This window comes from Miniopterus natalensis, chromosome 12 (assembly GCF_054644295.1).
Source record: "Miniopterus natalensis isolate mMinNat1 chromosome 12, mMinNat1.hap1, whole genome shotgun sequence".
In the NCBI taxonomy this organism is placed as follows: domain Eukaryota; kingdom Metazoa; phylum Chordata; class Mammalia; order Chiroptera; family Miniopteridae; genus Miniopterus; species Miniopterus natalensis.
This window is the reverse complement of record NC_142092.1, coordinates 29,661,454-29,949,255: the sequence shown is the minus strand read 5'-3', so window position 1 is coordinate 29,949,255 and position 287,802 is coordinate 29,661,454. Positions and strand designations below refer to the sequence as shown.

The window sequence follows — 287,802 nt, the reverse complement described above, 5'->3', positions numbered from 1 at the left end:
TATCTATCTATCTATCTATCTATCTATCATCTATCTATCATCTATCTATCTATCATCTATCTATCTATCTATCTATCTATCTATCTATCTATCTATCTATCAATCATCTATCTATCTATCTATCTATCTATCTATCTATCTATCTATCTATCATCTATCATCTATCTATCCCCACACACACACTTTGAATAATTATAAAGGCACTGTTTATTAAAATACATTTCATTTAAAAAATTGAGCTATCAGGTGTTAAAGTGTATATACATTTTTTTGGGACACCCTGTATATTGTTCTTGGTTTTAATATGGAACAGCATATTAAAACATATACAGGGTGGGGCAAAAGTAGGTTTACAGCTGTTCATATGGAAAATAACACAATAATTAATAAGTACTAATACAAGATAAACTGTGTTTCACATACTCACACCTGTAAACCTTCTCTTGCCCCACCCTGCATACCATGCTTGATTTCCTCTTCTCCCTTACTTTTAAAAAAATATTTTTTTTATATAACTTTATTGATTTCAGAGAGAGGAAAGGAGAGGGAGAGAGAGAGATAGAAACATTAATGATGAGAGAGTCATTGATCGGCTGCCTCCTGCACACCCCCGACTGGGGATTGAGCCCGCAACCTGGGCATGTGCCCTGACCAGGAATCGAACCCTGATTGCCTGGATCCTAAGTGGATGCTCAACTGCTGAGCCATGCCCGGCCGGGCTCCCCTACTTCTAATATCCATCAACAAGTTCTGCTAGTTCTACTTCCAAAATGTGGTTTAGAGCAACAGCTCCTAAAGGTCTCCCAGCTTCCCTGCTGGCCCCTCTATACTCCATTCTTTAGGCTACAGTTAGAATGACATTTTTAGAACATCCACTAGGCAACTCCCCTGCTTTAACTTATCCAGTGGCTTTCCATTGCAATTAGAATCCAACCTCTTCCCTTGGTCTTCAGGGCCCTTCATGATCTGATCTGATCCACCACTGCTCCCTTCACCCTACACTCCAGACACCATGGCCTTCTTTCCAACTTTGTTCCCTCCTTATGGTCTTTGCACCTGTTGACTCCTCTGCCAGGAATGCTCTTCCTGCAGATCTTTGCATGGTTGTCCTCATAATTCATGTCTCAAATAACATCTCTTAGAGAAGCCTTCCCTGGCCACCGTAACTAAAGGAGCCTCACATCTAGGCATTCTACCATATTGGGTCACCATTTTTTTTCTTTTTCTAAATAGGACTTGTTTATTATCTTGTGTTTATTAGTTTATGTTTGGAATCTCTTCCTCTTGAAACAGAAAATATATTTCTTTTTTAATATATGTTTATTGATTTCAGAGAGAGGAAAGGAGAGGGAGAGAGAGAGAGAAACATCAATGAAGAGAGAGTCATTGATCGGCTGCAGCCCGCAACCCGGGCATGTGCCCTGCGGGAATCGAACCCCAATCGCCTGGATCCTAGGTCGATGCTCAACCGCTGAGCCACGCCCGGCCGGGCCAGAAAGGATATTTCTTATTATGCTTTCAGGAAAAGATGGGGAAAAGAAAAAACTACTCATTCTTTTATGATGAGTCTGTAATCACAAAGAACTGATTAATTAGGTTCACAAGCCTGTTAACCTGAATGTGATTATAACTGAACTTTGAATAACCACTTACTGTTACCAGAAAACAAAACCCAGTTGTTCCCTTCAAAGCAGAGGTTTTCAACACTTTTAGATTTAGAACTCATACTGTTCTTGGTTTAAAACCACTTCTGGAGGCAATTCCACAAGAGACATTGAACTTACTCATGTCCTTAAATTAAATGAAGTGACTCACAAGGGGACTGTTTCATTTCTATAACATTCGGTTAGGTTATTTAGTTCTAGGATATTACATCAATAAAACATTTCCTAGTATTCTCTGAAAGGGTATCTCAATTTTTAGTGGCCTTCAATTCACTTATTGAGATTCCTTAGAATTAAATTATTTACTAGAGTGTTTTTCCCAAGTTCCCATAGCATTTATCCGAGTAATAATTATTTGTATCTGGGTTTGTGAATTCCTTGAGGACAGAGGACATTGTTGGAGGCCTCCTATTTGTTTTAAAGTACAGTATGCACAGCGTGGGAGGTGCCTTTTGAAGGCAAGAGCTCTTTCCCTGGCCAGCTCTTTACCGGCTCAGGATAGGAAGGAAGGAGACAAATACAGTGTGAGTGAAGCACCTGAGCATGGATGTCAAGTGATGACAGCTGCTACCCCCTGGCCATCCACACATGTTAATTACTCCTATATTTTAAACAGTTGTATTGTATAACCAGGGCAAAGTGTTTTGCTCCATGAAGTCTGTTTTGCACCAATCTATGGGGGTATGAATAAATGGCAAAGGTGGAGGCCACAGAAGGTCGGCAGAGGAAGAGAAGTGTGGTATTGATACCAATCAACCAAATTAGATGGAGGAAAGGGAGTTATAACTGTACTTACAAAGAACTCTTGGTTCAATTTTTCCCCCTTAAACATTATACAATCAATATTTAAAACTTTAGTGTGCACATGACTTACCTCAAGTTGATGCTGAAACGTACACTCCAAGGACCACTCCTCAGAGGACTGGATTCAACAGGCCTGTGTTAAAGCCCTGAAACCTGTATTTAAACACCCAGCTCAAGTCAACTGTGATGCAGGTAACCCTCAGAAACAGTACATCGGCAGTGATGAGATTTTACCCCTAAAAATGAATAAAGTAAGAGGGGCATGACTGGGAAATGGTGATACTGGAGATGACCAAGGTGTCTGCTCTTCTCCTATCTCAGAACTTCTCCACCCACTCACCCAAATCATAATACCCACACAAGGCTTCAGGACTACTGCTCCCCCCTGAGCTGTTTGGATTTTTATATATTTTTTATGTGATAAAATACTTTTTCTAAACATATCCTGTTTTTCTATCTCCAGAGTACATATATCAAAAACTTCATTAAGAAGCTTGATAACTTTATGGGAAAATGAATGGCTGAAGGATAGAAACAGGTGGGTGAGATGAGCAAGATCACAAATCCTGATTACTAATATGTAAATCCCTGAGCCCCAGGATGAGCAAAACTTTCCATTCCCATCAATGACTTCATAGAAAGGCTAGTTCCATTTGCCTCCTGTCTTTCTTCTTTCTCATGTATACCCTGAGCATTATATGGATAAAACAAACAAAAATCTAAACATTCCCCCCATACACATAATTTTCCTTTTTCTAAATTTTTTTTTTTTTTTTTTTTTGAGAGAGAAACATCTATTTGTTGTTCCACTTATTTATGTATTCATTGGTTGATTCTTGTATGTGCCCTAACCAGAGATCAAACCCGCAACCTTGGAGGGCCTATTGGGAATGATGTTCTAGCCAACTGAGCTACCTGGCCAGGGCTCCCCCCACAGTTTTAAAAATTGTATATAGGTCATAGAGGCCATATAAAAGGAGATTACTTATTCCTGATTTATCAGTAAATTATTTGCTCAAGATTACTCAGCTAGTTAGTGGTAGGTGGCGCTAGAGCCAGTTTTTTTTTACTTGATAGGCATGACAACATTAGCAAGTCATGAAATGTATGTTCTGGGGTCTTGATGGTCATTTTTAGAAAAATGAAACGTTAAATAGAAAATATCAGAGGAACTAAATTTGGGGAAACACTGCTCTATCCCACTGTGTGGCCTCAAAAAGAGATTTGCAAGAGGGAGCATTTTGAGCTGAATCTCCAAGTCTATTGTGATTCTATTGAAGCTAAAGAGAATTTCACATTCTCCACCAGATTCTTTTTTTTATCCTCACCGAGGATATGTTTGATTTTTTTTTTTTTTTTAGACAGAGGGATCAGTTGCCTCTCGTATGTGCCTCGACCAAGGATTCACCCCACAACCTTTTGGTGTCCAGGACCATGCTCCAGTCAACTCAGCCACCTGGCCAGGACTCCCCACCAAATTTTTAAGGCAATATCATTCTCAGTAGTTTCCCAAGTTAAAAATAAAAATAAATATGTGCTATTCTGAGAATGTGAAAATTCTTACTTGGGAAGGAAATGCCATAATCAGGCCAATGGACATCTGAATATTCATTCATTTTACAGTATTTTGAATTGCAGTTGAAATGAATAAGTAGGGAAAGCAAACAATGAAGAATTCAATGTATCAACTTAAAAACTACAAAGTTTAGCCCTAGGTGGTTTTTCTCAGTGGTTAGAGCATTAGCCCATGGACTGAAGGGTCCTGGGTTCGATTCCAGCCAGGGGCACGTACCTTGGTTGCAGGCTCAATCCCTGGCCCCAGTGGGGGCTGAAGCGAGAGGCAACCAATCAATGCGTCTCTCTCACACATCGATCTCTGTCTCTGTCTCTGTCCCTCTCCCCCTTCCACTCTCTCTGAAAAGCAATGGGAAAAATATCCTCAGGTGAGAATTAAAAAATAAATAAATAAAATAAAAATGACAAAGTTTACAAAGAAGGAAGTAAGAAGGAGAGAACGAGAAAGAGAGGTGAGCACCTAAAAGTCTACTAGCGGTGAATGCTTAAGTAAGTTATGCCACCACCCTCTGAGTGAGTCACATGGGTTCAGCTGGGGCTCATCTGATCAGTTACCAGAAGGGTGCTCTTAGCTCTTGCCTGAAAAATGCCACCCCAACCTGAATAGCAGGACCGCGGTGACCCAGAGCATTCTCACAAATTGTAACTCATGATGGGAAGTTCTTTTAATGACGAGGCAACTGAAGTTTCATTATGTCGAGGAACTCTGGGGAAGTATCACACCATTTAAAAATATATTTGTATTAGACACACCCACTTTCTAGAATAAAAACCAAAGTGGCCTGTCCTTTTACTTTCTACCTGCTGCAGAATTATGTCCAGTTGTTCTGTCTTCTAAAAGCTTTTTATAGAAAAGGGGGACCCAGATGGCAGGATTGAAGGCGTCCGGATTCTGACGGTGAGACCAGCATCTGAAACCCCTAGGAGCTCGCAGTCCGGAGGGATGAAGTCCCGGCTCTTCCCTGCTCCCCAGGTCAGCCCGCCCTGGCTTTTTGGTTTTTTTGGGGATGTTGCTTTCGTTCTTGAAGGAGTTCTTTTTAAAAGCCAATTTATAGGAAGCCTCGGTGGGAAGTTTCACTTTTAGTTTCATGCTTATAAATAGTCATTCCAGGGACGCAGAATCTGCTAATCCGCAAGTTGAGTGTTAAAAAAAAGAGTGCCGGCCGCCTGCGGGAGCAGAAGGCAAACCCGCACGGAGGGCGGGACCACCCCGGCCGCGGCGCGCTCCTGGGACCCGGCTCGGCGGCGCCTTGGCGCAGGTAGGGAGCCTCCCGCCCCTGCGAGCGACCCCGGCGCGGGATCTCTGGCCCTCTCGCCCCGCACTTTCAAAACGTGCGGCTCACGGTGCCCTCTCCTTGAGGTGGAGCGAGGAGAAGGGAAAGGGGCGGCTCGATGGTTGCGGGGGGCAGGGTGCGCGGTAGAGCCAATTGCTCGTGCAGGGGCCTGGGCACCGCCAACCCGCGTGCTCTTCCGCTAGGCGGGATCTTGTCAGCAGCAGGGTCCTGTGCGTTCATAAATACGGCCCTGAGGGCGCCAGGGGATCTAGAGCGACGCTTCTGGGCTGGAGGCCGGGATACCTGGGTCCGGGGGCATCCTCTGCTACTGCCTGGGGGTAAGTCAGCCCCCCTGCAGCCTCTCCTGAGGCGCTTTCCTGCAGGAAGACCCAGGATGCTGGAACCAGAGCCCTTCGCCCTCTCTGTTCTGGGGACTCTAAAGAAGCCCCGAAGGAGGGCGAAAGGGGCCGGGGTGAAGGGGGTGGGGAGTTAAAGCATTTCTTAGACACGCTGGCCTTGGCTTATGTCAAAGTAGAGTTTGGGTTTGTTTTACAGCACAGGGGAGTACTCCCAGTACCATTGTTCCACCTTTGTTTTTGGCACCTAAAATAAATACATAGACAAACTGTGGATGCTTTTTCTATGGATTAAATAGCCTTCCAAATGTGTGGGGTTTTTTTTGTTGTTGTTCTTGTTGTTTTTTAATGGTTGTATTCCATGGTGCTGGTTTACCGAACAGAAATAATCCCCCATGTTGTGCATAAAGATTATTTACAGTTGCCGTGATTTACTATTTTCACCACTCCCTGGACGTTTTTGCTCTCTGGGACAAGGCTGATTATTGCCTTCAGGTATACTCTTAGAAGCATAATTACTGAGTCAAAGAGTCTGAGTATTTTAAAGGCCTTTTGATTAAATGATGATGGAAGGAGATTGGACTTGGGGTGGTGAAGAACACAATACAATATACAGATGATGTATTATAGAATTGTACACCTGAAACCTATGTAATTTTAATAACCAATGTAATCCCAATATGTTCAATAATAAATAAGTGATAAATAAAATTAAAATTGCCTTCCAGAAAGATTGTGACAGTTCACATTGACAGTTGACAGTTGTTTTTAAGAGCTATGATACTTTCAAGAAAAAAAAATAGCTTTTTTCAGTGGAAGAGAGTAGCAGAGGTTATAGGACAGCAATTACTGTGTAGTCGTAAAGGAAGCCATGGCAATATTGTGGGGAATCGAAGCCATACCTGGGAAATGTACAAGTGTGTCTCAGGGTCACTGAAGGGGCCACTGAAGATCAACTCTCTTGATCTATTAATGGGGTAAGTTTTCAGCTTACTTGGAGATACTTTATCAAATTCTAAGAACTTTAAAAAATCAAATCATAGTTTTATACATTGGGTAAAAATCAAAGGAAACCCTAAACCAACATATATCATGACACTCTGTGCTTCCACTTTTGAGAAACAAAGCTTGAATTCTTTCCCTGTCTCTTCCTCCTATACATTCACCCTTGTGAGGTAGAGAAGTAGTATCAGTTCCATAGTATTATACTGGGTTCTCCCAGGGACAAACCTGCTTCCCCATCCTGAATGAACCATCACTTATTCCCTAGTTCACATTTCCTTGGTCTTTCCTCTCGGTTCTTGTCTGGGAATTCAGACACTCATTAGCAAAATTAGTTGTAATCCATGAGTAGATTTAATGTCCCTCTAATTTATTAAACAGTTCTTTGCTTGGAATTAGGGTTATCTTAAGTTTTCTTCTGCCCAATGAGTGCATTTGTGTTTATAACAGCGCATTTGTATTTTGTAATTGTGGTATATCAACTCTGGCCTAAGGAAAGCACAGCCAGGTAGCTGCTGCAGCAGCCTCATTTCAACCACCTTTTTGTTCTCAAGGCCTGGATGCCATCCCTATCCCACCCACAGCACATATAGTAAGGAGAGAAATAAGAATTATGCACCTCTCACTAGCAAGAGGATGATGACTCATTTTATTTTACCCTTTGTGTATAAGTATATTAACATGAAAGATCATATAGATGGTTAAGAAACCAGTAATATAAATAGAACAAAAAAATGAGCAGATAATTCCCAAAAGAACTAAAACATATGAAAAATTCAAACTCCTTTTTTTTTTTTTAAGATAATTTCTGCCCTCACTGATTCTTGTGTTAATAACGGGCACCTATTTTTTTTTCAAGTTGTGCTTTTTAAATCAAATTAGAAAAAATATTTTTAAAACAATACCCAGTGCTAGGTGAAGATACAGTGTAACTGGTACCAGTTATCCACATTTAGGAAAATGTTCTTTCTCCTTGATCAGTAATTCCACTTGGGAAAATCTATCCTGATGGTCTAGCCTGGGGCCTGGCACACAGAAGACACTTAACAAATATATGATGAATACACAAATACTTTAGACATTGTAAATACTGGAAGCAATCTTATAGTTTGCAATAGAGGAACTAAATGTTATGGAACCACTAAATAAGATGGTTATGAATATCATGCAGTAAAATGGGAAATATTTATGTCATAATATTAAATGAAAAATGGGTGTTAAATATGTGACAAGGTTTTAATTACTTTTTAAAAGATTCATAGGGGGAAAAGACTGTTAAAAATGTGCTAAAATGCTCACAGTGGTTGTGAGGTTTCTCAACATTAGCACTATTGACATTTGGGGTCACAATGTGTCTTTGCTATGGGGGCTGTCCTGTGCATTGTAGCATGTTTAGCAGTGTCCCTGACCTCTACCCCTTACCCCATTTTGACAACTAAAAATGTTTCAGGTGTTACCTGGGTTAAAGTGATAGAATAGTGGATTGTTTTTTCCTTTTTTTCTCATTTTGCATTTATATTACTTTAATAATGAAGAAAACATAAAAATAAACAAATGTCATTATTTTACCACAACTCAGATGTTTGTGATTCTGGGTGTTTTTTTGTTTTTTAAATCCTCGCCCAAGGACAAGCTTAGAGAGAGGAAAAGAGGGAGGGAGAGAGAAATGTGAGAGACGTATGTATGCTCCTGATCCCTCAGCCCAGGTATGTGCCTAACCAGGAATGGGACTGGCAACCTTTCGGTGCACAGGACAGTGTTCAACCCACTGAGCCCCTCCAGCTGGTGGGATTTTTTCATTATAGTACTCTGTTTGCCAAATACTCTGCAGATTGGCAAGGTGAAATTGTTTATTAAATTTTGTTTTTATTCTTTTCTGAGAATGAAAGTAAAACATATCCATTCATTTGAAAAAAAATCATTCACAATCTTATCTCCCTTTTTTTTCTTTTCATTCTTTTCTCCTGTCCTTTCTTCCTTTGAAAAAAAAATAGAGAGAGGTGAAAACCTACCTGTCCTCCCTCTCATTTTACTCCTAGAGATGATCACTGTCAGCACCTCAATATGGTTGATTCTGGACATCTATGTTTAAACACACACAGACAGAGATTTTTCTTTAAAAAACAAAACAAAAGTGGATTTCTGCTACATACACGGTTCTGCAACTTTTTATTTTATTTTAATATATCTTTCTTGATTTCAGAGAGAGGAAAGGAGAGGGAGAGAGAGAGAGATAGAAACATCAATGATGAGAGAGTCATTGATCGGCCGCAGCCCACAACCTGGGCATGTGCCCTGACCGGGAATCGAACCCCGATCGCCTGGATCCTAGGTGGGCACTCAACCGCTGAGCCATGCCCGGCCGGGTTGCAACTTACTTTCTGCATCTCTGCACAATCAGTACATATACATGTGCTTGATTCTGTCCTTAATGGTATTACATTGTATGATTATACCAAAATTTATTTGACCACTTAGGTTATCTAGAGTATTTCCAGTTTGGGACTAATATTAGCAATGCCATCCCTTTACATATATTGTTATATATGTATGTGTTTTTGTTTTTATAGGATATATTTCTAGAAGAGGAAGTGAAAGCTCATATGACATATATATTTAAATTTTTAATAGAGACTACCAAATTGCCCTCCAAAAAAAGGTTACATAACTTCATACTCCTTCCTACCATTAGAGGGCGAGAGGTTTATATCCTCAACAAACAAACAAAAAACATTAAATATTAGGAAGCTTTGTGATTTTAGTCAAGCTAATAAGTGAAAAATGGTATCTCATATCTTAACTTTATACTGTTTTTAAATTGATGAGATTGAGCACTCTTTCCTTTGTTTTAAATGTCATTTGCATTTCTTATTCTCTAAACTGTATGTTAGAACCTTTGGTTCATTTTCCTGTTGGGTTGTGGGTAGTTTCCTTATTGATATTTAGAAGCTATATATATATATTAGGAGCATTAATCTTCTGCCTTACATATGTGTAGCATTGATTAGTTGATCATTTGTGAGTTCTGGTAAGTATGCAGAGGTCAAAAGGGCCCTAAGGAAAAACTGACTCTTCTCAAAGTGTATAAATGTACGTATAACACAAGAGAGAAACTGTGTTTTCGTTGTTGCTGTTGGTTTGGTTTTTTGTTTTTGTTTTTTGAATCCTCACCTGAGAACATTTTTTTCCATTGCTTTTCAGAGAGTGGAAAGGAGAGAAGGAAGAGAGAAACTGTTTTATTAAATAAACAGCTTGGGTGAAATCCAGTACAAATCTTTTTTATTTACTTCCCTACTTGAATATAAGCTCCAAGAGGAGAGTAAGTTTTCTTTTCTGTTCACTGATATATCCCCAGTGTCTAAAATAGTGCCTAGCACAGAGGAGGTGCTCAATCAAAGTTTGCTGAGAAAGAATTGGGAGAATTTCAAGCAGGATGACAAAATGTAGCACAGACTCTAGACAAATACCCCTCAAAGAGTGCCTGTGAGCCTTTCACATCTTAATATGAATCAGTCAAATCCAACTGTTTCTCCTTCTCACTCCCCCTGCTACTAGTGGAATCAGTTTATTGCAGGATAGCATTTATTATCTGCCATGAGTGAAGGGCAGAAGAGGAGATTTTTGAAGGATGGCACCTGGGGGAGATCTGGCATGGTTGGAGTAGTGATGTGGAAGGCTGGAATCATTAATTAAAGGTTATGATGAAAGTATTCAGCTACTGGAGGTGTGGGATGGAAAGCATTGGGAGGTGGGATGATATGGACGCCAGGTTCTCCTGGCTTTGACATTTTGCATAGGGCTAATTTGGATTTCTAAATATGTTATACTGCAGAAAAAAACGGATGAAGTAATGGAGAATATTTTGGTTCAATATTTTCTACTTAGCTCTATTGAGTGTGCATTATAAGTTTTTTGTGAAGCTGTAATTAAATTTTAAAATTCTCATCATAGTAGCTTTTTAAAAAATTTGCTTTAAGTGGCTCTGGGATATTGAGTGACGGTATTGAATTTCTAAATCCCCTGCTGCATTTCTACAGTTAGAAGTCAGTCATTGTCTGGTTATCAGAAGACAAGTCCTGTAATGTCTGGGTATTTGATTATTGAGTGAAACTGTTTCATTTTTGTGTTTTCCATAATTAGGTCATTTCAGAAAAAATGAGGATACTTCATAGTTTTATATTTATGGCCTACTGTCATTTGTTGAAAGGTAAGACACCAAATCCTTGTATTATGTTCTATATTTTAAATATTTTAACCTTAAGTTAAAAACTAAAATAATTTAAAATGCATATAGTTTTTAATAGAGAGGGGATTCTGTTTTTCCTTCTTTATTTCATAAACATTCCATAAACTCATATCATTGGACAAAGATTTAGGTAATATGGACAAACTGAAAGAAATAAAATTAACTCTCCGTTATCCATTACGCAGTGTCCATTTCTCAGGTATACTTACTGAAAATATCTGGGAAGATTGCCTTTGATGTTTGTTTTAAACAAAAGAAGGATCATTTTATCCACCTTGCTTGGCGACCTGCTTTTCCCTGAAGAGTATATTCTAAGGAAGAATTATGGAAAGAGTCAGGGTAACAACAGTACTGGCATCATCCTAAGCCCACCCCTAAATCTCCATACCCGCATACCTGTGACCAGACAACTGAGCAAGAGTTTAGGGCTTCAGTCAGGTGCTGCATACAGAGGATTCGGTCAATGATGGACTGCATATGCCACAGTGGTCTCTTAAGATTATAATGGAACTGAAAAATTCCTATCACCTAGTAACATCACAGCCATCCTAATGTCACAATGCAATGCATTACTCACGTGTGTGTGGTGAGGTTGGTGTAAACAAACCTGCGCTGTAAGTCGTATAAAAGTATAGCACGTACAATTATGTGTAGTACATACTTGATACTGATAATAAATGACTACGTTACTGGTTTATGTATTTACTATGCAATACTTTTTATTGTTATTTTAGAGTGTACTCTTTCTACTTATAAAAAAAGTTTGTTTCTAAACATTTTGCCATGTTAGCCCAACAGCAGCCTCATACATCTTGTGTTTACCAAGTCTCTTGATTGCATCATTTTCTCTTGTGCTTGATTTAATCTCATGTTGTTTGGTACAGTAACACATCATACAGGCTTGTAGCATGGGAGCAATACACTATATCATATAGCCTAAGTGTGTAGCAGGCTATACCACCTAGGTATGTGAAGTGCACTCTGAGGTTTGCACAACAGCAGAATCTCCTAGCAATGCATTTCTCAGAACGTATCCCTATTGTTAAGCAGTGCATGACTGTATTGGAATCTGTCATTCAGACTACTCAAAAGGCAAATAGGTCTCCAGTCAAAGGACATTCTGGGGATGTTCACATGAGACAAAGTCTTCAGGTTTTAAGACCCCCATCACCATACAATATTTCTACAGTAATGTATGTTTATGAATTTTTGGGCAACAACTTGTTTAGATAATTTTATTATTTTATCTTAGGGATGTGATAGAGAATCCCAAAGTGTGTTTCAAACTCACCAGATAAAATATGTATTTTAGGGAAGTAAGTCCTTAAACATAATTATCACATAAATGACCAGGTAAAGGGTTTATAAGCTGTGTACTCATTGTGTAAGTGTTTTGAGGAATTTTCCATGTTCTGAAGATTGGTCATTTTTCTTTTCAGCATTTACTATCACAGTTACCAAGGACCTGTATGTGGTAGAGTATGGCAGCAATGTGACAATGGAATGTGAATTCCCAGTAGCAACAGAGTTAAACCTGTTTGCATTATTTGTCTACTGGGAAGTGGGGGAAAAGAAAGTTGTTCAATTTGTCAATGGGGAGGAAGACTTGACGGTTCAACACAGTAGCTACAGCCAGAGGGCCCATCTGTTGCAAGACCAGCTCTTTTTGGGAAAGGCTGCACTTCAGATCACAGATGTGAAATTGCAGGATGCTGGGGTTTACTACTGCTTGATCAGCTATGGTGGTGCCGACTACAAGCGGATTACTTTGAAAGTCCATGGTAAGAATTATTATAGATAAAGAGGCCCGACCTTTATTAAAATAATATTGCAATGTTGAGAACTTTTCATTCTTGGAAGTCCACTATTACTCTCCACAGCAGCAGTCTGTTCATTCATTCATACACTCATCCAGTGAGCATTTCTTTTTCTTTTTTTAAAAAAATCCTTACCTGAGGACATGTTTTACTGATTTTAGAGAGAAGGAAAGGGAGAGAAAGAGAGAGAGAGACATCGATATATGAGAAAAACATCAATCAATTACCTCCCTTATATGCATCTCCACTAGTGATCAAACCTGAAACCTAGGCATGTGCCCTGACCTGGAATCAAACTGGCAACCCTTTGGTGCACAGGATGACACTCCAACAAACTGAGCCACACTGTCCAGGGCCCAATAAGCATTTCTCAAGCCCCTACTACTTATAGTCCCTAGAGATCCAGAGCCAAACATGACAGAGCCGTGTTCTACAGAATGTTCAGTTTTCCTAAAAATAAATTCTCAGTCTTTACTTTGCTATTACTATAAAAATAAAACATATACTTGCAAATAATTTAGATACTATGGATGGAAATAAAATGAATTACAAAAGTGCCCCTCCTCCCTTTACCACCATCTTCCATGGCATTCAGACATAGCCAGGTAACCACTATTTGTGTGTTCCCTCCAGGATTTTTTTTTATTCGACTACTATTTTTATTTTATTAGGTCTGCCAGCATTTTCCTTCCTTTGAACCTCTCTATGTCAAAATCAAATAAATATATTAAAAACAAACCTCACTATAAGGTTCACATTTAAAAAGACTTGAAGTCAACTTATAAAGTCAAAATATAATTATATCAAGTATGTAGAGGAAACTATTCTTCCTTAGAGATGGTATAAACTATGTTCCCTGGGCATTCATCTTGAAAATCTATACCAATGTTATCTTGGAGTGTTAAAGAGGAACCGTGAGTGACAAATCCTTGGGTTCTGAGCCACAAATATGTCATCAGGTCACCCTGGGATCAAAGTTTGGGTGGCTGCTAGATAAATAAAGGAAAACACCTTAGCTCTCCACCTCTGCTTTCACAATTAAGATTCCTAGAATTGAGAGCTGAGAGGATCCCAGGCAAGAGCAGCTAACCCAAACTCCCATGGAACAGAAATTCCTCCAAAGGATCTTCTGCTTACATACTTCACACAGTGACACCCCTGTTGAAATTACTTACTGATATTGACTTGAAATCTGCCCTCCTTACTTATAGTTTTAAAATTATCTGTCTGCTTTTTTTTTTTCACCTTTTAATATGTGACTAGAATTAAATCATCATCCCTTGGTCTTTCCATTCTTGGTATAACTACCATCAATCTGAAGGTCAATAAGTAGAAAAAGTTTGAATTTATCATAAAGGGATAACTGATCATTATAAACTCCAAAATCAAAATTATGTAAGAATTAGGAGAAATGTATCTATTTTATGGTATATGACTGGGTCTCTGATTCCGGCTCAATTAATGCTACTATTGTCAAGAAAATGTCACTTGTGTTGTGAAATAGATTTAATTTTAATTATACTTTTACCATATGCTTCTCCAGAACAGTGATATTCATGAAAACAGAATAGTGGGATTCCAAGTTGGGATTTTAAACTTTTCTTAAGCCCATCAGCACGTATCAGGCACTTACTGTGTTTCGATGCATGAAATAAATTATCAAGACTTAACCCTATAAACAGCCAGCATTGCTGGATCTGGGATGGGGAGGAAGAGCATAAGCCTGGCATTCAGGTAGAAGGAAGGATAGAGTGTAAGTTTTTGCTTCCAGAAAAGGTCCCTTATTAGCCTGTAGGGAGTATGAAGAGAATGGGGCAGCTGTCCCTACAGTGAGAAAGGGTGTTCTTCCAGGTCATCTGGGTTCTGTAATGTCCCTTTTTCATAGCTTGACTCCATAGATCTCTGGCTCTAATGGTTTTCCCAAGGAGGGGTTCCTGGTGGAGTAATGCAGATGACCAACATCTGATCTGTCTGACTATTTTGTTTTATACTATAAATTACTAAATTGTCATCCTACTCCCCACCCATCTTATTGTCATACAGTCGTCTTGGGGGTTGTTGAACTGAGCTGCACTGAGAGCAAGCCAGCCACCAAATTTCAACTGAAGCAGAGTCACCAACAGAACTTTGATGTCAGGGTCACATGAGCTATATAATTCCAGGAAGTAGAGCTCCTGAGTCACTCCATATGCAAATGATTTCACAGTAACACTATCAGGCTTCTCTTCCCATCACTGCAAACGTGTGGCAACATAGCTTCCCCACAGGGAGTTTACTCGCCGTGGCATTTTAAATGTGAAGCATTTCAAAACTGAAATGTGAAAGAATCTAGTTTTGAATTCACTCTATTATTATTATCACTTTGAGTGTGAGTGTTATTGCACCTTTCATGGTTTTTTTTTAGTTTAAATACCAGATTTTCAAACATCCAACTTTCAGTTGAGAAACCTGTTTTCCTTTCATCGTTGAACCTAATAGCAGGGGAAATGAAGTGCCCTTTTATACTTTCAAGACCTTAACTGGGATTGGGCAACATAAAGACAAATATTGCATAGTTAACCTGATAAAGCTAATTTGTTCCTGTTAACTGCTGTCATTCCCCACCAACCCCATCTCTCCCCCAAGTTTACCAACCAGCCCTTTAAAGTTTTCTCTATAACATTTATTCCCCATGTAATATATCATGTAATGTATCATATAAGTGAATCTACTTTATTTATTGTCTTGCTCCTCCTTCTAGAACATATGCTTCACAAAGGGAAAGATTTTGGTCTCTTTTCATTGCTGAATCCCTAGGACTTGGCATGTAAGAGTAGTAGTGTGCATAGAAATGTTTGTTGGATGAATGAATGAAATATTTCCTCAAACAGGATAAGCTTAAAGATTTTGAAACATGAACAGGTTTGGATGTGGAAAATTTATTTCCAAGACTGTTCATCAGGAACTGTCAGTACTTTCTAATGAGTGCACTTAAGTGATAGTAGTAAGAGGAGGAGGAGATCTAGTAGTAATAGCAGCAGGAATTAACACTTACGTAGTACTTATTAGGTGCCGGGCTCTGGCCTACGCACTTGGCCTTATTAGCTCATTTCAACCTCAAATATCTTTGGAGTAGGGGCTTCATCATGTCTAAGATGCATATTTTTTACATTTTATATCTGTGAAATCTGAGGGTGTCTGTCAATAGTAGCATCTTAGATTCAATAGTATGTGGTGGTAGTCCTATTCCACAGATGAGGAAACTGAGGTTTAAAGAAATTAAGTAATTTGCCCAAGTTCACTCAGCTATTAAATAGTAAAACCAGGTTCTAAACTCAAGCAATCTGGCTCTGACATGTGTGCCCTTAACAATCAGCTTTCACTGCCTGCGTTTATACCTCCAGAGTGTGTATCGAGTTGTGTGTTGACTTCAAAACCACCATAAGCTTTTCTTGGTCTTGATATGACCATTGCATTCACCCATGTGTGCTTTAGATCTAGTAAACCAGGAGTCTGGCAATGCTTTTGATTACCTACCCCATCAGTAAAGCATGTTAAACTAACACACTCACATCTGTGTCCATGTGTGTGTGTGTAGTTATAGGGAATACATTGTGCTAATACATAGTTGTCTCATTGGAAATTTACATTTTTAGAAACCAGAAGAAATTGAACATCACCAATTTTATATGGTTCAGATTAATACATTATACATTCTATAATGTACAAAAACAGACATTTTAAAGGATGAAATAAAATTTAATAAATAATATTTTCAGTTTCTTGCTACATATGATGCCTCACTATCATTAGCTAATATTTTAAAGCACAATATATCTTAGATGAAATTCATCATTAACAAGGGTACATGGTCTTGACAACCTTGAGATTTTATTTTAACCAATACCTTGTCAGGTTCAATTAGGTACTTACTGTTTTAACTTCACAAAGAGATGGTAAAAAGTGTTATTCCTGACATTTCTTTTTGGTTTGTGCTTGAATTATTAGTATTATCTTCAATTCTCAGTTTCTTTGTGGGAAACTTTTTAATAAGTTGTTTATTTTGTAAGCAGGTTAGTTTAGTTAAAATTAGATAAGAGAACCTGAAAATGTATAATAAGCCCAAACAAGTCACTGATATCCCTTTGGTATTATAAAATTTCTCTCTTCCCACAAGACCTTCTGTGGCACCAGTGTGAGGCCCAGTGTCAATCAGTAAAGCTTATTAAGCTTAGATTATTTCTTAATTGTTATGATAAAAATACATATAAGTGGAAGTTTTAATATTTTTCCTATTGCCCCAATACATGTGCCCCCACTATAGAGACTAATGCAGTGGATATTTAATCAATGAGTAGAATGAGTCCACTCTTTTACTGGGCCCCTGTACGTGTACCCCACTTATATATATGCCTAAGAATGAAACAACGGTCTCCTTTATTCTTATACCATTAAAAATGATAATGGAAGAGTAAACAAGCATACATTTTACCTTTAACTATTAACTGTGATTTTAGGCTTGAAATTTTAGTTGTCGAGAAATCAAGTTATATACTATATGAACTAGCCCCTTTTATGGTGATGTTATTTCATGAAGTGTAATCAGAGGATTTGTTTTTTTAATGATTCTTAAACATAACAGATACAAGGTTGAGGACTCAAGTACTCATGAAAACCATATTTATGTGCTTTCAAATTGTTGATTTTCAATGTTTTCATTAGTGGTCTTATTGACTTAAGAGCACAAAAAGGTCACATCATTATTTCAGTTTTGTTTGTTTCTGGCTATATTAAATCTCTGTGAATACATCATGTCACAAAGCCATTGCTAGGACTTCACTGAAGGAATACAGAGTTGAGGCTCTAGGTGGACCAATAGTGGTTACACTAAAGTGTTATAGGAGTAAAATAAAGATTATACCATTAGAATAATAACATGCTTGTAATGAATAAACATAAATAAAGGTCTTAGGTGATATAAATGCACTAAATAATAGTACACTGGGTATCTTAATCCTAAAAGGGTCCCAAACCAATGATCTAAAATTTAATCAAGCTTTCTTCCTTGCATATAATTATTTAAATGATTTATTAAAATAGCCAGCATAAAAAAAAGTTTAAAAACTATGTATAATAATGTGATATTCTGAATGAGACCCTACAACAGAAAAAGGGCATTAGGGGAAAAGTAGTGAAATGGAACAAAGTGTGAAGTTTGGTTAATAGTAACGTACCAATGCTGGCTCCATGGTGAAGTAAGATGTTAACAGTGAGGGAAACTGAGTGAGAAGTATGCAGGAACTATCTTTGCAACTTTTCTATAAATCTAAAACTATTTTAAAATAAAAAATGTATTTAGATTTTTAAAAGTTTTATCCAGGAACATGTGTCAATTTTTACAATGACATCATATTATTTTCATACCTAATTTCTGATCATTGACCTAAAGTTGAAAAAGTGAACAGGCCCATCAAAATCGGATTTTGTTGTTGTTTACTCAGTAATCTAAGAAACAGCACTGGCCACCTGGAGAGATTTATGTTTATAAAGACAGCATTATAACAACAAAAGCAAAATCCAGAAATAAATTTAAGAAGAAATGTGTCCTGTGTAAAAACTATAAAACTTAACTGAGAGACATATGAAGACTTGAATAAGTGAGCAGACATATTTTATACTTAGATAGAAAGACTACTGGTTTAAAGATTACAATTCTTTTTAAATTAATCTATATATTTACTTCGAGCCCAATAAAAATAGCAATATATTTATAGCAAGATAGTTCCTTTAAGCCCAAACTTGGCCAAAGTGAGAATAGAAGAGTTGAGGCAGAACTAGCAGGGGTTCCTCAGTGCTGAGACATCTAACCATTAAGCTGATTTTTATGAGAACCAGCCTGGATTTATATTCTTTCTAATGTGGACAACACCAAGCCACATGTCTAGTTCTGTGCTAAGTGAAAGCCCTGACTTCTCTTCTTTCTGCTCATGACCTAGCCCCATACCGTAAAATCAACCAAAGGATTTCTAAGGATCCAGACACCTCTGAATACAAACTAACATGTCAGGCTGAGGGTTACCCCGAGGCTGAAGTCACCTGGACAAGCAGTGACCACCGAGTCCTGAATGGCAAAACCACCATCACCAGTTCTGAGAGGGATGAGAAACTTCTCAATGTGACCAGCACCCTTAGAGTCAACACAACAGCTAATGAGATTTTCTACTGCACTTTTCAGAGATCAGGTCTTGAGGAAAACAGTACAGCTGAGTTGATCATCCCAGGTAATATTCTGAATGTCTCAATTAAAACGTGCCTATTGCTATCCTCTGGCACCAAGCATGATGTCTGTTCATCGTAGGCATTCATTGTTTGTTGAATGAATGGCACTATATTTACAAAATACATCCTGCTTCCTCATCTCCATTCATCCAAGTCATACTGCTATATTTATTAAATATTTATATAATATTTACATATCAACATGTATTTATTGAATATTGTCCACGTGTCAAGCATTAGGAGCTCACAGAAGAATAAGACAGTTCACATTCTTCAGGAAACATAAGACAATCTCACCCAGGGAGGAAATGCTCTTGTGGCTGGGGGACCCGGGGGAGCACCTGAGAGGAACACTCAGCTCGGGCCAGGTTTCAGGAATCCAAGTCTGAGCATATAGAGGAACTCCTTTCTTTCCAGGGTTTCTGTGGCAAGAAGCAAATGGAGTGTGCTTTCCTATTTTACTCCAAATGGGAGAGGTCCTTCCTCCCCATCTGCTTCCCCCAAGGTAACCTATGACATTCCAACTCAAGGCAGTCTGCTTAGTGCATAGGACATAATTGTGTGGCCCTGGGCAAGTTACCCAACTTCTATGTGCTTCACTTTCCCTATATGGCTATAACCTGTTGGGCGAGATTATCATTGGAGTAAATGAGCTACATTGTGTGACAATGATTTGAGACCCTTGCCTGCACAAATTCAGCTATTGTATTTTTTGTCTCCCTGCCCTACTGAAGTGTGCAAAGTGGGTAAGGCAGTATACAGTCTGGTGAAAGGCTCAGCCCTTTAGTAAAAGTGAGGTGGGCGAGCAGGATGTTAAATAAAACCAGAGGTGTTCTGAGAAGCACTTCTCACCTCCTTCTCCCCTGCTAGACGTTGATAGTAAGGCTCAGGCGCTTCAGAGAAAACTACGAAAAGGGTAGAGAAGCAATAATAAAATACAACCCAGGATGGTCCTGTGAATAAAAAGAGAAAAAAAAAGTTTAGAAAATGAGAGATACTCTTACTGGGATATGAGTTACTTTGGTAAGAGCTGCACTAGTGGGTTCCTGCCATTTAACAACTCTTTTATGACAATTTATTTGTGGGATGACTCAGGATAACCCACCTAACTGCTTGGAATCTGTTTTGTCATCTGTAACCTGGGGATTTTTTTTACACCTGACACACCTAATTTATAAACTTATTTTGAGACTCAAATAAAATAGATATGAACAGGCTTTATAGACTGTAAGCTACTAGATGAAGGCTGGTAGCTGTTGTGGCTTTAAAACTTGAATTAGGTAGTTGGGGATCGTGACTAATGGTGGGAGGGAGGTTAGCAGTCTCTGAGCATCGAGTGCCATGGGACCCCTTTTTCTTCCTTCATGGGACCACAGACAAAGAGATTGGGAGATTGGTGAGAGGTGCCAATGATTAGATGTCCCAAGATTTAGACTATGGAGAAAGAAAAGATAACAAATATTGTTCCCCGGTCATGACCACGGACATAGAGAGGTAGGCATTCTTTGGCAGTGCTGGTTGGCCTTCATATTCCATCTTTGCCATGCACAGTAGTCTGTTAACTTCTGTATTAAAGAATGTAAGAGAAAGTGAAGTAATCAAGGCTGCCATTTGGTACTGAGCAGCCACTCCCCGTGGCACTGTGCTAAGCACTTTACAAACATTAGCCTCATAGAAGTATTACTGTTTCCATCTTGTAGGCTAGTTAAAGGACTTGTCAAAGTTAGCAAGTGGCAACAGAATTTAACTCCAGGCCCATCTGTCCAAAGCCTGGGCTTCTTCTACTTTTCCATGCTGCTCTCATTTTCATATCAGAGGTATCTCACCATTCCAGCCACTCACTGGCCGGAAGCTTTTGGTATTTAAGCAAATTAACCTAAAGTTAACCTCAGTTAGTTTCAAGGATGATTGCTATCTTTAGTTTATTTTTGTTTTGTTTTGTTTTGTTTTGCAGAACTACCTCCAGTTCCAGGAAATGGGAGGACACGCTTGGGAATTGTGGGAGCCTTCCCATTGTTACCTGTAGCCCTGGCCTTTGTTATCTTCTACCTACGAAGAGACGGTATTTCCTTTATTGCAAGGGTCTCCACCGGGGGTGTGGGGAAACGTATGGGGGTGCTACTGTTGTTACAATGGTACTTAGGAGGCAGAGCCAAGGATGCTAAATCTGCTATAATCTGCAGGGCAGTCCCATGGAACAGGGAACAGTCCTACCCCCAATGCTAGCAGTACCCCCACCAGGAAACACCGATTCATAAAATGCTGCCTTCCTATCAGCCTTTTCTTTCAGGGCTAATTTTCAGTTATGCAAAGTAGATTTTAGCTGTGCCGCCGTGTGAACCTGTGTATCACCTTTCTCCAGTCCTGCTTGTTTTGGTGTCAGCATCACCTACATCGGAGGGCAGCAGTGAACACAGTAGTAGCATTGCTGAGGGAGTGACAGTTGGATCATGACTGCAGGGGAACCTGACTTGCCTTTGCAACAGTGTCTACTGTTTAATAGCAATCACGGTGACACTGAGCAGGACTGCTGGATGAAGGTCCACGTGCACCAGAGTGAGGGGTGGGAGAACAGGCATGTAGAGAGGTTGAAGAAGACCAGCGTCCTACCGCCTCTTTCTGTTATGCAGATAACCAATAACCACAGCCTTAGAGGAGAGAAAAAGTGAAAATACTTGTTGGTTCTAGTTGAATGTGAATCTTACATTAGTTGCACTGCTATATTGAGCTGGTTTCTGGGTACCCTAAGTTCTAAAAATAGTTTCTTCTGTAGAGCTGTGATACTTTTACCATAGAGTATTTTGCTGAGGGTGCTATGTAATTTTCTAAATAATTTGCATGTGCTTGTGTCTCTGTTTACCTATGGCAGTAATAAAAATGCAGGAAAAATGGGTCTATTCAAATAATTTCTTCCCATTTTAAGATGACTCAAAGCAAACATTTCTCCAATTCTTTGAGAAGTTTGCATAGAGTTCTCTGATATCAATAGGGAAGTAGAAGATGGAAGGGAATTCCAGTAGCTGTTGAGAAATTCCCCACAACCCCTTAAGAGGGTAGGTAGACCTGGGAAAGTAGTGTAATTGAGGGAGTGGAGGCTGCTGATTCTAAAGACTAAATACTTAGCAGAACATAAACAGCCAAAGTATAAGGATCCAGTTTCAGTGACAGAAAATCAAGATGGAGGTGATTTGTCCAAGGAAGTGACTGTTACCAGCGTATACTTGGAATATTTTCCTGTGGGAAATAAAAGTATATATACCCCTAAAGAAAATCTGGGAGCAAAAGCATGTGCCCCAAGCTGTTGAATTAACCTCAGGGGTTGAGACCTATGGAATAAGGAAGTTTACCAGATTTCCTAGGGGATTAAAAATGTTCCGTAGGAACCTGGAATTTAAACTTGAGTCGCTGTGCGGGATGCAGAGTTGTGTTTTGTGGAAATAACAATGTGTGTATGTGTGGTTGTTTTTTCAAGTGAAACTTATGGATGTGGAAAAATGTGGCACTCGAGACACGAACTCAAAGAAACAAAATGGTAAGAATATTAGCAGGGATGAGAAGTTGAAGGGAAAGGAAACATAAAACCGAAAGTAATAACAAGGAGAAATCTATCAGCCATGATCCCTCTTCTTTTTAAAGAATGCCAGCTGTTGGAACTGCTGGCTTCTTTTTGCTTTGCAACTCTAATATAAGAGCTCCTCCCCAGCCTGAGAGGATTTGGGGATGGCCTGGAGAGCGGAGGAACATGAGCTGCTTTGTGTGTGCGTGTTGGGGGTGCGGGGGGAGGGGGGGAAGCTGGAGCTGGGGGGGAAGCTGGAGCTGGGGAGGAGGCAGTTTCTCTCCTCCAGGTTTCTCCTGCCTTGCACCCTAACCTCCCTGCCGCAGGGGACCAAGCCGACTTATGTGACAGATCGATGGATAGAAGCAGTGTGTCAGGAACTGTGTTTACTGCTTCATGTACAGTACCTCCTTTAATTCCCTCCCACCCTTCAAATCAAGGAGATAAATACTAGGATTACCTTCATTTTATATTAGAGAATACAGGGCCAAGAAGATCATGTAAACTGCCCCAAAACGTACAGCTGATAAGTGACCAAAATCAGGCTTTGAGGCCCACTAGCCTGACCATAGAACCTTACTCTTGACCCATCTGCGTGATTCCATTTTACCACAAATGTCTACATTTATAAAAGATCTGAAAGACTTCACCCAACTGATTAAACTAAGAAGAAGGGTATATTAAGGTTTTAAATTCTTTTTAATGTAGTTAGAAACCAAACTTCACAAGAAGCCCAAGTTTAAAGTAGTCTAATCAGCTTGGATAAGCTCAGGCAGGTTTCCTAGCACCCCTTCATGTTGTAAAGCTAACTAGTTAATGTTGTTTGGTTCATTTTAGGGTGACCAGCCATCCCAGTTTGCCCAGGACTAAGGCGTTTCTCAGGACATGGGACTCTCAGTTTTAAAATCAGGACAGTCCTGGGTAAACAAGGGATGGTTGGTCACCCTTTATCAAGTAAAGGTACTTGAGCAAAAATATATTCTGCTTCTTTATCTTCTTGCAAATGTCTTATATCAGCTAGCAAATATAAAATGTTTCTCATTATTACTCTCCAGCTATACAGTTTGAGGAGACGTAATCCCGCACTGGAACTTCTGACCTTAAAGCAGGGCTTCTCGACCTGTGGTCCGAGTGTGTTGGGGCTGAGCATGACCAGAGGTGCCAAGGGACCAGTGCCTGCAGGCGATGTGGGGCTTGAACGGCTCAAGCACTGGAAATGGAAGCTGGAAAAGAGGTGAACAGGCAACGATGGAGGCAGAAAGCACAGCCTGGCAGGAAACCTCGATACCTCATAGTGCCTATGAAAGGGAAAAGGGACACTTCTGAACGATGAACCTCCATGTGAATTGAACATCACTCATCCTAGGAAAACAAGTTGAGATTCTCTGGTTTAATGGTCAGTTCCTGCAGAAGTGCCCTTTGCCTTCACTCAGTATCTTGATTGTGAGCCTAGTGTTGCAACAGCATTTAAGTGTGAGTTATTTCTATTTATTTTGAATCTGTGGGGTCTTGTCATGTCAGTGTGGTTGTGAATCACTTCTTTTGAAGATATGTAGCAAACTAAACTTTCTGCTTATTGACTTATATGTGTCCAGTAAAATTTATAGTATTTGTAAGGTGCTTTGTATCACCTATAATTATTGTCACATAGGAAGCACATAGAATAAACCATTGGTTGGTACAGGATATTACCTTGTTTAACTCACTGATGCTTTGGATGACTTAAATAATCTTGTTCTCATACCTCAAGTGTCTCAATAATCTTATTATCAGACTTCAAGGTACGCTATATTACTATGGTAGCTGTTACACTTAAACATCAGCTTTACTGATAGGAATGTGGTATCTTACATGCATCATTTCATTTAATCCCTGTAACAACTGTGTGTGGAAAACTCAATTTAAAAATATATATATATCTTTATTGATTTCAGAGAGAGGAAAGGAGAGGGAGAGAGAGAGATAGAAACATAAGTGATGAGAGAGTCATTGATTGGCTGCCGCCTGCACACCCCCAACCAGAGATTGAGCCCGCAGCCCAGGCATATGCCCTGACCGGGAATCGAACCCTGATCGCCTGGATCCTAGGTCGGTGCTCAACCGCTGAGCCATGTCTGGCTGGGCACAGAAAACTCAATTTTTATCCATCTCACAGCTGAGGTATTGGTAAGTAGCAGACCTCAGATTTCCAGGACTGTCACCCACTTCTGGAAAGGGAAACTGGATGATACAGGATGGAATGGAATGGAATGTCCTTTTAGAATACAATTTGTTTTCTAAATTATATTCTAAATTTAGAATACAAGCTGTGTTTTACCTTCCTCAAGAAATTCATTCATTCAGAAAACATTTAGGAAATGCCCTTGCATGTCAATCACTGTGCCAGGCAGTGAGTCTACAAATGTGAGCAAGGTAAAGTACCTCCCCTAAAGGAGCTCATATCATGATGGGGCAATTTATAGGAAAATTTGTTATTACACTTAGTGTAGTGTCATAGCATACGGCGTTGGAGGAGAATGAGAGTGAGGGAGAAAGTCTAGAAATGCTGCCAAAAGGAGGGGGAGCACTCTGGGTGGCCTGTCAATGTGTTCCTGGACAATTGAAAATATTTTAATAATCAAAGCAATTTTAGTTTATGAGAAGATATCAATATTTTTATTTTTTAAGATGTCAATATTTTTTAAAACTGTAGAAAATAACTCTTGAATTCCTTTTGTATCATTATATTTACCTCTGAATAATTTCCCTTTGCCATGCAATCTGATATTTATATAGTGCCTAGTATTAACAGTTCTTTTTTATTTAAATGCAGTTGAATTTTGAATTTATACCTTTTCATGATTCAAAATTCAGAAAGTCCATTAGGAGACATTAAAAAATCTCTATTCCATCCTGTATCATCCAGTTTCCCTTTCCAGAAGCAACCACTATAATGTCTTCTCCTGTCTTTTTGCACATATTCATTTGTACAGTACCCCTTCTTTGCGATGTATAAGTGGAGGTCAAGTCTATTCACTCCACTCCTAAGTCTTAATGCCTTTTCATGGTGTTAGATTGATAAAGCACTTTATCCCTTTGTCTTGTGTTTCATTGTGAATGACATAGGCAAAAATGATATGTAATTCTGCATTTGGTTGTCATTGTATACACCCGCATTAATTTAATAAAATACTCTTATTTATTTTGTTTCGAATACAACAGCATGATCATTTGCTTATTTTCTACATGCCTTATAAAACCACTCCTAGTTTAACATCCCAGTGGAGACAGTTACTTGAAAGATCTGCAGCCACCTTCCTAGTTCTTTTTTTTATCATAGCTTCTATGATTATACAGCACACTCCTGATTCCTGCATGATGAAAAATGCCAAAAGAATGATTTTTAAAAGGATGCCTTGAAAATTTTATTCTCTGTCCCCCAATAGCTTCTTTTAGAATACCCAAAAAAGATTCAAAACTGTGTCATCCAAATTGAAGATCTGAAGGAGGGAGGGTGGGAGAGATGGAGTGGTCAAGAGAACTAGAGGGAAACGAAGGGGCTTTCCTTCATGTGAGTACTCTTCTCGGATCAGTAAACATGAATGTGGAAGCCAACGCATATCAAGCTGGATGTAGTTCAGTCTTCAGGTTCTGAAAAGGAAATGAGAAACCTAGAATGAAGCCAAGTTTAAGATTGAGGCCTGGGACAGTGTGACACCATAAGAAGATTTGTGGCTTTAAAACAAATGACACTTGTCATTCAAGGAGTGTAGAACTTTTAATGCGTCCTCTAGTTTAATTCGTCATAAGTTCATTTTGATCATTTCTCTGAATCAGACACTCAAAGGTAATGATGATTTCTAAGAATAAATGTAAGTAAGACTGTGACATTAATTTAGAACGGATAGTAAGTAACCAAACGTTGGCTGAAATATACACTTCTTAGTTTCTCAGTTATTGTGAAGCTATCGTATTTTGGCTTCATTTTTCTACTAATGGATTATCTGATTGCAGATTCCATAGTAGAAAAATGCACTTGGATGGATAGGAAACTTAGAATATCCATTTCCATCGGAGGAAACATTATCAGTAAACACAGATTCCCTTTCACCTCCTTCCACTCAGTGTGACCTCTGTAGGAGATCTCTTCTTGCAGAAAATGAATATCTAATCCTGTCTTGCTGAGGAGAGAGAGGTCAGGCTGGGGAGATGGGCAGCCATCTGCACTGTGGAGTGAAATCTTACCCACAACCCCAGGATTCAGTCCCTCACCAAAACCTTTCAGGCCAGGTGACAAACCAGGGGATGATCTGGGGGTTGGGGGTAGGTCAGAAATGTTAAGGGACACCCACTGCAGAGATGGGCCTGAGGAAATGGGCAGCAGCAACCTGGTTGAAAGTGAGGTGAAGGGAGGTGAAGACCCACCCAGTCTCTAAACTTGCATTATCTCTAAGCTGGGGACTAGCCAAAGGATCATAAAAGGGATCTCAATGCTCTGAGATCCCTGGAGATGAATGCGATGGTGGTATAATGAGTTCAGACAGTATTCCAGTGCCTACATTTTGAGGGGGGTAATTTTCAAGATGAGATGTAAACAGGTTTACCAGAAGAAGGCATTGTGGCAGGATTGTAGTATACCTCTACATGTTAATCTGATTTTTCTCTGTGTATTTCCCTCTACCTCTACTCTCTTTCTTGATAGCCTGAAGGTAGATTTCCCTCCGCATCCCCATGCCGAAGCTCAGACATAGAAAGTACCACATGATAACACCTGAAATTCTACTCACAATTCTCACAATTCACTACAAATAGCTCAGCGGGTCACAGTTACTCATGGGCATCTTCTGCAGGCCAGGCATTTACAGTGCATTGTGAGGAAGTTAAATATTAAATGTGGCTCATGCAGTCATGGAGCTTATAGTGTGAGGAGACAATACATACGTTGATGAAGAATTAATAATTCAAGTGTTAGAGAATATGAGACTTTAAGAAAATGTCTCAAAAGGGTGAAAAGAGGACAGCAAATGCTGTGAAACAAAGGAGGAAATCCTAGGTGCTAGGAAACCTTCAGCAAGGAGGCCAGATTCAACTTGGACCCTGGAGAATGGAGAAGTGCCTACTTACGATGTGGGCCTTAGTCCACTCAGGCTGCCATAACAAAACACCACACACTAGGTAGCTTGTAAACAAGAGAAGTTTTTATTTCTCACATTTCCTGAGTTTGGGAAATCCAACATCAAGGCACTAGCAGGGTTGTGTTCTGGTCAGGACCCTCTTCCCAGCTCATGTGTCTTCATGTGGTAGAAGGAATATAGGGTCTCTTTCATAAGAACAGCAATCTCATTCATGAGAGCTCCATCTTCATGACCTACACACCTCCCAAAGGCCCCTTTGTCCTAATCCCATCATCTTTGGGATTAGGATTTCAACATGTGAATCTGAAGGGAAGGGGTGGACCAGAACATTCAGACTATAGCAATGTAGAAAACAGGTGTGTTTTTTCTTTTCATAAAGGATAAATTGAATGATTGAAGAAAATCTGTGAACCCTTATATTTCTAGTGGAAATCTAAATTAGTGCAACCTCCAAAAAGGATAATTTGGCAATATCTATCAAAATTATAAATGACAGAGCAATTTTACTTATAGAAATTAACCCTACAGCTATATTCTCATAGGTGCAAGATGACCTATGTATAAGGATATTCATTGCAACTTTATTTATAATAGCAAAACACTGGAAACAACCCAGATGTCCATCTATAGGGAACTGTTTAAATGTGGTGTCACATCAAAACAACAGAATACTATATTAGATAGCCACATAAACAAAGAAGGAAGTTTTTCTGTACTGATATGAAATAGATCTCCAAGATATATTTATTGTTTAAAAAGGAAGTTATAGAATCGAGTACAGTATGCTACTGTACACTATATTAGGCATACAACATGTACACTATGAACACTTACTTTGCATACTAGGAACTTAGTGTGTATGCTATGTACACTAAATGTGTATATTATGTGTACTATGTATTCTTCCAGATATACATTTTGCACTTTCGAAAGGGAAAAAAAAATAGAAGTGTATTTGCCATGTATGCAAAACATATCAGAAAGGATGCATAAGAAACTGCTAGAACTGGTTGCCTTTGGGTGGCATATTGGGTTCCTAGTGGGAGAGTTTTACTGGTATAATCTCTTGACTTTTGAATCATGTGAACATATTACCTATTCTAAATAAATAAATTATAGTTTTTAAAAGTCTGAGCTCAATTACTTGCCTTCCAAGGACTTTTATGTACTTTGAAGGAAATGATAACTCTCAATGTATAAGGCCAACACAAACATCAGCGGTGAGGAAGTTTGAACAACTGAATGTAACCACCGCCGGATTTCAGTCTGGACTTGAGCCCAACTGATTTGAATTATTTTTTTCTTTAATTTTCCCCTATTTTTCACTGTTGTCACTCCCAGCACAGCTCTAGTATGTGGAAGCATGATTGGGTCATTTATGGCCTCTGACTAAGCAGCTATGGGTTTGGATCCACGTGATGTAAATGATATCATTATTATAAACAAACAAATGAACCAAATCAACCCACTATTTATGTTGCCATAGACATCAAAGATGCTTCCATAGATATGAAATAAATGAAACATTTGGACCTTGGGAAAGCTTGCAAAAATGACCAGAGCCTATATTTATCCAGTCTGAGAACTGAGTTTAGCAAGTGAAGTTTTTGCGTAAGAGTGAGATGAAGCTTTTTGGCCAGCATTTTAGGGGATATTGGTGACTCTCAAAATCCCCCAACCTAGGCTTCCCCTTTTAGCATCTTGGCTTCCCGTGGGAAACTTTGGCTGCCTGTCTGCAAATCAAGCATCCAGCCTTTGACAAGACACAAGAAGCTGTTTCACCTCAATGGCCTGCAGTGGTGAAGACTGAAAAGGGAAAGATCATGGAGAAGTTACTCAACAGACAATAATGTTTACATAACTGAAACTGAGTAGAAGAACTTCTGTTGTGCGAATTAAAGAAAATGCCATGTCAAGCTTGAGTAATAAAAAAAACAAACAACACCTAATATCAGCAACAGCAGATGACTGACCGCAAAGCCTTCACCTGTCAATCACCTTTCTTCCTTTCTGGATACAGATGGCTTAGCAAGCTTGGGGTAAGTTGTGAATGCTGATGTATATGAGATCAAATAAAAAGAACTCTTCTAGGACACTAAAGGTGTTTGGGGACTTGAAAACATGATTAAAATAATTCAGGCTTCTATCAGAAAACTGAAAAAAAAAGAATCATTGCTGTAAAACTTGCTTCATTGTAGGTGACAATAAAAAGGGAAAACATCTAACTGTGTATTGAGAAATGTACATATATTTGGAAAGAGTGGGAATTTGCTTTAAAGACCTACAGTTTGTCAGACCCAAGTTCCAATTTTATTAACTCTATGACTTTGGGTCTGTAATTTAACTTCACTAGGCCTGTTTTCTAATGGGTAAAATAGAAGAAGGAATATATGAGGCAGCATATCTAAAATGCTTAGAACAATGCCTAGTGTAATCAATTTGTTTATTGATATTATTGATGCCAAGGAATAATTTATTAAATTATTTTAAGGTCCAAGAGCTATGATGCCAGCCAGACTGTTATTGTTGTGAATGACTTAAAAACTATTTTTAATTAAAATTAACTTTGTATTTATTATTAAAATTTTATTTATTTTTAAAAATTAAAAACATTTAAGTTAAAATGTTTAATTTTTCTTTTCATCTTTAAAGTTAAAATAACCATGAATTAAAGTTGTGCTGGGTTGATGGTCCAAGCTGAGAGTCTTAATAATTTTGGAATTTTTCATGTTTAATTAGAATTTCTTTTTTTCTTCAAATTGCACATTTAAAATTCTGGCATCAATTCCTTTTTGATTCAGCTGGCATCCCTCAGGTCTGGAGAAGGTTCATTTAATCCTCTTATTTATCAGCTTTGATCACTCTTAAGAGGTTTCACTTTTTATGACAGGCTCAAAAGCTCCCATTAGCTTCTCTAAGGCTCCCCCAATACATGCATACATATGTATATTCTTTTTTATGACTGTTTCAGGAGTATCTGGTTGAAGATAAGCCACAGATTCCATTATTACAGAAATGAAGAGAAGCAATAGTAAACACAGACAACCCACAGGTAGATGATGGGGGTTAAATGTCAGCTGTCTTATTTACTCAGCGTGTAATCCCCAGCAAATCGTGTACACTTTCTGTGACTCAGTTGCCCTATTTATAAAATGGGACCAATCAGTATCCCTACCTCCTAGGAGTGTTACGGAAGTTAAATGGGTTAATGCACGTGTAGCACTTAGAATTGCTCTGGCAATATTTAGACCTCTGGAAACGTTAACCTGTATTGCTGTTCTCCTCTTTAGTGAAGAATCGCTAAAAGGAGTAGGCCGCACATTCCGCTGACCTTCTGCCACACTAGGCTTGTGAGATTGAATGTTCCACCCAGAGCAGCATCAGGAAGGGAGGCTGAAGCGAAATGTGTAGCACAGCTGACCTCTACTTTCGAGTGGGGGCCAGGCATGTCCTCACCTCCCTTCACGTATGAGAGGAGCCAGACTGAACTGGCGAAGCTTGATGCTAGCCTGTGGCCTTTCCTTTGCATTTTATTGACCTTTCGTTACCCTCTAGGCAGTAGAAAGCGCTGGTGTCATGGCCACAGCTCTTATTTGTTGCCTTACATTCTGGCTTTATTTGCTAAGGAAAATGCTCAGGATCACTGGCTAAGTGAAGAGGAATCTTGGGAGTAGGAAAAATCTTCCCCAAGCCCGACTGGAGCAAAATTCCCTTATATCCTCAGAAGGTTCCTCAAAAGTTAAGTAACATTTTTCAGCCAGTTGAACTTCCTTAATCTGATTTCCTAGAAAAGCCAGATATTCAGAGAAGTTGTAGGGCACTGGTGATCTAACAACGAGGTCAGTAAATTCTCCCACAGAGTCCCTTCTCAGACCTGGAAAATCACCTACCAGCATAGGAACGTGTTCAAACCTACTGGAAGGGACAGCCTCCAACTACTTGCCCTCCCACAAACTGGTCATTGGCTTAATTGCCCTTCCACAACTAGGTCCTGAGTTGCTACAAAAGCCCTGTTTACATAGGTCCTGTCACATAGGCTGACCAGCCAGTCTATTTCCCCACAGTATGAATCACGCTATGGGGACATGTGTCTTCAGGTACACACCCTTTGATCCAGAGATTCCACTTGAGCAAGTTTTTCCAAGAAATGATTAGACAAGGGCTCAGAGGCCACTGTATAGAGTCATTCATGGTGCCATTGTTTTATAATATCAACAATATTGAAAATAACCTAAGTGGCCATCACCAGGGGATGGCTTAAATAAATTATGGTATAGCCATACAATGAAATACTAATTAGTATTTACAAATAATCATGGGATCTAAAATTATTGACATGGAAAGATGCCCACAGTATCTTTGATGAATGATAAAGCAGTTCACTGAGCAGCATTCTGATATAATGACACTTAAAATTAAAGTTTCATTCATATAGATGTATCCAGAGAGCTATATGGGTAATTTTTCTTTTTTTTATATTTAAAAATTATTTTACAATAATACATTGTGTCATTTTACAATCTGAAAAAAAACACTACTAAGCTTTCTACATTTTAATTCTGAGGGGGAAAATGAGCTAGTTGGGTTTTTTTAACTTTTTTATTGAATTTATTGGGGTGACATTGGTTAATAAAATTATATAGGTTTAAGGTGTACAATTCTATAATACATCATCTGTATAGTGTGTTGCTATGTGTTCACCACCCTAAGTCAAGTCTTTTTCCATCATCATTATCTCCCCTACACCCTCTTTGAGCTAGGTTTTAATCATGTTTTGGGGAAGTGATCTTGTGTTGGCCACACCAACCAGGTAATAGCTTACAAATAATATAATTAATACTTATTGAGCACTTACTATGTACCAACAGGCCCTGTTCAAAGCACTTTCCGTGTCTCAAATCATTTACACAGCAATGCTATGAGGCGGGTCTTTTATGATCCCTATGTTACAGATAATGAAACAGGAACCAAAAGAGAAAGACATTAGATCGAGATCCCAGGGCAGGTAAAAATGAAAGAGATTTGGACAGAGGTCTGTGATCATGACCTCTGTGCAGCTCCACATGCAGTTTGCCCGCTCCTTGTCTTCAGGGAGCTGTGGAAGGGGCTGAGGGATGGGGCAGGATTCTGTCCTGGTCTCCCTGCTGTTCCTGAAGTCTCTCCAGCCACCCACTGGCCACCTGTTTACTTAACCCCTCTAGGTTTCAGTTTCCTCCTTGGTAAAACAGGGAAGCCTTCTCAGGCCACCCAACTTAGAATTAATTAGTCCCCTCTCTATGTCATACATGGACCTAGTAACTATGGCACTTAGACTCCCCCCACCTTCATTCCAACATCCTTTCAGGCTGGGAGACAGGCTCCAGTTTCACCCAGTGGAATTGTCCTCAGAGCAGGTGGAAGCAGTGGGCATTCTCCGTGCCTGCACTTACCACCCTGCGCAATAATTCTGTTCATTTGCCATCCGCTGCTCTAGGACATGAGCCCCTCAAGTCAGAGATAGTGGGTTGTACACCTCTGCATCTTGGAGCCTGGAAAATAACGTTGTTCAGGTAATAAACATCATTTGTGGAGGAACTGGAAATTAAAGAGCGTGGCCTTATGATTCTAGAGTAAGAGTTAAGGAAAGCAAAGCTTGCATATTAATTATTTTTTATTTTTTATTCTACCTCATCTGGCAACAAGTTCAGAGCAAGAATTGCTGGTAAATAAAGAAGTCACTAATTTTAACATGTGTCTACATAACAAATGTCCAAACCCATAGAGAATTTTTATTATGAGTTTATTTGAGCCAAACTGAGAATAATTGCTGGGTAGCAAAATCTCAACAGGTTGAGAAAATGCTCTGGAGAATGGCAGTTTTGCAGTTTATTTTATACATTATAATAAAAGGAGGAGCTGTACGTGGGGTCCCATGAAATCCATTGGTGGTAGATTAAGGGAACAGGAGAAAGCAAAGCAGGGAAATCTGGAAGACTGGGTAAAAAGCAAATGACACATACTTCTATTACATTGGATAGGTAATAATTAACATTTACAGCACATAGTGATGGTATGCAGGGAACCAGGAAACAAGGAGAGACTGGTCTCCTGCTCTGGTGCAGTTAGTCTGGAAAAGACAATTACTCTGACGTTTCAAATGTAAGCTATCTTAGATGCAAAAAGACAACATATAAAGTGTTGTATCCTTAGCATTTTGGGCCAACCTGGTGCTTAGCTCACCCTCCATCTGCATGGGAATAAGTAGACTTGGGTACCTCCATCCAACAGAGCCATAAACATTTGAGTCCCTCCTTTCCACTCTCTGAAGTTGCCCAGAACACTCAGCTTCTTCCCTAAAGCAGCTGAAGTTGGGAGAGAAACGGGGAGAGAGCAGCCCGGTGCCAGTAATTAGCCTTTGCATTCACTCTGTTTCACGGGGCCTCCCGCCACTGGGCTCAACACACAAGTTTCTAATGTTTGTGGTCTACCTAAAGTTCTGTAACCTCAATGCTGACACCACTATTTCAGCTTTGGGGACCCCTTGACCCATGAGCCACAGCTGAGGTGTGGGGCTTGATGCCCCACTGTCATGGTAACATCCTTCCTTCTCCCACCCAGAGGAGAATGTGCCACAACCAGAGTACCATCTGGGTGGCCTGTTTTGTTCCTACCTTTTGTTGCTCAGCCTCATTTAACACCTAGGACAGCGAGAGACCCCTCCCCCCTCCACCACCACCACCTAGGTGAGAGCGTTTCCTACCTGATCTCAGGGAGTTTTCTTATATCCGGTAACCCACCACTGAGGGCTCTTGTCCTTTGTCTTCCAGAATGCCATGTTTCTATGAGCATCTCAGCTTCGTCCCCAAAGCAGGCAGGCCCTGGGAAGGGTCTGGGATTTACCCTAGTGGCAAGTTAACAGCTTAGCCTGGTACTGTTTCAGGGAGGCTGCAGGAGACTTTGTTACTTACACAGCAGCAAGCAGCATGAGCAGGTTCACCATGAACGTGAGGTGTTTCCTATGCGCCCCAAGTCCCATGGAGGGATGGAGGTGGGCCTGGCTGGACGCTGAGGTGGATGCAGCAGGTTTGCGACTTAACTGAGGAACAGTGAGCTGTGGAATCTACCACTTTTATGGTGAGTGCTCTGCAAGGCTGCTCTTTGCTAAAAGAGGCTACTTCATCCCTCAAGACTGCTCACTGCAAACAGAACCCTGAGAAATGGCGCAGGTAAAGGGCAGCCAGGCCGCATCCTTGGCCTACCCAGCAAGAAAGTACAGGAATGCACAGGGCCCATGCCAACTGATTCTCTCAGTATGTGTGTTGGTTAAGATGATTAGTTGTCCTTGTTGATCAGGATATACTTTATCTTCCAATTTCAAGAAAGGAGACAAAGAGAATATAGATCAACATGGTTGAAGCAGCTTTCCAACACGAAAGTTACTTCAGTTCTGATCCTAACTGGGGAAGCCTAGAGAGAAACATACTCATCTACAGCCATTTTGAAAGATCAGGTTGGTCCTGTGAATGTTCCCCATTGAAGGGAACCAAACTCTAGCATCATTCTTAGGGTTTTAGCTATTCTTATTTTGGAAAGAAAAGTATCATGTTAGATAATTTGCTTATAAGTTTTGAAGCATAATGAACACCAATGAACCCACCACTAAACTGAAGAATTATGTCCTCACAACACCCCTGAAGCTATCCATGGCTTCTTCCTCACATGTGGAGTGAACTCAAACAGCTAAAGCTAGGCTGGAATTGACCTCATGTCCCAGAGCCCTGAGGACTAAGCAGGACTCTGCAAACGGAAGAAACGGGCCACTGTCGTGGAAGACAACATGTCTTTGTAAGTTCTTCAATGGGGAGATTTTTTAAAGCCCTGACTGAAACACCATGCCTATTAATATCTTTAGCCTACTATGACCTTGGACTCTTTTCCTCAATAAATGTCACCTCAATACAAAGGGTAAATAGAAGAAATGAAGCAAAAAAGTACAGTGTTTGCTTCATAGAGGGTCTTGTGGTGACAAGGAGCCCAAAATGTAGAGTAGGCAGTGAAGAGGAGAGGAAAGCAGCCAATTCTGTATCTGTAGGAAGCAGGATAAGCAACTGGGAGTTGGTTCAAGAACTGGAAGAGTCAGGGAACTTAACCAGAAGCGCCTTGAACAAAACAGGTAGAAGGATCAACACAAGTTCACGACAGTGGGGGCTACAGGGACGGCTACAATGGCTTAACTCTTGGGCTTGCATTCACCTTCATCTTCCTCATCCTACTCATAGCCTGTGCATAGCCTCCCCATGCCCCTCACCTGTAATCTCTCTCCTGAGCTTCCCTTTTGATTGAATTTTTATTTTATTTTATTGTAAACTACATATAATATAAAATTAACTATTTTAAAGTGTGCAACTAAGTGACATTTTGTACATGTACACTGTTGGGCAACCGTCATCGCCATTAAGTTCCATAACATGAAATCACCCCAAGAGGAAACTCCATACCCATTAAGCAGTCACCTCCCATCCCCTTTCTTCACCCAACCCCTGCCAACCAATAATCTGCTTTCCGTCTCTATGGATTTGCCTATTGTGGACATTTCATATACGAGAATTCACATAACAAGGTCATTTGTGTCTGACTTCTTAACGTAGCGTAATCTTTCAGGGGTTCATCTATATTGTGGCATGTATGAGTATTTCATTCCTGTTTATGGCTAAATAACATTACATTGTACGGATATACCACATTTTATTTATCCATTCATTGGTTTATAGAAATTAAGCTTCTTTTCACCTTTTGGCTATTGAGAATAGTGCTGCTATGGAAATTCTTGTACACATTTTTGTTTGAACACTTGCTTTTCTGTTCTTTTCAATACATACCTAGGGGTGGAATTGCAAGATCATATAATGATTTTATGTGGAACTTTGAGGAACCACCAGAATGTTTAAAATAGTGCCAGCCTGCTGTTGTTTTCTCTCCCAAAGTTGGAACAGATGGAAATAAGTTGATTGAGCTGCATCATGAAGGATTGGATCTAAATGCAAAGAACATAATGAGTTGCTTGATTTTTAAAAGAGGCTGCTAAAAATGTTCAGCAAGTCTCTTTAAAGATGAGGCAAGGTATGAACATGTCTGGACTCACTCAGGAGAGTTAATGAAAATCCTCTCAAGACTTAATTTTCTGGATGTGCTCTATGTTCAGGCATGGTAGGAAATGAAAGTAAAATAACTCATAAAGGCCGTTGGTGCCACAGGCACTTACTTCTACAAAGGTAAACAAATGACAAAGAAAGTTCAAGCCACCAAGCTGATCCCTTGCTCCCTAGCCCTTCCATGGGGACAGTGGGTCCAGCGCCCTTTCTGCACTCAGTTCACCAAAGGGGACACACTGGGTTTTGGTTTGTTCATAAACTTAAATGAGACCATTAAATCCACTCATGAACTGGCAGAAAGATTTCCTTTTTCTTTTCCTCCCTCAACTAGAATTCTGTTTTCATAAATCTGATCACAGTGAATTTTAATTCACTTTAGTTGTCATGGCTTGAGCAGGAGAGGTCATTGATTAATTAACTCAGTACAGCATTTCATGAATATCTAGTATATAGAGAGTTGGGTCACAAAACTATTAATTAGGACATGATCCTATAGCTTTAACAATTATTTCTGTTTCTCTATAAATCTTCATAATATGTACACATGCACACATACCCCACCTTATTCTAAAAAGAATTTCAGGTAGGCTGCTGTTAAAATCTTTAGACTTCTTACATGTGTCTTATTTCTACTTCATTTTCTTCCTGAAGATCATTAAGAATGCAGGGCAGCAGGGAGAGGAGGATTTGAGAGAGAGTAGCCTCTATAAACATCCTTAATATTTTACATAGGGGAAAAATTCCCAGTGTCTTTATTCTTGAATAGTTTTACTAAATGCAGAATAACAACTCCACATTTTAAGAACTATTTAGCTGCAAGAATTTTAGATTTGTAGAAATGTTGCAAAACTAGTATAGAAAGTTTATGAGGGCCCTGTCTAGCTGATGTTAATAGTTGAGAATGATGAAAACCAGGAAATGAGCAGGAGTGTAACACGGTTAACTGAATTTCTGATCCTTTTGAAGTTTCACCAGTTGTTCTCATAATGTCCTTTCATGTTCCAGGATCCAGTCCAAGATCTTATATTGCACTTCACTGTTGTGTCTTGGTCTCTTTCCGTCTCTGACGTTCCTCACTCTTTCCTTGGCTTTCATGATATGCAGTTGTGATAAGCACTGGTCAGTTACTTAGTAGAAGTTCTCTAATCTTGGGTTTTTCCAATGTTTTCTTGTGATTAGATTGAGGTTATGGCTTTTGGGGTTTCTTGGGCATATGATTCTTAAACCACAGAATGCTATTGTGTCTCGTTATTGCATCATGCCAGAGGACACCTGATCTTATGTCGTATTTCTGGTGATGTTAATCTTGATCTCTTGGTTAAGGTGGTGTCCACCAGGTTTCTCCACTGTCAAGTTACTCTTTTTTCTTTTCTAACTGATAAATATCTTTGAATAGATACTTTGAGACTGTTAATGTCTTGCTTCTCCTCAATCTTTTGCCCACTCATTTTAGCATCCATTGGTGGGATCTTACATGCAACAGTTATTACTGTGGTGTTTGCCTACTTGTGATTGTTTTTATCTCCTTCATTTCATCTACATTTGTTAATTGGAGAAGCTGCATCTTCTCCGTATGTTTATTTATTATACTAGTTATATAACTATTGTTTCATAGACATTTTACTTTGTGGGTTATAATCTAGTACCACCATTATTTATTTTATAACTTAAATTGTTATTTTGGCTATTGGGAACTCCTTCTAGTTGGCTCCCAAGTCCTTTTGATACATCCCATCTTTTCTTGAACAGTTGGTTATTTCTGTGATTGTAAGATATTCCACATACATTGCCTCTGCCCCAGGAGTCCTGGTTCTTTTTGCTGGAGAATTGTATTTAGAAATCGAGATCAGGGCTCTTGGTATGCTTATTGATATGGCCATTGTTTCTAGATCCTCTCAGCAAGAACATGTACGTATACCAACCTGTGCATATGCATACACTCACACCTATTTCTACATCTACCTGTAAGTATATATTCAGGGTGGGACAAAAGCAGGTTTACGGTTGTTGGTATGAAAAAGAATATAATAATTAATAAACAATAATACAGGAATGAACTGTGGTTCGCATACTCACAACTGTAAACCTACTTTTGCCCCACCCTGTATTCTAAACCATGAATTCGTACTGACACCTCTGGTTCCAACTCAGACTGACATTTCATTCCATCCTTTCCCTTTATTTTTAAATTATTTCTCAGACAGCGCAAAACCTTTTCTAGAGGCCACCTGAATTCCTTGGTTCATGTTCCCTTCCTCCCTTGCAACCAGCAGTGTGGCATCTTCATGTCTCTCTAACTCTGACTCTCTTGCCTCCATCTTTCATTTATAAGGACTCTTGTGATTACATTGGGTCCATCTGGATAATCCCGGATAATCTCCTCATCTCAAAATCTTTTAATCATATCTGCACACTCCCTATTTGCCATGTAAGGTAATATACCCACAGGTTCAGAACGTGGATTTTTTTCTTTCTTTCTTTTTATTTTATTTTCCCCCATCACCATTTGGCCCCCCTATACTCTCTTCCACTTCCACCCCCCTACTACCCGCAATAACTGCACTATTGTCCTTGTCCATGAGCCCTTTCTCTCTTTTTTTTTCTTTTTTGCTCAATCCTTCCACCCACCCCAAGATTCTCCCCACCAGAGCTGTCTGCCTGCTCTCTATCTATGAGTCTGTCTCTATTTTGCATATAAGTTCAGTTTGTTTATTTTTTAGGACATAGACTTCCTGGGGGGAGGGCATTATTCTGCCTACCACAGGTACTTACTATTTCCAATGTTTGCTATTATAAACAGTGCCACAAGAAATAACCTTCTGCTCTCACATTTGTGTTCTGTTGGAGGTATATCTTCAGGGCAGATTTCTAGAAGTGGGATTGCTGGGTCAAAGGCAGGTGCCCAGGTAGTTTTGTCAGGTATTGTCACATTTCCTTGCTTAGGCTGTGACTACCATCATAACCCACTTTTCATTAGGAATTTGTATGTTCAGACCACCTTATTTGTTTACTTTTGGTTTCTGAGTTTGTGAGACTCCCCTGGACTTTCAGGTTTAGTATGTGACCCCCTTTTCAGTCACACAGACCATTCAAGCAAAAGAGACCAGGAGGCCCTATTTTATTTTGTCTAATTCAAGAAATTCTAGGCATTCTATATATATTATAAAATGTCAAACTTCCTCTCTTAGTTCAGGTATTTTACCACCAATGTAACCACATACTGAAGTAGCCACTATTTGTCTTGGGTTCTTTCCTTCCTTTTCTCCCTTTTACTCATTTTTTTGTATGGGGATCAATGTCACCAATGTCATCAAACCCAGGGGTCCCCAAAGGCTGAGCTATAGGGCATGTTACTTCAGAACTACCTCATCAGAGTTTCAAAAATGCAGATTTCTGGACCCCAACCCTGGAGGTTTTGAATTAGAATGTCTGGGGCAGTGCCCAGACGTCTCTACATTTTTTTCAAGTTCCCCAGGGGATTCTGATGTGCAGCCAATTTTGAGAACCACTGATCTGACTGCAAAACATGAGTCAGCTGTTTCCTCCTGCCCTTGACTATTTGAGCAGATGAATTACCATTTGAATCCACATGACCACTGTTGATTTCCTTTTCCTGAGGTTAGTTGAGTTTAGATGTCCCCTCCACTTCGACCAAGCAATGCATCTGCTTCCCCAAATCTTAAGGCCAAATGACATTGGTCTTGGCTTCAGGAGATAGATTATTCCTTTCATTTAGTCCTGATCAGCCCTGGTTAGGGAGTCCCTGGGTGAAACAGCTGTGTGATATTGTGATTTATAATAAGAAATAAATATTTGGTCTTTTGTCCATTTCTGGCTCAGAGCTCCTAAAACCCTTGGAATTTCCTAAGTGTTGAGGGCTATAAAGGTGTCTTTTGTGATTTTAATGAGGTAACAGTAGGCACACCTAAATTTGGAGGCTGGTTGCCAGGAGAACCAACCATGAGATTAGAGGGTTGGAACTTTCAGTCACTACCCCTGACCTCCTGGGAGGGGATAGGAGCTGCAGATTGAATCAATCACCAATGGCCAATGATTTAATCAATCACACCTATTAATGAAGCCTCCATGAAAACATAAAAGGACAGGGTTCAGAGAGCTTTCAGGTTGGGGAACCAGAACACTTCCATGTGCCACTGTGCTGGGCCCAAACTCCATTGGCTTGAGGCGCTCCTTTTTTGGGATATTGATATCACCCTATGTATCTCTTCATCTGGCTATTGATTCATACCCTTTATTATCCTTTGTCATAAATCAGTAATCTAGTGAGTAAATTGTTTTTTGAGATCTGTGAGCTGCTCTAGCAAGTTAATCCAACCCAAGGACGGGGCTGGGGGAACCTTCAGTCTGTAGGTGATCAGTCAGAGGCCCAAATCACAATCTGGACTTGTGATTGGCATCTGAAGTGGAGGGCGGTCTTGTGGGACTGAATCCTACACCTGTGGAATCGGATTCTATTTCCAGAAAGTTAGAGTCTGAATTGAGTTGAATTGTGAGACACACAACTGGTGTCCAAAAATTGCTTCATTGGTGGTATGGGAAAAACCCACCCCTCACACAGACACTGGAATTGCATGCAGAATTTTAGGCTGGCTCTGGGGATCCTTTAGTCCCAGGTTGCTGGGACCACACCAGGTTCGTCTTACAGCCGGCCCAGGTGTCTGGGTCCAACAGAGATGAGCCAGGATCAGGAAAAAGAAGAGACTTAAGGCAGCACATAGATTATTCAGTTCCTTCGGTCTACCTTGTCCTCCTACCTCCAACCACCTGAAAAATGAGCCAGCCCTGGTCACACGCAGCAGTAGGTGGATCTCAGGCACTTATAGTTTTCTGTGCTTTAGAACTGTCTGAAGGAACAGGGACCCACTTGAGCAAAAAGCATAATTCTACACAAGCTTCCAGCCAAATCTGAGGCTAGGACCACAACCCACACTGCAGAAGGTGCTGGAACAAGGAGTAGAGTGCTAGCCAGGACTGTCTCTCCCGTCTGCTTCTTTCTTTAGTTACTCTCTTAAGAACTTCTCTGGGCTACCTGGTTGAAGGTGCTCTCTGCCTTCCCACCTACACATCATCTCCTACAGTTACATTCTGTACTTTTAATTTCACATGAAGTAACTTACTATCTCTTAGACCCACTTCAAATGCCCAGAGGAAAGAATCTGATAAGCACATGTCTGTGGGGGTAGGAAGTAAGGTGACGTAGCACAGATATGGCCACTAGAAACCAATTTTATGATCTGGAGAAGTTTCTAGAGAAGAGGTAGATCTCTGTGCCCTAACAGGACACAAAGGTATTACTTTCCTTGGATGGGGGTGCAGGGACAGATGTCTGACGTGTTCCAAACCAGGCGAGCTGGGGCAATGGCAGAAACCGTTCTGAGTATCTGAACTATAATTCCAGCCCAGGGCCATTATCCAGGCCTCGGCCCCCATCAGAAGCATCTGCCTTCTCCCCGCTACCCCTTTCAGTCAAGCTTCAGAGCCCCTTTCGCCCTTTTGAGAGAAGTTTCCCTGCCTTCTCCCTTTGTCCAGAAGGACACCCAGGAAGCCGGGGTTCATTCTGTGTGACCCACTTCCCCCAACTGCTCAGTGGGCCAAAGAACGGTCGATTTGCAGGTGGGTTGGTGGCACAGGATCTGCTGGCTTCGGGAGGCTGAGTCAGCCATTCAGGCCTCAGGACAGAAGCAGCTGGACCCGAGCTCTAGGAAGTTACTAAACTCGTGATGGGAGATGTGGTGTCGAGGCAGCAGGAGCTCTGAGAAAGTCAGTAGCGAGAGGGAACAGACGGCTGTGCAGGGACAAGTAGAGACAGAGGGAGAGACAGCTCAAGAGGCCGGCGGAGAAAGCAGCTGGCGCTGGTGTGGCCTTGCTTCTGGTGGTTCCGGGCCCCCACCCATCCCTACATCACCGATTTGATTGTGAAGACTGAGCTCATTGAAATGTTTTGCTTTTCTAATAACTGTTGTCAACAATATTCTGTTAACCTTCCCAGCCTGCTGAGTAGAGAGTGACCTTCATCATGACGTCAGTTCAGTTTCGTAATGTGCAGGTCACTTGTTTCCTAATAGCGTTTTGAAGCATAATTCACATACCGTCCAATCCACCCATTTAAAGTGTACCCTTCAGTGGCTCTTAGTACATGCACAGAGTACAACAATCACTTTAAAAACATTCTCATCAGCCCTAGCTGGTTTGCTCAGTGGTTAGAGCATCGGCCCTCAGACCGAAGGGCCCTGGGTTCGATTCCGGCCAAGGGCATGTACCTCGGATGCAGGCTCGATCCCCGGCTCCGGTCGGTGGGTCAGTGGGAGGCGACAGATCAATGCTTCTTTCTCACATTGATGCTTCCCTCTCCCCCCCCCCACCTTTCTCCCCTCCCCCCACTCTCTGAAAAGCAATGGATACAATATCCTCAGGTGAGGATTAAATAGGGGAAAAGAAAACCATTCTCATCATACCGAAATGATGTCCCATACCCTTTCTCCGTCACCCCTCTACCTCCCCCCATACCCCCACTTCTAGGCAGCCATTAATTATTTCCTGTCTCTATGGATTTGTCTATTATGGACATTCCATATAAATGGAATTACTGTATATAATATGTGGTCTTTGAGACTGGCATCTTTCACAAAGCATGATTTTTCAAGGTTCATCCACACTGTAGCATGTATCAGTACTTCATTCTTTTTTAAGGCTGGATTACCCACTCTATGGATGTACTAAAATTTACTAATCCATTCATCAGTTGCTAGACAGTTGAACTCTTTCTACTTTTTGGCTATTATGAATAATGTTACTGTAATCATTCATGTTTAGGTTTTTGTGTGGACAAATATTTTTATTTCTTCTGGACCTATACCTCAGAGTAGAATGCTGGGTCAGACAGTAACTCTATGTTTAACATTTTGGAGAACTGCCCAAGTTCAGTCCCACTTGAAATTCCAATCCTATGCCCTTTTCAAATTTCCCAACTCTCCTCCCAGGACAGGATGAACTTTTGGCTCTGCCCTCTTGAGCGGGGGAGGGACATATCCCCAGGCTCCATCTGGTTCAGTCTGAAGTCAGTGGCTTGTTAAGGGCCCAGGACCGTGCCTCTGATTTCCCTTCCTCCTGCTTTGTCCGAAGTCACAGAAACTGTTGGGGTCTTCAGTGGTCACTAAGAGCTCAGGGACCTGGGATGAAGAGTGCCCCCATTTTTCAACAACCCTGCCGCTCTTCATCCCACCCCCACCCCCATATGGGACAGTCCAGCAAACCTCCCCCATTCAGAAACTTCAGGCAAGAAGCAGATATTTATCTCTATGTAAGGGCCCTCCTCTCAAACTTCGAGGATGTGTGTCCAACAGCCTCTTCTCCCCAAGAATGAGAGGGGAAGATGACAGTGTATGTTTCCTCTTAGGCCCTCAGAACCTCCTCCTTGTCTCTAATCTCTCTCTTTAATTTTTCATTATAAAGGCGAGTGGACCAGTTCAACTTCTCCGACACCCCTTTCTTCTCTACTCTTACTTCCTGACCCAATCCTATACCTGGGGAAACTCACCTGAGGAATTGGAACTTACTTAAATTTGAAATTTGTGCTTTCAGTAACTTTTTTCTCAACACAAAGCTATCTCTCCAGTTCTTTCCCATTCAGTAATGTGGGGGATGCTGGGGCAGGAAAAGTACCTAATCAATAGGTTACATCGACCCATTAAACAGACAGTAAACCTCCCTTTTATCTGAGTTCCTTTCAGGGAATGAGCTAAACATGAACCACCTTTGTTCAAAAAATAAACAACCATCTCAGTTGCTTTGGCCAGACTATCAATCTACACCTTCCCTTCCCTCCTTGTGAGGCCAAGCCTTCCTTACAGACAGAGGTCAGGTGGGATTCCAGGCCAAGCATTTGACCTCTGGCATAAGTGACCAATCTCCATTCCCTGAGCTGACCATGACTCAAGGAAGGCAAATTTTCAGGTGGCCCCATGTGGACTCCTCCCTTCTCTCTTTCCTTTCACTGCCTATGACTTTCTCCCACCTCTGAATTCCCATCCCCATTTCAAAAGAGGGGGCCTGCCATCATTGCCTTTCATCACGTTCCAGACAAACTCATATCAAAGCCTTGGTTCCTGACTTTGGGAATGTTGCTAAGACTGGTTCTAGATAAACTGCTGCCTCCTTGTCATTGTCACCTTTTCCTGAGCTCTTCTTTTTGCCCACGTTCCAGAACCCTGGGTGCATTTCTTTCTCACTCTTAGGCTGTGTTCTTTTGTTGTTTTGTTTTTCCTATAAGGCCTAACTGAGAGAGAAAGAGTGGACTTACTTTTAAAAATATATATATATTCTTATTGACTCCAGAGCGAGGAAGGGAGAGGGAGAGAGATAGAAACATCAACAATGAGAGCCATCGACCAGCTGCCTCCTGCAAGGCCCCTCTGGGGGCGGAGCCTGCAACCCAGGCATGTGCCCAGACTGGGAATCGAACTGCCATCTCCTGGATCCTAGGCTGATGCTCAACTGCTGAGCCACGCCAGCTGGGTGAGTGGACTTACTTTTTGGACCTGAAACAGCTAACACTGATTTAGTGCCTGCTCTGTGGCAAGCACTGTTCTAGGTGCTTTATATGAACACTTACATCACATTACGTTGCACTGCATTATACACATTATGTTGTATTACACTGCATTTGGAGGAAAATGGGAAGAAAGTATAGAAATGGTTGTGGTAGTTCTTACCCCCTCTGCCTTGCACTCACAAGGTGATCCTGGTTAAGCTGCGTAATCTCTCTTCACCTAGGCTTTTCCTCTGTAAAATGGAAAGGGGACTTGCAGACTGGTTGTATACACTGGTGAGATCATTATTATGCTTAGTATAGTGCAGTATTTATCACCTAAATTACAATTGTCCATGGCCAAGCATCATCTTACACACTGTTTAAAACAAAATTCATATCTATGATGATCCTATCCCAAATCTGAATTTCTATTGAAAAAACTTAATATAGATCTGGCTTCGGAGATAGACCATTATAAGGACAATAGCATTGTTGAAAATGAATTTTAAATAAGTTTTGAAAAAATAAAAATAAAAACAAAATTTGACTGAGTAAATTTTTAAAATCTTATTGGCTTTACTCAAGTATTCATGAATCCAGCAGTATCCAATTTAGCAAATAGAAAGGGGCTCCAAGGAGCTATAAGAAATGAACACTTTTCACAGACAGGAGGGAGCAGGAACAAAGAAGTTATATTAGATGAAAAAGCAAATTCCCATCAGGATTCCTATCAGGCAGATTATCTAACTAGTGCTTTTCTAGGCAACTCTTTTTTTTTTTTTTTTAGATTGGAAAGGAAGAAGACGGTCTTTATTCACTGATGACATTATTGTCCATATACTAGAAAATCCTATAAAATGTATAAAAAGCTACTTAAACTAATAAGTAAGTTTAGCAAGTTTTCAGGATACGAGATCAATATACAAAAATCAATTGCATTTCTATACTTTAGCAATAAACTATTAAAAAATTTAAAACAATACTGTTTACAGTAGCATAGAAAATATAAAATACTTAGGGATTAATTTGACAAAAGATGTGCAATGAAAACTACAAAACATTTCTGAGAGAAATTACATAATATCTAAGCAAATGGAGATATGCCATATTCATAGATTGGAAAATTCAATATATATATATATATATGTATATTTTAATTTATCTTTAATGTTGAAAGTATTACAGGTATCCCATTCCCCGCCCTCTCCCCTTAACCCCCTATACCTTGCTTCCACTCCCTCCCCAGGCCTTCGGCCCATTATTGTCTGTGTCCATGGGTTATGCTTATATGCATATAACTTCTTTGGTTAATCTCTTCCCACCCTCCACACCCCTTCCCTCTTCCCCCTTTCCTCTTCCCCCTTCCCTCTTCCCCCTTCCCTCTTCCCTCTTCCCGAGATACGACCGTCTGTTACATGCTTCAATATCTCTGGATCTGTTTAGTTTGTCAGATTCTTTTGTTCATTAGCTTCTTCTTAAAGAAGACTCTTCAACAATTCATATAGTACTGGTCAGGTGATGATGAAATCCTTTAGCTTTTCTTATCTGTGAAACTCTTTACCTGACCTTCAGTTCTAAATGATAGCTGTGCTGGGTAGAGTAATCTTTGTTGTAGGTTCTTGCTTTTTGTCATGTTGAATATTTCTGGCCACCCCCTTCTGGCCTGCAAAGTTTCTGTTGAGAAATCAACTGACAGTCATATGGGTGCTCCCTTGTAGGTAACTAATTGCTTTTCTCTTGCTGCTTTTAAGATTTGTCTTTAAACTTTGGCATTTTAATGATGATGTGTCTTGCTGTGGGCCTCTTTGGGTTCCTCTTGTTTGGGACTCTCTGTGCTTCCTGGACATATAAGTCTATTTTTTCCCCCAGGTAGGGGAAGTTTTCTGTCATTATTTTTTCAAATAGGTTTTCAATGTCTTGCTCTCTTTCTTTTCCTTCTGGCACCCTATAATATAAATGTTGGACTGCTTGAAGTTGTCCCAGAGACTCCTTACACTGTCTTCATATTTCTAGGTTCTTTTTTCTTTTTGCTCTTCTGGTTGGGTGTTTTTTGCTTCCTCATGTTCCAAATTGCTGATTTGATTCTCAGCGTCCTCTACTCTACTGTCAATTCCTTGTAGATTATTCTTCATTTCAGTTTGTGTAGCCTTCATTTCTGACTGGTACTTTATTATGTCATTGATGATCTCACTAGTTTCCTTAATAGTCTTACTAAAATCCATGAGCATCCTTATAACCATTATTCTGAACTCTGTATCTAGTAGCTTGCTTGGATCTATTTCATTTTAGTTCCTTTTCTGGAAATTTCTTTAGTTCTTTCCTTTGTGAATGTTTGTTTGCCTTCACATTTGGGCTGCTTCCTGGTGTTTGTTTCTATATATTAGGTAGAGCTGCTATGTCTCCTGGGATTTGTAGAGTGGCTTTCGGTAGTAAGTGTCCTATAGCGTCCAGTGGCTCAGCCTCTCCAGTCACCTGAGCGGGGCCTTCTAGGTGCTCCCCTGTGTGGTCTATATGTGCTGTACTATTGTAGTTGAGCCTAGGTTGCTGTTGGTGTCACCTGGAGGAAATGACCCCCAGTCCAATAGGCTTCAAGGACCAGCTGCAACTACAGCCAAAGGGCTGCTGTGCTAGAGAGACCCCTATAGAGCAGGATTTACTTCAGTGGAGCTTTGGTGTTCACCAAGTCCGCCCCTTGAGTGTGTCACTCATGGGTGTGGTAGGACTGTAATCTAACATTGTCGAGTCTGACCACCAGGTGCACTGTCTCTGGGGCCTCCTGGGAGGTGCAAAGTCAGCCTCTGCCAGTGCCTTGCCCAGGGCCACCCAGCATGAGCTACACAGCAAACTGTAGTTGGCTGCTACTTGTGCTGGGCTTGGAGATGTCCAGGAGAGGCCAAGCTATGGACTAATGCAGCTGCCGCTAATGCCACGCCTGGGGCCACTTATTGAGAGGTATGGGGCACGCTGAGGCCAGCTCCTGCTTGTTTGAGAGATTTTAGGAACGTCCTAAGCATGAGGCTCGAGAGGCCACTTGCATAGAAAAGCCCCTGGAAATGGCCTGGATGAGCCTGCAGATGGGGAGGGGCAGGGCCTCTGGGAATCACGGGGCGGGGCCACAGGTGTGAGTCAGGCGCTGGAGATTCAGAGAAGGAGACTGCCTGCCTGCTGTGTGCGGGGAGGACTCGCCAAAGGAGCAATAGTCCCCGCCAGCTCTTCTGCCTGGGAGAAAGCTGCCCCTCACCTTTCGTCCCGATTTCAGACAGGTTAGTTCCTCCCCAAATGTCCTAGGTCCTTTCAAGCTACTGCCTGGTGCTGGGGCTCAGAGGGAGCGCGTCTGAGTGAGTCCGTGCGCGGACCCTTTAAGAGGAAAGCCTGGGGCTCCCTCAGCCACAGTCCCCGCTAGTTTCACAGCTCGAAGTTGTGGGGACTTCTCCTCCCGGCCCTGGAGCCCTGGGTTGGGGGCCTGCTGTGGGGTTCGGACCCCTCACTCCTCCGGGAAACCCCCACTGCCGAGATTCCTTCCCGGTTTAAACCGCAGCACTGGGTGTGGGCCCGAGGCCGCGTCACCGCGATCCAGCCCCGATCCGCCCGCGTCTCTGCCCCTGCTACTGGTCTCGGTGCTTCTTCAGTTCCCTGGTTGCAGGGCTTCTGTTCAGCCAGATTTCAGGAGGTTCTGAGTGATGGTGGTTCTGTATTTTAGTTGTGATTTTGATGTGGTTGTGGGAGGTGGCGGGTGCAGCTGTTACCTACACTGCTGTCTTGTTGTCTCCAAGACTCAATATTTTTAAGGTGTGAATTTGGTGTAAATTGACCTGCAGGTTCATTGCAATCCCAACCCAAATCAGAGCAGGCTTTGTTGTTGTTGTTGAAATGGACAAATTGATTCTAAAATTCATTTGAAAATGCACAAGATGTAGAATACTCATGCCAACTTTGAGAAAAAAAACAACAAAGTTGGAAAATTTAAATGATCTGATTTCAAGACTTATTATAAAGCTATGGTAATCAAGACCATGTGGTATTAATGTCGAGATAGCTATATAAAACAATAAACAGAATAGATTCTATAAATAAACTCACATTTATATGATTGATTGATTTTCAACAAAGTAGCTAAGGTAATTCAGCAGAGAAAAGATAATCTTTTCAATAAATGGTTGAAACAATTGGATATCTATGTGCAAAAAAAAATTAATTTCAACCTCTGTCTTACATTGTATATAAAAATTAATGTAGCATAGATCGTGGTCACAAATTTAAAATTTAATACTACAAAATTTTGGGGGCCTTAGGTTAGGCAAAGATTTCTTAGATATGACACCATAAGCACAATCTATAAATATGAATAAGTGAAACATTATCAAAATTAAAAATATCAGCTTTTGAAACATACTTTTAAGGGCATGAAGGGACATGTCACAGAATGGAAGAAAATACTTGCAAATCACAAATCTAAAAAGACATATCCAGACAAACCTCAACCAACATCATACTCAATGGTCAAAAACTAAAACCATTTCCCTTAAAAACAGAAACATGGCAGGGATGTCCACTTTCACCACAGCCATCAGACAGGAAGAAAACATAAAAGGTATCCAAATTGGAAAGGAGGAAGTAAAACTGTAATTATTTGCAGATGACATGATTTTGTACATAGAAAACCCTAAAGACTCCATCAAAGTACTACTAGATTTGATAAACAAATTTGGCAAAGTAGCTGGATACAAAATCAACATCCAGAAATCAGTGGCAGTCTTATACACCAATAATGAACTTTCAGAGAGAGAAACTAAAAAAGCAATACCATTTACCATTGCAACTAAAAAAATAAGATACCTAGGTATAAACTTAACCAAGGATGTAAAAGACCTGTACTCGGAAAACTACAGGACACTGAAAAAAGAAATAGAGGAAGATTTAAACAAGTGAAAGAATATACCATGCTCATGGATTGGAAGAATTAATATCATTAAAATGTCCATACTACCCAAAGCTATTTATAAATTCAATGCAATTCCTATTAAAATACCAACAGCATATTTCACAGACCTAGAACAAACATTTTGAAAATTTATATGGAACCAAAAAAGACCCCGAATAGCTGAAGCCATCTTGAGAAAAAAGAATAGAGTGGGAGGGATCATATTACCGGACTTCAAACTGTACTACAAAGCCACTGTAATCAAAACAGCCTGGTATTGGTACAACAACAGACATATAGATCAACAGATAGAACAGAATCCCCAGAAATAGACCCAAGCCATTATGGTCAGTTAATATTTGACAAAGGAGGCAAGAGCATACAATGGAGTAAAGACAGTCTCTTCAATAAGTGGTGCTGGGAAAATTGGACAGCACAAAAAAATGAAACTAGACCACCAACTCATACCATACACAAGAATAAACTCAAAATGGATGAAAGACTTAAATGTAAGTCACGAAACTATAAAAATCCTGGAAGAAAACATAGGCAATAAAGTCACAGACATCCCACATAGTGGAATTTTCACTGATAACATCTCCTAAAAAAAGGTCAAGAGAAACAAAAGAAAAAATAAACAAATGGGACTACATCAAACTAAAAAGCTTCTGCACAGCAAAAGAAAACAGCCTCAAAATACAAAGGAACCCCACGGTCTGGGAAAACGTATTCACCAACGATATTTCTGATAAGGTGCTAATTTCCAAAGTGTAAAAAGATCTCATACTACTCAGCAAGAGGAAGACACAATCCAATTAAAAAATGGGCAAAGGATCTGAATAGACACTTCTCCAAAAAGGACATACAGATGGCCAAGAGACACATGAGAAAATGCTCAATGTCAATAATCATCATAGAGATGCAAATTAAACCCACAATGAGGTATCACTTCACACCTGTCAGAATGGCTACAATCAACAAATCAACAAATGACATGTGCTGGCAAGGGTGTGGAGAAAGGGGCACCCTAGTACACTGCTGGTGGGAATGCAGACTGGGGCGGCCACTATGGAAAACAGTATGGAGGTTCAAAATTAGAAATGGAACTGCCTTTTGACCCAGTGATCCCACTTCTAGGAATATGTCCTAAGAATCCTGAAACTAATCAGAAAGAATATATGCACCCCTATGTTCATAGCAGCACAATTTACAATAGCTAAGATCTGGAAACAGCCCAAGTGCCCCTCAGTAGATGAGTGGATAAAAAAGCGGTGGGGCATTTACACCATGGAATACCATGCAGCTGTAAAGAAGAAGAATCTCGTACCCTTTGGGACAATATGGATGGACCTAGAGAATATTATGCTAAGTGAAATAAGCCAGGCAGCGAAAGACAAACATCACATGATCTCACTTATATGTGGAATCTAAAGAAGTTAATAAACTGATAAACAGAATAGATTCAAAGACATGGAAGCATGGATCAGACTGATGAATCTCAGAGGGATGGAGGAGGGTGAGTGGGTGAAGGGGAAGAGATTAACCAAAGAATTTATACACATATATGCACAACCCAAGGATATGGACAATGGTGGGGAGAGGGACTGGGGAGGGGTGTGGGACGGGGTGGAATGGGTCATTGGGGAGAAAAAGGGACATATGTAACATTTTAAACAAAAATAAAATAAAATAAAAGACATATCCAGATTATGTAAAGAACTTCCAAAACTAAATAGTGGGAGAATGCACATCCTACTTTTAAAAAATTGGCAAAAGATTTAAATAGTCACTTCATTAAAAAAAGATACATGGATGGCAAATAAGCTCATGAAAGGATGCTTAACATCATCAGTCATTATATAAATACAAATTAAACCTACAATGAGATACCACTACACATCTTTTAGGCTGTCTAAAAAGTGTGGGTGAGAATATGGAGAATCTAGAACTCTCATTCACTGCTGGTGGGAATGTAAAATGGAACAACCACTTTGAAAAATAGTTCGGCAGTTTCTTAAAAAGTTAAACATACACCTACCACAAACATACACCTACCACCTAAATGACAACCATTTCACTCCTGGGTATTAATCTGAATAAAAGCATGTATGCACTCACAGACTTGTGCATTGATGTTGATAGTTTTGTTTGTAATAGCCAGAAATTGGAAACAACCTAAAAGTCCAACCAAATTGTAGCATATCCATATAATGGACTATTACTCAGTAATAAAAAGAAATAAACTATTGATACACTCGGCAATTATGAATGAATCTCAAAATAATTAAGACTGATTCTCCCCCCACCAAAGCACATATTATAGTATTCCATTTATATGCAATTCTATAAAATGCAAAATGCAAACTAATTTATAGCGGCCAAAAGCAGATCTATGGTTATTTGAGGAATAGTTATGGTAGATTGTGACTGGGAGGAGGGATTACACATGGGCAGAAGGAAACTTTGGGGGGTGATAAATACATTCACTGCCTCAATTGAGCTGATGATTTCAGGGGCCTATTTGATTTTTACATATATAAAAACCAAATAATACACTTTAAATGTGTAGGTTTTTGTATGTCAACAAAAATTCCCCATCTGAGGTGTGGGGAAAGGAGAATTCTTTTCAGATGAACAGTTTGTAAATGGCGCAAATGCAGCCTCAGTTGAAAACCAAGAATGCCCTTGCCCCGTTGGGCGTAGCTCAACAGATGAGCATCGACCTAGGATCCAGGAGACTGAGGTTCGACACCTGGTCAAGACACATGCATGGGTTGCAGGCTCGATCCCCAGTCGGGGGCTTGCAGGAGGCAGCTGATCAATCATGACTCTCTCACCATTGATGTTTCTGTCTCTCTCCCTTCCTCTCTCTGAAATCAGTAAAGATATTTTTTTTAAAAAAGAGGAAATTATTATTAAAAACAAAACAAAACCTGAGAATGCCCTCCACTGAGAGGAGGGGAGGAGCACCTTTTACAGAGAATGGTCCCACCCTGGTTCCCAATTGACACATTTTATGCAAATAAATCCGAATCTGCACAGTCCTGATTGGTCGGCACTGCGTGTTCTGATTGATCATTATGGAGCAGTTCTGATGGGCCGGGATAGGTGCAAATGAGGTTATAGTTGTCCAGATTGGGTAGTATAGGGGAGGTCTCAGTTCACTAGTGGAAAGATGATACTAGGAACTCCCTACGAAGTGTTGAGTCGGGAGGCACAGCACAATGCAGGAGGCTGACAGCTCAGCTGGTGACTTTTCCTGAAATGCAGAGTGAGAGGCCTCAGTGAGCAAAAGCCACAGACTCTGATAATGAATTTGGGCCCTGTTAACCACGAGGAGTCCTCTTTGGCAAATATATTTCTTCTCAGGGTTCACATCAATAAAGCTGGGGTTTTTTGTTTGTTTTTAATGCTCACCTGGGGATATTTTTTCCATTGCTTTTCAGAGAGAGTGGAGGGGATGGGGAGAGAGAGACATCCATTGATTGCCTTCCTCACTTGTCCCAACTGGGCCGGGAATCGAGCCTGCAACCGAGGTACATGCCCTTGACTGGAATCGAACCCCTGAGACCCTTTAGCCTGAGGGCCGGTGCTCTAACCACTGAGCCAAACCAGCTAGGGCTAAAGCTGTTTTTGTTTGTTTGTTTGTTTTAAAAGGGGGGGAATATAGAGAAAGAGGCAACATGTGATACCGTGAATTTCCAAGTTTTGCCATCAGACAAAGCTGGCCTGGTGTTCTTGAGCAAGTCACTTGGGATTCTCAGCTGTAGAAATAATACTGCCCTCTCATGGTTTAAGGAATAGTGGAAGCTTTGGTAAAGCATATGGCCCTTGGCTAGGCATTCAATTTTGGTGTTGTGCAAGGTGGAAGGGAAGCAGGCAGCCTGCATTCAGCTTCAAGCTCTAGTGCATTTTGGGGTTTTTTTTGTGTGTGTGTGTGTGTGTGTTTTAATCTTCACCCAAGGATACTTTTTCCATTGCTTTTCAGAGAGAGTGGAAGGGAGAACAGAGAGAGAGGAGAGAGAAGCATCGATGGGCATTAACTGATTGCCTCCTGCAAATGCCTGGAAGGGCCGGGGATGGAGCCTGCAACCGAATCCATGAATCAGACCAGGATTCTTCAGTCTGCGGGCAGTCGCTCTAACTACTGAACCAAACCGGCTAGCACTCTAGTGCATTTTGGATCTGTGACTTTAAGCAAGTTCCTTAACTTCCCTGTGTCACTGTCTCAGTTGTAGAGGGGATTAAATGACACAATCTGTGTAACTAGCATAGTACCAGGTACACACCAGGAGAGGAGCCATCAGTGATGTTCTTGACCGGCTGGCAGGGGTGTCGGGGCTGAGGCCTGGGAAGGCTGAGCGGCTCAGAGGGTGGAACAGGAGCGGCAGTAAAACCCACATCCCGAAGTTCCAGCGAACAGTGGGACAGGTCAGCCGCCCAACCACCAACCCCCACGCCACCCCCACCTCCCAACCTGCCCTGATTAAGCAATACTTTATCCACTGGTTTAAGATTCCATTTGGGGAGAGACAAAACTATAATCAAGTCTTGGTTTGGTGATGAGAATCATAGTGTAACTCACTCCATTTTGAGCCTGTTGTCTTGTTTAGGAGCCCACACTATGCCTCTTAGGGATCTTCTATTAAGGGAACGATGCTAAATGAAATAAACTAGAAACAAACATAAGCCCTTTGCAAAGTTCTTGAAATGTTTTCTTGTTGCTGTTGTTTAGCAATTTAACTATACTTTCCCATTACTGATTTTTTAAAAAAAATTGTTTCCATATCTTTATAAAAGTAATTTGTGTTCATGGCAAATTATTTAGAAAATAAAATATAAGCAAAAAGAAGAAACTAAAAAATCACCTGCAAGTCTTCTACCTAGGTGCCCCTGTTAACACTTTGGTATCTCCCCCTCCAGTATTTTTTCAAGGCACATAGATTTATGAGGCAGGAAAACATGCTGAGATATTAGTTTGAGTTGAGTGTGAGCCCTGTTGTGGAAAACACCCTTGCTCTGAGATGGGTCTGGTTGCCCAAACCTACTGGATGAAAAAAGAGCTCAGAGGAAAAAGAGTGGGCCAAGTGGGAGACAACTTGGATGAGACAGAGAAGGGAAACAGTAGGGAATGCATCTCCCTTCTGAAGAGGGACAGGCATTCTGATGGGTGGTGTGTGACTCCTGTGTAGACACTAAACCCTCGGAGCCATGCAGGAGACATATGCCCATTCCTCAGGCCTCTGTGGTTCCACTATATAGTGGGGCTTTTCAGTGGTGAGACTAAAACCAGGTGGCAAGAAAGGCCAACTTGAATATAGACCTGGATGACCAATCTCATTTCTAGTGAGACAGGCTAGTAAACCAGGACAAGCTGAATAGGGAAACTGAGACAGATAGTTAACAGCCAAGCAGTTTACAGCCACCTAGGAAACTGCAAAATCGTACCTTCCCTAAACAAGGACACTTGAAGAGTAAATGGTTTACACTTCTCCCTCTAAGGTGATGAAATAGCTTAAATCACCTTACTCAGTGAGATATCAAAAATCCAGTTAGTGGGATTTGTGCCAACCACGCCAAAGGGTGGATGAAGTCAGTGGAATAAATCTCATTTTGGTACATCAGCATAAAGCTGATGGATATTCAATTGAAACCCTCCCCTAAGCCCTCCCCTAAACTCCTGGCCTTTAAAATCCTCCAGACGAAGGACCCAGGGTGCTCTGCCCCTCTCGGGAGCGTGCCCCACACCCCTCCTTTCCCGCTGCCCTCCTCCCCCAGGTGTTGCCTTTGCCTGCCTCTCTCCTAGCTCCCAGGGCCCTTCTTCGGCCTCTGTAACTTATTTCTTGAGCCTACACAGCCCAGCTGGCTCCCTTCCCTTGCCTCTGCAACCTCATAAATAAACATTCTGTTGTAATTTGAGTTAGCTCTGAATTCTTTTTTTGCCGAGCTCAAGAACCAAGATCCAACTCTGCTGGTAACACCTCGTGCCCCTTTGCTGTCATTGTCGTCGACACCGCAGGTAACACTGCCATAGCGCTCCCTCGGGGTCAGCAGGGGGCCTCTCGTGCTGACAGGGCACGTGTTCTTAGCCCCATTCCTCTAGGTTTTCCTTATCCCCTCTCCATGCCTTGCCTCTGGCACACAGCTAGGACATGCTGATATTCTTTCCTTGCCCTTCTTTGCTGCTTCTAACTTTAAACAAGTTTTCCTAGGGAAACTGTCAGAGATTGTTTGCTGCGAAGCCACGCCCGAAAGCAAAACCAAAACTCCGTAGGTTGGGCTTCAATTAGTTCCTGAGAAGCGGTTGTGGTTGGAGCTACTCTGACTTCTTTTTTCTTGTCGAGCAGACTTATGGTGGCTTTTCCTTGTGCAACCTCCGGTGTCCCCGTGCCAGCTGGAAAGAAGCCTGGCTTGGGTCTACCGCTTGTTGCAGTGGCCTAGGCAGCAACCTAATTGTTTTGTTTTGTTTTTTGGCTCTTTGTTCAGTTGGCTTCTAGGAAGGAATCTAATGGAAAGAGCAACTTTTATTCTTTTACTTTTCTTTTGTTTGTTTTTTTGCCTGAGGAACAAGTGCCAAGTCTTCACGTGAGTATTGAGTGGGTTGAGATTTTCCGGTACTTTGAGTCGGAGGTGTGGGACATGATGGGGCTGTCACCGTGAGCTAAGTGTGGCCACACTTTCTCTCCACGTCATCGGAGGCAGGAGAAATTCCGCCTCAGACATTGTGCTCAAAGGCACAAACAAGCTAATTTCCTCCTGTCCCCAAAACAGTAGGATTTCTCTTGCTTGTCCCTTTGCTTATTAGTATTGTTGGGCAGTTTTATCAGGTGAGATATTTTTATGCACAAAATAAATGTGCACTGGAAAAAAAAAAAAAAAGGAACTATTCCTGAGATTATCTCTCAGTTTAGAATTTTTGAAGGGTTAATGGAACTTTAAAGTGTGTTTTTCTGCCTCTGACATCTGTCCTGTTAGCAGGGAGTCAACAACAGTCTGGGCTGGCCTGTGTTTACAAGCTCTGCTCTAAAAGTTAGCTGTTTAAAAACAAAACAAAACAATAATTACATTAACTTATACTGCAGACAACCATTATGTAACAAAAATGTGATCTGGGGCCTACTAAAAGGTTTATTTTTCTATGTGAAATGATGAGAGGAAAGATTAGTAAAATGAAAGAAAACTGCAACTATTTATTGCTCTCTGCCTTGGTGCACATAATAGAAAAGAAGTGACAATGGATTCGTGTAAGAGAGAGTTGGCTGTGGATCCCTCGGTTTTCGAATGTTTCAGAGCTTGAACGATTTTCCGGAGCGGATCACATTTGAAAACCGAGGTACCACTGTACCAGTAATGAGTTCCCGAACACTAGAGGTGAGTAGCAGACACAACTGAAGCAGAACAAACAGCTTAAGACACTTTAGAGAGGCTTATCCACTTGTGTTAAATGCATAAGGATGGAAGACTATGTAAGGAGATATTTAAGATGCAATACTATTTTTTTAAGTACGTGAGGAAATTGAGAGAGAGGAAAAATAAGATTAGAAAAAATAAGATGAGATCAGACATGAGAGATTAGAATTCTTAAAGCACTTGTGAGATCCTAGGCATGGAAAGTGCATGTTTTTTTTTCTGGCTGAAGCAAGATGGGCCATACCAGGGAAGGCTCTGCAGGTCACTCTAAGGAGAACTTTACCTTATAAAGAATGGGAGCTATTGAAGCCTTTTAAGCAGGGGTGACATGGTCAGATGTGAATGTTCAGTATTCAAGAGATTGTTATGCCTGCTAGGTAAAGCAATAATCTAGTCAACAAATGTTAACAGAGTGTTTGTTTACTGCCAGACAGTGTTAAAGGGGCTGAAGGCATAGTAGTAAGCAAAACAGACAAAGATCCTTGACTTAAGTGATCAGATTCTTACGAAAGATGGCAGGCAACAATATGATAAACAAGTACATTATATGGTATGTGAGATGGTAATGAATGCTTTGGAAAAGATACAGATAAGAATTGGGAATGCTGGAGGACTGGTGCTGTTGCAATTTTACATAAGGTACTTTCAAGCAGAAAGAGCAAAGGAAGTGCCTGGTTACAGGGATATGCACACTGACAGGAAGGCTCGACCTTGGGGGGACGGATCTGGGAAAGAAGCTGCACAGGCCTAGAGCGGGCTTAGAGCCATTGGGCAGGGAATTCCAGCATCCCAAGGACCCAGATTGTGATGGGTAGTGGGGAAAAGTCAAGGGCTCTGGAAGACACCTCTCAGCCCTGCAAACACCTCACAATGCAGGGAGAGGCATGGCCACAGTGGGCTCCTCTAAAGCATGGAGCTCAAAAGTCCCCTCTTATCTGGGCTTTTGGAAGGACTTAAGATTTTACTCTCAGTGAAAAATTGAGCCATCAAAAGCTTTTGAGCGCACCTGATTTATATTTTTAAAGAATTTTTCTGGCCTCTGTGTTGAGAATCAACTGTAGGAAGGCAAGGTCAGAATCATAGAGTCCAGTTATCTGGCCGTTACAGTAATCACCACAGGAGATCATAATGGCACAGGCTGATATGGAAGCAGTGAGATTCTAGATACATTTGAAGGGAGGGCCTATAGGACTTGTTAATGAGTTGGGTGTAGGTGAGAGATGAAAGGAGTGGAGGTGGATCCAAGGTTTGTGTCCACCACCTGGACAAGTGGAAGATGGAGCAGAGGGAAGCAAAACTAAACAGTAAAAATGACAGTGAGGAGGCCGTGCTATGGTATAAGGAGAAATGATGAGGAGCTGAATTAAAGCAACGGATAGCGAAAAGAGGAGGCATCATCCAAGAAGAATTCAGGAAGTAGAATTAACAGGACTAGGGGATGGACTGGATTTGCAAGATGAGAGATGAGTAGGTTTAAGCTGACACCCAAGATTCTGGCTTGAAGTGGGTATTATTATTATTGGCATTATAGGAAAATGGGGCACAAAGAGTGTTTACAAACTGTCCAAGGTCTTAGAGGCTAATCATTTCTAGAACCAGGATTTGAATTCAGATGTGTCTGACTTTAGAACCTGAGCTCTTAACCCTTGCATGGGGCATATTATCCCTGGAAGAAAGAAGGCTGTTATTTGGAAAATACCTTTACAACAGTGTCTGTCTCTCCATTAGCAGTAGCTCAAGTAGGCAGTGTGCAAGGAAAGTCCCCTTGGATGGGCAAGGAAGAAGGGGAAGTTAAGCCCAGTGGTGGCTGAGCGAGGAGTCCTTTCTGTTGCCAGAACTACATGTTATGTGCTATCCTTTCGTGCTCTAGAAGTAAGAATGCTGGACAAGTCCCAGGCCTGCTGGTGCAGCTTAAGATGATATCTTTTGTGGATATATTTGCATGTTTGATATATTTGCATTCTTCAGGTCTAGCTAAGGAGTGCCTTCAGCATTTCCCTATGGAAAGCACTGGATTGTGTTCCTGTCCCAGTTGTACTACCTCCTTCCCTAAAATAAAAGCAAGAATACTGCCTACTGCAGGCCTCACTTTATATTCCTGTCTAGCTACTGCCTCATCACTCTTCTCTAAAGTGTGGCCTATATTCTGTTATCTCTATATCTTTACCTGCTATTTTCTTTGGAATCCACACAGGTTTTCATCAGCACCAGATCCACTGATACCACACTAATCAGGCCACCCATGACCTCCATACTGCTAAACCCAACTCCAGGAGCTTTTGGCTCAACTGATCACTCCCTCCTTGTAGCACTTTGTTTTAAACTCTAGGTTTTATTGTTATTTAGCTATGGTGAGGCCAACAAATCAGGAAATGACTACCATTGAAAAAATATTTTTTATACTCTTTCCCAAGAGAAAGAGGCATGCGACACCACAGGAGGCAGAGGGTGAAGGGGGAATGTGGTCAGAAGCCTTTATTGTGGTTTTCACAGGAAGGAATGGCAAGGTGTGGGGAGCAGGCTTAGAATTGGCTAGTTTGAATCATTTTAAGAGGCTCTGAGGCATAGGGGCTGTCCCTTGTCCTCTGGTACCTGGCCCTGGGGTGATTAGAATAGACAAGTAGTGGCACAGAGTGTGAGAACCCAGTTAAAAAGGTGGTTGGAGGTATGGGTTCTGGATTGGTTGGTGTGCATTTGAAAGAACTTCTTTTGAGGAATCTGGTAATCCTAGGCGCAGCAATCCCTCCAGAGTCATCAAGTCCCCAGATGTCAAAGCATCAGAATACAGAAAATAAATGACATGGTTAATTTGCCTTTTTACTTTTACTCTCAATCCTCTTTTGCTAGTAGCCCCCTCTTAAAGATTGATAAATCGATAATGTTGGAATTCCCATATCTCAGTCTTTCAACACTCTCTTCCCTATCTCTCTTTAGGTGATGTCATGTGTCCTATTGGTTTTAAGTAACACTTACACTTTGATGACTCCCAAACTTATATCTCCACCACCAAACTTTAGACCACCTATTATCCAACTGCCTAGTAAACATCTTCACTTGGATGTCTAAGGGGCATCTCAAACCAAACACATTCCAAACATAATTCTTGTTGTCTGCTTCTCTGTCTTCTCCATTTTAATAAATTGTACCTGCATTTGCTCTAGCGATTCAAGCCCTAAACCTAGAAATTTAACTAGTTTCTATTTTTGTCAAGCTACATATATAACCTGTGAGAAATTCCCATCAAGTTTGAAAAATATAGAAGACAAATAAATGGAAAGATATTATGGCCCTGGCTGGTGTGGCTCAGTTGGTTGAATGTGATCCCAGACATCGAAAGGGTGCAGGTTTGATTCCTGGTCAGGGCACAGGCCCAGGTTACAAATTCAATCTCCTGTCAGAGTGCATACAGTAGGCAACCGATCAATGTTTCTCGCTTACATCGATGTTTCTCTCATTCTCCCTTCCTCTCTCTCTCAAAAACCAAGAAAAACATATTTTGAAAAGAAGGGCACTGTGTGTTCGTGGATTGAAAGACTTAACATTATTATATGGCTATATTTTCCAATGGACTTACAGATACAGCGCAGTCCTATCAAAATTCCAGCTGCCTTTTGTGTGTGTGTAAATGAGTAAGCAGATTCTAAAATTGACATGTAAATACAAGAGAGCCAGAATAGTCTCCCCCCTCTCTCTTTCTCTCTCATACACACACACATACACACACACACACGCGCGCGCAAACATACAGATACACACCTGCAAAACTTGAAAAAGAGCATAGCTGGAGTATTCACATTTCTTGATTTCAAAACCTACAACAAAGCTACTGTAATCAAGTCTGTGGTACTGACATAAAATAGACATATAGTTCAATAAAATATAATTGAGAGTCCAGAAATAAACCCATACATCTATGGCAAATTGATTTTAGTAAGGGTGCCAAGACAATCCAACCTTTTAAACAAATTGGGCAGGGGCAATTGGATGTCCACACACAAAAGAATGAATGTGGAGCGTTGCCTCATACCATGTACAACAATTAACTCAAAATGCATCAAAGACCTAAATATAAGAGCAAAAGCTATAAAATTCTCAGGAGAAAACAGAGATAGAAATCTTTTTTTACCTTGGATTTGTGAGTGCTTCTTATATATGGCAGCTAAAGCACAAGCAATAAAAGATGAAACAGAGAAATTGACTTCATCAAAGTTAATTGTGCTTTAAAATTAAATGAAAACATTTGGGCTTCAAAGGACCTATTGAGAAGCTGAACAGGCAATCTTCAGACTGGGAGAAAATATTCGTTAACTATGTATTTGATAAACAGCTTGGTGGTTTCTCAAAAAGTTAAATGTAGAGTTACCATTTAATCAAGCAACTCCTACATATATACCCAAGAGAACTGAAACCATGTCTACACAAAAACTTGTATATAAATATTGATAGATTCGTTTGGAATAGCTAACAAGTGGACACAACCCAAATGTCCATCAACTGATGAGTGGATAAACATGTGGTTTAGACATACAATGGAATACTATTCAGTTATAAAAAAGAATGAAGTACTGATATGTGCTACAGAATAAGTGAGCCTTGAAAATAGAAGCTAGACACAAAAGGCCACATATTGTATGATTCCTTTTATATGAAATATCCAGAATAAGCAAATCGATAGAGACAGAAAGTAGATTAGTGTTTGTCAGGGGCTGGAGGGAGAGGGAAGGGGACTGGGGAGTTTCTGCTAATGGGTATGGGGTTCCTTTTTGGGGTGATGACAATCTAAAATTAGATAGTGGTGTGGGTTACGCAATTCTGTGAATATACTAAAAACCACTGAATTGTACCATTGAATCATCTGTTTTAAATATATACATGTACACATGCATGCACACATGTATACCATACACACTCATAATTCTCTATATGTCAATTATTCTTCAATAAAGATGTTGGAAAAATTTTAATAAATTTAAAAGACAAATTATATATATGTATATGTACATGTATGTGTGTGTGTGTACTAAACCTTCAACAAGAACCATCTCTTACCTCCACTGACCCCACAACTCTAATCCAAACTATCATCATCTCTATGAAAATATTCCTCACTGATCATCTTGCTTCTAGTCTTGCCCCACCCACTCTCCTTCCCAACAATAGTCTATTATCTACACCAGAGCTGAGTCCTCTTTTAAAAATGTAAATAAGATCACATCATTCTGATCCAGATCCTCTGCTGGCTTTCTCCATTATACTCGGAGCAGCTCTGCTTTTACTTGACTTACATGTATGGCTCTAACACATTTCCCTTGAAGAAATGGTTCCATGGCTAATATAATTGTGAAACCCTTTTGGAAGACAAAATAACTGACAGTCATGCATCCTGTTCCTTTTTGCCTTCAATCATGAAAAGTCCTTGGATGGGAAAAAGACCTGTTAGCAAAGGAGAAAGTATAGGAGGTGAAATAGGACCAAGGTTGAGCACCCACTCAGCAGAGCCAGTTCTCTGCTCTTCCGGTTTAAACCTCTTAGTAACAGGTAGTTAGAGTGATGTGCGAACTCATTCACAGCATTCAAAAGAGCTTGACTACCTCACCTGCTCAATCAGCTATCAAATACTTGTTGAGAATCTAGCTCTGTGCTACTGAGCACTGTCCCGAGTGTCTGAAGCCCAGAGTTCTGGTCCAGCTGGGATAAATGGTGTGGATTATTTATTTGACAAGCAAGACTGGTTTTCAAGGGCCTACTACTGAAACTATGGAAGGCTCTGTGGGAGAGACAAAGAGATAACCACCAGTGTGGGTAAGTCAGAGGACTGCTTCATATTCAGAAAAGGCTATTAGAAAAGGAGGAAGAGCTTCTAATTTGGATTGGTAAAGAGGCCCTCACTTCCTCTTACCCTATCTTCCCTCTCTCCCATGCCCATAACTTCCCTTCCCAGATTCACTCCGCCATGGCCCACTGCCTCCCTTAAAGATTTATTTAGGAACCCTGGCTGGTCTGGCTCAATTGGTTGGGCGTTGTCCCATAAACAAGGGGTTGCAGACTAGATCCCTGGTACAGGGCTTGCAAGAAGTAGCCAGTCAATGTTTTGCTCTTTCTCTCTCCCTCTCCCTTTCTCCCTCTTAATAAAAATATATTTTTAAAAAATTTGTTTATAAGTCATTTCCCTGTTTTTAGGAGTTGAGCAAGTCGCCAAGTCATGAGACCTGCAAAACTTTGGGAGGCCCTGAGACTTTCAATTGTCTGTTTCAGATCCAGAACAGAACATGTTCCTCCTGCTGCTAATTTTGAGCCTGGAACTACAGCTTCAGCAGACAACAGGTAAAAATGAGCAAAGGGAGGGTCTGAGAAAGAGGCGCAGGAGATGGCCCCTAGCTGAAGCCAACGATGAGAATGTGGTCCTCAGGCTGAAGGCTTTCCTTGAGGGGATGTGTGATTACTGGCTGTTACAAGCACAGCAAAAAGAATGGTGGCTTGTGGACACCCATGTTCCTGTGTTACAAGAACAGGGACTGAGAGTATTGGTCCAGTGGAGGTGGTGACAAGAAGATGGAGCCTCTCAGACCATGCACCTCTGAACTGATACAAGAGGGTGTTGGTTGTTTGTCATGAAAGGTGAGGTGCCAAGCAGCTGTCCCTTCTCTTCTGGCAGGGAGAGTGAGGAGACAAAGGTCAGGGGGACACCTAAAAGACTTTGTTACTCTAAATAGAGCCTCTTGCAGACATTCTGATGATTATTAAATATTTATTTTGTTGTAAGCAGTGGGAGCAGCACCAGGTGTTAGACTGATGGAGTCAGACTGGACCTGGGTTCAGCAACCTTGGTACTTGGGCTCTGGCTAGGAAAGAATTCAGAGCCAAGACTCAAACTATAAGAGAACATTTATTTGGAAAATCACAGAGGTGGAAGAAGTAATTCATAGAAGAAACAGGCTTAGGAAATAAGTTATAGAGGCAAAGCAAGGGCCTTAGGAGCTTGGGAGTGAGGAAGGTAATGGGGGAAGGGGGGGAGGAAGGCATACTCCTGGGAGGGAGAGTGCTCTGAGCCCTCCATCCCAAGGGTTTTAAGGATGGAGATTTTAGAGGAGTCCCAGGAAGATCTTAATAGAATATTCAGCAGCTTTCCGGGTGTGTCCTTTCAGAGCCTAGGCCTCCACTGATTGATTGGTTGGCTCCAGGACAGGGGGTCATTATCCTATGCAGCTGGTTCTGAGGTCAGCTGTGGGATCACTTGTCTGGTTTTGCTGCTTGTCCAGGCCTAGAGCTGAAATACAACTGAGGCCTAGATGTTATCTCTAGGGAGAAAAGGTCAGGGCTTCCAAACTCTGTGACCCCTGATATGCTAGGGAAAGAAAGGTCACCCTGGGGGTGAGATCCCACCTACAATTGTCCTTTGCTAGGCACCTGGGGCTTTCCTCCCTAGTGACCTCCTGTACTTGGCCCATCGTCCTTGCTCTGCCCATGTCTGTCTAGCTACCTACCACAATTTGAATTCCTCTTTTATACAGCAACAGGAGCAGCCATTGGTCATTCACACGCTAATTGTGGAGGCTTGAATTGGAAAATCAGAGTCTTCCTAACCTCTAAATGAGTAATGCAATGCCTTTGGATATAGAAGAAAGGAGTTCTACCAGCAGGTGTGGAAGGGCAGCAAGGAAGTTGCAGAGTTTGTTGCTCTCCTAGGCAAGGTAGTTCAGACCACTTGCGTGTGCAGTCAGGACCACGAGTGCGTTATTTTGGGTGAACACCAGGAGGTAAGAGAGGAAGACAGAAGCGGTTGCAGGGGATTAGGCCCTCGATGATAGCAGCCTCAATCCCACGGGAAGTCACCCAACATTCTGCCTTTGGTTGAGAAAGAGTGGCTTCTTTGGCACTAATAACCTTTTGAAGAACTTTCCCCTCCCTTCTTGGTGATCCCAAACTGCTCTTTACCCAGACACGTTCCTCTTCCTTCCTTGGGCTGGACAGCCTGGTCTGGAGGGGCCGTCCTTGGAGAATACACCAATATTCTGCTTACTCCAGCCCTGTCCTGTGGAGCCAGCTAAAGAAAGGTTTAGTGTTTCCTTTCTAAGGCACCCTGCCTGGCTGAGATTTTAGACACGTGAAAGGCACAAATGCCTCCTTGTTACCACAGAGCTTTAAGTCTCCATAAAGTGATAAGAAAAGCCAAAGTCAAAAGAAGGGTCTGAAGCTGCCGTTCCCCAGCCCCTGACAGGACTGGGGACTCCAGGAGAAACCTTGAGAATTGTGCAACCTCTGTGGGTTTGTAGCTTAAAAACACTGAGACCCTGGTTTTTTGGTTTTTTTGTTGTTGTTGTTTGTTTTTGTTTTGAATTTTCTCTTAAGACGGGAGAGAGCTAGGGTAACAAGGGGCATCATTTTTCATCCCTTACTGAATCTTTCTCCAGAGACAGTACTTTTCTTTCTAAGATAAGTAGCACAAGGAAATGAAGATAGGTACTATTAGGGATACCAATGGGGCATAGGGAAGAGAATGTATATTTACTGAGGACTTACTAAATGCCAAATAACTGTGCTAGGAAATTTACATGTTATCTTATTTAATCGTCACAATAACTGTTTGGTAGATGAGGAAACTGGGACTCAGAAAAGTTATTTAATTTATCAAATATTACATAGTTATCAGGTGGCGTGGGCAAGCTTCCTGCAAAGCTACTGTCCTTTCTATCTTACGGTGCTACAATGGTGATGGTGAGCAAGTATGACAAACAATCCCTAGCCCACCCACTCTGGATTGGGTTTTTGGAGTTGATTATGGACACATATTAAATGTTTATTCTGGACATTCACAAAACCAAAAAATATATATGCTGAATTATGTTTATGAATTTACCAAGAGGAAACTATACGCATATTGTATCTTGCTTTCTCTACAAACTTGGAATTCTTCTCTGCTACATATTATGCAGATAATATCAGTTCAATCAAACATTAAATACCTGCCTAGATTAGAATGCCTATTCCTCATGGGGTTTTTTGTTTGTTTGTTTGTATGTTTGTTTTTGAAGTCTTGACATTTCATGTCTCCCTAATTAAAGAGTTTCTTATAGAGGCTACCTGAGAAAGAAAAGGCCAAAAAACACCTCCACAAAAAAACAACTAAAGCATCTGAGGACTGGTGAGATTACTTCTAGAGAGCAGATGAGTTCTGCAATGAGTGTAAAAAGGGAAATTTTATTTAGTATCTTCAGTGGGTGGTGGTTGTTTGCTTTTTTAACAAGAAGTATGCATTTACTTGTATATTAAAATAAGTCTAGAAGTGGATTACTTATATAATTTTTAAAAATTATTAAAATATAAGAATCCTTTAAAAAGAACATAGGAGCAATCAGGCTACAACATCCAGTGCCCAGGGAGAGTCATGGCTATTAGGGTGGCCCAACTGATGACCTCTCTTCCCACATTACCCTTGTGCATCCCTAGACCTACACTCTCCTTGAAAAAGAAAAAACAGATATATGAACTGGATCAATATAATTTCTTATTACCATCTCTGTTTAAATTTCTACTTTTAAATTTTATAAATAATACTTATAGCAGCATCGTTAGTCGTTAAAAAAAAAACACACCCCAACCCAAATGCCCATTTACAGGAGGATGCATACATTACAGTGTATAAGCAAAACAAATTATTATATAACAGATAAATTAATTACAAACACATGCAACTACACTGAAGAATTTTAGCAGCATAATGTTGAGTGAAAAACAAAAAAATCATGTATAGAAGATGACATCATCACAGTGTCCTTGTTATAAACAAAATATTGCTTAGGCATACATATATATAAGATAAAACTAAAAAAAAAATGAGCAAGAGAATGATAAACACAATATTTAAAATGGTGATTACCTTTGGTGGAGGCAGTAGATATATGTCATTAGTAATATTCTAGTTCTTGGCTTTTAGTAAGCACTGGTAAGTATATATTTATTTTACTGAATTCAATTTCTTAAATTATTTCTGCATTTAAACCTTTATACCACACATACAGAAAACCACATAAAACAAATGTAAAGCATCATGTTACTGTAAGGTAAACACTTTTAGAGCCACCCAGGTTAAGAAACAGAACTGTGCCAACCTCCCCAAAACTCTTCACCTGCCCCCCTCAATATAACCTTCTCCCCAGAACACTCCCTTGAGCTCTATCCTATCTGCCCCCTTTTTATCCCCATTAAATAAATTACTAAAAATTATTAAAAGAAATTTTAGTAAGCAATTGGTAAGTATATGTTTTTTATAGTTTTTATGTCAGCAAATATAGACATCCCTCATTTTTAAGAGGCTCTGCATACTTCATTGGACATGCTGTTATTTATTTAACCAGTCCACTATTGATGGACATTACAGTTATTTTATGGGTTTTTTTCCTGGTTTTATGCTTGAAAGAAATGTATCTCTCCTAAAAATTGTGATGAAAATTGATTCTCAGTATAATTCAAGTTAACCATTAATCATGTACTCTTTCATTACTTGTATGCTCTGAGGATGTTCTACTCTGGTAGCTATAAAACAGTTTAAAGTTTGAAGTAAAAGTTAGTGAAAAACATTTTCATTTTATTTTTAAAATATTTATTTTTAAATTGGTATACAGTAAAATTTACTCTTTTTCATTAAAAAGTCTATGAGTTTTGACAAACGCATAGTCATATAACCACTACCACAATCAAGATCCAGAACAGTTCCATCACTTGCCAAACAAGCAATGAACAAACACAAAACCTCCCCCAAGTCTTAAGCCCAGGCACCCACTCTTCTCTACCCTATAGTTTTAATTTTTTCAGAATGTCATATAAATGGGATCATCATTAGATACTTTGTGTCTGCCTTCTTTCACTTAGTATAATGCATTTGAGATTCATCCATAGTGTCTGTATCAGCAGTTCATTCCTTTTTGTGGTTGAGTGGTATTTCACTATATGTTTATACCACATTTTTAAATTCAATCCCCAGTTGAGGGACTTTTGGGTTGTTTCCTCTTTGAGGCAATATAAATAAAGTTGCTATAAATATTTGTATTTAAGTTTTTATGAGAACATAGGTTTTCATTTCACTTGGTAAATACCTAGGAGTGGGATTGCTGGGTCATATGCTAAGTATATGTTTACTTTATAAGAAACCATCAAATATTTCCATAGTGTCTTTATCATTTTTGCATTTCCACCAATAAGTATGAGAGTTCCAATTGTTCCACATCTTTGTAAGCACTTGGTATTGACATTGTTTCTATTGTGTGTTTTTAAGTCAATCTGAAAGGTGTGTAGAAATACCTCATTTGGTTTTAATTTGCATGTCCCTAATATCTAGTGATGATAAGCATATTTTCACATGCCTGTTGGCCACTTATGTATCTTCTTTGGTAACATGTGTATTCAAATTGTTTGACCAATTTTAATTGGGTTGCTTATTTTCTAATTGTTAAGTTTTGAGAGTTCTTCATAATTTTGAATAGAAGTCCTTTATCAACTATATGATATGCAAATATTTTCTCCCAATTTATGGCTCATTCTTTCATCTTTTTATAATGCCTTTTGCAGAGCAAATATTTTAATTTGATAAATTTCAGCTTATCAATTTTTTCTTTTATGAATTGTGCTTTTGGTGTCATGTCTAAGAACTCTGCCTTACTGAAGCTCCAAAAGACTTTCTTCTGTGTGCCTCCATGCAGAGCTCCTACACACGGGAGTGCATGAGTCAGCTGCCAGAGCATGCTTTCACCTTAAAGCAGAAACTAAAGTTTTCTGAAAACTGTGGCTGTGTAAAGCAGCCCCCCAGCCCACCTTTCAAGTACATTAGGTAGGAAGTAGGAACAAGCCTAACGTCCTGTTGTTAAATGGAAAAAAAAGTATAAAATTAGTTTAAAGAGGAAGCTATCTTGGGAGGCAATGCAAATGATTTATTTTGTGTTTCCTGGAGATGTGACAGGTGCTGACTCCCATTGATGCCTGATGGCAAATAAAATGCAAAGTTTCCTCAAGAAATTTCAAAAAGGCTCCAGCATTATAAGTGTACCCTAATCTTATGTGTGTTTAACTGGATTACATAGATTCTTATCTTTTGTTAAAATATGTGGATTCAGTGGTCCAATATAATATCAAAATATGTACATATTTTTTTAAAGGCTCCAGCATTACTCAAGGCAGCTGCTTTAATTTGTCTAACGAACCTGCATGTATAAATTTCTTATGCCCTGGCCAAGCCCTTTACCCTTGCATTAGTCCTAAATGAATGGGGGGGGAAAACCTGTTTTGTCTGCTTAATTTTGTAGTCATGAGAACTTTCTAACTTTCTCCTTTGCCTGATAACTTCAAGAGTTCAATGCAGGTTGAAGTTTAATAACCATGAGGCGCATAAAATAGAAAACAAATGTGTTTCCCTTAGCACAAAGATGGAAAATATATATATATCTCATTCATGGGTATAGTATATACATGCCAGTGGATATATAGTCATATCTGTAAAGTTGTTAGGAGTATAGATTTCTGAGCCACAGAGATATAAATTTGAATTCCAACTTCATGAGCTACATTTTTTGACCTTGGGCAAGTGTATCATTTCTTTAAGCCTCAGTTTCCCCATCTGTAAAATGGGGATAGTAACTCCTACCTTGCAGGATTTAGGAAGCATCAAATGAGAATGTAATGTAAAGGTTAGCCCGTGTCTGCCTCATTGTGTTCAGTAAATGTTAACTATTATTCTACTCCCATTAAAAATCCAAATGCAGAACAGAGTTGTAACTCTGCTTCTCAAATGTTAATGTGCACTTGAATCAAGCCAACAATGCTAAGATGCAGATTTTGCTTCTCTAGGTCTAGGCAGGGCCTGACATTCTGCATTCCTATAACTAGCTCCCAGGTGAAACTGAGGACAAACTGAATGACAGGATGATGGAAGATGTTTGCAAATACAGGTGTTTTATTTGTCTAACCAATGGTTCTCAGTGTTCTTTGCACATTAGAAGCTTCCAGGGAAATTCAAAAAAATGAATTTAATTTTAAAGGATCCTAAGTGGGGCCAGAGCATTAGTATATTTTAAAAGCCTCCCCAAATGACAATTAATCTTCTAGTTCTTCTGAGCTACTCAGACACATGATTCATGTTTGCTAATTGCTCTTTTCTCTTGTAAACATTAGCTGAAAAATGTCACCTGTCTGAGAGGTAGCATGCTTTATGCCTACAAGCCCTGTGCACACACCCCCTGTACGAGACAGACGGGGGAAGCAGGCAGAAAATGTATTTTTGTCTGAGGCCCTGACAGTCAAGAGGGGAGTTCTGCTGTATGCTGTGGGGAGTTCCAGAGGAAGTTATAGGCGTTCCTCTCATGAAAAGAAAGCATAACTGTGATAAATAAATTTGTTAAATAAATTCAGTAGATACTACACCCAGAGTCCTCTAAATCTTGTTATATCTCAGACTCAGACACTAATCTTCCTGGCAAACCCTGTTTCTCTTCCCTGCTTCCTGTTTTATCATGTGCAATAAAACAAAGAAGGAAGTACTGTGAGGAGAGTTAGAGTAGTGCAAATTCTTGAATCTGGCACATTGAAGATGTCATATATTTGATACATGAATAAATAAGTGCTATTCTTCAGGGCCAAGCAGATTTGGTGTCAAGCGGCTCTGTCTTACTTATAAGGGGGCTTCATAATTCAAGTCTTTGAAGAGGATTCTTATCATAAAGGGATCTACCTTTAAGAAGGTCCTGTTTGGGGGACCCAAGGTGAGAATTATTACAAGTGTTCAGTGGATTCCAGAAAATGGAATCATACAGGAAATTTGGAAGCATGACATCTCTTTTCACATACATCATCCCAGGGTGTTCTCAACCTGGCCAAGCAAATGCAAATGTGATCAGCATTGTTTTACACAGAAGCACTCATGTTCTATAGCTCTGCCCCACCCCCACCCTGCACAAAAGAATCCTTTCTGTACCATAGATCTCCGTTACAAAGGCATGTTCATGTTCTAGTCCTGGTTAGAACAGGGGTTGGAGGCCAGATGTAAATTTGTCAGTGATTTTTGATAAATCTCAAGTTTGTGCATGGCACTTATGATCAAGTATGCTGTGTGTGTGGTAATTAAGAATGCCAATTTGTGTGATCTTGGGCAAGTTGTGTTTTGATGAGAGGAAAACAGAAGTGAATACAATTAGATTCATTCTTTCTTTCTCCCTCTTCCTCTTTCTGTCTTTTGTTTGCCAAACCTTAACTGGAACTTAGTATGTGCTAGATAGGCACTGGAGATACCAAAACAAAGTCAACCTGGCCACTGCCTTCATAGACTTGTAAGATAGTGGAAGGAAAACCATGAGTAAGCAGAGAATTGCAATGCGAATGATTTAAGCAACTTATAAAAACCCCAAAATTACTTACACTGTGAAATCTGTTGCCCAGGATGGTCAGGGAATGAGCTTTCCTGGTTAATAAAATATTGTCATTAATAAAGAATAGCCAAGCATTCCATATATGGAATGCCAATTACCACTTTCCCAAGAATTAAAACATGGTACAAAAGAAAGGAACCAGTTTGTTGACCACCCACTACCTGCCAAAATCAGATACTTCACAGGTGCCATTTTTCTTAGTTTTTACAATACTGGGAGGCAGAAATTAACCTTGTACCTTTACAGATAAAGAGGCTGAGACTCATAAAGTTTAAATGACATGATCAAGATCAAAGAGCTCATAATCCCAACACAGTCAGAATTTAAACCCAGGTCCATCTGTCACTAAATCCAATACTCTTTTCATACGCTTTTTATACGGAAGCAACTCCTCAAGTACCATATGTTTAGAAGCCTCCCCAAATATTTATTGTAAGGTTAGTCTGGCTGATTAAATGAATGAATGAATGACGCAAGCTGTACCGAACATAACCTCCTGTCATGATTCAGGATCTTGCTGTACCTTAGGTAGTGAATATCCATTCATTAACGATGGAGGCAGCAGGATTTTGTACAATCTCACCCTTTCTTTGTGCATGCACCACCTTCATTAGTTTACCATGTTTGACTATATGTTATTGTTTTTGTAAAATTCTTTAAACCATACATAAGCCAACTTTTATGTTTTTGAGAAAAATGGTAAATGGAAAACCAGCATCCCTGGTGCTGGTAAACAGAGGATAAGAGCAAATATAAATGCAGTGAAAGTAGAGTGGTGTTATTAAAATCTACCCAGATACTACTATCTGTCTGGGAACTTCCTGTTTTATTAAAAAGAAAAATATTCATTGTTGGAGGTGTGAGTCTGGTTGCAAATTATGTGTAATGTGAAGGATTGAAATAGAACTGAAGAGGAAACAACTTCCTCTGAATAATCCAACTCCCTTTAGGCCCTGATTTTGCCCCATCTAAAATCATTTTGTATACTTCTAGTGGTACGTGCTTCACATTTTGGGAAATACTGCTTTAGTGAAAACTACAGATTTTGAAGTCAGATACCTGACTGGCTCTGGATTTTAACTTGACTAACTATATGTCCTGGAGCAAACCTCTTTGAGCCAGTTTCCTCAACTATAAAACAGTAATAATAATACGTATTTCATGCTCATGTTTTCAAGATTAAATGATATAAAGAGCTTAGCATAGTGCCTGGCAAATAGTAGGCACACACATAATATTAGTTCCATTCTTCCTTTCCCCTTGTTGACAGAAAATAAGCTTCTACGGTGGGTTTGTATGATGGGTGGTTAAGAGCAACTGGGATTTAGCAATACCTGGGTCTGACCCTGGCTGTGCAATCTTAGGCAAGTTGCTTAACCCTTCTGTGTCTCAGTTACCTTTGCTAAAAAAGAGGGTGGTTCTACCTTGCTGGGTTTCCTGGGAAGACTAACTGAGATCATGTGTTAGCAGAGGCCTAACCCATAATAAGAACTCAATACGTGATAGTCGTTGTTATTACAGCCACTAGCGAAAGGTAGGTGATGTTTTGCAGGGAATGATGTAATTTGATTCACATGGGAAGAATGAGCCTGGATAATAGGTGGCAGGAGGGCCATCAGCTGCACAGGCAGGGAGTGTTGAGAGGTAAAAACTGCCACCTCAGAGCAAGGGATAGAGAAGTCTGCTCTTGCCCAGGCTGGATGGGGAAAGGAGGGAAAAGAGCCCAAGCGATGCCCAGACAATGACAGGTATTTCCTAGAAAATGGCAGTGGCCCGAGTCTCTCCGGCTCCCACTCTACAGAGCTGAAATGTGAAGGCAGACAATGGAGAACGTCCTGTTTTCTGTTCAGCTTTATTCAGAGTGATGGCCCCTCAGGAACTGTACACAGTAGAACATGGCGACAACGTGACCCTGGAGTGTGATTTTTACGGAGATGATCTGGAAGTGGAACATGTAGAAGCCAGTTTGCAAAAGATGGACAGCAATGTGTCCTCGCACAGTGCCACCCTGCTGAAGGAGCACCTGCCCCTGAGGAAGGCCTTGTTCCACTTCCCCCGGGTCCAGCTGAGCGACGCAGGCAAGTACCGCTGCGTGATCATCTACAGGAGCTCCTGGGACTACAAGTACCTGACTCTCAAAGTCAAAGGTGAGTGCGTTCAGGGGCTGGGATCTGCCGAAGCATCTCTCCAACGGTGACCTAAAACGAGCTCAAGCTAGAGCTGGGAGGGTGTTTATAAGGAGACAGCGCTATCTCAGAGAAAAGAAAAGTACCTGTTCAGAAACAGTTTTCGACAGATGAGTGTAAAGCAGCTGAGGTAAGAGGAAATGGGGGTGGGAGTTGCGGGAATAAATGGGGCTAGAGGAAGCCAGGAAATGAGACCTTGAAAGGTGGGAGGGTGCCAAAGACTGGCTGGCCTAATTCATAGTTTTTTCCAGGAGCAACACTACTGGGTTATTAAGCTACTCTTTGAGAACAGCTTGTCCCTCCAGTCCAGAGTTATTTAAACCAGGGTTTGCCTTCCACTTGTGAATTAAAATATCAGTTTAGTGAGTAGTAATCAGGTGGATGTCTTTTCTCCAATAAAATGACGGAATAAAATGAATAGAATACGTCAGAGGGTATCACATAGTAGGGCTGTTGTTTTGTGAAACCCTTGCTTCAGAGGGTGTGTGTACGTTGGCTCGTGGTGTAAAATATTTTTCTCACTCTGGGTCTGTCTACAATATTTGGGAAGCACTACTCTGCTCCTAGCTTCATTAATTGCAGATAAAGCAGAAATTCACAGAAGTGAAACGGGTGGCCTGAGGGAGCCCAGTGAAGTCAATAGCTGTCCCCATTCCTCTGGGTTCAGGGCTCTTTCCACCACAACAGGAGCCAAGAACCTAAATCTGAAGAGAATCTTCAAGTTCTTGTTGGTTCTAGGAAAGGTCGTTTTGGGAAAGACATGTAACAACTATAAAATAATAGATTTGGCTCTGCCCATTGGCTTGTGGTTTTTAGTCTTTGTTGACTGTTCTGAGTTCAACTGTACCAGTTTTTCTCTGTCTCCTCCTGATCTCCTGTTAGACCTCTGTTCTGTCTTCTCGAAGGTCTGTGGATTTTGGTCCCTAAAGACTAGTCAGTGACCTTGGAAGCAATGGTGTGACCTTATGATCCAGTACAAAGAAGGACACACTAAAAGGATGAAGCATGAGGGTGAATGTTGTTTTCACCTGTGACCTTGGGCAGGTTATTTCACCTTTCGTAATCTCAAATTTTTCTTACCTGCAAAAGGAGGGCAACAGTAGCACCTGCCACATAGGATTATTGTAAAAATTAAAAGAGATAATGGACATAAGGAACTGAGCACGGTACCTGGCATAAGATATGATGAGTGTCCAGAGATTTGATTCAAACACCCTCAGTTGTTGCAGGGACAGTGACCTCCTCATACCTCAACTATCCACACGTCATCAGGAAAGCCTTTAGCCAGGAGATACCTGCCTTCTGTCTTTACTGCATTTCTCACATCCGAGCTTAAACTGGGAGGAACTCCCAGAACATTGACATTAGTCAGAGTTCAATTAACAGAAAGAGAGAGGGCTGTACATTTTCATGATCCCCTAATGGACTCTGGTGTCTGCACCTCTAAGTATCTGCCCCCATGATTGTGGATCTCTGTTTGAATGCTCTAATGCACGTAAGGTCTTTAGGCAGTTTGGGGCCAGTCATCCCACTTTTTCTCTGTGGCTGAGAGCTATTCCTCATTCTTGGGAAGGCACCCTGCCTGCTTCCTCGCCTAGACCAGGGATGGCTCAAGTGTGGAGGAGATTTATTCCTTAAATGTTAATTAATTAATTCCTTAACTTGTTAATGGTCTCCAAACAAGGATGTATGAGGGTCCCAAAGACTTTCTGAGGGACGCATAGGCACATGCACTTTTAGGAAATGAGTTTCTCAGTCTTCATCTTCCCCAAGCACTCTTTCCCCCAATTGAGTGTGCCTGAGAATGTGCCTTCCAGGCAAGGCTCTTGGGGATCCCCTAGAGCACTTCCTCTTTTAGTATTGCTTTCTCCCACAGCATAAAGGGCCCACCTGTCATCTGTCATGAATTCAGTGCATTGTCCCACAGTGTAAAAGGCTCCATAACCCTAAAACAAAGAGTAATTAGAAATATTGATAACTTATCAAACTAATGACTAACAAATCCTTTTGCAGCTGAAAAGGTAGCAAATTCTCTGTTTTCAACAAAATTGAAGGAGGCGCTCTGAGAGTGAGCAGCCAATAGTAAGAGATGAAGTAATTTTTGCTGTGTAAATCATAAGGCTTCCAAAAAATTAAGTGCATTACTTCCATCCCCACCAACTTATTCTGATAAACAAGATTCCTTAGCCCTTATAGCTATAAGAAATGAAAAGTGTAAGTAGAATTGATGCTGAATCTTGTCTCATTTCAACCGTAAATCATATGGATCCTCAGGTTCATGAGCAAGTCAAGAAGAAAAGCTCCATCCATCCCATTAAGAGATGCATTTCCAGTAAACCTTTATCTTTTGTGTTTAATAATTATCAATATTCATATTTTATGTTTTTATTTTTATATGTACTAATAATAATGGGAATTAAATTTCAATGCAGAAGAAAGCTTTGATCACTTAGAGCCTTATGGTCACAAGAAAAAAAATTTAATTTCAATAGCCATACATAGTTTGTTGCTGCAAAGAAACATGGGGTAATCAATAAAAGAGCTTTTAAACATGATGCGTTAGGATAAAATCCTAAAGAAAAAGTGGAATGGGAACTGAGGTCCAAGGAATAAAAAAGAAACCAAGTAAATCTCTCACCATTAGAGAAGAGTTTTTGTGTGTATTTTTCAACGGGTGGTAGTGTTTATAAAAAACACCTTCTTTGAAATCTAGGTGACATTGAATACATGTGTAAGAGTGAAAGAATTGTTTTACTAAAAATATAAACGTTTCTAAACTGCTGAACGTCATATATTTTTCCAACCTAGAAACATGAAAAACTTTAAGAATCAACTTAATATGTGAGAGGGTGCATACTGCATCCCAATTCTTTTAGGAGGAATGCGGGGGGGGGGGGGGGCGGTAGTTAAAATCATCACCTCAGAGTATTTTACCCTGATCAGGGATATCTGAAGAAAGCTGGAGAGATCTGGGGCACCAGTTAGAGTTTGCTTAAATGAAATAGAACTAGAGGAAGGACAAGCTTTCTCTTAAAATGCCTGACCTATGATATCAACCTTGAAAATAGGTTTTTTAGCAGCTTCTTTGATGTCTGGGCAACAGTTCATGTTAAATATAGTGAAAAGAGAACTGGTTAACAGATTTCAAAAGCGTAGAGGGGGAAAAAAGTATGTAGGATGGCTGGAGAGCCCAGAAGAGACAGTAATAGGAGGCTGCAGCTTCTGAAAAGCCAGGTTGCAACTGCAAAACTCTGAGTAATCTATCCAAGGAAGGGCAGGGAGCATGGCTGAGGAAAAGAACAGTGATTCTGAGAGGCTGAGAGAGCCCGGGAACGGAGCCTCTGCAAAGAATCCCCACAGACACAGAGCAAGTACTAAGAATGGGAGGACCACACCCACCCGAAGGGCTTGGCAAAGCATGAAGGTGAGGATGGGGCAGAGCCAGCACCTGGAACGAGCTGAGGCGTACAGAATACTTGAAGCCAACGAAAAGGCCCAAGAGAGACAGAGTGCAACTTCAGCAAGTGGAGGAAGGAGGCGGCATGGCTTCGGTTCTTTCTTGCAAGAGCAATGGTCTTCAAGCTAAGAAGGGAAGGCAAAGGGCATAGGGGGGAAACAGCCCAAGAGAAGCGATGTGGTGGTGAAAAGATGACTGCGTTTGGCCAATAAGCCCAGAGAGAGCATGTGCTAAAATAACTTACTGATGGGGTTCTGGTCCTGATGTCTTTTCTCCATTGAGGAAACAGAAGGGAATAAGGAAAGTTGAAGCTAAGAAAACAATGAATTTTGAAGGGGGAAAAAGCTCCTGGGAGTTATAAGCTGTTTAACCTAATGTTCCTCTCCAGGCCTTTTAACAGTCAAATTGAGAGCAACCCTGAAAGATTTTTGTAAGTGATTGTCAGAAACCTGCCTGGATTCTCTAAGGCCAAGGCATGTAAAACTACATTTTTTAAAAACCTTAGTTATTGTCACTATGTTGATAAAGCAGATAATACTAGGTATAGCTTACTTTATTTCAGAAACACTAGAGTTGCCAGGATTTTATGAATCACATAGTCAGGGAAACAAAAACCATTTAAACCAGTGGAAACTTAAATCCGGAAATAGTAATTCTTTTGATGGAACAGACTGAGAAACCAACTGAGGAACAGGAAGCTGCTACCACAGGTGGGCTGGAGGGAAAACAGGAAGGCAGGGTTAGTGGAGTCCAGGGCCCAGAGTCACATCACGCACACACACTGGAATCCTAGTGGGCCTGTCTAGTGGTAGCTAGAGCCAGGGAAGAGATGTAGCTGTTGCCAGAGAGACCATTATAGCATAGAGCATGGGGGAGAAATACCCTAACTCTTCCCTCTCTCTCACCCTCCAAAATCCCACCATGCTCCTGTTGGCTGTCAAGAACCTGGAATGCGTAGCCTGCATGAGTCAGTTTTCTTGCAGTAAAAAGCGGAGAAGAAAAATTGAGGGATGGATCTGAGGACAAATAGGCCCAGGACCCACACAGCACACACCTTGTGCATAAAGTAGTAAAATGTGAGTTGAATAATAGTATAGTTAACTTTATCTATAACAGACTGAGCAACTTGTAGTTGTTGACTCAGGGCCAACAAAAGGTGATTGATGGCTTGGGCCAACCTGGAGATAATTTCCAAGTGCCAAGGGGTATGTTATGGCCAACCAAGCTGGGGAGTAGTTCATTCATGTAACAAAATTGATCTTATGACCTTAGGCTGCATTCAAACCTTGTGTTGGGCCTAAAGTGTGCTCAGCACATAGGAGGTAATTAGTCACACTATACTTTGTATTGTTTAGACAATATCTGGAATATAGCTCATGTTACATTGGCAAAAATAAAGTGAACCTAAAGGCTGGTATCTAGAACTGGGTTTGACAACTGTGTCCTGTGAGAAATGGGTGAAAGAAGGAGACATGTTCTATCTACAGGTGAAAAGACTATATGGAGTCTCACCAGTATCTTGAAATACTTGAAGGGTTGACTTCTCATATGGAAGAGCTAATAATAATTACTAACACTAATTGAGTATTTATTATTTTTAGGCACATAACTCGTTTAATCATTCTAACACTCCTGTTATGTATAAGTACTATTGTACCTATTTTATAAATGAAAAAGCTGAAGGCTCAGCAGGTCATGTAACCAGCCCAAGCCCAGTCAAGCCCAGTCAAACCTTTCAGACTCTGAAGCCTATGTTCTTAACTACTCTGCTTACCATGTGTTGTTTTACTAAGCCAAACAAGAACCAATGGTTGGAGCCACCATGAGGCAAAATTTGACTTGGCATAAGGATGACTTTTTTCCAATGAAAGTCAAACTTTTTAATGTCTAATGATGGCAATAACTACTTCTGGAAGTAGGAGCTTCTGTTCATAGATGTACTTAATGAAAAGTTAGTTATCTAGCAAGTTACTAATATTAAAAAAGAAGTATTATTAAAAAATAAAAAGGGACATCTCATAATGATAGAAAATGAATTCGGCAAGAAGACATAGCAACCCTAAATGTGTGTATAACTAACAACATAGCTTCAAAATATATAAAACAAAAACTGACAGGCCTACAAGGAGAAATAAACCCTCAATTATATTTGGAGACTTCAACTCATCTCTACTGTAACCGAAAGAACAAACAAAAAATAAAATAGAAGAGTTGAACAACACAGCCATTTTGACCTAACAAACATACATGAAACTTATGCCCAACAACTGCAGAATATTTATTATTTCCAAGTGCATGTGAAACATTGATCAAGGTATTTATCTAGCAAAGTTGCTAAAGAACATATTACTCATTGAGCAGGAAGTTGGGCTAGTTGTATTTTAAGACTACTCCTACCTCTGAAATTCTAAAATTTACTCATCTTTTCCTAAGAATAGTACCCTCAGTCCAGCTTCCACATTGTGTGTTGCTGATAGTAATGCCATTTCAGCCACTTCCCAAATACCGCAGAGGCTGTGGAGATGTCTTTAGGTTGTATAAATGTAGATGTGGTCTTCTGTCCCTTCCCCAAACCTTGCTGATTCTTTTAACTGAACAACTCTTCCCATCTGCTCACTCATTTATATATCCCCAAGTCCAAACCTTAGCCCAGCTCCTGATTCCTCACCCTCCTATCTCTGAAATCACCTGTCAACTTGGCCATGAAGATCAGCTTCTTTTCCCAAGCTGCCCTGTGGGAGCAGGCCAGACCTTCACCCACAACACACTACTCCTATGAATCTATTAATTTCTCCTCCATCTCCCCCAAAGATCCCATAGCTTCAGATATAACCTACAATATAATAGGATGAAATGATTATAAGAGGACATTGTGCCAAGGTGGAAAAAGTGCAGATAAAGAACATAAAATGAAAGTTAAAGTGAGTACTCAGATGCATGACTGCTTTGCTAGTATTTGGCTCCAAGGAGACTGGTGAGTCTAACCGGTTCAAGTCCTTCAGTAGGCTGGCTCAGAACCCGATTCTCCTCATGTACTAGCTCTGGGCACTCCTAAGTCCCCCTGGAAAACTTGCCATTCTATATTGTTCCATCCCTAGACTTCTGCAATTACATAGAAAACCATCCTCTGACAATGATTCCAATGCAGCATTCAGCATGCTGTAGCCGTGGAGGGCATGAAGTCCCCTCTCCCCACCCCCCCCAGGTTCCAGCTGTTTTCTTATTTACAAAACAGGAATATGAATTTTCCCACCTCATATGTCCTCATGTAGTTTAAATGACATAACGTGTGTTAAGGGGAGGGAGTCAGGTGTTAGAGCCACTCACCCTGGCTCCTCTCCAAGTTCTGGATTAAGTGAGGTATATACGCAAGAATCAACACCAAATGGGAAATGAACTCCATTTTTTAAAATTAATAACTGCACGAGCACATGATTTCCCCCTTTCCCCTCTCCCAATTCTGGGGCTCCTCTGTTAATTTACATGGGAGAACGTGACTTGGAATAGGGGCTTCTTGTTTCTTGATCCTTCAGCTTAACCTAAGAGTACTGGTTTGCCGATCAGACCCTAAGGTCACTCATCCTTCCAGCCTCATGGATAAGAAAATCTGCCCCACCTACCCAGCCACAAGCAGAAGCTGGATGATGTGAGCTGGGAAGATGTCAGAGCTTTCTGAGGCAGGCAGGCCAGCGGGCCCAGCCGAGTATGCTTTCCTGGAAGGAGACCAGAACTTCAACAGAGGGCCTGGGTTTTTAACAGCACTTGAAGGCGCAGTCACCCTGCTCTCCAGGGAACTGTGCACGACCCAGTGGGCGTCTGGCTATAACTAATCAAATTAGCAACTCATAATATAGGGACACACAGGGGAGGTGCTCAAGGGGCAGACACAGGAGAGGGGCATGAACATTCCTTCCTTCTCCGCAGTATGTAAAAGCACAAGGCATCAAGCTCAACACCTAGAAAACACTTAGTAAATCATACATTTTTCTTTTTTTCTTTTCTGAAATCCTCACCTGAGGGTATTTTTTTTCCATTGCTTTTCAGAGAGAGTGGAAGGGAGGGAGAGGGAAGGGGAGAGAGAGAGGGAAGAGGGAGAGAGAGAAACATCGATGGGTTGCATCCCGCAGGCTCCCTGACCAGGGCTAGGGATTGAGCCTGCAACCGAGGTACATGCCCTTAGCCTGAATCGAACCCAGGACCCTTCAGCCCGCAGGCCAATGTTCTATCAGCTGTACCAAACCGGCCAGGGCAGTAAATCATACATATTTTATCTTTTTCTCATGGTTGTTGCTTCTCAAAGTTTGTGCCCATTTATATTCCCCAATTTTAAGAAAAGAAAAAAAAAGATTCATCACACTCATGCCATATGTCTATCTTTACTTCAAAGATTGTATTGAAATTCTATTTCTTTAGGAAATATTTTCTACTTAATAAAAGCTAGTGCTCATTCCCTCTTCCCTTCTCCAAAGATCAACAGGTTATTTTCCACATTCCCTGTCTCTGCATATGTGGTTAATCCTTATTTATTTTTACCTATCATTTAAGATAACTGGACAATTTGTCCTTGTGTCCTTGCTCTCAGTGTCACCATGTCTATTTACAGGGCAGGGAGCCATATCTGATTAATTCACTTAACGTATACAGCACAGAATTGTGTGTGTGTGTGTGTGTGTGTGTGTGTGTGTGTGTGTGTTGGAGAGAAATAAATAATAAATACACGTAATTTTTTTACTATTTATACACAGAATCTAGATTTTTATTTTTTCTCACACTAATCTCAAAGCAAACAGAAGAAAGGGGGAAGTGAAAAAAATTTTTTCTCCTGAAGATGTTAGAAAAAAACTCTAAAGTGAGATGTGGGCTTAGCTAGTTATTCTATTTATGCACCCTCTTTCTTATGTCTTCAATTGTGACATAATTTACAGTAATATGGAAATCCACAGAATACGGTGGCATAAAGTACTATTGAGATTTGGAATCAAATTTCCAGTGTGCAAATATTGGCTCCACCAGTTATTAGCCTGTGACTTCTAGGCAAAATACTCAACCTCTCTAGCTTTAGTTACCTCCAACAAAAATTGGGACTATCAACAATGCCATTTTTGTTGCATTGTAAGAATTAAATAATTCAATGTGTATAAAATAGCATGATATCTGAAACAAAGGAAAAAAGTATTTTTTAATATTGATAATGATTATTTTATTTCCTTCACATGGCATTGAGTACAGAGACTTATTTGTTGTTGTTTTTTCTTCTATCGTCCAGCTTCCTACAAGAAAATAAACACTCGCACCCTTCAGGTGCCAGGGACAGATGAGGTAGAGCTCATCTGCCAGGCTGAAGGTTATCCCCTGGCAGAAGTATCTTGGCCAAATATCAATGTTTCTGCCAACACAAGCCACATGGAGACTTCTGAGGGCCTCTACCAGGTCACTAGTGTTCTGCGCCTAAAGCCACTCCCTGGCAGGAACTTCAGCTGTGAGTTCTGGAACGCCAATGTGAAGGAACTTACTTCGGCTATCATTGACCTTCAAGGTAAGAGCAGCCCTTCCTTCCTGGCTGTCAGTCAGGGTTCAGGCGAGACACAGGTGGCACACTCAGAGTGAGTAATCTGAGGAGAGCGTAATGAAGTGACTATTTATGAAGCTGTGATCAGGATTTAGAGAAACTACTGAGGGTAGTGCAGGATCGAGGCTTGTGAGGACAGGGGCTTCAACAATGAGGGAGCAATGACCGCTGTTAGAGAGGTGACTGGAACCTGGGGAAGGGAGCTGTAGGGAAAGCACCACTTGACAGAGCTGTGGCCTCTAGCAGAAGGATGCTGCCACCTGTAGTAATGCCTAAGGGTGGAAGCGGGTGAATAAATACCCCAAGCTCATGCACTTCCCACCCTCTGATCTGCTGGTGCCTCCCATTGACTGAACCCAGCTGGAAGTCAGAGAACAAGGGAGTCCACTGATCCATTCCATAAAGACCTACCTCTCAGAGCTCAGAACGGAGTGCTGAAGTGTAGATAATGGATCCGAAGAGGAAACAGAAAATATCTGGTAGGATGAATACCACTTTGCTGGCTTTCCTGCTGGCTAAATGGTTTGAGAGTTTTATAGGAAAACTGGCCTCTTAAAAAAATCTTGCAGAGCTTTGGCTGGCTATGCCGAATCCCATATTTTTAGAACTTCATACAGGAGCAAAATTTCAAAAGATTTTGGAAGCCTGACCTTTTTTCATGTGCCAAGTAAGATCATTTATTTGCCAAATAAGAGCAACTAACATCTAGTATTGCAATCATTTGATAAGAGACAGGTCATTTTATCCCCAATGCGTAAGTTTCCTGTTGCTCCTGTAACAGATTACTACAAACTTTATGGGCTTTGGACAACACCAATCTATTAGTTTACACTTCTGGGGGTCAGAAGTCTGAAAAAGGCTTCACTAAGCTCAAATCGAAGTGTTGAGAGGATAGCAGAGGCACTAAGGGAGTACTACTCATTTTCTTGGTTTCTTCAGCTTCTAGTGGCCACCTGCATTCCTCGGCCCATGGGCCCTTCCTCCACTTCCGAAGCCAGCAATCGCATTACTCAGACCTCTGCTTTTTTCATCACATCTCTTTCTTTAACTCCTTGCCGCCTCTTCCTACCTTTTAGCAGCCCTTGTGACTGCAGCAGAAGCTGCCCCCCTACCTGAACTCAATAATTCAGGATTCTTTACCCATCTGGAGTTCCTTAATATAACCACATCTGCAAAACCCTTTTGTGATGTAGAGTAACATAGTCACAGGTCTCAGGGATTGGAATGTGGACATCTTTAAGGGACCCATTATTCTGCTACCATGCAAATAAAGGATATCATCTCAGAATAAAGGACAGTCCCTAGTACTGGTTAATTTAACTTTATAGAAAATTTACTCTGTTGTCATTACATGTTGCTCTTTGTCCTTCGTCTTAGGCAAAACAGAGCCTAGGATAAGGGCTTGTGGACATGCAAATATTTAGGCGGTGATCTCAGTGAGTAGAAATGAGAGGTTTAAGAGGAAAGAAGAAAAGTCAAATATAAGGATACGTTATCAAAGTCAACGTGGGCAACAGGGGCTCAAATATGCCAGGACTCCCTGGGCAGCACACAGGTGGCCTCCTAAGATGTTTACTCAAAGGACTTCAGGTGGAAGGACTAACACACCTTCTTTCACTGTCAGTGGTTGACAGTTACCCCCAGGAGCATGAGATCCCTTCCTCTGTGAGCTGTGCATGCATGTGGGCTGAGCTCCCCCAGCATCTGCAGCATCGGAGTCAACCCAGGACAGAAGGCAAATATCCACTTGACATGAGTCGCTGACCACGAAGTGAGTCAAAGTCCAACTAGGATTCTACCCACTTTGTGGCTGAAATCAGACATGAAGCTGACAGGAAGTAAGTCATGACTAAAGCAGTCTAACCTTTGCACTTGTGTCTTACATTAAGTCCACTGCCTCTGAGCCTTCAGGCAGGAAAGCAGCTACAATCTCTGCAAAAGACATCATATGCAAAAGTTGGTGGGACAAACTACTGTTCCTGCTGCTGCGATTGATCCCAATTGACATTTATCATCTACCTCATCCACCCTACATTCTAGATTTCCCTCACTCAGCACTTCACATGCAATAGTTTGTTTGCCTGTGGGACTCAGGCTTTCAACCCTTATTGCCCTGCCCTTAGCTGACTGAAGTTGCTACAATTGCCTGTTCATTGTTAATACTGGTCGTGGAAGTAACAAGGATCAGAATGGTGTATCCCCGAGTTCCAGACATAGTCTTCCTTGCCTCCATTATGTAATAGCTTTCAAGTTCTTCATGGTAATTAAGATCGATTACTCCATCAATATAATAATTCTTTTCTTTGCCTGCTCATCCACCAGTGGGTAGAACTCAAGCTTATGAGGCGGTAGCTATAACTGTAGATGCAATAGAACATATTTCTTGGTATATCCCTTGGTAGAAGCATTCGCCACAAGGAAACTGGACCTTTAATTCAGTAAACCCAAAATTTGTGGAGGTGAGAAGCAAACCTTCTACAAGTGGGTCACTGGAAGTAGTGGTGAGAGGAACCAACCTTCAGCACTGGGGGAGCCCTGGCACAGAAGCAGCACATGCTTGAGACGAGACTGTCAGGGGAAAGTGAGTCCAAACCTGCACAGAACCATCCATCATTTCGCCACGTTCAGCCATGCCTGACATTGGGTGGGGCAGACAGACCATGAATCTGGGCATCAGAATGATCTGCTCCATCTCAAAGTACATTTTACCATGGACTAGTACCAATCAACAGACCAGACTGAGAGTTAATTTCCTAGTTTTTTCTTCTGGGGGGAAAAAAACAAAAGCAAAACTTCCTGATACAATTCTTAGAGGCAGCCAGCTGTATTGTCATTTCCAAGCTCCCAAGTCCCCACTTCCCCACCTATCTACACTTCACTACGCAATTCCAACACTAACGTCAGCCCAGCTTCTCTCTAACTAAATTATTATGGTGAAGTGAGGTAGAAAAAGGAGTCATGCTAAGAATCTTGATAGAAATAAAGACATGAGAAACACATCATTTTTAAGGTCAACTTTGGATGAAAACAGTGAATTAGGCAAGCTGATTTTTCAATAATCTTTATCTCTGTTTTTATCAGAGACCACCAGGCTTGTCACCTTATGAAAACTGAACTATAACCAATTCATACTAGAGTTTTAGAGGCTTAAATACTAACAGTCCCCGGGGAATTTACTTTTCCTGGAATTGTTTGCTCAGTTGTCCTTTGTTATGTGGGATTTTCTGCTTGGTTAAGAGTAGGCCAGTGCTTTAGATGAAATGTGGTTTTCTAGAAGAACACTTATATAAGGCTCTCCACAGAGTAATACGGGCTCCGTAAGATGAACTTGGAAATAACTAGAATCTGCCCTTTGCACCATTGATTACATCAGTGTTCCTTCTTCATGGTAGAGAAGTAGGAGGGCAGACTGATCATTTCTCTGGAAGCCTTGAGGCTATGAGAAGTTAAGAAGAAAATAAGGTGGCCCCTCTCTCTCTGGGGGCCAACATAGCTGACTGAATAGTCAACAGTTGTGGGAGGGATTTACGAGGTCTTGCATAAAAATGGGAAATCACTCATGAATGCAACCAGCAGGGAGATGGAGAAATCTTTGTGCAATTAGAAATTCTCAGCCTAGCTTTACCAATCCTTGCCAGCTTTATATTCATGCTACTATCCCCTGATATGATTCCCTGCTCCAGTCAGCTCCCCTTCCTTGCCACGTACTCTGTGAGCTTGCTTGACCCCCTCCCACCTCCATGACCTGTGTCCTCAGGCACTTTCTTTCACATAAAATGTCATCACTCACCAGCTCCGAACCTGCCCACCCTCTCTCCAGGGCAGCTCTGGTAATTCCAGGGTACAAGCAATCTTCCCTCATCTTGCCTCCTGAGACCAATTACACCACTTCTTTGTTTGCCTGTAGCTGTACCTATCTTTCCCCTTCCCACTGCTATTTCATTTTCCATGTATTTTCATTGCTCCCATGAGTCTTCTTTATATCCAGAGTAAAGCAAAAGCAGAGTGCTCTGCTCATAATAAGTGCTCAATAAATGTCAGATTATTGGGTTGACGGCTTAGTCTTAAATGGTCCCAGACCCATCTTCCCAGCCTCCAGACCGTGTGGACAGTCAGATCTGAGCAGTCAAATGATGCCCTGGCTTGTGGTGCAAATACCAGCAACAAAATAACCACAGTCACACATCTTTGCATGGGTTCCTGGCTTCTGTTTCTCAAAGGCATTTTAAGTTGTCTTATGACTCTCCCCTTTCTACTCATTCCCATAAGTGGAGCTGCTCACTGCTGATTTCTGTGGCCCACCACAAGGTTTTCCAGAAGTCAATGAATCAAACAAATACAGCAGTGAAGTTCTGTGGGTGGGAGGTGTTCCCACAACTCTAGAATGAACATTCTAACTTTTAATCTGAAAGTAGGAAGCAGTGGGATGACTGTCCTTTTGAAGTAGTTTTTTCTGCATGGTCAGTTGTTGCATTTTCATTAGGAGATAGTGGGATTAGAGCCCAGATTCTTATAAGGCTGGCAGAGAAGCCCTTCTAGGAGGCCTGGCAGTGACTCTGGCAGTGGTCAAGCTCGTGGGCTCTGAAGTCAGGTGAACTTGAGTTTCAAATCCTTTCCGCTACCTACTAGCTTTGAGAACTTGAGCCACCCTAGAACTGTCCCTTGTCTCTCATTTGTAGAGCGAGGGTAAATAATGGTAGCTACCTTATAGGGTTATTGTGAAGGTTAAATGAGATATACTTGTAAAGTCCTTAGTACTCAGAAAAGATGGAAATGGGGGGAAATATGGCACCTTTAGCAAGAGGCATGGCTTCCCCGTGAGTGGATAGGACTGGCAGTAAGGATAAAGCGCATAGCTTTCCCACACAGCCTCATATCATTGTGAAGTAGCATGCAAATATTAGAAAAGAACTTAGGAGAATATGTATTAGGATATAGGCTAAGAGACCTCAAAATATAGTGACTCAGACAAGACAGAAGTACATTTCTCCCTCCTGTAATATTCAGGGATAGAAGGCGGTTCAGAGCAGGTAAGTAACTGTAGTCCATAAAGTCACTCAGCGATCCAGGGTCTTTCCATCTTGTTCTGCCAGGGTGTTATCACTGTTGAACTGTCAAAATTAGGTCACTGCCACATCTACGTCTCAGCCTTCAGAAAGGAAAAAGAGACATATTCAGTGTTTTAAGGCCAGGTCTCAGAAGACCCATTCTCCTGGCCTGAAGTTAATTTACATATCTGGCCACACCTCACTACAGGGGAGGCTTAGAAATGTTGTCTCTAAGAAACCGTGTGTCCAGCTAACACCTAGCTAATACTAGGGGAGAAAGGGAGAATGGATTTAAGGAATAAGCCATGGTCTGCCACGGGGTAGCCAATGACAAGGAAGGTTGGGTTAGGTGGACTAGGTAGGTGATCAGTTCAGCACAGCAAATCCTTACAGACACCATTCATGTAGCTGGTGCTTGGCTTTATTGGGGATTCAGAGGTGACTTAAAGTCTTTGCAATGCAAATATAATCTGAGCAGACCGATGTCCTACTGGATGTTCAATGTTAGAACGTCTTCAAGGATGAGTGAGCTTTTGTGTGTGGAAAGGACTATGAGGGAACCTGGACAGGACAGGTGTTTGCATAAAGCCACTGAGATAGGGACCTTCCCTGTTGTGGAAACAGCGAGGGTCCCAGGACTCCTTGACTCGCGGTACTACATGCAGCAAGTGCTTAAATAGCACTTCCTAGGAGTGAAGGAGCAGACTGTAATCAATATGGGTCATGCATTGAGGGATGGTACCTAGACTTACCGTGGTGATCATTTCACAATATATACAAGTATCGAATCATTATGTTAGACACTTGAAACAAATATAATGTTATGTGTCAATTATACCTCAATAAAAAGATTTTTTAAAAGTATGGGTTATCCAGTGTGTAGATGAGCCAGGCTTTTTACTCCTTTTATTTCCTTTCTACACTCTTTTGGACAGAGACAAGTATCTGTTGGGCCCGAGCTCTGCATCAGACAGGTCTGAGTTTGTAATCCTGCCTTTGCCACTTACTTAGCAGTGATGATCTTCGATTATTTAGCATCTTTGAACTTACTTTGTCAACTCTAAAATGAGGAGCTCAGATTAAATGACGTCTATTCCCCTCTCAGCTAAACTGTCTATGGTTCTCAGAAGGCACCGTGGTAGGGGAAGGGAAGGGAAGGCGGTTGTCAGGACTGAGCCATTCCTCCTGAGCAGCTTTGCCAGGTTTTTCTAGGGCCAGGCTGTTATGCTGATTCTGTATAAGTTACTCCATGAGGCAAAATTCAGGTTTAGGGAAAAGTCACAGCTTACCTTGGGTCCCCTCCCATCTCCCTGAGGGAACCCCCCTCCAGCCCTGTCCTTTGTAGGTCTGGGGCCCTCATTCTAACCATTAGAAACCTGGAGCTCTCCTTGACGAGGTTTTCCCCAGACCTCCAAACACTCTTCTCATCCACTTCTCTACTAAACTCATCTTTTCCTCAGTGCCAGGACTTTGATTAGCGGTGACAAGGGAAAAGTTCTAGTTATTATAATTCACAATGACTGAACTTTGTGTATCAACACTACCTACAATATTTTATTTTTTCAAAAGGATCATGTGACTCTTTGAAATTAAATAACTGATGATATAGATTCTAAGCAACGTGAGTGCTTGACAGAGGAATGGGGAGACAGTTTGGGGCTGAGAGACTATCCTACTGGAAAGAGAGAGATGACAAAGAAAGAAACAGAGAGAGATGTGTCAGAATGACACAAAGCATGGAATCTGGAACCAGACAACCTGGATTATATCTCAGCTTTGATACTCACTGTATAACTCTGGGGAAGTCTCCTAGGCCTCACTTTCTTTACCAGTAAAATGGGCGTGATAGTAGAGCCTGCCTCACAGGGTGGCTGTGAGGGGTAAATGAGCTAGGGCACGCAGCATGTAGCATGAAGTAAATGCTCCATGCAAGCTGGCCATGGTGGTTATAGCCTACCCAGGAGGCCAACTTGCTGGTTTACCTCCAAGCACCATGTAATCGACTGTTTTTCCTTTCACCCAGGTGAGATGAAACCTAAGGTCCCTCCAACTTTGCTGCTTCATATTATCACCCCTTTCTTCGTCATTGTTTTAATATTCATAGTTACAGTGATAATCCTAAAAAAACAACTCTGCCAAAAGCTTTATTCAAGAAAAGGTAAGTGAGTTTTGATCACGGTAACCATGTGGCCTGGGTGTCTGCAGTGTGAGGCTCTGCTCTGCATTGCTGGCCTGCCGGTTTTACACTAAATCCACTCAGGGCTTACAAATTGTATTGGGTTTGTCCTAATGATTTTCTCCCCCAGAGGAAAATGGCTCTAGTCTTCAGTGAGCTAAAACCCTTACACTGAATATCTTTAAAGGATATTATATTCTTGTGGCTGAAATTGTCTGCCTTGATCTTTGCACCAAGAAGTGTCATCAGCCTCGTGAGATCCGTGTTATTTTGTCAATGTTGGGCAGCTATGTGGTCAGAGTTCACCTGTGGGATCCTTTCTGAGGATCCCTTCAGTTCTCATCTCTCCTTTCCTCATTCTGGGTATGGCTGGGCTATGCCCTTGCCCTACCCCTAGGAATCTGAATCTACTGGTTGTGTAAGAGACTGTTTAGGGGTGGGGAAAGCACCTGTTTGGTGGTGCCCTGAGGTCTTTCAGCAGCTCCCCACTCCTATTGTGCCAGCAGGGTCAGGGAGTGCCTGCAGCCTTTAAGCCTTGCCCGGAAAATCTGCAGTCCCATCTGGTTTTGTAAACCATCCCTTTGTCAGCACCCAGCCAGCTCCTTCCAAGACTGACACATGGCCTTGCCTATAGAAAAAGAAATAACATCTGGGAGTAACTCAATAGGAATTTGAGGTGATCACTATTTGAGGATTGGGCGGTTTTTAGGTGGTGGTTGTCCTACATTTACCATCTAACTTCTATGTTTTCATCTGCCACGAAATATTGTCATACTCTATTTTTGCCCATGGCCCTGTGTGTGCACTGGTTTGGGTAATAACCACAAAACCCTCTACTGTAGAATCCAAGGAACTATGGTCAAAAGAAGTGGGGGGAGGGAAAGAGGAAGAAGAGAAAAAGGAAAAAGAAAGAGAGAGAGAAGCGACAGAAGTGGAGGGGAAGGGCGCCTCGCCATAAAGGAATCACAAGGTCCTGTTGGACAGAACTGTGACTAAACAGAATCACTTCTGCAAATCTGTGACCTTAGAGAGTCATGGCAGGTGCAATACAGCTCATTAGAACCTTACCTTCTGCCATTTTTCTTTCTACCTCCCTCATACATACCTCTCAGAAATAGCTTTATGCCAAGTTTCCAGGCCTGCGGCCCAAGACCCCTTTAGTCACCTGGAAAATGAGCAGCAGAGCCTTCTGTCTCTACTCCCTTTGAGAGAATAAAATGGAGTCATACTCAAAGGCAGAGCAGAAAAAAATCCTCGCCTCACCCTTCATCTCAGTCTCAGAGTGAGTGAGCTCCCGGCCGGGCGTGGCTCAGAGGTTGAGTGTCGACCTAGGATCCAGGCGATCGGGGTTCGATTCCTGGTCAGGGCACATGCCCAGATTGCAGGCTCGATCAATGACTCTCTCATCATTGATGTTTCTATCTCTCTCTCTCCCTCTCCTTTCCTCTCTCTGAAGTCAATAAAGATATATTTAAAAAATAAATTAATTAAATTAAATTTAAAAAAAGAGTGAGGACAGCAGTAGCTCCTGGGTGCAAAGCTCAGGCACCAACTGCAGTGGGAGAGTTTTGCTGCTAATAAAGGTTAAATGAAGACATTTGCAAATGATACCTGTTTTGTTTTTAATGAAGCAGAGTGAAATCATGGTTGCCTATTTAATACCCCCTCCCTCTAACTCACATGCATTGGGATCTGCTTTCTTACTTAGGAGATACACGGATACAAATGTGGAAATGCAGTGGCCACGCGCACACACTCACATGTCATGGAAAAAGGTTGAGAGCCACTGGTACCATGGATAGAGCTTTAAATCAGGGTCAGAAGGTTAGGTGTGGACCTGTGCTGTCATTTATTGGCTCTACGATCTTGCACAAACCACCTAACTTCTTTGAGATGATTTTTCTACCTGTAAAATGGGAGCGACATGGGAATGACCATTTTACAGCTGATTGACCCAATCTCACTGCCATGACCACGACCACAGTTCGACATGGACTAGAGCAGATCCCTCCTAACTCATCTCCCTGCATCCACTCCTGCTGTCTCCAGTAAGATCCATTTTCAGAATCGAACTGGTGACCTCTTGGTTCATGGATTGATGCTAAACCACTGAGCCACTCTGGCCAGGCACTAACATGGGCTTTTAAATTCTCAAACCTATCACGTCTCCTCTGTTCAGATCTCTTCCATGGCTTCCCATTGCTCACTGGGTGATGTGACTCATGTCTCCAGCTTTATACTGCATCACTATCACCTTTGTTACCCGAGCTTGAGACATACAGGATTTTCTAGTCTTCAGAGACATCCCCCTCTTTGAAATCTGAGAGAGTATTCTCTCTTCTTAAAATACTTTCTTTCTCTTGTCCACTTGAGTTGGTGTCATCCATTAAATCTCAGCCAAGCTGTCACTTCACCAAGCCTCCCCTGAATCCACACCCTTGTCACACTCATTACACTAAGTCCCCTTGTCAGGTGCTTGCCTAGCACCTACTTCTCTTTTCCATATAGTCAGCACATAATTACATAGGAGCTGTTTTACTAGCTTGAGCTAAAAATGCAGTGGCATCTCTTTTAATTTTCCAAGTAATGCTCACGCACACACCTGCCCATCTTAGCAAGAAGTCCAGTGTCTCCCTCTTACAGCATGTAATTCCCCACCTCCCGCAAACTGCCAGGAAACCTCCTTACCCCACAGGGCCAGTGCTGCTTCCAAGAAGGCCGCTGGGGCGCTAGTTTTAAGCTGCTGCTGTTTCTATTCCTGCCGAGCAACATCCCTGTTCCCTCCAGGTGTCTCCATCACCATACAAAGGCACCCTTGCCAGTCCAGATCCCCACACAGACCAGAGTGATGGAAGATGACAGCTCTCCTGGCTCCTCTCACATGTTCTGGCATTGCTCCCAAAGCAGAACCCTCAAGGGCTGATAAGAGAGGGCGGCCGTCCTGCCTCGGCCACAGCTGTGCCCCGCCAGCCTCTTCTGTTCTCTGCCTTCATGTTGAGCCTGGGACACCAGTCCTGACTTCCTTCTCCTGTGTCATGGCTGTTCTGAACTTCTCAGTCTATTGGAGAGAGTCAGTTCTAGTCCATTTCTGTCCAGAAAGCTCCTCAGCTCCTAAAAAGATTTACCCTCCTATGCCTCAGTGACCATCTATACACCAAAGTGTACCGGGAGGACAGCTATTGTCAGTGCATAAAAGGTTCTGTTTACCATCTCCCACTAAGAGGAGCCATTCAAGAAAGCAGGGCTCCAGGGTAAGACTGACATTATTGCAAAAATAATGTCAAGCTCTGTTTCATCTGCCGGTCTTTAAGTTTCATGAATACAGGGACTGTTTCTCTTATTTGCCAATATATGCCCAGTGTCTAAAACATTACCTGGCAAACATAAATGTTCAAGAAAATTTTAAACATTAAGCCCACTATGTGCAGGTACATATGCTAACCTGCTTTGTACAATATACTAGCCACATGTGGTTTTAAAATTTAAATTAAATAAAAATTCAATTCCTTGGTGACATTTTAAGTGCCTACATACTGTAAGGGCTCAGTAGCCACATGAGTCTCGTGGCTACTGTATCAGAAAGATATACAAGGCATACAATTATTTCCATCTTTGCAGAAGGTTCTATTGGACAGCATTGTGCTAGACCCTTTGCAATTAATTTCAGAAAAAGTGCTTGAAGCAAGAGGTAGTGTCTACTTTGTAAAGGAAGAAACTGACAGAAAATATTTCTAAAGTTATATAGCTGGGGCTTGAACACAGGCCTGACTTCAACACTTGTGGCCCTTCTGTTGCAAAAGTGCTTAATAAAAATGGGCTCCATCTGAATATATTTTACATTATCTTTGGGCAATAGAAAGAAAGTCTCAACCCAAACTCATTGAGTGACTTGTTCATTAACTTGCTGGGTCCATAGCAAAGCCAAGAAGAGAATACAGTAGGAATTATGAGCTATAGAGACCAGGTCTCTAGAACAGATCTCTAGATCTCTATTTCTCAAACTCTCTATGGTGAAGAACCAGTTTTGGTTTTCTCAAACTTCTGATATGTTAAAATTGATACTTTTATAATATGTACATACTGAAAAATTACTAAAGAAATGAAACAGAAAGAACAAAGACATAAAACAACAAGCCCAATTTTCACTGGGTTCAATAAATATAAGACATTTGAATAAGTATGATCCGAAAAAATATAACATAGTAAAATAATTACTATAAAGTTTTCTAAATGCTTACATTCTACTTCTGTTCGTATCTTGCTGTGGACTGACAACAAACAGTTCACATACCAGCACCAGCCTATAGACCACACTTTCGGTGGCACTGTCCTAAAAGATTGATCAAGGACTTTATAGGATCTAAACCAAAGGCCAAACATGCTGGTTTATGATGTATAAGAACCACAGAGAATGGCAGCACTGGCCTTGGGCATTAGAGAGGCCTTCACTGAAACTCCAACATCCCAGGGCAATATCTGTGTGTTAATCATTGGGCTCCTTTCAAATATAAAGCCTCTTGGAGGAGACTTGAATGCTGAATTAGAGGCCCAATATGGTCATAAGGGAGTTACTAAAAATCTGGTGTACAGAGCAAAAGTGGAATGAAGGATGGAGTGAATTTAGGGACCTAGGCAACTGCAGGAGATGGACATCAAGCCCTGCAAGAAAATAAAAGTGAGAGGGAATGTGAGATCAGGGACTGAGAAAGATGAAACCAGGGAACTGGTGGTGAGCAGCATCCCATTATGTGAAATTTTGCTTCTGCCAGCTGAGTTGCTTTGAACCAGTATCGGTCATTTACACCTTAGTGCAAATTAATTGATCAGAACTTTTGCTCTGTGTGGGGGTGAGAGAAGAAAGTGGCAGTAAATACTGAAGCAGAAGAGGGAGAGAATTCTGGAGCCACACATTTCCTGGACTGAATCCCGAATTAGCAGTCCCTCAGCCTCTGAGTGTCTGGGGGTCAGGGACAGACAAAGGAATGGGAATGGGGGCCTTCTTTGTTCACAATCTTGCCTAAGGGTATGGTTTTACATTATGCATTATTCAGGCTGAGGTCTCAAGCCATGGTAGACATTTAGACTTCCATATATGTGGATTTATTTGGATTTACTTTTTAAAATAATTTTTTATTTTTCAATTACAGTTGACATACAATATTATATTAGTTCCAGGCATACAACCCAGTGATTAGACACTTATATTACTTATGAAGTGATTACTCTGATAAATCTAGTACTCATCTGACACCATATACAGTTATTACAATATTATTGACGCTATTCCCCATGCTGTACTTTACATCCCCATGATTACACAGTAACAACCAATTTGTACTTCCTAACCCCTTCACCTTTTTCACCCATTCCCCCAACACCTCTACCATTTAGCAACCGTCAAATGTTCTCTGTGTATATGAGTCTGTTTCTGGTCTGCTTATTTATTTATTTATTTATTTAGATTCCACATATAAATGAAATTATATGGCATTTGTCTTCCTCTCCCTGATTTATGTCACTCAGCATAATATCCTCTAGGTCTATCCATGTTGTTGGAAATGGCACAATTTCTTTTTTTTTTTTTTTTTATGGCTGAGTCATATTCTATTGTTTATATGCACAACTCCTTTATCCGTTTATCTGTAGATGGACACTTAGGTTGCTTCCATATCTTGGCTATTGTAAATAATACTGCAATGAACATATGGATGCACATATGTCTTTTTGATTTGGTGTTTCGGGATTCTTTGGATAAATACCCAGAAGTGGAATTGCTGTCTTTTTTTGTCTTGTTATAGGCTTTGTTTTAAAATCTTTTTTGTCTGGTATAAATATTGCTACCCCAGTTTTTCTTTTTCTTTTCTATTTCCATGAAATATCTTTTTCCATCCCTTACTTTCAGTCTATGTGTCTTTTTGAAACTGGACACAATGGGTTCAGGCTGCCTGTGAAAACAACCCTAGAAAACCCTAACAGGGTCTGTGTTTGGCTTGTACATAAGATATGGCAGCACATATGCACAAAATATGACTCAAAGCCAGCTGAGCCTCTCCTGGGCACCTCTAAGCCCAGCACAAGTAGTATCCATCTGCAGATTGCTCTGTAGCTCATGTCAGGTGGCCCTGGGAAGGGCACAGGTGGCAGCTGACCTTGGTCTGCACCTCCTAGGATGCCCCAGAGCCAGCACACCTGATGGGCAGCTTCAGACCATGCCCAAGCACTTCCACAAATGACATGTTCAAGGGGCAGACTCAGCCTGCACAAGAGCCCTGCTGAAGTAACCCCTGCTCTGTGGGGTGGGCCCCTGCACAGTAGATCCTCCACAATGGTCACAGCCAGTTCTCATAGCCAACTGGCCTGGTATAAATCCCTCCCATTGATGTGCCAACAGCAGTCAAGGCTCAATTACAACAGGAGGATGCACACAGCCTACACAGGGCGTGCTCCTGGAGTTCCCTGCTAGGGTATTCAGGGAGGCTGTGCCACTGGGCCCCATAGGACACCTACTATATAAGGCCACTCTACCAAGACTAGGAGACGCAGCAGCTCTACTTAATACATAGAAACAAACACAGGGAGGCAGCCAAGATGAGCAGACAAAGAAACATGTCCCAGTGAAAGAGCAGGACAAAACTCCAGAAAAAGAGTTAACCAAAATGGATACAATCTACTAGATGCAGAGTTCAAAACGCTGGTTATAAGATGCTCAAAGATCTTAGGGAAAGAGTAGATGAACTTAGTGAGAACGTCAGCAGAGAGGTGGGAAACATAAAAGTGGAGATAGAAAAAAACAAACACGGTCAGAAATGAAGAATACACTAACTGAAATGAAGACTCATTTGCAGGGAATCAACAACAGAGGAGATAAAGCATAGGATCAATCAGCGATTTGGAAGATAAGGAAGCAGAAAACACCCGATCAGAACGGCAAAAAGGAAAAAGAATTTAAAAAATGAGTATAGTGTACGGAGCCTCTGGGATAACTTCAAGCACACCAACACTCACATCTTTCTCTGGAAAGAGAAGCGAGAGAGCAAGGAATTGAAGCCTATTTGAAAAAAATGACAGAAAACTTTCCTAACCTGGAGAAGGAAATAGATATACAAGTCCAGGGAGTGCAGAGAGTCCCAAATAAGATGAACCCAAAGAGGCCCCCACCAAGACACATCGCAATTAAAAGGCCAAAGGTTAAAGACAAAGAGAGATTCCTAAAAGCAGCAAGAGAAAAGCAGTTAGCAGTGCCAGGACTGGGGCTGCTTCGTGAGAGGTAGAGGGCATGCCAAGGCCAGCCCCTGCTTGTTTGAGAGATTTTAGGAAAGTCCAAAGCATGAGCCAAGACAGGCCATTTGTAAGGAAAAGCTACTATAAATGGCTTGGGTAAGCCTGCAAGTTTGAGGAGCTGGCCTCTCAGGGAATCACCAGGGCAGGGTGAACAGTGAGCCAGGTTGAAGGAGACTCACATATGGTGCCCACCTGCCAGCTCTGTGGAGGGAGAGCTCAGCAAAGGAACAATGACCTCTGCCAGTATTTCTGCCTGGGAGAAAGCTGTCCCTCTAGCTCTTGACCTGACACCAGATGTTTCAGTTCCTCCCAGTACGTTCTTGACATGCCTTTCCAGCTGCTGCCTCAGCACGGGAGCTCAGAGGGAGGGAGTCCAGTAAGTACATGTGCAGGCCCTGTAAGAGAAACTGCCTGCGACTCCAGCAGCCCTTGGTCTCCCCCAGCCTCAATCCACACTGGCTTTCACAGCCAAGTTATGGGGACTTCTCTTCCTGACACTGGAACCCTGGGTTGAGGAGCCTGAGGCTGGGACCCCTCGCTCTCAAGGGGGGACCTCTGCAGCCAAGGTATTCCTCCCAATTTATATCCCCCCTCACGGGTGTGGGACCAGCTCATTCAGAGTCTCTGGCCCTCCTACCAGTTTCAATGTGGCTTCTTCTTTATATCCTTAGTTATAGGACTTCTGTTCAGTTAGATTTCAGGTGGTTTTCAATGATGGTTTTCCTGTAGTTTAGTTGTAATTTTGATGTGGCTTTGGGAGGAGGTGAGTACCGCATTTACCTATGTTGCCATCTTGACCGCTGGTCTGTTTTTGGATTTGCTTTTTGCTCTGCCACCTTTTAGCTATAAACAGAACAATTTCCTCATTAATTTTATTCCCTTACTGGGATTTTTCTTTTTCAGACACAACAATAAGATATGTCACCACAAACAGGAGGGAAGTGAACAGAGTTTTGAATAGTCATGATTTTTCTTGTTCACTTCTTTTTCTCTCCCAGCTTAAATTAAGAAAGAGCCACTGTTCTATTAATGCAAAAAGGATAACTGAATAGTTTAGGCCTGTACAGAGTCTTCCTGTTCAGTGGCTAGTTGTTCCTACAACCTTGCATTGTTCCATATCTTACTTGGAGAGCAAAGATGGTATCTTCTGTACAGCTACAGAACAGTTGTGTAGCCTTTGGTCTGTCTATAAGGCTAAGTGCTCCTGTGGAACACTGCACAGGGCATATGAGGCCACATAATTAGAAACGGTTAAAACTTAACATCAAAGGGGAGATGTTCAGCTGCATGCAATCAGTAGCTGTTGTTTTTGCAACAATTGTTAAGTGTTTGGTGAGGGTTTGTGGGTCAAGGATAATGCTGGGGGAATAGAAGTCTTTTCATGAGGTTGACAGGCTTGGAGCTGGAATTTGTAGAAGGGAAAGGATGTGATCTGGAGGTCAGGAGAAGTTAGGTTGCTGAAATCATTCATGCTGGTTGGAGGAAAAGCTCAGACCCTGGCAAAGCAGTGTGCTGGGGACTGACAGGCCTGGGTCATGTTGTAAAATGGGTATTTTTAGCTTTCTTGGGAAAGTTGCCTGTCCTTTTGTAACCTAAAAATCACATGTTGTGACATATGAGTTCATGAGTTCACCAAAATGGTGATGGGCAAATCATAGGAATTTCTAAGTAATTTTGTATCAGCTACTCAGAATATTCATACTATTCATTTTAGAATTCTACTGAATATATCCCCAAAATTCCAGAGGCACCGATTGTGAAAACAACCCTAGAAAACCCTAACAGGGTCTATGTTTGGCTTGTACATAAGATATGGCAGAGCATATGCACAACATGTGACTCAGAGTGGTGAAGTTAGCCCCTACACCCTCTCTATCTCTCACCACTTCCCTGAAAGCCGCCTGTGAAAATATATCCTGTGACTGTATCCTCTCCCCTCTGCACAGAATCAAGGAAACAAGTGCAGCATAGGCCTGGACTTGAGGTTCAGTGACACTGAACTTCTCTGAATCAGCAATAAGATTTTCTTGACTCAGAGAAGTTTCAACACTGGCAGTTTTGATTGAAACATTGATTTGCTGAGAAGCAAAAAATCCTCCATTCCTGTAAGTTGATCTGCTTGACCTACAGTGAGTTTCCATGGGAGAGGCCCCAGTGTTTGAGTTTCACGAGCTTGACATCTTCGTATAAGTGACTCCTTCAGCTGCTCAGCATAAGGAAGAAATAGTGAAAGGCTTGAGAGCAGAGGTGGTAAACTCAGATGCCCACCAGGGCCAGGCAGGGATATTGAACACCCTGGAGTTAGCAAAAGCAGGGAACAGTTAACCATCCCTAGGCCTGAAGGGGAAAAGGAAAGGTGAAGTTACCAGAACCCTGGCTTGGAGTAAGGACAGCAAGAGGAGAGGGACACCCACAAGGAGCTATGGCCTTGAACAAAGGGATAAAGTCAACCTGCAGCCTGTCTGGGAGGTTGCTGAGGAATATGTACCCCAACCTCACTCTCCTACCCACTGCAGTCTCCTTTCCCTCCTAGGCTGAGGGGAAGTGGGATGGCAGCCAGGGGGAAGAAAGCCCAGTGACACAGTCCACAATGTCATCCTCCTGAGTCTCTAGGAACAAACAGAATAGCAGGCACAGCGGGGAACTAGAAAAGATTCTGACTAGGGAAGCCCCATGAGCTGTGCTCCCGTTGCGCTGAGCTCTCTGCAGCCCAGAGAGGGAGGGAAGAGGGCTCCTGCATTAGGCCTGGAGAGAGGCTGAAGACTTGGACTAATGGTAGAGGGTTAGAAGGAAGGATTGTGAACCCTGCTGCCTCCAGATAGATGAGTTTTTTTTCCTAAAGTAGTTTCTCGCTCCAATCTGTGTTTGAGAATGTCTATATTTCCTAATCAGAAAAGTGATTCTCTTATTTGTGAACTTTCCTCCTTAGATTCACCGTGTGGTCTCCCGAGCTGGGGTGACTTGATGAGACATCCTCAAGAAGCCTCTGGACTCTGATTGAGAATCCCTTGGCCCACAGAGCTTCTGTTTATTTTTCAGATGCCCGTGTATGACCCAGCACTTTAATCTGGAGACTGCACCGCAGCTCCTGGCCACTGTGTGCGTAAAGGAAGGCAAGCAGGCCACCCCTTCACGACCCAGCACTCACCTCTGCAGCCTGTGACTGAGCAAGCACTTTTGCACTTTAGAAAATGGCCACATTGCACCTTGGACCCTACCGAGTGTCCTGAGGCTCCTTCTTGCTATCAGGCTGAAAATAGAGGGGGTTATTTTTCCATAAGTTTCCAAAGTAATTTCCAGAGCAGAGACGAATGGGAATTTATAGTCAATAGAGTTATTCCCATCTATAGGAAAAGCCTATTGAAACTATTAGCTCAGAGACGGGGCTTTCTACAAAGTGAAGCCGTAATTGGTGTGTTTTATGTCTTAATGGAATCTTTGAAAGTATTTGTGTTCTCCTAATTAAAAGGAAGCATTTAAGATTTATTCTCTCTTTTTTTTTTTGTTAAATATATCTTTATTGATTTCAGAGAGAGGAAAGGAGAGGGAGAGAGAGAGATAGAAACATCAATGATGAGAGAGTCATTGATCGAGCCCGCAACCCGAGCATGTGCCCTGACCGGGAATCGAACCCTGATGGCCTGGATCCTAGGTCGACACTCAACCGCTGAGCCACGCCCGGCCGGGCAACAGGAAGCATTTAAGTACATAGAGTGGCCAACGACAAATCGTGGAGAAGAGCCACTGAGTATTTTTGTGAGATCTAAATCACAAAGCATTTATTTTACCTGTAATGACACCGTGTTGAATGGTAGTTTTGTTGTTTTAACTACATCTTTCCGTCCAAGAATTCTGTTGTTTTTTAACCTTAGAAACTAATGATATAACATATAAAAAATTTGTCATGTTAATATGCTATGTCTGCAAAGATTTCATTCAGGTAAGTGACCATAATGGTCAAAGCCCCAAACTAAGGCTGTTTGCTGACCCCGTTTGGCTTTAACCCTTTCAGAGGTTCAGTTTCTGTGTCTGGGGTATGCTGACACCCACTAGTCAAGGCTTTGATTGTTGTCACTGTAGAAATCCTGTGGGATCCCATCAGGCGTATGGCAAGGGGGAGGGTAACTGGGCACACCGACAACAGTTTCATTGTGTTAAATTCGATCTCCATGCCGGGGCCATGAAGCTCAGAGCACTGGCTGACCCATGAACTACCCAAATGTGTATCTTAGCAAGTATAACAGGGTCTTAGGTCAGAGGGACTAAAAGCAAGCTCTTGAACTGGTGCTCAGACTAGGGAGAACTTGGAATTAATGGGAATGAGGGCATGTGAAAGTGAGTAACAGACAAATCATATAACACCTCAATTCCTCCATTCCCTGTCTCTACAAATCAAAGAATGCCTTTGAAGAATAAAGCTCAATTGTTTATTTATCAAAGTGTTCCAGATATTCCAGTTTTGGCAAAGTGACCATCCAGGGCCCATCCAAGTCAGTAAGTTTCATATTCTATCAGGCCAGTTGGCCCCCATAGGTTTGAAAGCCTTTCGCTTGGATGCCCTCTTCAGAAGGGTGGGGTCCAGGATGGTTTCCCAGGTCTGTGTTGGTGTGGGGTCCCTGCTGGAGGAGCAGCACTTCCTAATGCTGTGGAGATCAGGGCAGGCAGACAAGGTCTTCTCCCCGGGGAAGCAGGCCCACCTCTTCTGAATCCCCATGTGCTCCCAGATATGTGGTCAGCATGAGAAATCCTTGGGGGGCGGGGGAGGTTTAACTTAGGAACCCAGTGGCATAATGGTTTCTGTCTAAATACCACCGTCTTTGGTCCTAGATTGGGGCTATTCTCTAGAATACCAAATAGTGAGAGGGATCCCCAGCTCTAGTATCCCCAAATTCAGGCTCCTTCACAGAAGAGGACAGATTATAGGCAGTGTGAGAAATGCTCCGTGCAACAGCATGCTGTCATAATGTCGAGCATTTATCAAGTACTTACTACATGCCTGATATTATTTAGCATTTTACGTGTATTTATTGGGATAAGTTCTCTCAAAACCCTCTGCAAAAGGCACTGTTTATGTCTCTATTTTAAAGATAAAAAGACTGAGGCACGGAGGGGTTAAGAAATGTGGTTAAGGCTGCCTGTTTAGTTTGGAAGGTATAGAGCTAAGAGTATAAAGCCATATTCATTATATCCCGTAATGTGCCCTGATTTCCTACCAGGTGGATCTCTACCGATTGCACATATCTTGTGGCCTCTTTTGCTGGTCAAAGATTAATTTCACTCTTACTCTACCCGGAGAGGCACTATAGGAGGCTGGGTGGAGTGTAGACTCTGTCTTCAGAGATTCCAACCCCAGCTGAACTATGTATGAGTTATACAGCTTTGAATATATCAGTTGATGTCTCTAAGTATCAGATTCCTTATAAAAAAACACACAAATGAATAAGGAAGGTATTTAGCACCTTCCTTTATCAAGCACTTTCTGTGTATGTGTGGCAGACAGTAAATACTGATAAATATCAAGTACCATTGGTAATCCCCCTATGTACCGGCCCCTTTGCCCTTGCTAAATGGACAGTGGACGGACACTGTCAGAGCTGCAGGATTACTGCTAAATCCTACTCCTAAGGGATTTCCAAGGAATTTCCAGCCAAGGTATATCAGCATGGGTTTCACGTCCGGTACAGGCTCTCTGCCACCCAGAACACATCCTTCCTGAAACCTCATTTCTCCCCTGGCAAAATTCTATCCATCCTTCAGATGTCAGTCGTGCCAGAGGATATTTTCTGGTTTTCTCCAACTGAGTATGAGCTCTTATCTCGGACACAGCTACTTCTTTGTTCCTCTCTAAAGCAGTTATCTTTCTCAGTTTTGAATCATGAGGATTTAAGCCCTTTATTGTTCCCCCTTGGAGTGTAAATTCCTGGAGGGCAGGAAGATTGTGGGATTTTGTCATTTCTGGAGCCTCTTGTATGTGATGGATACCTCATGCATGATTGGCTATGAGACTCAATATAATACTGAGGAGAATAGCTACACTTGACATTCTTACTTTTTATGACCTTAATATGATTGGCTAAAAAGAATATTAATGGTCATCTTTAAAACAAATGAGCAAGATGAGTTTTAAGTCTTTTTTAGAAAAGTACCTTTTACAAAGGAAGCAAAAATAGCATTTGGGAGAATCTGAGGAATTGAGAAAAACCAAACAAACAAAAACCACCTATGATCTCATCATCCAAGCAAAAGTATTTTCGTTTTTGCTGTCAGCACTTGCTCTTTAGACATGTACGTACTTTCAGCTGTAGCTGTAACATGTAATTTTCTATCCTGTTTTCAAATTTGTCATTGTACCATAAGCTCACACCTATGTTGCTGACTGGTCTTCCTAATTATCATCTTAAATGGCTACAAGGGTCACAGATCCATGATGACGAGATGGAATTGGGCCCAAACTCTATCCCCTTGGCCACTCTACGCCTCTCCTTCCTTATCTGGGGGGCATGCTCCAAGATGCCCAGTGGATGCCTGAAACCGCAGATAGTGCCAATATATACTGTAGGCACAGTAAGAGATTAACAACAATAACTAATAATAAAATTGAACAATTATAACAATATAATCTAATAAAATTTATGTGAATGTGGTCTCTCTCTCTCAAAGTATCTTACTGTTCTCTACTCACCTTTTCACTTGAAGAAAGCATTTTACAACTTCTGTTTGGCATATCCTAATTTCCAGCATTACTGTGCGTATGCTTTGGGGCCATTACGAAGTAAAATAAGGGTTACTCAAACACAATCACTGCAACACCTTGGCAGTCAATCTGATAACCGAGATGGCTACTGAGTGACCATCTTCTGTCTCTTATGTATGGGAGGGAGCCTAGACAGCATGGATATGCTGGACAAAGGGATGGCCTCGAGGGTTGGGAAAGAGGGTCAGTGTGAGACTTTATCACAATGCTCTAAAGGGCTTACAGCTGAAAAAGTATGAAGTTTTAATATTTAAATTTCCCATTTAATATTTTTGTTCCATAGTTAATTGCAGGTAATTAAACCCGTGGAAAGCGAAACTGCAGATAAGTAGGAGTGCTGTAATCCCCCCTTTTGACCAGTGGACCACAGTGGCATTTGGGGTCCCTAAGGATTAGTATCATTTTAGAGTAGTGTTTAGGAATCTCTGAAAAGTCTGGGTATTTCCATTTCTCCCAATGCATAAACACCTTAGTAATTGGCTTCAAGTCCCTTTGGGGATGACTTGAAGAAAGTTCTATAGTAAATATTTGTGGCATTGTTGCAGCGTCCTTTCTCAAGGGGTCTCTTCTTCCTTTTCAACCAGAAGCTTCAGATATTCCTCCTGTGTTGAGCTTGAAATATTAGATTGCCCATGTCATATTGCCTGGAGCCATCATGAGGTTAATTAAGGTTACCACTATAGCTAACTTTCACACCATGTGCCAGACATGGCTCTAATCGCTTTACATGTATAATTTCATTTAAACTTCACAATTCAATGAAACAGAAATTATTACTGTCTCCATCTTACATATAAGCAAACTAAAACCTGGTGAAATTTGATAAATTGCTCATAGCAGAGTTACCCTTAAGATTCTGCAAGCAGGCCATGTGACAAGAAATCAGATCATATATCTGTAACACGGCCATATGGTGTTTTAAAATGATATATATGTTCAGTTTTCTCCAAAAGCCTGTGAGGTGACTGGAAGCAGGAACTGGGTTTTTATTTGTTTATGTGGTCCCAGCATCCATTACAAGGATTGGCACATAGAAGAGGCTTAACAAATATTGTGGAATTGAATTGAAGGCAAAGAGCATGAAGTCTAGGGAAAAGAGGTCAACATGAGAAAATGTGTTAGCGAATCCCAAGCCTGTCCCGTGGAGAGGGGTCCCTGGGCCATGCATTCCTGTCACCCATCAGATCTGTCCCTCCAGTGGCGCTGACTGCATCAAATTCACATAGCTTGATGACATCAGCCACTGAAATCATTCCAGCCATCACCCCCATGCCGCACCCCATATTGACTCTATGGTTACCAAGAACCTGATTATAATTTCACTTCTCATATAGCCTTTTCCCTGGGAATAGAATGTTCTGAAGCAAGTTCTGATCTGCACATTAATGGCATTTTTCTTCTTTAGTTGTAGCAACGTCTTTTAGGAGTTTGGTTAACACAATCCAGTTTTTTTCAGTCTAATTGTGAGTATACAGAATCAATTTTCTGAACTTTTTTTTTATTCCTCACCTGAGGATATTTTTTCCATTGTTTTTTCAGAGAGAGTGGAAGTGGGGGAGGGGGAGAGAGAGAGAGAAGCATTGATTGGTTGCCTCCTGCACGCCCCTGACCAGGGTCAGGGATAGAGCCTGCAACCGAGGTACATGCCCTTGGCCAGAATAGAACCTGGGACTCTTCAGGCCATGGGCCTATGCTATAACCACTGAGCCAAACTGGTCAGGGCAATTTTCTAAACTTTTAAGGTAAGACCTTGATGTTGCCAACAGGAAACTATTTTCTTATAAAGGTGCTTATGGTGGTTATCAGCTGCCTCCTACTACATCTTGTCTATAACTGTATACTCTCAATAGTAGGCTCCTTTTAGGAGAAGTAAACTCAAAGAGAGTAGCATGTTTTCTGCTTAGTGCTGCTTGTTCTATAAAAATAGAATTCCATGTTCAAAGAGAACAGCTGCAAAAAGTCCAGAGGAAGCAACTATGCCTGAAATTTTGAGTAGTACAGATGGAGGAGAAATATAATCAGGCTGCTAATCAAATCAAATAGCTTCCCAGCATCTTAGTTCTCCTTGCTTTAAAATTTAAAAAATGAAATGCTGAAATTACAGTTAATTTAAAATATAAATCAAACAAAATTTAAGTAGGTATTTTCAATCATTACATTGGCAAAGCTTTTAAATTACAACATATAATGTTCCAGAAGGTGTTGTTAACTTGGTAGACTCATAAATTATCAGTGGTCACATAAATCAGCACATACAATTATTTTGAAGGGTGATTTGTCTATAGATAAGAGGCCATATGATTTGTCATACCATTTGTTCAAGTAATTATACTTATGTATCTCTACTGTAAGGAAATAACCCAAAAATATAGAAAAAGCTAAAGGCATGGAATGGTCCATTGCAAATATAAGTAGATGGTTTTTTTAAAAAGCTTTGCCATAACAATGAATTAAAAAAGCAAGGTATAAAACTATATGACCTTAGATTACTTTTTTGAGGTCATTAAAAAAAGTAAACTCAGAAAAATATCCTTGGATATGTAGCAAGAACCATGTCAAGATTCATATTTTTACCCAAAAATACCATTCCAAGGATTTTTCTAAAGGAAATTTATAGACTAAAGTGAAACATGTATTATATGAAAAATAATATATTAATTGCAGTATTATCTAGATGGCCCTAAACTGGAAATAACCTGTCAAACAAAATGAAGGCGAGTTAGTCTTAGTAATTTGAATTTGCATGACACTATAGCCATACAAGTGACGGTTGGGAAGATTATATAGAAATAAGAAATAATTGCTACGATATAATTTTAAGTGAAAAAAAAGTTTCTATATACTGAGCATTTACTCTGAGCTTATCACTGTGTCACTCAATTTACACACATTATCTCTTTTCATGCTCACAGAACCCAACATGTAGGGATGAAATTGTACAGATGAGAAAATTGAGACAAAATTGCTTAGTAATTTTCTCAAGTCTACACAGTAGAGCCAGGATTCAAACCTAACTAATATCAAAGCCATTTCTCTATATCCAACATGCTATAAAAGCCCTAGACCCCCGAGGATAATAAACAAAGGTCAGGGAGGGAGGGAGAGAGGGAGAGGGGGAGGGAGAGGGGGAGGGAGAGGGGGAGGGGGTGGGGGATGGGGAGGGAGAGGGACAGGAGGAAGGAGAGGGGGAGAGGGAGAGGAGGAGGGGGTGGGGGACGGGGAGGGAGAGGGACAGGAGGAGGGAGAGGGGGAGGGGGTGGGGGACTGGGAGGGAGAGGGGGAGAGGGAGAGGGGGAGAGAGAGGGGGGAGGGGGTGGGGGATGGGGAGGGAGAGGGACAGGAGGAGGGAGAGGGGGAGGTGGGAGAGGGGGAGGGGGAGGGGGAAAGGGAGAGGGAGAGAGGGAGGGAGAATCGGAGTGGGGCAATGATGTGGGTTGTCTTATAATAATTGTTTGCTTTCAATTGCAATGTTAAGTCCAAATAAATAAAAAGAAAAAAGAGAGAATGGACAAAAGGCTGGAAAGAAGTGTACTAAAATATTAATGACTTTGTTAAAGTGGTAGGGTTGTGTATAATTTCCCACTTTTTTTTCTATTTCATAAGATTTCTTGTAATTTATAGTACTTTTGCAAAATATTGTTTTAAGTGCTTGCTTTGGCAGCGCATATACTAAAATTGGAACAATACAGAGAAGATTAGCATGGCCCTTGTGCAAGGGTGATATGCAAATTCATGAGCCATGCCATATTAATAGTATATACGTGTGTGTGTGTGTGTGTGTGTGTGTGTTTTAAGTATTTGTCTTATGTGGTACATAGAAACTAGAGATCTGTAAAGCTTATTGACCAATGAAACACTGTGATGTATACTCCAGCATTGGTACTTCTGGCAATACAAGTGTTATTACAAATATGAATATGTCATTTCTTCAAAAAAGTTTGGGGATTACTTTCACAGAGTCCTTCATTTTTATTTTATTTTTTTTTTACACATTTGTAAAGAAAATCTAAAAGCTCATATTCCTTCCTTTTTTCCTTCATTTCCATTGCTTTCCCAACTGTAAAATTAGATTGGTACTAACAGTAACTGTCTGTTGATGTGATGAGATTATGAGGAACTTTTATTTTCTTTATAGGCTTTCTGTATGTGAAAGGTTTTAAATCACATTTAACATTTTAAATCTGAAAAATAATATTTACACTTAATGTGCTAAATTAAATTATCTTATTTAAGTTGCAAAGCTCCCTTCATATTTTGAAATATTAGAATTGTATTGTCTGTCTATTAAAAATCAGAAGTCACACAAATACCAAATATAGTGGTATTTTTGCCAAAATTTTTATATGTACAACCCATGTTTTTCCCCTTAGGTCAGTTTTGCCTGAGTTTTTAAGGGAATCTGAAGAGAAACTAAAAGATAAGCTTACTAAGTGAAAGTGTGAAAAAGCACTGGGGTTGCCAGCATCCTCCCTGCTTGATCAAGTGTCACACCGCGTCTGCACACAACGCATGACTGGTCTGTGACTGGGCATGTGACGCACATGTGATGGGATGGGCCACTCTGTCTTCTCAAGTAGTGCTCTGGGGAGTTGTCCTCAAGCACCGCCTTCTTGAAAGCAGAAAATTCAAGGGGAGGGAGAGAGAGGGGTCTTTCTAAAGCACAAAAACTACTTTGAGTGTTCTAACGGGAAGGGAAGGAACAGGGAGTGCTGGATGCTGGGAGGTGACATTTGAAAGCTGTTAGGTCAAATGTCAGTCTGACAGGCTCCAGCTATTATCCCCGAGAGGCAAAACAAGAAGCTGCGGCCCAGGCTGCCAGGGGCTCTGCTTTTCTGAGGGTCATCGTTGAGACAGGGAATTCATTGGACTATCCCGGCAGCACCCTATTTTTTTCAGGGCTGTTGTGGGGAAAAGTCCCCAGGATCTTTTGGAGCCTGTCTTGGGACTTTGAACCCCCGTTTAGCACTGCGTGAGGTATTTCAAGGGATACACAGTCTGTATTAGATCTGCTCCAGGTGGAGGAATTCATAGGGAGCTAGGGAAATACATCACACACAGGAAAAGTTGCATGAAAACAAGGCCACACACAATTAAGTGCCTGATGAGCGGAAACAGAACCTAAGACTCAAAGGAATTCAGAATGGGTGGGAGGGCCCCACCTGGGAGGGGAAGCACAAGGGAGCAGGGAGGGAATGAGCAATGCCCTGGACCTGGGAGATTTTCAGTGATGGGTAGAGAGTAGATAAGTAATGGGGGCAGGGCTGATATTCAAAAACATCACCAACCTGCCCGGCAGTGGCAGTGGCCCATTGGAATGGACACTAATCCAAATGCTGGGGAATCGTCCTGGAAACTCTGGCTGAGCCTGGAGTTACTCCTGGGTTGTTAGATTGTGGGAATATCAGGGAGCCCTGGAGGAGGGACAAGTCTCAGGAGATGGCCGGGGTGGTAAAGTACTCAGGGTGCTTGGGGCAGTGGTTATTTTCTATCCAGTTCTATTCACCACAATGATGCAGCCATGCCAGTGAGTATCTGCTGAGAATCAGCCTTGGATGAGGTCAATGGTAGAACCAGAACACTTAAAACATGCTTTTGCCTGTGGTATTTCATTCGATCTACCTACCTGTCAGTCTATCTATTTGTCTAACTCAGGAGTGGGGAACCTCTTTTCTGCCAAGGGCCATTTGGACATTGATAACATTATTCTCGGGCCATGCAAAATTATCAACTTAAAAATTAACTATGAAAAAAGCTCCTAGATTTATTGAATTTCGAGTCCTGCCTGCAGTTGCCTTGGCAGGGCCACACCAAATGATTGCTGGGGCCATATATGGATGTTCCTCACCCCGGGTCTAACTGGTCATCTCTCTGTCTGTTTCTCTGTGTATATTTGTCTGTCTGTTTTTCTGTGTGCCCATTCATGAGAGAATGAAAACACAGTAAAGGTACAGAAGTGAGAATGAAGGCGGCCTTCCTTCATCTTTCATTCAGTTATTCAGTCATTCCTCTAACAAACTCAGTGTCCCTGGGAATTGAGGGGCCTGCCCAGGGTTGGAATTGTCACAAGAGAACTAGGCATCCTGCAACAAGCCCTGATGTGTATTCAGGTCTGAAACTGAAAATGGCAACAGATGGAAACAAGAGAACTACAATCTGAGTATGAATCTATTCCAGGGGTCTAATCTATGCTAATTAGGCCCAACTGGAGGCAAGGGTAGATCAGAAACCCAGATTCAGTGTTGAGTCAGGAACTGATGGGCTAATAGACATTGCAAATAGTAGTAAAAGAAGCAAGTCAGGCCTAAATCACTTACACTGAGCATTAGTAACAAATCATTATCATCATCATTTAGATTTCTGTGGCAAGTTAAAATTTGCAAAGCATTTTCAAATGTCTTATACTAGTTGAGTCTTACTAACAGCTGGGAAAGGGAGTAGGGCAAACATTGTCATTTTATAGATAAGGAAATGGGTTAAAGAAGTTAAGTAACTTGCCCCAGATCTTTTTCAGTAGTATTACCAGTTGGGTAGCTTAGAGAGATAGCATAGGCACGTAATATCTTGATTTTTATCATAGCACATCACAAAGGGTTGCATTTACACACATGTGAAGAAGTGAATATAGCTGGGAAAAGAGGCCAAGCTGACAAAGCAACTATTAAAAAGTTGTCTTGTTTCTGTTTACCTCTCTCTGACTGGTGACTGGGATGAAGACATAGCAGATTAGCTTATACTATATGAAGATTAATAAAGCAGGGACAATATTCAGTTAGATATGTGAGAGCTTTCTAATTTAAGACCCCAGGTTGAGTCTCTAGCTCAAAACAAAGAAAGTAGAAAATAAAATCTTGCTTTTGATTCACACCCCTAAGACGGAAGAAGCTTGTGTTAGGAGTTAATAGGAAAAGGGAGCTTAATATAAAGTAATATGAGTAATGTCATACTCATGACCTGCAAATGTTCCACAACTACAAATGCAGGTTGAATTGAAATTTAATTGATGAAGAGCTAAGGATAACTTTAGTACCACTGATAGTAGGATACTGTTCAGAACTGGGAACAAATAGTCTTGCTGTGCCTACTATGTCTAGACCAGCCTGTATGTAGAGTACTTTGTTCTATTCTGAGCCTCACTTGCCAACTGGAACATTGATCAATGGGAATAGATCTGGGGGAAGCACCCAAGATGCTGATGGGACTGGAAACCACCACAGACTAGGAATACCTGAAGGAGCTGGGTGTATCTCACCTAGAGAAGAACTATTAAGGCAAGACTTGAAAGCCAAGCTCAATGGGTACACTTACACTGACGTACAGATTTGTCCAAAAGCTGGAAAGAACTCACTAACAGCTAGAGCTATTCATCAAAGGCTAATCTCCTGGTTGCTGGAAATACAGGGTAGGCAAAAGTAGGCTAAATTACCAGCCACCATTACCTAAAAGATAAATCATAAGTAAGGATACAAAATAATAACAATAATAATAATAATGAGGGCAAATAATACAAATATATAACACAATAATTAATAAGTAATAATGCAAAACTAAACTCTGCGTTTCTCATATTCAGAACTGTAAACCTACGTTTGCCCAGCCCTGTACATACGGGCATGCAACTGCCATTTTTCAGGGTACTCTAGAAGGTATTCTTCCGTTAGGAGGTGAACCTTTAAGGCCTCCTTCTTACCCTAAGATTCTATGATTTTTTAAACTAGTCACTTTACTTCTTTTGAGGAGGGGCTGGGGTTGGAATGAAATGGCTCTTGAATTCCCTTGCAGCTCAACCCTTCTACGAAGTACCTGGTCCTAAGGTGCAGCCTCACTCACGTCTCACAGCAACACCAGAGCCAGGAATCTTTCATCTCCAACTTGGCTCCCAATAGCTTATCCTCAGGTGAACTTTTCTCTACCAACTGAAACAAGCCCTTAAGATCTTCTAGTCAATATATCATCAATGAGCCCGGTTTCTAAACCTCATTGGTATGGTTCCTTGAGACCTATTGACATTCAACTTGCCACATTCCTTTCTCAAAATTATTTTTTCCCCTAAACTCTGTTTTTAAACTCAACCAGGGTTGCCTTTTACCTGGTGGCTAATGTCAGGATTACAGAAGGGCTGATGTGAAGTTCTGGGTTTGGTTTTGAGGCAGTAACTAGAGATTATATTGCCTCAAAAACTCGCCTCCGGGCAGGATCACTAAGTGACTGCGCCTGGGTGTGTTAAGAGGGACGCTGGGAAATGCCTACCCTTCCCCGACACACACCGCCCCCATTTCTTCATCCTTCTGCCTGAACACTCCCCTTTAGAGAAAATTTCATTCAGGACTCAAAGCCGTTTTAGACTTTAAGCTCTTTAGGGGCCATTTGTTTATTAGTTCAACCAGAGCAATATACTACGCCTTGGGAGGAAGGACCATTTTTTAGGGATGTAAGGTCCAGGGGTATCTTTGGGAGCACAGTCACGGGAAAACCAAACTGTTTCCCTTTTTCATTTGTTTTGCCACTGATTTAGTGCTAAGCACTGTCCTAGCCGCTAGGGATACAGTGGTAGCAAAACATCATCCCTGTCCTCAAGTGAACTGAGATGATGGGATCTTTCTCTCTAACCTTTTACATTGATGACACTCCATGTAGCAAGACATCACAAGATGACTAAATTGGGGAAAGCAGCTGGGGCATGTGTGGGGTGGGGGAGCCCAGGGCAGGGCCTTTACCCTGGTGGTAATAGCAACTCCTTTAGTCACTAAGGGGAGTGGCCAGAACCTGCTGATTTCATCAGTGGGGGGGAGGGGGGGACCAAACCAAGGGAGGGAAAAGTGATCATATAGGGACTAGAACTGAACCTTTCATCCAAAAACCCATTTTTGCTGTAGGGTTTATGTTTTCTGGCAGTGATTTACAGAACTAAGTAGGAGTCACCCTGGGCAATATTGGTGAGGGTGAAGAGCTAAAATGCCCTCAGAGCTTTTTTTGGAGCCTCAGACAGCAGAAGGCAGAAAAAAGAAGCAGCATGTTGTGGTGGTTCTCAGACTTCTTACCCCAAAACACTGAAGGATAATTTAACACTCTCCATCAGTAACAACTTCTAATTTCTGCACATATTCAAAACAATTCAGGGCACATGGCAGAATATCACGGAGAAGCAGGGCATGGGGAATAATTTCATAACTTCCTAGTTGAGCCTATATTTTTAGGCTTATGGGTATGGGCCTGACTTGAAGACACTAATCTGTCTCAGCAGATTGTTTCAGGGGGAAAAAAACTAATAGTTTTTTTTTAAACCACATAAATATAAAACCAAGATTCTAATCTGAAATGGGAAGGTTGAGACCATTCATTTATTTATTTGTTCATTGAACAAATAGTTATTGAGCACCTGCTACATTCACACAAGGCACTGTACATAAAAGGCACTGATTATGTAAAATGGTTGTGTTTGCTGTGAGTAGAATTGCAACCTTGAGACTGGGTTTCCTTGGGGTCACAGTCAATGGACTCTTGTCTGTAGGAAAATTGATTCTTCCCACGTGGCAGCAGGATAGGGACTGAGGGGAGATACCCTTCCTATGAGGTCAGAGTAGGAGAAGCTTCGGAGGACTCAGTTTGATATTCTTCTTTTCTGGGTTGCTATTTCTTTGTGTCATTCCCACATCTCCTTCAGTGAAACTGGGTTAAATGTGACAGTCTGTTCTCTGTTTCGAGGAATTATAAAATGCACTGCCACTGGGGCCCCAAGCGGTTGCCTGGAGTAAGCATTCCTTAGGAATTCCCAGAAATCCTTGGGGAGAAGTGGAATTGACTTCCTTGTAGTCATGTGATGGGATTAGGCTGAGAGTTATTTGGATTATTTGGATATTAATCAGAAGTATGACCCTTTGAAGGTTGGACACCTCTGTTACACATTTGTCCTTGCGGGGGACTTGAATGATCCTCACAGAGGGACTGGGCACACTCCCATGATACCAATCACTGGGCATACGGGGACACGCTAGGGCAGCTCCCTCTCCACTAACGTGAATAATATTAAAAATGCAAGTTACTTCACATGATGGGGTAAAAATATCCTGATCCAGCTGTCTTGAACGGATCACAGGTTGCCAATCCAAGGTTATTTCCTTTGATTCCTGGCTTTTCCTTCTTTACCTACCATCCATGTTTCCCCCAAGCTCTGGCCCAGTTGTTCAAGTGAAACCAAAGAAGAATGTAACACATACGGAAATCTGCTAAGCTACACTCACTGTGTAGGCAGTTCTGCATAAATTCTTTCATTTAATCTCTTACAACAACTTGGTGAGATAGGTAGGATTATCTCCAGTTTTCTGATGACACATGGAAGCTGAGAGTCCTATGTCCAAAGTAATGCAACCAGAAAGTAGGTAGAGTCCTGGGGTCCTAACACTTTACACAAATCTCAAAGAAAAATGTATTTTAGGATTAGTCTAAGCAAAACGTAAGTAATTATAAATAATTGCCTATCAGTTGTAATTGCCAACTTCCAGTTGTAACTGAAACCAGAGCTGCAGGGGACTCAGGTGCAGACACTTCCTCTTCACCTTGAAAACTGCCACAAAGAAAAAGAAGTGAAAGGCAGTTGAAGGCAGATCATGGCAAAATCGACAGCTTTCTCAGGTGATAGGAGTAAAGGAGCCATATCTACCTGTCTTGAGGAATCAAACAGTTGCCTAGAGGTTAATAGAAATCTGTGGTTTCAAACCCAAGTTGTTTTGTACGTCTTGCCCAACAGTTTATACTTAAAATATATAACCCCCACTCATGCAAAATCATGGTTACATATAAAGGCATATCTGTGGTCCGCAGTTTGGTCATCCACGACCCTCTTACGGAGGACTGGCCAAGGAGGCCCTTGCAGACCAGTAGCAGTTTGAGGATTGGCTCAAATGTGCAGATTGCACTTTGAGAAGCACTGAAACTACTTTCCTTTCTGATACTGCAGCCTTACCATGGGTTACTTCTAGGATAAATCTAACCATTTGACCCTCAACGTGGTCTCTACCTGTCAATTCTTTGCAAATTATTTTTTTCCTCTTTTCACTCTTTTTTTAAAAAAGTTCAAACAACCTGCAGGCCTGCTTAAAGCAGTCTTTAATTACCGCAGACTTTCTGAAGGAAATAAGAGAGATTAGCGGTCTAGATTTTATGTTCTTTCCAATGATTTCTGTGTAACTCTAAGGAAGACTGCTATTTTTTATCATCTCAAAGATTAAAGTTGCCTCTGACAACAGTAGGGTAGAGCCTCAATATTTGCATGTTTCTTCTTCTGATTTTCCCCTTTCCTGATCCTGTACCCACATTTCTAGAGGAACCAGATGCCAGTGGGAAAGAGGTAGAGAGAACACGTAAGCAGAGCTACCAACTCGTGGTAAGCACCTATGTTGGTCTCTTCATAGTCATCTTGTAGAATATGATTTAAAAGCCAAACCAGACACCACCATACCACCCTCTGGGCCTTCCCTTAGTCATCCCTGATTTATGGTAACATCATTTTCTATCACAGAGTGATGATACCATTAAGGGGTTTCTATGCTGAATTACCAGAAAAATTTGGGGGAATAGTGTTATTTCTCTTTTGCTTCCTCTCCCCCAAAGGTCCACTCTGTGCACCTCAAACTTACTCTTCAACCTGGTCTTCTTTTGAGGGGAAATTAGTCAATGGTTCATAGGGAGACACCCAGCTTTGACCTCAGTGGCTCACCAGACCCAGAGCTAGTCCCCCACTCACTCAAGCTCAATAATGATCTTCCACAGGTGCGGTGCACCCCTTGAACTTGGATCCTCTCCTCAGGGTTCCCCTTGGAGAAAAAGAATCAGGGAAGTTCACATGCAGAGAGTTGAGCAGAGAACAGAAACTCCAGAGTCTTCCATTTTCAACTGTTCCTACTGTTCTGATGAGTTGCCTGGGGCTGGAGAGGGAGATCTAGCAGAGGAAGGATGATGGCTTTTAAAGATTTGGGGAAGGGATCTCTGGGAATTTCTCAGGGGATCTGAAGAAAGATTTGTAGAAAGCTCTGCAGTTACTGGGGAAATGTAAACATCAGTGCCTGACAGACAGTAGGTGCTCAGTATATACATTAAATAATTGAATGGTTGCATAAGTGACAGGGCGAAAGGGAAGAGGCAGGAGAGATGAGGGTGAAGCAGGGCTGCGTACAGGTGACACCTGCCTTCCTTTCTTTCTAGGCTCTTCACAGTTGTTTCCATTCTTTCCATTTGCTCCAGGATGATGCCCAGACACCACCTCCAAGGTGACGTCTTCTCTATCATTTCACCCTTCCAACCTCAGTAATTGTGGACTAGGAGTTCTATACCTCCTAGGTGGAGGCTCAAGATAAGCAAGCCTGGAGAGTAAGAAACAAAGAGAGAAAAGGAAAGGGCAAGCAGAGAAGTCTGCATTCTCTTCCTTCCATTTTAATTTGCTGGTGGTTATGGGCGAGTTAGTTACTTCCTTCACTCCTTTGTTTTCTGTAGCTGTGAATTGTAGGTAATATCACTGGGACACACTGAAGGTAAATCTGTGGGCAGTAGATTTAGGAAAGCATAAGGAAAATACCATGCTTCGTAATATCTAGAGAATATGCCTTAGAGCAAACCCTTAGTTCTGTCAGCTCCCATCTAAGCTGGTGCAACACAGACTTCAACATGACCATGAACCACGAGAGGGCTCATTAAAATGCAGGTTCAGACTCAGGAGGTCTTGGGTGGGGTCCAGGATTCTGCACTTCTAACAGGTTGCCTGCTAATGCCAAAGCTGCCCTACAGAGCTATACTTTCAGTAACAAGGACATAGGGTATAGGTCCTAGATCATTGCTATAGTATCTTCCAACTTTAAAATTTGCCAAGTCTCTGCCCCCCTCCTCCCTCCCCACTTGGCACTCTGCCATCATCAATGACTGGCAGAGCCCCAAACATGCCATGCTCTTCAAACCTATGTGTCTTTATGTATCTTCCTTCTCCCCTTCAGCCCACTTCTCTGGATAATTTCCTTCATGTCTTAGTTCACATGTCACCTCAGCTCCAGGAAATCTTCCCAGGCTCCCCATCCTACTAGGCAGTCAAGCCCTCTCTCCTCTGCCCATCACACTGTACTATAGTATGTTGTCTACATGTCCAGGGTCATAGCATAGGGTTGCCCAGGGTATGCTTTATGCAAGGGTCCCTAGCCAAGGAGCCAAGAGGGGGCTGAAATCCGTCCTGTTCTCCACTTGCTGTGCCGGAGCTCTGGTGCAGAGCGGCCTCCACCGGGAGGAAGGGATGATTTTTTCTAATTCACACAAAGATGCCATATGGGCTGATAGCCTGTCTTTTCTACCAGATGTGGGGGCCTTGAGGAAGGTATCAGTCTCATCCATCTTTATGATTTCACCGTGGAGTACAGTGCCTGTCAATGAAATGTTTGAATGAATAAATGATGAGAGAGAAAAATGAAGCGCTATTGAGAAGAATGCACAGGCAATAATTTCATTCAGTTCTAAAAGTAAATCAACTGAGTTGTAAGCAAGAGGTCCGGGATTTGTTATTGTGCTGCTGAAAAGGCAAGGTCCTCAAAGCCCCATTTAAAAATATATATATATCTTTATTGATTTCAGAGAGAGGAAAGGAGAGGAGGAGAAACATCAATGATGAGAGAGTCATTGATCGGCTGCCTCCTGCACGCCCTCGACTGGGGATCGAGCCCGCAACTCGGGCATGTGCCCTGACCGGGAATCAAACTGCGATCTCCTGGATCCTAGGTCGATGCTCAACTGCTGAGCCACGCCGGCCAGGCAAGCCCCATCTTACTAAAAGGATTACCATAGCTATGAGTAAAAAGAGGTATAAAGGCTACAGTCAGCACCTTTAGAAGACTCATCAGTCCCAGCAAAAAAATAGAATGCCCAGAATCAACACCATATTGTCACGTCTTTTCAGAACTAGGGGCAGATGAGGGAGACTCTAAGGATATGACTTGGTCATAAGATTTACAGGCTACTGAGGGCAGCAGTTTCTATAGCAAAAAAGCCCTGAGGACAAGAAGAGGGGATGACAAAACCATGAATTTACCTAAAGGGGAGGAAGTCAGAAACAAAACAGAGAATGTGTTGGATAGTGAAAGTGAGGTTCCCACGACTGCTTAAGGGCCCTGGCTTGGTTGAGAAAGGCACAGCTCTAATAAACAAGTCTTGACACAGTATACCATATTATATTTATTGGGGTGGCATTGGTTAATAACATTATATAAGTTTCAGGTGTACAATTCCATAATGTATCATATATATATTGCATTGTGTGCTCACCACGCAAAACCTAGTCTCCCTCTGTCACCATATATTTGACCCCCTTTACCCTCTTCACCCTCCTCTCACCCCCCCTTCCCCTCTGATAACCACCCTTCTGTTATCTGTGTCTCTGAGTTTGTTTTGTTCATTCATATGTTGCTTTGTTTTACATCCAATCTTTTAAATGGAGTTTATTTGATCTGCTCTGACAAACTGTAAGCTCCCAAAAGTTGGGACCAAGCCTTAGACACTTTTTATCTTCCTGAGACTGTGTGATCTTTGTGAAATGAAGTAGGTACTGGATTTGCAGGGAGTTTACAGCTGTCGCTGATGATAAAATAAGGAAGTGCCAAGTGCTGGTAATCCTCAGCCAAAATATCCAGAATTTCACTTTGGGACTGTGTAGAGATTCCTCTAAGAAGCATACTGATACCCTGTAAAAATCCAGCCTCTGCTTTGCCTGTTGCGTCATCTTAGTCTCATTAAGGCCGGTTTCTGTGGTTCTGTAGGAAAGGGAACTGAGAATCTTGAATACTGTATGCTATCATGTGACTTCAGGATAAAACGTTAGTTAAAACAAAACCTAAATTAAACGCACATGCAGAGAAAGTAGGGTAAGATCTCCAAATTTCCATTTATCTCTTACCCAAATTTAATCCCAGATCTTCATCACCTCGAGCCACTGCAGCAAACAATTGATAAGAGTGTGAGAAGTGTTTTGGGCCTGATCTTTTCATCTAAGGAACATTCTGGTCTAGTTATCTAGGACCAAATGATGATGAGTAATTATTTAAAAGAAGAGAGATAAGGTCTTTCTGACATGTTGACACCATGAGACTTAACATCGATAATCGCCCAGGAGCCTGTGGGCCATACTAGAAGCAAGAATTGGGCAATTGCAAATTTTCCTCCTTTAAAGGCAATAAAAAAATGCTGACTTAATGTACTTATTTCCTGGGTCATTTCTAGAAGAAAGGCAGGCTAGTTCATTTTTCCCCTCAACCCCCAAATAGCAAACAATTTTTTTAAAGGCTTTCAATTGTTTCGAAATGCAAGCCCAATTTAGAATACATGAGTTCAAAAAAAGATCCCTCCAATGCTACCAACTAGCACAACCTTACTAATATCTTGCTGTAGATTTTCAAGTCATAGAGAAAATCAACACATGAAAAACTGTGTTCATATGTACATTAAGTGAACCAAATGCAGGCTATGCTCTTACACTCTGAGAATCATGGAATTGGGTAAGTGGAATAATCTGGAAATCTTAAACATCAAATTAAAAAAATAAGAAAACTCATGAATATGGATCATTATTTTCAATGGATGACCTGTCACATGAGTTTTTGTCTTTTTTTCAAACAAATTGAAAAAGTTTTTATTCACTTGTTTGCTGTTTCTGCATCTTGGAGGAAAGCTAAAAGCACCTTCTCAGATCCTGGTTGGCACCAATAAAATAAAGTCCATTCAGGAAAGTTAAAGAAATCTCAGAACAGTATTTATTAAGCAATTCAGATGTATCCTTTTGAAAAAGATTGACACTGGAAACCTGATTACTTAGAATGTCAGTTAGAAGCCATTTCTCCTGAGTGTCCATAACTTTTTTTTTCTTTCTTGCCCAGCTCTTCTTTCTTGACTTCTCTACCTGGTTCTCCCAAGAAATCTGAAGTGATCTAATTCCTTTAGAGATCACAGAGTAGGCTGATAAATGTCTTATTCTATGATAAGGAATTGTTTTGAAGCTAAAAAATAACAGCAACAGTGGCCCTGGCTGGTGTGGCTCAGTGGTTAGAGTGTCAGCCCGTGTACCAAAGGGTTGCCTGTTTGATTCTCAGTCAAGGGCATGTACCTGGGTTGCAGGTTCAATCCTGGCTCTGGTCAGGGCTCGTGTGGGAGGCAACTAAACTATGTGTCTCTCTCACATCAGTGTTCCTCTCTCTCTCTCTCCCTCCCCGCCCTTCCACTCTTTAAAAATTAATGGGGGAAAAACCCTCAAGTGAGGATTAACAACAGCAAAAATGATAACAGCAACAACAACAAACACATCAAGTTCTTACTGGATGTCAGGAACTATTCTTGGTGCTTTACAACTACTCGCTCATTTAATCTTCATAACAAACCCTCATAATCCTCCCGTGAGCTAGATGCCATTCCTATCCTCATTTTCCAAACGAAGAACAGAGAGTCATTTGCCTGGAGTCACACAGCTAGGAGGCGGCAAAGCCAGGATAGGAACCTGGCTGTCCGTCTCGGAGTCCACACCTCCAGCTGCCACACTCCATTGTCTCACGTGGCCACCTGTTTGCCCAGGTGAAAGCCACATTGGCTCCCCTCCCCCAGTATACCCACTTGAGTAGCGGATGCCAAGCTTAACAAGGCTGCATTCTCCAGCAGCTCCCTCTCCAAAGGCCCACCCCCGGAGAGGCGGGCTCTTTGCCCATGAAGCCTTGTTCACTCCCTGTTTGAAGGGGCGTGATGGATGGAGACTAACACTCCCTCTGTGGTACTAGGGGAAGAAGGTGAGTTTTCTTGTTCATTTAGCATGAAGAGTCTCTTAGGTTCAGAAGCTCCCATTCTCCTCCCTTCAATGCCACCAGCTACAGGAGATCTGCCTCAAACAAAGACAGGTTGTGTGCCGCAGATACAGCAACTTCGTGCCTCAACCTTACTGCTAACTGCATGTTTCATCTACAGAAGGAGTTTAAGGAAATGAGCAGGAATTAGAAAAATTTTGCTACTTGGTGACATAGATAAATCTCATCGGCTTTCACTTTTTCATCTGGGAGTGAAACCAACATGATTAACAAAGAAACCCTCAATTGACGTATTACCAGTTCTGTTCCTTGAACAGGACAACATTACACCTTGGGATAGCAGAGCTGGAACATCATCTCCTACGTTTTACAGATAAGGAAACTGAGACCCAAGGGGACTCATGGCATGCTTATGATACCACAACTCATTTTTGACTTAAAAAATATATATTTCCTTTTTCGCTTGATTTCTTTTAAAAAAGAAAAATTAATTAGCCTGTGTGCCCTCTGGAAATGGCTCATGGAATAAGGCTCATGACATGAAATCAGGCTTTTATTGCTTTACACAAAGGAAACCGCAGTCACCACCCCCAAAACCAAAAGGGGTCATTCTAGAGCCTAGGGCTCAAGTATTAGCATGAAAATGGCCGTTAGGCCCTCAGCTACTGGGTCACTCACTGCCCATTGCTGGCTGGTCCTTTAGGATCTGTTGGGCCTTATTGCCTGACTGCACAGATGCTCCCACAAAGGTCGTCTCCTTTGATCACACGCCTGTCACATGGTATTTTGCCACTGTTCTCGCCCAACTGCTCAGGCCAGGCCACCATAGGCATCTATCCTTCCTTTCCCATCAGAGGGCTCATACTCTTTGGACTACTGTGCGAAATGCACTCAGGTCCCAACCCTTACAGACCCTACTGCACATTCGTTCCTCCCATTTCCCTATCCATGCCAGTCTCATGCATTCTCCCTTCTCCTTAGGGTCAGGCCACATACTTTCCTCTTCTCCAAAACTCCAGTTCATACTCTCCCAGAGCCTTTCTAAAGCAAAGGTTATAATGCTTCTCTGAGACTAGGACACAAAGCTGGGTTTATATTCTCTTTCAGGGGATGTAGAGAGCAGAAAACAAAATCCCTGAACCAATTATTTGTATAATTGTATGTTTAATGTCTGACTCACCAGATTATAAATGTCAGGTATTGAGGATTGGGATTAAGCTAAGAGTTAGATTTAGGATCCTTCCATCTTGTTCATTTTTTGCATCAAGGCTTGGTAAGTAAGGGTCATTCAATACATACTTGCAGAGCGAAGAAAGGGAGAGAGCAGGGAAGGGAGGGAGAGGAGAAGGGAAAGAAAGGGGGTAAAGACTAATCGCAATAGCCCATAGAAATAACCAGAGTCTGATTCAAGGTAGTCTCAGAGGGGATAGAGAAAAAGAGATGGAAATGAAGTTGAGAACAATTAAGACGAAATAATTTTGCCGTGAAAGATGTGAAAGACAGCAGTCAAGGACAATTGTGAGATTGTTTTAATTGATTAACCTAAATGTGACATGTGATTATGAGAGGAAGACTGGGTTTGGTTTTGTTGATAAAGGGTGGTGGAAGGTGGAGGCTTGTGACCAGTGCGTCCAGTTTGGAATCTGGAAGCTCTATGGGGTGGACGTGCAGGAGGCAGGCAGATGTATGGGTCTTGCTGTTTTAAGTACATGTGAACAGGAAAACCAAAATGAAATAGTGAAGTGCGCAAAGTTATCTTTAGGAGCTCCCTTTTATTTTAGAACCACTTTAGGTCCCCAGTTCCCTAATTTCTTCATCTATATCTGCTCTTGATAATCTCAGATAATCTCAGTTTAAAAGATAAACTATTGATGAGACACCATGCGTTAGCTCTCTCCCGTTGTACTATAATGCTAATATGAGAGCACAGCCTCAGACCAAAGGAATGATAACACCACTAATAAGAGACAGTGCTTATAGGCATCTTAATATATGCCAGGCTCTGTTCCAAGCAACACGGAGGTAGAAACCATTTAATAGGTGAAAAAACTGAGACACCAAGAGGTTAAGTGACTTGTGCATGGTCACACAGCCAATTAATAATAGATCAGGAAACATACCTTGGAACTTCAACTCTAGTATCCATTCTTGTAACTACCCTGGGAATGGAAGTGTAAGGGTGGAAATTTAAGAAGAGTGGAGATGGGCAGTAAATTTTGTGGAAGGACCCTCAGCAAGATTCAGATTCCATTGTGCAAGTCATTATGATGATATGTGCTCTGCAAGGAATTGACTTCAGAAAACGCAATCTCTTTCAGTTTCATCTTTCTCATACATAAAGTAAGGAGAAATGACCCACGTTCAAAGTTACTCCTTGTAGCGATGTTTTGTAATAGCAAATGACTGGAAACAACTTAAATGTCTATTGATAGGAGACTAGCTAAAAAATGATTGTACATCCATAAAATAGAATATAATGCAGCCATGAAAAGGAGTAAGATAAATCTCTATATACTACTCTACAGTGATTTCGAAGATATATTATTACATAAAAAAAAAATGACAATGCTGACCTGAGTATATGGTGTGCTACAATTTGAGTAAATAAGGGTGATAGGAACACACACACACATGTATGTGTAAATGCTTGTATGTGCATACATACAGGAAACCTATGGAATTTGTTGCTTTAGGAGAAGAGGGTGGATGGGGAACCAGAGAAAGGAGGAGGGAGCCTGTACCAATTAGGATCCCAGCAGGAAATACATGGCACACTCAAAAGGTGTAATGGAAAGGAGTTTAATAAAGGAATGACTTACAAAGGTGTGGACCGGGCTCAGGTGCCCATCAAAGGATGGTGATGTGCCCACCCTTGGGCTAGCTACAGTGGGGAATAATTACCATGCCTAGGCTCTAAGGAACAAGGTAAATGGTTACCTGAACCCAGAGAGAGAGAGAGCTATAGGTACAGAAGGGGCTACTGGACAGAAGCCATAGCCTTCTCTAAGTAAACCCTCAGCCAGCAGGGAAGGAGCTGGGAAAGTCAATACCCTGACCACCCCTTCTCCTCCTGCCCTCGGGTCTCTTGCCAGTGCTGCTCCATGGGAGAGCCCTACCAGAAACCCAAGTTTGAGGTCACTGTGGAGGCAGCCTTCTAAATGAGCCTCTTGGGGCCCCAGTGGACCTGGAGGGCAGACAGGGAGTATCTACTGAAGAAACTGCAATGCCCTTTTCAGTAAATTTAGAACTATGTGAATAGATAACTGTTTTGAAAAGTAGTCGATTTTGCACACACAATAAAAGAAATTTACAAATAAAAGATAAAAGGAGGGATTAAAGCAGACAGTTTCTAAATCTCTCCCGTTTCCAAATTCCCCTCATTTCTTTGGAGCCTGTTTTTCACCAAATCACAATCCAGGGCTCCACCTAGTGTCAGAGCGGCGGTGCCTCGCTGAGTTCGGGGCACAGTCTCATTGCAGGGGACTTTCAAGCTCTCTTCCCCAAAATGATAGTGGAAATTTACTTAAATTCAACTTCGAACTAAGTAGTTATGATTTCCCCCCATATTTCAAACTGCTAAATAAACTTAGGGGTAAACAGCCTGTGACCCTAAGACTGTAAATCATGGATAAGCCCACTTTTGAGCTTGTCACTACCCTGTTCATATGTCCTTAAAGCAGTGATTCTCAACCCTCACTACTAAATTGTATCCCCTGGGGAGTTTTAGGGAGCTCCTACAGGAGATCCTTAATTGTTCTGAGATGGGACTCAGGCGTAGATTTCTTTTGGGCCCCCTAGTCGTCGTAAGGGGCAGCCAGGCTGGGAGGCCCTGCTTCCCTGATTCCTTGCTGCCTACTAGGTGTGCTCGTGCCCCTTACTACTGGGGACGAGCTCTCTCTGCTTTAGACAAACTAGGTTAAGACCTTTCTCCACCCCCTGCGCCTTGCTCGGGCCATGTTCTGATATGGTTATTATTCAGTGACCTTTTTTGTTCTTTTTTATTATTTTATTTATTTTTTCTTTTTATTGAATTTAGTGGGGTGACATCAGTTAATTAAATTATATAGGTTTCGGGTACATAATTCTGTAATATGTTATCTATTGTGTGTTCACCACCCCAAGTCAAGTCTCCTTCCAGCATCATTTATCCCCCTGTACCCTTTCTACCTGCCCCCACCTCCCTTTGCTTCTCGTAATCACCATACAGTTGTCTGTGTCTATGAGGTTTTTTTCTTAATCCCTTCACCTTTTCCACCCAGCCCCCCAACCCCACTCCCCTTTGACAGCTGTCAGTCTGTTTTCTATTTATGAGTCTATTTCTATTTTGTTTGTTTATTTTGTTCATTGGATTCCACGTCTAAGTGAGATGATGTGATACCTGTCTTCCTCTGACTGGCTTATTTCACTCAACATAATGCTCTCCAGGTCTATCCGTGCTGTTGAAAATGGTAAGATTTTCTTCTTTTTTATGGCCAAGTAGTATTCCACTGTGTACATGTACCATAGCTTTCTTATCCCCTCATCTACTGATGGGCACTCGGGCTGCCTTGGCTGTTGTAAATAATGCTGCAATGAACATAGGGGTGCATGTATTCTTTTGAATTCGTGTTTTGGGTCTCTTTGGATATATTCCCAGAACTGGAATTGAATCACTGGGTCATAAGGCAGTTCCATTTTTAATATGTTGAGGTAACTTAAAAGAGAGATAGGTAAACTTCCTCCTGCAAGTGATTATTAAAACTACCAATAGAGACAATAATAGCCTGCTTTGACTTCCTTTATTCTTTTGGGTTTAGACTTGAGGGTTTAAGGTGTCTAGATATGTGCTGCTGGACTGTGGGTACCTGCCACAAATTGGATTCTCAGGGAAGTCAACTCTGAGGCAGAGATTAGGAAATAGGAAGTTTATTAGGAAGTGCTCTTGGGATCAAACCAGTCCTGGCTAAGGCCAATATTAAAAGAGAACAGTGTCCTCCATCCCAGCACAAGGGAAAGACAATTCAAGGGAGATACAAGATCCAGCTATTCCTCTCTATGAGGTGATTCTCCTTCAGTATCAATTTTGGAGGATATGTGTTTATTTTAATTAAGGAAGGCCACTTTTTTTTTAATCAAGGGCCTATAAATATTAGTAGCTAAACATTTTTTAAAATTTGCAATTTGAATTATAATCTTCATGATCGGGGAGTGATTTAGAAAAATACTGCATTTACTGATATAAACTACATATTTCTTATCTTAGACAACTGAAAAATGAATGTTTTCTGATTTTTGGAAAATAAAACCAATTTTCTCTAAGTTTCCTTTCGTTGTTGTCTTTATGTGGCGTCAACGGGCTCCCCATGCCCTCTGCACCACATTCCAAAATCTGTTTTTGCTGTTAGTTACGTTGAGATGTTTGGCAACAAAGGAAAACCTAAGCAGGACCAACCCAGCTTTTATATCCTGCATGGCTGAACTTTAATGAAAGTTTGAATCTTTCCAGAAGTCTGGTCTTCACAAACTGTGGAGGAAAAACAGTTGGGGGGAAAAAAATGCTTTGAACATGTGAACCATGTAATTTCATCTGAACTAAGGAATTCCAAAAATACTTGCTTATTGAAAGGGAAGCTGCATTTTTGTGTTGGAACTTGCTGTGGAGAGGGATAAGTACTAGTTTTTTTTTTCTCCCTTATTTTTTCTCATAGACATAAAAATAAAAATTAAAGAATGTCTGAGTGGCTGGGTAGGAAAATAGCGTGGAGAAGGTAAGCTGGACCACGAAGGTGGGCTTGCGCTAGAACCTACTCCTTTGGTTGGAGATCTATCTATTGAGCCCCACTCAACTGGAGACAATTCTCTCCCCCCACCCCTGATGATAATTTGGGAGTCTGGCCACATCTTCAAGACTAGTTGGCTGGAGACCCAGAGGTTTCATGAGTTCTGCTCACTGACACCAATGTAAATACCACGCCAGTAGCAAGACTGGAACCTCTGGGTCCCTCGTGGGCAACCAGGTCAAGCAGAACATTTAAAGGTCCTGTTTGGTTTTAGGTCTCTGTGAGGTCATCAGGTGTTAATAATAATATTAATAGCTAGAATTTGAGGAAATATGTACTATGTGCCAGTTAAAAACAATACTGGGTACTTTTTTACATGAATTACATTATTCAATCTCCACAACAATCCTTTGTGGAATTTGAAGCTTGGAGAAGTTATGAACCTAGATTTTGAAACCAACTAGTCTGTCTCCAGGGCCTGTCTTCTTCCCTATTCTGTGAGCCCTGGCTTTTGATAATAGATCTCAGTGTACCAGATTGAAATATCAGACACCAGTGCAGCAGGTGCCGTTGGGGACCTGCCCACGTCTCCCTGGGGCTTTAGCAACTGCCAGCAGCTGCACCACCTTGCAACGCCTTTCTCTAGTGGCTAGAGGTGACTGTGAGCATGGAGGCTGGGTGTTTGGAGACTTACTGCCTCCCAAAGCAGCCCTTAACTAATGATTGATTAGAGTTGGTGTACATATACATCTCCAGCTCCCTCGCTTCTCAGACCGAATAACTAAGATGCATGGGTTCTACAGATTCCCAGAATTCCCCAGAGAGACAAAGCACCTGTTACCCGTAGTGCTAACATGCTTGAAAACATGCCCTTTATTTGGCTGTCTTCCCTTCCTTCTCTTACATCCCTGATGGCATTTCCCGAAATCACCACCAAAAGAAACTGTTTGTATGTGTATTCTTGTCTCAAGGTCAGCTTCTGGGGGAACTAAAATGAAGACAAAGATGAAAAGAAAGGTAGGTCTATGAAGGAGAGCCCAGGTGGAGGAGATGCTGCATTGCTGCATTGCTAGAGCACAGTGTTGCATCTGTGGGAAGCAGAATCTCACAGATGGTTCCCTGTTCTCGAAGGTGAAGTTCTTTGTGAGACAGGAGAGAAAGAGTTTGAAGGATTATTGAATTTTGACCCACCAGATGGTTCCTGATGGCTTGGTTGGGTGGAGCTCCTTTCAGAAGTACTCTTTCGCTCCATTCTTTTTTTATTTATATTTGTCCAACATTTAATAAGAAGTAAGAGAACCCAGGAAATGCAACCATTAGTACATGAAATAATGAAACAAGATAGAAATGCCAACATGTTCTCAATAGAACATTGAGGAAGCAATCATAAGTAAATGAAAGACAAAAAGAGCATATCTAATTTTGGAGGGTTTATAACTTGCCTATATAGTCTGAATATAATAATGCTATGTGCCGTGTTTCATACTAACTGAAACTGAATTAAGCTCTTTCGCCAACTTTACTACATTTAAAGGATAGTTTCTCAACTTGTGAGTCTATGGTCTTTTTTGATTAACTGAATTTCCAGTGGTGCCTAACATATTTTCAGGGACTAACATGGGCTTTGAGAAACTCTTGCTTTGTTAAGGTTAATGGCATTGTAAAGTGTTAACTATTGCATTCACCCATTTTAATTCTTTGACTGTCTTCGATTTCATATACCCAAATTTGTGTCTGTGTTAACTTAATTTTGCCTGAGAATAGACATTTTAAAAATTATTATAGGGTCTGAATAAGTTTGTTTTGAAACTTTTGCCTGGGGGTATTGTTATTAGTGCTTTCATGATTAACAAACGTAGAAATGCCCATTACAGCATTTTTATAAAATCTGTAGATTAAGAGATGATAAAACCTTTTTTTTTTATAAAACTGTAGATTAAGAGATGATGACTAATTGGTTTCAAAATCTGGGTTCTTAACTTCTCCAAGCTTCGAATTCCACAAAGGATTGTTGTGGGGATAGATATCTCTTCTAGCCACAAGAGGGAACTGTATGAGCAGTAGTAGGATAGTTCAAGATAATTATTAGAGGATCTCAGTACACATTCCAAATTCCTTGAGTCTTGAAGCATCCCAGTGTGCTTGCCACATTTTAGCCAAACAATATTTTCACCAGAGATTTGGTTGCGTTACGGAGCTGGATAATCCTCACTGCTTTTTAACGTATATTAACAGGTAAACTGGTTCTTATCTGCTTGGTCATGGAAAAACATGAACTTAACAACAAAGTATACGCAGGCAATGGTCACCTTTTTTCCTAATCCACACCCCTGGCTGTGTTTCCCATGTGGTCAAGATAAAAACATGGAGAGAGCTCTTGCCATCTTTGTCAATTTTCTTGTCCTTACTACAGAGGAATCCTGAGAGCCTCTGAGAACAATATGCTTGCTTGGGACTGGGGAAGTATAGGTTGAGAGGATCAGTTGGGACACTATGCTCCATCCCTGAGGGTGCTGAAGATTTCTCTCTGATGGGAAGCAAGAGGCAATGCAGCACAAGGCAACAACACAGTCAAATTCTCAGGATCTTTGAAGGAAATGAAGAGCCTGCAGTGCATTACATTGAGTATTTCTAGGGAGTGACTTGGGTAGGGACAGATTCTTCATTTGGTGAATCACATATTGAATGATTAATGTTGTTAAAATACTATCCAATTTGTTAAGAGATTAATTTCTTGATTCATTTATAGCTTTCAACATCATACCTGGGTGATGTGTTTCCATCTTCCCTTTTTCCTTCCACTGCTTATTTTCAAGAATTCACATGACCCTTTCAGTACATTATTGTTTTCATTTTTACTCAAGATACAAAGAATGTTATTCTCCATGTGAATGTGGAAATCTTGATTTCATTCATTTTCTTAGAGTATTTTTTCTGCATGAAGGATTGAATAAGAAAAAATATTCTTAAAAATTAAAAAGAAAAGGTAGTTAATAAGCCAGAAATACTGTGTATATTTAGTTAGTGAGAAAATAAGTTTGTGAAAAGAGACAGTATAGTGAAGTCATTAAGTGGTGAGGCTCTGGGTTCAAGTTTTGACACTTCCACTTCCTAACTCTGTCAACCTTGAGCCTCTCTAAGCCTTAGTTCCTTCATTTGTAAAAAGTGATAATGATAACTACCTCATGTAATTGTTCAGAGGACAAAAATTAAGTGATGTAAAGTGCTTAGAGCAGTATCTAGCACATAATAAAAGCTGAATAAATACTAGTTATTATGATGATGGTGATTTGTGTAACAGCACCAGTTATTAGGAAGTTCTTCATGGCTAATCCAAAACATACTGCCAAGGGCATGGATTACTCTGAGCTCTTGGTTTCCAGCATTAAAAAAATAATAAAAGAAAAATCTGATAAGATAGGTGTTATTATCATCGCCACTCTACAAATGAGGAACAGTTATGGGTAGCTTAGAGGTCTAGTGGGGCCACAAGAAGGTGATCAGCATGGGCCAGCGATCATGATGTTGCTATGAATGACCTAAGGTCATTTCAACCACTTGGTCTCATCTATAGCAAAGTTTTTATATCCTTCAGATGGCTCTTTCATCAGGACATCAAAAAAAATTCAGATTTACTGGAGAAGGAATCATGTGCACACTTCCTAGGAATCGAGTGCACTTTTTAACTTGTTTACATGCTAATAGGAGAATTGGGAGATTTAGTAGAAAGATTCTAGCCCACAGATAAAGAGAGTACAAAGAGGGGGCACTTTAGTTTATTTATTCCTAATCAACTCCTTATCAAACTTATTAATATGCATGAAAATAATCAGGGTATTTGTTTAAAATGCTAATTCTTGGGACACACAATTAAGAAATTCTGATTCAAGAATCAACTACAACAGGACAGTGCACACAGCCCACACAGGGGAGCACCTAGAAGGCCCAGCTCAGGTGACTGGGGAGGCTGAGCCACTGGACCTTACAGGACACCTACTACACAAAGCCACTCTACGAATTCCAGGAGACACAGCAGCTCTTCCTAATACATAGAAACAAATACCTGGAAGCAGCCAAAATGTGGAGGCAAAGAAACATGTCACAAAGGAAAGAACAGAAGAAATCTCCAGAAAAAGAACTAAATGAAATGGAGCCAAGCAAGCTACTAGATACAGAGTTCAGAATAATGGTTATAAGGATGCTCAAGGGTCTTAGTAAGACTATTAAGGAAACTAGTGAGATCATCAATGACATAATAAAGTACCAGTCAGAACTGAAGGCTACACTAACTGAAATGAAGAATAATTTACAAGGAATAGACAGTAGAGGACGCTGAGAATCAAATCAGCAATTTGGAACATGAGGAAGGAAAAAACACCCAAAAAGAAGAGCAAAATAAGAATCCAGAAATATAAAGATAGTATAAGGAGCCTCTGGGACAACTTCAAGAGGCCCAACATTCATATTATTGGGGTGCCAGAAGGGGAAGGAAGAGGGCAAGAAATTGAAAACCTATTTGAAAAAACAATTACAGAAAACTTCCCCTACCTGCTGAAAGAAATAGACTTACAAGTCCAGGAAGCACAGAGGGTCCCAAACAAGAGGAACCCAAAGAGGCCCACAGCAAGACACATCATAACTAAAATGCCAAAGGTTAAAGGCAAAGAGAGAATCTTAAAAGCAGCAAGAGAAAAGCAATTAGTTACCTACAAGGGAGCACCTCTACGACTGTCAGCTGATTTCTCAACAGAAACTTTGCAGACCAGAAGGGAGTGGCAAGAAGTATTCAAAGTGATGAAAAGCAAGAACCTACAACCAAGATTGCTCCACCCAGCAAAGCCATCAATTGGAATTGAAGGTCAGATAAAGAGCTTCACACATAAGAAAAAGCTAAAGGAGTTAATCGCCACCAAACCAGTATTACATGAAATGTTGAAGGGTCTTCTTTAAGAAAAAGCTAATGAAGAAAGTAATCTGACAAACAAAATAGATCCAGAGACACTGAAGCATGCAATAGATGGTCGTATCTCAGAGGGAGGAGAGAATAGCGGTGGGGGGTGGGAAGAGATTAACCAAATAAGTTATATGCATATATGCATAGCTCATGGACACAGAAAATAATGGGGTAAAGAACTGGGAAGGGGGTAGGAGCGAGGTATGGGGGTCAATGGGGGGAAAATGGGACACCTGTAATACTTTCAACAATAAAAATAATTTTTTAAAGAAATTTAGTATATATATACACACACAATAGGATATTATTCAGCCTTAAAAAGGAAGAAAATCCTTTCATGTGCTACAACCTTGAGGACATTATACTGAGACAGCCAGTCACAAAAGGACAAATATTGAATGATTCCACTCATCTGAAGCATTTAAAGTAGTCAAATTCTCAGAAACAGAAAGTAGAATGGTGGTTATCAGGGACTGGGGGAGAGGGAAAAGAGAAGTTATTGTTTAATGGATACAGAATTTCAGTTTTGTAAGATGAGAAAATTCTGGTGATCTGTTTCACAGCAATGTGGGTATACTTATGCTACTGAACTGTATATTTAAAAATGGCTGTGATGGTAAATTTTATGTTTTGTGTTTACCACAATAGAAGAATATAAACTATAAAAAAAGGTAAGAACAAAAAGAACAGTGTTGCCCTTTTATAATATTTTGGACTGTTACAAAACATAACAGTTAATATTAATTTTTGGTTTGATAAAAATTTCATGGAACTTGTTAATTTCTAGAACTGTACTCATTTGGTGCTTATAATTCTTGACGTTGTCAGATTAAATCTAGTGGAAAACATAAGAATCATGGATGAGAATAAGACAGAAGCCCAAACTATTATATACCAGAATGGTTTGTTACAACGGGGCACTAAATTTGACTCTAAGTTTACTGATAAATAAAGGAAATAATGGGATAGTGCAATGAATGTGAATTTCTGTCCAAATTAATGAAGTCATATATGTCTGAATAGAGAGGGAGAAGGTGGAGGAAGAGAGAGAGAGATCTGATTAGAATTATGGTGGACTTTTTACTGTGTCATATTATGGGGTTAAACAATTTCTCTTTCCAATTCCTCTTGCTATTTTAATAAAGAATACACACAGAAAATTCAGGTATAGCATTTTTTATACTGGAAAACTCATTGAGACATGATCCAACAGAACAATTGTTATTGTTGCTAATTTGAGGGGCATCAGGTCTGTTTCCAACATTTTTTTAAGTTCTAAAAAGACTGAAGGTAAGAGAAAGAATAGTGACTCTCTTCCCATTTTGCTTGATTAGGAACAATGGACTTCTTCACTTGATTTTCTAGTTTGTCTTCATGCTCCAGCCCAGGGAGTCTCATTTGCATCCATTAAGGCTTATTAATAATAAGCCATCCTGCCTTTATGGTTAATTAAATATTTTGAGTAATATTTAACACTGTTTACTGTGAGGAGGGTTGTGGACAAGGTAGACTGGTTAGTCATATATGACCAGAGTTACTGAGAGGTTGTTTTTAATTTAAAGGTTTACACTTTCTATTATTCAAAATTTCAACCATAAAGAAAAGGAGCATGAATAACACAATAAATTCCCGAGTACCCATCATTTAGCTTCAAAAATTATATATATTTCCACCTTCTCCACTCACCTACAGATTATTTTGAAGTAAAACACAGACATCACATCATTTAAGCTGAGATATTCATTACCAATCTTCAGAAGGGGATAAATGATAATTAAGAACATAGCATAGGCCCTGGCCAGTTTGGCTCAGTGGTTAGAGCATCAGCCCGTGGACTGAAGGGTCCCAGGCTCAATTCCATGCAAGGGCACGTACCTCAGTTGCAGGTTTGATCCCAGGCCCTGGTCAGGGCATGTGTGGGAGGCAACCAGTCAAAGTGTCTCTCTCATGGGGATGTTTCTCTCTCTCTCTCTCCCTTCCACTCTCTCTGAAAAGCAATGGAAAAAATATTCTCAGGTGAAGATTAAAAAAAAAAGAAACCCAGCATAGTCCTGGTCAGTTTGGCTCAGTGGTTATAGCATTGGCCTGAGGACAGAAGGGTCTCGGGTTTAATTTCTGGTCAAGGGCATGTACCTTGGTTGCAGGTTTGATCCCCCAGCCCTGACCCAACCTGTGTAGGAGGCAACCAGTCAGTGTGTCTCTCTCATAGTGATGTTTCTCTCTCTCCCTCCCTTCCACTTGCTCTAAAAATCAATGGAAAAAACATCCTTGGGTGATAAAAGAAAAAAATCCAGAATAGTCACATCACATATGAACTGTTTCTGTTTAAATAAATTGATTATATATATATATATGAATAGGAACATTTTCAGTGGTCACTTAACATATATGGTAATGTGGTAGCCCCCCCCACACACACACAGAGTCTAATCCAGAAGCAAATACATCAGTTGCACATAATGAAAGTACAATGAGGTTGAATATTAAAAGCATATTAAAGAGTCATAAACTAAAGCAGTATCATCTTCAGTGAATATTATCATTGGCTCTTACGGAGGCCACCAAATATTGGGAGCGGTGTGCTTGGAACCAAATTTTGGTCCCAGTTCTGTGCCATCATCAGAAGTCTGTGAATGTGTCAAGTGCACAGGGTGTACCTTTAGTCTGGTGACTCAGGGTACCTATCCTCTTCATCTTCCCCTCGATAGTTTTGGGACTGTGCCTGAAACTCCCAAATTACTACATCATTCCCTTTGATTTGTCAGCACTGCAGGCCCCACTAAGAGCAGGACAAGTGGGACATTTTCAATCATATGCAACTTAACTGTTTTACATAACTTTTTTTCTTCATTGAAAAAGTAATAAATTCTTTAAGGTAATTTGGAAAATATACAAAAGCCCCAAAAAGAATATAAAAAAGCACCTATAATCAGTGGTAAGCACCAATATTATAGTGCATTTTCTTCCTTTTCTTTCTAAGCACTTTTTTTTCCGTGAACACAGAGTATTTTACGTACTGTTTTAAATCTGCTTTCATTACTTCATAGTATATAGTGAAATACTTCTATATGATTAAATATTCTTTCCCAACATAATTTTTTATTCTTACAAAATATTCCATTGTAAGGAAGGTCTATAATTAATGTCTTCTGGGGGGCATTTATTCAGAATTTTTTTTTATATTTTAGTTGTAATTCCAATTTGGTCCTGGGAGAGTGTGTGTAGCTTCCACTCAGTCCGCTGCCATCTTTAATCTCCTTTTGGGGGACATTTAGATTATTTCCTTTTAGCTACCCCTTCGTGGAGTGCATGTTAAAGCTAAAGCTCTGTACGTATCAGTGTTTATTTCCTTAGAAAATAATCACAGGAAAAAATAGTTGGGGCCAAGGGTATGCATATTTTTAAGCTCTCTCTCTTTTTCATTTTATTTTATTTTTATGTTTTTATTGATTTCAAAGAGAGGAAGAGAGAGAGAAACATCAATAATGACAGTCATTGATCGGCTGCCTCCTGCACACACCCCCACTGGGAACCGCTGAGCCACTCGGGCTGGGCTCTCTTTTTTTAATGTAATGACAACTATGCTTCAGATATTGTACCACATTATATCCCCACTAAGTGTTTGTAAATGTACCTCTGTTTCTGTGTACCATTACCAACATTATTTCTTGTAATAATAATAATTTTAAAAAGCCTGTGAGTTTGATAGATGAAAACATGCACCTATTAACTTTCTTTTATCAGCTTAGTCTTAGTTCAGAATAGAGTTCAGTAAGTTTGACTAGAGAGTGGTAGTGATGGAGTAGGGGAAGGAGGGGAAGCAAGATCCAGGGCATGGGAATTGCTAATCGATTTTATAAAATAAAGTTGAAATATGATACTTGAAAGTTGGAAAATCCAGTCCATGAGGTTTCTATTACAGTGGGGGAACTCTTAAGCAAGGGGTCAGATATTTCATCCCCCCACCCCTGCAGGGAGAAAGGTCCAGAGGATCTTTCCCTCTCCCTCTCCCTGAAGGAAGCAACTACTACAATTCAGTTCAGTCCAGTCTAAAAATCACTGGGTCTGTAGAAGGAACACAAGTTCTTTTCAAACCCTGTGACTTTAGGCTTTTCCACCACTCTGGCCCTGGTGATATTATTCTCACTTTAAGAAAGTGAGAATAGCCCTGGCTAGATAGCTCTCAGTTGGTTAGGGCATTGTCCAGATACACCAGGGTTCTGGGTTTGACCCCAAGTCAGGGCACATACAAGAATCAGCTAATGAATGCATAAGTGAAACAACAAGTTCATGTTTCTCTCTCTCTCTCTCTGTAAAAATTAATAAGTAAATTTTTAAAAAAGAAAGTGAGAATAAATCACACCAATCTTGAAGATTTACTGTGGAACTAAATCAAGTCATACATTTGAAAATATTTTGTAAACCTTAACTGTTACAAAGGAGTGTGGCAGGGGAATTACAGTCTAAAGTCAGCAAAGCAAGTAAAGTTAAAATTGAGTGCAACAAGTTACTCACGAGTTCCTTAAACTACACCAGTGCAGAAAGATGCTCACCTTAGGAGTTTGAGAACAAAGAGCCTCTGACCAAGAGCTGAGACAAATACACTCTCAGTAAAATTGCCAGTGGAATTGCTGCAGTGTAACTTATTTTCATTTCCCCTCTCTTTCTGCCAAGTGCATAAATGAATCTGAGTAAGTTAGAAGAAAGTATGATGCAGCTGTTATTCTTCTATAAATTTATATTGGCAAGACAAGAAACCTCTCTGGGGCTCTTTATTTGTCTAATGGTGTAGTTCAGCTGGATCAGGATTTCATCCAATAGTTCATTTGACAAATATTTTCATTGTTTATTATTTTTACTATGCTCCAGGCTGCTGTGCTGGAGTGGGGAGGTGTGGGGTGGAGGAGAACACCAGGAAGGAGACAAGAGTCTGACCACAAGAGGCTGGCAGTGGTGAGGCAGTTTCAACTTTGATTTGAGGAATCTGGTTCTTTGATCAATTTCTGGGGAATGCAGTGAATGTTTAGAAAAATTATGGAAAGGTACATATTGTTATGAATACCAGCTACAATGCTACATCTGATATGGATTAAGTTACTTATTTTTGTTGTTTATGTTGCTACTTTTTAACGTGAGTTAACTTCTTGTTTTTAACATGGGCTAACTCAAGCAATTTTAATTGAAAAATAATATAAACATGGAAAACTTCAAACTGTACAAAAAAGGTAAACAATGAGAAGCAAGTCTTTTATTCTAAACTCCCCCCCTCCCACTCCACACTCTATCTCTACTCATGCTGTCCACCTAGTCACAGGTAATCACTGGTCAATACTTTAAAAGAAACAGTTGTTAAGGTGATCCCTGTGGTCCAAAAGTTAAACACTGAACTACAGAATGTGTCAAGACGTTCCAGCTCTAAAATAAAGTCCAATTCTTTTCCCATACATACCCTACGGAGGGTGCAAAAGAGAAGGCCAGCCTCACCTTGTCTAACATAACTGGTAAAAGGACCGATGACTGCAAATAAATTAAAAAATATAGGGCGTCCCCCTCAAATGTACACACACACTTTGAATAGTTATAAAGGCAGTGTTTATTAAAGTACATTTCATTTTCAAAATTGAGCTATCAGCTGTTAAAGCGTGTACACATTTTGGGGGCACCCTGTATAGGCTAGATTTAGTACTGAAGGACAGAGGACAGGACTCAGGCACTTTCCTTATTGAATAAAGGCTCCCTCTAGGAGGTAAGCTCCATGAGGGCAGGAATTTCACTACCAGCTTTCACCGCAGACCTCAGCACACATTAAGACATCACTGGGCCTAGGACCCAACAGCCCAGGACTAAGGTCGCGCCCAGGAGCCCGGGGTGGAAACTGTAGCAGGGAGGGTCACGTGACAGCCCCCTCCCCCAATCTCCCCTCCTCCCGGGCCAGCCGCTGTCTCTAGAGGCCTCACCAAACCAGAAGGGAAGTCAAATTCGGCTAGGCCAGGGGAGGGGCGTGTACCGCAGCAACGCCCCGCTGGGCTCCACCTCCTTGCCTTGGAGTCTCAGGCGCTAGTCCACCCCTCCCGGCCCGGACCATTCACTCCAGTTTGCCAGCGGGAGGTGCAGAGGGGCGTGGAGCAAAGCCCCTTGCGTGATGACGCTGCGCAGAGGGCGCACGTGAAGATTAGGGCGGAGCTTCGGAGTACCGAGCTAAGGGAAGGGAGGAGTCTCCAGTGCGCACGCGCGCGCGGCAGCCTTCCCACGCGGCGCAGTGTGGTGACGCCCGTGCGGCCCGAGGACGGGGCGGGGCCGGGGCGGGCCTCTGCGCTCCTCCCGCCCCCTCCTCGTCCTGACTCTCCCCCCTCCCCCACACTGGGCCCCGTCAGCTCGGAGGTGCCTTCGTAGCTTAGCATCGCGTTGGCCCGGCCCGGCCCGGCCCGGCCAGCGGGCAGATGTCCCGAGCTGCCGCTGCCGCAGCCGCCGACTCTGCCGGTGGCGGTGTGGGAGGAGGGCGTCCGGCCCCGGGCCGCTGAGTGTGTCGGACGGGGCCGGGGGCCGCCGGGCGCGGCGGCGTCGGCGGCTCCGCGCGGACCATGTATTTCCTGAGCGGCTGGCCCAAGAGGCTGCTTTGCCCTCTGGGGAGCCCGGCCGAGGCGCCTCTCCACGTTCAGTCGGACCCGCAGAGGACTTTCTTCGCTGTGCTGGCCGCGGCCCGCCTCAGCATCTGGTACAGCCGAGTGAGTAGAGCCGCCCGCTGCCTCTCGCCGCTCCCTCCCCAGCGTCCTGGTACCTCCCTGCCCTCAACTTCCACCCAGAGTCCCGGACTGCTGCCCCTTCGCGCAGACCCACTCGTCTTGTCCGTCCACCTCCTCGGACCCCGGGTCCGGGCACGTCCTCCGTCTGGGGCTCCGGGGTTGATGCAGTCGCTGCTGCTGCCGAAAATCCCGGTGCCTCCCCGGGCTGGACGGACCGCCGTGCGCCGGGCAGACCCCGCGCGCTCCCTCGGCTGAGCCCAGACTTGCCCTCCTCTCCCTTCCCCCATTCCCCGAGGAACAGATTTGTTTAAACTTTCCACAATTAGAAATCTGGCCGCCGTCGTGTTCCCAGCCCTCTCGTTTTAAAGGCCGTTGATTTGGAGTTAGGGAAAGCTTGTTGGGCTTCTTATCCTGTGCCAGACTTTACAGGCCTCTCTGATAACTTCTTTCTAGCAGCTACTGCTCAGCCAGAGTTCTTTCTTTTTCCCTAAAGGTCTGGTTATGCAACTTCTCCCCTCACCCCGGCTTCTCCCCACTTTCAAGCTAGTTCTTTTCTTTGCTGTTCCTGGACACTTCAGTAGAGAATGCAGGGGTGGGGGAGAGTTAGTAGGGGCAGAAGTAGAACTCAAATCTGCCGGTGCTACACCCGTGTATTAACACCTGGCAATAATAAGGTTTGGGTAGAGCATTAAACTGAGTTCTGTTCTTGCTTTGTGTGAATCCTGTTTGTTTGTTTGTTTTCTTTCTTGTATCTAATTACTAAGTAGATAAGAGAAAAAGCTTTAAAAAATAGTGGATGGGATACACTCTATATTTTTTGCGAACTGTCTATAAAAGCTACAGAATAGGGTATAAAAGTGTTCTTGTCTATTTTTTTTTCAAATAAGGCAGTACTAATCGATGTCCGAGTGAAGTTTTTCTCTTTTTCAGAGGTAGCTTGACCATGTGGGACTAGGTTGTGACGTTGGCTTTATTAGATCTATGTGAAATACTGGCTTTAGTTAAATTAGTTGAACTCCTCAGCTCTCTGTTTAACCATTTGAATGCCGACAAGGCCTTTGGCTGTCCTTACATGCAACCCTGGTAAAAGCAATGATGAGATTTAGTCATTTCTGGTACCATATCTCCTTTGTATGACTATCATACTTAGACTGTAAATCAGACTTTTACTATTAAGTTTTGACGATTTAACTTTTAAATATACATTAAAACACAATAGGCTGTTATAAAGCTGGCAATGTGACTTCTGTCTGGTGTTTGATTGCATTTTTGAATATATATCTTGCATATCATTTGGTTCTTAAGTGAGAAACTAATTCCTTTACATTGTGTACGCTAATTGATACTTTTTTATGTTTGGGTGTGTGTAACTATTATATTACAGCACCTGCAGAAAAAAATAATTATAACTTGAATTTTAAATTGTCTTCTGAGTTAAGTGGGTAATTTCAGTCTAATGTAACACATTGTAAAGACTAAAATTTAGCTTTCCTTATCTCCAAAAAGGCAGACTTAACTTGTTTTTAGGCAGAACTCAACTTAATATGACGGACGAATAGACCAGAAGCCTGTAGGTTACTTTAATCCTTTGTAAAAGAAACAAAAATATGCCTCAATGTTGTGAATATTGAGACTATCTGGTTTTTGGTTTTTGGTCGTTTGTTTTTTGTTTTTTTCAGTTACCATGCATATACTCTGTAAATCTAAGGCAGTCCTGGAATTTAAAACTACTCATACTCCTTTCATTCAAACTCCTACCCTACACGGATAGCTACGTTCTACAGAAGGCTTGGGGCCACTACCATTAAGGTCCAGAGTACAAAAAGTTAGGTTTTAGAGAAGCTATGGGTTCAGAAGTATGAGTAAAATGAAATGCAAGACTATCTTAGGGGAGGCCGCAAAGTACTATAGGTTTATGAGTGGTTAATCTTGATCTTTGGAGTAAGCTTTGCCACTTTAAAAATGAAGTATTGGACCAGATGATTTCAAGGTCTTTGATTATATAACTGGGTGAATGGTGGACAACAGTAACTGGGTGAATAGGGAACAGGTGCCAGATTCCAGTTTCTAGTCTCCTCTTCCTGGGATGTGCTTTTTTACACTAAATCTGAAAGTTTTTATTTTGATTTTTTAAATTTCTAAACTTACTGAAACTATGGAAGTTAAAATAAAGTTAAATTAACAAACTTCTTTTAAACATGAAAACACCTCTAGCTAAATTGAGGGGCTATCAGTTATTCCCACATAATTTAGTGTGAATTGGTGTTTGCATGAGAACATGAAAGTTTTGATTTTGGAGAGGTTGTATATGCAAGTAATTTTATAAAATAAATTTTGAAGCTCTAAAGGGTTTTACCGAGTAGTTGAGATCTTAAAAGCGACTTGAGGGCTTTTAGAGACAGGGAGAGACGTCAAGGAGATGAGAGGATATAACACAATTTGCTCACTTCAAGTTTTGGATCTCAGTAAGTTAAACTCACTTAGGAGGGATGTATTTTTTTTTTTTTTTAAAGAAACCTAGCCTTGTGGAGGGAATGTGCATTTATTAGTCTAACCTGGTTTTTTTAATGCCCCAAAGAACTGAACTATGGAAACATTAAAGTGAAATCTCTAAGAATAACTTCTGTACATTTCATGGGTCTTCTAGTGAACTTTTACATATTCCTATAGCTACTATTATATAGCCTAAGTACCTAATAGAAACCCAGTGCTATAGAGTCATATCTCTTCAAAATTCTTTCCAGACTCCAAATTTGAGAAATGTAGTGTAATACTATTTAGATGTGTTTATGAACAAAAGAGTTTCTGTGGATACTTTGTTATTTCATTTTTAGTGTGAGGGTGTAACTTGTTTTCAGTGTAACTTTATGTAAATTTGGTTTCTCTACTTTGTGATTCTACTTAGGAGTTCTAAAAACTACTCAAGAGTTTACAACAGAGATCATTTAGATATTTTTGAACCCAAAAAAGGGTGCTCAAAAAAGATTTGATATGTGTATGTTAAATTGGGGTGGTAGAGGTACGACTGCTTTATTCATGGGACAGTTGATGATGTATTTCTGCAAAGGGTATTGTAAAAGAACTAGTTTCAGCTTTGAGGATGAGTTTTTTAAACACATTATGATTTATGATTCACATGGGTGTTCTGTGAAATAAATTTTGTTTTACACTGTACCAGAGAGACTAGAATTATTCCTATGATATACTATTTAACTGTTAATGTGGAAGTCTACATATGTGAATGTGAATCACAAAATGATACCTTAGAATGCTGTAATTCTAAATTAGGCTTATCTCAATTTTATGGTCATTATTTCAAATATATAAATTAGCCTCAGCAGGATTTTTGAACACTTCCTGTGAAAGAAAGCATAGATGGGCCATATGTAAAGGGGATAAAGGGATATGCTCTATGTAGCAAAACATTTTATCCAAAGACATTAGTGTGTTAATATGATAAATGAAAATTTTGTGAGTTATCACTGTGAAGGTTGCTAATAAAAATAGCTTATGAAATAAATTATGTGTCTTTGAATAGAATCTTGTTCTTGTTGGTGTATGCTAATAATAGAAAACAGTGAGATAGGTGTTCAAAGAAGCGAGTTGTTGGATCAGGTATCTAGTTAACTGTGTGAACTCAGGAAGGACATTTAATTTGTACCTACCTTTTCCCAACTCTCCCATTTCTCACCCTTTCAAATCTATTCTTTTACTCACTGCCTTTAGAAAGTCTTCCTTATAAACCACTGCTTGGAAGTCTGTTAGGGTTCAGCTTCGGTTAAAGAATGAAGTTCAAACTCCTTAGTTTGATATCAGAGACACTCCCCTCTTGGCGTGCTCTCTTGCCCCATCTCTGCCTATCAGAATATTATTCATCCTTAGCTTCTGTTGAAATTCTGCTTTCTATATGAGTCATTCTTTATTTACCATAACCAGAAGTATACTTTTTTTTTTTGATGAACTCTGTTTGTATTGTAAGTTTTCCGTTCGTTTTATTTCTCAACTATATTGTAACTGTTTGGAGGGCAGAAATGATCTTATTTTGTATTATTTATAATGCCTTGCACAAAACATGCTTAATAAGTATTTTTTAAATAAATAAATGAATTCATGATATCTGTCCTAATATGTACACAGAATTTTTTTAAGGTTTAATAATTGGAAGATTTTAAGTGTTGACATGTAATTTTAAAAATATGGTATGGCAAATTACAGTTTACATTTAGAAAAACTTCTTTAAAGAGGGTTATATAAATACAAGTGAATTAAATAGCATTTTTTTATATATAGTCCAAATTATGTTAGAAAAGTAGTTCTTGTTATTCACAATAGCCAAGATATGAAAACAACCTAAGTATCTGTCAATGGATGAATGGGTAAAGATGTATATGTATATACAGTGGAATATTATTTAGCTATGAGAAAGAAGGACATATTGCCATTTGCAACAACATGGATGGACCTTGAGGGCATTATGCTAAGTGAAGTAAGTCAGACAAAGATAAATATTGTATGATATCACTTAATATGTGGAATCTAAAAAAGCCAAAATCATTGAAACAGAGGCTAGAATGGTGGTTACCAGGGGCTGGGTGGGCTGGGGAAAGTGGGATGTTGATCAAAGAGTACAAACTTCCAGCTGTAAAATGAGTAAGTTGTGGGGAATCTAATGTACAGCGTTGTGATTATAATTAATAATGCTGTATTATATACTTGAAAGTTGTTAAGGGCGTAGATCTTAAATGTTCTCACCACAAAAAAGAAATGGTAATTATGTGACTTGATTCAAGTGTTAGCTCACAGTATGGTGGTGATCATTTTATAAGATACAAGTGTATCACACCAACATGTATGTTTTAAACTTAACAGTGTTCTATGTCAATGATATCAGTAGAGCTGGAAATAAAAGTGGTACCTGATAAAGGGACCTACTTTAATTTTATTAGATAATCTGTAGTTTATGAAAACTTAAATTATTGTGCAGTATTATAATCAGTGGGAACTGTTGGCTCCCAGTATGTGTTTATATAAACATAACCTATGGAAAAAGAAAGACACACAAAAAAGAAGCAGTATAAACAAATAAAGGTATTTCACTCATCTTTAGTTGCTTGTGAATCATGATCCACATTATAGGTTAAACATTCATTCTGAGCTTACTGTGCGGTTTGTGCTTCACATAATGGGAAGCCAATTTTCATGATTTTTGCCCTGTTCTCATAGTACCTATCCAGTCTAACTCATAAACTTGAGATTACCTTTCAAAATACAGTAATTTATATCTTTACTATGAAATGGAAAGCTAGCACCACTTGTATAAATAGAGGGTTACTGTATGAGGGAAATACAATAAAAACAATGTTATGGAAATCCCTTCCTGTTAAGGGCTCTTGCCCTGTTCTTAAAAAGGGCAGTTAGCAGATATACATGAGAGCGGTTTAAAAGTAAATTAGCACCTCATACATATTTCTTCCTTATCTAAACCAAAAGGGTTAAAAAAGAACTGAAAAAATTATTTTCTTACTATATGTTTAAATATTTAATACAATGTTTTTATGCAGTTTATGAAATTAGGAAAAATAAATTTTCAATTTAAAAATATTTTTAAATATTCTAGAATTCAGACTTGCTACAAAGTGAGACAGTTACTTAATTTTTTTTTTATTGACCAGCAAGCATCAGTTGGTTGGAGTCAAGGTATCTTATTTTGCTTTTAAGTTCATTATAATAATTGCTTTCCTTTGGGTTGCCATTACAAACCTATTTGTCGTCTCAAGTGATTTGCCTTATTTCGATCATAAATTATACATAAATTTACATATGAAATTTTTTTGATATTGCGGTTTTACAGTAGAATTTGCTGTGATTTAATTTTCTAACAGCTTTATTGAGGTTTATAAATATGTAAGTGCACCAGTGTGTGGCTCAGTGGTTGAGCATCAACCTGTGTTCCAGGAGATCGCATTTCGATTCTTGGTTGGGGTATATGCCTGGGTTGCGGGCTTGATCCCCAGTAGACGTGCAGGAGGCAGCCGATCAATGACTCTCTCATCATTGATGTTTCTATTTCTCTCCCCCTCCCTTTCTCTGAAATTAGTAAAGACATATAAAAAATAAGTGCACAGTAATTTTTAGTAAACTTACAGAGTTGTGCAGCCATCTTCATAGTCTAGTTTTAGAACATTATTAATAACCCAAAAAGTATTATCCCCATTTGCATTCAACCTCTGCTTCCACTCCAACCCCCGGAAAACCATTGATTGGCCTGCTTTATGTCCCTTTGGATTTGACTTTTCTGGAAATTTCATATAAATGTAATCATACAATATGTGGTCTTTTATATCTGGCTTTTATTTAGCATAATGTTTTTGTGGAGCTTTTTATTGCTGAGTATTCCATTGTATTAGTATACCACAGTTTTTAAATCCATGCAGCAGTTGATGGGTATTTGGGTTGTGTCTAACTTGGGGCCACTGTGAATAATGCTGCTATATAAACATTTGTTGACATGTCTTTGTGTGGATATATATTACCATTTCTTCTGAGGAGATATCTAGGAATGGAACTGCTAGGTCATATGGCAAATTTATGTTTAGCTTTTTAGGAAACTGCCAAACTGTTCCAAAGTAGCTGTAGTATTTTACATCTCCACCAGCAATGTATGAAGTTTTGTTTCTCTGCATCCTTTTATTGTAGACATTTGAGTGAGCTTGTTGAGGTATCTCATTGTGACTTTAATGATTAATAATGTGTTTATTAGCCATTTGAATACCTTATTTGGTGAAATGTCTATGCAAATTGGCTTTCCTCCCCCCCTTTTATTTTTTTAATTATTTAGAAAAGCAAGCAAGAATTTATTGGCTGCAGCAAAAATATACTTAGAACAGTGAAACAAGGAAGGACACAGAGAAGGCAACAGGAGAGCTTAGGCTGGGCTGCTTTGGCTCACTGGGAAGTAAGAGAAAAGAGGGCCTTGGAGACAGGTTCAGGGGGTTAGCCTGGGATGAGCTGCCGCTGCCCATTGCTCCCCTGGTTGCAAGTCTCATGGGGTCCCTTAGAGATTAGGGGATAGTGCCTGTGGGGGAAGGAGAGGTTCCAAGGGAATGGCGTGCTCCCTGGAGGAAGAGTGCTCCCCTCCTTTTAAATTGGAGTGTTTATCTTACTGGGTTTTAAGAGTTCTTTATATACTCTGGATACAAGTTCTTTATCAGATTGATATTATTTGCATATATTTTCTCACAGTCTGTGATTTGTCTTTTGTTTCTTCATAGTGTCTTTTGGAGAGCAAAAGTTTAATTTTGATGAAGTTTATCTTTTTTTCTTTTATGAATCATGCTTTTTGTATCTTATCTAAGAAACTTTTGGCCAATCCAAGGTCACAAGTGTTATCTATGCTTTCTTTTATAAGTTTTATAGTTTAAGTTCTTATACATAGGTTTTTCATGCCTTTTGAGTTGATTTTATATATGGTATGAGGCAAAGATCTAACTTTAGTTGTTTTTTTGAATACAGATTCAGTTGTTTTAGCACCATTTTTTGGAAAGACTCTTCACTATTGAATTGCATTGGCACTTTTTTCAAAACCCAATTGATAAATATAGTGGTTTATTTCTGTTTTTTTTCTGTTCAATTCTCTTGATCAATATATGTCATCATGCATGCATCACACTGTAGCTTTCTAGCAAGTTTAGAAATTGAGTGGTGAAAGTCCTATTTTGTTTTTGTTTTAAAAATTATTTTGCTTATTCTAGATCTATTGCATTTCCATATAGATTTTAGGATCATCATGTCAATTTCTATCCCCAAAACCCTTGCTGGGACATTCAGGGGACTGCACTAAATTTGTAGATCAATACAGAGAGTTGCAATTTTAGGATAGAATCTTCCAGTCAATGAACACTCAGTGTGTCTCTATTTGGGTTGTAAAAAATTTCTCTTAGCAGTATTTTGTAGTTTCCAGCATATAGGTCTTTCCCTTTTGTTAAATTTATTCATAAATGTTTTATTTATCTTTTATGATGCTGTTTGAATGTAATTTGTTAACTTCATTTTCATATTGTTATTGGCATATAGTGTAGATATAAAACTGATTTTTGTGTATTGCTCTCCTGCAACATTGCCAAAACTTGTTTGTTCTAGTAGTTTTTTTGTAGTTAGAACTAATAAACAAATTTAGCAATATTAAAAGACACAAAATTAACACACCAAATAAGTTGCATTTCTATACAGTAACAATAAACATCCAGAAATGAAATTAAGATGACAGTTCCATTTATTATAGCATCAAAAAGAATAAAGTACTTAGGATTAAACTTAACTAAGGAAGTGAAAGACTTGTGTGTTCGAAACTACAAAGCTGTCCCATCCATAATCATTGATTGGAAGACTTAACGTTGTTAAAATGCCAATACTACCCAAAGCAATCTACAAATTCAGTGCAATCCCACCAGTTTGCTTTTTGCAGGAATATAAAAACCCATCCTAAAATTAATAGGGTATCTTAAGGAAATCCCCTATCACCCTAGCTAAAATTTTATCGATTTTGTGGATCTTTTCAGTGAACCAACTTTTGGTTTTACTGATCTTAGCCTATCCTTTGTGTTTTACTTTGTTGGTTTTTTAAATTATTATTTTTTCTGCTTGCTTTAGGTTTAATTTGCTTTATATTTGCTAGGTTGGAAGCATAGATTATTAATTTTATTTTATCTTTAAAATATAGGCATCTTAAGCTGTAAGTTTTTCTAAACACTGCTTTAACTATATTCCATAACTTTAAAAAAGAAAAAAAACTCTATTGATTTCAGAGAGAGGGAGGGAGAGAGAAACATCAATGATGAGAGAGTTAATTGATTGGCTGCCCCCTGCACGCCCTCTACTGGGGATTGAGCCCACAACCTGGGCATGTGCCCTTACCAGGAATCAAAACGCAGTCTCCTGGATCATAGGTTGTGCTCAACTTCTGAGCCATGCCAGCCAGGCTCCATAACTATTTTTTTGAGCAGTTTTTAGTTTACAATAAAATTGAGAGGAAGGTATACAGATTTCCCACCCCCTGCACCTGTATAGCTTCCCCCTTTAGCAACATCACTCATCAGAATGGATTTTTTAATTTTTATTTTTTTTGTCAAGGATGAACCTATATTGACATCATTATCACCCTGTTGGGTCTCAACCTCCTAGGAGGCTTACCTGGTGTAATCTGAAACTGGCCCCCATATACAGAGGGCATAGGAGACCTAAGAACAAGGTATACCATTTCAGATTGGTACTTGGAAGTTTTAATAAGCAAGGGAACTTAATGAGGCTTGTCTTGGGTGGCCATAAATGAGTAGATTACCATATCCACTTGCCAGATCTTAAAAGTTTTATATAAAGGCCTTAACTGGGGTCAGTCATGTATTTAATCTAGACAGTCTCAACAATACATTTCTATCTCAAGGCTATATCCTTAGAACAACTTCTGGAGAGCAGGGAAAGCAAGTGCACATTGCAAATCATAGGGGAGAGGATGGGGAGCCTCCAATTACCTGGGTCCGGCTCATGGGTCAGCAGGTTTTCATGTCTTTTTTATCACCTTCCCCAGCACACCCAAAGTCCATAGTTTACCTGAGTTTACTCTTGGTGTTGTATGTTCATTGGCTTTGGACAAATGTATAACGACATATATTCATCATTGTAATATACAGAATACTTTTTTTGCCGTCAAAATCCTCTGTTTTCTGCCTGTTCATCTCCCCTCATTCCGCAACTTTTGATGTATTTGAATTTTGTTTTCAGTTCAGTTTTTAAACTTTTAAAAAGCCATTTCTTTGAATAATGGGTTATTAAGAAATGTGTGGTTTAAATTCCAAATATATGAGGATATCCCCAAATCTTTGTTTTTGATTTTTAGCTTAATTCCATGTGGTTAGGGAATATATTTTATATTATTTTATTTTTTTTGAGGTTATTAAAATCTGTTTTGTGGGTTAGTGTGTCATTTGTGTTAGAAAATTTTCTATGTGGACTTATAAAGTATGCATTCTGCTGTTGGCAGAGTGTTCTCTAAATGTTAGGTTAAACTGGTCGGCATGATTGTTCATATTTTCTATATCCTTGCTAATAATGCTCAGTCTAGTTTTAACAGTTATTGAGAGTGGAAATTGAATTGCCTGTTTCCTCTTTAAGTTCTGTCAGTTTTTGCTTTATGTATTTTGGGTTTGTATATATTTAAAATTATTATATGTTCTTTTGGTATTAACCCCTTTATCATTATGAAATGTTTCTCCTAATTTTTTTTCTTAAGGTATATTTTTTATATTACCACTACAGTTCTCTTATGGCTACCACTTGTATGACATACTTTTTCCATCCTTTTACTTTCAAACTACTTATCTTATGTCTTTGAGTCTGAAGCTGTCTTATATGGACAGCTTATATTTAGATCTTGGCTTTTTTATTTTTTGTTACTGTTTTTAAAAATCTAGTCTGATGATCCCTGCTGTTTGGAGTGTTTAGTCTATTCACATATAATGTAATTATTGATGTTGTTGGTTTTACATTAGTTGTTTTGCTGTTTGTTGTCTGTATCTCTCATGTCTTTTATTTATCTGTTACTCCTTTAATTATTTTGATTTCTTAACTATACTTTTAGAGTTACTTTACTAATGGTTTCTCTAACAGTTATAATGTGGATTTTATTACAGTACACTTCAGGTTGAAATTTATTTAATTGTAGTAAAATAGCAATTTTTCAACCTCTTTCATTTTGCTTTCATGTTTTTAATGTGGTAATGTATATATAAGATAAAATTTACCATTTTAGTAATTTTAAATGTGCAGTTCTGTGGCACATTGTTGTACAACCATCACCATCAGACATTTGCAGAACTTTTTCAGTCTTTCCAAATTGAAACTCCATATCCAGTAAACAATAATTCCCCATTTCCTCCTCCTTCCAGCCCCTGGCAAACAACATTCTACTTTTTGTCTCTATGAGCTTGACTGTGGTGGAAACACAATATTTGTCCTTTAGTGAGAGACTTATTTCACATAGCATGTCTTCAGGGCTCTTTCATGCTATAATATGTCCAAAATTTGCTTCCTTTTTAAGGCTGAGTAATATTCAGGTGTGTGTGTGTGCGTGCGTTTATGTGTTATATTTTGTATATGCATTCATTCATTGATGGACAGTTGGGTTGCTTTCACTTTTTGGCTGTTGTGAATAGTGCTGCTGTGAACATTGGTGTACAAATATCTGTTTGAGTCCCAGCTTTTGATTCCTTTGTGTATGTCCCCCAAAGTGAAATTGCTGAATCATATGGTAATTCTATGTCTAATTTTTATAGAAATTTCTTTTTTTTTTAGAAATCTTAATATCATTTTTGACTGTGGCTCTACCATTTTACATTACCACCAGAAATACACAAGGGTTACAGTTTCTCCACATTCTTGCCAATGCCTGTTCTTTGGGGGTTTTTAGACAAGAATTATTACATTTTTTATTTGTATTTATTTATTTTTGTTAATCCTTACCCAAGGATATTTTTTCCATTTATGTGGATATCCAGTGAATGGTCTTGGTGCCCTTATTGAAAATCTTACAATCCTATATGCGAGGATTTATTCCTGGGCTCTCTGTTTCGTAGGTCTGTTTTGATTGCCATAGCGTTGTAGCAAGTTTTGAAATTAGAAAGGGTGAGGCTTCCGATTTTGCTCTTCTTCAAGATTGTTTTTGGCTATTTGGGGGCCCCTTGAGATTCAATATTAATTTTAAGGTGAACTTCCACATTTTTGCAAAAAAAAAATTGTGAGAGGATTTTGACGGATTGCATTGAATCTGTAGATTGCTTTGGGTACTATGGACATCTTACTATTGTTTTTTTAAAAATTTATTTATTTTTTAATCCTCACCTGAAGCTGAATAGTAGGGTTCTATTGTATGGATACACCACATTTTCTTTATCCACTTACCTGACAATGGACATTTGAGTTGTTGCCGTATCTTGATGGTTGTGAATAGAACTCTAGTGAATAGGACTGGAGTGAATATGGGAGAGCCATCTCTTCCAGGTCCTTATTTCGCTTCTTTGGATGAATACTCAGAAGCAAGATTGCTGGGTTATATAGTAGTTTTATTTTTAATTTTTTGAGTAACCTCTCTTTTCCATATTGGCTATACCATGTTGCATTTCCAACAGCAGTGTGCAAGGGTTCCAATTTCTCCACATCCTCGCCAACACTTTTTGAATTTATTTTAGTAATGGTCACTGTGATGGGTATGAAGTGATATCTCATTGTGGTTTTGATTTTCATTTCCATGATGATAGTAACATTGAACATTTTTTCATATATCTAAGCAATTTGTATGTCTTTTTTGGAAAAATGTGTCTTTAGGCTATTTTTTTAATTGGTTATTAGTTTCCTTGTAGTTACAGGAGATTCTCATATGTTTTAGAAATTAATGCATTATCAAATACATGGTTTGCAAATATTTTCTCCCATACTATAGATTTGCCTTTTCACTCTGTTGATGTTTCCTTTGTTGTGCAGAAGCTTTTTAGTTTGATGTAGTTCCTCTGGTTTGTTTTTGCTTTTGTTGCATGTGCTTTGGTGTTATCCATGAAATCATCTCCAAGACCTATGTTGTAAAGCTTTTCTCTATGATTTTTTCTAGGAGTTTTATAGTTTCAGTTTGTACCTTTAAGCCTTTAATCCATTTTGAATTGATTTTTATGTATAGTGTTAAAGGTCCAATTTTATTCTTTTGCATGTGACTGTCCATTTTTTCCAACAGCATCTGTTAAAGAGACTATACTCTTTCCATTGTGTATACTTGGAACCTTTGTCGAAGATTAGTTGACATGTATGTCTGAATTTCTAGGCTCTTCACTCTTTAATTGGTCTGTGTCTGTCTTTATGCCAGTATTATACTGTTTCAACTGTTGTAGTTTTGTAATATACAGAAAGCCCTTAAATAACATCATTTTGTTATAATGTTGATGAGGTGCCCTAGGAACTTAACCCTTGTTTAGATCAACTAGCCTATGTTAAAATTGGCTTTATGTGTCATTTCGCTTAAAGTCACCAAACTGACTGACGTTGAGTATTTACTATATTTAGAAATCAAGAAGTGTGATGCCTCCTGCTTTGTTGTTCTTTCTCACAGTTGATTTGGCTTTTCGAAATCTTTTGTGGTTCCATATGAATTTAAAATTTTTTTTTTTCTATTTCTGTAAAAATTACCATTGTGATTTTGATAGGGATTGCATTGAATTTGTACATTTCTTGGGGGTAATATGGACATTAACAATGTTAAGTTTTCCAGTCCACAAACATGGGATGTCTTTTCATTTGTGTGTTTTAAATTTTTTTTCATCAGTTAGTATTTTGTAGTTTTCAGAGTGCAAGTCTCTCACGAGCTCTATACAGTCAGTAATTTATTATGTTATTAATTTTTGGTGCTATTGAAAATGGGATTCCTTTCCTGATTTCCTTTTCAGATTGTTTACTGTTAAGTGTGTAAAATGCAATTGATTTTTATATGTTGATTTTGTATCTTGAAACTACTGAATTTTTTTTATTAGTGGTAAGAGGGTTTTTTTGTTTTTTAATGGAGTCTGTAGTATTTTCTATATATAAGATAATGTTGCTTGCATACAGGGAGAATTTTACTTCCTCATTTCAGACTTGGATGCCTTTTATTTCTTTTTCTTGCCTACTGGTTCTGGCTAGGATTTCCAGTACTGTGTTAAGTAGAAGTGGCGAGAGTAGGCATCCTTGCCTTCTTCCTGATCTTAGAGGATAAACTTTTAATTTTTTAGTGCTGGGTATGATTTAGCTGTGGGCCTTATATATGGCCTTCTTAATGTTGAAGCACTTCTGTTCCTAATTTGTTGAGAGCTTTTATTATGAAAGGATGTTGAATTTTGTCAGGCACTTTTTGTACATTTATTAAGACCATCATGTGATTTTTATTATTTGTTCTGTTAATGTATTACATTAGTCCATTTTTGTTTGTTGACCCATTCTTGCATTCCAGAGATAAATCAAACCTGGTTGGTGTATGATTCTTTTAATGTGCCATTGAATTCAGTCTTCAGGTATTCTTTTGAGGATTTTTGCATCTCTATGTATCCAGGGATATTGATCTGTGGTTTTTTTCTAGTGGTGCCTCTGTCTGGCTTTGACATCAGGGTAATGCAGGCCTCATAAAATGATTTTGGAAGTATTTTCATCTCTTCAGTATTTTGGAAAAATTTGAGAATTGACATTAATTTTTTAAATGTTTGGTAGAATTTATCAGTGAAGCCATCTTGTCCTGGGCTTTCCTTTGTTGGGAGGTTTTCATCACAAATTTAATTGCCATACAAATTATAGGTCTGTTCGAATTTTCTGTTTCTTCATGATGATTTAGTCTTGGTATGTTGTGTATCTCTAAGAATTTATTCATTTCTACTAGTTAAGTAGCTTGTTGCCTTACAACTGTTTGTAGTCATTTTTTATGATTCTTTGTATTTCTATGGTATCAATTGCAATGTCTTCCTTTTCATTTCTGTATTTAAGTTCTTTTTTTTCTTAGTCTGTCGCCAGACTGGGGCCAGGCCTGAGTCTGCATCAGGCTGGCCTGTAGTGTATGGGTTCTTGACTTCATGCAGGAAAGATTTCACAACATAAGTCCAGGTCATTTTTTAAGACTTTATTAAAGCTAGACACAGTGAGAATTCAGGAGAAAGAAAATTAAAAGTTCTTGCTTAAAATAAGGCTTGGGCGAGCTTCAGAGAGGCATCCTTTGTCTTGAGGGCTTTTATGTGTCTTTGCTGGCCGGAACCCTTGGGGAGATCTCAAGGAGGGTTTCTGTAGAATATTCTTCATTTTTCCAGGTGTATTCTTAAATATGTTGATGTACCAAAATAAGTGCGTAGAAGGAGTAGGGTCATTTTCTGGTCAGCTTTCTTTGCCTCTATCTTGGATTTGTTTGACTCTAATTGAGTTTTTTGTTATTTCCTCCCCTGACTTCATCTGTCTTTGTATTTGGCTGGCACTAATTGGGAATCTGTTTTCTATCTCCCTTACCATGGTGATTTAAGCTACTTACTCCTTGGTTAGGGAAGAGAGGTATAAGCTATTTGCTTTCAAGTGTACTTGGTTAGGGAAGATAAGCTCTTGCTATTTACTAGCTGACTGTAAATTGCTTGACTCCCTTGGCCCTATTGTCTAACCGTTTGCCTCAGTTTCCCTTTCCCACTTGCCAAAAAAATTCTCCTGACATCTTAACTATCCTGCCTCAAGTCTAGCTGAAGGTTTGTCAGTTTTGTTTATCTTTTAAAAAACCAATTGTTTTGTTATTTTTATTTTGCTTTACTATTATCTATTTCACTTATTTCTGCTTTAGTCTTATTTAACTTTGAACTTCATTCTTTTTCTATTTCCTTGAGGTATAAAATCAGGTTGTTTTGAGATCTTTTTAAATGTAGGCTTTTATCACTATAAGCTTCCTTCATAGTACTACTTCTGCTGCATTCATAGATTTTGGTATGTTGTGTTTTAGTCTTTGTTTATTCAGGATATTTTCTGATTTTCCTTTAGATTTTTCCTTTGACCCATTTGTTGTTGTTGTTCAAGAACATGTTTGATTTTCACATATTTGTGAATTTTCTAGTTTTTCTTTTGCTATTGGTTTCAAGTAGCATTCCATTGTGGTCAGAAATGATAGTTGGTATGATTTCAGTCTTCTTAAATTTGTTAAGACTTGTTTTGTCACCTAACCATTAGAGTATTACAGTATCCTGTATTTGTCTACACATTTACCCATACCAACCAATTTTGTACTTTTTTATGCTGTTGTATTGCTGTTTAGTGACCTTTCATGTCAATGTAAAGAACCCCCTTTAGCATTTCTGGTAAGTAGGTCTAGTGGTGATAAACTTCCTCAGCTTTTGTTTGTTTAGGAAAGACTCTCTTTCATTTTTGAAGAACAGTTTTGCTGGATGTAATATTCTTGTTTGGCAGCTTTTGAATATATCATTGCACTCCTTTCTGGCCTGCAAGGTTTCTGCTGAGAAATCCACTTACAGTCTTACGGGGGTTCTGTGGTACCCGACAAGTTGCCTTTTTCTTTTGTTTTCAAAATATTCTCTTTGCTTTTACTTTTGACAGTTTTTAAGTTCTCTTAGTGTGGATTTAAGTTCCTTTTTTGGGACTTCTTTGGACGTATTGTATCTGGATGTCCATTTCCATTTTCAGTCTATTTCTTTGAATAAGTTTTCTCGTCACTTCTCTCTTCTCTCCTCTCCTCTCCTCTTCTGTGTATATACTGGTCTGCTTGTTGGTGTCACATAGTCCCTTAAACTTTCTTCACTCTTTTTTTTTGCGCTTGTGATTGATTTCAAATAACCTTTCTTAGAGTTTGCTGATCCTTTTTTTTTTTTATCCTCACCCCAGGATATTTTTTTATTGCTTTTCAGAGGGGGTGGGGGGGAGACGTATTGATTGGTTGCCTCCCACACACCCTGACTGGGGTGGAGATAGAGCCTACAACTGAGGTACATGCCCTTGTCTGGAATTGAACTTGATACCCTTCAGTCCTTGGCCGATGCTCTAACCGCTGAACCAAACCAGCTAGGGCTGCTGATCCTTTCTTATCTAGATGTAGTCTCTTGTTGAACTCCTCTAGAGAATTTTATTATTTCAGTTATTATATTCTTTAACTCCATGATTTCTATTTGTTACTTTTTTATATTTCTTTTCTCTTTGTTGAAATTCACTTTGTTCATCCATTATTTTCCTGACCTTACTGAGCATCTTTCTGATGGTTATTTTTAATTACCTGTCTGGTAAATTATGTGTCTCTGTTTCATTAGGGTTTGTTTCTGGAGATTTATCTTCTTTCCTTTGTTTGGAACATACTTGCTTGTTTTTTATCTTCATTAACTCTGTGTTGGTGACTGCTTATTTGACAGAGCAGCCACCTCTCCCAGTCTTCACAAACTGGTCTCATATGTTAGAAGCCAGTCAGTCAGTTGGCAAGAGATTTCTGATAGCCTCTCAAACCTCATGTCAGTTTAATGCTCTTCCTTTGTTCTTTGCAGTTATCCATTATCTAGAGTATGTTGGGTTCCCTAAGTGCACTTCAACAAGTGAACTGAAAATTGTTCATCCTGAAAAGTTGGATTCAACTCTTTCCCTTCCTAAAGGATAAGCTGGGAGCTGGGGCCATACCCCCCAGTCTCTGTGCTTCTGTGCTGAGCTAGGAGTGGGGTTAGGGCAACTCAAACACCTCTGTCTCTGTTTTCACTAGCTCCTTGGTGACCAGATTTGCCAGGTCTCATCAATGCCCTGTGAAAAGCAAGGCAGAACCCCCCTGTGCACTTTGGGCAGCCTCCAGAAAAGTTTGGGCATTGGCGCTGTGGACTAACTTGCTCCCCAGAGAGAAGTTGCAAGCTGGGGGTTATTGTCCACTTGTTTTGTGCTAAGCCAGGGGCAGGGGCTATGGCAACTGCCTTCCTAAATTTCTGTGTCTGTTCTCACTTAGGTCCCAGACAGCCAGATTTTTCTAGATCCCATCAGCACTATAAGACAGGCAAGGCAAAAGCCATTCCTTTGGATTGCCCCCATAGAAGTTTGTGCATTGGACATGTGGACTAGTGCTTTCTTTGCCCAGGAAAGAGCTGTGAACTGGAATCTTCCCTCTGCTCGCTCTTTGCTGAGCTGTGATAGGGTGACTATCAGTCCAAGCTACTGTCTCTATTCTCCCCAAGGTGGCTAGATTATGCTGGTTCTGTCAGTCTGGCAAGACAGAGGCCAGTTCTCTGGGGAGCTTTTGTAGAAAGGTTGGGGCATTGGACATGCAGCTCACCTCTTTTGCTCCTAGGGGATTAGCTGGGAACTGAAGGATTTCTTGGCATTGTATTGGGGGTAGAAATTCTGACAAGAGTGTGTCCTGAATCTCCCTATCAGGTTTGATGAGTCTAATTTCATGTTTATCCAGCATTCAGGTGCCTTTCAACTAGTTTCTGGAATACTCAAAAGTGGAATTTTTTCTGTGAATTGTTGCTGAATCTGTATTTGTGTGTGGGGTGTGTTCGGGGGAGAGTCCAGCTCTTCCTATTCTGCTATCTTTGCTGATGTCACTCCTCCCAAGGTGCTTGTTTTTAACTTTCCGTTGATAATTGAAGTACAAACAGCTAATGTCTAGCAGTTTTAATGAGTTTGGAGCATTGTTAGCTTTTTAGAAACATTTGTACTTAATTTTTAGAGATTAAAGAAAGCTTTTAAGGGAATGGCCTATATAACTTTGACCATCCAAAGTAAAAGAAGCTATCCATAAAAACTGTATTCTGGTTGTAAATTAGTTTTTTATATGGATACAGTTAGCAATCCCAAACAATTCTATGTATCTAGTAGGGTCAAACAAAGAACTAAATTAATTTTAAGAAATTATAGCCAGTTTTCTCACTGTCAGAAAAAATTTACAGGTAAGTAAAGGAGAAGGTTAGAGTGAACTGCTGTGCCTTATTAAAGTCACGTGTTTCTGTGCATAAAGACATGCATATATTGAAAGAAATATAAAGAGGTATATGTGTATAAATTGGTTGGTATAGGCACATAGATTTTACACTGTGTTTTTTGAGAGGACCTAGAAGCTAGAAGCAATGACACTAGCAACAAACATCTTGTTTCTAGATCTTGTTTTCTAAATACTATTCTCTAATAAAAAGAAACAGGAGTCCCTGGAAAATATGGCTGATTCTAGGGCAGGGGCAGAGAAAGTACAAGATGATCCTGTGGAATCTTCTTGTGTGCCAGAAAGTGGATGTCCAGTTATTTCAGCACCATTTGTTGAAAAAACAATCCAGTTCCTATCGTGTTGCTTTTGTTCCTTTATTAAAAGTCAGTTGACTATATTTATATGGGTGTATTTCTGGGCACTCTATTCTGTTCCATTGACCTGTTTTCTTTTTTTTTGCAAGTACCACTTTGTCTTCATTATATCTTTATAGTAAGTCTTGAAGTTGGGAATATCGGTCCTCCGACTCAGTTCTTTTCCTTCAACATTGAATTCGCCATTCTAGTTATTTTGCTTCTCCATATAAACTTCAGAATCATTCTGCTGATATCTCTAAAATAACTTGCTGTGATTTTGTTTGGGGTTGTGTAGACTCTAGATCAAGTTGGGAAGAACTAATATCTTGATAATGTTGAGTCTTCCTATCTATGAATTTGGAATATATTTCCATTTATTTAGTTCTTTTTAAATTTTGTTTATCAAAATTTAGTAGTTTTGTTCATATATATCTTGTACATACTTTGTTAGATTTATACCTAAATTTTTTTTGTTGCTAATGCAAATGGTATTGTGCTTTTAATTTCAAATTCCACTTGTTTATTTCTGATATATAGGAAAGCAATTGATTTTTTTTTTTAATCCTCACCTGAGGTTATTTTTTTCCATTTCTTTTCAGAGAGAGTGGTAGGGAGGAAGGGAGGGAGGGAGGGAGAGAGAGAGAAAGAGAGAGAGAAACATCAACGTGAGAGAGACGCATTGACTGGTTGCCTCCTGCACCTGCCCCGACCTGGGAGTGGGGAGCAAACCCAAATCCCAGGTATGTGCCCTTGACTAGAATAAAGCCCACTACCCTTCGGTGCGTGGGCCAACATTAACCACTGAGCTACACCAGGCAAGGTGAAAGCAATTGATTTTTATATATTAGCATTGTATCCTGAAACCTTACTATAATCACCTATTCTCACAATTTTTTTTCATGTTTGTTGGTTCTTTCAGATTTCAGGCAGTCATGTCTTCTATGAACAAAGACAGTTATCTTTCTTTTTTCCCCAATGTGTATTTCTTTTATTTCCTTTTCTTGTCTTATTGTATTAGCTAGGATTTCCCGTATGCTTTTGAAAAGGAGTGGTGAAAGGGGATGTCCTTGTTGTGATCTTAGCAGGAAAACTAAGTTTTTTACCAGTGAGTATGATATTAACTGCAGGTTATTTGTAAATGTTCTTTGTCAAGTTGAGGAAGCTCCCCTCTATTCCTAGTTTGCTGAGAGTTTTTATCATGAATGAGTGTTGGATTTTGTCAAATTAATTTTCTGTGTCTGTTAATAGCATCATGTGATTTTTCTTATCCCATTGATGTGATGGATTACACTAATTGATGTTCAAATGTTGATCCAGCCTTGCTTACCTGGAATAAATTGCACTTGTTTGTGTTTTATAATTCATTTTTATACATTTGTTGGATTAGATTTGCTAATATTTTGTTGAGAATTTTTGCAGCTATGTTCATCAGTGATATTGGCCTGTTGTTTTCCTTTCTTGTAATGTCTTTGTCTGGTTTCAGTATTAGGGTGATGCTGTCCCCATAGAAAGAGTTAGGAAGTATTTTCTCTGCTCAGTCTTCTGGAAGATTATAGAGAATTTGTTTCTTAAATTTGTCCCTTAAATATTTGGTAGAATTCACCAGTGAACCCATCTGGGCCTGTTTCTTTATATTTTTTATTTTTAATGATTATTGAGTATAGGTTCAACTTCTTTAAAAGATACAGTCCTATTCAGATTATCTTTCTTTTTGGTTCTTTTTAGTTGATTTGTTTGGATTAATTTAAGCTAATGATTTAATATTTGATTGTTATATTTTATTACACTTTTAGAATACTTTGTGATAAATTATCTTAAATTTGTTTTTATATATTCTTATGAGACATTAATAAAACACAACTGTCTTCTTTCAGCCTAGTGTGTTAATCGTAACCTACAAGGAACCTGCAAAATCATCTTCTCAGTTTGGATCCTACAAGCAAGCTGAATGGAAGCCAGATAGTACAGTGATAGCTGTGTCAGTAAGTAGATTTTTCAACTTTAATAGTGTTTTCTTATTAAATCATTACATTGCATTTGAACTTGGTTCTCTTAGGTGACTTCCTTTCAATCTTTCATACCCATTAGTGTGTTTATCTTCTGTGATGGGAATTGCTGAGCCAGATCTTCTATTCAGGTTATTTTTTCCTATATCTTCTTTCTTGATTCTTCTAATTCCTCCCATTTCTAACTGTAGTGGCCATATCCTTTTCTGTTTATTCTCCTCACTTACCTGCTTTTCCTTGAAGTCTATTTAATCCAACTTTTAAAAGCTTTTCTCTATATTCACATGGTACTCCCAAATTTATACAAGTCCTGCCCTCCGTTCCCAAGGATGTCTCACAAAAATGATAAACTTTGTGTTTATGTCATACTAAATTCTCATCTGCATTTGGATCTATTTCTGCATTTCTTTTTTGTTCCATTAATATTCTTAAATCTGGTTGATTTTACCTTTTCAGTTTTTGTTTTGTCACTGTCGTCGCCATCATCTCTTGGACTGTTATCATTACCTAATATGAATTAGCAGTAATGTATATGGTTAAACATGTATTGAGCACTACATAAGTATTTTTATAATTAGTTTATGTGGATCATATAATTTAATCTTTAAGTCAACACTTTCAAGTAGGTACAATTATCCTTCATAGTAGATAAGTATTTTGAGGCTCTAAGAAAATAAGTTTTATCCAAAGTTACACAGATAGTGTATGTTGAAGAGAGGAATTTAAACTTAGGTGCTCAGATTCCATTTACTGTACTCTTAACTGCTACACTAACTTTTCTCTTTGTTTCCTGTCCTTTTCTAGTTCATGCTATGTAATGCTTACTGGGTTAATCATCTGAGAATGATCCACATGATCAGAAATATTGAGTAGTTTCTCACTTCCCACAGTAGGGGTATTGCAGACTACCAGCTACACACCAGGTCTACCCTGCTGCCTGTTTGTGTATGGACCATGAACTAAGAATATTTTTATGTATTTAAATGGTTGAAAAAAAAATCCAAGGGGGATAATATTTTTGGCACTTGAAAATTATATGAAATTTAAATTTCATTGTTTATAAATAACATGTCTTGGAGCATGAAAATGCTAATTTGTTTACATTTTGTCTGGCTGCTTTTAAGCTGAAACCGCTGACTTGAGTAGTCCTTATAGTGACCACATGTGACACTTCCACTCTTTACTGTCCTGCTCAGTGCACCATAAATTATGGTAACACGTTTATAAATTCAGTGTTTCCAGTGAATTCATGCATCTCTCCATACCATGACATTTTTTTATTATTTTTATAGTGCATACCTATTACATCAGAAGAGGGGAAAAATAGTCTTTGGAGTGTGGATTATTTTATTATTGAATTAGATGGCAAAATACTGTGTTTATTATGCATTGACACTAGTGAAGCCAAAGGAATATAAGTTGACATTACCCAACTTAGTACTTAGTTAAATAATAATCGTAGTATTTCCAACTCAGTGAAATTAATAGTTAGAAAAATTAGCAAAGTTAAAAGGAAAAAAAATCTCATCATACCAGAAATTCTTCACAAAAATGAAAATGAAAGTAAGTTTGCTAGGACTGCTCAGTTTATTTGAATAATCAGTGCAGAGTATGAAATGACTGAGAATCACTTCCTATGAATATAGTTTGGGTAGAACACCTTCAGGTGTAAAGAGTTTCAAAGAAGTTCAAAACACACTAATTGAATACAACTTGAAGCAGAATCCACTAAGGTGTGTTTTAACTGATGATGGTAAAAATATGTGTGGAACAGAAAAAGGCTTATTTATTACTTAGTCGGACAAATTTACAAAGTTTGTGCGCATATAAGCATTTAAAGACTATGGTTAGTTTAGTTTTTTATCGGAAATAGAAGCTAACTGTCCTGACTTGCTTAACCCCGTAGCTGTTGATGGCTTAGCAGTCAGTGGTAAAGGTTTACTGTTAAATTTTTTAGCTCAGGGGCTGAGGTAGAAATTTTTTTAACTTGAAGAACCACCTGCAGGTACTGATCAGACACCGAATGACTTTGGAAGATAGCTTTTGCTGTATACTTGGTATTGTCTAATGACTTCAGTCCAAAACTACAAAACAAAACATTGCTTATATGTGAAATGTATATATGGTAAAGTCATTTGATGACAACTAATGTTTGAATCACAAGTAATGTCAGACTGCTTTTCATACTTCCACTGCTTTTAAGAGTTAAGAGAAAAGAAGTAAGATTTCTATTTCCAACAAAAATTAGCAGCAGATATATTTCCTGAGTCCAGACTATACCATTTTTCAGAACTTGATGCAATTGCAAAGGAAACTTCCATATTTCCAAATCTATTTAATTGTGAAAATGAGAAATGTTCCATTTAACCTTCAGTTGGAAGTAATTAATCTACAATGTGAGGACATGTCAAAAGGCAAACATCAGGAGAGGAATCCAATAGACTTCTCTAATTGCCTACCTGGTACTGTATATAATCAATTAAAATTATATGCTCATGGATTGATATCAGTATTTGACAGTACTTGTGTAAAAAGACATTTTCAAATGTGAGGTATGTAAAATCTCATTACAAACCAGCATTAATTGAGGAAACTTTGCAGTCTGTTTTGATATAGGGAGCACTAACTTTAAACCTAATTAAGCAAATATGTTATCCCCACAAACAAATGTCATTCTCTAGGGGATGTGTATTACAAAGAAAAAGTATACTCAATATTCATAGCTATTATATTTAGAATTTTGTAACAATAAAATTTATAAAAATTTGTTTTCTCTATTCTTTCTTTCTTTTTATTTTTCTGTATCTCTGATGCTTTGATATCTTCTGTCCTTGCTGACCCTGGAGGCACTGCAACTCCCAGGGCTAGCCAATTCCTAAAGATAGTAAAAGACTCATCTATTGATATACCTCGCATATACAAACCAACCAAGTCATAGCCTGTAACTGCAACTACCTCCTCTATGGAACTCTTACACTCTGGGCCACTATTCCCCTGCCCTAATAACCCCAGGTCAGGTACCAGTCTCTATACCACCAATAAAGGGGAAACAGTCCATTAGCTTTCTTTTTAGAGCAGAAATAATTTCACATTAATTTATTAACCTTTTACAGTCTACTAATTATTTAAGAAAGCAAAGAGGTTAGAAGAAATTATTCCTTTTCACATTGGGGAGATAAAATGTGTACATAGGTGAAGATAAAAACAACTTACTCTTTTTGGCTATTGAAAATTCAATTTGTACTTTACCTGGTTATTGCTTACAGTCTTTTTCTAGAACCTTGTGAAGATGTCATGGTGAATTTCATTTTAGCTACTGTAGTCTGGCTCATATTAAATATACTGAGTAAATGCTGGTAGGATTCAAGTTAATTCATCTCTGTATAATTGAAAATATGAATTAATGTTTTAGCTGATATGAATTTTAATATACTTACTTGTAGGATCATAAGTGGACTTTATGAAAATAAACTTTTTAAAGAACAGTTTTGTATTTACAGCCAAATCAAGGGGAAAGTATAGAGATTTCCCTATGTTCTCTTCCCCAACACATGCATAGCCTCTTCCATTATCAGCATAGGTTGAATTATGGTGGTGTTATGTTACTTTTGGTGTTGTACATTCTGTGGGTTTGGACAAATTTATAATGACATGTATCCACCATTATAGTATATACAGGGTAGTTTTACTAGCCCCCAAGTCATCCTCTGTGTTCCTCCTATTTATCTCTTCCTCTCTCATACCTCTGGCAAGCACTGATCTTTTTTTTTAATCATCACCCAAGTACATGTTTATTGATTTTTTTTTTGAGAGAGAGAGGAAGGGGATATTTATTGATTTTTGTTTTTAAAATTTTTTTTTTAAGAGAAGAAGTGGGGGGAGAAACTATGAGAAACTGACAAAAACAAGAAAAAAATTATCAGTAATTCTACCATTCATAGATAATCATTAATTTTTATTTCTGTCCTTATATATTTTTCATGGATATTTGCAGATGCTCTTATACTTAATATAGCACATGGATTTTGAAAAGCTATTGAAGTCTATTTGTTTTTAAATCCAAAGTGATACTACTATAAGTGACTGGTAATGTCACATGTTGATGGGGAACAGATTTGGTGAATCTGAGTTTTATAAGTAGAAGATTATCTGAAACATTTTTTATTTTTAGAAAGCTATCATAAATTTTCATAATCTACTTTTTTGACATCATGAACATTGTCTCACTTCGGCATTCTTGCGTCACTTGATTTTGAATGTCTGCATAGGGTTCTAATTTACAGATGAGTATAATTTTAAATTGATAAATAAATATAGGAATTTTTCTCATTTTCAGACAAAATTGAGATCTCAATTTCATTTATTTTTTTACTTAGTGTATTAGGACTCTCCTAGATTAATATATACTTCTAATTTAATTTTAGTATTTGTACAGTACTCTGTAGTATGGAAGTTTCTTATTTACTTTGCTATTTTTTACTTGCTGGACATTTGGCAACTACACACAGTGCTACAGTAAACATTATTGTACATGTATCCTTTTGTATTAGTGCATTTATTTCTTTGGGGTACTTATCCCTGTGTGGGATTGCTGGGTCAAAGTATACATGTATCTTCTTTTTAATAAATATTGCCAAATTACTTTTCAATCAAATTGTATCAGTTCCAGAATTACTCCTTAAGTGTCCCTAAGATTCCTATTTTCCCTGAATTTATGCCTGCATTATTAGATTGATGAAAAATGGTCTTGTCATTTTTATTTTCTTTGTTTTATTGCTAATGAGGTTTGGCATCTTTTCATGTTTATTGGCCTTTTGCAGTTGTTCTGCAGGTTACCTGTGTTTGTTTATTTTTTAAACCTAGTTCCATATCAGTTTTCTTCACTGTGGCTCCAGTGCCAGGAGCATTTTCTGCACATACGGTAGTCATTCACAGATTAAATTAAATAAGTAATACCTGAACATACCATTCTTTAACCATGGAAAAGGATATCCTGTCTAGGTATAAGATTCTTAGATTGAGATTCTTTTTTTTCCAGCCATGATATACTGTTCTGATGACCTCTGGTTTCTAGTGTTAGTGATGAGGTCTAGTGCTAATCTGATTCTCTTTCCTTTGCAGGCAGCCAGTTCTTTTTTTCTGAATGGTTTTTCTCTTTATGATTGAAATTTAGTCATTTCTTATTATCACTAGATAATTCTTTTCTTTTGTTTTTATTAAACTCTCTCCCTTTGTTCTCTTCTGCAGTCCCCCACCCCATTAAAACGGAATCTCAGCCTCTTCAAACTGAAGATTCAAGTGTTTCTGTACTAGGGAATTTTTCTCCTGTTATTATTATTTTTTTGAAAATATATTTTTATTGATTGCAGAAAGAGACAGAAACATCGGTGATGAGAGAGTCATTGATCGGCTGCCTCCTGCATGTCCCCCGCCGGGGATCAAGCCCACAACCTGGACATGTGCCCCTACTCGGAATCAAACCACAGTCTCCTGGATCCTAGGTCAATGCTCAACCACTGAGCCATGCTGGCCGGGCTTTTCTATTATTTTTTAAATAATACAAGAACAGAACCAAACTTGTCCTGTCCTGTATGATTTCTTAATTTTTTACTCATTCTAAAACCTGAATTTCTCCTCCAAGTCTCTCATTTTTCAATAATGACTTAATCTCTATATGTTCTGAGATTGTTTCCATTTAATCTTCTGGAATAAAAGGTTCACCTCCCACAAAAGTTTATTCTATATCAGGTCATCTGTTGAATTTTTCTTTTAGGAAATATTTAGCTCTGAAAAGTCTTATGTTCTAATACTGTCTGGAAAATCCTAAATATTTTTCCCTTAATTTACTTGCATTCTTCTCTCTCATCTATGTGACTCATTAGTAGGATCCATATATTTGAGCCATTTAGTTAGGTCTTCCATAATAAAGTTACTGAGCTTGCATATAAGTGGAATTTTTCTTTCTCGTGTTCTGTTAGCCACCCATTGAGGTCAGGCTTTCCTGTGTATCTCTCGGGCAATGCAGACCAGCAGATGTTAGCTAAAATGGCAGTTTGCAGAGGCAGACAGCTTACAAACTCTTGTCCTATGTTGAAGCTTAGGGATGAGTCACCTCTATTCCCAGGCAGTTTCTTCAAGTGGAAGGACCTTAAGCTAAAGGCTCCTTCAGACAATGAGGCCTGGGAGCAATAATTCACCGGTGTAAACTCTGCTGGCTGAAGTCATTGGGGTTATGTGGACAGCCCTATCAGTGTCCACTTGTGGGAACAGTCACATTCAGCCCTTTTCTGAGGAGAGCCATGGGCTTCTGCTTTTTAGATTTACGTAGGGAACCAGAGCCTCAAGGAGTAGCAAAACAGAACTTTCCCTCTGCCTGGTCCCTCAGCACCTGTTCTCTCCCAAGAGAACGGAAGAGAGCTTGATGAATCTGACAGCATCCTTTAGTCCATCCAGCACACATCTTGGTAATTGTACCATGAGACAAGAAGGTTAGGAATGTGGGCTCAGTCTTTCCATCTCACCAGAATCCAGAAGCTCACCTTAAACTAAACCATTTCTATCTGTTCAACTTTTTATTTGCATCTGCCTGCAACAGAGGTTATTTAAAATTTTTATTTCTTACTTTATAATATAAACTAATTCAGATGGAGAATCATTAGCTATATAATAATAATTTACAAAGGTCACTAATATTTTTGTATTACCTGTTTAGTAAAGCAGTCACTCTTTGCAAATAGCCATTTATACTAAAAGATAATCTATTGAGGTACAATAAAAATAAACATTAAGGAATTGTATATTATCACGGAATGGGTACTGGATAAGTGAACTTTCCCGGTAACCAAAGTGTAATTGGCTTTGAAGCTTTACTGATTCCAGGGGTCCTTTTCCTCTAATGCATTGTACATTTTATTAGCCTCATACATAGAATATATTTATTATGAATTAACTATTTACTTGAGGATTCAAAGTTATTATGGCAGTAAATTTTTTGGATGTCTACTAGGAACTATTGTAAGTGCTTTATGTATATTAAAATTAATGTGTTCTTCATAAAATTCCTCTAAATTAAGTAATTTTACTATTCTTATCATACATTTGAGGAAAGGTAGAGAGATTAAATAACCTGCCCCTGATTACATAGCTGCTATGTACCTAAGATTACATTATTGATGATGGAATTCTAACCCATGAAGCCTGGTTCTAGAGTTCCAGAGTCTTAATAATTCTGCTTTACTGTCTTTTCACTGTTAGCATGGTGGTTTAATCCTATTAGCTTGTGGAAGAAAGCTGAATCTAGGAGATGCTTTGGAACTTGCTTTTATAAAAAGTCATTAATAGAGTGTGTAGGCAAGGGGATACAGTTGTATGATCTGCAGAGCAATACAGCCTGACTCTCTGCAGATGGTTAAGTCATGCCGAAGCAGCCGTCCCCGTGTGAGTCTCTTACTGTCTGACCTGCCCCACCCAAGTATCATCATCGTGTGCTCTGACATGTCAGTTATATCCAAAATTCTATTTCTGTATCATCAACAGAGCCACGGTCACCTCCTTATCAACTTGTACCTTAAAAAGAAATCTCACTGACACTTTTTTTAATGGGGTGTGGAAAGAAAATCCTTTACCATTTTAAGAATTGGTTCATAGTGTTTGGGAGAGTGTTTTCTGTAAATATCAGGTGTAGAGTATCATTTTTGTAAACATACCAGGCCATAGTTATTCCTAGTTTTTCTAAATATCAGACAATGAATAGATATCCAGGCACAAGGAGCATTAACATCAATTTTAAGTACTGTTCTCATCTCTATGATTATATCTGACAAATAGTAGCACCAGTGTATTTATTTATTGATTGATAGATTTTTATTTTGTTCTATTTGATTTGAGAGAGGAAGAGAGAAACACTGATGTGATCTAGAAACATCAGTCGGTTGCCTCCTGTATGCACACCTCCTGGGGATCAAACCTACACCCTAGGTATGTGCGCTGACTGGGAATCGAACCCACCAGCTTTTGGTGTATGGACGATACCCCGACCAACTGAACCACACTGGCCAGGGCAGCACTAGTGTATTTAGGCATATGTGTAAGTATTTTCATGGTAATCTTGCTTATAGTAGGAAAAAAACCCTGGGGCCCTTTGATTCTGCATCCTGTCTAGTCACCAGTGTGCTGCGAAGTCCAGTATCTGGTTTCCTGTCATCCTCTTTATTCTCATTGCCATGACCTTAGTAGAGGCCTTTTTATATTTTGTCTAGATTGCTTAGAAGTGAAAACTTTTAGCTAGTATTTTTCTCTACTTGAAGTGCATCTTAATTATGCATAGCTCTTATGTTGTTATTATTTTCAAACCTTTCATTGGCTTCCCGTTGCATACAAAATGTGTCCCAAACTGCTTAGCCTAGTATACTCTATTTCCCACTGCTGCCTTTAATAATTCCCTTCACAACCAGCTAATGGAAACATAGTCTGTTCTGCTGCAACCTGAGAGTTACTGTAACATGAATTAGAACATAATTTACTTGGGAATAAGGGAAAGATGTCAGTTTACTTGAGAATTCCTGTGGTTTGATTGTGATTTTTTTTCCTCCCAGCATGTTGAGGTATTGAGTCACCAAATAACAGCTGAGAGCAGAGTATTCTAATGGAGTGGAACATAGTAAGTTGCAGAGCAGTGCAATACTGTACACAGTACCCATTCATCTCATTGTTTCCCTTCATCTTGGTGTGACAAAACTCAGTTTCGGAAGTGATTATTGTGTGAGTCTCCCGCATCTCTGAATTTTGCTCTTGTTTCCATAAACTGTCTCAGTTTCTCTGTTTGGCTCATCCTGGCTTACTAGCCTGTCTCACAAAATCTGAAAGATTGTACAAAAATGTTAGATCATTATCTTAGTGATATGATTTTGGGGTGATTAATTTTATGTATTTGAACATGTATAATAAAGAAAGAAAGCTAAAAACAAAAAATACCATTTACAAACCAGTGTAAAGAGTTTAAAAGTGCTAGTTCATTATTTCAGCCTTATTTTGAAGTCTGGCATGACAGTATTTGGGGTAGAAAATAAATGTCTAAATGAAGTCCTTATAAATTATTATAAAATCATTATAGAAATCTTTGTGATATATCATTTAGGTTATTGGAGCCAGATGCTTAATCTGTTCTAGTCTTCATAATAAAAAGGGTATATCCTAGGGAAGAAATTCACTATGAGTTGGAGTTCTGAAGTACCTAGTGAATTCATGTGAGGTAGAAGCACTGGATAATGGTAGAGGAAGGTATTGGGATTGCTGCCTATAACTTAGGCTTTAGTTATATTCAACAATTGATTTGCCTTATGACACAGTTGGATTTAAATTTTTCCTGTTCACAGAAAATTACTATTTATAATATATGTCATGCATCAATCATAAAATAATTTAACTTGGGGTAGCAAGGGATAACTTCCCAAATGCCTAAACAAAGCACAACAAACAAGCAATTAATAGTAATACCATCAACCACCACCACAGCCTCCAGATTTCATTAATACAGACATGTCTGCCTGTTCCATCTGCTGTTTAAGTAGTGATTTCCTCCTCTTGTCCTCTTTATAGCCTTTATTGCCTTTATCCTTATATTTCTATGACCCTAAGTCATGAGAACACAAAAGAAAGGGACATGAAGACTTACCATTTAAGTTACCTACAGAAATTGTTGGTCCTCTGTGATTAAGGCCACATAATCTAGTAGTATTACTTGGAGAAAGAAAAAAATAATAAAGATACAGGATGATACAGGAAAGAGAACTCTGAGGTTCTTTATTTTACTTCTTCATTTACTTAGTTTGCGGGGGCGTGGGGTGTGCATACTAGAAGAAGGTATTGGAACTGTTGCCTACAGATTAAGCAAACAAGCTTATTTGCAGTATTTTGGGTTAGGAAGAGAAGGGCAATTATAACTGCATATAACAGATTTGGTATAGTTAAGTAAAGATGCTACTTTTTAAAGATGATTATTTATTACCAAAACTTTTAAATTGACATTTTCGTAAACAGTCCTGTCTTAGAACAATGATAAATGTCATTGAGATCTGGAAGTTGCAGCATTTAATACGCATGCAAAGCCATAGATACTTAGTAAAGATGATTGATACAGAATACCAAAATAGTAAATCGAGCTATTGCTTGTAATTTCATCTAGTATACTTGTATATAAAATTTCTAAATGCTGGTGCAAAATGATGCTATATTTTCCCTGGCATTGCAGTCTTCTAAGCATTTGCTAAAATTCTGAGTATATTATTAGCATTTGATATTCTGAAATGTTGAACTTTTGACCTCGAGGTCTGATATTCCGAAAAGCATTTGTATGTTATTTTTCTAAGTACTAGACCATATTATTTTACTTTTCTAGCCTATATAAGGCAGCAGTAGAGTTTACAAATTTTAAACAATCGCTAATCTGTATAGGGGTCATGATGCCTATGAAACTTGATATGGTTTGATTGAATTCATTTTTCTGTTCTCCACATTAGAGGAATATAATATTATACATTAGAAATTAGAATAATAATCTTATTGGCAAAAATCTTAGCTTTTTTCCTTTTGCATCCCAATATGTTGAACTAGAGTTGTGGAATACATTATGAAATAGTAAAGTTTATAGCTTACAAAACAAAACAAAACACCTGGCTTTGCTAAAGAAATTGTTTTCTCTGGCATTCCTTTAAGTAAAAAAAACAGAAAGCCAGTAGTAATGGGAAAAAATTTGAAACCTTAAATAGTTTTTTGTTTTTCTTTGGTTCTGCTTTGGTCAGAAGCCCACCTGCTCCTAAAATGGTAAGAATTCAGTGTTAGTATAAAGTAGATTGGGCAGAGCATTTGCTGCTTTGTTCCGTTTTGCCCAAAAACGTGTGGTTGGAAACAACGACGTGAAGTATTTTCCATATTTATATAAATGTAAAACGGTTGTTTGGGCTTCACGAGTCACAAATATGTGTCATGATCATAGAACGAAACTGTTTAATACAATTTATATTTTTAAAACATTTTATTAACTTAAATAAGCTGATGTTCAAATTTTGGAAATAGATTTGCTTTATTTTTCTTCTGTGTCACGGTATATTATACAGTAAGTCAGAGGCCAGTTCATTGGTTTTGAAACATGTAATTATGTTATTCTGAAGTTGTACTCTACAAACTTTGAGGAGAGTCAAAAATTTCATCATACCGTTATTATTTGGTGATATTGTTGCTTTAAAAATTTGGAAAAAATGTTTGCCATATTATTGCAGAGTTCCAGAAGGTCTGTATGTTTTGCAAAATAGTCATCCATTATTCAATAATACAAGTACTTTAAAATATTAATATCTGCAGTGTAATATGAACTATTCATTTCAATGATGTGAGAAATATTTTTAAAATATAAAAACCCTTTTCGTGGGTTATTAAACAGATGAGTTATATTAAAACAGTCATTTATAAAAGTTGTATAATTGGACTATAGCTTTTCTAAAGAGGGTTCTTAAGAGTGAAGTGTTTTTGCCTGGCCGGGCGTGGCTCAGCGGTTGAGTGTCGACCTAGGATGCAGGCGATTGGGGTTCGATTCCTGGTCAGGGCACATGCCCGGGTTGTGGGCTTAATCAGTGACTCTCTCATCATTGATGTTTCTATCTCTCTCTCTCCCTCTCCTTTCCTCTCTCTGAAATCAATAAAAATATATATATTTTTAAAAAGTGAAGTGTTTTCGAAGTAAGAATATATAAAATTTAGGGTTACAGTCATAGCCTTACCCTATAATCATGGTAAATAAAATTTATCTTTCAGACGGCAAATGGCTACATCTTGTTTTTTCATATTACAACTACAAGAGGGGACAAGTACCTTTATGAACCAGTGTATCCCAAGTAAGTTTGTCTTTTGTTCTTTAAATATTTGATATGCATACTTTGAATTTACAAAATACTACGGTTGTCTGAAGTGGTTAAAATAAGCCAGCATTTCAAAAATAGTGTTTCAAAATTACCAGGTCTTTTAACTGTCATTTCTTGAGTAAAGAATTCTGTGGTTAAGTAAGTCTGGGAATCTTTGATGAGTGTACTATATTCCTTCATGGACATTCAGAATTACTGTTAATATATTCCAGATCTAGAATTCTTCTTTCCTTATCAGGAAGGAGCTAAGAGATCATGAGGGGAAGAGGGGAAATGTCTAAGTAAGCTGAAAGGGCACTTTTTGTTGTATATATATTTTTGTATGTAGATAGAAAAGAATTTGACTTTTAAACTATGTTATTCTATATATTTTGCATTGTTTTCTTTTTTAACCATACTTTTGAAGTGAAAGAACATTTTATTGAAAGAATGTTGGAAATAAAAGAACATATAATTTTAAAGCATAACATCTATTTTTAAAAAGACCAAGCCATTAAAGTGTATGAAAATATAAATATAAATGAGTATCTCTTTTCTAGATGATGGAAGACAGTCAATGTTTATTTTGTGTGTAAGAAATTAAAGGGAAAATAGATTTTACTAGGTGAAAATGTAAATTTCTGAGAATTAACAGGAAAAAAAGAACAACTTAAAAGAGCAAGTAACAAACGGAAAAATTTTGCAATAAATAGGACCAAGGCTTACTATTTTTTATAAAGGAATAATATAAATTGCTAAGGAACACAAAGATTTCAAAAGATAAATAGGTAAAAGCAATCTCATAAGAGGAAAAACCTGTGTTAATTAGTAACTCTGAACATTAACTCAAAACAAAACATTAAATACAGCAATTAAAAGTACATTTCCGTATATAAAAATAGTTGTGGGAGAATAGTAAAATGTGTTCTTGCACACTTCTAGTATATATACAAATGTGGGAGTCAACTGTGGTACATTCTCCTCGAGTAATATGCATCATTAAGTATAATGTCTCAGAAAAGTTTATAAATTTGAGAATCTGATCATATAATGCCTAATGAAGAAACAAGTCACACAAAATTATATAGGTAATATGACCACAGCTTTGTAAAACAAAACAAAACTCATCTAAAGAAAAAAACTCCTTAATGGTAGAACTGTAGTGATTTTTCAGCGTCTTTCAACTCCTGAATTTTCCAAAATTTTTGATACTGTGGTAAAAAAAAAAAAAAAATTAGCCATGTATTTGAAAAATCTAAAACAAAAAGGCCACAATTTTTAAAAAATGGCATTGTGAAAATATTTCTAAAAATAACATTTGTTATATTCTTGAGAATACATTTTGGGAAAGACTAACATAAGCCATGTAGCTTAGTTTCCTTTTTTCATAGATTTTAGGAAACTAGATTTTGGCAGAAAAATTGTAATGTTAAAGTGGTATGGACAGTATAGCGGGTAGTTGATGTATATAGAAATTTTAAATTCCGTTTTATGGGTAATATAAAGCTTATTTTTTCATTCTAAGTAATAATTTTGTGAACTTTATGAAGAACTTGTAATGAGTGTCTAAAATATAATTTGTGTGTTTTGAACTACTGCATCTACTAAACCCATTGTATCACTCAATTTAGACATGCTCTTGTCAATGAAAAGCAATAGTCAGAATAATCTGAACTTAACTGCATTAGTCTATACTACTATAGGTGGGCTGGGTAGGGAAATAACATCCTTTAACAGTGAAAATACTGTTTTCTTTATTTCACCTCACTAACATGATTTACATATATATACAGTGTTCTGGAATAGTATTTTAATAATCATTTTTGTGTTCCAGAAAAGTTTCAGTTTCTTGCCTTCTGATTCTAAGACTTGGGGGGACACCACCACTTAACTAAGTAGTAGTCCTGACAGTGCATGAACTTTGCTGTATTAGACTGTGTATGTTAGGCTACAGAATAAGAGCACTGTTGTTGTTTTTTAATTTGAGTGTTCTTCCACATATCATATTGGAGATTTTGGGTTTTAATATATGAGCTCAATAAATGTGTATAACCTTAGAGCAGCATGAATAGTAGTTAAAGGAATAGGCTTTGGCATCAGACAGACCTGGAACTGAATGTCAGCTCTGCCTCTCTTCAGCTGTATGTCTTCTACTAAGTTACTTAATACCTCCAAAACCTGTTTCCTCATCCATAGAAAGAGATCACAGGAGTAATTATTTCCTAGGATTAAGTGAAATCACATGTATTAAATGTTCAGATAAGTGCCAGCTCATGGGAAAATGAATAAAGGACACCTGCTATTATTGTTAATGTATTTTTTCCTTCATCAAATTTTTACTTCATTTCTAATATTTTAAGTGATTTTTATATAAGTATATAAATTTCAAGTGATTGTGTATATATATAAATATGAAGTGATTATATATATATAAATTTATATATATTATGTATTAAGTAATTTTTTTTTTTTTTTAACATTTGACTGGGTAATGTACTTTTCCCCCTGAGTTTTATTCCTAGTAACTGCTGCATAAAATTTTTTTTAAATCTCTTATAGGGAAACAGTTTTGCAAAGCAGAGCAAATTATAGGAGTTAGAGTCAGCCTATTGTATATTTGCATACTGGATTACTTTATGGTCAGGTTAGTTCAGTAAGTTTCAAGTTTTTCTGTAGAACCTATTTGTAAAATTGAAATAAAGATATTTTCTTCTTCATTTGTTTGGAGGATTATATGAGTTCAAATTTTTAAAACCTGGAAAATAGTGGCTCAAATACATGTTTGGGTAGGATTTTAAAAATGTTTACTTTTGACAGTGTATCTTCATCATTTGTGTCATTGTAAACATTTATTCAGTTCAAAATGCTGTTCTAAGCACTTTTTCAAACTCATTTAAACCCTGTAGCAACCCTGTAAGGTAGCAGAGAGAGGCCAAAGTAACTCATTCATAGTCACACTAGTAAGTGGCAAAGGATTCAGACATAAGTGTTGTATCTTCAAAGTTTGTGCTTGTTACCATTAATGCTATGTTGTGTCAACCGTATTTGTCTGTCTAGCCATCTACTTTGGGATTTATTTGGGAAATAGGGAATCAAAAAGAGGAGAAATTATCTGGAGTGGTTTATAATAGTCCCGAAGGCCAAGCTGGTTTGGCTCAGGGTTAGAGTGTTGGCCCGCTGGCCGAGGGGTCCCAGGTTCCGTTCCCAGTCAAGGGCATGCACCTCTGTTGCAGGCTTGATTCCCGTCGGAGCATATGCAGGAGGCAACCAATCATGTCTCTCTCTCTCTCTCTCCCCTTTCCCCTCTCTCTGAAAATCGATGGAAAAAATATCCTTAGGTGAGGATTAAAAAAAAAAGGAGCATCATAATTAAGGCCAGTAATTAGTAGTTGTCTTCTCAACTATAGAAACTCTGTTGTCTCTTGTTTCTGTACTCTAAATCTTAAGAGTCCGTCACATTAGTTTTTCTAGAGTATCTCGACTTCCCCGTATTATGTGACAGGATCTTAACCTCAGACCACATATCGTTTTCCTGTATGCTGCACCTTAGACAGGTCAGATGCCCCCATGATCTTCCACAGTTTCCATAGTGTTGTTTCCATCTTCTGTAGTTTCCAGTGTTGTTTCCAGCATCTTCCTGTTGATGTTGGGAGTCAGCCTTCAACAATGATGGCAGTCTTATTTACTGCAAATGACTTTTTATGCCTCAGAGTATCATTTATTCTACGATTAATGAATGTTTCACTTTTATCTTTTGTGTCTTTATAAATTCTTTTGTATATTAAGCTATCCCTTCATGTTAGTTACACAGACCACTGGATAGACTTATCTACTGAAGGTTGCCTGGTTTTTCTTTTGTATCTTGGAACTTGCAGTGAAATTAATGAAGGAAAACTGCCAGGAATAAATCAGAACTAAGTGTGTGTTTAGCTTTAGAATGTGCTCCTTTGTTTATCTTTAAATACAGATTTATAGATCTTGAAACTGCAAATCAAATTTATTTCATTATTCCCTGGCTGGTGTGTTCAGTGGGTATAGCATCAGCCCACACACCAAATGGTTGTTGGTTTGATTCTGGGTCAAGGGCACATACCTGAGTTGCAAGTTTGATCCTTGGCCCTGGCATTTGAATACCTGAACAAAAATGCCAACTGGTCATTACCCTGAAGTCCACCAGTTGACAAACCCAACTTGAACACACACACACACACACACACACACACAGCACTTATTATTAGCTTGTTCTCGTTAACTTATTAACCATGAATGACCAAAGATTGTTAGCCATTTTAGGAAAGTGTGCAGCATAAAAGTGACGTAACAGAGAAAAGGGAACTCAAAGGAAATAGGCAGTGCAGGGAACAAAAACACTTTGAGGAAATGATCATTAACAACCTCAGACAGTTGCTGTCTAATTAAAGCAACAACAAACTATGGGTGCTATAAGAAAAGAGCAAAGAAGGGTAAGAAAGTTGCAGGGATAAAAAGTACAGTAGGCAGAAATAAAAGAATTGGGGGAAAAACAGTTCAGGAACTCTTCCAGGATATAGAAAACAAAAGACAAAGTACAAGAGAAAGCTTAGCAGCTGTTCAAAAAAGAACAGAATTGGAGAACCTCATTAGTATATTAAGGAAATAAAATATAAATTTCCCAGACCTAAACTAAACACATCAGTCACTAGATTGTCACCAAGCTTCTATATGGAAAATAATCTAAAGCTAGAAAGTAAGCGGAAAGCTTTGTGAGCATCAAAATAATTTTCACAAAGCAAAGTACTTTGAAAGGTATTGCTCATAATTTTACTAATATTGACAAATTGGTTTCCAGGATTATAGGTGATTGGAGAGGGAGAGATGACTTAGGCAGGCTAATTGCTTCCAAGAGTAAGTGATAGCTGATAGTAAGAAAAGAGACACAGCTATTGAATTCCAACACAGGCATTGAGAAAGAGGGTCCTATGCCATGCGGGGATGAAGATTCCAGGGCAGCTTTATAGTCCTTTTGAGTGGTTGCATGATACAGCTTAGTTATGTTGACACTGACCCGACCACTCTAGTTGCAGCCATTTAATACCACAGAGTTTGCAAATTTAGCCATTTTGCTATTTATTACCAAGTTTTATGTGAAACATCTAATTGCATCCCAGAATCTCACCTAATTCTGACACATACCCAAAGGATAGAAATGGTGAGGTATGGAGTAAGGTAAGAGGAGGTGAGGATTTGGATCACTTTGGACATGCACTATACAGAATGGTGTGTGTCTCCCATAGTCCCATCTCAGAAAGGGCTGTTGGCCAATTCAAACAAAATGTCTGTTGGTTCTCCTCAGAGTTCACTTTTTTCTTGTGTTTTTTCCTAAGATTCTTTGTTCTCTCTTCGCTCCCACCTCTCCCAACACAAGTTACATTGGTCAAACACATTTACTTCTCATTGATATGTCTGCTATCGTAGGATTTAGGTCTGTTTTTCATTTGAGAACCTAAAAGACGAATACCTGATTTATAAGTCTGATTAAATTTACTTTATTTAATTGGGTGTATATTAGTCACAGAGTGAATAAGAATTCAATTTCTTCTTTAATCCTTTATATTTGCTATTTTTTAGAGGAAGTCCACAAATGAAGGGGACACCCCATTTTAAGGAAGAACAGTGTGCTCCAGCATTAACTTTAGAGATGAGGAAAATACTGGATTTGCAAGCACCCATTACAAGGTACAGTACTTTGGTTAAATATAGTATTTTGTGATGGCAGTAGGCAAGGTAGTTGGTTAATCATATGACCAGTAAAAAGGTTGATTTCTTTTCATGGAGGATAACTTTTTTAGCCCTAGAAATGATTGATTAACCCTTTTAAAAATGTGAAAATTTATAGAAGGTACATTATTATATTTAAATTATTGTAATAAAGCCCATAAATTGGGTATAGCAACTCTAAGGTTATTTAAGAAGTTCATATTTTTGGTAAGATTTAGAATGTTTGAATGATACGACATAGTCCATGTTACTTAAAAAGATACAGATAAAAATCACACAAGTTGAGAAAAAAAGAAAGTGCCTTCATTTCTATAGCCTTTATAAGTTTTGGGGGGGGTATTTGTACACTTGGAAGAAAGTTGAGCTTTCTGATCCAAGTGTCAGTAAAGGTTTTGTGATAAGACCAGAGTACCAAAAGACCAAAAATTATTTTTTATCCATTGGTAGAAAATACAAATGACTGTACCTAAAATTTAGCTTTATTTCCTTAATTGCTTCACATTTGACATTTTAGTTCTCTGATGAGTGAGTCTTGTCAGAAGTGTATTTTTTAACTTAAAGTTTTTATTACAATATTTATTTTTGTTTCTTTTTATTTTTTTAAACAAAGTTATTTTTAACTGAATCCAGGGTTAAAGTTGGGCCCACAAGAACCTTTTGGTTGTTATTGAGCCTGGTTATATACAAGCATGAAGTTATAATGGTAGAATTCTAACATTCTATGCATCAAAATGGCCAGCAGTTCTTATCTCTATTGCCCAGACTTGTTATAAGAAAATGAAGAGAAAAATTGGTAAAAGAAGTATTCTAACACAAAATATATTTTAAAACCTTCCTGTCAAAACGTCTGCAAGTAAACTTATGAAGGAAAACACTGATAAATTCGATTATGTAAAAGTTTTTTTAAAATCTGCTTAGAAAAACTCACACACCATAAGTAAGATCAAAAGTCAACACAAACTGGAAACAAGCAAATATACTTACAGTGAATATTGCAAAAAGCCAGTTTCCATAATACACAGAATTTCTGTAACAAGAAAAAGACACAGTAGAACAAATGGACAGAGAATGTAAACAATTTGTTTTTATTTTTCATATTCCAATTAATATATTAATAGATTGCCATTAGGACATTAAATAAATGACTCTGATACTTATTATAAATAGTTAGGTAACATATTGTCTTGGGAAGGGGATAGGGAAATGAGAACTTTTATACATTGGTGGTGGGAATATAAATTGATACCATATCGCCCTTGCTGGTATGGCTCAGTTGGTTGGAGGGTCGTCCTGTGAACTGGAGGGTTGCAGGTTCCATTCCCAGTTGGGGCACATACCCGGTTTTGGGTTTGATCCCCAGTTGGGGCATGCACAGGAGGCCACTGATCGATGTTTTTCTTTTACATCGATGTTTTTCTTTTACATCGATGTTTTTTTTCTCTCTCTCCCTCTCTAAATCAATTTAAAAAAAAATGCAACTTAAAAAAATTGATACCATATTTATGGAAGTTGATTAAGCAATACCTATCAAAATTACAAATGTTCATGGCCTTTGCCTAGCATTTCTACTTCTAGGCATTAGTCTTGCACATATAATAATACATACTGGAAATGAAATGGACCACCTAAATGTCTGTCAGTAGGGAGCTGCAAATTCATTTTCTTACATCTCTACAATGGGAATAAGATGTATCTGTAAAAACAATGATGATACTCTTTACTGAAGAAAACTTCCCAAATATATTTTTTGGGCAAAAAGGCAAGGTGTACTCTATACGATAATGCTATTGTTTGTTTTTAAAAGGGAGCTGGTGGTGGTAGACTATGTATTGTTCTGGAAGAATACCTTAGAAACTGAGCATGAGAACAGAGTGGGGGACAGTTTTGGGAAAAATACTTTTTATTATGTACTCTTACTAAATGAAGAATTGTCTGGATATCATATGGAAATATATTGAAGTATAAGAATGTAATACCTCTTTTTAGAATTCTTATTCACAGTTCTAATAAAAGGCTTCTTTCACTATTTTGTTAGACTATAGTAAAGATACTGGTACATATTAAATGAAATTGTATGCAAGTGGCTGGCTGTTGTCTTGCCTTGCTTAATCTATCTTTTTATATATTCTCATAGAAAAAGAATGCTTTTTGTTTTTGTTTGCTTAAATGTGATCAGGGTTACAAAAGATTTAGTTCACGTCATTCATCACCTTGGTCAAAAAACTTTTTGACCCTTTACTTCAGATTTTATTTCTGCTTCTAGATTCTTTTCAAGAATGTAACTTGTTGCATAAGGAATTTTGAATATCTGAGAGTACCAAACTGGGTGGAACTGTACAAGCATGGTGTTCTACCTCCACCTGGTGGTAAAAATTCTGTGTTTCATGGAGATGAGAGAAAAAGAGCCTTTAAACAAAGAATTCCTGTCAGGTGCTGCATTTTAATCTATAAATTTAGGTGATTGGAAATATTTAAGTCTTCTCTTAAAGCTACAGTAAAATAATTGCATTTCAGAAGAACATTATTAGCACTTGCTGGATATTATAGAGATTTCCTATTTGATTTTGAATTTAATGAGAAGATATGAAACTTGGCTTTATTACCAACTATTATCCCTCCCACTACCCAAAATATAAGTCATATGAAGTTATGGATAATGGTTACACTGTTGCTTATAGGCATAAGATGGCAAGAGTACTGCCGTCTTTTAAATTTTTTGTTGAAAAAAAGAATAGGATTAATGTTAAGCATCCAAACTTTGTTATAGAAAGGTAAAAAGTACTAACTGATATCATGTAATGAATACTAATAAATACCATAGTTTATTCCATATCTTGCTCCATCCCAGCCACTTAGGAAAGTCCTATGTAGTATATAGTATTTAATATTAGTTAGGTATTAAATATGTTTGTGTATTTAAGAATTGGTAATTATATACTTTTTAAAAACCTCTTGAATATCAGGTAGCTGTTATAAAGCCATGTCGAAGTCAGTGATTGGAGAGGCTCTCTGAGAATATAGAGTATGTTTATGTGGTTTTGCGTGTACTTATACCCAGAGGTAATTTTCAAAATATTTAAAAACCAGTACAGCATGAAAACACATGGAATATTGGTTATTGGTGCAGGGTCCTCATATCCCCTGATGCCAAGAATTAATCCTTTAGTAATTAGATCTTTGTGAGGGAGGGAATCAGTGGTGGGCAGGCACTTGAGTGGCTTGTAGCAGGACCTCTTTACTAACTTTAATTTAGTACTTTAACAACTGACATCAGCCTTTGTTAAATGAGTTTGCTTAGTTTCAATGAAATGAGGAGACTATTTCTTTTCCTATAGATTTTTTTTTATCATTATCACAGTTACTTTAAAGTCATTATCTTTTAATTCCAACATTGAGATTGTCTATGTATCTATTTATGTTGATTAATTTTTCTCTTCACTCTGAGTTACATTTTCCTGTTTACTCACACATGTAGTCATATTTTGTTACAGCATTGTGGGGATGATGATATAGAAATTCTGAATTCTGGTTTTGTCTAGCAGGCAGTTAAAATACTGCAGGATAACCTTGTCATATGTAGTAATTCTAGGAAGATAGGCACAAAGGAGAGGTAGAAAATATAGTTTGAAAAAATCTAGGCTGACTCCTGTTGAATGAAAATCACTGGTAAAACAATGGCTGTACTACTCACCGGCCTCTCTCGACATGTAGTAGTAGTTCTAAAACATAAGTTTTTGTATTCTGCTTACCACATGCTACATATAAATTTTATCACAAAAATATAAATTTGAAATCAAAGAATATATAATACTTTAAAAGGTGAACTTTAAAACGTGGAATTTTAATTCATTACAGATGCTCTGGTGTTCAAGTGGTGGACATGTCACGTTTTTTCAGTATTTTTAGTTTGGAAGAAAATATAGTAAATTCTTTATTGTCTTAGATCCGCAGGGGAATGAGTCATTGAACTCAACTTCCCAAAGAATTGAAGGTTTAATTTAAGAATTAAAGCATTAAAAACATTTTTTACCATTATGGATTTAAATGTTTATGAATTATACTCTAAACTTTAAGTATGAAAGGAAATTTAATAGTGTATATTAGAGTATATGTGATAGACACATAACATTTTATCATTCTTTTTTCTACTCTGATACTCTTGAGTACTCTTTTTAAAATCCATCTTATTTCCTTGGCTTTCTTGATACTAATTTCCACTGGTTCTTCCCCTGTTCTCTTTTTCTTTCTCTCTGCCAGTACTTTTGCAGTTTCATTTATGGATTCCCCTTCCCTTTTTTTTTTTTTACTTCTGACAAACATTTACTGCCACATATATAACTAGCATTGCCTCAGGACCTGGGCATATAATAGTAAACCCAGTAGGCATTTATTTGCTATTAGGTAAGTAAATGTTAAATCTTGTTGCAAATATCAATAAGTGCTGAGATCATACTACATAATTACTTTTCAGTACTTAATCAACTGAGAGGTCTTCTGAAGGGAGAAACTTGACCTTGGAATCTCCAACAGAGAGCATAGTACCTGCCACAGAACATAGGCTTCATAAATGTTTGTTCAATAAATGAATTTGAGACTCATGATAACCCTAGAAATACAGTGTTTGAGAGCTGTGCTCTCCAATACAATAGCCACTAATCAAGTGAACTTATTTAAATTAGTTAAAAGTAAACAAAATTTAAAATTCAGTTCTTCTGTCACACTAGCCGTATTTCAAGGGTGCAGTTATTATGTGTGGCTAGTGACTACCATGCTCGATAGTACAGATACAGAACGTTTTTATCACTGGTGAAAGTTATGCTGGACAGGGCTAGAGGATTGTTACTCTGTACTCATGGCTCCAGATTGTCATCCTTTCATTAGTTGTCCTTTTTTATGGTTTCTCTGCCTCTTTTCCTGTCAGCTATCACTTACCCTTCCATCTTCTAATTTGTTGTTTGTAGTTTTTAACTCAATTCATCAAATTTGTGACTGTTGTTGCTCATAGTCTTCCATTTCTTCCAGAATTTCTGATTCTAGATTGAATTATACATAGATAAAGCTACTATATAACTAAGTTGTAAGTAAATGACGGTTTTGTAAGTGGTTTCATTATCTTCTCTGAATGAATATTCTCTAGGGCAATTACATTCATACTTATTGATTTCCCAGGATGCTCTCTTAAAAGGTAACTGATAATAAATTGCTTACTTCCCTACAGTTTGCAGTCTGTGCTGGAAGATCTCCTGGTTGCTACTTCTGATGGACTTCTTCATCTTATTCACTGGGAAGGAATGACAAATGGAAGGAAAGCTATTAATCTTTGCACAGTACCCTTTTCAGTAGATCTGCAGTCATCTAGAGGTAGTTAAACTTTCTGCATGGAGTAGAACCAGATGTTTACTACTTGATATAATCTAGTGAGATATTTTCTATGGATGATCATTGATTTTTCTACTTTGGAATTAATTATGCAAGGGAGGGGTGTGTGTGTGTATCTTAGTAGGAAGGAGTAGTTACATTGTTTAGTGTCTTCAGGTCATTCGTTTTGCCCTTTTAACTGTCCTTACAGGGCTCGTAAGCAAAAATGTAAGGGAATTATTTATTATATTTATATTCATATTTCATGTACTTTTTTATCATTAGCAGGTTCATTCCTGGGCTTTGCAGATGTGCACATCAGAGACATGGAATACTGTGCCACTCTTGATGGGTTTGCTGTGGTGTTTAACGATGGTAAAGTTGGATTTATTACACCAGTGTCCAGTAGATTTACTGCAGAGGTATGATTTATAGGCTTTGAATGTTTATTTTCTTTATTGTGCATTAATTTATAATCTGTGTTACTAAATTCCCTCCCCCATTTTTAAATTTATGATCTTAGGGTTTGTTGTTAATTTTAAGCCAAAACTATATATATAAATAGTATAAGTAGACCAATAATTATCTATTAGACGTGCTGAAGAAAAATGACAGCTCCTGCCCTCCCAGCTCTCTTCACATCCAATTTTCTTTGTGATAGGCAACTACTTTTTAATCTTTTACTGTTTATTTTGCTATTTATCTTCACTATTCTGTGTATTTCTTTTAATTTTTAGTTTTTAGGCTGTGGAAAATGGCCATATACTTCCCTCTTCCCTGCTTTCACCATGTACTTCCCAGTATAGCAATTGTGTTTTTCATTAGATTCTGCTTATTATTTAAATGGCTGTTGCTTTGTATATTTATATTAGTACCTGCCCCATGTAGGATGTTATGATTATTTTTCTTTTCCTGCAGATTTTCCCTCCCTCTTGCAATTAATAATTGTTAGTTTTTTTATATTTGCTTAGTTTCTATGTATTTACCACTAATTCAACCCCAAACTGTCTGCTGGTTGTATAAATATCCTCTCAGTTCTTTCAAATGCATTGGTGTTCTATCCATTTCATGTTCTTGAAGGCATTTCTCTTGGATCCTCTGGGCTGCTCCAGTCTGGACTGCTTGCTCGCTATACACACCTTTAACACAGTTGTATTTGGGGCTTTCCATCATCTGGAGGACTTCCTTTGCTCCTTTATTTGTGTGTGATTATTTCACAATTAATTCATACATGATTAATTAATTTATGAATTTGATTGCTGTGATAGAGACCCAAAATAAAATTCTGGATTCACTGGTAAGCTCTGTGGGGTCTGGTTGAGTAAGGTCTTTACTATATGGTGAACTAACTGAATTTTTTCCTTCCCTTCCATTTCTGTATCCAGAGTTCATTTGAGGAGTCCTGCAGTCTTTTCCAGGAAATATATACCTGGCTGACTCAATATTCTAGGATTTAAGTTGTGGAAGAGTTAGACTAGAGGCTCCAGATTCAGGATGTAAACTTTTACTTATCCCTGTTTTCATTGTGGTCCAGAGACCACTGGAGTTTTTTTGTTTGTTTTTCTCCAAAGAAAAAGCTCCAGTTTTCTGTTAGTGGAGGTGGAATGTTTCTTAGCAGCTCAAATTGGGAGGGTACTCCTGGAAGACCCAGCTGCTGCGTAAACAGGCTTTGAACCAATCCTGCTTTCAGTTCAGCCTTTCAGAGACATCTAACTTCCCAAGCCTTTTGTGAGCCCTATAATGTAAATGTAGCTGCTTCTCAACATTTTTTGCTGCTGATTAAGGATTCTACCCATCCTTATACTTTCCAGCTTCCAGAATTTTCCGATACTACCTCATCTCCTATTCTTTGTACTTGCCAGTTTATGCTTTTTGAAAAAAAATGTTTTCTGTTACAATAGAGAAGCTAAATATTTATGTTCATTGTGCTCTTTTTAACTGGAAAGGATTTTGAGTTTTGAGGGGAGTTGTTTGTTTGTTTTTTGAGGTTATATTTTTTTCCACATGGTATCAGCTTTAATGTTTCTAATAACTATTGTCCCCTACCATCTTTATTCAGGTAGTAAGGTACACTTGTAATAATGTGTCAGTATGTAAATAAGAATAAAAATAAGCTTTTGAAGAGCCTAATTTTTTTTTTTACAAGGTACAAATATATTTATAGTTATGTTTGGGATTTAAATGTTTTTACTGAAGACAAAAATATTAGAACTGAAAAAGTGATTGACTCTTTTCTGAGTATCAATTTTTATTAGTACTTGGTTAAAGAAATTTTTCTAGTCAATTAAGGGTTAAAGTATAATGGAGGAGGTCAGTGGGGGGAAAAGGGGGACATCTGTAATACTTGCAACAATAAAGATAAATAAAAAAAATAAAATATAATGGAAAATAGATGGACATTATTAAATATAAATAAAATGTATAAATTATAAGAAAACAATACATATGTATTACTGGTAGTTAGGAAACACACTAGTGGCATCTTTATATTAGACATTATTTAAGTGTTTTGTAAAAATTCTCTGCAACATTGTTTAATATATTTAACAGATAAGTTAAAATATGTCAGATTATGCCACTCCTCTGCTTAGAACCCTTTCAGTAGGACTGTATAATTAGGGCAAAGTCTACTGAGGACAATTAGAGAAGCTGAAGAAAAAATATTTTTTTTAAATGTGCTTAAAGGTTTTGGAGAGCTTATTAGACAGTAAAGAATGACCAAGCTAGGGAAGGCCAGAGGCCCAGAGAGCCCAGTGTTTGAGGATACAGTGAGCAGGAACAAACAAGGCCGGGTGCATCAACAAGGATGGATCTCACAAACACGTTGGGTAAAAGGAGCTGGACACAAAAAGATGTGTGCTATGATTCTATTTTATGTAAATTTAAAGGAAAAAATAAAAACATAGACATTTCTAAATTAGAGCTTGTATGGGTGCATGTTTAAGTGGTAATGGTTTAAAGGAAAAGAAGGAAGTGGTTGCCATGTCAGTCTGAATATTGGTTACTTTTGTGTTGAGGGTAAGGGTGTATTGATTGGGAGGGACACTGTTGGGGACTTTTGGGTACTGATAATTTTTGGCCCGAATGGTAATTCTACAAGTGTTTACTTTGTGATGTTATTGAGATGTACATTTTTTTGTGTTTTTCTCTAATGTATTTATAATTAATAATAGAAAAGGTTGAAAAATAAAGGCATCCAATGATTCCTGATACCTAAATTGGAGAGAAAGCCAAAGTTCCTATAGTAGCTTTCAAAACTCTCAAAGTCTGGCTTCCTATTCCATCTATTACCTCATCTTCTACCTCCTCTTCCTCCACTGCACTCCTTCTGCACAGGCCTCTCTTATGTTCTTTTGAACATGCCAGAAATGCTGTCTATGAAAGGGCCTTTGTACTTAATGTATCTCAGTACTTTCCTCAAAACACACCTTCATAGGGAAAACCACTTAATATTACATCCTTCCCCCATACTCCCTCTTCCCCATAATTGCTGTATTATTTTTTCCTGTAGCATTTGCCAACTTCCAATATACTGGATAATTGTTTTAACTTGTCAGCCTCCTAACAGATGTAAGGCAGGGATACAGGTAGGGATTTGGGTGTGTTTGAATACCTGCCATTTCCTTAGCTCCTAGAGCAGTGCTTGGTGAATAGTGGGCACTTGAAAAATACTTGTTACAGGAATGAATTTCAAGCTAAGCAGTCATCTGAAGAAATAATGCCAGTTTTATTATTAAAATTTAAAAATGAATAAAATTACCACAAAAAGAAGCAAATATTCCATGTTTAGATAGTAGGTTATATAGCTCATTTGGTAATTAAATTCTGTGGTAGTATATTTCAAAAAGAATTGTAATTATATTGGATTTTCTAATGTTTACTACTGGGATCATCTAAAAATAAAGTGTATATTCTAGTGTGCTATTTTTTGTGCTTAATAAACTGTCACAATGAGCTTTGACATAGAATTTATAATATAAGATGTTCTTGATTTGACAAAAAAACAGACAGTATAGCCGAGTCTATTCTATATCTGTATTCAGTATAAAATAGCATATAAGTTTCATAATAGTGTCATTCATTTATTGAATGCTTAATTTGTTGAATGCTAGGCATTATATTAAGTGGTTTACATGTATATATATTCTCATTTAATCTTCAAAACACTCTTAAGAGGTAAGTAATTTACAGATAAAACTGAAGCTTGGAAAGGTGAAATAATCATTTCAGCAAGTGATTGGGTACACCTGAGATAACAGACTGTCAGAACCATGCTATTCACCATTCTACTATGAAGCAAAGGAATAATAGAGAATAGTAAGCAATTGACAAATCATGACTTGCTTCTAAGAACATACCAAATAATGGGAATGTAAAGAAGAGCATAGGGAAGACAGCCAGTAGTAGTATAATAATGGTGTATGGTGCCAGTTGGGTACTGGAAATATCAGGGGGAGAACTTTGTAAAGTATATGATTATCTAATCATTATGCTGTACACCTGAAACTAATACAAAATATTTTTAAAAAAATAGTATACCAAATAAAATATACTGTTTCCCACTGGTTGGGAAGTTGAACACAGTGTGCTAGGTGACCACAAGAATAATAATAGTGAGCAACTTAGATGCAGTTTGTGCTATCAGGAGGTTTGTATCCCAACAGGAAAAAGTCGTTTAATTTGGAGATCGAATATCCATTTTTTAGTGTTTTATATATAGATTAGCACTGGACTGAGCTCATTTGGGGAATATTTATTGAAACAGTTAATGAAATTCATGTTTTAAGGGAGAAAACTCAGTAACCCTGATGGAATATTTTTTAATCCAGTTGAAACAAAATATGATAAAGCCTGTGAAACTGTTTATTGAAGGAGAATTATATTGTTTACAGCATATTTTGGAGAACACTTTTTAAGCCTTAACTGCTTTCCTTTATTATAGCATCTTCATGGAGTTTGGCCACAAGATGTTGTTGACGGAACTTGTGTAGCAGTAAATAACAAGTACCGACTAATGGCATTTGGTTGTGCAAGGTAATTGATAAAGACTTCTGCATTTTAAGTGTTATTGCCCAAAATAATGTTTTTTAAACATCGGATATTCCTAATACACTTGTAAACTTTGTCATTTCCTTGTAATTGATGAATGAGCCTTAATATAAAATCTAACAGTATTTTATTAGATTGGGACAAACAAATCTAAAAGACAGATTTTGGAGATTATCTTAATTTGTAAAAGTGAGCTTTTCTTCGGTGGTAGGAAATTGAGTTTATAAGTTTAAAAAATTAAGTCAGTTAAAATTTAGGTTATTGTTTAACAGGATCAGGAAGATATTTTATTTTTTAACTATAATCCTTTATTTTTAAGACATTAGTGTTGACATCATCTTTGAATCAGTGGATGCGTCAGTTAAGGAGCAGATTTAAAGCTCATACATAAAATCAGTTCTTGCTTTAATTCAAATAATGTTTTAGAAGTAAAATAGAATACAGTTATTCAACAAATATCTGTGTGTCTGCCATGTACCAGGCACAGTTATAAGCGCTTGGGATACATTACAAAACAGCAAAGATACCTGACTGTCAGGCTTATATTTTAGCTCAAGTGAAAAGATCATACTGTGTGGGGCAAAAGTAGGTTTACAGTTGTAAATACACAAAACAGTTTAGTCTTGTATTATTCTTTATTAACTTGTATTATTTTCCATACCAACTGTAAACCAACCTTTGTCTCACCCTGTATCAGCTACTTACAGTAATGCTTTACAGCATGTATAGTGCTCTTTAGCCTTCAAAACTTTATTAAATACAAAGTTCCGTTTTGCCCTAAAAATGAGACTCAGTGTTTCTGTAGAGCATGCAGCTAGTATAATCTCCAGCTACAAGTGTCAGAGTATCTTTTAATGTAAATAATACACATGTATAAATCCCCATCTCATTACACTCTCAGCAATCCCTTTGTAAAGGGAGGAATCTTCATCCTCAGCACACTGCTTTTTACTGAGATGGTAAATGTAGAAATATACGTAAATTTAACTTAGTACAAGAAAGAAGAAAAATATTTTTTTTCATACTCATGGATTTGATTTGGTCACATTTTATTTAAAATTTTAAAATCTCTGCTCATGAGTACATTTGCCTATAATTTTTCTTACTCTTCTGGTGTCTGACTCTCCTCATCTCACAAACAAGTTGAGGGAGGGCTTGCTCCTTTCTTTCTCTTCTTTGCTCGTCTTTGAATATGTGGTCAGATTTATCATGAAGCCATCTGAGTCTAAAATTATCTTTTCGGGAATTTTTTGTCTTACTGCTTTAATTCAGGTTTAAGAATAGATTTAAGAAGATTCAGATTTTCTTTCTCTTCCTAAGTAATTTTGGCAGTTTATATTTTTCTAGGAATTGGTGTTTTTTCATATACACTGTCAAATTTATTGGCATAAAATTTGTAATATCCTTTTTAACTTTCATATTGTAAAGTAAAAACATACAGGAAAGTACATATTCCATATATTCAGTTTTACAAATAATTTTAGTACAAATACATATCTGTTCACAATTGGGTCAAGAAATAGAACATTGCCAGCCAATATAAGTTTTACCCCTGTTACATCCTAATCACAATTTCTGTCCCTTCCTTGACTCACTTAAAGGTAACCAATTTTCTGTCTTTTGGATAATCATGTCCTTGCCTTCGTAGTTTTACCACCCATGTGTGCATTCTTAAAGAGCATAATTTATTTTCACCTGATTTTGAACTTTATATGAATAGAATTACATTCTGTGTTACCTATCTTGCTTCTTTCAGTCAACATTGTGAAATTTATCCATGTTCTTTGCCTGAAATAGTTTTTGATTGATTTGTAAATAGTGTTCCAGTGTATGAATATACCATAACCTGGTTTGCTGTTAGTGGACACTTACATTATTTCTTGGTTTCCAATAAAGGGAGACATTCTTTTATAAAAACCCAATACCTTTATCACACATAAGAAAATTAATGATAAATCCCTACTAAGATCTGATACCCAGTTCATGTTGAAATTAACCAAAATTTCTTTTATAGCTCCTTTGTTCCAGCCACAATCAATTAAAATTCATGAATTATATTTGGTTATTATTTCTCTTTAGTTCATTTTTGCCAAACCAATCCTTACACCTTTTTTTTCTTATTTTGACATTAACTATTTTAAGAGTCCATGTCAGTTGTTTATAGATTGCCCTACATTCTAAAGTTGTATTCTTCATAATGGCATTTAATTAGTTTTTCTAACACCTGGAATGACTGGAACGACTGGAACTTTGAAACTGGTTCTTGTTGAGCCAATACAGCCAATGACTAGGAAGCTCACAGAGACATGAGCAATGGCAGATGCACAGTTTCATATCACCTACATTCAGGGTAGCACCCAGGGGTCTAGCAAGGCCAGAGGTAAGAATCCAGGGGAGGTACTATAGCCCTTCCCCAGGATAATGAAGATAGAGTCTTGGCCTTTAGCCTTTCAGTCGTCTCAGTTTTCATTGGTGGGGAGTGTACCAGACCTCTGTCATGACCATGGGCTGGGGTGTGAGCTTTGTGACTGTAGCTGTGTGACTCAGCAGACTAGTGGCTTCTAGCTCTGATCTGCCATCACTTACCAGGATTAATTGCCTTGAACACTAGGCTATTGCTGTGTCCTTGAATTCTATAAGAAGCCAGCTTCCTTTTAGGATGCCATTTTGCAGGGGATGAGTCTTACAACCTAACATTTACCTTTATATTTAAAGGTTTTTTTAGATTCTGGTAAAACACTTTTGCCATACACATGATGTGTACTTTCTATGGCATTGTGTAGTGGTAATGTCAAGTTGTCCCAGGATTAATGCTGCCAAATTTGATCACTTACGGTGATAATAGCCATGTCTCTATTATAGAGATATGTTTTTTGCTTTGAGATTAGTATGTAGTGTCTTTTAATGAAAAACTTTTCTCTTACAATGGGCTGAGAAATGGAAAGAAAAATAATTTAAAGAGCATAGGCACTACAGAATACTTGAAGGGTTAATTTTCTGTTTTTATAAGTATTGACTTAGCACCTATTTCTTATATTAGAAATATTTGGACTCCTCACTGACTTGTTAGAGCTCAGCAACACAGAGTTACAGAGTTAGCACTTGACAGTTTGTCAGATGTAAACCAAAAACCTGCTAGGCACTCAGTGTTGTCTTTCCGCCAGGTGTTTGATTGGGCAGATAGTCTGGAAAGATATATTTAGACATTTGGCTTCTGACTAAGATGGAATTACAGATCAGATTTTATCTCCCCCTTGGGAACAAAACAAGAGAGTGGACAAAAAATATAAAATAGGTGTTTTGAATTCAAGAAATAGGACATCAGGCAACTAAAGACAGTGATCCCTGAAAGATGAGAAACAAAATAAGAAAATTCCACAAATGCCCCAGCTTTAGTTACTTTGAGGGTTTCCAGGGCATAGCATGAGGTTGGAAGATAGAGCCTGGCAGATTCCCTGAGTTGAGCACCTGGAAATGAGAGTCTGGGGAAAGCAAAACAGCTAAGGCTCACGGGACAGACACCAAAGAGAGAGTGGCACAAAGAGAGAACTCCCAGAGATCTGTAGAGAATCCCTTTTGAGTATTAAACCGAAACATCAAAGATATAAAGAAGACCCAAATGAAACATTGCAGAAGAAAAGATTAATATTAACTTGAAGAACATGACAAAAAAAATTATTTGAAATAAAATGGAGAGAGAAAAAAGAATTAAAATCAGTGTTAATGAGCTGTGGGATAGCTTCAGGTGTCCTGTTATTGCGGGTATTTTGTTTTGTCCCATTCCTAACCCTTAGAAGAGTTGGACCTGTCTGGAAATGGGTCAGAGCTGCTGTGGGGAAGCCATCTGACTTCTGCCACAGAGGAGCGTGCATAAGAGCCAGGATATTCTGGCAGTCCCAAGCCAGTGTCGTTCTAAAGTGTGCCAGAGCAGCCTTGGAGTTAAAATATTTTACAAACAGTATTTTTGTCAAATTTTTGATCTGAAAACTTCATAAGCAGAAATTTTTTAAAAAAATGATCATTAAGTTTAGTTCCTAAATGTACTTTAGAAGTAAGATAGATTTTGTTCTGCTTTCTGATCCTTCGTAAATTTGACCCTTGTAAAGATATTTTAAATGAAATAATTATATATACTGTATACACAAAAGAGCATGTATCATGTGTATAGATTTAAAAAGTAATGGAATAGCTCAGCCAGTGTGGCTTCATGGTTGAGCGCTGACCCATGAACCAAGAGGTCACCGGTTCAATTCCAGGTGAGGGCATTTGCCTGGGGTCTCGTGCTCCGTTCCCCAGTAGAGGGGCCTGCAGGAGGCAGCCTGTGGAAGTTTCTACCTCTCTATCCCCCTCCCTTCCTCTCTAAAATCAATAAAAATATTTTTATAAAAACAAAAACTTAAAAAAAATAACAGGATATAAAAATAAAATTAAAATCTGTATGAATTACCATCTCACATGAGAAAAAGAACATTATCAGTACTGACGAAACCCCTGCTTGCCCCCTTCTTTATACCAGCTTCTCTACCAGCCCAGTCACCCATCTGCAGTTAGTTTGCATTAGGTCTTTGTTACATTTTTACCACAAGTATATTTAACTACTATGTTTTGAATGCTTTTTACTATATAGAAACAGAATTAATTATACTATATATCTATGCATGTAACTAAATTTTACTTATTTTTAATGCTATATGGTATGTTACTATATGATTATACCATAGTTCATTTTTTCTTTCTCTTATTGCTGAACATTCAGATTTCCATTTTTTTGCACTTATACAGAATACTATAATGAACATTATACATGACAAGGATATTCTGGGATATAGCTAGAGGTGAAATTGCTCAATTACAGAATATGTTTGTTCAAATTTATGAGGTGACTACAAATTATTTACAAAATTGTTTTGTTCTAGTTTACATTCCTACCAGCAGTACATAAGAATTCCCATAATAACTCTTTTTATATTTGTATTTATATTTTGTATTTGTATTTATCTTTTCTCACTAAAAGTTTGTTTGTTTTGTACAGTGGTTCTGTTCAGGTTTATACAATAGATAACACCACTGGAGCTATGCTGCTGTCTCACAGACTAGAGTTAACAGCAAAACAATACCCTGGTGAGTCTCCTTTTCTTCTTCTTTTAACATTTTTAATGTACAGATACGTGTAGTGAATGCTAATTTCAAATGATGCATGCTATGTAGGTCAAGTATTGTTGAAACATACAAAAATATTTTATGTGATCCAAGATTTCTGTGTAACTAGAAAGGCTCCAGGGATACTGCTTTTGTTCCTTCATCTAGTCCTCTCTATGCTTGCTTAGTTTCAGCCCCTATGTCCCTCTGGACTTTGCCCTATTCTCTGATGTGATTTCATTGCTTCTGTTAGTTTATTTCTTCTAATTCAATTTATTCATTCAACGAGTACTTGCTGAGTACCTACTGTAGGCCAGACACTTGTCTAAGTGCTGGATATATAACAATAAACAAAAGTCTCTTTCTGAACCCGTTAGTGACTCTTTAATGAATCCAGTCCACAGGATTAAGTTTAAAGTCTATGTCATTGGAAAAGCTTTTGATGGAAACTAACAGAAAACCCAATTTACTGTGGCTTAAACAAATAGGATTTATTTTCTCAAATAGCAAGAAATCCAGAGGTAAGCTGCTGCTGGCATTCATTTGGCCTTTTCTCCACAAGGTAGCTCCTAAGCTCCAAACACTACTTCTGCATTTGAGTCAAGAAGAAAAGAGGAACAGATCATACCTTTAAAAAAATTTTGTTTTGGTGGGGAAGGGGTTAGGAAGGCAAAATCTTTCTTAGAAGCAACTCCACCTACTACCTGCTCCAACTATCTTCCACTTACATCTAATTGGCCATAATTGTGTCACATAGCTACTGTGGGCTTTTCCAAGCCTTTATGGTAGAAGTGGGCAAGGGAGAACAAGGATGGGACTAGATGTTGGATTAAACAACCAACTGTGTCTACCACATATATAGCATGTAAGATCTTTTCCAAATTTGGCATTATTTCTTGGTTTCACTCTGGCCTTAGTGTCTCCATAATTTTACCCCTATGTTAAAAGAAATACCAAAAATTCTGTTGATTAAGTAGCTAGTTCTAAACAACTTATTAGGTGACTCCTAGCAACCTTGTAGCATTTTCAAAAAATAATGCATGTACATGAAGAGAAAAATATTTTAATTTTATTCTTCATTACTATTTTTTACTAACAGGATGTCTGTGCCTGTTGGACATGGTACAGTTTCTCAAACTGCCCTTGGAGTCAGATTGGGTACAATTGCCCACATTTCCTGTTCCACATTGATTTTCACACACTTCACTTTTTTCACAGCAACTCTTAAAAACCTGTCTTTACAAAGATACAACAATATCAGAATAAATGTAGTTCAACCTGATGTTGCAACTGTGAACTACCTGTAGCTAATAGTTTACGTTGAGTCCAACAGATACTATTATCACTATATTTCTCTTGAAAATTATCTCATGGTAAGGACAGTTTTTGCAGCAACTTATAAGAACAGAGTAATGTGTATTTTGAGAGAGAGACACACACACACATTAGTTGCCTCCTGCACCCCGACCAGGGACCGAAACCATTCCTGAGCATGAAACCCTCAACCTGGGCATGTACCCTGACCAGGAATTGAAACGATGATATTTTGATGCACGGGATGGTGTTCAGCCAACTGAGCCACACTGGCCAGGGCCAAAGCCAAACACTTTTAAGGCTATATACACAGTTGTAATTATTCAAGCTGATAGTGTCCCTAAACTGCTTTCATTTCCTGTAAGTAACTTGGGCACTGAGTTTGTTCTGCTTAGGTCAGGTCAAGGCTAATGGCCTTACAGTTTTTAAATAACCCTCAATGAGCCAGATTCATCTCAATATTTGAAGTAGACATGCCTTTCTGCTTATTTCATCTTGAAAATACAGACTAAAAAATAACTCTTTCTGAAGCAATTATTTATTTTTAATTCCTCTCACAATTTCTTAACAGATATATGGAACAAAACAGGAGCTGTTAAATTGGTCAGATGGTCTCCTGACAATAGTGTTGTAATAGTGACCTGGGAATATGGAGGCCTTTCTTTATGGAGTGTGTTTGGAGCTCAGCTGATTTGTACACTTGGAGGAGATTTTGCGTAAGTCAATAAAGACAAATTTTAGATAAAATAACTCCACTGTCTCTCAGACAACACACACACACAGAGAGAGAGAGAGAGAGAAACTTTATGTCATACAGATATCCTTTTCCTTATTTGCCTCTTACCCCAAAACAATTTGTAAGGTTTGGAATTAATTTTTTCAGAATGTATTGATTATGCAAACATCCATCCTCTTAAAACTTTATGTTTATTCAATAAAAATGCAGTTATTTATTGAACCCCTGTTGTGTATATGATAGCATGTTAGATTCAAGGCTAAATATGGTTTTCTTCAAGTAGCTTATTATTTAATAAGAGTGGTGAACCATGCATATAAGTAACTACTAGGAAATGAAAATTACATTATCCCATTGGGTTAATGTAGATTATCCCACTGGATTGATAGGAGTGGTTTCCTCCGTCTGCCCACTTCTTACACTACTACGAGCCTCAGTCCTGACAAAACAAACACATGTTCCCAAAGTGCATGACCCTGCCAGGAAGTTACTTAGGACCTGGAAGGCTGTGCCTCAGTGATAGACCTGTGCATATTAACCAGCAGTCTCCTAGTTCATGCATTATTATGTATTTCTATTTCGAAGCAACAAAATCAATTTAATATTTTAAAAACTTAAAGCAAAATATTATATATAATTAGAAGACTCTTTTAATTAAGTTTCTGTACTCTTAGTTATAGGTCTGATGGCACCAAAAAAGATCCCCTTAAGATCAACTCTATGGTAAGTTCTTTCTATAAATAATGGTATAGTGTGGAAAACTTGAATTTTTCCTCATGTTGGTGTGATAAAATCACAAAACTATTTTAGCCTCAGCAAAATCTTACGCAGTTCTTGCTTTGAAAAAAAGGTTTTGTGTGTTTTGTTTTTCAATCAGGAGGCTGTTCAACTTTTAGTATTTTATTTGGTTTTGCTTAGATGTGTCCAGCAAGCCCATCATCATTGTGAATATAGTGCCATAGTGAAATGAGACCATTGTATTTCCTAAATATACCTCCATTTCTTGTATGACTTACTAGCACCCACTTCTCATGACCTCCTTTATTTTAACATAAAGTGAAATGCTGATTGGCTATTTTTCCTGGAGGACATGCTGTTGTTGGTTATTTCATAATTTGAATATTTGAAGCCAGGGAAGGATAACAAACTTTTTATTGTTTTGATTTTCCCCCTCTTTTCTTTCTTTCTCGCCCTCCTTCTCTAAGAGCTGGGGTGCAGAAGGCTATCACCTATGGGTAATCAGCGGATTTGGTTCTCAAAACACTGAAATTGAACCTGAGCCCAAGAGTATAGTTAAAGAGCCTGGCATTCTGCTTTTTCAGTTCATCAAGAGTGCACTCACTGTGAACCCTTGTATGGTAAGTTTATGTAATTAAAACTGGTTTGGGGGGGTGTCTTTTTTTTTTTTTAGTCACTTTCATATTAGAATCTGACTCTGACACAGATGTGTTGAATATACTTTTAAAATTGGCATATTATCTTTTGTATATTTTCTGTGATTCTTGGGGTGTGTGTGTGTGTGTGTGTGTGTGTGTGCGCGCGTGTTTAACCCTTTGCGGTTGTTTGTCTACTCTCAGCCACCAAAGCTTTTTTACCATTCCGGTCGTATGTCTGCTCTCAGCCACCACAGCAAGGAACTGTACGAATGAATCTTAACTCTATTCATTCATGTATCAGTTCATAATTTCTCTTGTTTATCCTTCATAATCTTGCATGTTATGTATCACTGCTCTTTCAATGGAAATTAATTCCGACCAGTACGACACCCATGTCCAAATTTAATACGACCGCAAAGGGTTAAGTATATCTTTATTGATTTCAGAGAGAGAGAGAGAGAGAAACATCAATGATGAGAGAGTCATTGATTGGCTGCCTCCTGCTGCATGCCCCCAACTGGGGACTGAGCCCACAACCCGGGCATGTGACCTGACCGGGAATCAAACCCCGATCACCTGGATCCTAGGTCGATGCTCAACTGTTGAGCCGCGTCTGGCTGGGCCTTGTGGGTTTTTAAAAATTCCTATTAAATTTACGCTAAAATTTTATTTCTGAGCAGGTTTTTAAAAAAAATAAGATCATAAACAACTTGAAAAAAAGCAGTGTTTACAGATTTAGTTGAATAACTTGAAAAAAATTAGTCTTTATCTGTATAGTATTTCCCAGTGTGTTCCAGCAAGCATATGAGAAATATCAATAGCTGTTACACAGAATAAGAAAAAGTTCTGTTGTGTGAGTGTGAAATAAAGGATTTAAAGCTGTAGAGATTTCTTCATTGTAGGTCTCCAGGTATTCACATGCTAGTGTGCACTATGAAGTCCAGGAGCTGGTGTATAAAAACCAGCATTTCCCAAGCTTATGTAACTGAATTTTTAAGGAACCCCTTGAAAATAATATGCCTAGGAACCTGCTTTGGGAAGTACTGCCCCAAATTATAATGAAAATCCATCATGTTTTATCAATCTGAAATAACATATATTAATATTACATGTTATTAGTACGTAATACTAGTACATATTAAGGTGTGCATATCTAAATATCTGCCACCAGTGGGTTTTTAGATACTTGGTGCAGTTAAAATGTACAACGCGTTGAGAAAGAATGTGTGAATAACCTGAATCTTTGATCTCATTACTGTAGTTGAAGAATAAGGGTCCCCAGAAAAACAAGAATAGAGCATTTCTCCCCCCACCCCCACCCCAAATAATAATTTAAAATTACCCTTGAGTTTTATGTCAACACAGTGTTTGTACTACAACAGAAAGGTGAGGAGCTCTGGGGTGCTGATCTGTCCGATTTGAATATCCAGTAAGGAATCTGTTTGTGTTGGAGAACACTGGCCTTCTGATTGAAAATGGCATAATCGCTAAGAGAAGAAAATGTCTTATTTGTCTAAATATCCTCAGAACCTGGCACAGTCCTTTGCACTAACCCAGCATTTACCAAGTGATCATTGAGTCGTTCTGAACCAGGACGATGGACTTGGACTGTCCTTCCTCCTCCCCGTGGTTTAAAAAATTCTCCAGCATCGTGTTACCCCCATCACCAATTTACCCCCTTCCTGCCATGTGGGCACACGAGTGAGCACACACACAAACTGTTCAACAGGACGTTTTCTTACCACCATTTGTGAGGTATTTTATGTGAAACTAATTTGTAAACTGTAGATAATGAGTGGTTGTGTTTAGTTTTCAGACGGAAAATCTCCCACAGCATTGCCATATTAGAGTAGCAATAAAAGATACTGCTATGGCAGTTGTAAACCTGGGCATGTTTTGGAACCTATAGGATAAAGGTTTCATTTACACTGGGAAGCCCTCATTAAAATGCTGCCTGTTCCTTCTAAACATACAGTGCATGAGATCATTTTGTAGTCATGTCCTCTGTGGGGGAAATCAGCATTAGTATATATGGTGCATTTCCTATAATAAAACTAAATTGATGTATTTACTTACTTTCCCCTACCTAATACCGAGTTTTTATTTCCTTCTTGGCCCCTCTGCTTCCTTTTTCCCTCATCTAGAGTAACCAAGAGCAAGTGTTGCTTCAGGGAGAGGATCGATTGTACTTGAACTGTGGAGAGGCCTCACAAACCCAGAACCCCAGTTCTTCAGCACACTCTAAACCCAGCCGGGGAAAGAGCTTGTTTGCAGATGATGGTTTCGAGTCTCAGGGTTTAAGCACTTTACTTGGACATCGGCATTGGCATGTAGTACAAGTAAGTCATCAGTGGCCATTGGCTGAGTCCTTGGTAAGGTAGCACCTGGAGCAGATTTTTAAATATTTCCCCTGTTGCTTTAGAAAACAGAAACTTTTTAACCTTTTTGACTGTCATGTCTCTCCTGCTTCTCTGTGCTCTTGTTTTCTTGTCTCTGCTTCCTTTCTTTCCACTTGATGTAGAGCATATCCCCGCCTGCTTTAGGTCCATTAGTAGTGAGCAGTTTCAAAAACTGGAAGTTTATGTTTTGCCCTCTTACTAAGCAAAACTGTTTATTGTACTTCCAAACTTTTTTTCTTTTGGTATAATTTTAGCTCTGTGGATTTGCATAAGCAAAAAGGCAGTAATTTCATGGAAAATAACAGTATTGATGTAGTACCCTGTGTAGCAGCTCTCCTTGTAGTCTTAATAGGAACATATTGAGGTTACTTGTCTGACTTTAAACCAAAATTGGAGACTTGTGGTCAGGTTAGAACCTTATTGTTAATAATTTCATTATTACTTAATCTTGTTCCAAATTGCTTACTCTGGTACAACTTTAAGTTAGCAGTTTCTTGTAGTTATTCTGATAAATTGGCATTTAATATGAAAATTGTGAATTTTTATACCAAATAAAATTAACTCAGGTAAATCAATAAATTGAAGTTTCTTGAAAGAAACTTTCATACATAGTTTCAGTTCTGAGTGTTTTCTTTCCTCTTTTGATACCAAAATGTCTTAGGTACATCAGTGCCTACTCTTGGAGTATTGTTTTAGTTAGTTTCCATTTCTACAATTCTTTGCCTTACTTCTGCATTCTGTATTTTTCCTTTACTGGCTTACTTCAGCTCCTATGTCACTTTCAGTTGACTCTGGTTAGAGATAATGAGAGAGAGAAGAATGGTCATTATGTGAAAACTTTAAGGAGTATCTCCTACATTGACATGTGGCATACACTAAAGTAAAGTGTATTTAATTTACATTAATAAGTTCATAAAATCAAACAATGTGCATACCATTTTATAATTAGTAACAGTTTTTAAATAAAACTTCATCAGCTACTTCCTTGACTAAAATTTTCCACTGCTCCCTTCTCTCCTATAGCCATTTCTCTGCTATTTTCATTTCCCCATACTTTGAACTATTCATTCTACACTGACCTAGCATCAATGCCAGTTCTGCCTAGCCAGGTCTGTGTTGCCAGAGAGCCAAGTAGAGCAGAGGATCAAAGAAGGTAGGTTTGGAACTCAAAAATCCCTCAGGCAATAACAAAAACTGAATTTCTTTCCAGCTCAAAAATTCATTGATTCTGTGATGCTTAGCCATCTACAAAGTATCCCATATTAGAACCCTGTAACACTGATTTTACAACTTTAGACAAAGTAGGTGCTAGCAAGATTCTTCTGTTATTCTATTCTTCAGATATCTAAAATATTCAGAAAAATGAACTTGTCTAACTCTAGCACTAATAAAAATAATGCCAGAGTTGTACTCCCAAATAATCCAGTTATAATAGATTCATAGAATTTTTAGAGCTGGAAGGACCTTAGAGATCATGTAGTCCAACTGGATTTTATTCGTGAAGAAACAGGCTCAGGGAAGTTAGGTGACTTACCCAAGGTCACAGCAGATTAGTGGCAGACTTATCCTTACCATAATATAAATTAAAGTGATAGTCTAACCTATTTCAGAACCTAGGTACTAAATGTTGAGTCATATAATATGCTACTGACCTTGAGCTAAAACCTAGAATGTGCCCTCTATTTTGTTTGCTGGCACTCCAGTCATGCGTCAGTGCAGTGTGGTGTGGTGGTGTTTTGGTGGGGTGGTTTACAGTGTTCATGCAATCTAATGCTTTACTTTTCAGGCTCCTTAGACGTTAGTAATGATTCCCTGAAGAAATGGGTGCCTGTTTAATTCCCCCCTTCAGCATATGCTCTTGTGTAGGATAAGTGCCCAAATACTCCATCAGGGTGGTTTTGTTTGTATGCTTTTTGTACAGCTTAGAATTCATCAAATGAGCTCCAACTAATTCTGCTGCTGTCTGTTCCTCATCTAGATTACTGGATGTTTTGTTTGTTTAAGCCTTCTGCCTTACATTTGTTAGTTTCCTGATCAGAAGAGTCTGAGTTATGTTTTTTCCTTTAACTAAAACATCACAAGTACATATTTGTCAGAAGCAAGGTTGGTAGCTTCTGGTAGAGATGGTGTTTTTTGTTTGTTTTATTTAGTTTCCCCAGCTACACATGTTTTAAAAATTGAAAGTAGTTTGTTGACAGATGGAGAATGAATAATATGAAATTAAAAAACAACAACAATAACAGTACCCTCATGGTATTAGGGTATGTTCCTTCTTTGATTGCCATTTATTTTAATATTCAGTATTTTGCATAATATAAACACTTATTTCTGAAAGGTACATGAATCACCATCCAGTGTTCTGAAATGCTTGACAAACTGCTTGGAAAGAGTAAGCTTCACAAAATGTGGGAAGTAAACACCTACGATGTGTTAGGCACTACGTTAGGCATGTCAGCTCAGGATTTTAAAGACTATTTTATTTATAAATGATCTACTTTCATTCCTATGTACTAGGTGTGGTATTTGGCACAGATAAAACCTTTTAGGAAGCGGACTGTCACAATCTCACCAGTTACAGACAGAAGTAGTCTAGCAGGAGACAGGGTTTTAGCAGAGTGACATTAAGGGGAAAAATTAGGTTCCTTGAGAGACTGAAGAATCCTAAGATGTTAAGAGTAGAGATTCTATACCCTGGCGCTCAGTTTCTCAGTAGTGTGGCATGACTTTGTGCCCTGAGTATGGAATCTTGACCTGAGTTTCTGCATTATTCATTAGCTACCTCTTTTCCTTCTGCCATTTCTCGGTATAAGGGGCAGAGCTCCAAAGTTCAAGTGGCACAGATCAGTAAAGGTGACTTACTGGGGAAAAATAAAAGTTTCGTTTTCTCATTTTATGACGTCTTCAGACACAAAACTGCATGAAAAATAAAGCACTTTGAGTTTTGAAAAGAAATTATTTGCAGCACTTCATACGCTTTTGAAGGTTAAAAGAATAAACTGTTTCTTCCTACAGATACTCATCAGAGGGTGATCATATGATAAGATTTGACCTAGGTTCCCATGATTAGAAACTCTTCCTGTTGGAATCCACTTTGGCAGTGAGAGCACATCTCACGCTTTACCCACTTACGAAACACCAAGATGTGCTGGCGGGTGTTCTTTTTCTGTCATGAGTGGCTGGCTCAGTCATACTCCAGATACATCCTTCTTCAAGTGGCTATTTTCTTCATCCAAGAAAGAAAATAATTTTGTTTGCAGCCTCCTACAAAACTTTCCCTTTTATTTTGTCACATGATTGTTACATTAGATTATCCTTATTCTGAATTAATATCACCCCTCATAGTGAATTTTATTAATTGGCCTAAATGGTACAGCATATCAGTTGAGATACAAGTTAAGCATTCTTCAAGCATATATTGTGACATTATCTTCAGTTCTGTAGGGTGGGCTTCCACAAGCCAGCACTGAAGTTAAAATTTTTCTAATGTACTAAAAGCTATTAATTTCTTCAGAATTTACATTGGCTTACTAGGTAATAAGTGAAGTCTAACAAATGGTTTTATAAATAACTTTGTCAAGGTCAATGCAGATGTTTTCAACATATTTTTACTTGGTTTTCCTTTTGTCTTATTATGCAAAGAATCATTGGATTCGATGACATTTACTTGGCTTTTTAATTTTGCTTTCTTTTTTTGAATATGTAATACTTTTTATTTCAGTAAAATGAAAATAAAGTTGAATAAATTGAAGATTCTCTTATTCCAGGATCAGAAGAGTCTTCCCTTGTACTCTCGTTCTGCTAATTTGCACCCCACATTCACCACCTGCTCATGAAAATTAGTTAATCATTAAGCCAGTAGAGAGATCACAGTCTTCATAAAGCTATAATTTATTTAATCTACATTGATAGCTCATAGAGGATTCATTAAGTTTAAAATTCTTGTTAGAGTGATACAAAGACCCCATGTACAAGATAAGATATAAGACAGAAAACATGAGGAGGTATTTTTACTACTTATGTTGCAGATAGAGAGTTAATATGTATAATATACTAAAAGTTCTTATAGATGAATAAGGTGAACACCCCAATAAAAAATAGAGCTTATACACAATCTTACATGTATATGGATGTTAGTTTACAAATAGAGTAAAAACTACCCAGTGGTTAACCCTCAGCAATGATATAACAGGAAAATTTCATTTTGTACTTTGTACATTTTTATATTGTTTAAGTTTTACAAGCATGTATTGCTTTTTTATTCAGAATTTTTTTTTTAAATAATAAAAAGCAAACAAAACCCTTGCTGGGGCTCTAATTTTATTAGATAAGATCGTTTTGGGGATAGTTCAGATCAGCAAACCCAAACTGTGTTCATCTACACAATTCTTGGCGGGGGTGCTCCTTGTGGGTGCTTCTCTAAAAATCTTTTGTCAGTCTTGTTTACTGAGTGTTGAATATTTAAAACAAAACAGTGTAGAGAAAAGTAGAAAGGCCTAATGTCTAGAAACTTATAGTGAAATTATTAAGACAGGAGATGTGAAATATTGGCTGGTATACAAATGGTAAATTCCAATTACTCTGCTAGTAATACCCATGTTTGGAAACACTTTAAACATTGTATGAGAAAATGAATCTTATATTGTGATGTTAATGATTTAAGGTTTAAATCTATTTCATAAGTCTTACCAAACTGATGTGTTATTTTCTGTAGATTTCCAGCACCTATCTAGAGAGCAATTGGCCCATACGGGTGAGTTATTATTTTGTTGGTGTTAACTTTTTTTGGATAGCATTTGCTGCAGGAGGCATTCTGGGAATTGAGCCTTTTAGTGAATACGTTGATAAAAGTAAAAATTTTAATACTTGATCCTTTGTGCATTGTTAGTGTAAAATATCTATAATTCAGTTAAATGTAAGTTGTGTATAAATATATAGATTTTTAAATTTAGCATTTTACATTTCATTTATTAATAGCCTGTTTGCCTGGTGTAATACTGAGTTCTTTATATCTAATAAAGATATAGGTTTGCAAGGAAGAGTTTTTAATTTTTTTTTAATCAGTTTTCAGCGATTGATAAACTTGGACAGAATATTGCTGTGGTTGGCAAGTTTGGTTTTGCACATTACTCTTTACTCACCAAAAAATGGAAACTTTTTGGAAACATTACCCAGGTTGGTCTTTTTGAAATTAAAAAACTAACTTCTCAAAGTATAAGAAGACTACAATATGAAATAACTACAATGTAAATCACTGTTTACTTAGAAATAAAACAAAATACTTAAAAATGATGTTGGATTGTGTCTAAGTCAATTCTGATCAAGTTCTTGATACTAGAGGAAGGATTTTGTATTGAGATAGTTGGTTTGTCTTTAATTCTCTTTAAGATCAGACACTATAATTCTTTAACTTGTGAGTTCATCAGATGTGATCAGAATACATTTCCACAAAATTTGAGATCATTTTGCTGCTTGTCTGTGTGTGATATGAATATTTGGGTAGCACACAAAGAGATGTTAAATTTTGCATGAATCATATAGGAGGAAATGAGAAGAAATTAACATTTAATGGGTGCCTATTGTGTGCCAGGCACTTTAAATGCTTTCATATATTTTAGTGCATTGATCATAACAACCCAGTGAGAGCACTATTGTTACTTACCATTTTATAAAAGAACCTGGGATTCAGAGGCCAGCGGCTGATAAATGATAAAGCCAAAATTTAAACCAAGATCTTAATGTGGGAATAATAATGCTGCATGGTACCCAGTTATTTTGAATGATGTATTTTCTGTCTTAAAAAAGTGTTTATTTTTTCAATAGAATATGCGTCAGTAATAAAGGCCCTGGAGTAATGCTTAATTGGGAGTATGAGACTAGAGCAGAAATAACTTCAGCTTTCATTATCTGTTTAGAATATTTTATTAGTGTGTTACTTAATGTAATTTCTGGTGGCATAAAGGTAATTTTTTTTTAATTTCCTTTTAGGAGCAAAATATGATTGTGACAGGTGGCTTAGCCTGGTGGAATGACTTCATTGTCATTGCATGTTATAACATAAGTGACCGTCAAGAAGAGGTAAATTTTTTCTCTCAAAAATATCATGTTATATTTTAAAGATATTAAGGCTATTTGGATTTATATAAAAATAATTTATTGGAAAATAAAACTTTATTTTTTAATCTAGAATTAGGCATTTCTAGTTAATGGGATTTTCATTTCAGATTACTACTTTAAAATTTTTTCAAAGGGATAATCAGAACTTCTAGATAACTTTTTCTAATGATTTTTAACTGCTAGACATTCTCTATAAAGTTTGTAAGTAGCAAAAAAAAAAGTTAAAAGCAGAAAAGTTTATAAGGGTAGCTGTCCTTACAGATTTATTAATTTATTGATTTGTATGTTTATTTTTTTAAAAATTCCTGGTATCCTTAAATCAGGTCTAAATATTCAGATCTAAAAGAAGTATCATATTAGTACAGTCACAGTTTTGATCACTTCATCTTTTGATTATTTATAGAATGAGCCTTCCCTGTCAAAATATAAACATCCATTTATTATTAATGCTCAGATTAGTCTTTTAACTCCTCTTTCTTGAAAAATATCAGTAAATAGCATGGATTTAGTCATCTCTGGTAGGCATCTTGTTTTTCCAATTTTCTTTATTTTTGTTTTCTGCAGCTGAGAGTATACTTGCGAACATCTAATCTGGACAACGCCTTTGCTCATGTCACCAAAGCACAAGCAGAGACCTTACTGCTTAGTGTCTTTAGGGACATGGTGATAGTGTTCAGAGCCGACTGCTCAATATGCCTTTACAGTATTGAAAGAAAATCTGAGGGGTAAGTCCATAGCATGTGACAGGTCACTCTTTGTTCCTATGTAGCATGTTTCCTCTGTAGTTTTCACTTTTCAAAACCATTACTCTAATTTTATATTTAGTGGGATTGTTTGTTTGTTTTAGGAGTTTAAAAAAAGCAAGGAATTTTAGTGATATTCAAATGGTATTCTTTAGCTACCAAAATGAGTAAATAAATAAGCCTTACTAACTTCTTCAGATAATCTTACTGGGTTCATTTGGGAAAAAAAAAAAAATCTAGTTTGGGATAGATAAACCTTTTAGATACTAATTTTTTCACAACCTTTAAAACAAGTAGTTAGTAACTACCCGAGTGTTCTAGGCACGTGGGGAAATGTAAAGGCTCCCATAGCGCAGGGCCTTGGGAAGCGTGTCCTCAGCGCTCACCTTTTCCGCTGAGCTGCGTGGCTGTGAGCTGGCAGGAGAAGCTGGCAGCCCTGCTGCGGCTGTGTGCTGCCTGCATCCTTCTTGGCATCGTGTTGGCTTGCAGCATTTAGACCATGACTCTCGATTTTTAGTATGTGCTCAGGTGTTTTTTGTTTGTTTCTTTTTTAAAGGAGCCATGAAGTATGTATTTGGTGAAGTAGCATAGTGATTGAGGAGTAATGTAAAGATAAAAATTAAGAAATCTTACTAGTCTAGATAGAAACTATATCCTTTCTCAACCAACGAAGCTATTCTCATAGCTTCTTCCCTAGCTTTTTCTTCCCTTTCACATCTCACTCCCTTTCTTTCTCCCTTCATCTCCACATGTTCTTTGGATGCCTCAACCTTGTCAGTTTGCTGCTTAAAAGATACTTGGGGAGGAGGAACTAAGGTCAAAGGCATTTGGGTGCCCCATAAGTATGAAATCTAATACTATTAGTAGCGGGGCATGCTTGCTAGCGTTGTTGAGGTGTGTGGGTTTCTTTTTTTTTTTTTTACAGTCCAAATACCACTGCTAGTATCCAAGTTCTTCAGGAAGTCTCCATGTCACGCTACATTCCTCACCCTTTCCTGGTAGTATCTGTTACTCTGACATCAGTGAGTACAGAGAATGGAATCACCTTGAAAATGCCACAGCAGGTACCATTCTATTCTGAACTCTTTAGAGTTTTCATCTCAGTTTTTAGTTTTTTGGTTGATACTGGGAACTATTTATTTGTTCATTAAGTAAATACTAAGTGTTTAGAATGTGCCTTGTATGCAGTTGCTGACCTACAGTGACAAACTAAGTAAACATAGTTTCTGCTCAACAATAAGGAAATAATTACATATATAAGTAATTATAATTGTGATGTGTGTACCAAAAAGTAGTACAGGTTACTCTGTCTATAACAAAAACCTGGAGTAGTCTAAACAATCAGAGAAGATTTCCGTACTATTTAAATGGAAACCTGAAGAATAGTGGTGGTTATCTAAATAAAGGGGGGATTTCAGGCAGAAGGAACAGTAGTGCAGAGGCCCATACATAAGGGAGAACATGACGCGTGCGGGGAATTGGAAGAGTTTCAGGGTGACTGAAGCATAGAATATCAAGGCACGTGTTGATAATACCGACTTCAGACTTTATCTTAAAATCTCAAGTGTCTTAGCTGGGTATTACTGTATCTAAACTTTATAACATTTATTATAACAATAAGGAGGAAAATGAACTAGAGTAGGACAAAACAGGGAGTAGGGAGAGTAGATGGGAGACCATTGTCATGATCTAGGCGAATTGCATTACTAGCCCAGACTTGGGTAGTGACAAAGAAGAGGGACAGAAGTAGTATGAATGTAAAGTTTAGAGGACTCTATTAGTTAATTCTAAGGAAGGAAAAGGAGAATGCCACAGTTTCTGGTTATAAAGTATGTAGTGGTGCCACCAGGACCCAGGTTGCATAACTTCTATCCTAGGGCTCCTTCCATTATACCGATGGTTTCCAAACTTCATGTCAATGTGGAACTCATTTTCATGGGAAGATTCTATGTAGATTTATCATCCCTGACTGCTCATTTTGTCTTTTGCTTCCTATTATGGCACTTTCATTAAAGTCCTTTAAAATATAGGTCCCATTTCCTCTGCAAACTACATTTCATGGTAACCCGGTAGTCCTAGTTGATAAGGGAAAGTTTAGTTTTACAGAAGAATTCTGGGTAAAGATGTGGAAGGAATGTCAGAATTAAGGAATCACCTGAGGAAATAACTGATTCAGACAGTGGTTATTATTAGATGAAAGCATCAGATGAAAGGTTGGTGGGAACTTTCCGTGAAAGGATGAGGTGGTCATACCTCAGTCATCTTAATAAATCCTATCATCACTAAGGGGAGAACAGGATGTGGCCTGCTCCCCTGAGCGGTGCAGCAGGAGGTTCACATGGAGTCACTACGCAAAACATTGAACCTGAATTGTATAGACTCATCTTCCATTCATAGGAAATACAGGGATATTTAGTTTAACACTACAGGAGACAATGCAGAACATTCTATAGGACAGCTACAACAAGTTAATAACGGAGGAAAAAGTAAGAGGAGACTCTTCTAAAGACTTCAGAGCCATAACAACTAGATGCAGTGTGTAAGTTTTTTTGTATCATGATTCAAACTGACTATAGAAAGACACTGTTAAAACAATCAGAGATTTTTAAATATGGACAGAGAGATGACACTAAGGAATAATTGTTAATTTTATTAGATGTGATACTGGCATTGTGGTTATGCAAGCAAACATATATATTTTAGAGATGCATATTAAGTGTATAGGGGTGAAATAGCCTGCTGTCTTTAAAATACTTTGGCAACATTTTTAAAAAGGGTTCAGTGGAGCAGATACAACAAAATCCTGGTAATTGTGAATCAGGATGATGGGAATATGGGGCTTCATTCTGCTGTTCTCCATACTTTTAATTATGTTTGAAGTTTTCATTTGAGGAAAAAGGGAGTCTTGGTATCTCTGCCCTCAGTTTTATATTCATTCGTATTGTTCATTAGTGTGTTGTATTAAGCATTTCCTACCCTAGCCAGAAAGCTGCTTGTGTACACCCACAGAGCCTGACAGAACGGCTGTACATAGGACACACTCAACAAGTATTGCTGGTCGTTTAACCTGTAAACCTTAGGGGTTGGGGAGAAAGTGCTGAAAACATGCCTATAAGTTAGTATGGGTTCAACTTATGTTTCTTTCAGGCTCGTGACGCAGAGAGCATTATGCTAAATCTTGCTGGTCAGCTTATCATGATGCAGAGGGACAGGTCGGGCCCTCAGATCCGGGAGAAGGACAGTAACCCGAACCAGAGGAAACTTGTGAGTAAATGCACGTCATCTAGAACGTGAAGAATGCATGGGTTCAGGATAAAGGAATAAAAGAACTTCAGAGGAGAGTATTGTCTTGTGATTTGGAAGCTGAGGAAGTATGTAAAATTAGTCTTAAGCCTCTGGGTATAAGACTTTGTGAAGGGTGAAGGATAAGGTCCTGAAATGATAAAATGTTCCATACTCCAGAGGTTATTGCTTAGGTATTATTTCCAAGTTCTAATGGGAAAATCATATAAACTGGTGAAGTTCATAGGTTTTGTTTTGTTTTTAGATTTAAGTACACATAATCTGAAAGGCCAGGCTACTGTTATTAACTCCAGTTCTAAATAAATTACCCTAATTTTCCCAAAAAGTCCTACTCTCATTTTGAAAGTCTTAGGAAATTAGTACCCAGGAACTTAACCTACAGATTTAATAGGAAGAAACTTGTCTCTCCTTTTCCAGCTGCCGTTCTGTCCTCCCGTTGTACTAGCTCAGTCTGTTGAAAATGTGTGGACTACATGTCGAGCAAATAAAAAAAAGCGCCACCTTCTGGAGGCCCTCTGGCTGAGCTGCGGAGGGGCAGGGATGAAAGTTTGGCTCCCTCTGTTCCCTCGGGATCACCGCAAGCCCCATTCCTTCTTGTCCCAGCGGATCATGCTGCCTTTCCACATCAACATTTACCCCCTGGCGGTTCTGTTTGAAGATGCGCTAGTCCTTGGTGCTGTCAATGACACTTTACTCTATGACTCTCTGTACGCTCGGAACAGTGCCAGGGAACAGCTGGAGGTGCTCTTCCCTTTCTGTGTTGTGGAGAGGACCTCGCAGATCTACCTCCACCACATTCTACGTCAGCTGCTGGTCAGGAATCTTGGGGAGCAGGCCTTGCTCCTGGCCCAGTCCTGCTCCACGTTACCTTACTTCCCTCACGTGCTGGAGCTCATGCTCCACGAAGTGCTGGAAGAGGAAGCTACCTCACGGGAGCCCATTCCCGACCCCCTGCTTCCCACTGTGGCGAAGTTTATCACCGAGTTCCCCCTTTTCCTGCAGACCGTTGTTCATTGTGCCAGGAAGACTGAGTATGCCCTGTGGAACTACCTTTTCGCAGCCGTCGGAAACCCCAAGGACTTGTTTGAGGAATGTTTGATGGCTCAGGATTTGGACACAGCTGCCTCTTACCTTATTATCTTACAGGTAACAGCTGTCTTCTTACAAAGGTACAAGAATTGATGAACTTAAACTTCGGGAAAAATATGTCCTGTTTTGTTTTTTTTTAATCCTCACCTGAGGATATTTTTTCCATTGCTTTTCAGAGAGAGTGGAAAGGAGAGAGAGAGAGAGACAGAGAGACAGAGAAAAACATTGATGTGAGAGAGACACATTGATTGGTTGTCTCCCTCACACCCCCCGACCGGGGCTGGGGATTGAGCCTGCAGCTGAGGTATGTGCCCTTCGCCGGAATTGAACCCAGGACCCTTCAGCTGTGGGTTGACACTCTAACCACTGAGCCAAACCGGCCAGGGTGAAATGTCCTGTTTTGACACTGTGATTGTGTTTAAGGAATTAATTCAGCCTTGTTTTCTGTTAAATTTATATTTTTCCTTGTGAAGAACTTAGTATTATCAAATGACAGAAAATTCCTTTGAATGTCAAAAAGTAACATCGCAGGGTTTTAAATTTTTATTTATTTTTAGAGAGAGAGGAAGAGACACACACAGGAACATCAGTTTGTTGTTCCACTTATTTATGCATTCAGTGCTTGATTGTAACATTGCAGGGTTTTTAAAATCCTGTTTGTCTATAAATAGGCCTAAAACAGACTGATGAGTTTACAATATTATTTTGAATAATACTGAAGAAATGTATTATTTTACATAGTATAGTACATATAACATGCACATATTACATAAGAAACACAATGAAGAACTATTTTGAATATTACTGGGTTTGTCTGATACCCCCAGAATAATAGATTTGTTTCCTTATAGTACGGAATTGATGAGGGGACTCTGATTAGACCATGGGTCATAACAGAACACCCTATATTAGGCTCCCCATAGCGCCTGTCACAGTAATTACCCTCATAAAGGTTTTTCTCAAAATAATGGGTTCTTCGAGACTCCTGAAAGTTTGCTTCATTATATATTTGACAAGGGTACTTGACACTTTGTGTTCCTGTCGGTCTGATGTGGATTTGACAGGCCGCACTAAAGTTTCTTTCAGTGAGTGCAAAGTTGTGTTGCTGCTGTAAGAAGCTAACCATAAACCTGGTTTGAAACCGCCTAGAGCAGATTTCCTGTCTGCTTATTTTGCTTCATGACAGCTGATTTAAACCAGAGGAGAGAATCGAGCAGAGGTTGGATGGCCATGAAATTCGGATTCCTTGGTTGTTATTAAAGAAAAAGCCACAGAATCATAAAAATAGAAACAAATTAATGTAGCTATTTTTTTTAGGTCATTCCTTAAACTTTCAGTGATCTCAGAAACAATGGAATTGGAAACTTGTGTTATACCAAAATTTCTAAGTTGCTGTGGATTGTCAGATAATCATCACAGTTAAACTTGTCTATTAGTCAGTCACCTTTCCATGAAGGTCATGGCAGGCAGTCGGTTAACTTTGTGAAAGAGCGCTGGCTGGGTGGCTCAGTTGGTTTCTAGCATCATCCCCTCCACCAGAAGGCTGCCGGCTTGGTTCCTGGGTAGGGCATGAGAGGCAGCTGATCGACGTGTCTCTCTCACATCAGTGTTTCTCTCGCTCTCTCTGAAATCAACAAACATCTCGTCGGGTGAGGATAAAAAATAAAAAAAATGTGTGAAAGAATTATTTAGGATGCTGTTTGTGTGACAGTGCTACCTACTACTGCCCAAGCAAAGATTTTTTAAGTTACATCCTCAGAAAACTCTGTCCCAGGAGACCTGAGCTTTTTTGGAGTCTGGCAAACCTAGATTTATATTCTTGCTTCAACAAGTTAACTCAGTTTCCTCATCTGTAAAATAGGAACAATATACCTATTTTGCAGATTCCCTAGGAGAAATGAAAGAATGTAAGGTTTGTATAAGATACCTGGCTTGTAGTCAGTTCAGTAAGTCATAATCTCTTACATGGCAGAGTAATCGCCTCACTTTTTCTTGTCTGTTAGACTATCCCCTGCAGTGTTGCAGCTGCCTTTCTCCTCTGGGTTAGGGAACCATGGAGATAAAGATTTGCTCAGAGCCTCCCATATTACTTGCAGTATAAAAGGAATGCGTGTCTTCCTTGGTTGTTTTTGTAGAATATGGAAGTCCCAGCAGTAAGTAGGCAACACGCCACCCTTCTGTTCAACACAGCCCTGGAGCAAGGCAAGTGGGACTTATGTCGACACATGATTCGATTTCTTAAAGCCATTGGCTCTGGAGAATCTGAGACACCTCCATCCACACCTACAGCTCAGGTCAGTTGCAGAGTTGCAGAGCGTCTCTGGGCCGCGCGCCTGTGGCCTCTCCTAACCGCACTGCCCGTTGTGTGTCCCCCAGGAGCCCAGTTCAGGCGGCGGATTTGAGTTCTTCCGGAATCGCAGCATCAGCTTGTCCCAGGCGGCTGAAAACACCCCTGCCGGTAAATTCAGCCTGCAGAAAACACTGAGCATGCCATCTGGTGCTCCTGGAAAAAGGTAAACGGGTGAAGAGCTGCTGTGCTTCTAGGGCCTTCAGTGAGACATTGCATTTCAGGGCATTTGCAGAGTCACGTCTTGTAAAAACAGCTACTTGATCCAACTGCACTACCTTTTCCAATTCCCAGAAGCTTGGAGACCACATAAAAGGCTTCCCTACCTCTTCCTCCAGAGTTCATGTCTTGACTCTCTATAGTTTCTGCCCCTCATATTAGAATAGGCCTTGATATGCCTGTTCTGAATGTAACTAAATTCCTTCTGATCGTAGACTAAAAAGAAAGATAATAAAGCTGCAAGTAATCCAAAGCCTTCTTACAGTCAACAGTTTTTTCCTCCTTTCCAACTGTACCTCTGGACAAAAATAAAAATTCATTCCTTGTGTACTTGACTCTCTTGTGACTCTCTTAATCGGAGAAGTCACTAAAACAGTGGGAGAGCAAAGAGGAAGTGTGTCTGGAAACAAACCTACATCACCCACGGATGAGTTACTGCTCCTGAGAGGTTAACTACGAGCTCATACTGAACATGAAACGGAATTTCCTCGCCTTGTGAGGGCCTCGTATTCCTTCTTGCATTGCATGTTCGTGGCTCTTGCTTTTTCTCCTTCGTAATCCTTTTGTATTGTTTGTATTGTGTCTACAGTTCCTGGCACATAGTGAAAACTTACAGAACATTTTCTTTTTTTTAATCCTCACCTGAGGGTATTTTTCCATTGTTTTTTCAGAGAGTGGCGGGGAAGAAGGGGGAGGGGAGAGAGAGAGAGAGAGAGAGAGACAGAAACAAAAATAGATGTGAGAGAGATAAATCACTTGGTTGTTTCCCACACGCACCCCAACTAGGGCTGGGGATTGAGCCTGCAACCAAGGTGTGTGCCCCTGGCTGGAATCCAACCCGGGACCCTTCAGTCTGAGGGCCAGTGCCTTAACGACTGAGCAAAACCGGCTAGGGCATTGAACATTTTTTCATTGTAATGTTTAACTGCTTTTTCTTATCACAGCCATTAACATCACCCCCATTCGCAGCATATACACAATCATGGGCTACATACAAGTGAAATGCAACCTATAAACAACTGTCGGGCAAACATTAGCTTCTCAGCCTTACCCTGAATTTACTGGCTAACACATACTCAGTGCTCACTGTGTGCTGGGCACGGTTCTAGCATTTACACATATAGGTCTTTAATCCTTTCAACAACCATAAAGAGTAGATAAGGGTAGATACTGCTGATACCCACATGGTTCAGGTGAAGAGACAGAAGCCCAGAAAATAAACTTGGTTATTTTCATACAACTAGTGAGTAATAGAGCCAGGATCTGAATCCAGGCTGCCCTGCTCCAGTACTGCCTCTCACCGAAAACACCATATACCATTACCAAATGAGTTACACACATCAGCTCCATGAGTAAGGGGGGATAGAATTATTATTATTTTTATGTTGTCTACGTAACTCACATTAAGAGACTTCATTCCACTTCTCCTTCGTTTCTTTGATCTGGTTTCCTTCCCTCTTCCTTGGCCTTTCCAAACACAGCATTTATTTGCTCCCTTTCTTTCCTTCAAGCCGTTACTACCCTCTTTTCTGGTTTGGCTTTGTCTCCTGTTTTTCCCTATACCGTGTAGTCATTCTACAAATATGTTTTAAGAGCCTGCTCTGTTCCAGGTATTGTTCAACAGGTTGTGCTATCACATGGAGGAGAGGACCTAATACTTTATCTTCCTCTTCAATCAGAATTAGATGTTGGATCTCTTACCTCCTTATCAGCATTATTGATGCTACCGTGTAAAAGTATGTGAAGTCTTCCAGTAAAGATTTTTCTGTAGCTTCCTTGTGTTCCCACTATAGGTGGAGCAAAGACAGCGACTGTGCAGAGAACATGTATATTGACATGATGCTGTGGAGACATGCTCGGCGTCTCCTAGAAGAAGTTCGGCTCAAGGACCTGGGTTGCTTTGCAGCCCAGCTGGGCTTTGAACTAATTAGTTGGCTCTGCAAGGAACGTGCCCGAGCTGCCCGAGTAGACAACTTTGTGATAGCCCTGAAGAGACTCCACAAAGATTTCCTGTGGCCACTTCCCATCATCCCAGCCTCTTGTCTCAGTTCTCCTTTCAAGAATGGCAAATTCCGAACAGGTAGTGCAGACTTTGTCACTTGTACAGGAGAGTTGTATTTTACCCTGTTTTGCTGTTAGTTGATATTCAAAGAATTCTTTTCATTCCATACTCAGGAATAGGAAAGAGCCAAGTTTTTGTACATCAGTCAGCTCATCCACCATTTGATCAAAGATGTAAATAAAGACTTGTGACCTTGAAGTCCTGTTTATAAATCTAGCCATTGTTACTGCAGATTATCAACAAGCTGAGGAATGACTGAATATAGAACCACCACACTTATTATGGGAAGGAGTTTTGGAATTGGTTAATCAAAATAAGCTAAATTGTTACTTACCTGACAGGACTTACTCCAGAGAAATGGTAAAAATGCCCTTCTTCTAAGCGAGGAGTGGGCAAAGTGAAACCACTTTGGTGAAAGAAAAATTTTTAAAAGTTTTTTAGTTCAGGCCTTTTTAAGGAAGACTGTTCTAATTATCACTTAAGAAAATTCAAACAAAAGCCTTTTATTGTGGCATTTGGAAACTTCATGTCATCTTAGAACCAAGGAAAATCACGTAAAAGATTAACAGAATGAATTTTTGCCCAGTTCTAGTAAGATACGATGCTATAAGATGACTGTTAGATGGCATTATATAGTCAGTCCATTTTGTTACAATCCCATATCCCTGGTTTATGGGTGGATGGTGCAGTGTAGGACAGTAATTGTCTGAACCTCTAGTATTGAGGGAGTGGGGGTGGAGAAGCTGAAAGATCTGAATTGGAAATGGCAGTGTGTGCATCTTGAATTCCCATTTTTTTCTTTGTTTTTGGACCTGCCTTGCAGTGGGAGAGCAGCTGTTAAAGTCTCAGTCAGCTGACCCTTTCTTAAACCTTGAGATAGATGCTGGCATCTCTAATGTCCAACGAAGTCGGGCCTGGCTCAGCAACATTGGCCCTACCCACCATGAGATAGACACAGCCACGTCCCATGGACCACAAATGCAAGATGCCTTCCTGTCACCTTTATCTAACAAAGGTAAGTGTCATTTTAAGTCTTAGTTCCTTTTTAGTTCCTTTGGGAGTTGATGTGCTGTAGCACTTCAGAGAGAGCTTCACTCTTTTAAAAAAAAGCCATACCTTGTCATCCCTCAAATGTTAACAGTAATTCCTTAATACCGTCAAATATCTAGTAAGTTTTCAGATTCCAGTTGTTTCATAATTCATAATTGTCTTATGGCTTGAATCAAGATCTAAATAAGGTTCATAGATTGTGATTGTTATGTTTTTAACTTTCTTTTTAATGATTGTTCCCCTCCATTGTCTTTTTTTTTTTCTTCCAATTTATTCATTGAAGAAACTTGCTTCATAATGTGGATTTTGGTGATCGCATCTTCATGATTTAGTTTAACAGTTTCCTCTGTATTTCTTGTCATTTGGTAATTGAATCTAGACTTGATCAAATCATAGCTTTTTTTTAAATAGGTAGTATAGCATGTTTTTCCATCTGAAGGCACATAATGCCTGGTTATCTCTCTGATGGCTTTTAAAAAAATTCCTGTTACTGCTAATATAACATGGGAATAATTAAAGTAAAACGTTTCCCACATTGTTAGCTTATAACTTTGGCACTTCTTCGTCAGGTGATGAATGCAGTATTGGTTCAGCCACAGACTTGACTGAAAGTAGCTCCATGGTGGACGGGGACTGGACAGTGGTGGATGAAAATTTCTCCACGCTTAGTTTAACCCAGTCAGAGCTGGAGCACATCTCCATGGAGTTGGCAAGTAAAGGGCCTCACAAATCCCAGGTCCAGCTTCGGTGAGTTTCTCAGCATTTTGAAAGCACAGAATACTTGGGATATTTGGGCAAATAAGGTACAGAGGCTACTTTCCTGGCAATGATTGTCCTTCTGACATCTGTAGATTCTTCTTAGCTCCATACATTTCCTTCTCAGTTATTCTGCTGCTGTTTCTATATAGGTATTTGCTGCACATCTTCATGGAGGCAGGATGTCTGGACTGGTGCATTGTCATAGGCTTGATTCTTAGAGAATCCTCAGTAATCAACCAGATTTTGGTTATTATGCAGACAACAGAGGTGGATGGAGAGATGTTACAGAATATAAAGACAGGGCTGCATGCAGTGGACCGATGGGCCTCTGCAGATTGGTAAGTGCTGGTTTCCATCGGCTTGTTTCTTGGCTGGCTGTTGGTGAATCCTGTCTTTTCCCATTAAGGCTGAGCTCTGGTTCATTTACTTGGAGATTTTTAGGTTGGTCAAAATAAAAATGCATTCTTATGTTCATTTTTAAGGCTGTTTACTTTAGTTACCTTTCTGTACGTGAAATTTAGATGAGATAGTGTTGGTCATTTTAAAATGGGAATGCACATCACTGACAAGATTGATGCAGTACAAATGATCTTAGAATTAAGACTGGAACTTAAGGTTTGTAATTCTGTGGAATTAAAGATAATAACCTAAAAATGTCTGCTTGAAAAGATAAAAACTTCGTCTATGTGAATTTAACATTCCGTAGCAGTTACTGGCAAGCCCAGATTAAAGAGCAGTGGATGGTAATAAAACTAATAGGACAATATAGAATAAAGGACACTTGAATTAAAGAAAAAAAAAAGTAGTGGATAGAAGTTTAGGATCCTGGGGTTCTAGCCCTTTGTCACCCATTATGTGTGGATTTTGGGGCTTCCCTTACTTGGATCTGGTTTTCCTTAATTGGCAGTTTCATTCAGGTTCTCTGAGACTTCTTTTTCAAGTCTAAAGTCCTGTTGGTCCTTACACTGTGGAATGATTTTTAACTGTAATACTAGATAATTTGCTCCTCGTGCTCAGAAATTTAAGACTTGCACTAATGCTGTGCTGGCCAGGGCATCTAAGGAACCCTCCTCCTCTCCCCCATAATCTGTCACTGACCTTACCATACCCGTGTTCAGTAGGAATTTATCTGTAACACTCCTTGGGGCTTTTTGAGTATTGCAGGTGAGAACTAACTACCTTTTTCCTCTTAGTCCTGGATATAAGCCATTTTTGAACATCATTAAGCCACAGCTACAGAAGCTCAGTGAGATAACAGAAGAGCAGGTCCAGCCTGAAGCCTTCCAGCCAATAACTGTGGGCAAGTCCCCTGAACAGACTAGTCCCCGGGCAGAGGAGAGCAGGGGCTCCTCGGGCCACGGAAGCGTCCCGCAGGGCGAGGTTGGGGGCAGCAGCATGGTCGCCCGGAAAGAAGACGACACAGCCAGAGCTGAGGAGGAGGAGCCTTTTCAGGATGGGACTTACGACTGCTGTGTGTCCTAACCGCAGCGGGTGCTGTCACCCCGGGCAGTGTTAGCTCAGCAGCCGCAGCGTGCAGCTGAGGACACTGTGACCTAGTTGGACGATTTAACCAGGGAGCTCAGCGCAGAGACTCTGATAAGGTATTAAATTTTAACTAACTTCTCTAAGAAATCTCTGACTCCATAAAAATGTGATATCAGAATAAATCATCTTTCGTAAAAAATTTTAAGCTTTAGTGGAAAGTAATAAAGAATACTGTACAGACGTACATGAGAATATTTGGGTTTTATTCTTGAAGGTTGGTGGCTTTTAAACCATAGGGATTGCTTTGCCCCAGATGAGCTTGCTTTTTTTCCCACTACGTGTAACTTCTTACATGTCTTCTGGCTCATCGTGTGTCCAGACTGCTTTTTAAACAGAAGCGCTAAGGTGCTTGCTGTAGCTCATCAGGTACCTGAGCTCCCTGTGATGCCCCTTGGGTTGAGAGTGCTGAACTCTGCCTGGGCCTCCTGAACAGATGCCTGCCTGGCACAGCACGTGCCCGTGTATGGACAGGCCCCTTGGCGTTTCTGTTAAATCCCAGTCCCGAGTTGATGGGAGCTATCTACCTGAGTCAGCGTGCGAGCCTGATTCTGCTAGAGCAGCATGGGCAGAGGTCTGAGGGTTCTTGTCAATTATGCTGATACCACTAAACTATTTTGTATCAAAGAACTTTATCTTTTTGTGAATACTCTTGTGTAAATATACTCAAAGGCACTGTTCATATTTTTAGGGCTTGTATTATTATAACTTGTAAGGTTTTATGCTGGATTCTGCATGGCTTTATATACTCACTCTTGGAATAAAGACAGGGCTTGCTCTTCTTTCCAGATATGAGCAGTCTTCATAGAGGAAGACAGGTTTATTGGCTTGGTCATAAAATAACAGAAAATGATCACACTGATCATGAAATGAAACAGGTTTTGTGCAAATTAATGTAGTTTCTTATTTATTGCTTTTGTAAATTGAATAAAAATGGGAGTTTTATGTAAATAGACTGCTGAATCCTGTATTATCACGGCTAACTAAAAATTAGTATGTAAAAAATGCATTCTTCATTGTAATTTTAAAAATATTTTATGTATTTTTAGATATGACTTAAATTTTAGTTTTCGTACATTATGAAAACTGCATACTCCTTAATTGCTTCAGACTAAACACATATCCACTGTATGTACTTCTAATTACAACAGTAACAGTATTAATTTAGATAGCTTGTTTGTACTGTGCAATTTGAACAAAGGAATGCAATGTTATTTTTTACAAAAACAAACTTATTTTTATAACAACAATGTATTTGATGTGGACCAAATTCATACCACTATGTAAAACAGCCTCTCTTCTCATAGTGCAATTACAGTTTAGAAATAAAACTTGGTCCTCTATCCTTGTTTTTAAAAGTAAATGGCTAGATTTAGTTGTCCTAGCCAGGTTTCCTTTGAAGGGAAACTCAGAACCATTTTGAAATTGCTTAGTTCAGAATTCATCAGACTGTTTTAAATGATTGTGTTTGGTAATTTACTATCATTTACTTTACAAGTGCAATAATTTCACATACTGAAACTCCTGAACGGGTGGAATATGTAATTATTGATACCTGGTCCTTCTGGTGCTACTTTATTTAAGCCTTTGTTTTAAACCACCTTTCCCTAAATCTTAGGATAGCATTGTTTCCCATGTGAGTACATCACGCAGCTCAGCAAGAAACTGAACAAATTTCTTCTCCTGCCCTAGTCCACTAGGAGAAGACTAGCATTACTTTTGTGCTTGGTGTGAATTCAGTCAATAAAAATGATTTACCATAGTAAACAGCTGTGATCTTTTCCAGTATCCAGTCTGCTGCTGGGTTCATCTTGCACTCTCCAAAGCAGGGCATCAATAAGAGCTGTATTCCTGTGGTTAACGCCATAAATGAATTTTCTAGAAAATATTTTTTTTTCAACTAATGGGACTTAGTGGCCCCAAAGCAAAAAAAGGACAAATTTACAGAAAAGTTATCTGGTAATTTGATATATACTTTAATTTTAAAAACTCATATTTTTATTTTACCATGTTTGGTTCACATATCAACTGTTTAAGCCATAATTTTAACCAATGAATTTAAATTTTCAGTATAATTATTCAGAGTTTAAATTATTAGCTAATACCAAAACAAGAAGTCATTTGGGGGTAGAGTTAACCTTTGCTTGTAATTAAAGTTGCTGCTATTTCTGTAATGTGTATTTTTTTACTTGGTAAAGGGCAATAAAACCATTACATGAACTTTTGTTTGTTCACCATCTCAGGTTAACAGCAAAAAGTGTGTTTATTAAAAGCCACGTAACTATTCTTTTGATTATATAATTCCACCTCTTAGAATTTTTCTTATGAAATAACTTAAATTCAGACAAGCTTAATATTTATATATGCAGAATTGTTTAGAATAGGAACATCAAGAGTTGGCAGCATCCTAGGTGCTGAGAACAGGAGATGAGAACAGACGACCCATGGTGAGGGCATGGAAAACGATACACAGTCATGCATACCACATGACTTCCACCAAACAGAACTTCATGTAAAGGTCTGGAGACCAGGCATCATCTCTATAGGCGGGATTAACGGCGATGCTGACTTTTTCCTGTTGTGCTGTTCCTGAGTCTGGGGTCTGGGGATTTGCCTATTTCGGACATTTCATATAAATGGAGTCATGTACTATGTGGCTTTTTCTGTCTGGCTTCTTTCACTTAGTGTGATGTTCATCTTTGTATGTCAGTAATTCATGCCTTTTTAAGGCTGAATAATATTCCATTTTATGGATATTTGTTTAGTCATTTAAGGAATTGGGTGGTGCCTACTTTTTGACTGTCATGAACGATGCTACTATCACATTCATGTACAAGTCGTTTCTGTGTGGACATGTTTTCAGTTCTGTGTAAGAGTGGAAATGCTGAGTTATGGTAACTAGTTAATTTCTTGAGGAAATGCCTAACCATATCCCAGAGTGCCTGTGCTATTTTTTTTTTTAGTTCCCACTAAGCAGTGGAGGAGGGTTATCCAGTTTCTACCGCACACCCTTGTTACTGTGTGTGGTTGTTGCCATCTGCGTTAGTATAGAAGTGGTGGTATCTCATTATAGATTTGCATTTCGTTTATGGCTGTCTTTTCGTGATTATTAGCCATTTGTATAATGTTCACATCCTTTGCCCATTTCACAATTCGGACATTTATGTTTCTGTTGTTGATTTGCAAGTTTTTATATATTTTGGATACTAGATGCTTACCAGGTACAAAGAGTAGTGTCCTGTGAAACCTTTCATAAACCGAAACAGCTTAAAGCAGAGAGTGTCCTCTGCTTCCTGAAAGTTTGTGCTGTGGTCTTGGCTTTTTTGAAAGACCTATGTAAGTACAGAAACAACTTTTTTTATAAAAGTGAAAGTCCTCTAATTTCTGTTAGCAAAAACAGGTACCAATGCCAATGTTTTCTCCTAAGAGTTTTATAGTTTTAGCTCCTACATGTTGGTCTTTGATCCATTTTGAGTTCATTTTTTGTGTCCTATGAAGTGAGGGGTCTGACTTTGCTTTTTTGTACAGGGATATTCAGTGTCCCAGAACCGTGTACTGAAGATTTTTTTCCCATTGAACTGTCAAAATTCAATAGACCATAAATGTGTGGGTTTATTTCTGTACTGACTGTACTGCACTGACCTGTGTGTGTCTATTCTTAATGCCAGTGCCACATTGTCTTGATTACTGTTGCTACTTTGTAGGAAGCTTTGAAAGTATGAGTCCTAAGTTTTTCTCAAGACTCTTCAGGCTATTCTGGGTCCCTTGCACTTCCAAAGAAAATTTAGGATCAGCTTGTCAGGTTCTGCACGTGCACACACAAAAGGCAGCTGGGATTTGATAGGGACTACATTTAGTCTGTAGGTCTGTTTGGAGAATATTGCCGCCATCTTAATATTAAGCCTGCCAATCTTGAACATAATGGATCTTTAATTTCTTTCAGCCATGTTATATAGTTTGCATTGTAAACATCTTGTACTTTCGTTAAGCCTATTCCTAAGTATTTTAATTCTTTTTGCTTTTGCAAATAGAATTGTTTTATTTTTGGATTGTTCTGTTAGTATGTAGAAATACAGTTGATTTCTGTATATAGATAGATATTGGATCCTGCAACACTGCTGGGCTCATTTATTAACTGTAATAGTTTTTTGTGGATTCCTTAGGATTTTCTATATAGATGTCACCTGCAGCTAATCTGGATGCCTCTTGCCAAACTGCCCTGGGCAGAACCTCCAGTACAGTATTCAACAGAAGTGAGTAGTGGACATCTCTGTCTTCTTTCTGATGTAAAGGGGAAAGCCTCATTCAGTCTTTCATCACAAATTATTAAGTTGATGAAGTTCCCATCTATTACGTTCTGTTGAGTGTTCTACGATGAAAAGGTGTTTGGCTTTGTCAATTTTTGTTTGCATCTATTGAGATGATCATATGGCGGTTGTCCTTTATTAAAATGGTATACTGCATTGATTTTTCAGGTAGTAAACTTTGCATTCTTGGGATAAATCCCACTTGATTATGGTATAGGGGTGATTATCACACATTATATTTTTACAAATCAAATAATGTAAGTAGTATTAAATATATATATTGATGTACTTCAAAATTGGCTAGGATATTTTTTAAATAAAAACATATAAAGAGGCATTAAGTGCATTTTGGCTTTATTAGCCATAAATTCTACAAAGTATATTAGGAATGTCATTCAGCCATTATAACTTGTACTGAACTCTTTTGGGGAGTGGTGGTGCCCTTTCCTTATGTGGAGATTGGGATGAGCTCTTTGGCTGAAAGACAACTTCTTCCCTCCTTCCTGCCTCTATCCCCCAACAAAAGACCATTTTTATTAGTCCTTCAGTGATTTTCTTTGCCATTTGATATGATTTAAAACTGTGGAATAGCCCTAACTGCTTTGGCTCAGTGGCTAGAGCATCAGCCTTCAGACTGAAGGGTCCTGGGTTCGATTCTGGCCAAGGACATGTAACTTGGTTACAGGCTCGATCCCTGGCCCCAGTCTCTCTCTCTTCCCCTCTCTGAAAAGCAATGGCAAAAATATCCTCGAAATTCAGATGCACCACCTCATTCCATAGCAAAAAGGATTCTAGTTTAAGTAAACTAACATTCCCATGTTGAGTTCTTTGCTCACATGACAAATTAAAATAGCAGTTATAACCCATGAACCATTTAGGCCTTTTAACAGCTTTTTTTGTTTGTTTTAAAGAGACTTTAAAAAGGCTCTGTAGACTTGAAATAACTTCATATATGAGGATACAGAACACAGACAATAAAGATCTATTTTTTGTTAAAGATACTAACCAGTATATTAAAAAAGTTTATTTCAGTAACATTGTAAGGCAACAATTAATCCTCAAGTCAGCAAACCAGTGAAAAGAAAGTGACAGTCATTCTTCCTAAAGCTTCCTGAGTTGGCAGGAAGGTTATGGCCCCCTCAGTGGTAACATTGTAGGAATCCTATCGTGCTTATTTGCATCTGCTGAACTGTGGAAACAAATACTTCATACAACAATCATTTTTAGGTTAACACAATGTAAATTATTTCTTAAAAGAATTCCTTCAAAATCACAATTCTTTACACTTTCCCTGAATGTGCAATACTGTGCTACTCACATTTAATTTCTGCAGGAAATGTGTTTTAGAAATGAGTTATTCAAATGATTAGATACTAGAAACAGAAAACTACTGAATTCTTAAATTTCAGAGGCTGCTGATCTGACAGTGGTGTGCTTATTAACAGAGCCATGATATAGGAATTACTTAACCATTTCTGCCATTAAAACAGTCTCCCAGACTATTAAGCATTTTGTTACCAACTTTCTATAATATGGGAGCTTTATAATGCTAAGGAAAACCATGATGGTTACTTAAAAGTAACAATATCCCTCCCAAAGGAAAAAAATCACAACACACTTGGGGTTTTGCCCTTTCTTTTCTAAAAATAATTTCTGGTAATCAGTTTCACATTACTCAGAAGGACAAAAAATGCTTGTATAGCCATCCCTTGGAATCCACGTGGTGTGTTACAGCACCCCCTTGGATATCAAAATCCATGGATGCTCAAATCCCATATAAAAATAGCATAGTATTTGCATATAGCCTACATATATCTTCCCAACATTACTAATAATGCCTGATACAATGTAAATAGTTATTATAACTGTATTTTTTAAGGACAAGGGGAAAAGTCTACAAGTTTAGTACTGATGCAACCATTGTAGGCCTAACTACATAGTACATGTCAGTAACACTTTTTTCCTGAATATTTTCCATCTGTGGATGTGGAACCTACAGTTGCAGAGGACTGAGTTATTACTGTTTCTAACTTTTCCTCCACAACTGTGATACCATACAAGCTATAAACACTTCAAACTTTATTACTGCTGACAGATAAATGTGGCAGGAGTCAGGCACTTGAAGCTAGTAATGTGTGGTTTCTACAAAGTAAAAAAAAAAAGCAATGGCTCTGGTGTCCATGCACATCACAGCCAGCATGTTATCACAGCTCTGGCAGCAGCTCTGTTTGTGTGGGCCCAGTGAGTTTTAAAGAGCCACGAATTAGGCAGACAGGCAACATGAGGAGCATGATTAAGAAATCACAAGCAGCTTCAAGAATTTCCTCCCGTGATACACACTTACTATACTCAAATTTTTACTATAGCTTTTCTTTAAAATGTTTTTCGGGGGCCTCTCCTTTTACTAAACTCAGAATTTGTCTAACATTTTACATTTCTCAGCGAAATGTAAAAATGTAAAAGCTAGCAAAATTTACCACTGATCTCACCAAACCCTTCCACTGCTGGAGCCAGGAATCCATTAGAGGCACTGCTGTGATATGCCTCAGAAGCTACACGGCCACCTTCTTCAAAATGAAAAGCACCTTCAAGTCCTAGGGCTGCCATAACACAGGATCTGAACCCCAACAGGTACAGGGAGCTTGTTCAGGATAAGCCATAATCTCAACTTTCAGGAAAGCCAGCTCTGCTGGACAGTGAGTTACTGAGAAACCAATCTGGTCAGCTGGTTGGAAACAAAAATAAGGACCCTGTGCATCAATAAAATTATGCCCTTAAGGATTAACCTTGGATAACAGAAAACTCCCTCTACAAAACAAGGAATAAATATTTATAAAATGCTCAGCTGCTATGACCCCACTCTCCTCCCTCCCCAGAATAGCCACCTTGGCAACTCAATGCTCTGAGACAGGAAGTTAAGGTCCTACACTTGCACAAACAAGCATTCTGAACCAAAAGAACCTGTGAAAACCCAGAGAGGGCTACAGATGATTGGAGAGGGGGAACAGATACGCTTCAGAGGGAAACAGGCATTGAAACAACTTCAGAAAAGCATCATGACGATGGATTTCAGTGACCACTCGTCAGGAATCACCAGCTGAGCCCAGGCTTCCACACCAGGGGTTCTGGGCTTCACTAGAGACCCAAAGCACATGCTTGAAGTTGCCTGAAAAAGCACTTCTTCTAGCACAGGCTGGGACCTCAAAAGCCCGATGCTGCTTCCTCAGTCCTTTTTGTAATAGCTTCCTGATGGCCTACAGTTAGGTCTCAAGGGGAACCATTACTGCAGTGACTGACAATTTACCCACCGTCCCCTGACAACAAATGGTCTTGGGCTTCAACTGGAAATGTCATTTGTCTCATTAATTATGGTCTTGTAGTACTTTCAACATCTTTCATGACCCTCAGGGGACAACTGTTGAAGTGGTTTGTTGGCTTTTGTCCTTAAGGTCATATAAAGTGACATGTTAGCGTAGTGGCAGCACCCACATGTGCTTAAGCGCCAGGAAACTGGCATTTTCAAGTGTTAAAAAGGCCATGTACCACTGACCCACAGCATAACCACTATAGTGCTCGGCCCTGAAGAGTGTCAGCCCACAAAGCTCTTTGAACACATGCTCATTAAAATCCACTGAGTTACATTACAAATATCCATGTAGCATAAGGAGAGACCGTGTCACCTGAAGTATCCCACGGGGCATTTACTTAGGGCTCATTCACAAGATTAAAACACATAGAGACTGTAGGTGCACACCCAGGCAGAAGGAAACGTCCAATCTGGGAACTTCTCTTTCAGAGCATCCAGCTGGGAGGATCTCTTGTCTTCCCCAGAAAAATAGTGCGCAGCAATCGCCACAGTGACTACTCCCTCAGGCTGTTCTTCCAAGACCTGGCAGAGAAAAGTAGTTAGTTTTCTAGCTCTATGAAGGCAGAATATTGATCCCAAGTATTTGATACTTGCCAAATACCACCTGGGAACCTGATCAATTGATAGCAGCAGTGCTGGGAAATTCCTACCTGTACTTCTATCCAGAACTGCCATGCAGAGGCTTGGAGTCCATGGGAGTAAAATACAAAGTAGTCCCCTCCTTTACTTGTGACTGGGGTGCCATTGCCAAGAGACCACTGAGAAAGTGTTGACCCTTTGTGGGTTCGAATGTACAGTGACATATGGCTTGGTCCTGTAACATAAGAGGAGGAAAGACCAGTTATAACTATCTTTTAAAAAGCATCAACAAGAAGAGCAGTTAAGCCACCACCCAAACCAGACTGTGAAGTTCATGCCCTTTATCACTTTAAGACACTTGTTGCAAACTAAATGGAGGTTTGCCTGTCTGGACTTTCCGTGCCTGCCAACAAGGGTAAGTAATGAGGTACAGCAGGAAAGGCACAGACTTGACAGTGAGAAAACCTCGGTTCAAGTCTTGGCCCTGCCATTGAAGCATCCAAGAACCTACCACTTGTGAGAGCCTTTCTTCAGAAATCTAGAGAACAGGCTTCATCGAGCCAAGACATAACTACAAAACCTATAGCAAAATAACTGACACTGAGGATTTTAATATACCCAAAAATATTACTAAGACAGGTGCTGAGGTGTGAGGGTGGGAGACTAATGGACAAATGCTGCAGAAAACAAACATGAGGGAGGAGGAAAGTCTAGTGAGCATACTCACCCACACACATAGGGAAAGGTTAAATAATGGGCGATCCAAATAAAAATAATCCTTTTTAAGTTAAAGAGCAAAGATGACACCACAGCAAACAGGATATAACAATTAAAACATAAAACAGCGACAAAGATGGAAAGCATCAGTCATAAAATGTGATTAGATCTAACTCAGCCACTAAAAGAAAAAGGGTTGCAACTGGGCTTACAAAGCCAGACCTAGTCATACACTATATTCAAGAAACACACTTAAAGAGATTCTGAAAGGGTTAAAATAAAAGTATTTCAGGCAAGTGGACACAATTTTAAAAAGACCTCTGATATATTAAAAAAAAACAAGACAAAAAGCATTAAAAGTAGAGACACTTTAATACTAAAAGCTGCAATTCACATAAAAACTTAATTCTGCACACCAAATAACATAGCAACTACTTTATGAAGCAAAACTGCAGGAGATGTATATATAGGAAAACATACGAGACTAATATTCCACTCTCAGTATAAGACATCAATTGAACAGAAAACAGTGGTATAAAAGAGCTAAACAAAATGACCAGTGAAATAGGCCGTATGATATATGTATCAAATTTTACATGCTGATAATACAGAATATATCTCCAGTGGGCATAAAACATTCATAAAAAATATTAGGTCACTAAAGAAATAGCAAAGTTCTATAAAACTGAGAATATTACAAATAACACTGATCGTAAATCAATAATAAAACAGCCTTCTATGTGGAAATTAAAGGTCTATTTAAAAGACTCGGGTAAAAGAGGAAGAAATAGGAACAAAAATTATGGAAATTTTTTTAAATAACAAAAATACTACACATACCAGAAACTGTTGGATACAGGTAAAGCAGTGGTAAGAGGAGAAGCCATAGCAATAAACATTGTTTTCAGTAAAACAAAAGAATAAAATGACATGTAAAAAAGGACAACAAAGTTAAAAGAAAGCACAGGTTAGGAAATATGATAGATACAGATAAAAACAGACCTACCTTGAACAATCAAGTCTGTTATTTTTTTAAATTAATCAGATAACCAACCACCAGGCTAACTTGATTAAGAAAGAGACAGGAGTGGGGGAGGGAAATGGAGCAATAAACAAGTATGCAAAAAGAGAAATAAAAATAAACAGAAGTTTGTAAATCACATCGGACTACTTTGCAGAACTCTGTACTAATAACTTTGAAAACCCAGATGAAATGGATACTTTTCTAGGAAAATACACGCGACCAAAACTGAACACAGAACTATAAAGCTTAAGCAGACCAATTATCCTAAAAGTTAAGAAGCTACCCCACAAAAAAGCCACCAGGCCCAGGGTGGTTTCAGAGAGGAATTCAAGCCAACTTAACCAAATGGTTCCAATGCTCCATAAACTGTTCCAAAGCATTGAAAATTAAGGAAAACTTACCAACTGTTTTCATGATATATAACATGATGTTTTTACATTTATAGTGCATAACACTGATACTTAAATCTGATAGAGTAACACACACACACAGACCAATATCATACATGAGTACTGATGCAAAATTTCTAAATAAAATATTAGGAAACATCCAAGATCACATTAAGAAAATAAAAAAAATTTTTAAAAATACCCAAAAGAAAAAAACCTGTGATTATCTTTACAGATGGCTAAAAAAAGCCTTTCTCAAAATTAAAAATACTTAGAAAAAAAACATTCAAGAAATGACAACTGATGAATGTTTGCTTAACATGATAAAAATAATCTACCTTAGTCCTAAGCCTAGTATCTTACATAATAGGAAAACACTAGAGACCTTTGTGCTGTTATCAAGAACAAGGCAAGAATGCTACTGACTATAGCCATTTAGACAAATCAATTAGACACATAAGAATTGGTAAAGCAGAAATAAAACTACATTTGCAGATGATACGCAGTAGTCAACAAGCTATACCTAAGTCTGTTTTTGTATAGCTCTCAGGCTAAGAATGGTTTATATGTTTTATTCATTAATCTTTTTTAAAAAATTTATCTTTATTGTTGAAAGTATTAAAGTTATCCCCCTTCCCCCCCCAAATGATCTGCTCCACCCCCATGCCTTCCCCATACTATTGTTTGTGTCCATAGGTTATGCATTTATGCATATAAGTTCTTTGATTAATCTCTCCCCACCCACTCCCCACCCCTATTTTTTCAGTTCTCACCTGAGGATATTTTTATTAACTTTAGAGAGGAAAGGAGAGAAACATCAATCAGGTGCATCCCATACACACCTGGACCAGGGATCGAACCGAAACCTAGGTATGTGCCTGACCAGGAATCGAGCCTACAACCTTTTTGTTGTATGGGACAACGCTCCAACCAATTGAACCACTGGGCCAGGCTACAATGATTTATATGTGTTTAAAGTGGTTAACAAAAAAGAATCTACAACAGAGACATGGCAAAGCCTAAAGTATTTACTATCTGGCCCTTTAAAGTTTGGCAATTCCTAGTATGCCTGGAGAACCCTACAGTATCAAGATTAACTAGAAAAATAAAAGATTCAGTAAGGTAGCAAGATATAAAATTGACATACAGAAATCAATTACCTTCATACATACAAATTATAACCCGTTAAGAGACATATTGGTAGAGAAAACTCCCAATTATAATAGAAAACCTAGACAAGAAAAATGTTATAAAACTTGAGAGACAAAAGTAGGTTTGAACAAATGAAAGGAACATTCCAAGTTCGTGGATAGGGAGACTCAACGTTATAATGTCAGTTCTACTTAATTTATAAATTTATTACTATATTCCCCCAAATACCAATAGCAGTAGGTTTACTATTAAGATTTAATATTGAAGTTCACATGGAAAACATGCAAAAAATAGCAAGGAAAACACTGAAAAACAAAAACTACAAAGGATCTTAACTGTCCCAATCATTCATCTATAAGCTTCTATAATTTACAGTGTGGTAACTGGTGCACAGACAGACCTATACATACACAGTCTAAAAAACCTTTTTTTTCTGATTTCTTGACATTTGTAATCACAAAACATAGGGCTGCATATGTGCAACTTGCCTGTCAAGAACCTGCATTTTACAGGAATTCTCCACATTGTGCATAAAGGATAGAGAAAGGTTTGGATATTTTTTGTGCTTCCCATTAAATGTCCTTTCAAAAATCATAATTAGCTGCAATTGCTTTTAGAAACCCTAAGCTGCTGGTCACTATTATAAATCTGAGGAAAAAACACTCATGCTTATTAAAAATTTTAAGAACTGAAGGCAAGAAGAAAAAACTCATTACTTACCTGATGCTTCAAAGGTCAGCTTTATGGAATCCCAAGGTGTCTGTTCTTTGGATATAAGTCTGAAATGAACAGGTTCTCTTGGAGAAACTTCTGAGGCAGGAAGGTACCAGTTTTTCCTATTTGGAAAGGAATTCAGTATTCACTATTTCAAAAATATTTAGGATGCTTGTGTTCAGAATATATGAAACACATTTTGAGGCATGAAAATAAACTCTGATAGATATAATGAATAATGCCAATTCCTCTGAAGCTCAGGTTATTGCAAAATAAAACCTTCCCAAAGTTAAGAATAAAGGCTCGTAGGGTGATCTTGAATTTCCTGCCCAAACCATTTCTTCTCATCTAATCCTCCACTGCCAAATGATAAAAATTTCCCAGAAATGAAATAATTTGAACTTGATGCTTAACTGCTACCTATTAGATCAGTTAAGAGGACCACCCTTTCTAACTACAGTGGTACCTTGGTTTTCGAACGTCTCTGTTGACAAACATTTCGCTTTACGAACACCATAAACCTGGAAGTCAATGCTTCGGTTTTCGAACACACCCCGGAAGTCGACACATGCCACATGGATCCCACTAAGTGCAAGATCCTGAGGCCTAGCTGTCGCCTGTTGATCACTCAGTTTTCAAACGTTTCAGAACTCAAACGGTCTTCTGAATCAAACAGATCACATTAGAAAACCAAGGTACCACTGTACTGAGGTTTCTACAGGAAAGAGTTTAAATTTGAGAAAAGCAAAACCACACTGAATGCTTCATCTCACTAAAGAAATAGAACTTTGGCAGTGATGGAAAAAAACAGCGTGAACGGCACTTGACTCTGTTAACCAGTTTAAATAATGAAATGCTGATACAGTGGTAAGACCTGAGAACAAACTAACCCCCAACTGAAGCAGAAAAGTAGTGAACCAACCAGATTAGAAAGTGCACTGGGAGATACCATGGGAAACCACAGAGGGGTGCATCCTCCTCACAGTGAGCTCGGATGGTGTCATTGATCTCTGGAACCTGAGGTGTGACATGAGACATTCCAGTGTAGTCAAACCCGTTGATCCATATTCCAGAGTCTCGTTTAACTACTTGTCCATCCAAGTCATGAAATGTTCTTGTCATATGCTGAAAAGAACAAGACTGGTGAGAAAACTACCGTTTCAACTCCTTCACCCACTTCCCCACCCCGGATTAAAAACTGAGTAAGTCTGACAATACCAAGCAAGTGGGTGGCTGTGGAGCAACAGGAACCCTCGTATACTGCTGGGGGCAGTGTGTGCTGGCACAGTCACTTTAGGGAACTGTTCAGCATCACCTAGCAAAGTTAACATGCACATACCCTTCAAGCCAGCAATTCCACTCCAGAATATGCACCTTAGAGAAACTTCTGCAAGGTACTAGAGTCCTGATTCAACACTGCCATCTTAGCAAAAACTGGAAACAACCCAAATGTCCTTTAACAGTAGAGCGAGCAGACCAACTGGGGAAGTCATCCTAAACAGAATTCTGTTCAGCAAGGAAAAATAATGCACTACAGTGACACGAATCAACATGGAAGAGTCTCACATGCTCTTAGGCAAAAGGGTATTTATGGAATGGCTTTACCTGTAAGAAGTTCAAAAACGGGCAAAACTATATGTTATGGTTTAGGGATTTATACATATGTGGTAAAATAAAAGGTAATGATTAACTCCAAACTTTAAGATGTTGGGTGAGTACGACTTTGGGGGCTGGGGAAAGACTTGGATCAAGAAGGGAAACTTGATTTTCTTAGGTACTGTTAATGTTCTTTCTTTTAAACTCAAAGATGGATTGTTTTATTATTAGTTTTATTTCTTAAAAATATTTTTTGGCTTGTTAAATTTTTCTTACAAATATATTTCTGTATTTAAATTTCATATAAAAATTTTGAAAACCATGAACACTAGAACTCCTTTTATTATTATTTTAATCTTCATCTTAGGATATATTTTCTATTGCTTTTCAGGGAGAGTGGAAGGGAGAGAGATAAAAAGAAAGAAACACTGATGTGAGAGGGAGACAACTGGTTGTCTCCCATACACACGCACCCTGACCAGGGCCAGGGATCAAGCTGGCAACTGAGTTACATGCCCTTGGCTGGAATCGAACCTGGGAATCTTCAGTCTGAGGGCCGAAGCTCTAACCACTGAGCAGAACTGGCCAGGGCTAGAACTTCTTTTAGACAAGGGCTTAAACAGTAGATACACACACACACTTCCCTCTCAGTGTTACATCGGGCCAATTCATGTGCAGAGAAATATGGGAATCACAGCTCACCAACAGACGGCAGACTTGTACCTAACAGAATTCTAGGGAAGGGCACCATGTTCCACCTGGAATAGCTTCATTAACAGAAAGCAGCCTGAAGAACATCAAACAGGAAAAGAAAAGGACTGCACAGGGCAGGGGCCGGTGACCTATAGCTCAGGGTCAAGTGGTGCACTACGATTTTTATAAATAAAGCTTTATTGGAAAATGGCCATACTCATTTGCTTAGGTATTGTCTGTGGCTGTTTTCACTCTGTAAAACAGGAGCTGTAACAGAGACCATATGACTGAAGATCTTAAAATATTATCTGGCCCATTACAGGAGAAGTTCACCAACCTCTGGCACCAAGGAAGAAGCAAACCCAAAATCCAAGCAGAGCAGGAGCTTTTAAAACTAAAAATCTGGCTTTTCCTAAATATTACTGATTTAATTAACTATGAAAATTAGAAGACATTATGTTGTACACCTGAAACTAATAAAGTATTGTCACAGAAAACATTAAATCCTCTAAAAATCAGCCGTTCTTCACCAAAGGTTTTGCAAACTGTAAAATGTCACATAAAATGTATCACAGTGTCTCCTCCGGTATATAAACAAGGAATAGCTGGCCCCTTTTCAAAAATCTCCTGATATTTAAGTTCAGTTATTATTATTACTTATGCAAGTCCCTCAATGAACTACCTAGGGTGTGCCTCTGGCCTTTCCGTCAGGCTCCCACCACCTCTCCCAGGGAAGAGGCCAGGGAAACGCACCCTCCTCCTTTCCCTGCTCATAGCTCCAGCTCTGAAAAGTCTGCAGAAAAATTGGAAATATAAGAAAATTCTAAGTCTCATTTTATTGACCACATACTACTTTGAGAGTTACCTAAGATAATTTTACTACCATTTTAAAATAGCTATTTTGTTTTGCCAGTTAATAGTTCAGCTTTTTACTGGCCTACAGATACTTTCCAGTCTGAACTTCTAAAGCTCGTTGCCCCATGATACATGTTTGCTGGTCGTTCCAAGTGGGTGCATTCTCACAATCTGAGCAGTAGTAAAAACAGCAAGCAGATGTTTCCAATTTGGTCTCTTGGGAAATGTCTACCCGATAAGATTGCCTATTGATGGTCAGTCTTTTTCCTCACGGTCTTACACAGAACAGTTGAATACAACTAAATAGGTCAACAGGAGAAATGTCAGTTGGTTTTCCTGTTGACTAGTGAAGCTCAAAACACGCAAGGCTTTCCTCTCCAGAATTCCAAATAGCTCACGCAAAACTGCTCTCACCTGAAGAAACACTCTCTTTGGCTTCGGACTGGCAGGATTGGAGCTGTATGGGAAAAAAGTTCCACTGCAAACAAGGAGGAATGTAATTGTACACACCAAAGTCAAAGCTAACGTGGTTTTTTTGGTGCTTTTGGCAAGGTAGATGAAGTTAATCTGAAACACAAAAATAGAAAGATTAACACTGGCAGAAAGGTGGCTTTAACTGACTTTATTTTGTGACAGTTATGTGACAATGAAGAAAATTTATCAGCATGTGCTAACGTACTGCAACACCCATTAAACAAAGCACTAATTATAAGGGACTTCCATCACAAGTCAACCTAGATAAATGAGAAATGCCCCTTTTCGACGGGCAGCCAGATAGCAACAGGGAAAAAGGAAACTGAAACAGTGTCTCTGCTCAGTTGGCAAAGAGACTAGATGATGTAGATCCACCACCAGTCAAACCATGACCTCATTTTACTTCCTATCCTCTCAACATGCTGCTAACACTGCACAGCAGACTATTTAACTACCAAAACATCACATCAGGCTTAAACAGAGGTAAGCTTTTAAGCATAAAATGGCCTATTTCAATAAAACTCAAATTTCATTCATGATGCTTTTATAATGTGCCGTGTTGGATCCATTTAGATGTATTTTCAAGACTTTGCCTATGTTCCTGCACATGAGGAAAAACTACAATATAAAGTCATACTGTCCCTCCCTTCAGTGCCGAGTTCACCAAACTCAGGCAGGAAGAGTGTCTCAGTCTAAAGGTGGCAACCAAAATCCTAAATATGCTTATTAATTGTAATGAAGTCACTGAATTAAAAGTTGTAGGGGGCACACATGACTTAGATCCCTTAGGGGTTCTGAAGGAGCCACTTTGAGAAACCATGATCTAATCCCAACTCCCCCCTTTGCCCTCTCCCCCTTACCACTACCTTCTAGGGTCAATAAGTAGGGAAGAACATAAATATGAATATATTTTTGAGATGAGAATAGAAAATTTAGCAAATAATCATGACCTACCATATACTCTACTACATAAAATTAAAGAATTTTATATCTATAATGTTAAAATATCCCATTCAGTATAATCTCCAAAAAAACAATACTGGTCTTAGGTAAAGGATCTTACATTTTTACACTGTGAGCACAGAAGTAAGTTTCCAAGGACTCAAAGCAGTGAGTTAGCAAAACACAATTTGCTACCCCCATTTCACCAACATAACCGTGACAGCCCCAGCATAGGTGAACCCCCAAGAAACCTGTTAACTAATCACTTGACAGAAATGTAATTGCTTGTTAACAAATATATTTGCTAGGACTAGAAGAATCCCCAAGGACTAGAAGAAAAGCTCTCTGAAATATGCATTGTGTTTCAATTCTCCATTACCCAAAGAGAATGGGCTCGCTATTAATAAGCCACTATCTTTTAACACACATAAAACAATGATGGGAATGGTAACCCACAGCATCGAAGAGCAGCAGAGCTATTTCACATAATGAAAATTGCATGAGGTTTTAAAGTATCCCAAGAGGCACTCTTAATAAAAAGCTTTCCTAAAAAACATGATTTAGAAGATAATATACTTTAACCCTCTTTCTTACAGTTTCCGAGATTCCATGCTTTGGGGTCGTTCTCAGAGTTCATCTTGAACCCTTCCACGTGGAACAGGAATGAAATGCCCATTCACTGACTATCATTTAAATACTCTGGGGAGCCCCGTCCATAACTTAGCTGACTCTAGATTAGGAACATTTTAGGATTTTCCATCCATCTCTGCAAATACCAGTAAGGATTTTAATCACTATATTAAGGGTAAAATGGCTGGCACACTCAGATTTCTTTTAGGACTAGTACAACTGACCTCAAATAACAGTGTGCATAGGGATTACTCTACAAGACTATTTATGCCCTTGCACATACAGCTATTTATTGGCTATTTAAGGGCCTTGCATGGATACCGCTGGTCATGCATGTGGTATTCTGACCTGCTATCTCTAGATCCTAACGTCCTCCACACAAGACGCCCTTCACTGTGTCAATATGAAAGAGCTCACTATCATCTCCACCGAGGAAAGAACTATAATAAAAGTCACAACTACTTTTTCTACTTGGTCCCCTAGCTTCAAACTTCAGAGTGTGCCTATGGGCATTTAGTAAATATTTCTTGTTCTTAGGAATTCCAATGAAAAGTGCCACAAACAGACCTGCCTCCCCGGGAGGGGTGGGGCCCGTGTCCTGAGTCCTGGAGAGTGTCTGCACCATGCAGAGGGCAGAACTCTGCTTGGAGCCTTCTCTGACCATGGGGGGCTGGTAATCAACTCTGGATCAGGTCCTTCCTTCCCTCTGGGAGAGGCCCCAGGGAAGAGAAATGGGTGGCAAAGGTGGGACACTCCAAGGGCAGGACACTGATAAAGCAAAATGACAAGCCTCCGATACTCTTTCATCACTTGCTAAATAAAGGCATTTGGGGTTATAGGTGTACATCTCTTGAGGAAACAGACTCAATTAATGAACTTGGCTGTGCGAACAGTAAGGTAAGTAGACTGGTCACGGAAAAAGCCCCATCAGAATTAGTCTTCCTTTACTAACAGCACTGATAAAACTATGTATTTATTATCACTGCCCTCTAATTAGTAAATTCAAGACACTATTAGGAATCATTCCAAAAACTTACCACCAAGCAACCTCTACCAGTCCTCATTTGGTAAGCATTCTGCAAATTCACATTCGGGTCATTTGAAAAGAGGGATCAGAGGATTTTGGAGGATGAGAGGGCAAAAAGAACAACAAAAACCCGATTCTACATTTTCTTACCATACCAAACCCACAATATGCACATCCATTCACTACTTCTTTCGCTTAAGAATTTCTCAATAAGTTATAAGCAACACTATTTCATAGAACGGTATGGCTAAACTCATCACATATTTATATAAAACATAAAATTAAAAAAATTTTTTTCTTACAAAATAAGAGGAGAGAATCATTGTACAACCAGCCAAAAGAGAAGCCAGCACAACATCAGGTGGGATTTCCGAACCACTCCTCCCCAGGATAGGGGTAAACATCTCAAACACTGCCCAGATGAGGTACAATGCATAAAGGTAAGGAATAAACATTCCCAGAAGGTAAAAGGCAATAAATTTTCCTCGGGCACCTAGGAAAAAAGAGAAAGAAACCAGATTCTGAAATTCTGCAGTGAGAGATCTGTTGTTTAGTACGGGTGCACCTTGGCACCTATCAGAAATTAGGTTAGATGTGACTCTTGCCCTTTGGGTATACATTATCTAGTGAGATAAAACACTTTCACTCAGAGAGGCTAAAGTACAAATAAGAATTAAACAAAATGTGTAAGTAATATATTAGCATGTGTTCATAAACGTGAAAATGGGATAGGGTATAAGGTATGAGATAAAAATCTGCATGATCTGAAAATAAACATCTACAATTTAGAAAACCTTCCCCAAAAGATCAAAAAAAGCGATAGTCCCTGGAAGCCTTAAGTATTTTAAGGTATTTTCCCATTTTTATCAAAACCAAAAATACCCTACCATGCTGCTCAAAGTCCTTGTGCACACAAAGCTTTGTGAGCAACGGAAATGCCACCCAGACAGCACTAATAAATGCCGAGCAAAGTCCTTGATAAGTGAGAGCTATAAGGGAACCACAATTCACAAACAGCGGGATGTCAAAAAACAGTTCTCCCAGATACTGGTCACTGGCGTTCTGAAAGAAAGAAACACACACACGAGTCTCATTCATGGGCCATTTATAAAAGATACTCTATTTTAATACAATTTCCACTGTTCAGAGGAGCTACACATTTTGTTTTAAGCAAGGTCTATCCTTTAGCTACCACCTATTATGAAGTAATAAATTCAGATGGCTGTACAGGAAAGGGGAATTTAACAAGATGGAGTAAAAACATCCTTGTATAAGATCTGTGTTCCTCCACCAGGCTATGTAAGTAAACTTTGGAAATGTCATAAAATAGAAAAACAGAGTCTCCTAAAAACATTCACTTCTGTAAGCTTTCCTATTTAGATACAACTTCCAAGGAATTTCAGGCAAACTAGAGAAATGGCCTGTGAAGGAGTCCAGCTGACCCTCTGTATCTGCAGATACTGCATCCACTGGGCTCAACCAAGGACAGATCGAAACTACTTTCTTAATGTTACATTGTTACTGAAGGGTACTGAACATGCACTGACCTTTTTCTTTGTCATTATTCCCTAAACAATACAACTGTTTACACTGTATTAGGCATAAGTAAAGTAGAGATGAGTTAAAGTATACGAGAGAATGGGCTTAGGTTGTATGAAATACTATACCATTTTATATAAGAGATTTGAGCATCTGAGGATTTTGGTGTCCCGGGGGCCTAGAAACCAATCCCCCAGAAACACTGAGGATGAGAGTGTAAGCTGCTGCAGTGCCACAGACAGCACACCTGGAAAACTGCAGCACTTTTAAGCAAATGGCCATCTGAGATTTTGCTTGATTCCTGAGTTTTTTCTATCTCCATCTGGTCTTGCAGTTCAGTGATTTTCAACCAGTGTGCCACAAGAACTTTGAAAACACGCAATACTTGACCATTTAGTCAGTAGCACTGACCTCTTTTCCCTTAGACTATGAAATAAAAAAATGACAACAGCCAACACAATAGCCATCCGGTGTGAATCAAAATTATATCAATTTTTTTGTCAGAATGGCAAAAAAATTTTTTTTTGGTGTGCCACAGAATTTTAGTAATTAGTTTATTTGTGCCAAATACGGTCATGTGCCACATGATGATAATGACAGACCACATGTATGCTGGTAGTTCCATCCCATTATAATGGAGCTGAAAAACTCCTGTCTCCTAGCGACACTGTAGCCATTGTAATGTCACAACACACTGCTCACGTGTTCACGGTGATGCTGCATGGCCATTCTATAAAAGTACAACACATGCAATCACAGCAGGAGGCTCTGCCACTTAGGTTTGTGCAAGTGCACTCAATGATGTCCGCACAATGATGAAACTGACCAGCGGCACACTTCTCAGAATGTATCCCTGGTGTTAAGGGCACGTGAGCATACAATGAATCCCACTTGAGTTTTTCTTCAATCCTTGAAGGCAGCAAAAAGAAATCAATAAACATACCTAACACTTACCACATAATAAAATCTTTTTGCGAGGGTATGTATAAATATTATTTTGGCTGCAGCAGCAGTTCCATAAAGACAAACGGAGACATAGAAGTGGTTATACCATGAGAGAGACTGTCCAATCAGAGAGATGAACACTGCTATAATGAGGACGGTCACCAGACTAGTGAACCAGCTTATCAGAGTGATACCAAGTCCACAGAAGAAGTCCTTCCTGTAGTTAGCCACTAAAGAAGAGAAAACACAACGTGGAGACCACCATCTTTATCAAACAATCTTATAACCCATCAGTAGAGTTAGAGCAAATGTTAAAACAGAGAAATTACTATGTAACTGAAAAGTACTGAAATGGCCCAGGCATAGGTTTGTTAAATTCTAGAACAGGGAAGGCATAAGGAATAATATTTAAGTAACATTTACTGAGAATCATTTACTAAAGACTCAAAGAGGTAAGTCTTCCAGGAATCGTTCAGCTATGTTCCTGCCTGGGAAAGTGGGTCATCTTAATCTGCAGCCCTTCGGGATGCTTTGTGTACTGAAATATCAGCGAGAATGGAAAACAAAGTTCCCATAAAATCTTGCTAAAAGAAGCTATCACTGGAAAAGAAGGAGCACAGGAAATAACTGGTGATAAAGGATTCTTTAGATTAACTGCTGAATATTTTATCTCATGACAGCACGTACCAGTTTAGACTATAAAACATTTCAAGCAAAAGGGGATCAATTTACCTAGCAGCAGTTCCTTCATACTTCAGAACAGTGTGCTATCGGTCAGCAATGTGGACAAGATGTTTCAACGGGACTTATCACTAAAAGTCAATCTGTACAAACCATTTTTCAATAGTTCCTACATGGTACTTCCTATGGAGTGCGTAAGTAGATAAAAACTGCCTGCTTTACCAAGACTAGAAGTATACTGAGCCTGTTAATCTGATATTCATTTAGAAATTTCTTACAATATAAATCAAATACTTTTCTGAGGATTTTTATCATCTTGGAAGGATATAAGCAAAAGAACTAAGAAACTTCAGGCAAACTCTATACCCATGCCAGCACTGCAGTTTGAGGGGAAAATACTTACTCTTATGTTTGGGCTGTAACAATTTTTTGCCCAGGTACAGAACAGCAGCCATTACCACCATGCAGTTAATTATGGAGCCAACGCGAGAGGGGTAGGCAATGACAAACAGGCCAAGCACATCAAAGAAGACCATGTTCCCATGGCGATACTTAGAAGAAGAAACCAACATATCAGATGTAGCTAGATATTTAAGAACTGCTAAAATGTTGTCACCTATTAGTAAAGAAAAGAAAGATAAAGTTGAATAAGCGGTCCAGTTCTGAGCAAATAAATACCTAGAAAGAATGTGTTAAGAAATAGCTCACTACCATCTTATTGCTCGACCCTACTTTTCTTACTAAATTTTTCAAATAAGCTCCAAGCTCCTACACTCTGTTTCCTCTCCACTTAGAAACTCACCCGACTGGCCTTCATCCCTTCCCACCGATTAGAACTATTCTCTGACCAGTAATACCTTCACTGTTGACAAACACAGCAGCTGCTGCTTAGTGCCTCTTCATTTACCAGGGATTTAATGCAGCAAGTGCTGCTCTAGAATTCAGTGGTGAGCCAAGAGACAAAGGCCTCTCATCAAGCTCACGGACACCAAACATGTTATTAAGAATTAATAAGGACAAATCAACAAACGACACGTGCTGGCGAGGGTGTGGAGAAAGGGGAACCTAGTACACTGCTGGTGGGAATGCAGACTGGGGCGGCCACTATGGGAAACAGTATGGAGGTTCCTCAAAAAATTAGAAATGGAGCTGCCGTTTGACCCAGTGATCCCACTTCTAGGAATGTATCCTAAGAATCCTGAAACATTCATCAGAAAGAATATATGTACCCTGATGTTCACAGCAGCACAGTTTACAATAGCTAAGGTCTGGAAACAACCTAAGTGCCCATCAGTAGATGAGTGGATAAAAAAGCTGTGGGACATTTACACCATGGAATGCTACGCAGCTGTAAAGAAGAAAAATCTCGTACCCTTTGGGACAGTATGGATGGACCTGGAGAATATTTTGCTAAATGAAGTAAGCCAGGCAGCGAAGGACAAATATCACATGATCTCACTTATACGTGGAATCTAAAGAACTTAATAAACTGATGAACAGAATAGATTCAATGACATGGAAGCATAGATGAGACTGACGAATGTCAGAGGGATGGAGTAGGGCGGGTGGGTGGAGGGGGAGAGGGTAACCAAAGAATTTACAGGCATATATGCACAACCCAAGGACACAGAGAGAGGGACTGGGGAGGGGGATGGGTGGAACGGGTCATTGGGGAGAAAAAGGGACATCTGTAATATTTTAAACAAAAATAAAAAATAAAAAAAATAAAAAGAATTAATAAGGAGCCCAGCCGGGAGTGGTTCAGCGGTTGAGCATCGACCTAGGATCCAGAAGATCGGGGTTTGATTCCGGGTCAGGGCACATGCCCGGGTTGTGGGCTAGGCAGCCGATCAATGACTCTCTCATCATTGATGTTTCTATCTCTCTCTCCCTCTCCTTTCCTCTCTCTGAAATCAATAAAGATATGTTTTTTAAAAAATTAATGAGGAATGTCAATTATATCTGAGTAAAAACAATGAGGAGAGGTATTCGAGTTCCCGAGGAATATATGGGAGACTAATGGAGTCTGAGGAGTCAGAGAAGCAACCCTGAGGAAGTGATATTTACAGCTCGGGACAGTGGGGGAGATGGTCCAGGCGAGAACTATGCAGATGAAGGCCCTGAGGAGGGAAAGTTCCGAAAACAGAAACGAGAGTTGTGAGGTGAGACACTCATTAGCTATGACAGGAGCGTCATTACCAGGCAGAACCCGGCACATCAGAGGCCTGCAGTGAGTGTATATTATATCAATGAATGAGTTTGAGTTTAACAGAGTAGAAAAACACCTTGAATGACTGGTGCTCATCCCACCCCTGACTTTCTCTTCTTTCCACTTAGGACACCACACTGTCTTACTGCAGGATTTCTAACATTGCTCCCCTGCCTCCCTAAAAATGTGTTTTCCCAAAAGCTCAGATTTAGTCCCCTACCTCTGCTTTGCTCTTCCAAAAACACCTCCATTCTCTGCACTTTCTGTGGTATTCCCTATGCCTTTCACTCCCAAACCCGCGTAACAAGTTTTGCCAGGAGCTCTAACACTGTACCTCTATTTGCATCTGTTTGGCTCACAGTGCTCATGGTCTCCCCCTGTCACTGCTCTGGATGAGGGTCACCTTCCCGCAGCCCTGTTAGAGTCAGTGGCACATCTTTCCCTAGCCAGCGAGGCTTTACACTTTGCAGTCATCTTTGCTGCTGTCCATCTGATTAATTTTCTCTAATTTGTCAAGTCTTGTTGAACTTACATTCAAAATGTATCTAATTCTCCACCCTCCACTCTCCTTTCTATCTTTTGTCAACACCACAGTCTAGGTCCTCATTATTCCACACCTAAATTATTGTCTCCTGGCTTAAATTACCCAGCTCAGGGCTCTCCGCACTCTCCACCATCCACGCCGGACAGCATCATGAGCCTGGCAGCATTGGAAGCCATCGTTCATACATGTGCTCAGGCCTTTAACGAGTCCTTATTTCTACAGCATCTTCTTGCTGATTTTTAAAGCTGCCTACAATTTTCTCTACCCCTACACTTCTACCTAGTTTCCCTCTATTTCTGAAAATACAACTCCCATTAGACTGTAGTCTGACAATCTACTCACCGACAGCCACCCCCTCCACCCCACCCCTACCAACACACAAACACACCCTACCCATGCCGGGCTCTTACTTGGAACATACTCTCCACTGGGCCAAATCCTACCAACTCTTTAAAGCTCAACACCAGACTCACCTCCCCTGACTACGCCACATCTCTCTGGAAAGCACTTTAACTCCCTTGCCCCTGTGCTGTCCTGACACATGTCCTATAACCCTCTCACCTGCCCTCACCACCCAACCTTGGATCAATGTAACTTTTCTCCACCTGGGCAAGCGGCCCAAATGTGTCAATGCCACCCTCCAATGTACAGCTTTCATTTTGGCAACACACTCATCGCTCAGCAATCCTACCATAACCCTGGGTCAACTCCCTTTCTAATTCCCCACAATGAAGTCTTACGCTCTTAATTGCTAAACTAGACTTCAAGGCTACACTTTAAGCCCTCATATCTCTATCTCCAAAGCCCCAGCTCATTCATACCATACACTGCCTCCCTAATGCTCAGGCCACAAAATAGTTATAGATTTATAGGTCATCCCTAATATTCCATCTTACCATATATGAAAAGTCTAAATTAGAATACCAACCTGCTCTCTGAATGGAATCTGTTAGAATTCTGTCCGCTGTGTCATACTTGGTGTGATAAATGTATCCATTCTCAATAAAAGCTAAGTCTATTCCTAAAACATACACAAAAAAAGGTCATTTTGCTTTAAACATCAACTTGTTTTAGGCCTATTTGTTTAATATATCAAATTCCTAAAAGACCAAATGTCAAAGGAGAGGCATGATTGCTTTGTCACATTTATGGATGAAATTCCCTTCCAAATTCTTATAAAATCTAAAGCTGTGGTACATAACTCAATACAGGAGTGAGGAGGTAAACTATTACACATTACAAGTCACACAGCAAAGACTAGGAATACTGAGCTTGGGAGGTCCTAGAATTTTGCCATCTATATCCTTGCCAGGCCAGAACCAAATTTTAACTTAAAATAAGCTGTACAATCCACCAAGGGTGGTGGCAAAGCAAAATAGCAATGAAAGTGAAAGATCCCCTAAAGGATCTGTTACCGTCTTTTGGGAATGAACTGCCAAACAGTTCTCCTCTGTTTTTGTCACAATGTGGGGCAAGATGACATGTTCTAGAAAAGGCAAGTATTTAAACTAAACTAGAGCTTAAAAGAAAATATTAGGAACTTAGTTTCAGTGAGTCAGAAAGCACAGCTCTCACATAGAGAAGGTGCTCTCAGAAAATGCTGTTTACTCACAAACTTCCAAAATGTAAAACTTGCTATAATTAAGCACTGTCACACATAACTGACAAAATACCTGGAATGTTCCCAAAATCCCTGTAGATGCGGAAGTCAGTATCTGAAGGAATGATGCCACTCTGAAAAACCTCCTGAGCCACCACAGATGCAAAAGGGTGTTTAGCTGCTGAAACATAAGCTTGGACCAACCAAGGATTTTCAGGACCTGAAATGAAACATGGCAACATAAGGTTAACACAGTAATTTTTTTAACATACAAATTTTTAAAAATATATTTTTATTGACTTTAGAGAGAGAAAAAGGGAGAGGGAGAGAAAGATAGAAACATCAATGATGAGAGAGTCATTGATCAGCTGCCTCCTGCACAACCCCTGCTGGAGACTGAGCCCGCAACCTGGGCATGTGCCCTGACCAGGAACCGAACCTTAATCTCCTGGATCATAGATGATGCTCAACTGCTGAGCCACACTGGCTGGGCCATACTAATTTTTTAAACACACCTAAAGTAGTTACTGTGGTGGTTTGGGAAGAAAGGTCCAGAGTGGTTTTGGTTTGGTATTGTTAATCATTTTTTTCTGTATTGCCCAACATTTCTCTAGTAAATATGTATGACTTTTAGAAAGAAAAATAACCTTTCAGAAAATAAAATTATTTTTAATTATAAAATAACATTATAAAAAGTTTTAAGTTTAAAAATGAAAAATCGTTCAAGAGTCCATCATCCTAAGAAACTATCACCAGTTTCATATCTTCATTTTATATATATATCTTTATTGATATCAGAGAGAAGAAGGGAGAGGGAGAGAGAGAGAGAGAGAAACATCAATGATGAGAGAGTCATTGATCAGCTGCCTCCTGCACGCCCCCGACTAGGGATCGAGCCCGCAACCCGGGCATGTGCCCTGACTGGGAACTGAATTGCAATCTCCTGGATCCTAGGTCGATGCTCAACTGCTGAGCCACGCCCGGCCGGGCATATCTTCAAGTTTTTTTAAAAAATGTATGATTGTGTGTACGTAGCTATACTCATAGGGTATATATACTCTGTACATTGCTTTCACTAAACATTATGTTAAATGCCTTTTCCTATGTTGCTAGATATAATGGTCATTTTAATAAATGCAAAACACTGAATATACCATAAAGTTCCTTATTACTACTGTTTATAATTTTTATCATTATTGATATACTTTTTTCAAATGTGGCAGTTTTCTCTTTAGGATAGCGAGATAAATTGTATTATTGTTCCCAATTATTCACTCCTCCCTCCCATGTAGCTTGTAACACCTCCCTGTGGAAGCAGCACATACACTTCTTCACCCTATTAACTGCAGGCTTGGCCATGTGAATTGCTGTGGCAAGTCAATTATGAAGAGAAGAGACATGAACCTCAACTGAGACTTTTAGAAGCCTTCACATGGTCCATCCCTCTCATTAACTTTGGCCATGAGATCAATTCATCCCTGACTGGGGCTTCTCCTTCAGCCTGGATCCTGATACGGCAAGGTTGCAGGGCACATACAAGAATCAACCAATGAATGTATAAATAGGCGGAATAAGTTTCTTTCTCTTTCTCTCTCAAAATCAATAAATTTTTTAAAAAATTTAAAAAGAATTTCACCAGACAAGTGTAAACCTTTTTTTTTTTTTTTTTGGTTAATCCTCACCTGAGGATATTTTTCCATTAATTTTTAGAGACAGAGGGAGGGAGGGAAGGGAGGGAGGAGAGAAAGAGGGAAACACTAATGTAAGAGACACACACTGACTGGTTGCCTCCCGCACACACTCCCACTGGGGCCAGGGATCGAGTCTGCAACCCAGGTACATGTCCTGACCAGGAATCAAACCTGCAACCCTTCGGTTCATGGGCTGACACTAACCACTGAGCAACACTGGCCTGGGCACAAAATTATTTTTAAAAAGAGTCTAATGGAAACCCTAGAACTAAAAATCTTAATAACTGATCTTAAGAATTTTAAAAGATGGTTTAATACAAGGTTAAACACAGCAAAAGAAAGGATTATAGGTTAACGAATTAAAGCACAGAAAGAAAAAAGTATGAAAATAAGTATGAGAGACCACAGTAAAAAGGTCTAATATATGACTAACTGGAGGCAAAATGCAGAGGCAATGCTGAAAGAGAGAATGACCAATAATTTTCCAAAACTCACAGAAAACATTGAGCTGTGAATTCAAAGAGCTCTACAAACCCCAAACAGAATAAATATAAAGAAAAAACACACTTAGCACCAAGACCGCTGCTTTTGAAAACCATTATCCACTAAAAGGAGGTGGTTCCTGCAGAGAAATGGCTAGCTCCAGAACTGGGGTTAGGAAAAGACAAGATAAGTCGGAACATGAAAGGGACGGGCCAGAGGAATATCAAAAGGTCTGAGACCCTAGTTGAAGGCACTGCCTTTGGTCTAAATTGGAACAATTCATGCATGAAACTGATAGTAACAATACATAATATACAAAATAAAATAAAAATACATGAAATACTGAAATAAATACACAAATAAAGGAGAACAGGAAGCACTCCTTCTAGAATTCCAACTTTGAACTACAGATGGAATGACAGCCAGAAAACTCAGCGTCTGGCTAACGTTACAGTAAAAATGCTTTGGGGTGAGAATCAATGGTTGCTAAAAGTAGGATCAAAGTTTCATGAGAGACAGGATATTAACAGTTTCAAAGTACCTATTACAGAAAGAAAAAAAGTAACTTTACCAAGTAGAAAAGCCTGGCAAAAACCGTAATTAAAGGCTCAGAAGTTGATCAGACAGACATCACGTGCCTCCTGATGAGATGCACTGAAAGGACACAAACGTGAAAAACAGAGAAAGGATGATAGGGAAACAGACTATCGACTCTAATCATGTTAAAACACTAGTATTAAAATATTATCATACAATTAAATAGTAATCATTAAAATTTTACTATTAAAACCACACTGAAAAACAGGTAAAGCTAAACTCTAAAGGAAATAAAGTATCATAAAACTTGAGATAATAGCTATGCTTAGGTGAGAGGTAGGGAGCTGTATCTGAGGCAGCAGGTGAAAACTTCTGGAGGCTGTGGCAAGAGTCTATTCTCTTTTTTTTCCTTATTTTTATTTTTATTTTATTTTTATTTTTTAAATATATCTTTATTGATTTCAGAGAGACGAAAGGAGAGGGAGAGAGAGACAGAAACATCAATGATGAGAGAGTCATTGATCGAGCCCGCAACCCGGGCATGTGCCCTGACCGGGAATTGAACCCTGGTCGCCTGGATCCCAGGTCGATGCTCAACCGCTGAGCCACGCCCGGCCAGGCAAGAGTCTATTCTCTTTCAAGAATGGGGGTGAAAGGGGTACTGACCTGACAATAATTAAGTTTACACTTTTATGTTTTTGTTACATACCTAATAAAACATGACAATTAAATGCTATGTTTGGCCCTGAATTAGAACTCAGATTAAAAAACAAAACAAAAACAGCTAGGACATTATTGGAATAATTAGAGAAATCTGAATATTCACTATTCATTAGATAATAGCTTTATATTATTGTCATATTTCTTAAGTGTGATTAATGTACTGTTATGAAGAAACAAACATATCCTTGCTCTTTACCTTCTGAGATGGCTATGGTGAAATTATCTATGGAAATGGTTTTCCTCCTTAATTGTGATAATGTAGTGAATACACAGATTTTCAAATATTAAACCATCTCCATTTACCAGTCAGTAAAGTTTCAGGATATAAAATCAATATATAAAAATGAGTTGCATTTTATACACTAATAATGAACTGTCAGAACAAGAAATTAAGAAAACAATCCAGCACCATTCCTGTGCAGAGCCCACCCTTCACACAGCCAAAGCTTGGTTTCTTTGGGCCTGATGAACTCTGCTGGCATCACCCTAAAAACTTCAAGACCCCGACCTACCACAAAAATCCATGGTCACCCAAGGGTGGTGGCTGGCCTTGGTGTACCCTGAGACTTTTACTGAGTGTCCTCAGTCCCAGCAATGGCACTGGGTATGAATCTCTTTCAATCTGGTGACCACTACTCACCCTGGTCTGGTGACTCACTGAGGACCTACCTCACGCGTGTACCACCAAAGGCTCTTTCAGGTACTGAGCCCAACAGGCAGCCAACAAGCAGAGACAGATCTTGGGGTGCCTTGGGCCTTCTGCTGACCTACCCCAGGGCCTGGTGCTGGGGGAAACCAGACTTGTTGCACAGCTTAGTCACTCATACACACCTAGGCCCAGCAGAGGCAGCCAGACTGTGGGTTGCTTTGCAGCCGCAAACAGGTAGCCCAGGACCAGCCACAGGCAGCCTCTGACATTGACTTGCACCAAAGTTCCTAACAAGAGGACCCAGAAATAACACACCCAGTAGTGGGATTCAGACCACATCATAGCACAACCTAATGGATATGCTCCACAAGCAGCATATCCAAAGGGAGATCTCAGCGGACATGAGATCCTGCTGGGGCAAATGTTGCTTTGTGAGGTGAGGGTGGCCCCTGCACAGCAGCTTGTACACTGTGGTTGGAGTAAATCTTCATAGTCAGCCAACCCCAATCATGAATGGGCCAACAGAAATCAAGAATCAACTGCAACAGAAGGGCTCACATAACCTACAAAAGGGTTTGTGGAGTATCTAGCTTCCATGATCAGAAACACTGCACCACTGAGTCCCACCAGACACCTACTACATAAGAACACCATACCAAGACTGGAAAGCATAGCAGATCCACCTAATACACAGAAACAATTACAGAGAGGCACTCAAAACAGAGAGACAAGGAAACATGCCCCAAATGAAAGAACAGGAAATATCCCCGGAAAAAGAACTACATGAAAGCAATCTACCAGCTGAAAACAATGGTTATAAGGATCTCAAGGGACTTAGGGGAAGAATGGATGAACTCAGTAAGAACTTAAACAAATGGATAGTAAACATAAAAAAGAACACAGAAACCATAAAAAAAGATGAGTCAGAAATGAAAAATACAATATCTGAAATGAAGAATACACTAGAAGGAATCAACAGCAGGTCAGATGAAGCAAAGAATTAAATCAGTGATTTAAAATACAAGCAGCAGAAAACACCCAATCAGAGCAGCAAAAAGATAAAAGAAATTCTGAAAATGAGGATAGTTTAAGGGACCTTGGGCAACATCAATCTTAACATCACCATTGCAGGGTAACAGAAAGAGAAGAGGGAGAGCAAGTGATTGAGAGGCTATTTAAATAAACAGGTTTCCTAACTGGGTGAAGGAAAAAGACACACAAGTCCAGGAAGCGCAGAGAGTCCCAAACAAGTTGACCCCAAAGAGACCCACACCAAGACACGTAATAATTAAAATGACAAAAGTTAAAGACAAAGAGAGAATCTTAAAATCAGCAAGTAAAATAGAAGTAGTTACCTACATGAGAGATCCCATAATACTATCAGCTGATTTCTCAATAGGAACATTTCATGCTAGAGGAACTGGCACGAAATAATCAATGTGATGAAAAGTGAGGACCTACAACTAAGACTACCCAGCAAGGGTAACATTTAAAATTGAAAATGAAAAAAAAACCCAAAACTTCCCATACTAGGTAAAGCTAAAGGAGTTCATTACCATTACAAAAATTGGTATTATAAGAAATGTTCAATAAAGGGACTTCTTTAAGAAGAAAAAAAAACACAAAGAGGAACACAGTTATAATAAACAATGGCAATGCCCAGCCAAGTGTGGCTCAGCGGTTGAGCATCAACCTATGATCCAGGAGATTGAGGTTCGATTCCCAGTCAGGGCACATGCCCGAGTTGCGGGCTCCATCCTCAGTGGGGGGCGTGCAGGCAGCACCCCATCAATGACTCTCTCATCATCGATGTTTCTATCTCTCTCTTTCCCTCCCCCTTCCTCTCTCTGAAATCAATAAAAACACATTTAAAAAAATAAAAGTAAAAAATAAAAGTAAACAAAAACAAAAAAACCCCCACAATGGTGATAAATACATACCTATCAATAATCTCTTTAAATGTAAAAGGCTTAAATGCTCCAAGCAAAAGACATAGGGTAGCCCTGCCCCGGTGGCTCAGTTGGTTGGAGAGCCGTCCCGTAAACCAAAAGGTTACGGTTGGATTCCCAGTCCAGACACATACCTAGGTTGCAGGTTCTATCCCTGGTCAGGGTGTGTATGGGAGGCAACAGATCAATGTTTCTCACATCGATGTTTCTCTCCCTTTCTCTCTCTCTCTTTCCCCCTCTCCCTCTCTACAAAGAAAAAAGAAAAGACAAAGGGTAGCTGAATGGATAAGAAAACAAGACCCACATGTCTGCAGTCTATAAGCAACCCACCTCACAATGAAAGATACATAAAGACTAAAAAGTAAAAGGATGGAAAAAGATACTTGATGCAAATGAAAGGTTTTTTTAAAACCAAGGTAGCAATACTTATATCTGACAAAATAGACTTTAAAACAAAGGCTATAGTAAAATCAAAGGACAGATAAAAGCCTATCCAGGCAAGAAAATGCTAAAGGTTTGTAAATGGTAATTACAAACTTTGTAATTAGTATTACAAGAAATGTTAAAAGGTCTTCTTAAGAAGAGTAAGAAAAAAAATAACATGGCAATAACTATATACTTATCAACAATTACTTTAAATGTAAATAGATTAAATGCTCCAATAAAAAGACAGGGTGGCTGAAGAGCCAAGAGAACAAGACCCTTACATATGTTGTCTATAACAGACTCACTTCAGATCAAAAGACACACACAATCTAAAAGTAACTGGATGAAAAAAGATATTTCATGGAAATGGAAACAAACAAACAAAATCCCAGGTAACAATACTTATACAAGACCAAATAGACTTCAAAACAAAGGCAATCACAAGAGACAAAAGAAAGACCTAGCAATTCCACTTCTGGGTATTTATCCAAAGTTGAAACCAGCAACACTAATTCAAAAAGACATGTATCCGTATGTTCATTGCAGCATTATTTACAATAGCCAAGACATGCAAACAACCTAAGTGTCCATCAAAAGATGAATGGATAAAGAAATGGTACATATCTACAAGGGAGTATGACTCAGCCATAAAAAAGAATGAAATCTTGCCATCTGCAACAACATGGATGGACCTAGAGGGTATTGTGCTGTGTAAAATAAATCAGACAGAGAAAGACAAATACCATATAGATTTCATTTATATGTGGAATCTAAAACATAGAAACAACTCACAGAGAACATTTTGATAGTTGTCAGATAGGAGGGAGGTTGGTAGTATGGGTGAAAAAAGGAGAAGTGAGTAAGAAGACTGAAATCATATAAAACATCTTCTCTGACCACAATGGTATGAAATTAGAATTCAATTACAAGAAAAAACTAAAAAAAACACAAACACATGAAAGCTAAATAACACGTTACTAAACTATGTATGGGTTAACGAGTTTAAGGGAAAAAAATCAAAAGATACCTTGAGACAAATGAAATGGGAACACTGGTGTTTAAATTTACATTTCTTCTAAAATAAAACAATTGTTTCACATGGCAGCTTCTTAAAAAGTTAAACATAAATTTACCATATGACCCAGGAATTCCATTCCTAGGTATCCACCCAAAAGAAATGAAAATACAGTGGTACTTCGGTTTTCGAATGTAATCCATTCCAGAAGACCATTTGAGTTCTGAAATGTTCAAAAACCGAGGGATCAGCAGCCGACAGCGAAGCCTCAGGATCTTGCCCTCAGCGGAAGCCGTGTGGCACGTTCGACTTCCGAGGCGTGTTCCAAAACTGGAGCATTGACTTTCCGGTTTACCGTGTTTGTAAACCGAAATGTTAGTCAACGGAGATTTTCGAAAACCAAGGTACCACTGTATATGTCCACACAGACTTACACACAAATGTTCATAGCAGTACTGTTCATAATAGCCTAAAAGTGAAAACAACCCAAATGCCCGTCAACTGATGATCAATGAAATGCAGTTTGATCCATACTATGGAATATAATTCAGCCATTAAAAATAACAAAGTGCTGATACATGCTACAACATGAATGAATCTCAAAAAATATTATATGAAGTAAAATAAGCTAGACTGCTAATGACTCTGGGGTTTTTCTTTGTAGTGTCTTTATCTGGTTTTGGAATTAGGATAATGCTGGCCTCGTAAAATGAGCTTGGGAGTCTTTCCTCCTTCTGAATTTTTTGGAATAGTTTGAGAATGATGGGTATTAGTTCTTCTTTGAATGTTTGGTAAAATATACCTGTGAAGCCATCGGGTTCAGGACTTTTGTTTGTTGGAATTTTTTTTTTAATGTTTCTATTTATTTTTTAAAATTTATTTATTTTTAATTTATCTTTGATTACTGCTTCAATTTTGTTAGTTTTAATCAGTCTGTTCAGATTTTCTGTTTCTTCTTGATTCAGTTTTGGAAGATTATAAATTTCTAGGAATTAATCCATTTCTTCCAGATTGTGCAATCTGTTGGCATATAGTTGTTTCTTTTATTTTTTTTTATATGCTTTTATTGATTTCAGAGAGAGGAAGGGAGAGGGAGAGAGAGATAAAAACATCAATGATGAGAGAGTCATTGATCGGCTGCCTCTTACACGCCCCCTACTGGGAATTGAGCCCACAGCCCGGGCATGTGTCCTGACCAGGAATCGAACCTCGATCTCCTGGATCATAGGTTGATGCTCAACCTCTAAGCCATGATGGCCGGGCCTTTGGTAATATTTTCTTATAATCCTTTGTATTTCTGCAGTGTTAGTTGTTACTTCTCTTTCACATTTGATTTTGTTTATTTGAGTCCTTTTTTCTTGATGAGTTTGTTAAAAGTTTGTCAATTTTGTTTATCGTTTTAAAGAAGCAGCTCTTGGTTTTACTGATCTTTTGTGTTGCTTTTTTTTATACTCTTTTGTTTATCTCTGCTCTGACCTTTATTATTTCATTTATTCTATTTGCTTGGGGCTTTTTCTTTTTCTAGTTTGTTTTTGTTTTTTTAGGTGTAAGGTTAGATTGTGTATTTGAGATTTTTCTTATTTCTTGAGGGAAGCCTGTAATGCTATGAATTTCCCTCTTAGTACTAGTGTATTTTACACTTTAAATAGGTGAACTATACAGTATTGTGGGTTAAATCTCAATAAAGGTGTAATTTAAAAAAAAAAAAAATGCAATCTCAAGCAGGTCATAAAATAGCAGATACAGTATGATCCAATTTTTGTAAGATATATATCATATAAAAATATATTAATGTATATGTATAAAAAAAATTCCCAAAGGGTAGAGACTAAACTATAACCCCAGGTTGCTCTGGGTGGTGGATTACAGGGGCATGGATATTTTCTCACTAGAGAAAAAAAGGAATCTGTGACTCCTTTGCTGATGCGCTTTCCTCTACTCAAGGTATGTAGCATATGAATTTTTCACAATGAACATATATTATTGGTTTAATCTGTTTAGATTTTAAAATAATGGATTATTAAGTCAAGCCTTCTTGACTCATGATATAAATCACTAGCCTGATAAATCAAGGCATTTTTTCACGCACTCTGGCTCTGTTTTAAAAATCAGGCAGCACTGATTACTCTAGTCACTAAAAACTCCCCCAAAACAATCTCTCTCTCTGAAGTGACAATGGAGCACTCGAGAGTACAAACTGTTTTAACGGAAAAGTTTCCAGAGCAGGACAAGTGCTTCCGTGCCAGGCAAAGGCCTGTCCCAGCGGCCGAGGATGGGGATGGAGCTTTACTCTCACACAGAGCCCCAAGTCCAGGAGACCTCCATCCTTCTGTCAACCGTGGACATGAGCTGCCAGCTTTCTGAAGGCCACACCTGCAGGAAAGCCAGCCTTTTGTAGTCAGTGGCGTCTCGAGGCGAGGGAGGTATTGGTATGTCAGAAAGCACCTGAGAAGTTTTGGGGTATGCAGTTTAGCCACAAGAATAAGCTACCAAAATCTAGAGGGAAAACACTGTATATAAAAACTCAGAGAGCCATGGCTAGTTTGCTCAGTGGTTAGAGTGCTGGCTCACAGACTGAAGAGTTGTGGGTTTGATTCCCGGTCAAGGGCACATGCCTTGATTGAGGGTTCGATCCCCTGCCCTGGTTGGGGCACGAGCAGGCGGCAACCAATCGATGTGTCTCTCTCACATCCATGTTTCTCTCTCTCCCCCCTCCTCTCTCCCTTCCACTCTCTCTAAAAAATCAATGGAAAAAATATCCTCAGGTGAGAATTTTAAAAAAAAGGTTTTTTTTAAAAAAAAACAAACTCAGAGAAAGAGGGAAACATTCTCTCCAAATCTTTTGCAGGATGCTCCTCCAGAAAAAATTAATTTGAAATGTGGGCATTTTATTTTAAAATGAGTAAAACATTTAAGTTGTATATATATTGCTAACTAGTAACAAGGCTGTTATTGTCTTATTATTAATCATATTGCAACGCAAAACTTTAAACAATACAGAAAACTGTGAAGAGTCTAAGTAAAGCAGCTATGACAGCTCTGGTTTTAAATTCATGAAGCAATGGAGAGTCCGAATCAGTTTTTTACATTTTGCCCCACCCTCCACTCCAGTCACACCCATCATAGCTCCACCAGCCAACACTCACCATCTGGCAGTGCCTGTTTTTATACAGTTGTTTATAACCTTCCAGATAATGCAATTATATCTAAAATGTATACAACTGCAGAATTTTTACATAAAACTATCTACATTTAGTAATAAGAGTACAGGCTACAAGCTAATTAGACCTAGTGAAAGTGAGTTCTCAATAAATGTAAACAAAGAAAATGACTTGGGTCTAGATCTCACTAATCCTAGGTAAATGCATTTGAATCTCTCTGGACTACATATATGCATATATAATGTATGCATTAATATAAAGGCACAGAAAAAATTCAGGAAAGGTATAGACTAAACCTTAGGACTAGATTTTCCTTGGGTCACAGGAATATAAGGGGCAGAGAACTGTGATGATAAATTAAAAGCATGAATAAGAAGGTATTTAACATATAATACACTTCTTAGAGGGAAAATATACAAAGACACACTCCTGCCCATGTGGAGCCCTGACATTTTCACCAGAGGAAAGAAAGATGCAGTGTCCTCTTTGCTTACAGAATTTTTTTTGCTTTTTGATCGAGTGGTTGTTGTATCAAGTGTTCCTTCTATACTGAATGAATCCAAGAATTTGAGAGAATGGGTAACAGTGTAGCATCTACTTACTCCTACAGATATTAGATAGAAGCTTCTTCTCATTAGTTGGATGAATAGTAAGCAGAAAAGTCTGAGAGTTGAAAAGAAAGCAGAACCTTGCTTCTGACCTCATAACCTTGAGATTCTCAAAGGTTTAGCTGAAGTAAAATATATATACATTTTGAAGGGCAAAAGTTTAAAATAAGTTGTATGGAGAATATTAAATTACGGTATTGTTTAGGTTAGAAAAATATACTCAGCGTATCTTCATAACTTAAACAATACATGTCTGTAAAGGGTGCTAAAAATTAAGTTCCTATATCGCCTTACTTCTCCTAACCCATCTCACACCCCAACACACTCATTATAAAACTTCTAGCAAATGCCACATCCCTAGCTAAAATGAATTACCCAAATTACTAACAGAATTGGGAATGGCATGGAACTTCCAATGTCACAAAACTGAGCTCTGAATTCTGCTAAGAATGATGACAATTGATACTTAATTGATAAGTTATCCTTATAACTTATAATCTTGTTTTCCTTAGAAAAGTTTAATCATAAAACTAAAAATATTTCTCTGGCTGATTAAATATTACTGGATTTTTATGACATTTAAATTAATGATATATTTAAAGTCCTTTAACTACAGGTAATTTTTTTCATTTTAATCCATGAAATCACTGTCATTTAATATGATTTACATCATAATTATCCATAATGCATAAAATCAAGTTCACCACCTACCTATATGACAATCTGGTTAATCGTTAAGAACAAGGACTCTGAACCTGTACTAGGTTTAAATCCTGCTGTGTCATTGACCAACTGTGAAACTTAGGGGAGTTATAATCTCTTTTGCCTCAGTTTTCTCATCTATGAAATGAGGGTAATGACAGTACTTTCCCCTCATGCTGTTTTAAGGATTAAGTGACATATATATAAAATGCTTTGAACTTTTGGCGAATAATAAGCACTATACAAATATTAGGTTGCTATTAATATTATTTGGTTAAAATTTTTAACCAAGACAAGCTAAAACTACCTCATGCTTTAAAAAGAACGTTCATTTCATTAGAGAGATTACTTATTTTCAAAAACCGTCCACTTGTATAAAAACAAGAATTACGTTAAAGTATACAATGCAATTGCACTCAAATACAAAATACAGGGTGGGGCAATACAGTTGTTTGTATGGAAATAACGCAATAATTAATAAATAAGAATATAAGAAAAAAGTCTGTGTTTCATGTACTCACAACTATGAACCTACGTTGCCCCACCCTGTATAGCCACACATACCTGTTTGGAATACAAGTTCTTTCCCTCCTACACCTGCTGCCTCCAAGTTAATAAATGCACGAATCAAGTTGGCCCAGGGGTGCTGAGTAATGAAACCATGACTGGCCTGAATGAGAAAGAAAACAAATATAGGTTAAACAATCTGAGATTATCAAAGTCTCTATTTGCTTATTTTAAAGACAGAATGTCTATGTTGACAAGGGGAAGAACAGACAAATAATCATTTTTTCAAAGGCACTATCCAAAGACACGCAGCTGTTTCTCTCTCTATGTGCAATGACTGTGCGCAGTTTGCTGAGTGGAAAGTCACCAACACAGAAAACTGCCTGATTTCCATGAGTGGTGCCAGACAACATCCTCAGTAAGTGTGAGGCTGCGTAAAGAAAGGACAAAAAAACAGAAGGGACGATCCACATGGCTGGGTGTTCATGCTGCGTGCCTGCCTCAAAATATCTCTGAAACTCTACAGAGTCAAAGAAAACCTGAGGTGAATGATTATACCATCACAGAGCCCTTCTATAAATCAAACGCTGACAAGATGCACTGTTCTAAGTTGTTCCCAAATGTTGAACATATGTATGTAAGTGGCTGTAGAATCTTTACAGTACTCCAGGAGCAATATTTTTTGTATATGACTTTATGATACTGCTCAAATGAATAATCAAAATGCCTAAGTTGTTATTATTATTATCAGTTCTTATTGAGGCCTAGTATTTAAAACAATGAAATTTCACCTGCAAAACATTTTCCTCAGCACCATTAAAAAGGAAGATGACAGCATGATGCAAAGCTTCAGGGGACGTTGACAAGGCGTGAAGGACCTCCAGCATCACTGAGCAGCTGACTGCATCATCACTGGCACCTTTAAATCAAAACAACAGGCTTGCTCCTCAGACTTCAACATCTTTACAGTATGAACCATCAGGGCTAGGAATGGGGTTTTCTCATCAAGGGAGCATCACGTGGCTATAAGACCGGAAGACCAGCTCGTCTGTCGCCATCAGGCGACCATTACACCCGCCAGCTTTAAACTCCGCGAGAACAGGAATCTCTGTCTGGTTTGCTTGTTGACTTACCCTCAGTGTCTAGAAGCATGCCTAGCCCGGAGTAGTCACTTAAGTATTATCTGTTGAATAATCATGCAGATGGGATCTAAATTAATACTAAAATTTGACATTCTCTGCCTGGGCCAGTATGGCTCAGTTGGTCGGACCGCTGTCCCGTACAGGTTTGATTCCTGGTCAGGGCACATAGCCAGGTTGAGGGTTCAATCTCAGGCTGGGGTGTATGAGGGAGGGAGGCAACTGATCAATTTCTCTCTCATATTGATGTTTCTCTCCCTCTCTCTCTAAAATCAATAAAAGCATGTCCTCAGGTGAGGATTAAAAATAAATAAATAAGTAAATAAATAATAAATGAAACCTGGCATTCTCACCAGCCCAAGGCAATTTACTCCCTTCTTTATCCTGGTTCCACGTCCTCTATAATATTCTCACTTCTGGTGTTCACAGCTTCCTAGGTATCTCCCCTCCTACCCACTCCTTTCCTGCTAGTTTTCCTGTCAAAATCATAAAACCTTCAGGTCACTTGGCATTTACAGAGAGGTCCGTTTGGATGGTGTAGCATTTTTTTAAGGTTTTGCCGAGATGTGATGTGATGAAGACACCAGATCCAGTAAGACAGGAAAGGAGACTAATGACCTAAGTAGTATCCCTGATCCCAGCACGGATAGAGTAGAGGACCTCATCAAATCGCTTAAACTTCTTGATTCAGAAACTTTAAATATTAAAGGTGATTATAAACATGGCTTTAATGCCTTGATTTTTTAAAGCACTATAAGAGGTAGCTAAGGGAACAAATCAGATATTTGATGATATTAAGGAATTATTACTTTTTAAATGAGGTAATTCATAGTATTATGAGAATGTTAAAAAAGGCTTCTTGTCTTTCAGGGATATAGACTGAAATAGAGAAACTGATACAGCTGTTTCAAAATAGTTAAGGGTTCAGAGGTAGAGATAAAGAAACAAGATTGGACTGTCGAAGCTGGATGACATGTACACTCAGGTTCATTAAATGATTCTGTTTTTGTACGTATTTGAAATTTTCCATAATAAAAAGTTTAAAGAGAATCAAAGTAAATAGGCACAGTAATAACCCAGACAATAGCAATAGCATTTTCGGGTTTATACACTGGGAGGCAGGGCGCTACAGAGGTTAGCACGGGTTTGTTGTTTTTTAATCCTAACCCGAGGACATGGGGAGTGAAACATCGATGTATGATAGAAACATCAATCGGTTGCCTTCCGTGGGTGTTTACAGGACATTCAACCAACTGAGCCACTCCGGCCGGCAGTTTAACATGGATTTTAAAGTAAGAAAAATTTGGAAGTAAATTCTAGCTCTGTCATTTACCCTACAACTTCCTGGTCTAGAGAGCAGGCTAATGATATCTACCTCATAGGTGTGTTGAGAGGATTACAAAATGTGGTCTGCATTCAATGTTAGTTTTTTCTTCTTTGCAAACTTAAAGCTCTGTAGCTAGCTAAAATGCTTGCTGTGGTGTTGTTAAATTTCAGACCCCACACCTACTCAAGAAGAAACTACTTATTACCTATTATTACTTGTCTTGGCAGTGAATACTAGATTGTATTTTAATCAAAGTGAAACTAAGTAATAACTACTAACTACTATGAAGCCAGAAGTTTATGTAGCTATCAGTAAAAACTGCCACCTTCAAGGAACCAAATGAAATTAATGGTTTTTAACTCTGAGACTGTGAGTTACTTTAAAATAAAAATCAAACCATAAATTTTTTCTTTATTCAAAGAGAAAGGGAAATGGAAAGAGACATATCTATACAGGGTTGATTAAAAAGTTAAACTGTCCATTGATCTTCCTTTATTTTAATGGTTCTGTTGTCTGAGAACAGAACTAGAGAGGGAAAGAAAGTGAAAGAAAGTTAGAGAACAGTATAAGGGCTGAGTGGTTAACCAACATCTCTTTCTATTTAGAATTAACCCTGAAATTGAAGCCACTCCTAAAATAACTCAATGTCTCTTCTACCCACAACCTGGAACCAAGAAGCTAACCCAAGAAGACATTTAAGTCCTTTCTATGGGTAACATTACTCCTAATTGGTAATAGTCCCAAAGGTCCAGCTATGTTGCTGAGAAGAACTTTTAAAAAATGCCCATGTTTCAATTAGATCATCCACTGAAAGGATGTAGGTGATCGTCTATTTTATGAGTGTGCTTTTAAACTATTTTTAGCAATGTAATATTGACAGAAATGTCCTTGGGAATGTTGGTACAGGTGATCTTATAAAATTTTAATTTAAAATGAGTTCCAATGACCCAAAAAATGCCACCGTTTCATTATTGGACTCTGTATATATAACACTTGGCACTATGTTTCTGATACTTACATACGTATCTTTCTTATATAATGCTCTTAAATAACCATGGTGTCGATCTGTCCCTTCCTAGAATTTAAACATCATAACAGTGGGCACAGGGTGACACTTATTTTATTACTGCTTTGAAATAGGCATAAAACACCACTGGTTTCCCTAACACACACAAAGATATTTCTGACTTTATTAAAACAAATGGGTATATACTGCTTTTTTGTAACATCTTGAAAAAATATTTAATAGAAACAAAACAATTTAATAATAAACATGTCATTGGGGCATTGTGCCCAATGACACAATGGAAGTGAGGGAATGATGTCCTTTTCTTCTCATGCTACAAATGCATGTAACTCTCTCCTACCCTAAATAATTCACATTGGTCCTGCTGACCTCTCTACTGACAACTCATCTTTTTCACCAGATCATTCTGTACTCCATGTGCTCAATCTACTGTTTTGTTGAAAACTCAAAAAGTTGTTCTTTTTCCAAATCTAGTTGCTTTTTATCATGTAACCTTCTTGGAAATATGTGTATGATTTTTAAAAAGCATGTTACATTCTAAATGCAACTGGCAAGCTTTCTAATTAAAGATGTCCTAGAATGAATCATTCTATCAAGCAAATAAATGTTATATTTTGTGTAACTCTAGATTATCATTTTGGGACTGCCATAGTTCAAACAATCCAGAAATAATAACATTAAATAACAATTAATAGCAAAAAATAAAAAGGCATTTCTCATGCCAGGCACTATTCTCTAAGCAATGCCAATAGGAAAGTACTATTATCTCCATTTTCAGATCAGAAACTGAGGAAAGAAGAGGTTAAGTAGCTTGCCAAAGGGAGCATTAATTCTCCTTCCTTTCAAATGGAGCTGAAAGTACTGACTGGCCAGGAAACCCAGCAACTGGTCCCACCTGTCTCTGATCAGTGGTGATCAGCTAAGTTTATTCCTGTGTCAAATGAGGGGGTTTGAACCAGATGCTATCTCAGGTCTTGTCTACCTCTAACATGCTATGATTCCATTGTAAAATGCTATAATTTTCTATTTTTCCCTACTTAGAATCTCTTTCATAACTACTAAAAACATTTTTCTGATGAATCTTATTTTTTTTTAATGGAAGTTCAATTTTGGGGATTCTCAATCATTCAAAGTATTTATTGTGTCAGGCACTGTCCTAAACATCAAGTATTTTGACAAAGTATTTTCAAAGGAAGATTTATGGATTAATGAGGTATTCTAACAGTACGGCATGCCCAGCGGGCCAAAATTCTCACTTTACAGGTAAACAGAAACTAAGAAAGACGTCCTCCAAACCCCGTGTCTGTGAAGGCAAGGACTGCTCCTTCACCCCGTATCCCCAAAGCCTAGTATTATACCTAGCTGAGTAAACACTTGAAGAGGCAGAACCTAACTCCAGGACTCAGGGACACATACTGGTAACGCTGATAAAGCTGCTTCAGTCTACCAGCAATATTCCATGTCTTGTCACTGGGCTGCTGGCACTAATGTTTAAAAAAAAAAAATAAAGCACTTGAGAGAATGGCAAGGGGTTAGACTTAAACTAAATGATACTATTCTAACTATGCTGCCTGCCATCACTAAAGAGGTTTGTCCAAGAAAACGGTGTCCCACAGCTAACCAAGCAGCTTGGCATTAATAAGCTTTCTAGGCTGTGATGACTTCAAGATGACTAAAAAACAGGTACATACCTGGTGAGTTTGCCACCGAGTCAAAATGACAGTTAGCCAGAACAGCATGCTGGGCTCCATCTCTGGGTTCCAGCTTTACCACAACGTTGGTGATGTTGTCATAGTAGCTTGTAAAACCTCCCAAAAAGTCAATGCTAAAGGAGCCTGTGGGCCGCTGTACATCTACTGAAATCTTGTGAAGGCTGTTGCTTTGAACTTCAATCAGTTTAATCTGATCCAAAAGGTAATGCACAGTCAGAATTTCATTTTCTGGACTTCCTGTAGTCCTGGGGCCAAAGGATGTTATGTGTTCAAGATAATCCCTGGAAGCCACCAAATGAGCGATGATTAACACGTAGCACAGAACAACTTCTCCTCTACAATTTCCCCCACCCCCCAAAACAAGTTGTTTTACTCCTCAGATTAAAAAGAGCTGCCTTTTTGGAGGGAACACTTGATGAAATATATGACTGTCTAACCACTATGCTGTACACCTGAAACTAACACAATACTGAATGTAGACTATAATTGAAAAATAAAATGTTAATTAAAAAATACAAAACATTTTTTAAAAAGGTTGCCTTTTATTATTTCAGGACAGTTCCATCTTTTTGTCTTGTCTCCCATGAATTCATCCCTTCAGAGTTTCCTCTCCCACTCCACTCCCAAATCCTCTCGATCCTCATACAGAGGCTAGAGATTCTATTCAAACGGGTAAATGCTGAAGACCAGACAGCCCAGAATGCAACTCCATTGTGCCACACTCTGGAGGGTTCCTGATTCTGGGTTACAGAAACCAACGAGTAAAGACAAGTCAAGAGATTAAATAAACAAACAAGCAAACACATTTTTTATTGTACGAAATGGACTCAGCCCTGCCTGTGTGCGTGCCCACAAGGCCTAATAATAACTTCAGTTCAGGCCAAAACCAACTCTACCCCTAAAACACACAAACAAAAATGTTTTGTCTTTTCACTGCATTCCAAGCGGGGGGAAAGCAGGGTGGTGAGGGTGTGTTCCGGAAAGTCCTTAATAAAATAAGTTTCCAGCACAATGTATTCAAAAGAAAAAGGTTTCAAATCACAGTGTCTGTTGAAAACTCTGCTAGCTTAAGATTTTGAGCTTTGACACATTTATGTTACAACACTTGATTTTAATCACGCTTCTAGCACACTTAATGGGGTTAAGCCAGTCAGAGAAAGAGGAGCACCGCAGGCTTTCAGTCCTATGTGGAATTTAATGAACAAACTGAACTACCAAGCAAAATGCAGACAGACTCATAGATAGAGAGCAGGAAGGCAGCTCGGGGGGCGAGGAGGGATGGGGGAGAGGGCCTGAGCAAAAAAGAAAAAAAAAAAGAGAACTCGCAAATTGGCCAACAGTGTGGTGACTGCAGGGGTGCAAGGGGGCGGGTGGTGGTGGGAGAGGGCACAAAAGGCGATGGAAAAAATTAAATTAAATTTTAAAAAAAAGGTCAAACCTTACACACCAGGAGCCCAAGGATAACCTCCGGGAATCTGAGAACTTCTGCAATTTTAAAGTTCTGAAGCGCAGTCTTCCAGGCTGAGCCTCCATAGCTTTCCCACGTGAGGACTGTGACCCTCAGAAAGTTAGACCACTGACTGCATTACCCCTTCCGACCCCTCCCCAGGACCCAGATGCACAAAGCCGGCTAGGGGCATCAATTCCACGATCCCTCATCTCGCGTGGAAAGCAGAAGGGCTTAGCCAAGAGTAAAAGTTGCACCAGAAGATGAAGGACGACTCACAGCCAACCCATCTGCAGGTGCGGCGGGAAGGGGGCGGGAAAGCCGGTGCCGTCCCCGCGACAGCCCCCGCCTGCACCACCCGCTTCTCAGCGGCGGAACGGGGAGTCCAACCGAGGGACGCGCAAGGGCACCCCGCCGCACGTGCGGCCCGGCGGCGCCGGCGAGCCTGGGCGGTCCCGCAGGGGCGGGTGCACCCCGGTGCGGTGCCCGGGCTCCGGCCGGGGACGCGAGGGGCACGCGCGGGCCGGGCGTGAGAGGCCAGTACCTGGCCTGGCGCGCGTTGAACTCCGGGGGGTGTCCGGTGGCCCCGCGCTGCACGAGCTGCTGCAGCGACAGCTGCACGAGCGCCCGCAGCGCGAGCAGGTAGAGCGCCAGCGCCAGCGCGGCGCGCGCCTCCGACAGCCCGGTCCCCGCAGCCCCGCTCGCGCCGCCGCTCCCCGCCGCGCTCCGCTTCCGCGTCCTCGCGCCGCCGCCGCGCGCGTCCGCCAGGGCCTCCGGCGCGCGGGACTCCCTGTCTGCTTGCGGCGCGGCCGCCGGGCCGTCCAGGCGCTCGCCTCCGACGCGGTGCCGCCTCACCGCTGCCGACTCCGAACCCCACTCCATGGCCACGAGCCTCCGACGCCTGCCCCAACCGCCCCAGCCCGCGACAGCCCCGGGAGCAGCCGGGGCCGCCGCCGCAGCGCCTCCTAGTGAGCGGACGGAACCTGCAGAGGGTCAAACTTCTGCTGATTGGCCCGCCGGCCGCGCGGAGCCCCAGTCTCTAGGGCTGGGTCGTCGGCGGGCACGGCGGCGGGCGGGCGGAGGGGCCGGCCCCGGCTGGGCGTGGTGGGTGTGCCTTCTGGCGCCGGGCTTCCCCGCGGGGCGTGGGACGGAGCTTTCCCAACGGAAGGAGACCCATAAACCTAGAAACGTGAGAAAAGTGAGAGATCGCTTTTAGAAGAATGCACGTGGTTGCGCCAGGCAGAGGAAGAAGGCAATGGCCCAGCTTTCCGAAGGAGCGTTCATTGGAGCAAGCTCCGGGCATTGCAGGCTCTTAACGTTAAAAAGAGGGCTGCGCCAGGGAGGCCCAGACCCACGCTTCCACATCACAGACGGCAGCTGGGTGAGGAAACCGGCACGATCGCCGCCTCCATGAACAACTGAAGACAAACAGTAGCGGTTATCTATTGAACACCTGCCATGGGCCAAGCACTGTGCTCAATGATTTAATACGTATCTCCTTGGAGCCTCACAAGAAGCCTGGGAGGGAAATATTTCTATGCCCTCAATAGCTGAGACACTTACAGGTAACAGCTGAAGAAGGTTATTTGGAAGCAGGGGGCCCTCCAAACAGCCCTCAATTCCACTGCTGGATGTGGCACCGGAAAGCCATCCTCTAGCCTTCGCCCTGCCCATGCATGAGCCTCTCTGCTTCCAAGTTCCGTCTCCAGCATGGACTCGCAGCAGCACCATTCACCCAGAGGCCAACTGGAAGGCCGCAGCCCTGCCCGTCTGCCCACCTGCTGCTGGCCCACCTGGCACGGGGGCTGCTGTGCTGCGCTCCCCAGCTGGCCGCCTTCAAAGCCCTTCCCGCTCACCGCCTTTCCTTCTCCCGCAGGAGCTTCTCACGTGCTGTTCAAGTTGCCTGGCACGTTGTTCCCTCCCCTCATTGCCTAGTTAACTCATTTAACCTTCGTAGGTCAGCGTTAAGTGGTACTTCCTCAAGCAAGACCCTGCTAATCTGAGGAAGCCAGTCTCCCCCTATTCGTAGGGCCTCGCAGCATCGCCTGCGCTAGGTAATTATTTAATGTTTTCTTCATTAGACAGCAAGCCCCATGAAGGCAGGAATCATGACTGGCTTTGCTCACCGTTTTCTTCTCTCCTCTTAACACAAAGCATGACATGTGGCCTGTAGTCAATACATAGTTCTCGAGTGAATCAATGGAAACATAACTTTACAGCAGCAGCATACGTTTAGCTCAATAAGATTCTTCTTAGTCTGTAAGGCCCATGAAACCAAAGGCAATGTCTATATCTTATTTATGCATCACTGTGTCCCCAGTGCTTAGCTCTGTGCCTAACAAATGAATATATATAGTCTTTTATAGGAGCCAGACGCCTTGCTATTCTTTCCAAAAACCCTAGCGCCTCCACCATCCCTGGAAGATAGCACCTCAGAAACAACTCTGTCCACCACAGCATAACAAGTTACAGGGGTCTGTAGTTCTAGGCAAAGGGCACAAATGTCTGATTTTTTTTTAAACTTTACTTATTTTATGGTGTCACTTGCAGGGCTGGGTGGGTGTCAGAAAACCTAGGGATAAGGTGCACCACCCAGGAGCTGGGTTACTGGTTAAATCATTTGGGCTCTCTGTTTCGGAAGGGATAATGTAAGTTAAGCAGCTCTGACAGTGTACTGAGAGGCAGTGTACTGTAGTGGAATAAAAGCCCGGCTGTTGAAGTCAGCTAGATCTGAGTTCCTGAATCAGGAGCCGTCAGTACTCGTGGCATTATGCAAGTTAGCCTCAGAGTTTCAGTGTCCTTAACTGTGATAATGGAGATAATGCCTGCCTTCAAGGGCTTCAGTGAGGATTAATCAGCCAATACGGTGAAAGATCCTCACACAGTTCCAGAATTTTTCCTTATACAATCTTTTGCAGATGGGATTAAAAGCCATTTTCCTATTGTGATAATCATAGAGCCCTAGGAGGGAGAAGTTGAGTTATTATAATTGGGGTCTTGGAAGGCAGTTTCTCTCTAGACTCGTGTAAACTATGGTATTCACATTTGAATATTTTTAAGCTACCAGTTGTTGGATATCTACTGTCTCAGATACTGATCAAGGTGGGAAAACATACAGAAGAACAAATCAATGTTTCTGCCTTCAGAGAGCTTCTATTCTGGTGGGGAGATAATAAGCTTGTGTGTGTGTGTGTGTGTGTGTGTGTGTGTGTGTGTGTGTGTATTTGTGGGTGAATAAAATGCCATATAAAGTGCTATGAAGGAAAATAAAGCAAGGAATTAAGAATGGCCAAGGCTGCTGTTTTAAGTTGGGTGATCAAAGACGTTCTCTCCGAGGAGACATTTGAAGTGACCTGAATGAAATGAGGAATGGGGCCCTAAAATCCTGAGGCGAGCATGTTCCAGGCAGAGGGAAGTGAAATGGGATGTTCAGAAACAACAATGAGCAGGGCATGTGGGTAAGGGGACAGTGACAGAAGCAAGGTCAGCGAGGTAGGCAAGAGCCAGTGCAGGGGGCCTTCGGGGTCACCGCAAGGACCTGGGGCTGGTTTAAACAGTAAAAACTCACGCTCCATGTTATGTTTTATGATATCGCTCAGAGTCTTGGTATCAGGCCGAGCAGTGCAACGACCACACCTAGATCATAGAGGCTAATAAAAGACTTTGCTAGTGTCTGGCCTTTTAAGTGTTTGGGGCAGCTAAGCTGTAGTTTTATTTGTGTGGGAAGCACACCACAATGAATTGAAACACATTCTAGTTCCCACATGTCAAATTGCTGATGAGAACAGAACGAGCCTAGGCTGCCCCATCTGGTGAGCTATTGATCGCTGGGGTTGACTCAGTTCATCGGGTTTGGCCGACAGTTATGTTTTTCTGTGTGTCTCTTTAGGACAAAGTGAGAGCTAGACTTACCTACAGGCATAGAGACACCCCAAGTCCCTTCAGTTTTGCCATCTCTCCCGTATTTTCTAGGAACCTAGCTAAGGTGAGTAGAAGGGCATGTGAACTGTTAGAATTCAGATAAATTGCCAGTCTCTGCCTTCCACAGAGATCACCCCATATCCTATGTGAGTCTTTCCTCAGAAGAGGGGCTACTAGGACATTTGGTGCAGGTTCTCTGGGACTGAGGATGCCTTTTACCTGATGTTACAGTGACATTAAAACCAAGAGGTAACAAGAGAATCCAAACCAGTTGTAAAAGCCAGAAGCAGATGTCCAGAACTGATGGGCAGAGCAAGTTGAAGACTGACAAATCAAGAACAAAGACTCCAAAGGCAAAGGAAATCTCAGGTAAATATTGAAGACAGGTACTGTTGCCTACAGATAGGTTTAGTTTAAAATTTTTTTTTAAACCCTCACCCAAGGATATTTTTTCCATTGCTTATCAGAGAGAGTGGAAGGGGGAAAGAGAGAGAGAGAGAGAGAGAGAGAGAGAGAGAAAGAAACATCGATGTGAAAGAGACACATCGATTGGTTAACCGGGGCCAGGGATTGAGCCTGCAACCAAGGTACGTGCCATTGGCTGGAATCGAACCCAGGACCCTTCAGTTGGCAAGTTGACACTCTAACCACTGAGTCAAATCAGCTAGGGCCACAGATAGGTTTTATGTGCTTATTGAGGTGGTATAAGGGTGGGCCAGCTTTGTTTAAAGTGCCAGAAATGAAGGCTCGTGACCAGGTTTGGGGATCAGCATTAGGTCTTTTGTTTTTAAGTTTTTTTGGTTTGTTTTTGTTTGGTTTAGATCCCTTCAGGCTGACACTGGGCCTTCCTAACTACAAAGCTCTGCAATGGAACATTATGGAGCTAGTGACAACAGTCAGCTACAGGGAGCACCTCCAATAAGCCTGGAAACTGCAGTGCTGGCAGAAAAGGGCATTCTAAAAGGTACTCAGGCCAGATCTGTAAATCCCCTTTTTCTTCAAAGCTTTTCTACCCCCATGAGCCGAAGGAGAGCATGATGGTGCCCCACTGTTACCTCCCTTTCAATCTCAGGTGGGCTCTGTAGTTCCCTGTAGCTGGTGGCCACATAGGAGTTAGAAAACCAGATCAGCAGCATTACTAGCTGAAACCATCATGTCAGATTACCCTTTTCCATGGCCAATTAGAAAGGTGATTCTCTGATTTTTGAAATGACCTAGATCTAGCTAAAGAGGCCTTTTGGAAACAAATGGGGTAGAGAAAATTAGCTCCTTGGGGGAAAGAAAATAAAGTTGGAACCTTACACCGTATTACAAACCAAAAAAACAAAAACAAAAAATCAAGTAGAGTTCAGAATATAGCAATTTTTTTAACCCATAAAAAATAAGGTAAATATAATTAAATAATTATAATAAGACTCGAAATGGACCAAAAAAAAGTGGAAGAAATCGTAAAGGGAAAAATCACATGTTGACAAAATTGAAAACTTCTATATGTCAAAAACAATCACCAAAAAAATAAAAAAGTCAAATGACAAACTTGGAACATTATTTTCAACAAATTTTAAAAACAAGGGAATAATATACTTTATACCCTGTCTCTATCTGTCTCTACATATAGACTTAATTTATATATTTATATATTGTTTTATATTATATAATTTACTATAATTTAATAGATATATTTAATTTAATATACATTAGCAGATGAATGAATTAAAAAACTGTGGTACATTTACACAATGGAATACTATCCAGCTATAAAAAGGAAGGCTATTTTACTCTTTGAGACAACATGGAGAGACCTGGAGAGTATTATGCTAAGCGAAATAAGCCAGTCAGAGAAAGACAAGTATCACATGATCTCACTTATATGTGGAATCTAATGAACAAAATAAACAAAAGAACAAAACAGGTCTAGAGGCCCTAGCAGCTTTGCTCAGTGGTTAGAGGGTCAGCCTGCAGGCTGAAGGGTCCCAGGTTCAATTCCAGCCAAAGGCATATACCTCGGGCAGGCTCGATCCCTGGTACAGGTTGGGGCATGTTCGAGAGGCAACCAATTGATGTGTCTCCCCCACATCGATGTTCCTCTCTCTCTTTCTCTCTCTCCCTCCCCCCTCCCTTCCACTCTGAAAAACAATGGAAAAAATATCCTCGGGTGAGGATTTAAAAACAAAAAACATCAGGAGACACTGAAACATGCAATAGACTGACCTATTTCAGAGGGAAGGGCTGGGAACAGGAAGAGATTAACCAGAGAAGATATATGCATATATGCATAGCCCATGGACAAACAATAGTGTGGGGAAGGCCTGGGGAGGGAGCTGGAGGGGGAGAGGGAGTCAACAGCAGGGGGTGGGGTGGGGACCATCTGTAATACTTTCAACAACAAAGATTCTTTTAAAAGTCAATAAGAAAAACACTAATACTTCAATAGAAAAATATGTAAACCATTTACCCTTTGTATTAAAGAAACACATGAAAATATGGACTACGTTTAATGCCTCACATTGAAAAAGTTTTTTGTTTTGTTTTAAGTTATAATATGCCCTGCTGACACAATTTTAATGGCACTTTTATATGGTGCAGGTGGGTTACATATGGAAAGGACCTTTCTTGAAAGCAATTTTAAAAATATGATGTGAAAGAGAAATATTTTAAATATTTTAAAAACATATTTTAAAAATAAAATATGTGGAAACTGCATCAGCATATAAAAATAAAGGAGAGGTCAAATAAATTACAGTGCATCCAGAGTATGGAACATCATGTAGTATTAAATACAACATTACCAAAGTCTATCAATAATGTGGGGGAAAATGCTCATAAGTATTAATAGAAAGAAAAAATAAAGATACAAAATTGAATAAAGAATAAACTATACGAAGAGTAAATATATGTAAGGAAATGCATTGAGGCATTTCTCTATTTTTCCACCTTTTTTTAAAAAATATGTTTTTATTTATTTCAGTGAGAAGAAGCGAGAGGGAGAGATTGAAACATCAATGATGAGAGCCTCCTGCAAGCCCCCTACTGGGGATTGAACCCCAAACCTGGGGATATGCCTAGACTGGAATCAAACCATGACCTCCTGGTTCAAAGGTCAGTGCTCAACCACTGAGCCACGCCAGCTAGGCTATTTTCCACCTTTTCTACCACAAGCTCAGTGTTCCCTTTAAGAGTCTCAGGCATGAGATCAGGCTCCTCAGCCCTGTGCTCAGGAAGACACTTAAAATCTACTGCATTTTGATCCTTAGGAAGGTAGTTTATAAACTGATTCCAACATGGATGTGATCTAACAAGGGAACACAATGTCAAAAAGCTCATCCCTGGCCTGTGCTCCTCAAGCACATTTCTGAACTAAAAAGTTTAGGGTAAAGATCAATTGCTGAAGCAATAAAAGTTTTTTGAGAGAATTTTCCTATAATTATTCTTTAAATTCAGCCCATGATGCAGAAGAGTTGATGCATATATTTTTAAATGGTTATGAATTTTGAATTTTCTTTTCCCTCCTTCATAGCACATTCCATGGATTAGAGGGGAAAAAACCAGGAAGCCAAAAGTCTCTAGGGATTTATTTGAGGGTCACATACCCAGGGCTTTGCATTTCTCCCTGGGCTGCTGGGCAGGTGAGCCAAGACAGAAGGGGTGACTCAGCAGTTTAGGGGCTAGGGGAGGCTGACTCCATGCTGAAGCCTGGTTGTTTCAGTCTACTAAAAAATTAGTGAGTGTGTGCACTGCCAGGGCTTGGCGCATTTAGAAGCGCATGTCCAGAGACCCCCATCTCTGCTTGAGCCCCACTCTGAGTACCTATCTCCTCCTGCAGCCCCTAGAGCTCCTCTTGCAGGCTCTGTCCTGGACCGGTTTCACATAGCCTGTGAGCCAGTGACCTTCATCGGGTCCTTACTGGCTGAAAATAGCCTCTGCAACTGCTGCTTTTCCAAGATGCTCAGGGGAGAATAGGGACAATGATAGAGCTTAGGTGAGAATGACAAGTATTTCTCAGCATATAGTCTGAGGACCAGGTAGCATAAGAATCACCTGGGGAACTACTAAAATCTTTCTGTTTCCTACTCACCCACCGCATCTGACTCGGAGGTAGTGATACCATTGGTACTAACTGGTCATGAACAATTGGAAAGGAGCAACGGGAAGGCCAGGTAATAAAAGCATGCCATTTGTGCCAGGAAACTGCTGTTCAACACTCTCCAGATCTGTTCCCTGCCCAACCTGGGGGAAGGGACTGGACAAAGGAAGAATAGACACATGCTCCTGATTACTCTATGGTTCTAATTTCTCTTAACACAAGGAGCTCCCCAAATATCCTAGCAAGAGGTAAAGCTAATGTTTCAGGGTCTCCTGCAAGGCTGGGAGCCCAAATTGAGAGATTCAGGAATTAAAACCCAAGTGAAGAACAGACCGTGGTTATTCACATGTGCTATTTTGACAGCAAGGTGTCTGTGACTTACTGGAGTGACAGAGCAGAGCATTTACAAATCACTTCCTGATATGGGCTGAGACGGTAAGAATCAACCAGATCAGATCAGCATCGCAGGGACTGGGGTAACCTGCAACCCGGAGCTCCACCTACATCAGGAATTTGGGGCTCAGCATAGCCAGATCTTCTAATTTTTCAAAAAATGGCAGAAGTTCAGATATTTGCATAAAACCTGCAGCTCTGTTAATGTTCGAAACTAATTTTACAAAGAGAAGACAGTTCCATGTGCCAAACAGAACAGGTCTGGAAACTGGATTCCTCCCACTGGCTGCCAGTTAGGAGCCTCTGAGCCCTCACCTTTAAGCCTTGAAGGACACACTTGCTAGAGATGAAATATCTCCCTGAGAATCAGGTCATAGGTGGAATTCTTCTCCCTCAATTTAGGGGAAAGTGTACAGTGCTAGAGTGGGTGGGAGGTAGCTCACAGGCCTCTTCCTCCTCTCTCTCAGGTGAAGGTGCATCTTATCAAAAGCTTCCCTCCCAACCCCCACTTCTATCCACTGCTCTGTTTATTTGGCACTAAACAAGGAATAAGTGGGAGAAACTGTTCTGAAATTTTTGCTGATGCAGAGCTGAAGGTTCTGTACTGTAACACAGTACAATTTTCTAACACACTGAAGCATGAAACTGAAATGCGTAGTTAAAACCCCGTTCCACCCTCCTGGATTTTGGACCAAGCCTGGGGCGATGCAGCTGTATTTACTCTCCCTGTATGTCCTATGGGGAGGAAGGAAAAGAAGAGCAGAGAGTAAGTGGGTCTAGAATGAAGCCCACAGCCATAGAAAACAACAGACATTCCTCCACAGCGGCCAGTGCCAGCAGCACAGCTTCTTAGTTTGAAGTGTCGTCTTCTGTAAACTCTGAGGGCTTTCTCAGGAGTTGAGACTCAATCAAACCTACACACTGGTTCTGATATTAAAGAAAATGCTTTGTTCTTAAAATTAGATACCCTGTCTTGGAAAACACTGGCATCCTAAATCCTGAGCTTTCCTTCCTGCAGTTTTCTAGCTCTTTCCACCCAGGCTCAGACGTAAGTGGCCAAGTAGCCACAGTGACCCAGCAGGGGAGATTAAATTTGATTTTTGTGAAAGCTAAAGAGAAACCTCTACAGTCCACCTTGATGAGACCTGACAAGGAGCCTCTGGGGTCAGACTAAAAGGAGCTGCTCTGGAAGAAACCTAGGCCTGCTACCTGCATCCCTCCCCACCCCCATTCTGCTTACACATAGGCAGATTTTTTTTTTTTTTAGCTTTATCAGCCTTTTAAGAAATCATACATAGATTTCCAGTTGACACTCCCGCTTTCTGCTCTCTCTCTCTCTCATTTCTTCCAGAGACGCCATCCTGGCTGTAGAGATAAAAATCAACAAATACCACATTCTTTCCATCCAGTCCACCATAAATTATGGCTGGGCCGAGCATGCGGGCCTTCTGGTTCTCTCCAGAATACAGGTATGTCCTGGCCTCACTGGTGGTTTAGTGGGTTTCCTGCTGCACAAACAGGAAAATGTCCCCCTCATGTTGTCTGGCCCCTCCCTGGGAACAGTGGAGGGCCTTTGAAACTTAACACGCATACTTGCTGAACCTAAAACCTGGGTCGTGGTGATTTACCTGTTTCTGTTTTCATAGGGCAATCTTCAGTGTTCTTTTGTGTGTTGGCTTTAAAAAAAAAAAAAAAAAAATTCTTGTTTATTTTTAAACTGTAATGCCCCTGACCTGTGACCCTGAGAGGATCTGACAATTATTTGTGCTCTTAAAAAAGAAGTTTCTTAACGTTTGGGAAAGTAGGGAGGAAAGAGAGAAAGCAGGAGAACAAGAGAATAATTTGTTCAAGCTAATTCTCTTCTGTCTTTTCTGTCTCACAAAAATTACTCCCAATTAAGTGATTATTTGGACCCTTCCTGCCTGTGGGTTAATCACACCCCTCCTCATCTCGCTCTCCTTCTTTTGCTGCCAGGTTTTTCTGTTATCTCTACCACAGGGAAGGGAAGAAAAAACTCAAATTAGTTCTCTTGGATTATACCAGAGAGGGTGGTGGGGTCCAATTCTTATCTTGGCCCTTCTTCTTAGAACAATGGGGTAGTTTCCTCCGAGGAGAGCACTCCTTGCTGAGAGCAATTTGGGTACTTCTGTGAGGAAACTTCCTTGAGTGAGCCCCTTGAGAGCGAGCCAGGACTCCAAGGCAGGAGGGCTTAAGGGAAAACTGAGGGGGACTCAGTGGGCCTGACAAGCCATTGACGATATAGGGGGAAGTTCAGAGGGAGAGAGGAGATTAGTGGAACTCCATTGTTTGGGGCAGGGAGACGGGGAGAGAAGCCACCTGGAGTGTCAGGCAGGCCTGGGCGGGCAGATGTGGTGAGGCAGAGCTTCCTGAACTTGATTGTACATAGGAACTACCCGGATCTGAGCCCGAAGGTCTGGGGTGGGAGAGATTCTGCATTTGTGACAGGTTCCCTAAGAATGCTGGTGCTGCTTTACCACATCGGTTAACCACGCTTTGTGAAGCCAAGCGGTAGAGTTTTTGGGGAGCTAGACACAGCAGGTGAGATGAGGGGCAGGAGAGAGCAGGCAAAGCAGTCTGCACTCGCCGTTAAGGCAACAGATGGATAGTCTTGCAGGGAAGCAGCCAAGAGGAGAGCAAGACCCCCCTCCCTAGCCCCCCTCCACCCCCTGCCATGGTGGATAGACCTGGTTTCAAATCCTGACTCTGCCACTTATTTACTGTGTGGCTTAAGGAACTTATTTCATCCCTCTGAGCCTTAGTTTCTTCATCTGTAAAAACAAGGGTAATAAAATCTCCCTCGGCCATTTCACAGGCCTACTCTAAGGGTTAGATGAAATATATACGAGAAAGTTTTTTTAGATGCCAAAGTACTTTGCAAATGTAATCTATGATTATGTTGTAATATGGCAGAGTTTCACCCACATATGAGTAATAGCTACATCTAACTATGTTTCTCAGAGGATTGGGCATCACTCCCATGAGTGTGAAGAGGGGCAGATCCTATCTATTTCTCCATCCTTCAAGAGTACACACGCTCTGGTCCTTGCCCTGGGCCTTTCCTATCTCTGGCTCAATATCAATCATTTCTCTTGTTTTATTGGATGATCATGCCTTTCTGAAAGAATGAAGAACTCATTTGTGTTGATGGAACTCCTGTTTTCTGTTTTGAACTATCTCACATTTCACCTCCACTCGGGGCAGAATAGTTGATTTTCCTGTTTGACATGGAACTAGAGGCCCTTTCTTTAGGGAACTCCAATGGATAGGTTGCAAACAGTTGCAGATGCCTTCTCCGAAAAGCAGGGCTCATTTTCCCTCAAGTTTGACAGAGAGTGATAGTGCCCCTCCCACCAGACTTAGTATATTCCGTACCCTGTCCCCTCAGCACCACACACAGGCACCCCAGGTCTCCGTGACTCCAATTGCCCAGGGGAAAGGGGGAGGAGACTCTGGCAAATGGAATTTTCTGTTTAGCTCACTGCTATATCTAGAAAATATGTCCCCCCCATTCTTATAATTAAAAATCTCTCTAAAACATCGCTCTCTGATTTGCTACCTAAATTAGGAGAATATCCTGAACAATTAAAGTTTTTCTGAAGATCAGGATTTTGTAACATCTGGGCCATCATCCTGAATATCATCACTGGTTACACAGTGGTGCTAAGATGTAGACAGGCTCCAGGTTGATTTTTTAACTAAAGCCCACATTTTTCTCCTGCACGGATAACACCTAACAGGCAAGCGGTATGACAACTGCTTAACAAGCATTCCTTTATTTAATCCTCAAAACACCAACCAATCACAACAAAACAAAAAACCCATGAAGCTGATTTGTTACTAACCCTCCTTTACTCTTATACTTTATTGATAGACTAGCTTCATATAAAATTGTTAGGCTTTAAATAATTTTCTCTGAACATTTTTTTAAATCCTCACCTGAAGATACATTTATTGATTTTAGAGAGAGGAAGGGGGAGAGGGGGAGAGAGAAACACCCATGTGAGAGAGAAACATCGGTCGGTTGCCTCCTGTACGTGCCCTGACCGAGGATCGAACCCACAGCCTTTTGGTGCACAGGATGGCGCTCCAACCAGTGGAGCCACCTGGCCAGAAACCCACTTTTATTGAAGAGGAAACTGAAGTTCAAAGAAAGGACTTAATTTACCAAAGGTCACACACATAATAAATGGCCTTGGAGGGATTTGAAGGTAAGTCTGTGTGGTAAGTAAAATAATAGCCCCCTAAGGATGTCTGCACCCTAATCCCAGAACCTGTGAATATTTGCCTTATTTGGCAAAAGGGACTTTGCAGATGTGCTTAAATTAAGGGCTTTGAAATGGGGACATTATACTGGGTTATCTGGATGGGCCCAATATAAACACAAGAGTTCTCATAAGAAAAAGAGGGAGGCAGGTGAATCAGAAAAGTGATGATGGAAACAGGTCAGAGTGATGTGGGGCCACAAGCCAAAGAATACAGACAGCTTCCTGGAGCTGGAAAGGCAAGGAAATGGATTCCCTCCAGAACCTCCAGAGGAACACAGCCTAGATGAGCCATTCCGGACTTCCGACCTCCATTCCCATAATTTATAAATATGGGCTGGTTTAAGCCACTAAATTTGTGATGATTTCTTACAGCAGAAATAGGAAACTAATACGCCTATTGATATGAGGAGTAATGGGGAAAAAATAAGTCCAGTTTTGTCTATAAGTCATATATATGTTGCTGTTAGACATTCCTGGTTTTCCATGTAGATTTAGGGAATCATAATTTTTTTTAATGCTCAGAGTCTGAACTCTTAACCACTGAGCTGAACACCCCACCTTTGTCCCCCAAAGCCCTTTGTTGTTTGAAGGTTGTTTGTAGCTAGAATTCTGGTTTAATAGGGATTGCTGCAGAGAGGTCTATAAAGTTTATTTGTATTAGAAATTATTGGTGAGACTACTTGAATATCATCTTTCTCAAAGAGTAAATAGTGTGAATAGGTTTATGGAGGTGTCAATTTGAGGGCAGATGGATGCTGGAAAGAGAAGGAGGGACCCATGTGGCTAACCATGATCAGACTGGGCGATTCTGACCTAGCAGAGAAAATGAATGGAGAAGCCTTTCTGAGCTTCAGTCTTTCAATCAGATAGTCACAGCCTGTGGGGAATAGAAGCGATCCCTGAGATAGTCATTCAGCCCCTTCATTTTCCAGATGAGGAACTTGGTTCCAGGGAGGAGAACTGCCCTGCCCAAGACAATGAGTGAGTCCTGGGCCAGAACTAGGACCCAGACCTGGATTCTAATCCCTGTTTCCTTGCTTCACCTGCTTCCCTCATTTTGGCACTTGGTGTGTTTTGTGTACACTAATTGAGCATTTCACATAAAAAAGGTCATAGTTTGGTCGCTGAAGGTGATATTTGTAGACATTCTCTCAGATCACCAAGAAATGTGCACACTTGGCCAAGAAAACCCATGCTGCTATAACAAGTTTACTCAGAGCTACATGTGTTATAAAATAAGTCATTGTTATAGCACATCTTTGACATGTTTAGTTCTTGTAGAATTACCTATGATGACAGTGGCAAAGTTAATCACCTGCCTGTTGGAACATACATAAATCCACCCACATGTTGACATAAGATAGACGAAACTAGGTCAAAAATCAGTCCTTTACCCAAGCCCCCAAGCTCACACACACACAGGCTTGAAATCAGTGAACCCAGAGACCCAAGATATCCATCTGGGCTTGTGGATTTCAATCCAGCCTCCTGTACACGTACACACACATACACATACATACCCACCAAAAAAATGCATACCTGGTGACCACAGATATACTTAATTCTTTCTAATCTGCTTTCCAAAATATGAGCTCATTTTTAATTTACCTGAGTGCTTACTATATGCCAGGCATTGATCTAGGTACTGGGAATACATAAATGAATTTATCCCAGTTCCTGACTTGGTGGAGCTCCCATTCTAGTTGGAAATTTTACCAATGAGGAAACAACCAGAGTGCTTAATAGGCCCAAGGACACACAGCCTATCGTTATCTGAGTGGACCAGAGCCAAGGTCTCTTCCCCTTCAAGCTTTTTGGACAAGTGTAATCTGTCAATGGGCTGCACTAGAATTACCTGGGATTCTTGTTTAAAATATGAAAATTTCTGGCATTCTGAGAAGGAGGATGGGATATTAGGAGGAAGAGTGTGGCTGGGAAATCCGAATGTTTAATGAGCTCCTCTGGTGACTCATGTACACTCGGGTTTGTAAATCTCTGAGTAGATCCAGTTGTCAATGGGTCTCCACCCATCTGTACGTAAGAATTGGCTGGAGCATTTAAAAAAATACAGTGGAAACTTGGTTCTCGAATTTAATTCCTTCCAGAAGGCTGTTTAAGAAGTGATTTGTTCAAAAATCTAATAATTTTTTCCCGTTAGAAATAATGTAAATTGAATTAATTTGTTCCAGACCCTCAAATGATTCCTGTTTTAACCTTTCTTATATACAGTACATGTCTAATGCACTGTTAAGTCTCTAAACAAACACTTCTTTTCTTAAATTTATCTAACTACCCCCTACTGAGACAGGCCAGTAAGCCAGGACAAGTGGAATAAGGAAACTGAGACAGACAGCAGAACAAACTGACAGAGCAATTTACAGCAGACACAGGTCACCTCCTTAGAAATAACATCTAGGCCTCAGTTGTATTTCAGCTCCAGACACAGAAAAGGAGCAAAACCAGGTGGGCGACCCCAGGACCAGCTGCAATGACTAATGACCCCCTGCCCTGACACTGACCAACTAGTGGAGACCATGACCCTGAAGGAGCAAACCTAGAAAACTGATGAATATTCTGCTGAAACACTCCCCTGAGACCTCCCCTAAGATTCCCTCCTGTAAGAGAGAGATACAAGCCTCAAGACAAAGGACCCAGCGAGTGCTCTCCCTCTGGGGGGCATGTCTGTGCCTTTCCCTTCCCTCTCCCTTCCCCCACAGGCTTACATTACCTAATCTCTAAGGGACCCCACAACACTTGCAACCAGGTCAGCAATGGACAGTGGCAGTTCATCCTGAGCAAACTGCCTGATCCTGTCCCCAAGGTCCCCTTTTCTCTGACTTCTTAGTGAGCCATAGCAGCCCGGCCTAGGCTCAGTTCCCCAGCCCTTCCTTGTTTCACGTCCCAAGCTTCACCTGGACTTTTGCTGTGAAATTTTTCCTGCACAAAGTCAAGAACCCGCACACTACCCGCAGGCCCCAGGCAGACTCATTCAGGGCCAGGTCCCCTGGGCCAGGTCCCCTGTCTGGTAACAGTAGTCACTAAGTTTTTCTTAAGTCTTCACTTTAGATGCTGTTATTTATAGCACAGGTAAGTAGCAGAGTCTTATGTACTCAGTCCCTGGGATCTTCAGTTGCTGCCATATCAAGGAACCATTTAAAGGATATTTTAAATGAACAGCTTACAAACCCCAACAATATCTATTTTTTAACCTGTAGTATCTGTATCTTAATAAACTGCCTCAAATCTGCATTTTGAAATGAGACGTTATAGAAAAATTAATAACAGCAACAGAAAAGGTTCTGTTCACCACACGGAGACATGTTTTTATAAGTGGGATGAAAATCATTTCCTCTTTCGAAGCCGCAGGGCCATCCAGCTGTCAGTTCCTTTCACTGGGCTGGCCGGGGAAGGGGAGGTGGTGGACGCTTTTCCTCTGTTCTCTTAGGGTTTAGTCACTGGGACCTGTGAATTAAACTGACAAAAGACAGATTGACAGGAGAAAGGCATGCAGATTTTATTGATGTTAATATATTTTTTAAAAATATGTCTTTATTGACTTCAGAGAGAGGAAGGGGGAGAGAGAGAGAGAGAAACATCAATGATGAGAGAGTCATTGATCGGCTGCCTCCTGCAGGCCCCCTGCTGGGGATGGAGCCCGCAACCCGGGCATGTGCCCTGCGGGGAACTGAACTGCAGTCTCCTATATCATAGGTTGATGCTCAACTGCTGAGCCCAGCCGGGCTGATGTTAATATTTTTACATGCGCAGTGGCTTCACAAAAAAGAAGTGAAAACCCAAAGAAGCAATTAGACTTGGGAGCTGATATATCATTTTAACAAAGGGTAATAGTGGAGAAGTGACTAGACAGAGGAAAGGGGATCTGGGCTTCTAGGGGCAATAAATTGTGTGAGAGTAACTAGGAAATAAATATACAGGGGAAACTGGTGGAAGACAGAGATCAGGGTTATTTTAGTAAGATCTTTTATGCAGATTCATCTTGGTGTTGGCTTTCCATCTACAGTGATAAGGGTCACTCTCCTTACCCTGATACAGGAGGTAGGGGAAAATTTATGCCACCTTCACAGAGAGAAATGTATGCCCTGCTTTAAAAGGGGGGGAAGGGCAGAGAGCTCTTCTTACAGCTGCTGTTTCTCGATTGCTTTCAGCTCAAAATAACCAATGTACTAAAGTGGCATATTTGAGGTAGCATCTCCTGATGCCCTTCACCACATCACCTGTCATCCCTCTCACCCTGTGGCTGTGCTCAGAGATCCCTGGGTTTTCAGTGCTGAGCTCCCAGGAAAGTTACGCTTGTCCTGTTTGGAATCACACTCTGCTAGTAAGGACACAGCCACTTGTAAGGAGTCCAGTGGATTCTGCTCTCCAGTTGTGTGTGTTCCTAAATGTCCTTCAGCCCTGAGAAACAAGTGCCACGAAGCCATGGAAGTCAGGTAGAGGGCAGTCAGAGGCCCTGGCAAGGAGGCTCTGCCCTCCTCCACCACCCCAAGTTCTCCAGGAAGTGGCTCTCAAACTAAGCATGCATAAGAATTACCTGGAGGGCTTATTTAAAACCCAGATTCCAGGGCTCTGCCTCAGAATTTGAATTCAGGAGATCTAGGATGCCAGCAACTTGCTTTTCTAATAAGCTCCCAAGGGTGACCCCTCTGCTGGTCAGGCAACCACACTGAGTAGCACTGCCCTAGTGTTAGGACTATCCACCTTCCAGTTGGGCTGACAGTGGAGAGAAAGGAGCTGCTGGGGGCAAAGACCCACTCAGGACCTGAGGGAGGAAGGGGGCCATGCTCATGTCCGGTATCTAGGAGCTAGAAAGAAAACAGCTGGGGTTTTACATAAACTAGTATTCATCAGGATTCTGGCAGGAAACAGATGGCACACTTAAATGGGGTAAGAAGGGAGTCGAATACAGGGACTGTCTACAAAGGTGTGGCCAGGATGCAGTGAATTCCACAAAGGACTGGTGAAGCACCTTGGTGCTAGCATCAGTGAGACCTGTTATCGGCCTAGGCACCTAAAGGGACAAGGAGAGGAAGCTGCTACCAGAAATCTGAAACAATAGCTGTAGCTCCAGAGAAGCTTCCTCAGGGGAGCTGTGGTTTTTGGCAGATGGATGAAGTCAACCTCATGTCAACCCAGCAGGTAGGATCCTGCCTGGGGGATAAATACAATCAATTCTCATTATTCAAGGTAGTTCTATAAAGTTTCTGCAAACACTGAATTAGAGAATACAGAGTCATTGCTCCTAGGGGACGCACAGGGTTAGATTCCTGGGAGTCTCCAGCCACATGATTTTTATCAACTGATCAATACATAACCTTTTTTTGTGTGCATTTCTACTTAAAGACACCTTATTTAATATGTATTATTGACTCATTAAATTTAAACTCATGGTCAATGGCGCTGTAATTCATGCCTGAGTGAAGCTTTTTAACACATGATTTTCTCCATAAGGAACACTAGGCAGGCCTTTAGCATGTTTCTTGGGGACCATTTTAAACAGTAAGATCACCAACAAAACCCACAAAAGTGCAGAGAACATGGCACTAACTAAACTGTGAAAAGCACAGCTGTTTATAGTTTGAGAGCCAAAACAAGGAGGCAAAACATCTCCTTGTTTGAACTCAGCGGAGAATGTGCACGTCCAGTGACTAAGATTTACCACTCTGCGTGTCTATGAATGACCATGAACTCACCATGAGCATTGATTGGGGAGTTATAAATAGATTTTAGCAAGTAGGCAAATTCAAAACTACAGAATCCACAAATTAAGGAGGGCCAATTCCACCTGGACTTCACTCGTCTTTCTCCCTCTAATTCAGTGATTTTTTCAACCAGTGTGCCACAAGAAATTTTAAAGCATATAATATCTGACTGTGTATTCCGGGGCACTGACCTCTTTTTCTTTAGATTGTCAAATAAAAAAGAAATGACAACAGCCAACATAACAATAGCCATCGGCGTAAATTAATCAAAATTATAGCTATTTTTTGGTCAGATTGGCAAAAAATATATTTTTTTGGTGTGCCACAGAATTTGAGTAAAGTTTATGTGTGCCGTGAGATGAAAAAGGTTGAAAATTGGTGCTCTAATCTATTGGTGCTTCCCGTCATTGTCCTGAAACCAACCAGAGGACAAATGAACCTGTGGGCACAGTTTTATAAAGCTCAGCTTTCTAGGGTATCAGGAAGGGTGGGAAAAGGTGGAGAGTGGATCTGGAGAGGATCTAGAAAATGTTCAGCACACCACCCCTTGTTGTTTGTTGTCCCCCCCCAGGGGTTCTGCCCATTTTACAAGCCGTTAACTCATTCATTCCCTCACTCATTCATTCACCAAGTGTTTCTTGAGCACCTGGCACTAAGCTATACACCATGATCTGTGTAGTAGAGGGTTAAAAAGTTAGAAGCTATCGTCCCCATGGAGATATCTGGGTGCTTCCTACAAATATTTTTGGTGCTCAGGAAACAGCAGGACGCAAAAAAAAAGTCCCTGCCCTGACAGAATGCACAGACCAGAGCAGGAAAAAGACCAGTGAGTAAGGACCTTGCCCTTGGATGGTAAGTGGAACTTGTCTAGGGAACACTGGGGGGCCCCAGAGCTGATCTGGGCCGGGAGGCTGACCCTGGGACAGTCAGGGAGAGCTTTCTAGAGGCAGGAAAGAGTGTGGTTGGAAGGACTCTGAGTCAGTGCCTGGAACCCACAAAAGGAGAAGTAAAAACGGTGAGGGATGAAGCCATGTTCGTGCACAAATGTGATTACGTTTTGTGTTTAAATACTGGGAAGGGCCATTGAGAGGAACAGATAAAGCACCTAGGAGCTCCCAGGAGGCTAAGGTCACACTGAACTGGCCCTAAAAGAATGAAAAGGACCAGACGAGGTATTTCAGAGCTCCTGGAGTTCCTAAAGGACAGACTCGCTTCGTTTCTCCCCATCCTCTGTGCCCGCCACACACAGTGCCCAAGTGTCACCACGCGGGTGGCACTCATTCTTCTAGCCCACAGCTGCCTTTAATTGCGCAGGGAGGCCCACCGCCCCGTCTTGAGCTTGGGAGTCAAGTTGAAAGCAAAGTTCCCTAAAGAGAGACTCAGAGCTTAAAAAGGGTAAAATTGCCTGGGACAAAAGAGGCACGGGGAGCTGTTCCAATCATGTCATGCAGAATGGCCCTCTTTGCCCTCATGGTGGCCTTGAGATCAGAGAAATCACTGCACAGACTTTCCGGGCTCAACATCAAGTGGACACACTTAGTAGAAGTTAGGGGAGGGGAGGGGAGGGGAGGGAAGGGGAGGGGAGGGGGAGGGGAGGGAGGGGAGGAAGGGGGGGAGAGGAGGAAGGGGAGGGGAGACGAGGGGAGGGAGGGGAGGGGAGAGGAGGGAAGGGGGAGGGGAGGGGAAAGGGGGGAGCGGAGGGGGGGAGCGGAGGGGAGGGGAGGGGAGGGGAGGGGAGGGGAGGGGAGGGGAGGGGAGGGGAGGGGAGGGGAGGGGAGGGGAGGGGAGGGGAGGGGAGGGGAGGGGAGGGGAGAAACAGCAAAACCTACATTTCCTTCACTGTGGCACTGGACTGGCTCCAAGCTGCGGTTCCTTGTACTCACCGAGGCCGGGAGTTCACCATGGCCCTACTGTGTGCCGGCCTCGGCACTAGGCCCTCTGACAGACATGAAGTCATTTCCTACTTCCAGTAACTCTGAGAGCTGGGCATTATTTCCTCCACTTAACGGATGAGGACTATGGGGCCCAGAGCTTAGTAACCAGTTCCCCCTGCAAGCCTGAGACTTGAATTTGAGCCCCTGCCTCCTGGTCCTGTCCTCTCTCTTTCTTTTTCATTTTGCTCCCTCCTTTCTCTTCCTTTTCCTGATTAGTAAGGAGGAAGCCCTCTGGAAACAGTATCTTCTCTGTTCTAAACAGGCCTTAATAGAGCTTTGTCATCTGGCAAAGATGCATTTTTGTTTCTGGGAACTCTGGGAGCTCTTGCTACCCTCTTGGGAGTGCCTTGTTCTTTCAGCCTTTCAAGCGTTTCCCACCCTTTGCACCATTTAAACCTAAGAGCTGTATGGGGATAGTTAGGGGAAGTTATTATCTCTATTTTATAGATAAGCAACCTGTGCTCAGACGAGTTTAGTGACTTATCTCAGAGTCACATACCCTTGACCTTGAGAGAAAATAAGAAAGGCTCTTTCGACTCCCAGCCTCTTTCCCCTGGCCTAGGAATGGCAAAGGGACAATATATATATTTCACTGAGAGAAGAATTCTGAGGCTAAGTTCAGGCTCAATGGAAGAGACGCCTGCAATTGATTAGCAATATCAGCCATGGAGAGGGAAAGAGTTAAATGGAGGTACTATCCTGACTTGTAATAACTATTTCAAAGCCTTATGTTGTTTCTTAATTTAATGAAGAATTATGCTAATTCTATTAGCCTGGCACATAGTTGGTGCTCAGTACAGAGAGGTACTATCATGTATTGAGTGACTGCTATTTATCAGGCCCTGGGCCAGGCTATACATTTACAACATTCAAGTTAATCATAGATATACACTCAGATTCAGCTAAATTTAAACTTGATGAGCTGTTTATATTCACAATACTTCTAATCTATGGTGTTTTTCCCAACACCAACAAATGCTGTAGCTCTCTGGACACCAAGTGGGTGCCCAACAATTCAATTCAATTCTGACACTACCCAGAGATAGCAAAGAGCCCAAAAGTTAAGGGCTCAGTCCCACAACACTGCCCTCACTTCGGATACCAGCAGCAAGCCCCAGGTTGCCACCTGTACTTCTGACCAACTGGTTATAATTTTGGGGGTCCCATGACCCCCTCCTTGGGTTCAATCATTCACTAGGGGGTGGGGTGAAAGTTCCACATTTCTAATCATGGCTGGGTCTTTCTGGACACGGTGCTGATGCTTTTTAGGGGCCCTCAGTCACCAGTCATCTGATTAGCACACAAAACTCTTATCCCTCTGCTGATCCCAAGGGTTTCAAGAGCTATATGCCAGGAACCAGGGAAAAAGACCAAATATATATTTGTCACACATGGCCTTAGATATATCGTGAAAAAACACATCTCTTTTATACAGATTTCAATACCAGGATTAAAAGAACCCTAATAAAGCTTTCTTAGGCACCTAATAAACTTACATTAAGTTTATAAAGGCATCACTTGTATATGGGATAAATGCCAGTGTCAGTGTCTTAGGCGTGACATTTGCTGCCAGGGAGCAGAATGCGTGCCAGAGCTCTGTCCTATTCATGTCATGCCTCCGATGTCCGGCCAACTGCGGGCATTCAGAGAGAATGAATGAAGCCCGGAGCCATTTGCTGATCATTTAACCAGGGACATGTCTCATGTCCTCCCTCTAGTGGCCATGAAAGTTTCCAGGACAATTCCTGTACCCTTGGTCTGCATTTTCTTTTCAGTGCCCTTAATATGAATACTCTGAACTTCCCAGATCACTGGTGATCGCCTTCTGTGTGTATGTGGACACGTGCCTATGTGGCTACAGACACCAAGGAGCAAACAGCCACAAGTCAAGGTGTTCTTCCAGCGTTCAGACCCCTGATCGTTACATAGAGGACCACAGGCTCTGCCCTCGGCGAGGGAGAGGAAGTGTGGGCTCTAAGTCTGGCCAAGGTATCAGGGGTGGGCAAGAGAGAGCCATCCTGCCCGAGAGGCTGATTCCAAAGCGCGAGTGTAGCTTAGCGAGGGGAGCAAGAAGAGGGACATCGCAAATCACATCCGTGGGAGTCTGAGCTACGGGCGCTGGGCCTTCATCCCAGTGCCGCTTGTTTCTCAGCTCTCTGCTCCTGACCCTGGGACGGCCTGCTCAGGTGGGAGACGAGATAAGACGCGCAGGGCGTGTCAGGCCCAGACTCGGGAGCAAGAAATGTCATTTGCTCTATACTTCAGTTTCTCAGTTCAATTCCTACGTCAAGAGCCCAATTCCCCAGCACTGGAAATATATCTCATTTGACGGGCTCAGTTGACCCACTGCTATTTGTCTTTGCCAACCCGTGCTGAGACGTCTGGGTTCTGACCTTCCCAGATGTTTGCCCCCAGTCTGCCAGCTGGCAGGGGTGGGGGGGCGTGGGAGTCATTCTGCTTTTCTCGTGCCTCTGGGAAGCCATCGAAGGTCCAGCCAGCCTGAGCCACCTCTGCAGTGGTTCCTCTCGGAGGTCTGGTCAGGGAAGCAGAGCCCAGAGCCCCATGTGGAACCCACCAACTTTATCTTTCCCTTTTGTTGTTTGGTCCCCATTTTCAGTCAGGGAATCTTTTCTAGTCTGGAGGATGGTAGGGAGCTTGGTAAGAAGCTGTGTTCTCTGTCCGGATGAGAGACAATAAACACACGATTATGTGTGTGTGTGTGTGTGTAACCCAAGGAAAAATAAACTACCAGGAGGGGAAGAAAAATCAGTTAATTATTCAAAGTACTATCCCAGGATGTCATTATTGGCCTTAGGCTATGCTGGATTTGAGTAACAAAAAGGACACTTAGGGAAACATTTTAGCTTCTTTCTACTCAAGGTGTATGACTGAGTCTTTAAAATTGTACCTCCTGATTTTTTTACTTTTGTTTTTGAGGCAGTAAGAAGAAAGAAGCAGGAGCCATGTGAGTCAGTCTTGATTAAAGACCTACTAAAAGAAGGTTCATGTCCCTCTAAGGGGTGGACAGCTAACTGGAAACTCAGACCCAGAAGGTAGTGTCCTCTGGAGACCTGTCAAGAAAAGGAGATGGAAGGTACTGAGCCAGTGTGGGAGCCACGGGTTTACTATCTCCCAGTGTACACAGAGCTCATGAGCGTTAATCCTGGAGAAGGGACAAAGCTCCAAAGTCCAAGGATTCCTGCCTGTGCAACAGCATCATCGGGCGCGGGACACGGCCTATTCCATTTGCCCAGGTGACTCTGGGGAGATGGCTCCTGGCCCCTCTCTTGTTATGGGGCCACTTGGATGTAGTCCCTCCCGTTACCAAAAGTGGCCAGATGTCCAGGGGCTGCCTACCTAGATACAAGCCAACAACCAATCCTTTAAAAATATAGAGCTAAAAAACAATCACATTTCTCATTTCACAGACCATTGGTGCCTAAGTCCACACTCCTGCATTAAAACCAAGGGTCATCAGCCAGCTTAATAACCTTTAAGGCCAAGGGCTTTCACTATTTCAGGTCACAGGCCAATCACCAAAGCAAGATCTCATTACCGAGTGGTGTTACTTGGGACCATGGGATGGATCTTAGGCCCTATAAAGGGACTTGTCCCAAGGACCCCAGCCAGGACAGTGTGTGATAATCCAACGAAATACTATAGGAAAGTCCGAGTCCAGATGTTTCCCTTAAATGTGGCAGAGGTAAGGGAGCTAAGGTTTGTGTACAAGAGGAAGAGACTGAAATAAGAGGGAGAGATTAAACATCTGTTTCTGGTAGCACAGGGATTCAAAGAAAAATTCTTGTGAGACAATTTCTGCTTTGAGTTTGGAACCAGCTTCTGGGGCAATGGAAATTCCACTAGTCTCCCATAATTATAGGAGGAAGAAATTCAGTGCTCTTAGGGAAGGGACCAAGACCCTGCTTTCTTAGACTGATGTCAGTTGAAAGGCCCCTTCGAGGACACCCAGGGTTAGTCATGTTGTGTTTCTGAGTCACATCTGCACTTTACTGCAGCCGCAGCAGGGTTCAAAGGCAGGAGTCTCTGCAAATGTTGCCACCCAAGGACTTTAAATACACTGTTATAACCTGAGACTCAGCAAATTCCAAGAATTGCTTTCCCATCACCACCACATTTTTAATTTTTACTTTCTGATTACAGTTGCATTCAACACTATTTTGTATTGGTTTCAGGTGTACAGCACAGCAGATAGACATTCATAAATTACCAAGTGTTCCCTCCGATAATTCACGTGCCCACCTGGCACCATACATAGTTATTACAATATTATTGACTGTATTTCCTGTGCTGTACCTTATGTCCCTGTGTCTGTTTTATAAATGCCAATTTCTACTTTTTAATCCCATCTCCTTATTTCACCCACCCCGTCCATCACCACCACATTTTTTAATGACCAAACCACAGAAAAGCCAATTTCCCATTTTTACTCTTT

The 287,802-nt window shown here is 39.8% G+C and overlaps 4 protein-coding genes and 2 non-coding genes across 9 annotated transcripts; 5 read left to right on the top strand and 1 right to left on the bottom strand.

The window, feature by feature from the left end:
• Positions 1-9,414: 9,414 nt before the first annotated feature.
• CD274 (CD274 molecule) lies at positions 9,415-24,818 on the top strand. Its single transcript, XM_016214307.2, has 7 exons — positions 9,415-9,994; positions 10,816-10,882; positions 12,361-12,702; positions 18,714-18,998; positions 20,951-21,058; positions 22,469-22,528; positions 23,608-24,818. The coding sequence occupies exons 2-7, from the start codon at positions 10,831-10,833 to the stop codon at positions 23,628-23,630; spliced, it is 870 nt and encodes a 289-aa protein (XP_016069793.1). The 5' UTR covers positions 9,415-9,994; positions 10,816-10,830; the 3' UTR covers positions 23,631-24,818.
• Positions 24,819-45,743: 20,925 nt separating this feature from the next.
• LOC148091810 (small nucleolar RNA SNORD50) lies at positions 45,744-45,814 on the top strand. The gene has a single exon (XR_015715501.1). It is a non-coding gene; the product is annotated as a small nucleolar RNA SNORD50 (small nucleolar RNA).
• Positions 45,815-63,948: 18,134 nt separating this feature from the next.
• PDCD1LG2 (programmed cell death 1 ligand 2) lies at positions 63,949-98,859 on the top strand. Its single transcript, XM_016214230.2, has 5 exons — positions 63,949-64,003; positions 73,941-74,237; positions 83,000-83,269; positions 90,374-90,508; positions 98,711-98,859. Exons 1-5 carry the CDS (start codon positions 63,949-63,951, stop codon positions 98,857-98,859), a joined length of 906 nt encoding a protein of 301 aa, XP_016069716.2.
• Positions 98,860-108,206: 9,347 nt separating this feature from the next.
• On the top strand, positions 108,207-108,313 carry LOC148091809 (U6 spliceosomal RNA). The gene has a single exon (XR_015715468.1). It is a non-coding gene; the product is annotated as a U6 spliceosomal RNA (small nuclear RNA).
• A 30,087-nt stretch (positions 108,314-138,400) lies between these two features.
• On the top strand, positions 138,401-221,199 carry RIC1 (RIC1 partner of RAB6A GEF complex). Of its 3 annotated transcripts, none has more exons than XM_016214242.2 (26): positions 138,401-138,807; positions 159,543-159,650; positions 171,483-171,562; positions 177,176-177,283; positions 182,544-182,686; positions 182,972-183,105; positions 187,626-187,717; positions 192,765-192,853; positions 194,757-194,901; positions 195,596-195,644; positions 196,127-196,279; positions 198,442-198,636; positions 203,408-203,446; positions 203,758-203,868; positions 204,682-204,771; positions 205,375-205,535; positions 206,479-206,617; positions 208,701-208,817; positions 209,274-210,002; positions 212,081-212,239; positions 212,322-212,458; positions 214,305-214,591; positions 215,397-215,588; positions 216,193-216,370; positions 216,532-216,720; positions 217,576-221,199. In XM_016214242.2, the coding sequence occupies exons 1-26, from the start codon at positions 138,664-138,666 to the stop codon at positions 217,862-217,864; spliced, it is 4,257 nt and encodes a 1,418-aa protein (XP_016069728.1). In that variant the 5' UTR covers positions 138,401-138,663; the 3' UTR covers positions 217,865-221,199. The 3 variants fall into 3 exon arrangements, with proteins under 3 accessions (XP_016069728.1, XP_016069727.1, XP_016069729.1); XM_016214241.2 differs by having other exon boundaries at positions 138,402-138,807; positions 182,969-183,105; XM_016214243.2 differs by lacking the exon at positions 212,081-212,239 and having other exon boundaries at positions 138,402-138,807; positions 182,969-183,105.
• A 2,041-nt stretch (positions 221,200-223,240) lies between these two features.
• ERMP1 (endoplasmic reticulum metallopeptidase 1) lies at positions 223,241-263,893 on the bottom strand. Of its 2 annotated transcripts, none has more exons than XM_087822673.1 (15): positions 263,556-263,893; positions 261,544-261,845; positions 257,151-257,278; positions 256,417-256,522; positions 243,982-244,128; positions 243,237-243,329; positions 239,959-240,171; positions 238,884-239,104; positions 237,278-237,452; positions 236,693-236,883; positions 233,732-233,884; positions 231,096-231,298; positions 230,180-230,295; positions 226,249-226,412; positions 223,241-226,120 (listed from the first exon to the last, which is right to left on the bottom strand). In XM_087822673.1, exons 1-15 carry the CDS (start codon positions 263,891-263,893, stop codon positions 225,956-225,958), a joined length of 2,715 nt encoding a protein of 904 aa, XP_087678799.1. In that variant the 3' UTR covers positions 223,241-225,955. The 2 variants fall into 2 exon arrangements, with proteins under 2 accessions (XP_087678799.1, XP_087678800.1); XM_087822674.1 differs by having other exon boundaries at positions 231,123-231,298.
• Positions 263,894-287,802: the final 23,909 nt, after the last annotated feature.

Excerpts from the sequence above, each read along its gene's own strand:
- ERMP1 (XM_087822673.1), bottom strand. The coding sequence starts at position 263,893 with ATGGAGTGGGGTTCGGAGTCGGCAGCGGTGAGGCGGCACCGCGTCGGA. Across the intron at positions 239,105-239,958 it reads GTTACAGCCCAAACATAAGA|TGGCTAACTACAGGAAGGAC; the intron begins GTAAGTATTTTC and ends TCTCTTCTTTAG. Across the intron at positions 226,121-226,248 it reads AGTTCTGGATAGAAGTACAG|GTCTTGGAAGAACAGCCTGA; the intron begins GTAGGAATTTCC and ends TTTCTCTGCCAG.
- RIC1 (XM_016214241.2), top strand. The coding sequence starts at position 138,664 with ATGTATTTCCTGAGCGGCTGGCCCAAGAGGCTGCTTTGCCCTCTGGGG. Across the intron at positions 138,808-159,542 it reads TCAGCATCTGGTACAGCCGA|CCTAGTGTGTTAATCGTAAC; the intron begins GTGAGTAGAGCC and ends GTCTTCTTTCAG. Across the intron at positions 198,637-203,407 it reads GGCATTGGCATGTAGTACAA|ATTTCCAGCACCTATCTAGA; the intron begins GTAAGTCATCAG and ends TATTTTCTGTAG.
- CD274 (XM_016214307.2), top strand. The coding sequence starts at position 10,831 with ATGAGGATACTTCATAGTTTTATATTTATGGCCTACTGTCATTTGTTG. Across the intron at positions 10,883-12,360 it reads CTACTGTCATTTGTTGAAAG|CATTTACTATCACAGTTACC; the intron begins GTAAGACACCAA and ends TTTTCTTTTCAG. Across the intron at positions 18,999-20,950 it reads AGCTGAGTTGATCATCCCAG|AACTACCTCCAGTTCCAGGA; the intron begins GTAATATTCTGA and ends TTTGTTTTGCAG.
- PDCD1LG2 (XM_016214230.2), top strand. The coding sequence starts at position 63,949 with ATGTTCCTCCTGCTGCTAATTTTGAGCCTGGAACTACAGCTTCAGCAG. Across the intron at positions 64,004-73,940 it reads ACAGCTTCAGCAGACAACAG|CTTTATTCAGAGTGATGGCC; the intron begins GTAAAAATGAGC and ends TTTTCTGTTCAG. Across the intron at positions 90,509-98,710 it reads AAAGCTTTATTCAAGAAAAG|ACACAACAATAAGATATGTC; the intron begins GTAAGTGAGTTT and ends TTTCTTTTTCAG.